Source organism: Acomys minous (genome assembly GCF_964271855.1).
Source record: "Acomys minous genome assembly, chromosome: 2".
NCBI lineage: Eukaryota > Metazoa > Chordata > Mammalia > Rodentia > Muridae > Acomys > Acomys minous.
The window spans coordinates 63,149,802-63,438,159 of NC_140484.1; the positions used below are offsets into that span (position 1 = coordinate 63,149,802).

General features: G+C 47.2%; 3 protein-coding genes and 2 long non-coding RNA genes across 10 annotated transcripts; 4 read left to right on the top strand and 1 right to left on the bottom strand.

The window, feature by feature from the left end:
- The first annotated feature begins 59,147 nt into the window (after positions 1-59,147).
- LOC311580006 lies at positions 59,148-69,743 on the top strand. Its single transcript, XR_014773332.1, has 3 exons — positions 59,148-59,287; positions 59,920-60,049; positions 69,265-69,743. It is a non-coding gene; the product is annotated as an uncharacterized lncRNA (long non-coding RNA).
- Positions 69,744-73,282: 3,539 nt separating this feature from the next.
- MKI67 (marker of proliferation Ki-67) lies at positions 73,283-98,234 on the top strand. Of its 2 annotated transcripts, none has more exons than XM_084773549.1 (14): positions 73,283-73,673; positions 75,555-75,633; positions 75,723-75,838; positions 77,979-78,045; positions 80,402-80,447; positions 80,857-81,855; positions 83,439-83,618; positions 84,469-84,726; positions 84,814-84,932; positions 85,030-85,201; positions 86,147-86,302; positions 87,149-93,963; positions 94,603-95,016; positions 97,912-98,234. In XM_084773549.1, exons 1-14 carry the CDS (start codon positions 73,582-73,584, stop codon positions 97,963-97,965), a joined length of 9,567 nt encoding a protein of 3,188 aa, XP_084629675.1. In that variant the 5' UTR covers positions 73,283-73,581; the 3' UTR covers positions 97,966-98,234. The 2 variants fall into 2 exon arrangements, with proteins under 2 accessions (XP_084629675.1, XP_084629674.1); XM_084773548.1 differs by having other exon boundaries at positions 83,439-83,614; positions 84,465-84,726.
- Positions 98,235-104,506: 6,272 nt separating this feature from the next.
- On the bottom strand, positions 104,507-191,530 carry PTPRE (protein tyrosine phosphatase receptor type E). 5 transcript variants are annotated; one of them, XM_084751090.1, is made up of 21 exons: positions 173,765-173,853; positions 147,137-147,255; positions 140,183-140,276; positions 139,869-139,942; positions 137,816-137,952; positions 132,142-132,232; positions 127,478-127,554; positions 126,871-126,907; positions 125,501-125,598; positions 122,863-122,982; positions 121,389-121,552; positions 120,192-120,327; positions 119,376-119,525; positions 118,985-119,078; positions 118,060-118,136; positions 116,896-117,030; positions 113,191-113,316; positions 112,279-112,445; positions 109,609-109,744; positions 107,473-107,580; positions 104,507-105,872 (listed from the first exon to the last, which is right to left on the bottom strand). In XM_084751090.1, the coding sequence occupies exons 2-20, from the start codon at positions 147,246-147,248 to the stop codon at positions 107,506-107,508; spliced, it is 2,100 nt and encodes a 699-aa protein (XP_084607216.1). In that variant the 5' UTR covers positions 147,249-147,255; positions 173,765-173,853; the 3' UTR covers positions 104,507-105,872; positions 107,473-107,505. The 5 variants fall into 5 exon arrangements, with proteins under 5 accessions (XP_084607216.1, XP_084607215.1, XP_084607214.1 ...); XM_084751089.1 differs by lacking the exon at positions 173,765-173,853 and adding an exon at positions 191,514-191,530 and having other exon boundaries at positions 104,507-107,580; XM_084751088.1 differs by having other exon boundaries at positions 104,507-107,580.
- LOC311580012 lies at positions 139,886-142,347 on the top strand. Its single transcript, XR_014773335.1, has 3 exons — positions 139,886-140,019; positions 140,143-140,239; positions 141,108-142,347. It is a non-coding gene; the product is annotated as an uncharacterized lncRNA (long non-coding RNA).
- A 74,189-nt stretch (positions 191,531-265,719) lies between the features above and the next one.
- On the top strand, positions 265,720-284,292 carry CLRN3 (clarin 3). The gene is made up of 3 exons (XM_084755797.1): positions 265,720-266,117; positions 277,264-277,443; positions 281,845-284,292. Exons 1-3 carry the CDS (start codon positions 265,889-265,891, stop codon positions 282,114-282,116), a joined length of 681 nt encoding a protein of 226 aa, XP_084611923.1. The 5' UTR covers positions 265,720-265,888; the 3' UTR covers positions 282,117-284,292.
- The last annotated feature ends 4,066 nt before the right edge of the window (positions 284,293-288,358 follow it).

Here is a 288,358-nt window from a genome sequence, read left to right on the forward strand (position 1 = left end):
GTAAACAATCAGCCTGGCTTAATTTGTGGTAAACAAAATGAGGGTACACTAGGGGTCTCCGAAGGAGAAAAAAAGGTGAAAATAAATTAAAGCACAGCATACAGATAGGATCTTTTTGTTTGAGGCCATCTTTCAAAACGGTAAGCTAAATGAGGAAAGCTCAGCCTTTTTAATATTTACTGGAAGCCGTGCACTGTAAAATGACCGACAAGCCCGTAATTATGCTGTGGTTCTGGGTGGAAGGTGGAGGCAGCAGATGGCCATTGTCCTCTGACACCCTGACTTCTGTGGCTGCTCCCTCCTGCTGGGAAGTGACACAATGCCACCTCCCTCTTGCTGAGGTTTGAGGTGCCCCTGACTCCCTTCCTTTGCCTTCCAAGTGAACGTCGGGCCCTGCCCTAACTTACAGAGGCCGCTTCAGATCGCAAAGTAGCAGCAAGGTCTTCCCTACAGGTTCCCTGGAGAGAAGCGAATGCTTGCGAACGGGCTAAATACCCCCAGAGAACAGAGAACGTGGCCAGACAAGAGGGCAAGTCATGTCCATTCCCACCCCATTCACATAGCCTCTCCCACTGCCAGGCCAGATTCAGCCACGGCCCTGGTAGAGTTACCCTGCCCACACACCCTCTACTGAGTCTTTAGTAGCTCTGGCATGCCCAAGCTCCAAGAAGACAAAACTCCAAGATGTCTCTGAATGATGACTTGAGTAGGCCTGAGAGTCTGGATTGAGAGGGTAGGAAAGGGCACATCTGCTCTCCAGACAAGGACAAGCATTCAATATCCTTTGCTTCTACAGCAGAATTCAAGGCCCCAACTCCAGAACAGTCTGGAGATACCATTGGCCAAACCATACTATAGCAGCCATCTGTGTATGTGTGTGTTCCCAAGGCTCTCCTAACACCCTGGACTCATTCTCAAATTTGGGGCTGAATTTTTAAAAATGTATTTTATTAATTTATTCATATTACATCTCAATTGTTACCCCATCTCTTGTATCCTCCCATTCCTCCCTCCCTCCCACTTTCCCCCTTACTCCCCTCCCCTATGACTGTGACTGAGGGGTCTTACCTCCCCCTGTATATGCTCATAGGGTATCAAGTCTCTTCTTGGTAGCCTGCTATCCTTCCTCTGAGTGCCACCAGGTCTCCCCATCCAGGGGACGTGGTCAAATATAGGCACCAGAGTTCATGTGAAAGTTAGTCCCCACTCTCCACTCAGCTGTGAAGAATATCCTGTCCATTAAGTAGATCTGGGTAGGGGTTTGAAGTTTACTGCATGTATTGACCTTGGCTGGTGCCATAGTTTGCACAGGACCTCGGGGCTGAATTTTAAAAGGCAAAATAAATCTTGTTCTCTCGTGGATCATCTATGGCCCTGCTTAGAGGAAATGACTGAAGATACAGGAATAGAGAGAGGACACTGTCGCTCAGGAACGACACCCTCCAACCCAGCCCCTGGGAAAATGGTTTCTTGCATGTCCCTCCACCCAGCCGCTCAGCAGGGTCCGCCCCAATTCAGCACTGCCAAGGCAGGAGTTCACAGTTCCTATATTAACAACCGCACAGGAACCAGGATAAGCAAGGCGGTGGTGGCACACACCTTTAATCCTAGCCCTCAGGAGGCAGAGGCAAGCAGATATCTGAGTTCTAGGCCTGCCTGGTCTACAGAGTGAGTTCCAGGGTAGCCAGGACTACACAGAGAAACCCTGTCTCGAGAAAAAAAGAAAGAAAGAAAGAAAAAGAAAAGAAAAGAAAAAAAAAACAGACCAAAATTTACCTGCTTCTGGGAAACCTCACTCCAGGCAACCACACAGTCACCTCTTGCTCAGTGGCATGAGTTCCTTACATCTCTCTTTCTCATACCTATGTGATACCCTGGGCCTACGATGACAAAATCTACATGCTTGAGACAGAAGTAAATACCCTTCCAGTTCAGAGATAAAACCTGGCACTGATGTGTCTGTAAGGTTGCTCTCCCCAAATCCTCCAGGAGAGCCATCTTCCTTTGATCTTCCGGTTTCTGATGGCCCTTGGCTTGAAGCTCAGTCATTTCAATCTCTGCCTCCATTATCACGTGGAATTTTTCTTTGTGGAACTCTCACATGCCACCAGCACGTGAGGAGACCCGTTCTACCCAGACCTCGCCACAAAGATGCTCCAATGAGGTCACATGCCGTGGGGCTAGGGTCAGGACTTGGACTCATCTCAGAGTCTCAAGGCTTTATGTAAACACCCTTTTACCTTCCTTCCTTGACTTACGTCATCTCCCACCTCCTCTATCTCGGAATGCAACCCACCTCCCTCGGCAAAGAGATGCGCTCCAGAGGTCCAGGCAGAACTCCACCAGGGTGGATGATATCACCAGACAGAGGGAAAGTCATTCCTTCTAGATGCTCGCCCTCCTCCGAGGAGCCTCACTGTCCAGTTATCCAAAGCAGGCCAGTCACCTACCAGAGGAAACCCATCTTCAACCTCAGAGTAGGCTTTCAGGGCTATACGTAGCCTGAGAGTACACCACCTAGCGGCCTTGATGGAAACTGCACACCTGACCGCTATGGAAGCTGCCTTTACACACCAGCCGTTGCTGAGATGAATAATGAGACCTGCAAACTGACTATTCAAGCCAGCCACTCTGTTTCTCTTGAACAATATTACAGAGCGATCAATTCATGCAGAGCAAATCACTGTTTCTAATAACACAGAGAGAGGGGGTACCAGCTCACAAATAAGATTGTGGACAGCAAGACCACTGGGCGGTGCTGGTTTTATTGTTAGGGACTCTCATACACACACAGTCACATCACTGCAGCTGGCTCATAAATCTTAATAAATCTTACTTTCTAAAGAACCCTCTGAAGTTAAATTGCCCAGTAGTATGCCTTCTCCAATCCAGACACCTGGGGGGTTTTAACATTTTGACCACACATAATCTGTTACCTGTTTGATCACCTGCATACAACACCGATCTATCAACACAGAACATCAATATTAATGGATGGTTAGTGTTAGGCGCTGAAACAGAAAACTCCTACAGAGATCTAATCTTGCTGGCATGGGTCCTTGGGAAGAAATGTTTGTTATGGCCAATCCTGTCTTTGTTACCTCTCTTTTCCCCCAGGCTGTGAGTTGCCTGCTTCCTGGGCTGTGGGTGGCAGGAAGCCAGGTGCAGAATGCTGAGAGTAGAAAGCAGAGCCAAACAAGGTGTCAGTGGACTTGCCTATGCCCCTGCCACCACAGAGCCAGGATCTCAGCTCTGGCCTCCACCCATGGTACCATCTGGGCCATGTGGACCCAGTGACCACTGAGGCTGGGCAGACCTGGCGAGGCATAGTAGCACGGTTATGGTACTTTTCCTGAGATGGCTGACCCCAGGTGACATTCTGTTGTGCTTCTAGCCAACTGCTCTGGGCCAAGCACATACACACACACACACACACACACACACACACACACATACACACACACACACACACACACACACACACACACACACACACACGGAACTCTCAGTCAGTAGGATCACTCTGTAGCCTCACTGTGAGTATATCATAGTGCCTCTCCATTAAAATGCCTGTGGGAAACTGAGGCTGGAGTATCAAGTGTCTGTCCCTAACCCTCCCCAATGAGGAGAGGAATCAAAGGCAGGGAGGTGAGGAAGATGGGAGGGGTCAAGGGTCACCTCAAGGGATCACACAGAACAGCCAATAAGAACTAAAGGACCAGGCCAGGAAGGGCCCCTTCCTGGAAAACACACCGTTCTCAGGTAGGTCCTTCTGTCAACAGAATCGTGGCTGCTTTTTGGAAGAGAAGAAACTGAAGCCACCAAGACTGGCTCTTCAGGGAAAGAACAAAACGGAAGCTCCCTGGAGCCCCTGTTCTACTCTTGGGAGCTCCTCCCAAAGCTGTATCTCTCTAGAATTCTTTAGAGGTAAACAGACGCTCCTCCGACATAATAGCTCAATCCCAAGACAAGAAAGGTTCTGGGCCAAGAACACACTAGGGCCTGCTAGGGAGGGTTTATTAAGTAGTAACAGGCCACATTTGCCCTACATGCCTCTTCCGGTGGGCCTGACCACAGGGCTAACAAGGGCAGAGCACTAACAGCCTCTAGGAGGTGCCCACAGCCTTGACAAAGCCCAGTCAAGCCCAGGATGGCTCAGTCTCCAAGAATCGGGTGTGGTGGGCATTGTTGATGTGTGCTTCGAAAGGGCACCACACGAGAGAAACGACTTGTCCTAAAACAGGAAAGACAGAGGAGACCAGCTCTGGCTTACTCACGGCCCCAATATGTTCTGAAGCCATCCTTCCAAGTCCCAGTAGCCTGAGAGCTTGACAAAGGATGCTGCTCGCCCTCTGGTGGCCAGTCCCAGAATGAACACCATCCACATTGCCTGGACCAGGCTGCTCCACATCCATCCATCAAACAGAACAAGGTCAAACAAAATGTACTTTTAAATGGCTCTTCTTGGTTACTATGGCAACTAGAGAAACTGTTAAACCCAAAGCCATAATTAAGCTCCTCATTGTTCTATATTAATTTGAGGAAGAAAACAGCTTCATTTCACTGTTTCACATCCCTGCTTCCTGGGGAGCTCAGGGGCTTTCTGTGGGCTATGCAGAACCCAGACAGGTCTGGATATGATAAACTGGCTATGCAGAGAGCCCAGCCCCTCACTGCTTACTTCCACAAGCAGATCTTGAGGGGTTATCTTCAGGGGAAGACCCTAGAGTCACCTACATGTTCAGTCCTGGCTTAGCGGCCTGCTCTCTTGGGGACCTGGGCCAACCTCTTGAACCATCACCATTCATGACTTCAGAGGAAGAGGTTCAAAACACAGAAAATCTCAGGACATTTAAATGAGATGTGGAAGTAAGTTGTAAAGATTTTTTAAATTATTTTTAAGTGGGTGGGGGGCATGAGAGTGTGTGAGTAGGCATGAGAGTGTGGGTAGCCACAGGGGCCAAATTCATCAGATTTCCTTGGAGCCTGAGTTCAAGGCGGTTGTTAGTAACCCAACATGGATGTGAAGAACTGAACGTAGGTCCTCTGCAAAGCAATACATCGTCTTACCTCCTGAGCCATCGCTCCAGCCCCTGCATTTTACTTATTTCCTGCTCCAGCCCTGGAACCATATACTCCTCCAAGAAGCCCTGGCTTCTTTTCTCAGAGAACGCTGTCCACAGCCCAGGCCTAGACACAGGGCACACTCTCAGCTACCATGGCCATTGCTTTAAGAGGCACTTTAAAGGGATCTAGTGCACACTAACTGCCTAATAATCACTGGCCATTAATATTATTTCATAGTAAGCTATGAGCTAGGGTCAGGGACAAAGCAGCATATGGTGTCAGTCCTCAGTGAACTCACAGCTGGGCCCAGGATGCATTTATGAAAAATGACACTATGCTTGGAGAAGGGCTTTGATGAATACCTAAGTTGGTAAGGGTACATTAAAGTGCTTTTAAAATGGCACCACCGAGGACGGCGATGTAAATGATCTTCTGCGGCGCTGCTCAGTAAGAAGCAAGCTAAACAACAGCAAGCACTACACATGCCACCTTTGCCAGAGTTGTGCACCTGCGTTTCTGTGAGAACATTCCGTCATCATGTCATGTGCCGTACTTTGTGGAATTAGCCAAATATTAATTTGAATGCTATGTAACATATTGTAATGGTCACTGTCCTCATCTCTGGGAGGCGCCATGACAGGTAATTTATGAGAGGAGCGGGTGTGGCATGGTGTGTTTGCCTAATTTGTCTATAAATTCATTATTATATTTGACATTTTCTAAATGCTTGAAAGCTGAGGAGCTAATTTGCCTTGGATTTCCTAAAGATTTTATCCATGCATCTCAAACACCGTGGAGCCAGAAGAAGGCTGATCCTCTGTGTTGGAGTCCAAGCGGCCTCAACTCCTCACCCACCTGGTGGCCCATGCTCTGTGGGGAAAGATTTTTTTATCTACAGGCACAGGGAAAGGAGGGTGTCTCAACAACTTTCTTTTGTTTAACTTGTCCAGTGCCCCACTAAAATATTACACTTAAAATGTCATAATCAGAAATGGAGGTCTTGCTGTATGCCTAGAGCCCAGCTTCTTAGGTTGTGGATGGTGACCCTGAATGGGGCCATGAAAACTTTGGCAACAGGAAACGTTTTCCAAACATCCGTAAACGAAAAATTTCATCCAAAACCCGACATGTAAGGAATCTGGTGCTTTTCTGGTAGCATGTAACCCATGCTGCACTGGGTGGCTTTGCTGAGGCATCAGTCCTGGACATGCTTTGCACAGAAGCCCAGGACATAAAACAGACCCACTGACCCAGCCAGAGACACAGCACCTGCTTTCCGTTTTTACCAGACCCTTGATCTCTGGGCCACTGCCCCCTGTGCCCTTCCCCCACACACACACCCCCACCTCCTCAAGACACACATGCACACATGCAGGCACCAGGCCAGCACCTTTTCCTGGAGCCCACATGTGGACTCTTCTGTTCTCTTTGAGTCACTCTTCTGTTGCTAAACAGAGAAGCAGGTTTGTAAAATGGTTTGCTCTCTTGGTTTTTTGTTACTGTTTCACTGTGCTGCACTCCAGGTGTGAAGGTTTAGAAATTTTGTAGCTAAATCCATTTGATTTTTTTTTTTTTTTTTACTTAACGATTTATTTTAATTGCAAAGTAAAGCAACTGCCCAGGCTAGGTGTGGTGGTGCCTGCATGGAATCTCAGCACTCAAGGGGCTGAGGCAGGAGGATGCCACCTCCAAGGCCAGACTGGGTGATATAGTGAATCCCTATCTGAGGAAAACAAGTGAAGTTTCCTTTGTGTGTGTGGGAGGGGAGGCAGGGGAAAATAAAATCCTTTCCACTCCCTAGACATACACTATATACACTATGGGACTTGATATCTACTTTTTCAAAATAATAAATGTATATAAAAGAGATAAAAGGAAACATTTACATTGTTTAAAATGGAAAAAGTTGGGGCTGGAGAGATGGCTCAGCAGTTAAGAGCACTAGCTGCTCTTCCAGAGGTCCTGAGTTCAAGTCCCAGCAACCAAATTGTGGCTCATAACCAACTATACCCTCTAATGCCCTCTTTTGGCATGCAAGTGTACAGGCAGAGAGAGCACTCATATATATATAATTTTTAAAAATCTTTTTAAGATGGAAAAAGTTCTCTCAAAGTTATATTAGTAATAACAAGTAAATAATATCAAAATAATAAACAAAAATTCAGATTGAAAATGATAGCTCTGGGCTGGAGAGATGGCTCGGAGGTTAAGACCACCGACTGCTCTTCCAAAGGTCCTAATTCAATTCCCAGAAACCATCTATAATGAGATCTGATGCCCTCTTCTGGCCTACTGGCTCACATGCAGGCAAAATACTGTATAAATAATAAATAAATAAATCTTTTTAAAAAAAAAAAAAAGAAAGAAAAGAAGAATGATAACTTTGATCACACAAACCTCAGTGGTTCTCAGGCTTCTTAACGCTGAAACCCTTCAATACAGTTCCTCGTGTTGTGGTGAACCTCCCCCAGCCATAAAACTATTTTCATTGCTACTTCATAACTTAATTTGATACCTTTATGAGTTATAATGTAAATATTTGTGGGGTTTGGTGGTCTTAGGTGACCTCTGTGAAAGAGCTGTTCGACCCCCTCCCCAAAAGGAGTTGCAGCCCACAGGTTGAGAACTGCTGCTCTAAATGGTGGAAGATGCCAACAACAAGCGAAGAGCATTCTTCCCAGAGCAGCATGAGGGTTTGACTGGGAAGTGTCCCTTCAAGGCCCCTGTACTAAAACACCTGCACCGGTGGGTGGTGCTGTCCTTGGGGGTTGTGGAGCTTTGGGGATGGGAGGCATGGCTGTGGATCACTGCAGGCCTTTGGGGACTAGATTCCTGGCCACTGTCTGTCTAGTCTCCTGCCCGCCACTGTGATGTAAGAGGCTGCCTCAAGCTCCCACCGCCACAGCCAGGAGCCACTCCAGCTGCCAGGCCTTCTCTTCCATGATAAACTGAGACCATGAGCCAAAAACACACTTTTCTTCTCCTAAATTATTTTTCTCAGGTATTCTGTCATAGCATTGTTACCATCAGTTAAAAAAAAAAAGAGAGAGGGAGAGAGACACACAGCGAGAGTGTAGCCAGATCATTCACAGGCCACATTCAATCAGGCAAGCGTGTACACTCATAAATGTGAATCAGGTGAATACAACACAAAACAAAAATTCATTGGCATTTCCTCATATATTACTGCCAAAATCTGAGAAAACATTGTGTAAGTGAGCACACAATAAACAGGTCCTCATGGAGGATTGTTCCGTATGGTTCCGAGAACAATATGGACAGCCATGCTTTCAGTTTTGAATGAATGTGTTTATTAAGTGGATAATGAGCAAATGTAAACAGAACGAGTGGCAAGCAGCAGAGAGATGGTGAAGCATCATCAAGTCGGGAATTTACAACAGCCAACGGAGATGACCGCAGTAGTCCAAAAAAAGGAGAGCAAACGAAAAGGTGACGTTATTAAATTGAGGACTTAGAAGATGCAGCGGAAATTAAGAAGAGAAGCCCGGGTATTCAGCTGGACTTCTCTCCAGAGATGAGCTCCCCATGGCTGATCCTCTGGCTTCTCCTTCCACTGGAGGCGCCTCTGTACCGTGGGATAAACAATAGTAACATATATCGCAAGCGGTTTGCTTTCCAGTTGCTCTCAAGGACATCCTTAGCAGTGTACTTTTTTTTTTCACTCTCCCCATTATGGAGCCAAGGGGCTAACCTGCCCCAAGAGGTTGGGAGCAGGAAGGTGCTTGAAACATCTGAAGTGAAGTGGGGAAGAAACTCCGCTCCCAGTGACCCCAAACAGAGCACCATCACCAGGCCCAGAAGCAACCTGGGAAGGAAAGTGTTTATTTCAGTGTAAATATCCCCATCCCAATCCACCATGAAGAGGAAATCACGGTGGAGACAGGGACTGTAACTGAAGCAGAGGCCGTGGATGAATGCCCTCTTACTGGCTTGCCCTCCACAGACTGCATAGCCTGCCTTCTTCTAAGACTGCCTGCCGGGGATGACACTTTACGTCAAGCATGAGCCAAGGTACCATCTCACAGACTTCCCTAGTCTAGTCTTAAAAGGGTAAGCATCCTTGTTGCTCCTGCTAAGGACCCACATTCAATCCCAGCACCCTCATGGTGGTTCAAAATCATTCATAACTCCATTCCCAAGGGATCTGATGCCACTTTTTGACCTCTGCAGGCACCACGCACACACATGGTGTACAGACACATGTGCAGGCAAAACACTCACACACATAAAATAAAAAGATTCCTTCTTCCTGGGTGTGTCTAGGTGTACATCATGTTGACAAAACCAACCACCACACCAATATTAATGTGCATTATCAAAGTCAATTAGAATTAAGTCAATGTCATCTTTTAAAGATATTTCTAATAAGCATTTTCAATGCATATTGCCTTTGACCCAGCAATTACAGAGTTACATGTAGATGCTACTGAAATATTGGTACATTTCACAAAGTATCTAAGCAGGATGCCTACTGTAGTGCTACCTAGAGTTGAAAAGAAAAAATAAATAGGGCTTGGGATGTAGCTCAATTGGTACAGTGCCTGACTATTATGCATAAAGCCAGGAATTGGATTCCCAGCAATGTATGAACCGGTGGCACACAATCGCAATCCCAGAACTCAGGAAGCAGAGGATAAAGTACCAGAAGTTAAAGGTTATCTTTAGCTACTGCCAATTTCAAGGCCAGCTTTAGCTACGTTAGATTCTTTTTCAAAAAAGAAGGAGGAGGAGGAGGAGGAGGAGGAGAAGAAGAAAAAGAAGAAGAAGAAGAAGAAGAAGAAGAAGAAGAAGAAGAAGAAGAAGAAGAAGAAGAAGAAGAAGAGAACCTAGATGTATTTGGGAGAGTAGTTTAAATAATGTAGAATATTCTATTTTGCAGAGTATTCCACTGTTGTTAACAATATTAGGGATCCCCATGTGTCCACAAAAGGAAATTAAAGAATTTACTGTACAGTTGCCAGGTGTGGTGGCGCACGCCTTTAATCCCAGTACTCGGGAGGCAGAGGCAGGTGGATCGCTGTGAGTTCTAGACCAGCCTGGTCTACAAAGCAAGACCAGGAGAGCCAAGGCTACACAGAGAGACCTTGTCTTGAAAAACAAACAAACAAACAAACAATTTACTGTAGAGTTATATTTGTGAATCTGTTAAGACTTTTTTCCTCTGGATACCTCATTTTCCTCTTCTTACCAGTGAATAAGTAATTTAAAGCTTTGAATTTGCCTCTACCTTTTGCTTTGGCAGAAACCAACTTTTTTATTCTCTTTTTTTCCTATTCTATGAGTTACCTTGTAACTCTACTCATGTTTTTGCCTTTTTTACTTTTTAAGTGGTGGGTTGTTTTTTGAAGTTTTTTGTTTGTTTGTTTGTTTTTGCTTTTGCTTTTGTTTGTTTGTTTGTTGTTGTTTGAGACAGAGACAGGAATTCTCTGTGTAGCCTTCACTGTCCTGGACTCACTTTGTAGACCAGGCTGGCCTGAAACTCACAGTGATTTGCCTGTCTCTGTTGGGATTAAAGCAATGTGCCACCACACCTGACTTCAAGTGTTTTTTTATTAGAATATGTCAATTGCACAAACTTGGGCTTCACTGTGACAGTACCTGTGGGCATCACATGCCTTGCCTGACATCTTTGACACATCAGTTTTATTTTAATTATTTTATATGTTTTCTGTTTCATGTTTCATTTTCTCTACATATCATCTGTTTGCATCTCTTTAAATGTTCTAATTTAATGAGTTAGAACATTTTTCAAACATAGATCTTGAGTTCTAGTTTTTCTCAAAGCTAATCAAAGATCAGCACCTGGCCAACTCTCTTCTGGGAACATTCCATATTCTTTTTGCTGAGTGGTTCACAGGGTTTGGGAGCATCTCCTGGGTCCTAAAGGACAGGATGCCTTCTTACCTATATGTCCTCACCTGGGTGCCATCTCACACGCCCCCCTGCAGCTTCACCCATTTCTTCCTCACTTGTTCTGTCATTGAACACAGACCACAAGCAAGGCGGCATCCAATGCCCCCATGAGCACTGTGTTCTGTGTTTCTCACATTCTCCTTTGCCCATTAGAATATATCACACCCTCTCCTGCTGTTGGATTTTTTTTATAACTTTTCCAAGATGGCAGCGTTGGATATCTGGCCATCCGTTGGATATCTGGCCTCCTGAGGGAGGTGCCCAGGTGCCAATGGCATCTCCCAGTAGTCCTGAGACCGATGCAGTTGTTTTTGCTCAGACCGCACAGAACCTGGGAGAACAACCAACCCTTCTGGATGCTTTCAGTCCCTGCTCTTCCTCACTGCTACAAAGGGTTTTGTTGGAGAATTGAACCCAACAAAAGCTATAGGTTTTTCTCTCCAGTTCCCCTCCACCTGTCAGAGTAGGCGTGGGCTGTGTGAGGGAAGAGGTAGCATCGTCTAGGTATGGAGAACCTGAGAACAATGCCTCAAAGCTGTGTGTAGAAAGTCTAGGCTGGGATGGCATGGTACTTACAGAGGATACGGTGGCACGTGGCCTTCGTGTGTGGAATGTCCTAGCCATGTCAGAGGACATTTCTACCAATCCGAGCACGAGAACTGCAGTACAACAAACCATTCCACGGGTGACACTGTAGGAAGACTCTCTCTCACACACATGCCTGGCAAGAGTAAAAGCAGAGAAGGAACAAAATGAAGTCAACAAAACCTGTAAGAGCTATCCAGCTTCTGGAATCTTCCCTAATGACATGCCTCCATCAATATGGAAATAGAAACATATAAGGCCATTTATTGCAATATTAAGTTACAAGATGTTAGGAACTGCCTTGGGGCCACATGAAAGGGAGTTGCTGAATGAACCCCATCATAGCCACTCAATGGAATGCTAAATAGCTGTTCTAAGAGGAGGAAGTTGCCTGTGTATTAGTGATTTTCAATGTGTGTGGGACAGACGAGCCATGTGACTGGGGGAGCTGACCTGGAGCAACAGTGAGATCAAGATGTGTCCAAATCCTAAGAATCTCATCCTGAGACCTACAGGCGTAAAGACCACTCTTTCATCTCTGCCATCCTTGAGGTAGTCACGTAGCCTGGTGGCCAGATTTCAGGTAAAAACTTACTCTTTCTTTATAAGCACGTGTCCAGCTAGCACCTGGGATTCCCAGCCAATGTTGCACACTCAGCCGGAAAACCCTACCCATCTCTACAAGGTTTATATAGCCCTATGCCCAACCTCCATAAAAGAGAGTTGTTTCACTGAAAACCATCTCAGAGGAGGCTTTTTCTCCTATACTTACCACTGGACAGAGATACTGCTAACCCACCTGCCCATTTAAATGCCACTCCTTCTATTCCAGCCCAAGTACACCAAGGGCAGAAGCAGACCCAGACCAGCAAAGGTACATTGTCATATCAAAGAATACAATGCAAAGAAGGATAAATATTTTGTGCAAAAAAAGAGAATAAGGTAATAAAATATACTTGTATCATTTTGGCAAAAAAAAAAAAAAAAAAAAAAAAAGCAACAGGAAGGAAAAACCAGAAGCCAGGGAGACTAGCATCCATCGATGGGGAAGGACGGAAGGAGGATGGGAGAATGATCAGGTGTCAGTGGGAGGAGCAACCCCCCAAGGATAATGTCTGTGTAGATCTGGCATAAATCACAGTTGTAACTCACAGAGTCAGAATAAGTAACAAAGAAACAAAAACATGAAGTAGACGTAAGCAGAAACAGATACGCCTAAATCATTTCAAATCAATAGCAAAACTATCTGAAGAAATTAAAGAGCTAGCCACGTGACTTTTATCTGTCTGTGTTTTCGGGTAACAGGGATTGGGCTCAGGGCCTTGGAAAAGCTCAGCGCTTTTACCACTGAGCTGCACCCATAACCTTAAACAAGCAACGTAAACACATGCTGCACCTGTGCTTTGAGGCTACACCTAAAACAAGCAAACACAATCATCTCATGCCTAAAAGGTTTCTAAAAGAAAATCGCCTCATTGGACACTCAGGGCCAGACCCTGGTATGTTGTTATCATCCTCCAATAGGTTGGAGGGCTCCTTAGAAAGATGACTCATTTCCAGACATCTAAGGAAAACGAGAAGATATTTTGCCAGAAATAACGTGTCCAGAGAATGGTGGGCAGGGAGTAGGGTGCTATAGGGACGGAGGTGCTAGCCGCAAGGGAGTGCCTGTGGCCAGGTCTAGAATAAACTGAACACAAAAGAGATGATAATGGCAGTAGCTAACAGCCCATAAAATCAACCAAGAGTCCTGAGTAGATACAGATAAGTTTAAAAACACAATTTTAAAAAGAGAAGAGATGGCTCTTGCTGACAGCAGAAGTCTAACAAGATGAGGAGGGGAGTGGAAGTCACGCATCAGGCAGCCAGCAGACTAGCCATTTCAGCCAAGAAGAATAAATGGACGTTAAGGCCAAAAGGTAAAACGTTCATGAGAAAATGATTATAGAATTTCAACCCCCCCCCACCTCCAAAGATGCTTAATTAGAAGCAAGTGAATCAAAACGATTGGGCAGCAGAGAAGTTGGGCAGGCAACACCCTGACCAGGTGGAAACTCACCTGATGAGCACTAGGACAGACAGACCGGCTCATGGAAAGAGAGAGAACTGTCTTCTGAAAAGGATGTCAGCAGTGGGCCCGGGCAAGATCGGAAGTGGGATGTTAAGAGATTTTAATACTATCTCAGAGATAATCCCATTACTGTGGTCATTGTGCCTGGCTGTGCACTACTGAAGTATTTAGACAAACTGACGCTGTGTCTGCAATTCATCCACAAATGTATTTCCACAGAGAGGGAGAAGATAATAAGCAAATGTACTAAAATATTAACATTTGGGGATTCTGGGTAAAGGCTTCTTGTACTCTCTTCGCAACTTTTTGATGAGATTAAGAATTCTCTAAAAATAAACTTTTCTTTAAAAAAAATTTCAAGTATCTCTGTATAGAGAAAATACATTCCTTGGAACTAGGACTAGCTGGGCTGCGGGCTGTCCCCTCAAGTTAGGTGGGTGCTTCTTACAGAGAAGGTTGTCCTGGGATAGAGGAGGCAAATGAGATTTTTTTGCTGCTTCAAGAGATTCTTTGGCAACATCTTACAACAGAATCTTCTAGAGCGGCGATTCTGAACCTTCCTGATGCTGCGACTTTTTAGTTCCTCACATTGTGGTGACCCCCAACCATGAAACTATTTTCACAAGCTGGGTGGTGGTGGTGGCACACATCTTTAATCCCAACACTGAAGGGGACAGAAGCAGGTAGACCTCTATGAGTTCAAGGCCACCCTGGTCTACAGGGCGAGTTTCAGGACAGCCAAGGCGATACAGAGAAAGCCTGTCTCTAAAAAGGAAAAGAAATGTATTTTTTCATTGCTACATCCTGACTGTAACTTTGCTACTGTTGTGAATATAAGGCAAATATTTTTGAAGACAGACATTTGCCAAGAGGTGGCGACTCACAGGGTGGGACCGCCTTTCTAGAGCTTCCGGAGACTGCCTGGTTTTCCTGTTAGGTAAGCCTAGGCAAGTCCTTTAACAACTGACTAGTTGTAAGGCTCATACTTGTGATGACCTTCCCATAACAGAATAGAGAGAAGGCAAGGCAAGGACAAGACAAGCTTCTAGCACATTCTACATGGGCTGTACCACCCTCCCACTCTGCAGCTCAGGAGTTTGTCTTCCTCTTTGTAGTGCATCTCTCAGGATGGTCACTGTTGCCATCTTGGCTCATGGTTCTTGCTCATATGGCCCGCTCTATGTGTGGTAGAATGTTTAGCACCATCTATACCAGGTGCCAGGGAGGGCACATCTGTCCTGGGGAAACAACCACCACCAACCTCTACCAAGGATCCATCAACTCGGCAGCTTGACATGCAAAAATCCAAGTTTGTTTCCCTTTGGAAATGTTTCTACATATGCAAACCCAACTGGCTGTTCCTTCTTGAGCTAGGGAAATGCTAGGCCAGTGTCTGCCAGCACAGGGAGATGAAGATTGCCTAAGTTTGGGGGTCTGGCTTTTCTAGCAGTTTCCCCACACCTCAGTGTTTGGCTTTCCTCATATTGAATGAAGGGGTAAATAAAATTGTGTTTCATCAACACCCATTAGTAAAGCCATTCCCCAGGAGCCACTAATATTTCAGATGCTAGGTCACCTCCCCACAGAATGAACACCTACTCCTCATATGTGTTGGACTTTCCCAGAGCTGTTATTGAGCGTCTTATTACCCTAGGAAATCCCTTCATCTCAGGAAAGCCAGGGATGCTTGCCTTCTTGTGTACCTGTGCCGTGTCACCAGCAGATCACACAGTCTCTGCAGCTGTCTACAGAGCAGCAGATTGATGGCCAGGGACATGCTCATGAGTGTTAAGCAAACAATACTGTCCCTGGGATCATATTCAAAGAGCAGAGTTATCTAAGACAGAGATCTGACCTCGTAGAAACCAGCCAGTTTTGTAGTCTGTTCTCTCCTCGCAAGAGCAGATGGCATGCTTGCCAGTTAGAGAAACCAGACAAGGGCACAGCCTCAGACAGATACCAGCTGCCAAGGATTTTGTGTAGGGTTTCATGACTAGGCCCAGTTTCACTCCTCTTCAGTCATGGCTTTACAGCAGCAGCCCTTGGCTGGCGCCTCCATGTGGGCATCGATTGTGCACTTCCCGTGGCTGCTTCCTTCAATCCCTGCTCTCTGTCCATTGGTGACACATCCAGCACACAGATGAACGAGCATTATGAGCCTGTGTCTGGAGTTTCCCAAGTCCACAGGCAACACTGTGGCTCCTGTGATGTCAGCTGAGCTGGCATTGCAGGCAAAGGGGCCCCTGTCACTTTTAGTTCCTCCCACTGCTGTTTTGCAAGCTTGTTCCAGCTCCAAAGGTTCCACTCCTGTTATCAGCCTTTCCAATAAATAAGCAAAGTTACAGTCAACTGTTTCTCCTATCAGTTCCTACCTACACCCAAACAGACTCCATGAGATGGCTAATATGAAAGCCATGGTGCCACTGATGGGCAGCCCAATGCTGAGCCTGTCTGTGCAACACAGCAAAGACAGATGCTTACCTTCTACTTTGGAATTTGATGCAGGGCTGCTCTGTAGTGAGAACTTTAGTTTCTTTTAAAAACCCAGTCATGCTAGGTGAATGTTCTTGTTTTAATCCCAGGTTTGGGATATGGGGCTGCCTCAGATTTTCCCACAGCAGCTGAGTATAATGTATTTCACACTCTAGGAGGGGTATGATTTTTGCCAGCTGCAGATAGTTTATGTTTGGAATTAAGGAGACTCTGGAGAGGGTATGAATGGGAGAGCCCCTGAGAGGGCCTGTGGTGCTGCTCCCCCTGGTACTGTCCCCTCTGCTGCTAGACCCTGCTGCTGCTGGCTCCTGCTTCTGCATTTGCTATTGCTGGATTGCTGGGTTGCTGGATTGCTGGGTTGCTGGGTTGCTGGGTTGCTGGATTGCTGGGTTGCTGGACTGCTGGACTGCTGGATTGCTGGGTTGCTGGGTTGCTGGACTGCTGGATTGCTGGATTGCTGGATTGCTGGATTGCTGGGTTGCTGGACTGCTGGACTGCTGGATTGCTGGGTTGCTGGGTTGCTGGACTGCTGGATTGCTGGATTGCTGGATTGCTGGATTGCTGGGTTGCTGGGTTGCTGGACTGCTGGATTGCTGGATTGCTGGGTTGCTGGGTTGCTGGACTGCTGGATTGCTGGATTGCTGGGTTGCTGGGTTGCTGGATTGCTGGATTGCTGGGTTGCTGGGTTGTTAGATTGCTGGGTTGCTAGATTGCTGGGCTGCTGGGTTGCTGAATTGCTGGATTGCTGGGTTGCTGGACTACTGGATTGCTGGGTTGCTGGGTTGCTAGATTGCTGGGCTGCTGGGTTGCTGGATTGCTGGATTGCTGGGTTGCTGGATTGCTGGATTGCTGCTTGGAGATATTCTAACAATGAAGATTGGACTCGCCCCAGGGAACTCAATGGTCCTAGTCAGCAGGAAGTAATCTAAAGAGGTCTACACCACTTTCTCCCTCTAATCTTTTTTCTCTCCTACCTAATGTTGGGGGAGGAGGTTGAAAGGAATTAGGGTAGAATAAGGGCTGTAAGGGTGGTAGATATAAGAACCCAATAAAGTAGCCCCAAAAGTACGCCAACACCGCCCATGTGCTTCTCCTGTCTTTTGTGGCCTCAAACCATCATTTAACCATTTTAGAAGACAGACAAAATGAAAGACCCAGCTAGCTATTGTCATTTGCAAAGACAAAACACACCTGCCAGGAAGTATTCATAGTATGAAGTGGAAGTCAGTAATGAAATTCAGTTTTGCTAGCTGGAGGAATCCAACCTCAAAAGTCAGTTCAGCCATTATAATATAAAATTTTCCAAAGACAGAGTGTAGATGAACAAGTAGCATGTGTCTAAAAATATTATTCATTTGACATTTTTCCTCATAAGTAAAAAAAAAAAAATATTAGCTCATAGGCAGCACGCTAAACCTGGGACACAGTTTGGCAAACCCTGTTGTAAAAAAAAAAAAGTTGCTAGTTCATATTATGAATGAGGAAGTAGAGAATAGGACCCAGAAAGGGGCAAGTCTATCTATTCCTATTAGACAAAGGCTTGCAAATAAAACGCATCCTACATGCAACCTGAGAGCAGGGTTAATAGGCCTTACTTCTGCTCACCCTGGAGCTGGCGAGGTGGCTCAACAGTTAAGAACACTTACTGCTCATCCTCATCCAGAAGACCTGAGTTCAGTTCCCGTCACCCACGTCAGGTGGCTCACAAGCACCTGTAGTTCCAGCTCTGGGGATCTGACGTTGTCGCCTGATCTCCATGAGTACCTATACTCACATGCACATAAACAGACTCCTGATGCCTATCTTACTTGTCAGAGGCTGGGTCAGACCTGGAAAAGTATTGGTGCTGAGTACACTTCGTATTCTTTACATATGAAAACGGTAATTGCTGTGTATGAATCTCAGTGAACCAGGAAATTACATTGGCTGCAGCCATCTGTATGACAACTCTGTGCCCATTCATAGGGTTGCATCAATTCAACCTCATTTCTTAGTATTTTATAAATAAAAAGTTAGTCACTGATCTTCAAGGAGGTTCCAACTAAAAGAGGAGTTGATAGGTTGACATTCCTAACAGTGTCTTGCTTACTTTTCTCATGACAAGCAACTTTTAAAGGAAGAAGAGTTTTTGCTTTTTCATTTTTTGTTTTTGTGTTTTGTTTTGTTTTAGTTTTAGGCCTTTTGTTTTGTTTTTTTTCACCCAGGCAAAAGGGATAGAATCCATCATGGTAGGAAGTCATGATCACGGGAGAGTGAGGCAGCTGGTCCCAATACATCTGCAGCCAAGAAGCAGAGAGATATGAGTGCTATACACTCTTTTTCTTTTTCATTTACTCTGGGATTCCAGTTCATAAGATGGTGCCACCTACATTCAAGGTAAGTCCTCTTCTCTCAGTTAAATCTTTCTGGAGACTTCCTCATGGGCATCCCTGAGCTGTGTTTCCATGGTAATTCTAAATCTCATCAAGTTAACATAGAAACTGATCATCACACTCATCACCACCATGGGGGCAGTGATGTCTACAATAGTTTAGATTTAAAGAAGAAATTAACCCAACCCAAAATGTCAAGGAAAGCAACATAGAAGAGGAGTCCAGGAGCAAAGATGGAAGAACCACTAACAGTCAACATGCACCATTATTTTTCTAGAAGGAGAATATAAAATGGACATTCTAGAAGAAAGGCCACCTGAGAAAGCACAGATGTTTGAAGTATCATGGCTACTTCTGAAATTGCAGGGTGTGGCTGGAAAATGGGCACCAGAGATAAGCATGCAGTGGGAGATGGAGCCACACAAAAAAGGCTCTGTCTAAATATAGCAAGACTTAGTCAAAGGTTGTGAGGAGCCAAGCCACTGGAAGATCTCAGACAAGACAGGGAACTGGTTGGTCATACACTGTTGCTTTATGGGCAGGGGCAGCAAGGGAATGTGACTAAAATGATGGCAACCACGGACACCATGATTCACACGGGAGGGAATGGGGACTGTTTCACCAGGGTCAAGAGAGCAGAAACAAGCACATCTAGGCTACAGACAGCTATCACATTGTGTGGCCAGGGCCCTTCATAGTCCAACCCAAGGGCCTGTCTACAGAGATCCAGAGACATTTGGAAATATCAGAGCTGATCAGTTACCTTGGAGACATGGTGGGCTGCTCCCACACTGGCCACTAGTAAGGCAGAGAAAACCATGGGAGAGGGGGGGCAATAACAGAGTGACAGTAGGTGACCAAGTGGCTGTCAGGAGTGGGGAGAAGAGTGGCAAGCTGCAGGGTTCAGGGAGGCCAGCTGTCACTCATCTACTGGTACCCCACCCCTTCCTTTTCCCTTGTGCTGGGCTGTGTGTGGCTGTGCCTCCCAGAAGTCTCAGTTAGAACAAGGCCTTTTTAAACACACACACACACACACACACACACACACACACACACACACACACACACAATTCCAACAGAAAAATGGACAAAAAACATGACCGTGCAATTCTGGAAAGAATACACACATGAAAAATGGCTCATCTTCGGTTGTAATCCAGGAAATGAAACTTTGGCAAAGATTTGGAAACTCATAGTAACAGGGGACATGTCAGCGCTGACCAGTCTGCAGCGAGTAACAAAGCCCTAGAATCACCACACCTTTGCTGCACCAAACTCACTCCTGAGTGTTTTTCCCAAGGGATAAGGAGTTCTCAGCCTAGAGCATCTGTGAGGCAAACCTGGACTACGAAAATACTAAGGCTTAAACGTTTGAAAAGAATGCTCACTGCAGAGGTTGCTGTGGAAGACAACACTCAGAAGTAGATGGTGGTACAGGAGATGGCAATGCACACCTTTAATCCCAGCAATTGGGAGGCAGAGGCAGGTGGATCTCTGTGAGTTCAAGGCCAGCCTAGTCTACAGAGCTAGTTCACAGACAGCCAGGCATACACAAAAAGAAACCTGCCTTGAAAAAAACCAAATCTCTAAATTTAAAAATTAAAAAAAAATGGTTGTATTAATTGTGAGCTTGATGAACCTGAAATAATGCTATTAAGTCAATGTTTAAGGAAAACATTAAATGACTTGGTCATTTGCATTGTGTTTTAGGCAGAATAGATAAATATATAGATACATAAGGGATAGACAGATATGTGATTGACAGGTGATAGATGATATACAGGAGATGAATAAATGATAGATGATTGACAAATTGACAGATGGATAATATATAGATTTATGATTGATAGGTGATAGATGATAGGTATATGATGATAAGTAATAGGCATATGGTTATAGATAGATAAATGATAGATAGTAGATAGATAGATAGATAATAGATAAATAATAGAAAATAGATGATGGATAAATAAACTATAACCCATACTTTAGAAACAATCTAAGAATATCTGCATGAAAACTTCATACATATGTATTACCAACCATTCATCTCTGGACTTACTGTGCCTCCCCTGCTTTTGAAGGATCTTCACTCCCTACCATTCTCTGAGGACCTCCACTATGTCCCCACTCGTCTTTCCCTGAGGACCTCCACTATGTCCCCGCTCGTCTTCAGAGTACAGGCTGGCTGCAGGAACAAAGCTCTCCATTTTGGTTTGACCATGAACACACCCAGCACTGGTACACACTAAGTATACAGCAAATATTTATTAGAATGGGGTGGGGGGGCAGAATATTGCTCGATTAATGACAGTGTGGGACTCCTAGGAGTTAACTGGGAATGCAACTTGTGGTCCCAATGTTGCCCATTTGGAAAACTCTCAGATGCTTTAAGAAACAGCCCTCCCTTCCCCTTAATAGCAGATTCAAAAGAGAACAAATATCTTTCTTTTTCATTAGCTGCTGCTGCAGCTGCCCCCTCCAACCCCACATGCACTTGATTTGACGGACCTATACAAAGCCCTTGGGATGACCCAGGGATGCTATCCAGACAGCACCCTTGGCCCCTGTCATTCCTCTAACAAAAGGGAAGGAATGAGAAAGGCGAGATCCATTCCGATCCCTGTCCCCAAGCAGGGTGCAAATCTGAAGCATGCCTCCTATCACCTCCCACAGCACCCCACTACTGCTCAAGATGGAAAGCAGTGCTCCCATGATTTCCCCCCACCCCCACCCCCACAGTGGACCACAAAAACTGTTCTTTATCAAACTATAGCAGTGCAGCCATGTGCTTTTTATAACGCTGATTGGAGGCCAGATGAAAGAAGCTGGTGAGGTCAAACTGCATTTCAAACTCCCTCGATGTTGTAGGTGGGGAAAATGCTTTGTATTACATTCATTAAGGGGTCACCACCCCTTGATAAGAATCTTGAGAAAGGGCATACATGTTGCTAAATTAGCTCTAAAAGGGGCAACCTAAAGCAAAATAAATCAGAGTTAAACATGAGCTCAGGTTACCTACCCCCAGAATCGCAGGAAGGCGTGGGCTGCTAAAGACTGTTTGAAAGAAGTTCTGGCCAGCCATAGTTATAACCAGGGCAGGAATGGGCCCAAACCTCTGCCCTGATTACAACCAAAAGAACACATTTTCTTACAAGACATTTCACAAGCTGGGGAGGCCTTCCACAGAGTTTTGTAAATTGTAAGCCTCCTCAGAGACTTTCAAACCCCAACTAGTCATTTTCTATCATTTCTAAATCAGTAGCTCACATGCTCAGTCAACACAAACCAAAGAAAGATGGGCCTGCACTTCACTCCAAGCATAAGAAAGACGTGGTACCCATTTCACATACCTTGTGAAAGACACAAGACACACACTGTCTTTTGAAACTTTTCATTTCTATACCCTCAAGACACTCACTATTAGCAAACACTTTGGTGCTGACTTTCCACATCCTCCCACACATTAATACAGTGGACAAATGATGCCACAAAAATTAAAAACTGAGCATCTTAAGGCAAAGCTATTTATTTATTTGGAATAATATTTATTTGGTTTCACTAATTATTCACTCATAAGAGTGCTTTTTGTAGGGGCTGAGGAGATCCCACAGTAAGTATAACGCTTGCCACTTTATCATAAAGACTAGAGTATAGATTCCAGCTGTGGTGTGGCAATATGGGTCTGAAATCCCCACAATGTGGAGGTAGATACAGGGAAGACCCCTATAGTTAACTGGCCATCCAATCTCACCAATTAGCAACCTCCATGTTTAGTGAGAGACTCTGTCTTAAAAGAAATAAATAAATAAGGTGGCCATCAGTCAAAGTAGACACATATATTGACATCTGACCTCCACACATTTTTAAGTCTTTATATTGCTGGGTATGGAACCTGAGCCTCATTCATGCTAGCAAGGGCTCGATCATAAACCATGCCCTCTCAGTGGCAAGAGCATTTTAATGGCTAGCTGCACATCTAGAATTATCTTCCAATGTTTTCCTTTCATTAGTCAGCAATTAGAAAGAATTGCTTCTTTTCAACCATGCATGGTGGTACCAACCTGTTGCTCTCCCTGTTGCTCAAAAGACCATGGAAGAAGGATTAAAAATTCAAGTTCTACCTGAGCTACAGAGTGAGTTCAAGACCAGGCTGGGCAACTTAGTTAAAAGTGAAAGGAGGCAGGAAGGGGGCATGTTGTTTACTGGTAGAGCACTTGAGAGGCACCAGATCAATTCCCAGCACTGAAAAAAAGAAAAAGAAACCCATCATTTTTAATTGTTGTTTATACAAACTATATTGTAAGTCACATTTTTTTATTTTCAATGTTTTTTACATATACATTTATATTATTACACATATATACAATAAACTACCTATAGCAAAAAGAACCATAACACAATCAGGAATTATATAAATGTTACATTCTTACTGTTTTGGAGTTTTGGGTGACTATTCAGGCAGAAAACTGTCTCTGTCATCTTCTCATTTGGAAAGCTACTAACCTGCACTCCTGGCATACTCAGGTAATCAAGTTTACTCCTTCTCAAGTCTCTGACAGAGTTGAAGACCAGGTAGCTTAGTTTTACAATGAAGCTTAGTTGTTTAGGGGTTAAGATGTTTTTAGGGCTAGATAGATGTTTTAAGTTGATAATGACAAAATGTGATGGAGACTGATTTACATTCAGAATTTTAGGTGCACTAAGATAGGAAAGATGTTTTCTTCAAGGCCAACATTTCTTTTTAAGCCACTACACTAGAGGAAGCTTTTGTGAAGCTCTATAGAACACACAGAGAAGTGAGGCCCTCACCAACTTACAGAAAAGGCAGAAAAACAACCATTTCAGCTTAAAGCAAGAACAGAAAGACAGCTTCCCGTGTGCAACTAGGGTAAGCCTGGGGCAGTAGGCAACATCTTCAACACCCACTGTGTTTAAACTGATGAGGATGGAAATTCAACACAGAAACACAGTGGGAATTTCCAAAAGGTCGGATCTATTTCAGCTCTCAGCTTCCTCGTCTTCCAAGCAACCAGACAATTCTAAACCTGCCAGCCTTTGCACTTGCTAATGTCGCCCCTTGAGTGGCACCCTATCTATAACTGTCAAAATCCTCCATTTTCCCACCAGATGAGATACCAGTCACCATCTTGCTGGGAACCTAGTAGTGACTCAAAATAGCACATAGCTTCCACTCTGAAAAGCCAGTCAAACCCAGACAGAAAGAATCACATAAGAAGATGATAGTGTGCTAGAAAGAACGTACGAAAGGAGCTATAAAGGAGATTAACCAGTCCTGAGAGAGAGAGAGAGAGAGAGAGAGAGAGAGAGAGAGAGAGAGAGAGAGACTGGGATAGGGGAGAGTGGGCAGTGGATGCTTCTAGCCACAGGCCTGCCCTGTGTGCCTTTCTCAAAATTCCAAGTGCTAAGCAAACTCCCATTGTAGAAAAGTCTCCTACCAACAGAGTTGTTTTCAGAAGACATCTTGCCAAAGGCAGGGGTGGGGGAGGGGGAGGCTCAATCAGTAAAGTCCTTACCATGCAGACATGAGACCTAAGCATAATCTCCAGAACCTGCATTAAAAAGCCAGGCATGATGGCCTGTGCACATATTCTCAGCCCTGGGGAGGTGGATCTCAGGGATTGCTTATCAGTTTAGTTGAATTGAAAAGTTCCAGGTAAAAATAAAAAACCCTATGAAGAAGAAGAAGAGAGGAGGAAGAGGAGGGGGAGAAGCAGGAAGGGCAGGGGGAGAGGGAGGGGGAGGAGGAGGAAAAGGAGGGGGTAAGGGAAGGAAGGAAGGAGGAAAGGGAGAAAGAAAAAGAAGAGTGTCCTAAGGAATGATACCAGAGATTGATCTCTGGCCTCCACGTGTATGTGCCCCACACACATGTGCACACATACACACACACACAGAATCTCAACCAACACAACTAAAATGAAGGGCCCACTCACAGTAGTAAAGTAACTTTAAGGAAAGATAGTAAAGAGGCATATGAGAGCATTCTCCATTGGGAGCCAATATGGCCCAACAAGCCCTACTGAGGGTCACAGCCCTATAACATGCACACACAGCAGCAGGTGTAAAACTGAGGTCAGAGCATCAACAGTCATAGACAACATCCTCTAAGAGCCAAAAGGCTACACAAATGCTCTTTTCCGCATGCTTGTGTGCTGAGAAGAAACTCAGAATCACATGTTACCAACTGAGTTAAACTGAAGACAGCCCAACCACCACCAGTGAGAATGGAAAAAGAAATGTGGTATTTAAACATAGTGAAATACTCTTCGGTCATGAAAAAGGTGATTCTGACACAAGATACAACATGGAAGAGGTTTGAAAATATGGCTCTAGTGAAACAAGCTGACAAAAAAGGACAAACATTCCTCTCCATTATATATATAATTTTTTTTCAGTACCTGTAATGCTTCACTCATAGAAACAAAGGTAAAATGGTGGCCTCTGTGACCAATGGTGGGGCACATAGATACTGAATGCATGTGTTTTGGTTCCTTTACTATTGCTGTAATAAAATGTCTGGAAAAAGCAGCTTAAAGGAGAAAGGGCTGTTCTGGGCTCTCAGTTGGAGGGAGGAAATGCATGACCCACCTACTAGAACAGAAACCAGTAGTGCTGACAAGAAAATAGAACAGCCAGAACTCTCATACATTGCAGATGGAGGGAAGGAAAGGGGGAAGAGAGAGAAAAAGAAAGAAGAAGGCACAAAGAGAAGAGGGAGGAGAGAGAGAAAGGAAGGAAGGAGGGAGGGAGGGAAGGAAAGAAGGAAGGAGATGTTGTATTCTCCCTGGAAGGGAGTCTGTAAGTTTCTTATGAGCTCACATACATGAAATATATATATCTGTGACCAGACAACTATACTCCTCAGTATTCACTCTAGAAGAAAAGAAAGCTGTACATTCATACAAAAATCTGTATGCCTGCATGAACTATGGACAACTCCAGATGGGTTATAGGCTGGGCTACCTCCACAAGGGGCAGCCAACAGACACAAAAGTTGGAGAAATTGTGGTGGACACAAAACCTAGTATAGATTACAAAGGCACCATGCTGAGTGAAAGAAGCCCTCTTCAGACTTTTGTCATGCACATCACTTAGTCCATAAACCACTAGTCCTCCAAAAAAACAACTTTTTAGTGACATGAGTGACTACAGGGGCTCAGAGGTGAGGAGGGGATGACTGCCAAGGAATGGCTGGGTATCAGGAACCAGGGTTGGGGGTGAAAGTGTTCTGAATCCCAAGGGGTGGGCTTACTCCATGAACCTACATGGGACCATGGAGATGGTTTAGATGGTAAAGCACCTGCCACTGAGCCTGGTGACTTGAGTCCAATCTCGGGACCCATGTGGTAGAAGGAAAGAACCAACCTCCACACCTTGTCCTCTCTGACATCCACGTGCCACGGGGGGGGGGGGGGGGCAGGTGTTCATGCACGCACACACAAATAAGAAGTAAACATAATTGAAATAGTTTTTTTGAGACAAGGTTTCTCTGTGTAGCCCTGGATGTCCTAGAACATGCTCTGTGGACCAGGCTGGCCTCGAACTCATAGAGACCAACCTGTCTCTGCCTCCCGAGTGCTGGGATTAAAGACGTGTGCCACCACTGCCTGGCTTTCATTTAAAATGTTTTAAAGAGCTTATTATACAATGTGTTAAACCTCATACAACTAGATACCCACAAAAAGACAAAACAGAATTTTTCTGTGCATTAACTTGAAAAACAACTTTGAGAGGAACAAGCACGTCTGTCTGTGAAATGGATGATCCACTTGGCCATGACTATATGCCACCCAGCCGCCTCCTGCCTCAGGAGCCATTTTCTGTGGCTTTGACATCCACCCAGGCTTCAAAATACTCTTATGGCTGCATTCACAACAATCTGAGACACATTATTCTGGCTTCTGAAGGGCTTCTATAGCCAACAGCCGTGTCATCAAAGCCATGTTGTATGTGCTGGCAGTGGATTCCAAGTGTCATTCTCAGAACCTTATAGAAGGCTGTGAGCCAACTATAGTCTGAAATCCTTGTCATCCAACATATGTTTGAAATACTGGGGTGGGGTACTGAAGATGTAGCTCAGTTGGTAGAAAGTGCTTATCTAGTGTGCTCGGGGCCCAGAGTTTGATTCTCAGTGCTGCATTAAACCTAGCAGAGTGCTCCATGCCTGCCATCCACTTGAGAGGTAGAGGCAGAAAGCCCAAAGGTTCAGGACAGTCTCAGCTACTTAGAAAGTCCATGGCTATCCTGAGCTATGTGAGACTCAGTTTCCAAGGGAAAATAAAAGAAGAGAGGGAGGCATCTGGTGAGATGGTGTCAGGGTTTCCTTCCTGTTGCTGTAATAAAATACCAGACAAACGGCAACTTAAGGAAAGAAGGACTTATTTTAGTTCATAGTTCCAGAGAGATGGAGTTCACTGTGACGGGAAAGATGTGGCATGGCAGCGAGGGCAGAAGCCTGGCTGATCACATTTTCATGTACACACAGGAAGCAGAGAGAGAGAGATGGAAGTGAGGTGGAGATAAATATTCTCTCTCTCTCTCTCTCTCTCTCTCTCTCTCTCTCTCTCTCTCTCTCTCTCTCTCTCTCTCTCTCTCGTTCTTCAAGAAAGAATCTCTCTGTGTAAACTTGGCTGTCCTGGACTCACTTTGTTGACAGCCTCCAGAGTGCTAGGATTAAAGGCGTGCACCACCATGTCCAGCGAGGATATAAATTCTTAAAGCTTCCCACCCATGACGTACTTCCTCCAGCGAGGCTCCACCTCCTAAAGATCCCATGACCACCCCAAGGACCACCATCCCTGGGAACCAAGTATTCAGGTACTCATGGGAACATTCTCATTCAAGCCACCACAGCCAGCAAAGCACTTGGCCTTCAAGCACTCTGGCACCAGCATTTGGATCCACCAACTCATGCAAACAAAAACAAGACAAAACAAAACATGCCAAGAATAACAAACAGCCCACACCTGTGATCCCAATGCTAGAGGGAGGCAAGAAGAGGAGAAACTCCTGTCTAGCTAGCTGATGAGCTCCAGATTGAGAGACCCTCAATCTCACAAGAGTAAGGTCCTTTATTAATTGCACTGAGCCTGCATGGGACAGGTCCTCTAAACCGTCAGTCATGGGGGAGGGAGGAGCTCGTGGGATTCCACTCCTTACTGCTGAATTACAGGCCACTGACGGACTGTTGGAGAGGAGAAGCCTCTGTCTTTAGTTGTGAAAATACTAGTGACCACACAGATGGTCGTGGGCAAACCCAGAGGGGCACAGATAAAACCAAAAGGCACGATGTGGGTGAGAGATTGGCAAGGGAGGAGAGGTCCAGGTGGGAAGGGAGGGGTGTGAGAGAGGGTGTAGGGGGAGCAGTAGAACGCTGGTATGAAATCGTCAAATAGCAAATTTACTAATGAGTAAATAATAAGGTGGAAAACAACTGAAGAAGGCATCCAGTGTTGACCACTGGCCCCCACACAGACTTGCACACGTGTACGCTTTTGAAAAAGAAAAGAAAACAAAGCTCTCCCTTATATCTATAATCGAAAGAGTCAGAGAAGTAACAGATGCTTGGCTGCTTCTCAGAACCCCACCCCCCCCCCACCCCCGCTTACCCAGATGCTAGCTGTAAACCGGCCTTTTCACCGCGGAGGGAATCCTCCTAGGTGCCTAAATTAGAGTGACAGATAACAGATAGTTGTTCAACTCCTGCTAAAACTTCCACTCACAGCCCCAATTTCTTTTCTTCCTTCTTTAAAACTTCAGTGCAGACGCAGCCCAGGAGGCCGGTCTTTCTCATTTCACTGTCTGTTGGCAGTCCTTTGCTGAGCGCTCTGCACAAGCGCACGTTGTATATTCAAGGGCAATTAAGTTGCTAATAGCTCTCTCCAAAGTCGCCTGCTGCAGATGATGATATATTGTAGAGCATCTGATGCCAGAGACGTAACTGGGGAAAGGCAGCAGCGGTTTTTTTGCTTAACTTGTTAATAAAAGAACCCTGCGTGGCTGAAGTGAAGAGCCAAAGTTTCGTACTAAGTGCTTCGTGTTGAACTTGACGTACAATTAAGCGTTGCCATGCCAACTGGCTTACAGCGCACCTGGGGAAAGAGCCGAGACCAACATATTTTCCTCCACTTAGTCCTTCCAAATATTCTGCTTCTCTCCCTGCAAATTCAGTGTGAAACACTTACGCGAGATAAGACGCCCTCCTTACACCAGATAGAAATGTTTTAGCTCATTAAATCTCTTCTTCCGGAATACTAATTCTGTGCTTGACTGGTGCTTTATTACAGATAAGAGAATAATTCAAAATTAAAAGACGTGAAATGGAGCCTCTTAAGTTATCACTCAAGCCATTTGAGGGGGAAAAATCCTCTTATCTAAAGGTATTTTTAAAAATAATAATAATAATAAAATGGACACAAACATTTGTTCTAAGTTCCGAGAGCCCTATTTTACCCCATTTTCTGAACAACACTTAATGTGTAATGTAAATAGCTTTTCAGGTCCTTGAAGCTGCCAATTCTAAGACAAGAAAGTTTCCCAGCTGCCTTTCTCAGTGCCTGGCTCAAATCCAGTTGCCTGGCTGACTCTCCTCAAGACTCGGGGGCTCCCCCTACTGGCCTGAAATCATAGTGCCACCTTGGTGGGCTCACCTTAGACAGGACAGGATGGAGGAGGAGCCCTGGTCAACTGCATCTTTGGGCTCAATCCATATCTGTACTGTTCAAGCGGGACTTTCCAGCCCTCTTCGTCTTGGTGATTAGTCATTAGGTAAAATGTAAAGTAAATTTTTGTTCCTAAAACTTGTCAAGGTACTCTGGTGAGGCTAGCCTGATAGGCCAACATCAGAAGCAAGTGTTACCCAAGGCTGGCAAAATGTCCCCAAAGCATTTTCTTCTCAGTACTGCCTTCTCTACCCGCCCAGTGCCTTCTCCCATCAAGCTCGCCTCTGAAGCCACCGACATCAAAATCCATTGGTGCCACAGCCTTTATTTGTGCCAGTAAAACTGACCATTTTCACCCAACAGTCAAAATGGAGAACAAAAGGTTTTCTTTGTCTTGCCATATTTCCAGAATCCACACCCCATACACATAGATACACACACACACACACACACACACACACACACACACACACACACACACACACACAGCCTCTGACTGTTCTGATAGGAGTGGGCGGCTGTGTCCCCCAAGGCCAGCCTGGGTTATGGGGCAGATCGCAGGGGGCCAGTTCTTGGCCTGCAGCGGAAGCTCGCACTGTGGGAGCACATTGCCTTTGTCCTCCAACATTATGCAAATAAGCAAATCAAATTAAGTACCTGAGATTTTTTTTTTAATTAAGGGTTTTGATTAGACGCGGATCTGTTGTAGGCAGAGGAAGAAATTTTATTCCAAAACCCCAGACACTCTGGCTTTCCTGCAGGTCTTCAATCAGGGCACATCCCCCAGAATTGTGGGGGTGTTCATCACTTGATTCTCAAGTGGGGAGGCACCTGGGACATAGGGGCAAGAACTGATCCAGGAAAAAAGCAGGAGGGAGGAGAGAGAGAAAGGTCTAGAACTTTATAAAAATCGACCAACCACATCAACTCAGTTCTCTCACTTTTTGAATTCAATGTTTTAAAAAGAGAGAAAGGCAAGAAAGGGAAATCTATAGTCACTATTTACCTAAAAGAGGTTTGCTCAGTGTTTAAAGCAGAACTTGAAAATGACAAGCCTCTAGCTAGAAGGGGGTGGGACACTGCTTTGTCAGGAAGCAATTTTACCCTTCTACCAGTTCTCAGACGTTAGTTCCCACAGGGGGAGGCAGGCGGAAGCCATGGGCCATGAGGGAGATTTTTTTTGAGGGGGGGCCTACAGTCTTCTACACAGAAGCCAATTTTTTCTCTTTGTGTTTTCATTTGTTTTTTGGGAGAAAAATTTTTATTGAGTGTACTGTCAGGGGACATTGGGTTGAGCGGTGACAGGAACACTGCCTGCAGCCCAGACTTGTTCAGGTAACAAATGTCAGCTTTCATCTCCCACGTACTGGGCTCTAGGGCAGGTGCCTCACACACCGTCATATTTGCTTTTCCTAAAACTCTGTGAGAGAGGTCCTCTTCCGTTCACTCCTACTCTACAGATAAACTGTAAAAGATGTAAGATGCAGGTAGTGAGCAGCTTAGATTCAAACCCAGCACTAGACGGTGCCTGGTACATGGCAGGTGTGTAATACGCATTTGATGAGGCTGGAGGGAGGGAGAGAAGGGCAGAGAGAGTGAGGGTGACGTCATCTTAGTGATAATAATTACACAACGCAACGTGATAGACCCAAGTTGAGACATAAAAATGATGAAAGCTTAGATCCTCACCAGGTGCTGGCTGAACAAGTCATGTGACCTGAGGCAGCCAGTGTTCCTCGACTGACTCTTTGTGTTTACTTAGGACCACAAATGTTGCTAAAACAGTGAGTCCTGGGTGGGGCCAAGCAAGTCTCCTGGAGTCTCCAAGAGTCTAGGTGGGATTAGAACTCCATCTCCAGGAGGTAGGACGTGGAGACAAGATGACTGTCAGAGACAAGTCAGTGTCGGGAGAAGCTACTGCCCATGCGCAGTACCCAGCTGAACTCCTATGTAGTTGGAGGCTGGCATCACTCTTCCACCTGATGAGCTACTGTAGGATGGGTATGATAAATTGCAGTGTTTTCTCGTCCCATTTAGAAGAGACAGTAATCAATACTGTCACATTTTTTACCTCACCAGAAAACATTTATCTCAATGTAAACGAAATACGAGTGAGTTACGAATACACCAAAAGAAGCTCAGCCTTCCTGACAATGGTAAATTAAAATAATGTTATACCATTTTGCCTACCCAACTGTCAAAGATCCCAGGGCCTTAGAGTGGTACCACCCTAAGAAGGGTACAGGGAAGGATACTGTGTCTACGTTGTTGACAGACATACAAGATGGCACAGTTACTTAAGATGGAAACTTGACGAGTGTGCGACATAGGCTATTTAAATGCTAAGACCTTTGAACATTTAAATCATTTGAAACACATAGCAATGGAGTAATGGAATGAGGGCATCCTTTTGCAGTGTTGTTTACAAAGGGAAAAACAAGAAGCAAAGTAAATACTCAATAACAGGGGCACAGGTGAGTGAACATGGTGGAATGTAGTAAGCTCTGGTCAGAGAACACGGTATGCAGTTTTGTTTATTTTTGCATGGAGAGACATCACGGGCACATACTGAGCAAATGAAACCAACAACCACACAGCATGAGTCACCTACTTAGACACCCAGAAAGCCTGGAGGTAAACCGTGAGCTCATACCCAAAGGCTCCTCTGCTCATAAGACTTTTCACACCTTTGCATTTTCAAATACTGATATCTTAGTGATCAAGCATTAATTTCATAATCACCAAATAGTCTACGAAACTCCTTTGGTTAGGCCTTTTAGAAAACACCCTGTGTGAGAGTAACAACACGCTGCCTGGGAGACAAGTGTGGTGCAGCCTGTGAATTACCAGAGGAAAGTCCTTAACCAAAGGAAACTGCGTCAGTTATCGCAAAAGTAAAAGCAGAAAAATTAAAAATGAGTTCAAATACACGCTAAGACAACGCAACCATAAAAACACAATGCACTCAGTCGACAGAGTGCTCACCTTGAATGAGCAAAACCCTTTGTTTCATCCCTAACAGTGCATAAATTGGGTGTGGTGTTGCATGCCCGTGATCCTAGCATGAAAGAGTTTGTAAAAGCAGGAGGATCAGTAGTTCAAGGTCATTCTATACTATTTATATATCAACTTTGGAGCTAGCCTGGGCTACATGAGACCCTGTCTAAAAAAAAGAACAATACACGGGGATATAATGTTAGACCATACATAAACTGAAAATATGGGCTAAAGTGATGAGGATCACTAAGAACAGCCTATCAGATCAGAGCATCCTAATTCAACATCACAGCATGTTGTTATGTGGCAGGAAGTGAAGCCATGAATAATGAATGGTTCAGGGGAAAACAGGACAGAAAAATAACTGGAGGTCCCAGATGTTGGCCCAAGAACATATAGGAACTTAGAAAAGAAAAAAATAATAATTCAGATCCATGGTTGTCGCTCTGTGGCCAAGAGTTGAAGATGTTAACAATTAATTACCAAGTTGTTTTTGTTTTGTTTTGTTTTGTTTTTAATGCAGGCAGTAAGCAGCATTTTTGAACATTTGCAAATCTTGGAGCAGAGACTACCTTTTTCACCAGTATCCCATGATGAGCGAAATGGCACAGGACGGGATGAATAGATTTGTAAATGTTTTGTTTTGTGTTGTTTTAGATAGGGTCTCATTATTTAGCGCTGGCCAACCTAGAACTCATTAGGTAAACCAAGCTGGTCTTGAACTCACAGAGATATGCCTGTCTCTGTCTCCTAGTGCTATGATTAAAGGTGTGCACAACCATGCCTGGACAAATACTAAGAACCTTAAACAGAACAGCAGGCTTTAAACAAAACAAAAAGACAAAAATAGAAAAATATATTAATTATGACATCCTAGAAATGAGCTTATTCCCAAATCACAAAGGACTCATAGAAGTCACTAACAATAGATTTGAGTAAAAACAGGGGAAAAAAAAGTTCAAGAAGTCGATGAACATATGAAAATACAAAACAAAATTGAATATGTAAATAAGCAGAAGATCCTTTAGGGCTCTGCTACTAGACTCCAGACCAGTGCCACTTAGGTCTCAAGCCAGCTTCCTCTATTGTGAGGTGTCACTGTCTTAACTCAGCCATTACTTGGGTACATTCAAGGCCTCTATTTCCTCTAGAAAGCAGAAACAAGACAGAATTTGTACCAGGATCATGGGCCAAGTTATTGGCTCCTACCACAGCTGTGACACATCACCACTGACTTAGTATCTATAATAGAGGTTTACTAATTTGTAGTTTTAGATGTCAGAAGCTCAAAATCATTCTTACTGGGTTCAAATCAAGCTATTAGCATAGCAATGTGCTCTCTCTCTCTCTCTCTCTCTCTCTCTCTCTCTCTCTCTCTTTCTCTCTCTCTCTCTCAGCTCCAGAGAGAACTTGTCTCATCTTCTATGGCTTCTAGAGATGGCTGCATCTCTCTGCCTTCCCTAGTCCCATCTCTCTGCTTCCCTATCCCGTCCTTCATGGACCTTTACCATTGCATTTGTCCAGTCAGATGATCCAAGATAGCTCTACTTTCTCACAATCCTTGAATTTACTTCAGCAAACTGTAACAGGTCACAGTCTGGGGACATTGGGATGTGGCCATCTGTGGGAGAGTGTTGTTCCCTCTCCATGAGCTAAATGACCCAATACAGAAACAGCGCTGGACAGAGCTGGGAAAATAACAGGCATTCCAAAAGTTAGCAGTTATTAGTCATCAAAGAAATGTTCCATGGCTGGGGCTGATAATGGGAGGGGGAGTGGGGGGGGGCAGGGATAGATGGAGTCTTAAGGCTGATGGCTGAGAAGAAACTACAGGAATAGTGAAGAGCAACACAGCCTTTAATCAGACCCAGTGCCTATCAACAGTGCCTATGGGAGGCAGATGTGCAGGCCCCAAGCCATGTGCATGTCCGTTCCCTGCAGCCTTGTTTATACCAGCAACAACTATGCATACACATGTCACAGAAGGCAGGGCACTTATCCCTTTAATCAGTTAGAGACTGACATAGGAGTTGTTATACTGTGTGCCAGTGAAAGACACCAAAGAAAGAAGCAGCAGCTTGCATCTATAAGCCAAAAACAGGAAGGCAAAGGCAGGCAGCTCTTGGGCTCACTAGCCAGCCAGTCTAGATAGCCAGTGAGCTTCAAGTTCAGTGAGCCCCTGTCTCAAAAATAAGATGGGGAAGCTGGGCATGGTGGTGAATACCTGTAATCCCAGCACTTAAGGAGGCAGAGGCAGGGGGATTGCTGTGATTTCGAGGCCAGCCTGGTCTACAAAGCGAGTTCAGGACAGCCAAGACTACACAGAGAAACCTTGACTCAAACAGACAGAAAGAAATGATGGGGAAGGGGAAATAAATTGAGGAAGGCATCTGACATCAACATCTGGCCTACACACACACACATACATGCATATGTGCAGAAAGAGAGAGGGAGGGGGAGAGAGAGAGAGAGAGAGAGAGAGAGAGAGAGAGAGAGAGAGAGAGAGAGCAAAAAGTGACAATTCATCAGATTCCATCTGTCTGTGACAACTACATCTATGTGCTACCATGTGTGTTGGAGGGGTTTCAATACAGGAAATACATGGAAGGCTATACACAAAGTGTCACCCATGTCTTCTCCTTGTTCTTCTGGGTGAGAAGATGTCAGGTGATCCTGACTCTTCTGTTCTTGTTTGTATCCCAAACCTATTGTACAGAAGGCAGGCTTCCTTGGGCTGAGGAAGGACAGATTTCCCTCCTTTTAGGTGCTACATTGCCTTAGTTACCTTTCTGTTGCTGAGATAAGACACCATGACCAAGGCAATTTATAGAAGAAAGCTTTGGGGCTTCCAGTTGCAAACGATGAGTCCATGACCACCATGGCAGGAAGCACGGCAGCTGGCAGGCAGGCTTGGTGCAGGAGCAGGAGCTGGGAACTGTCACCTTAAGACACAAGCAGGAGACAGAGGGTGCTAAGTGGGAATGCCATGGACTCTTGAATCCTCCAAGCCCGTCCCCAGTGACACACCTCCTCCAACAAGGCCACGCCTTCTAATCCCTCCCAAACAGTTCTACCAACTAGGGGACCAAGTATTCAAATATATGAGACCGTGGGCAGCTATACTTTTCAAACCAACCCACCCAAATTCTACCTTCCCAGCTGGAGAGACACCAGGAGTCTAAGTACTTTCAGTGACTGTAACTTATTCTGCATATGCCAAGTGCTTCCCCCTCTCAAACCTTGAGAGTTAGATGCCAGGGCAAGATAAGGAAGTTGAGAGAGAATGTGAAAATGTAAAAGAAAGGCACCTTCGAGAATGTAGTCCATCAGGAATCTGACCACAGCTAACTTCCAGCTTCCCATGAGCAAAGACTAGGTTCTTCCCAGTCATGACATCAGCATACAGTAGGTGAATCAAACACCCTAGCCCTTCCCACCTCGTGCCTCGTTGGGGCACCTACCTGGGACTCAACGCACTCAAACATGTGCATACTCCACACCCTCTGTCTAGACTCCACTCCTCAGCTCTCAGGTTAAATGCTATTCTTCTTACCCAGTCTCCTAAAGAAGCTGCCATAGAGGCCTGCATCTCTATCTCTGTCTCCAAGGCAGCACCCAAGGCTGCTGATGAGAGGTTAACCCCATGGGCAAACTCAGAGAAACTGTGGAACAGACACCTTAATATTCTCCCAATGATGGGGCAGGAGAACTGTGCGATTACACATCACCCCCTAAAGCCTATGCTCAAGATGGGCTAAGTAATAAACTTTGGGTGTGCTGTGCCTCTTACAGCTAAGAGGGCTTCCACTAGCTGTGGAGACACTGGGGATAGGAAAAGCCCTAAGGTACACAAAGGCAAGTGCTAGATCTGGAAGTAAGGTACTCCAAAGTGTCGAAGGGAGGTAGCAACTAGCAAAGTTCACAATGATGTAGAGGTGTGTGTGTGTGTGTGTGTGTGTGTGTGTGTGTGTGTGTGTGTGTTCACATGCACCCATGCATGCATGCATCCATGCATGCATGGTACCAGCCCTGTTAGACTGAGAACTACACAAAAGCAGGAGCCTTGCCTATGCACCTCTGGGCTGCACCTCCAGTTCTCGGCACAGGCTTGGCACCCAGGTAGACAATCAGCTGGGATTTGCACCATGAAAAAACATGAGTCTGAGAAGAATGAACACTCCAGGTCAGCACCCATCTAAGCAACGCATGAAGCCAAGCACACGCTTCTGAAGCATTTCATGAAATATTGTTTCCAGTTTTAGACATTTTTTTCCAGTTTTTCCGAGCCAGGGTTTCTCATTGTAGCCCTGGCTGTCCTAGACTTGCTTTGTAGACCAGGCTGGCCTTGAACTCACAGAGATCCATCTGCCTCTGCCTCCCAAATGCTGGGATTAAAGGCGTGTGCCACCACACCTGGCTCAGTTTTAGAAACCGTTATGCAATTTCTTTGCAACTTTATTATCTTGTATTATTTGAGTTAAATTATATCGCCTGTAACCCACCTGAAAACCGCTCATTAATGAGACCTTGTAACTCGTGGTGCAGTTTGGTCCAAATAACACAGCAAGCTCAAGTTATGGAATTTGAAAATACTTGAAACTGGCAAGGAAGGTATTTGCTACTGAAGATTCTAAGGTACAGACAGCAGGGGCAAAACAAAATGGTATGCAGATCATACCAAACCCTGAAGCTAAGGACAGAGGCTGCCTTTTTTTTTTTTAAAGTGTGTATGAGTATTTTGCCTACATGTATATCTGTGCACCTTGTGTATGAATGCCTAGTGCCCACAGAGGTCAGAAGATAGAATCGGATCCTCTGGAACTAAAGTTACAGGCTGTTGCGAGATCTCATGTTGGCTCTGGGGACCAAACCTGAATCCCCTAAGCTATTGCTTCAGCCCCAAGTTTACATTTATAAAGGGCTGGAGAAAATAAGATAGCTTTTCATGCCACTATTTATAAATAAATAAACAAACAAACAAACATATACATATATATACACACACATATACATATATATTAACTTCAAAGATCAGTGTCCATAACTAAAGTCTGATTGGAACCTAGCCATTGTGACATGCACACAATTTGGGCGCAATACTCTCTGAGACTTAAACCACAGATCTAAGCAGTTGAAACAGGAGGCTTGATCTGCGTTAAGTCTCCTCGGCAGACACTTAACCAGGCAGCCCAGAACCCAACAGAACAGACAACACACCTGCCAGGTGCACCATCACACAGCTGGGGACTCCAGCTGACTGACTCCAGCCCAGTACCTCATCAGCATCTCACCACCACCATTACCAACACCACTCTTCCATTTGCCTGCATGGAGCCTGCATCTCCGAGCATGTTCGCTGACCAGGAAGACATGCCCTTGTCACTGCCCACCCATTTCATCACATGCCTCTGGGTCTAGGTTCAGTGCCTTCTCTTCTCACAAAACACAATACAGAAAACAATACCAGACCCGCCTGGCCACACACAGAGTTCTTATGAGATCCATGTCCCATGAATATTGCTTGATCTAATCATTTTTCCTGTTTTAATACCATCAATTTCCCTCCTGATCAGCGCCACTCATCAGGAAGTAACTTCAGGTAATTAACATTTTTACATTTTTAATTATGAAATCTTTCCTGAGCTGGCGGGGTATCAGAGATTAAAAGCATGAAGCATCACTGGCACTGCCATCTTCGGTCTCCTCCAGTCCTGCAACCTCGGCCTGAGTGTGAATTCAGGTCACCGGCTGTGCCATCCTCATCCATGGCACAAGTGGGATCTGGCGCTCGGTATTGCACCCAGCAGAAGTTGTGTTTGGCGGCCAACTTTGCTCTACAGCTTTGAACCCAAAGTTTTGGGACCTTTGTATTGAGCTTCTAAGGAGACGGGGGGGGGGAGGGGCGGGGAGGCGGGACCAGTGCAGATGCCCGACAGCTGGTCACTTAACTTCACCATCCAAATACGCAACTCATTCTGATCACAAGTTTCTCTCCATCAGCCCTACACTGCCCTTCCTCATAGCCCTCTCTCTCTCCCCATTCTACCCTGCACATGTGGAAAAAAGAACCATGGCCTCCAAAGAAGGTTTCAATTGCAGGCCAGATAACGATGACCAGAACAGCAAGAAAAGTGGGAAGGCCGTGCACATTTGCGGCGTGCTGCACACGCTCTCCATAGCTCACAGCACAGTCTGCACTTAGCCTCATCTCAAGCCTGCCTGGCCCGGGACTATGGAGACCACCTCACCCTTTCTCGGAGCATCCTTGCCTGGCCCCCACCGTGCCATCATGGTGCTTTTTGAGTTCAGAGAGGCCCCAAGTCTTATCCAAGATCGTGTGCTGGAGCAACGTCCAGGTCACTCCTACAATGACTTTCTCTTTCGTCAGTTGGTCTTAACAAAAAGACAGAGAATCGATGCCGTGCTCTCTTAAGTGGCAAGCCCCGCACCCCACAGGTGGGAGGGCTTCCAGCGTCACCATTTACTTCCTCCTGTCCATTTCCTTGCTATCTTTGCTCAGGACACTCTCATCCTTCTCCACTTCTCTTAGTGTCTTGTTGTCCGCCCACCCCCCCACCCCGGAAGTGTGACCACATCTACTTCTCTGACCCCATTTTCTAGGAGTAGCCCACGTCACCAGAACAACCAGTGCAGCAGAGTTCCTGCCCAAGTGGAACAGACAATGAAACGAGAAGTCTGTTGAAAGGACAAGAGTAGTGTCTTGAAGTCTGTGTAAAATGGGGGTGGGGTGGGGTGGGGTGGGGGTCTCTTCCTGCTCAATAGCAAAAGGTTTCAGACTGAGCCAGGGAGAGAGCTAGGCTACAGCGGGCCGGTAGGTCAACACACTGACTTGATTATCTGGTGAGGGGAAAAAAAAAGATATATATATTAAACTCTGGTTGAAATAGACTCTTCTGCTCAAGAGTGGAACTATCCTATCCCACATGGTCATGGAACTGCTGGGTAAGAACTGAGTCACAGGGCTGTGGAACAGAATACAAGGGGACCTGTTTCTAAGCAGACTCCTGGGCTCCCTCCCTGTCACTTTCCACATAGAGTCTAGGGCATAAACCCACTGAACAGAAGGGAACTTGAGAAGGGACAGCCTCATGAACATGCTTCACAAGGTCCTCTTTAAAAAAAAAAAAGGTTGAATTTCTTGGTCTGGGGATCAAAACACTTAAGAATCATAAACAAGCTGGGTGGTGGTGACGTATGCCTTTAATCCTAGCACTTGGGAGGCAGAGGCAGGTGGATCACTGTGAGTTCGAGGCCAGCCTGGTCTACAAAGCGAGTTCAGGACAGCCAGGGCTACACAGAGAAACCCTGTCTCGAAAAACAAAACAAAAAACAGAAAAGTCATAATCAAAGGGCTGAGTTGTGTGGAGTGCTTGCTGGCTTTCGTGAAGGCCCGGGTTCAATCTCCACACGAACCTGGTGGCACATGCTTGTGATCCCAGCAATAGGCAGGTAGAGGCCGAAGGAACTTGAGGTCATTCTTGGCTATACAAGAGAGCTCCAGAGAGGTCAGGCTGCCAGGTCCCTTGGTGGGCAAGGCTGTTTGGCAGGCACTTTTGCAATTATGTACGTGCTCCCTTCTTTTTCTTTTCTTTTTTGTTTTTTTGTTTGTTTGTTTGGTTGGTTGGTTGGTTGGTTGGTTTTGGTTTTTTTGTTTTTTGTTTTTTGGTTTTTTTTTTTGGTTTTTTGAGACAAGGTTTCCCTGTGTAGCGTTGGCTGTCCTAGACTTACTTTGTAGACCAAGCTGGCCTCAAACTCACAGTGATCCGCCTGCCTCTGCTTCCCAAGTGCTCGGATTAAAGATGAGCGCCACCACGCCCGGCATGCTCCCTTTTTTTTAAAGGCCAAGAAGCACCCATAACTTGTTCATTTCACGTGACTCCCCACCCCTCCCCTCCCAGCGTGCTTCTGAACCCCTCTTGCTGGAAGAGAGAAGAAAACAACTGTCCGTTATATAAACACACCTCTGCCACTGATCCATACGCTAGCTCGGCAAGTTTCCCAGGCCGACCTGGAACTCACACTATAGTCCAAACTGACCTTGAAGTCCTGGTCCTCCCAGAGTACAGGGATTCACAGGTCTGGCCGTCCTGCCCAGTTTGCAAGTATGTTTCTTAACTCAGATTAACATGACTCACTAATAGATGAGTCTGATTAGAAGCTCCTAATCATGGAGGCTTCCCTGCTTTGTCTCTTCTGTTGTCAGAGATACAGAAACACACACACACACACACACACACACACACACACACACACACACACACACACACACACACACACCTCACCCTGCATACATTAAGGACGGGATGAAACTACTGCCTAGCTCTTCTCTGGTTAGGAATAAACCAGTGGCTTCTCTCCTCTTTACTCCTTGGAGAAATCACCTTTTCTATGGAGAGGAACCACAGAAAGGTCTTGAAGAGGCCAGAAAGCATGCAGGTGGTGGCTCTGCCTTCATTAGTAGGTCACCTGGCTACTTTACATACTGCCTACCCGAGGGTTCAAAAAAAAGCATGAAATAAGTCCAGCTGCCGAGACTTAATTCCATTGATTATAAAGGTGGTTTTTTCCCCCCCTGCACAATTGCTAAATTTCAAGCTGAGGAAAACACACACAGTTAAGGTAAACAAAGCAATTTGAACAATACCTTTCTTCCTAAAAAGTAACATTTAATCCGCTCTTTTAAAAGATGAGACTTGCATATATGTCTAAGCCTCGTATTCAATTCCGTTCAACTACTGGTGTGAAATTTTAATCAAAAAACTAGAGAGCTCATTCAAAAAAGAAATTAGTGAAAAAACTTTGGTCGTCTCTCATCAGTGAAAACTGATTTAGTTATGCAAATTACTGCTATGAATATTAAACCACTGATGAAAGGTTTTTAATGAAGGGATCTTTTGTTTTGGAAATGCGAGGGTATATGCTTTAATTTCTTGCTAATTTACTGTTCTTTGATAATGTTCACATTTTCCCTAAAGTGGCTTTGCTGATGGGTTTAATACTGTGAATAGAACTACAGACCAACAATACTGGTTTTGACAAGCCTTCCCCTGTGTAACTACACATCGTGATTTGCGGCCCCTTATGCACAATTCTATTAGGGTGGATTTTGTCTACAGGGCTTTCCCTGAAATGAATTCTCATTTTAATGTTAGCCTCCTGCAGTTTTTAATTTTTAATCTGTAATATGAAATTGCAAATTTTACAAACATCATTTGAAAAAGCCACTAGGACAGAACCGAATGCCAAAGTTTACATATTGCCTAATTAGACTGTTATGAGAGGCAGCTTATCAATGTCACGCCAAAGATCATCAAAAAATCCAATTACTAATTTGAAAAACACATATATTTATAGGTTCATTTGGTTTCATTTGCATCCGGTTGGCTCAATAATTGTTTTAAAATTGTATTAAGGCTAATAATTTGGGTTTAGCTGGGAGTGCACCTACACCGACAAGGTGGCACCCTGCCCTGCTGCCCACAGTGAGTGACATGGGCCCCTGGGGCACAAAGAAAGATATCTCCTGTGGAAAGTTCTGGTCTCCAGGTAGTCTCTAGAGAAGTCTTTTTGAAAAGGAAAAGCTCACAGAGCCTTTACAAGGGAGCCAGTTCCCCATGGGTCAAGCCAGACACTCTACAGATAATTAAGGATAAGTGCAGAGGGAAAGCCAGTACCCAAGAAAGGGTACAGAGGGACCCCAGGGGCACCCCAGGCAACCTATAGTCAGGGCAGGTGGGCTGAGTCATAGCCGAAGAACAAAGCGATTTCCTTCAAATGCCATAGCTGCTGTGTGCAAACTATGCCTGCGTTTAGAATAGCAAAGTGGGCAGTGTCAGGAACCCCTGAGGCTCCTGACCTAGCTTCAGTGTAAAATCCACCTGGGCCTGCCTTCCCACCTGGGAGACCCCCCATTGGAGGTCATCCTGAAGCCCTCTGTCCCAACTGTACATATTCAGGATTTATCTTGAAAACACTCTACAGGCTTCTTATCACATCTAGTAGATATTTAGGATTTATCTTGAAAAAAAAAATCTTGAGGCTCTTTAGCCTACCTAGATGTTAAGAAGATAGACTGGGCTCCTCTCTGTTGCCTTGATAAGACTCTGAACCAAAACTACTGAGGGGAAAGAAAGGGTTTATGTAGCTCACAGGTCTGTCCATCATTGAGGGAAGTCAGAACAGGAAGTCAAGTAGTAACTTTAAGTAGAAACCATGGAGGAATGCCGCTTGCTGCTTCATTTGCAGGATCACGCTTAGTTATCTTTCTCATCTAACTCAGGACCGCTTGCCTAAGGAATGGTGTTGCCCACAGTGGAGCTGAGTCTCCCACAGCACCTGTCCCTGTAGACATACCCACAGGCCAGTCAGATCTGGGAGATCCCTTCCTTAATTGAGATTTCCTTCTCAGGTGGCTTTAGGCTATTTCGAGTTGGCAATTAAAGCTGACAGGACACAAGAGTCCTTTAAATGTCATTTAGTAGCCAATATGAATTTGATTCTGCAATGTTTATTCAGGGTCCTAAATGGCTTCTTTATCATTGGAGTCAAAAGACAAGACTGGTCTGTGTTTTGTTGGCTGATATATTGAAGTCTCTTGTTCACATTCTCTCTCTCTCTCTCTCTCTCTCTCTCTCTCTCTCTCTCTCTCTCTCTCTCTCCCTCCCTCCCTCTCCCTCTCCCTCCCTCCCTCCCTCCCTCTCCCTCTCCCTCCTTCCTCAGTCTCTGTCTCTCCATAGCTTGATCTCTATTGACATTTTTAGTTTGTTTATTGTGTTGGTTAGCTCTTTAGCAACTTGACACAAACTAGGGTCGTCTGGGAAAAGGAAACCTCGATTGATAATACGTCTCCACCCAGGTTGGGCTTTAGACAAGAATATAGGGCATTTTCTTGATGAAAGCTGATGTGAGAAGGTCCAGCCCAGCCCACTGTGCACAGTGTCACCCCTGGGCAGATGGTCTTGGACTGTAGAGGAAATCAGGCTGGACAAGCCATGAGAGCAAGCCAGGAAGCAGCGTTCCTCCATGGCCTCTGCCTCAGTCCCTACCTCCAGGCTCCTGCCTTGAGCTCCTTCCTGGCTTCCTCCCATAACGGACTGTAAAGTGAAAGACAAAATAAACCCTTTCTTCCCTGGGTTGCTTTTGGCCATGGCATTTATCTCAGCAATAGAAAGAGAACTAGGACAGGTATCTCCCTAAGCAGCAGATCATTTATACTGTACCATTATCTTCAGTCTGGGTTCGGCTATGTGCCATAAGGTTCTTAACTCACTCCCCTAAACCCTGTACTTCCTGAGAGTTGCTGGTTGGAGCTGGAACATCTATCAGAATCCGGTTGTTCAGTTTTTGTTGATTTTAGTAAGACTGTTTTATAAAAAGAGTGTGCATTCCCAGCAGGAGCAACACAAGGTAGGACTGCATTCGCTTGTTTATCTATCACCCCTCATGACCCACTAGGACAAAGTTCGCTTCCTGAGTTCCTGTGATCTTAAGTTCTGCTGGCTAGAAGTTTCGTTTGCAGAGGAGGGATTGTTCCTCTAGGAGCCACAGCAAACATTCCATCAAACTAGAAGCTCAGACTTCCCTCTGGCCTCTTTGGGTTTCTGGTGCCTTTCAGCCAACAGGCTAGGAAAGGAATGCCAGTGTTAAGAGGGGGTGATTGCATCACTTCTCTACAATAGAGACAAGCACAATTATGCCTGGGTGCAGGAAATCCTTTAGGGTGTCTTGCGGTGCTACCATGCCCTGTCAATAAGTCAATGTGCGACTACAATATAATCCAGGCAGGGTGACAAAGGGCATAGATCCTTCAGGAATGGCCGTATGAGCCACTCCTTCAGAAAAAAGACCCAAGACCTGCTGAGGTTCTTGCTGAGAGTAGAGGAAATACAGAATGGGGAATAAAGAAAGGCTACAAATACTAGCTAAGGCCACATGACCAGTTGCAGAAATGAGGATTATAGTTGATATGAGTGTTTCTGTCAAAGTTTGTTAAGAATGTGTTTGTGAAGGTATTTGTGTTCTTTCCCCTAGGTTTATTTTTCATGTAATCTTACATCCTTTTTTTTTTTTAACTTTTTTAAAGGTTTTTTATTTATTATTATGCATACAATGCTCTGCCTGCACATACACCTGAAGGCCAGAAGAGGGCGTTAGATCACATTGTAGATGGTTGTGAGCCATCATGTGGTTGCTGGGAATTGAACTCAGGACCTCCGGAAGAGCAGGCGGTGCTCTTAACCACTGAGCCATCTCTCCAGCCCTCTTACATCCTTTGAGATAATATCAGTGGTTATATTACTTTGAGGTTGCTAAAAATGTCTGTCAAGAGACACTGCCACCTATTCTAAAATGTCTAATGCATTTGCAGTTATACGGGGATAGTTATGTCATGTTAGGCATAATTAAGACTTGGTTATTGTTTTCATTTCGAAATTAAGCATGACATAAGGCGACATGATTGTGTGTCGAGCTGACAAGGAGTGGACTTGTGACGGCTATTCTCAGTTGTCAACCTGATTCTATCTGTCCCTAACTAAATACCCAAGCTGCTGGGCACATACACCTGTGAGAAAATTTTAGCTAATTGGATAATTTGAAGTAGGAAGACCCACTTTAGATCCAGATCATTTGAGGTTGGGAGACCCACCCTAAATCTGGACCGTAACTTCTTGTGGCAGCCCATATAAAGGACGTGGAAGAAGGAAGCTGTCTCTCTGCCTGCTTGTTCTCCCACTGGCAAGGCCAGTCCTTCACTGGCATTAGAACCTGCTTCCTCAGGATTCCGACTCATACTGAAGACAAGCTGAGACACCCAGACTCATAGACTGACCAACTACTAGCATTTTGGACTTTCCATTGGGAGACATCTATTGTTAGACTAGCTGGACCAGAGCCTGTAAGCCACTCTAATAAATCAATTTTATACATTTACATCATATACATATACCACATATACATGTACATTCATTCTGTCAGTCCTGTTCCTCCAGAGAAGCCTGACTAAGACACCATCTTAGGTGTCAATGAGAGAGACTGGCTCCAACTCCTGAGAGAACTTTGTTCTCTACAGCTTCCCAACTCCGGGTGCACTTTTTAAGAAAGGCTGGGTGTCCTCAGACAGCCTGCCTCAGGCCTCACACCTCTGAATGTCCTGACTTACCTCACCCAGCTTGCAAAGTTTAGTCACTTGCCACAGGCATTGGGGTGCTGTGTGGCACCCGTAGTGCTGGTTGTCCCACCTGATGCCCACCCTGTCACCTCTAGGGTGCCTATAAACATTAAACACTGGCTGAAGTGGCTGTCCCTGTAAGGGGTGATGGTTCCTCTGATGTGAGTGAGCCACTGTTTTTGCTATCTGCACTATTTTGCCTGAGGGTCAAGTCAGTAAATCTGTGCACATCTATAGCCATATTCGGGCTTATAAAGGAAAGACCAAGAAGTGCTGAGACATGTAGTTTAAGAAATTTTTTTATTAACTGTAATCAAAGTCTTACATTATTCTAGGCTTTGTTTGTTTGTGTGTTTGTTTGTTTTCCCAATGGGACTTTGAGATACATTTTGGTTTGGGAATGAACTACCTCCCAAAGGGCCTCACTCAATGTATCCAGTCACGAGTAGCCATGAAATCATGAGGGATCTATCCCAATCTAGGGGTGCATGTATTGTTAAAGTCATAGTTGGAGGCATTGTGGGAGGAGGAGGAAACTGGGTGTGGAATCTAGTTGGAGGAAGCCAGTCCTTTAGGAGCTGGTCTCCAGGGCTAGGTCTTGTTCCTGACCCTCCCTCCGTCTCTCCCTCCAGCTGCCATCATCCTCCACATCTTCCTCCCGTGAGGCCCTGGCATTCCATGGACCCATAATAACAGAGCCACCTAAGCACAGGCTGACACCCTGAAATCCTGAGCCCAAATAAACCCTTCCTCTTCAGTTGTTTCTGAAGTATTTGTCACAGTGATGAACAGCTGACAGACACTGGGGCGCTGCCATTGATGGGGGCGGGAATGTGGGCTAGAGCCTGTATCCTCAGCAGGGATGGTAGGCCCTGGGACAAGAAGCAGTGGGAAGGGAGCAGCTATCATCTGCCCCTTGCCCTTCTAGTGTTTTCCCTGGGATCTTCCTTTCTGAGCCTGTTTTCTGGCTGACACTCATTCTTTTTCTCCCCACTTTTGGGGCCATAGCCAGCAAGCCAGCCTGGCTTCCCTTAAGGACTAACAGAGCACGCCCAAGTAAGTGCAGCACCTGGTGCTCAGAGCTTTACCTCATGTGTGCTACGTGAGAAGCCCTTGGAACTCATGAGGAGCAAACACACAAAAGTCATTTCCAAAGGCTGAAACTGGTGGCTGGGTCAGAACCCATAAAGTGGAAGGCAGACAGAGGGCTGTGAAGGAGAAGAAAAACCAACAAGGATTTGTGAGGAAGCCTCTGGACTTGCGAGTCGAGACTTGCAACTATCTGAGTGAAAACTTGTAAGAGAGACGGGATGTGAGAGATGGGCATGTACAGAAGGCTGGGAGGGATGACGACATAGCCAGGCTCGTCAGCCAGTCTAGGGCTGCTTTAGTCTTCTCTGCATACACAGAAGGGTAGCACCACAGAGGTTCATGTGCCAGCAACCAGCCTGAGCTTAAAGCTAATAGACTCAGCTGTGGACATAAACCCAGGGAGCTTGACCAATAGGAAACTGCACAGGCTCCAAGAGTCACCTACACAGCCACCTCTGCCCGCACTTCTAGGAGCTCAGCAGTGGAGGTGTACAAGGAAGACCCACTGGGTCAGCTCTGTGTACCCTATCCCAACTCATTTCAATGAAGGACTTAAGGAAGAGCAAGAGCACGGTTAAAGATAGGAAGCCAGGCACGGTGGCATGGGCTTGTTACTCCAGCGCTGGGGAAACTGAGACAGGTAGATCCTGTCGGCTCACTGGCCAGCCAACCGCACCTAACTCCCAGCTCCTAGAGTTAGGCCAGTGAGAAAACATGGTGGACAGTTCTGAGGAATAATACCTCAGGTTGGCCTCCGGAGAATTACCCAGCACAAACATGTGCATCTGCACATACATGAACATGTGTACACATATGTGTGTGTGTGTGCACACGCATATGGGGGAGAGGGAAAGAATGGGGGGAGAGAGAGAGAGAGAGAGAGAGAGAGAGAGAGAGAGAGAGTGTAAAGATGGAAGACACAAATTCAAAGACAATGTTACCAGTACCCTGAATTCCTCACTGCTTGTTTGGAATGATTCTAGAACATTCCATGTGGTAATCAACTGGAAACGCAGGGGCCAGCATCCTTGCTCACTTCTTTAGAAAGCCTGGTCCATGGAGCCATCACAGTTCAGAACATATAGGACCACAGACTTCCCCACAAAGCTGAGAAAGGGGCGAAGGATGACTGTCAGCAGCTATAACTGGGAAAGAGGGCTGTACCAGAGGATTCGGAGAAGTGAAGCCTTTGAGAGGCTTGCCCCACGTGGGTATAGCCTGGCTTTGTTGTCCTATGACCTCTCTCTACTTATGGCTCTGTAGTGTCCCTAAGCATCATGACTCACTCAGGACCCTTACCCTAGGCAGCCCTAGCAGGATATTGCTTCTCCCATGTCTCCCCGTGCCTCCCACAGGCTGGCCAGGCCAATCAAGTCTCTCTCCTAGAGATCTTTCTTTATGAGGCCAGCAGAATATTCACCTTGATTTACTGTTTGGCGCTGAAACTAATAACTTTTGTTTTTAATAATGATAGTTTGCTGAGCTTGGAAAAGCCCAAGCTGTGATTTAGCTGCTGTTGAAGAAAAAAAAATGCACAAGTAAACAGCCCTCCATCAGTTGCCTAAGAACAATTTATAAAAAGCCCTTTCTGTATTTACAGAGAAAAATGCCTTGGTATATGTGTCATGGTGATGGAGAGAGAATGCCAATGTGGCCACTTAACTTCTGATGCCTCCTGCCTAGAGGTTCCAATCTGAAATGAATGGGGCCTTCAGGTTACAGAAGATTTCTGGGGCAACATAAAGGGCCTTCTACTTTTGGGGAGCAGATTCCGGTTTCCCTATCCCTCAGTCACCCTTGGCTCATAGTCAGTCTGCCACTCACCTAGCAGCCTCTTCCAACACGTAACATCATGCTTTGATCAGCATCAGCCCTGTTCTGACAGTGGGTAGGCAGAAGGAGAATGTGACACTCAAGGAAAGCTGCGGCTGGGTCAGATCAGAGTGACCCTGACCAGTGGCATGCCCCTTTCGGGTGAGACATCCCTGAAGCTGCAGTTAAGTTGTTCCCTCAGTGTACACACACACACACACACACACACACACACACACACACACACACACACCCCAGAAGCAAGCAGAAGCAATTTAGGGAGAAAGGGGTTTGTTTCACCCTACAAGTTACAGGCCATCATTGAGGGAGAGAGGGCAAGAATCCCAGGCAGGGGCTGATGCAGAGGCTGTGGAGCAGCACTGCTGACATGTGTGCTTCCTCTGCCTTGCTCAGACCCACCTGGGCTTCTTCAGCAGCCCAGGCCCACCTGCCTAGAGATGACACCACCTCCAGTGGGCTGGGCCCTCCTATATCAAGCAGCAATCAAGAAAATGACTGACATGCCCACAGGCCAATCCAATCCAGTAGAAGCAATGCGTCAATTGACAGCCCTTCTTTCAAGAGTGTCAAGTTAGCAACAGAACTAATCAGGGAAGACAGCTCACCCAAGATTTGCATGGGAAGGGGGGAAAAAACCACAGTAAAATGCTGTTTATAAGGGTCAGGTAGCACAAGTCTGAAATCCTAGCTACTCCTGAGATATAAAGGCAGGAGGGCTGGAAGCTCAAGGCCAGCCTAAGAAACTTAGTGAGAACATATCTCAAAATAAAAGATAACAAAAAGATGGCTGGGGCATGTAACTCCAGCCTCTTAGGGGAAGGGTGGCCTGAGACTTGCTGGCCAGTCCAGCTAATCCATAAACTCCAGGTTCACTAGTGAATCAATCCCGTTTCAAAACTCAAAGTGGAGCGCCAGTGATGAAGATACCCAACATCAACCTTTGGCCTCCACACACCACTAGTGTACACATGAACACATATATGCACATATGCTACACACACACACACACAAACACACACACACACACACACACACACACACACACACACACACACACACACCTAATCTCATAGCCTCTATATTTTTATTTTGTTTTTTGAGACTGGATTTTGTCTCTCAGGCCGCCCTCAAATGCCCTATGTAGCTAAGGATGACTCTGACCTCATCTCCTATGTACTCAAATTAGAGGCTACATCACCATGCCCAGAAAAACACTCTCTATATAATTGCCAAAATGTTGAATCAGCCGAGATGTTCTTCTGTAGGTAAGTGGTAAAACAGAGATGTCAGCAGAAAGAAGACAAGGGCAATGATGTTCTAAAAAGACAGAAAGTTAAGCCAGGTGTTAATTGCTAAGTGACAGAAACCAAGCCGAAAGAGTTGCATCCTTTCTAGTTCCATCTAAATGGCATTCTGGAAATAACAAGACTCTAGACATAGTAAAAAAAAAAAAAGGCAGGGGTTGGCAGGGGTTGGGGGTGCAGTGGAGATGGGAGGGTGGAATAGGCAGAGCATGGGGACTTGGGTGTGGTGCTCATATGGTAGGTCCACACTGCCTCACAATTTTCAGAACCATAGAATGTACGGCACCAACAGTGTGCCCAAAGGGTAGCCACTGATAGCAAAGAATTAGAGGGAACATTCCATATCCACCACCGAGCATGAGCAATGTCAGGAACTGCTGGGAAGAGCCACAAATAATTAATCAAGAGGGGAGAAGGTGTAAAACTTCTCTTTGGCAGCACCTGCTGTGTCTGCTTCATTCCAGCTCAGACAAGCCCTGCCGGTCAGATTACAGTTGTAGTAAATAGAAATAAAATCTCCAACTGCCAGAGAGAGCCTGGGCAGAAGCTGAGGTCTCATTCCTAGCACAGGAGCCCACCGCACAGAAAAGTTATTCTAATTACCACCAGCTTCCCTCACCCACCTCTTCCCCAAGTTCACCTGCGTCAAACCAAGAGCTCGCTGTAGAGATGCGTAATTGCTGAGAGCCCAGGGCTCCACCAAATAGCTGGTTTGATTACTCCAGAGTTAAGCCTGCAAACTGATGGCCTGGAAAAGCCACAGGAAGTCAGGACCGCATCCATGATGGGGATATGCGAGGGAGGCGCTCCTCTGATGGTCTGGCAGGTGTACTTGGGAGGTGTCCTTAACACCTGGGGACCTTTATAAGGACAGATATTCTGCCAGTGTCCCCCTGGAAACTTGGACTGGAATACAGCAAGTCTCCAAGCCCAGTCACATGACAACTGTCTGCCTTTCTCATGAGTGTGTGCTCTCATGGGTCTGTGTGGTAGGGTTGTGTGATGCTGCCGTACCCCCTAGGGAGGCTGCACCGCACTACTGGAGCATCTCTCTGATCACAGTTGTTGGCATCATCTGAACTCGTGAAGTCAGTTGTGCTTTCCTTACTCCCATAGACATAGTGTACTGTTTGGATTCAGGCAAACTGTCACCAATACCTGCCAGTGCTGAACCCTGTATAAACTGCAGAGCCCAAAGAAGAGATGAGTTCAGTGCCTCAGAAACCTGGGGTTCTTCATGGGATTCAGACTGGCCGAACATGTGTGGTACCTCAAATTCACTCCAGCTAGTGTAGTAGTATTTTTTAAACAAAATTCTTAGAAGGAAAAAGAAAAGAAAATTAGAAAACACACAGCTGTAAAAGATATTAAAGAACAGACCAGTGGACTAACATCCTAGAGGCTGGAGACAGATATAGACGTAATAGATGATGAGACAATTGAGCTTTATCTGGTGTGGTCCCCACTGAGCATCCAAGAAGCTGGAAGATCAATAGAGATCCTGTGATGTAGAAGTTGTGGGTAGAATTGAGGTGCCCTTGGATGCTTTCACACTCCTCTTGTCAGAAGATGTCCTGCTAGACTCCAAGGCAAAAGCAGAAATTGGCAGAGAGCTTGGCTCTCAAAGACCATTCTCCACAGGCAGGGGACCGGAGCGTCTTCCTTGGGGAATCCAGCTACCTAGTGTAAGGAAAGACCCACAGATACAGCTATGTAGCCCGTGCTCAGCCATCACAAGGGCCACCCACCTCTGTGCCAAGTCCCTGTTCCACAACCCCAGGTTCTAAGACATGACAGCATTGCCTCCATGCTTAAAGACGAATCACTGGACAGTTTAAAAACGCAAATGACAAGACAGTGAAGAAGACATGTTTTCAGGAACAGCCTTGGGGAAACTGAGATCATGAAGGAGAGAATAAACAATGAAATTGTCATTAATACCCTTAGGAGATGGGAGGAGAAAGAAAAGGAGTTATTGGAAATTGAAGTTATAATGAAGGTGGAAAAATTAACAGATTGGCCAAAAAAAAAAAAAAAAAAAAAAAGAGTGCTCACAAAGCAAATAAAAAGTAAATAATAGGAAAAGAAAATGGGTAAGAAGATTAAAGAATGGCCCCAACTAGCTAAGATATCTCAATGATAAAAGAAAAACAAAACAAAACAAACAAACAAAAAAAACAAGAAACAAAGAAACAAACAAAACACTTTCCAAAAGAATCATGATCATGAAAACCAAGAGGAAGAAAACAGCTGCCAAAAAAATCATTCTAGAAAACATGCAGAATATGCAATTTCAGACCAAAGAGCCCAGAGTAGCCTAAACACAAATGAGTAGGGCAGGCATGAGGGAACAGGACAGGAGCCTATCATAGAGGTCCTCTGAAAGACTCCACCCAGCAGGAGATCAAAGTAGATGCTAAGACTCACAGCCAAACTTGGGGCAGAGTGCAGGGAGACTTAGGGAAGAGTTGGGGAATAGAAGGACCTGAAGGGGACAGGAGCTCCACAAGGAGACCAACAGAGCCAACAAATCTGGGCACAGGAGACCTGCAGAGACTGATGCACCAACCGAGGACCATGTACAGAGAGGACCTAGACGCCCTGCTCAGATGTAGTCAATAGGCAGCACAGTCTCCGTGTGAGTCCCATAATATGGGGAGTAGGGGCTGCCTCTGACATGGACCCTGTTGCTCATTCATTGATCACTTCCCCCTCGCAGGGTGGCCATGCCAGCCCACAGAGGACGAGGATGCAGGCAGTCCTGATGAGACGTGATAGGCTGGCGTCAGATGGTAGGGGAGGAGAGCTCCCCCTTCCCGATGACTAGGGGAAGGGGCAGGGAGGGAGGAAGAGGGAGGTAGAGGGAGAGAGGGTGGAACTGGGAGGAGACAAGAGAGGGGGCAGCAATCGGGATGTAAGGTGAATAAATTAAAAATAAACACATTTATTTTTTAAAAAGGAACGAGAGAAAGATCCTTTCACAGGCTTTGCCTAAGACCATCAGAAAACCCAGATATTCGCAGTACAATTCAAAACGGTAGTATATTACAGTTATGAAGTAGCAGTGAAAATAAGTTTATGGTTGGGGTCACCACATGAGGAACTGAATTAAAGGATGGCAGCATTAGGAAGGTTGGGAACCACTGATCTATGAAGACCTCCTCACAGAGTTTTCACACAGACAGAATGACACCTAATGTGTGGTTTGTCCTGGGTGCCAGACCTTTGTCTTATGGCTGTACATATATATATATATAATTTCCAGGTTAGAGCCTGGGCTAGGGAGATGCTTGACTCAGCTCTGAAGGCCTCACAAAGATTGCTGGGTAAAACTGACAGTGCTCAGGCTCATGGGGATCCCCTGCCTCAGCTTGACTCAGACAGAGCCCTTCACTACAAATTCTCCAGTATTTTACCATAAACAGCCTCAGGGTTGCTTCCTCCATGGATACAGCTACCTTGGGAAATGCACATTGATATGGTTACTAGTTGCTTTTAAGATAAAGAAAGGGGTGCCAGGAGATGCCTCAGAAGGTAAAGGTGCTCGCCTCAAAAGCCTAATGACTTGAGTTCAACCCCTAGAATCAGCAAAGGTGAAAGGAGAAAGCAAACTCCACTTGTGCACCCGCACCCCCACATCTGAAGGAAACAAACCACCTGGGAGGGAAGAAGAGACCCAGCCCCGTGCTCTGTTGTAGGTGCTTCTTGTTAGGGATGGTGAGGCTGCCAAATCTGAATTTTTTAAAGATTTATTTATCTATTTATTTATTTATGATGTACACAGTGTTCTTCTGCCTGCATGTACACCTGCAGACCAGAAGAGGGCATCAGATCACATTATAGATGGTTGTGAGCCACCATGTACGTGGTTGCTGGGAATTGAACTCAGGACCTCTGGAAGAGCAAACCGTGCTGTTAACCTCTGAGCCTTCTCTTCGGCCCCCCTGAATATTTTATTTAAAAAGAAAAAAGTGTAACCTCCTCCAAGAAATAAAATTAAGCTAAGCTTCCTTCACTTGCTTCCTGTGCCGGCCTGGAAAGTTTAAGTGGATGGCAATACACGCGTGGGATTGGGCTGGAGTCCCAGGAAACTCAGTTTTGTGGATTTCCACAGCCAGAACACACTCTGGCCCCAGACCCTGGGATCTAGACAACTCTCTTCCCAGAAACCTTCGAGTGAGGCCAACACATCCCCCAGAAGGGTCACCGCAGGTTTCTGTGCATCCGCCTGCTTTTTCTCCATGCTACATTTGTGAGAGCTGGCCACAAGTAACTCACTCTGCATAGCACCTCTCTGTAGCCTGTTGATAGACAGGCACAGAGTTTCTTGCTGGGGGCTGCAAATACACTTTCTGCCATGGTTCAGAACTTGACTGGGTCCTAAAGGCCCATGTGTTTAGTGACTTGGTCTTCGCCCTTCCGTGCTATGGAAAAGTGAGAGAACCTTTAAGAGGTGGAGTCTAATGGGGAGTTTTAGGCCTAGAAAGACATTGAGTGGACTGGCGAGATGACGCAGAGGGTAAGATGCTTGCTGCCGAGTCTCACAACTTGAGCTCCAACCCCTGGAAGTTGTCCTCTGACACACACACACACACACACACACACACACACACACACACACACACACACACACACACACACACACACACACACACACCACTCCCTGTCTTTCCAAGCCATAAGCTGACCGTCTCTGCTCTCCGCGCCTCCCACCGCGATGTTCTACCACAGCCCCGAAGCAATGGGTGAAAGGACTCCAGCCAGCTTGAGCAAGGCAAAGGCGGCTCTGGCAAGCCTTGCCCTTCTCCGCTATTTCTTCTGCCTTGCTAAAAACTGTTAGATTATATTCCTAAAGCTAGCCCTCAAGGTCCATGCCCTTATTTGGCCATTTCCTCCTCCTGAGGCTGACCACCAAGGCTCCTGGTGGTCAGTCAACCAAAAGCCCCTTTGGCTCACCTAATTAGCATGCCCAATTAGGATTAGGCACCTCTTCCTTACACTGGGTTTCACCCTTTACCTTTATAACCCATTTGTCCATAGGCTGTGTGTGTCTCCCCTCTGTCCAGAGCAGTCCTTTGTCCCACCCCCCTCTCTCTTGTTCCCTTCCTCTCCTCCCTCATCCTCTAGCTCCTGTCTTTCGCATTTATTTCTTGCCCTTTGTCCCTCTGGGGCAAATAAATCTCCTTTCTGCTGAGAACTTGGTCTTGGGGTGTCCTGAGTCGATACCGATCCCTTCAATGGAGTCGCTTGGTTACGGAATGAAGTAAAACAAAACAAAACAAAACAAAACTGTGAGTTAGTATAAACCTGTCTTTACTCTTGGTACGTTGATTGTCTCGGGCCTGGTGGCACTCAGAGGAAGGACAGCAGGTTACCAAGAAGAGACTTGATACCCTATGATCATATACAGGGGGAGGTAATCCCCCTTAGGAACTGTCATAGGGGAGGGGAATAAGGGGAAAATGGGAGGGAGGGAAGAATGGGAGGATACAAGGGATGGGATAACCATTGAGATGTAACAAGAATAAATTAATAAAGGAGGAAAAAAAAAAGAAAAAAAGAAAAGTTAACACCCTGACTTCACTACCTTTCATTTTAAACTTCGACTGGAGAGGATGTTGAGGTGGGGAAATGAGGGCATGGGTTAGAATGATTGAGTGTGTTAACTGTGCACGCACGTCAGAACTAGCCAGCATCTATCCAAATACCTCCCCTTCAAGACAGAGTGGGGGAGGGGGAAAGACTGAGCACAGCCCACCAGGAGGCAAGGTTTTAAAACGTCTTTCAAAAGATTTCAGAGTAGAGACCTGGAGAAACCGCTCAGTGGGGAAAGGCCATTGCCACCAAGCTTGATGAAGAAAGTTAGATGGCAGGACCTACAGAGTAGAAGAGAACCAACTCTGGACAGTTGGCCTCCGACCTCCACAGCACTGGCCCCGTGGCATGCAAGCTCACACACATACGCAGTAACAAATGTTGTTGTTATTGTTGGTAATTAGTTTGTTTGTTTTGTTTGTTTGTTTCAAGACAAGGTTTCTCTGTGTCACCCTGGCTGTCCTAGAACTTGCTCTGTAGACCAGGCTGGCCTCGAACTCACAGAGATCCACCTGTATGCACTACCACCCAGCATGTTTTTTTTAAAGCCCTCACACTATCTAGTACACACTGTGTATTCTTTATACATACATATATATATATATATATATATATATATATATATATATATATGTATGTATATATTGTGGCTAGGAGGTGGTAGTGGTACACACCTTTAATCCCAGCTCTCAGGAGGGAGAAGTGGGTAGCCTGCTCTAGGGAGAAAGTTCCAGGACAGCCAGGGCTACACAGAGCAACCCTGTCTCAAAAAAAAAAAAAAAAAAAAAAAAGATGAGAGAGAGAGAGATGATAGATAGATAGATAGATAGATAGATAGATAGATTCCTGATTAAAATAAATCATCCAGCTGGGCAGTGGTGGCACACACACCTTTAATCCCAGTGCTCAGGAGGCAGAAGTAGGTGAATCTCTGAGATCAAGGCCAGCCTGGTTACTGAGCAAGTTCCAAGACTGCCAGGGCTATACACAGAGATGCCCTGTTTTGACAAACAAGTAAACAAACAAACAAACAAACAAGAAGATCCAAAGCCCTGTGCAAGTCAAAGGCATCCCCTTGAAGCTTTGCAGAGCCATTCTCTTCCCAACAGGTCCATCCCTATGAGGCTAGTGTGGTCTGACAAGTGCGCAGAACACACAACGACCCACTGTGGGTAAGTGAACTCGGAAATCTCAGCTCGAATAGCTTCCTTCCTGGTTGCATGCCTTCCTGGAGACTGCATACTTGTAGGTACCATGTGGCAACTCTTTGGGCTGGAGCTACACTACACAGTGTTTCCCAAGGCCGTTGGGCTAGGGTGGAGCATCCCTGGGGCTGCTGTGATGCCAGGTGCACTTTGAGGAAAGGCCTGTGTGCTTCCCATGCACTCCCAACACATTCACACCAACATAAACATAAACTTAAGGTCATTCACAAAATTGGGCCTTCTGAATAGAACGGCAAGAGGAAAAAGACAAATCAGTGCTTATTGGGGTCCTATTAGATACTAGGACTTTGAGAGGCACTGTATTGTTTTACTGGAGTTGCTACAGGGAGATCCTGAGGCTGGGTGACTTGACCATAGAACTCTATGCCCTCCGTTTAGTGGTTTAGTGTAAGTTGAAGCTTAAGAGCCGGGTAAGGTGCTGTGGCTTTTCCTGAGGCCCCTCTACCTGGCCTGCAGCATCTTTCTCTGAGTGTCATCACATAGTCTTCTCTCTGATCCTGTCTGTATTCTACTGTATCTATCTCCCTCCCCCTTCCCGTGTGTGTGTGTGTGTGTGTGTGTGTGTGTGTGTGTGTGTGTGTGTGTGTATCTGCATGCACACGCATGCATAGGTATGAGTGCATATGCACTTGCTTGCACAAGCATGTAGAGACCAGAGTGCCTTCTTTAATTACTCTCTACCTTTTTTTCTTTTTCTTTTTCTTTCTTTTTTTTTTAGACAGAGTATCTCACTGAACTCTGAACCTCACTAGTTCAACCCAGCTGGCTCTCTAACAAGCTCCAGGGATTCCCCTGCCTCCACCGGGATTACAAGTGTGTATCGCCACACCCAGCTTTTTTTATGTGGGTGCCAGGGATCCAAACTCAGTGTCCCTCATGTTTCCCTGACGGGCACCTTACTGACTGACCCATCTCTAGTCCCAAGAAGAGAAACCTAATCTATTTAGAAATAACTGAGCCAACTGTAACAGCTTTATTTCTTCAAAGATCCTAACACCAAACCCCGTCACATTCCAAAGTCCTGGGGGCCAGGATTTCAACATCCCAGGGACACAACCCCATCCACAAAAAGCATTGTATTTCACCCAATCCCCCAAAACCTCAAAGTTAGGATGTTTTTCTTTTGTTACCCAGGAAACCTTTGATCCTGGCCCTCAGTGGCACCCACATCTTCAGATGCTTCAGTCTAAGAGTGGGGCTTGTGTAGAACCCGCCAATATCCTCCTGTGTATTCTGAATCTCCCTGTATTTCTTACAATGCCTGCTAATATGCAGATTCTACACAAATCACTACTGTGCTATTTATTTATCGAATAACCACAATAAAAATCTGTACCCGTTCCTTCAAGATTTATTTTCAAATGCACCACAGGGGCAGAGTCCATTGGTGCTGTCTCTGCTCTAGCTCTGAGCAGAGGGGCACACACTCCTGGGAGAGGTAGAAGAACATGAACCTGGTTCGAGCCCCTCCAGGCCCTGCCCTTCAGCCTCCAAAGCTGGAGAGTGGTAGTGTGTTTCTTTGCACTGTGGTGATTTATGGATACTATCAAATGGGGCCACACAGCCAACTTGGCCCGTGGAGGTTCCAAAGAGTATCTCTGGGGTCAGAGAAATCTCAGAAAGACCTGAAGGTCACCTGCTTTGCTGAAAAAAAAAAACAAAAACAAAAACAAAATGGCTATACGAAGTGGACCAAACCTCCTCACTCTGTGAGGCTCAGATTTTATCTGTGAACTGGGCATGGTGCCTGGGCTCCTGAGAATGGTGGCGAGCTACGACCCTGCAGGGCAGGGCAAGGCACTATGTATATGAGGCTGTGCACCTGCAGGAGGTTTGGGATGGCTGGATGCTCATGCTCAGTCCTCAGGTGGCACCTGGATGCCAGCTGCCTAGTTCTGGTCTCTCAGGGAATCTCCGCTTGGGTCACTGAGGCATCTCATGCACTCCTGTCTCCACCACTGTGTGATGAAATAATCTACCAACAGTTAGGAGTCAAGACATGTGTAGGTGGCAGGCAGGCAGGAAGGAAGGAGGGAGGGAGCAAAGGAGAGAGGGAAGGAGGGAGGGAGGGAGGGAGGGAGGGAGGATGGAAAAAAGGAAGGAAAGAAGAAAGTGCTTCAATTACACACTAAACACCTTAAGGGGAGAAGGAAAGCCTCCAGGACATCATAGCGTCAGTCTCCATCTGCAGATATATAGTAGGTCCATATCCTAGCGTTCAAACAACTGTATGATTACAGAAGTAATGTCAGGACGTCTAGGTTTTTATGCCCTCCTTTGTATAATAAGACCACAAAGAGGCAAGCGACGCACTTAGACAACTGAGCTCCAATTAAAAAGGCCCTGTTCTCATAATAACCCCTGAGGGCGATCTCTCTCTACATTTGTACCATTGGGCCTCTGCCCCCTAGTCCTCTCTCGGCCATAATGGGAGTATTCAGAGTATCGAGGTACAGAGGAGGTGGTAAGGTTGGGAGAGACCTGTAACACTGAGCAAGGTGCCGGGCCCCAGCCGACCCTCCTTGTCAACTGTAGCCCTTCTATAGTTCGTCAAAGCTAAAGTTGACAGCTTCTAAGTTAAACAAACGGCTCCTGCAGCGATTGTCCTCTAGATGGCAGCAACACTCAGAACCTGCTAAAGCTGTCCTCTGGCTGCAGGCTTGGTAAATCCTGAGTGTTCCGGAAGGCCGCGGCTGGCGGGTGCACGCCGGGAGTTCTTACTCATCTTCAGCGCGCTGTAGACACCGAACATCTCGGACACTGAGTGGTTCTTTGCGCAGATAGGCCGTAGTTCCAAACTGATCTTATTTTGCCGGCTGACGTTGTCTAATGCTATTACCATTAAAGGTGGGTAAGTTAATTAAAGCCAGTCACTCGTCCTGATATTCAACTGTGGAGTTTTGAAGGCGTTTGCCTTGTAATGTGTTAGACAGAACCGGACTCCACTTCCTTCAGAGCTTTCAATCTACAGTAGTTTATGTTCTCAAAATCCTGTTTCAACAGCCCTGAGTTTGGGTTTGGGTTTGTTGCATGGTCCCAAGGGGAGCAGGAGAGAGGATAAAACCCCAGGGCCTGCACTACCCTCCTGGGTACAGGTCTCCCAGCGCATCCCTGAATAGTGCAGTGTTCAAGCACTAACGCTAGGTGGAACCTGCACCTGCCTGCATCCCGCCTTCGCTTAAGCAGCTCCAAGCTCAAAGACTCGTCTTTGGCGGGAGTCCCCGCGCAGGGTGGGCGGAGCTAGACTCGGAACCTGCGCAGATCTCCAAGCTCCTGGGGGCAAGATCCCGCTTTGCACCCCATGGTGTAGTGTCCCCAAGTGGCCGCCAGGTGACACTGTGGTCCCAGCCATCGTGCTTCCAGGCGTCAGGGGCCAAGAGAGTCCCGAAAGTTGGGTTTTTTGTTTGTTTGTTTGTTTGTTTGTTTGTTATGCTAGCAATCCACGACTTTTGAGCTTAATACAAATTTCTTTTTTACAGGTTATATGACGCTGAAGTTGGTGTGGCTGAAGGAACTGACACCAGGCCTTGTCCTTAATTTCAGCCTTATGGAATTCAGGAGTCCAGCAAACAGGAAATACCTGCTCCTATCTGATAGGGAAGGAGGGAGGTGAGACACCAAGCCCTCAGGGGCGCTATGCAGGCCTCTCCCTGCCCACCCACTGCTTGGGGCTTTTTCGTTGGGGGCGTTTTGTTTCGTATAAAAGGTGTGGCTACAGAGCTTAGGCAGGCCTTCAATTTAGGGGTTTGTCTTGTATTATAATACATGCACATCATCAAACCCAGTGTGTTATGCTAAGAGATGGAGCGCTTAATTTTAAAGCTTTATTTTCTCCTGAGAAAGCCAGAGGTACACTGAAGTCTTCAGGAACAAAGTGAGCCCCATCCGGTGACTGTACCCCCACAAGATGCATTAACAGGCATCATTCATGCCCACTCTTGTTATGTTGAAGTAAGCCCCAGATAACATCTCTCTGCTTCCACAAATATTACGCAATGCCTGGCATGATGGAGCAAGCCCAGCACTCAGGAGGGTGATGCAAGAGAGCTGGAGTTTGAGGCCAGGGTGGGCCTCTGTCTCAAAATAAGCAAACAGAAAAACTGAGGTGGGCCTCCCCAGCAGACGAAGATCCCTCTTAAATGCTAAAACCATTGTTGAGGTAACCAGGCTGCCTCTCACTGACACGATTTCTTGGATACCATCAGATGATACTCCATCGGTACCCATATTTTTTTCAAACTGCTTCAGGAACACAAAGGTGCCTTTAGGAATTGATGGGGTTTTTTTTTTTTTTCTTTCTTTTTTTTTCTCCAATTGTACCCAAAATAAGAACCATAACTCGAATTTGGTGGATTCAAATAATGTTTGAATTAAGGTTAGTTGTTTGAATTAAGCACAGTGGTAAAGACAAATATGATTTGTGTAGTTCTATTAGTTTTGGTAAGCAGAGACTTTTTTTTAAAGGTTTATTATTATGTATACAATGTTGTGTTCTCATGTACACCTGTGCACCAGAAGATGGCACCAGGCCTCATTATAGATGGTTGTGAGCCACCATGTGGTTGCTGGGAATTGAACTCAGGACCTTGGGAAGAACAGCCAATGCTCTTAACCTCTGAGCCATCTCTCCAGCCCCGAGACCTTCTTGTATGATAAGCACATCAACCAGAAATATAAAACAGTATCCGTCCCTGTTGAAGATTCCCTCCTATCTTAATCAAGAGGCCATCAAACCCAATAGAGGGAACCACTGACCTGATGCCAGCTGCCACCCGGCACTTTCATCCCGGAAATGCATGCAAGTGGAACTAAATGGGCCGAGGTGTGCCCGCCTCTGTTACTGAGAGCCAGCCAATAGTTATCAATATTTCAGTCTTTTCCATTTTCCTTTCCTGTTTGACCGTCTGAATACAACACAGTTGGCCTCGATGTGTCCTGTTAGGAAATAACCTTTGTTGGTGGATATCTGGATTGTTCCGCAAGCTTTGGAAATAAACCATAAGAAGCCGCACACAGCAGCAGTCTTGTCGTGGCAAGAAGCTTTCATTTCTCACTGGCGAACGTCCAGTAGTCAAGCTGCTACCTTAAACATGATGTGTGTTTGACTTCATGAGGAGCCACCTAGAAGCTGCGCCACGTGGCTGTGCTCCCTGCATTCCCACTAGCAAGGCCTGGGACTTCCTCTGGCTGCCCACCCTCCCCAGAACCTGCTGTTTCTCCTTTTTGTTTCACTTTTATTTTGATAACATACGTGCCTTGTATGTAGAAATCCCAGTGGACAAGATTTTCTTTTGGTGGTTCCTCCCTGTGGTCTCCTTGGAAAGTCTTTCTGTCAGCCTGGGACTTCCAGTCTTGGCTAAGAATCCATGGCTACCCTAATAGGGGGCTCTGTCTGGCTTCATCCTCAACACCAGTTCCCTCCTTTATTGTACCAGGCTCTCCTAGCACAGGGAACTCACTACTGAGTCTCCCTTCCTTGTATACAAGTGGAAAGGGTCAGGGTGCAGTCAGGACACATGATGCTGACAACTCTCAAAGATGTTGGCCTGACTGTACAAATGCTTAAAAAGGTCTGCCTTGGGTACCAGTCCAGTTTCAGATGTCCTTGTCAGTAGGGGAGTAAGTTCCTGGCCCACTTTTCTTTCTTCCTCCCTCCCTCCTCCCTTCCTTCCTTTCTTTTTTAAAATTTCAAAAGTATCCTTAATTTTACCCACATACATGTACAGATGTAGTTTTTCACAAATGCCAGGGTATGTTCATATATATCACCTATTCCTCTACCAGTTTTTACTTACTTTCCTAAAGTCTAGCACATTTCTCTCTGAATTCTCTAATAATTCATATAGTGCTATGAAAATATATAGGGATCATTTCCAGTTACTGCTTGCTCTATTTAAAAAAAAAAAAGGATATGAAGCTGGGCAGTGGTGGCACATGCCTTTAATCCTAGCACTCAGGAGGCAGAGGCAGGCGGATCTGAATTCAGGGCCAGAGGCTAGCCTGGTCTACAGCGAACAGAGTATGACACCACAAAGCTCCTCCTTCCAAGTTATTGCTCTAATACATTTTATGATTGGTAGATACTATATTTTTGGGGTGGCTTTAAGGCTTGCTGCAAGTAAGCAGGAGGTTCCTATATATCCCCTCATGCTGGTCTCCCCAGTCTTCTCTATAAACATCCTATATTGAGGATGATACATGTGTGACAACCCAGGAGCCAACACGGACCCATTATTGTGAGTGTTACAGCCCTGAGGAGAAGCGTTTCTCCAGTGGAGGCGTTAGAGTTCTAAGGAGGGGAAAGGCTTCCTGGATAGAGGTTGTGTAGCTCTGAGGGGAAAGGTATCCTGGCAGTCAGAAGGCAAGGACCACTACAGAGTCACACTGCAAAACAATCCTCATGCGAGATCTACTGGGAGAGATGCAGGAGGGTGGCTGCCTTCGCTCAGGGAATCGAGCAGAAGGTCTTATATAGTAGGGCTCTGTAGGGGTGGGTATTCTCCAGGATGGGGAGTGGGGTGATTTCAAAGCAGACCCAGGGACTGGTACTCAGGGAAGATTAGTGGCTTTTGATAAGTTTACAAGCCCAGAAGTGGGATTGGACCTCTTACCCTACAATTATTATTTACTGTTCTACAGTTTTACATTGGGGTCCTTTGTGAACGGTGACAGTGCACAGCATCTATCCAGCACTGAGGAGTCCTGGAGATGAGAGCTCTCAATGTGGGGAGTCCCCGTGTTCTGTCTGCTCTTCCCTCTCTCACTAAGCACCACTGTCTCCATAGTTCGGCCTTTTCCAGGAAGTCACATGGTTAATTCCTCATGTAACCTTTCCAATAGCTTGATGGCTGTTTCTTTTCTATCACTGCATGGGATTCTATTGTGGTCTCTATCCTGATCCACTTTTCAAATGCGCAGGTTCCATCACCCGCCTTTGGCTTCCTTTACAGGATGTTGAAGGAATCTCACACTCCTATAGAAGCATCTGCATCCCAGATCTCTCTCTCTCTCTCTCTCTCTCTCTCTCTCTCTCTCTCTCTCTCTCTCTCTCTCTCTCTCTCTCTCACACACACACACACACACACACACACACACACACACACACACCAGGAGAGTCAGGAGACTCCCAGGCAGGCCAGGTCCACTTCACGTTTGCTTTGTGAGATAAGGTCTCCCTGTTGGGCTCAGGCTGGCTCCTATCTTGGGATCTTTCTGCCTAAGCTCCTGAGGGCTAACCAGTCCCGTCTCCAGCTGTTCTTTATTTAGGCCTTTTCCCTACACCACTCAGAGAGGTAGAAGTAGCTGTTTTCTTGAGGTGGCTGCAGGGCCCAGGTGAAGATTCTGTGAGAGATGAGCAGAGTTTGGTTGCCAGTCACAGGCTAGTTGGACTTTGCATTTCTACGTGGGCTGCACTAGTTTGCACTCCCACCAGCTGTGTCCGTGTGTTCCTCTTTCCCCACGTCCTTGCCTGCAGCTTTTGTCTCTTGTGTTCTTGAGGATAGTCATTCCTACTGGTGTGGGATGGAATCTAATTCTTTGTACTTTTAATTTGCATTTTCCAGATAGCTAAGGATAAACATCCCCCCCTCATATGCTGGGGAATTTGTATGCCTTCTTTAAAGAAGTATTTATTCAGACATTGTGCTCATTTATCAGTTGGATGAGTTATTTTATGTAAGTCAGCTTTCTAGGCCTTTAGTGTTTTACATCAGGTCTTTCTACCCCATGGATTCTTAGGCTTTGCCTCTTGATCATATTCGAAGGTTCTTGAGGGCATGCCTCTGCTGTTCCTTTCTTGGTGTCTGTGTACCCTGTCCTCCCCCCTGTCCCCCCCACGTCCTCCCTACCACCCCTCACCCCCCCCCAACCCCTAAGCCCCCCATCCCCCCTCCACCCTCCCTTTCTTATTGGGAGTTTGCTCACTTACTCAGTGGGTCAGGGATGAGCCTTCCCTGCTCTCCTTTGTTTATCTGTCCTTACCACGTTAATTTCCCCCACAGCTCTTGTGTTTGTAGATGTCTCTCTCTTTCTCCAGTGAACGCACAATCCCTCCTGTGTTGATACATTAACCACGTGTCCAGCATGCATCTCTCCTTTCCTTTCCTATGTCTTTTTTCTCGGTCCCCAACTTTTCCCTCTCCCCCAGTCTTTACTCACTGGTTTTCTCCTCTACAGGATCTAGTTTCTCAGTAATACAAAACACTATGTATTTTGTAGTATTAACTGATATTTTTCAATTACAAAGTTTCTTTCTTGTTTAAGATCTCATTTTTCCTGGCGCACTCTCTCTTCCTTGTTACTGACTCTTTTTTTTTTTTTTTTTTTTTTTTTGAGACAGGGTTTCTCTGTTATCCCTGGCTGTCTTGGCCTCGCTTTGTAGACCAGGCTGGCCTCAAACTCACAGCAATCCGCCTGCCTCTGCCTCCTGAGTGCTGGGATTAATGGTATGCGCCACCACCGCCCAGCCTTGTTACTGACTCTTATATGTTGCTGACTTTCTTGTTTATACTGAATGGATTCCCTTGCTTCGTTCATGGTCATGTGTTTGTTGGTCTCCTCTGTGAATTCACTAGTCATTTCTAGAATTCACAGGCTGTTTCTAACCTGTGCAGTGTTTGGAAACTCAAGAGTTGAGTTATGGTCTCCTGTAACAGTGGTTCTCAACCTGTGGGTCGCCACCCCTTCAGCAAACCTCTCTCTCCAGTAATATTTACATTATGATTCATAAAAGTAGCAAAATTACAGTTAAAAAGTAGCCACAAAAATAATCTTATGGCTGGGGGGGTGGATCACCACAGAATGAGGAACTGTATGAAAGGGCCACAGCATTAGGATGGTTGAGAAGCACTGCTATAGACATCATTTTCCTTTCCTTTTCTTTTTCTTTCTTTCTGTCTTTTCAATTTTTTTTTAACATTTCTGTGCTGTGATTTGTGCAGCTCTGAGTTTGTCTACTCTTCTTTTTTCATTTGGGGGACCTTATTAGTAGGTAGCTGCTGTGTAATAGGCTTCTCCTGGGGAGATGCAACACACACAACACACACACACACACACACACACACTTCAGAAAAGGAGGCTGTGACAGACTATACAGATGCCCCCAAAGTCCACCTTGGTGAACCAATGATTTTATTGGGGTTGGGTACAGGAATATGGGGGGGTAGGGGTTACTTACAGGAGCAGAAATAAGTCAAAGACAGTGGCATCACCCAAGCCCACCTCAGTGTGGGTGACAGCTCACAGAAGCTAGAAACCTGGAGCATGTGGCACGGCCTGCTGGCAGCTCAACAGATGGAGGATGTCCTTTCAGGTAGCTCAGTGTGCCAAGCTCCTTCCAGGTAACGGCTGGTCTGGTTCTTCCTGGCGAGTCTGAGAGTTTTTTTCTACTGCTTGGCTCCCCTGAGAGTGACTCTCAGCTGTCTCTAGGGTTTACTCTGGAGGAGGGAGGAGCCTAGCGAACCTGCTGAGCCTGAAACTCCTGTGAGCACTTTCTGTCTGAGGCAGAGGAAACCGCATGGGCGGGCCTTCTGCTTCCTCCTTCTCAGTCGGCCTAGGGAGTGTTGTCGGAGCCTGGAGCCATGCTACCAGCTCGTGTCTCCTTGCTGTTTTCTCTGTCCTTTTCAGCTGTCCTGTCACCTCTCTGTGATTTCTAGTGCCCTTTAGACTCTTCTCGTGCTCACGTCACGTGGGAGCAGCCTATACTCTGCGATCTTACACAAGAACTCCGACACATAGCCAGGGAAAGCCACACAGGGGCGGAACTGCTCCGTGCACCATGTCAGTTGGTTTCCTTGCCAGATTCGAAATGGACCAATGAGCTTCTTAACTGTATTTTCTTATCTCTCTCCCGCCTCTTTCTGGCTCCCTCCCCCTCTCTCTCCCCTCCCCCCTCTCTCAGCTGGAAGGACAGCTGAGCTGTGCCGGTAAAACTGCACAGTCTTCCAAATCTGAAGCTTCTGGTTTTGATTCTTCTTTTGTTCCCCTTACTTTGAGCTGAATTTGCTAGAGATGTGCAGACCCTCATTGTGACTCCATTCACAAAAACAACCTGATATTTTCTCCTTGTTCTTAGGCGGGTAATGTTCCTATTCATGAGGAACGACTGTTGGAGAACTTTCTCTCTCTGTCTGTCTCTGTCTCTCTCTCCCTTTCTCTGTCTCTCTCTCCTTCTCTCCCTCTGTCTCTTTCTCTCTCTCCCTCCCTCCCCCTCTCGCTCTGTGTCTCTCTGTCTGTCTCTGTCTGTCTCTCCCTTTCTCTCTCTCTCTCTCCCTCTCCCTCTCTCTCTCTCTCTCTCTCTCTCTCTCTGTATCTCTGTCTGTCTGTCTCTCTCTGTGTGTGTGTGTCTCTGTCTGTCTGTCTCTCTCTCTCTCCCCTTCCCTCCTCTCTTCTATGTGACATCGTTTTGAACATGAGGAACTTAAGTCAATTTGATTGCTTCAAATACATTAATTTTAATTTTTACCAAAGATGAAATTACATTTTCCCACAGGAAGACAGAACAAGTGGCTTTAGTTTGGCTTCCAGACCCTGAGGCATGAGCCTGGCAGGGTTTAAGAACACTCTTCCTTTTTTTTGTGTAACCAAGTGGTCTAGAGTTACCCTGCGCACCTGTTGCCCCAGATCTAGAACTGCCATTTCTAGGGATCTGGGTTCTCTTAGTGAAAAATTGTGTGTCAAGCTGTAACTTAAAGGACAAAGGCAGTTTCAACTATTTGGAAAATTCAAAATCTCCTCAGATAATCTATTATATCCATTGGCTTTCCTTCACTTATTCTTACTGTTATATTGTTGTTGTCAGTTTGTTTTTTTTCTTTTTAAAGTTTCATCTTATGTGTATGAATATAAAAAGAGATGGGGAAAAAGTGTTGCTCACAACTTTGGAGGCTCAAAGGCATTGTGCCAGCCTCTGCCCTGGTCTGGTGGCACCTCACGTCTGATAACCATGGAGTCCTTGTTAGAACACACACACAAGATTAAGTTGGAACCAAGAACAGGAGGATTCCAGCTTACAGCATGTAAAGCAAGCCTACGTCAAGGGCCTGCTCTTGGGACTACATTCTAGACCCCATCTCTTAGAGATGCTACCACCTACCTACATCCTGAGTCCAGGAAATAAGTTCCTAACAGGAGAACTTTGGGTGTCAGAGAACACCACATTGAAAGAGGGTATACACCACGTGTTCATACTGACATCTCCAGTTACAAACTTGCTTCGGATAATAGCCAGGCTCTGTTCTTGTCTGCTCGGTGGCTGATGGCTTTGTAGAGCCCCTTCTAGCCTTCTGGCTCACATCTGGATAACTGAATAGAAGGTTTGATGCTCAGTCCTTCGGAGCCAGCAGGAGGTTCGAGTCACACACTACACGAGTGGCTCTGGTACAGTCTTTCACCCAGCTCCTCCCCCCCAGTCCCACCCCCCACCCACCCCTACCCCCTTTCTAGGCTATGCATATCTGCAGGGGGGGGTGCTTTTCCCTCTCTCAGAAGGTCTTCACTGCATAATTCAGACATTTTATCCCCCTCTCTTCTTCTGTGTCTCCTCTCTCTTTCTGCATTTTCTCTTTCTCTCTCTGCTTCCCCTCTCTCTCTTTCTCTCTGTGCCTGCACTTTCAATCTCTGACCCCCCTCTTCATGGTGACTTCCCTGGCCCCCTTCCTTGGGGCCAGTGAACCTTCCAAGAGCTGCTCCCAATAAACCTGCTTTTATTTATCCTAACTTGGCCTGAATGACCTCACTTCATTGGGCAGAAGAATACCTATCACATCCTGTCCAGAGTTGTTGTCAAAGTAAAAGAGACCAGAATCTAGAAAGGTGTCTGGGCCTCAATCACGACTGATAGAGAGCAGCTTTCAGGAATGCAAATATCCAAACACACCCTCAAAAAGTTTCCTCTTTATTTTGCTAGAATCCAGTTCTTTAAAACGGTCTGATGTCTCCTTTCTTGAGAAGTTGTTGTGATTCACCCTCTTAGGCCCCCTCTGGAGAAGCAGTACACAGGGTGCTCCTTATACACACTTCCGTGGAGGGGCAGTGCACAGGGTGCTCCTCACACACCCTCATGGAGGAGCAGTGCACAGGGTGTCCCTCACACACACACCCATCCCCCCACTCCCGTGGAGGGACAGTGTACACGGTGCTCCTCACACCCCCCCATGGAGGAGCAGTGCACAGGGTGTTCCTCACACCCCCCACCCCCCACCCGTGGAAGGGCAGTGCACAGGGTGCTCCTCACACACATCCCTGTGGAGGGGCAGTGCCCAGGGTGCTCCTCACACACACCCCTGTGGAGGGGCAGTTCACAGGGTGCTCCTCACACACACCCCTGTGGACGGGCAGTGCCCAGGGTGCTCCTCACACACACCCCTGTGGAGGGGCAGTGCACAGGGTGCTCCTCACACCCCCTCCCCGTGGAGGGGCAGTGCCCAGGGTGCTCCTCACACACTCCCGTGGAGGGGCAGTGCACAGGGTGCTTCTCATACACACACACCAACCCCACAACCCCATGAAGGGGCAGTGCAGGACCTGCTCCTTAAGCCCCCTGTGGAGGGGCCATGCAGAAGCTGCTTTCTACTGCTGATTCTCCTTGTTGCTGGGCACCAATACCAGACAAGATGCAACTTAAGGGGCACAAGGGGTTCTCTTGGCTCACTATTTAGAATATTCTTAAAGAACCAGCATCGTCCCAATCCTCACACACATCTTCCCAAGGCAGCCAACAAAGTGACTTTCCCTCATCTCCAGTCTTCTAACTGACCTGTACATTTCTAGGAACTCTAGAAATGTTTTGTTTTGTTTTGTTGTAAACAAAAATATGTGTTTCTTAGGCAAACCAGCAAGGAGAGCTCAGAGACAGCAACAGATTACCAGACAATGACACAGAAGTCTGAAAGACGAAACATTTAAACATGTAGGAGGAAGCTTTCAAACAATGTTAATTTGAACAATTCAAATCAAAATCAGACTCCTTTTTGGCCAAATTAATTAGCAGTACATTTTAAATGCTAATGAAGAAAGGATCTGGTGTAAAGCAGATATCCTCAAGCATTGAACCTGGTGGACAAACTGTGACAGCCCTTCTGGGAAGACAGCAGTTTGGTGATTGAAGTGCATACTGCTTGCTACACAAAATACTAGATTTTGGAAGCTCTAAGATCTGCTGTTCAAAACAAAGTTGTGTTTCAACATGTTCATCAAAGCATTTATTAGAATAATAAAGTAATAGCAAAAAAACCTATCAGTGTTCAAATAGAGGGAAACAGAATTATCATTGTAACATTTACCTATAAGTAAAATGTTTATAATACTAAATGAAAGAATAAACAGTTTTGTTTATATAGATTTGTTTTTATTTTGTATATGAAGAATGGGTATGCATGTACCAAGGCACACTTATGTGTGCAAGTGCACACACACAAGAATATGCATGTGAGTATGGAGGCCAGAGGAGGACTTTGAACCCTAACCTGATCTCCTCCCCAGTTCTGGAGATATCTCTGACTGCTTGGTCCAGACGTGGGCCACCCAGTGTGAGAACTCAGCTGCTTTTCTCACTAGAGGGAGTCAACTCGGAGCTGCAGAGAGCCTGGCACCTGCCTGCAGAGAGAAGCTAGGGGCTGAGCACAGGGGATGGACTGAGGGGTCCAGAGGACAAGGAAACAGGAGGCCCAGCAGTGAGTGCAGCCTCACAGCCTGGCAAGACTCTGAGTCTTTCCTGAGAGCACTCAGAAGCTCTAAAGGCGGGAGGCCCAGCTCTTAGAGGGTCAGGTGACCTGGCTCAGTCCGGAGTCATGACCCTACAGAGAAATCCAAGCTGAGCTCCAGAGATCATCAGGGATTACTTGTCATCCTCTTCAGTGCCCAGACAAAATAAATGGAGAAAAGCAAAGGGGTGTGGTGGCATCTGTGCTTTGGGAAGGTTACTCTATTGGGGTAGGGGTCTGCTTCCTGCAGGTTCAGGGACCAGAGCAGGGACAGAGATACGGGATTAGGGAGAGGGGCACCAAAGACCCAGTAAGGACCTGTGGAGTACTGTAAAAAGAGAACTGGGAGGACTGGTCTGTGCTAGAGAGCCTCATCTTGGGGCAGCAAGGACTTTAGGCCAGGAAGGGTTGGGTGAGCAGCACTAAAGGCAGTCAGCAGCTCTGCAGGCCCTGGGCTCACTGACACGGAGCCAGGTACTCCTGTGGCCCAACAGGCTGATACCCTGATTCCCTCCCTCCGTCTCGCTTTCACAATAAAATCATTGCCTGTACTGGGAAGGGAAAGCTGAGTGACAGTGCTGGGGAGATGGGGGTGAGGTAGGGCTTCACATGCCAGCTCTGTAGATATCAGCAGTGTTGGGAAGACAGAGGCCAGCAGTGCTGTCAGCAGCCCCCAGTAGTTCTCTTTGTCCTCAGGGCCCTCTTTCCTTGCTTATGTTGCTGAAAAGAATTTCAGGATGAGCCAGAGCAAAGAAAGCTAAGGAGTTAGAGATTAGGAAGAATGCATGCTTTCAAGTGAGGAATGAAAAGGAGATGAAAAGAAATGAAAGGTGATTTTTATAATGCTTAAGTGTCTTTATAATGGCTTTGTTTGTTTGTTTTTGTTTTTGTTTTTCAAGACAGGGTCTCTCTGTGTTAGCCTTGGCTGTCCTGGACTTGCTTTGTAGACCAGGCTGGCCTCGAACTCACAGTGATCTGCCTGCCTCTGCATCCTGAGTGCCGGGATTAAACACATGTGCCACCATGCCCGGCTTTATAATGGCTTTTTATATGATCCCATGGGTGGGTGTTTGAATGATATAGCGTCCATAGGTGTTTATATATTTGAACTTTTGGTCCTCAGTTGGCAGAATTGTTTGGGAAGGATTAGGGGGGTATGGCCCTGTTGGACAAAGTATGTCACTGGGTTTAAATTGTCCACACCTGAGTGCCTTATCTCTGTCTCTCTGTCTCTGTCTGTCTCTCTGTCCCTTGCGCTTGTGGATCAAATGTAAGCTCTCAGCTTTTTCTTCTGGACCTTCCCTACCTGCCTTCTGTGCTCCCTACCATGAGTGGTCATGGACTCTAACCCTCTGAAACTGTGAGCCCCAAGTTAAATGTTTTGTTTGTTTTGTTTTGTTTTCTAAGTTGCCTTGGTGATGGTGTTTTTGTCATGGCAATAAAAAAATAACAAAGACACTATGGCCCGTAAACTTACTTTCCTTGAGGCTATAATTTGAAACAAAGCATAAAGCTTAAAATTTAAGTACAGTTTAAAAAGCAAAAACAAAAAAAAAACAAAAAACCAACAACAACAACAATAAAAAACCCATATGAGCTGAGGGCTGGAGCACAGTGGTGAAGAGGTCTCACTGCTCTTGCGGAAACCTTGAGTTCAGGTTCCAGTGGCTACTTCAGGTGGATGACAATTTGCCTGTAACTCCAGTCCCAGGGGATACAGTGCCCTCTTCCGACCTCCACGGGCCCCTGAATTCATATCCACATGGACAGACAGACACATACACATACACACACACATTTATACACGTATTCACAATAAAGTAACAATTGTGTGTGTGTGTGTGTACAGATTAATATGAGTTGATTTGCTGCTTTTAAATTTTATCTTGATGAATTGCCTTCCATAAAATGAAATTGTGAGATGCCCCGTATTAGGTGCACTGCTTACATTTGGGGATGATAAAGTGATGCCTAAGTGATTAGAGTGGAGCTTGGACCCTGACAGCCCTAACAAGGAAGGCTCAACCACCCATTCTTAATAGGTTAACCACAGAGGCAGGTAACAGCGAAAAGCAGAAAAGGGAGATTCAGCCAGTGTGGTCCTTTGTGAATAGGAACAAAGAGGCCCATCACCCTAAATATATCTTTGAAGTCCTGGCCAGAGGTTTATGTTTAGAGGCTAAGAGGTAATCAGTCTGGGTCAGGGTAGTCTAAAACCCACTGGTCCCCCAGGGTGACCCTTGTTCAGCCTTGTGGGACCTTATGAGGAGAGGGTAGACACTGTTTATATCTCTCCAGATGTGGAATTTTTTACAGCACCGTCCTGGAAAAACACTGACGCACATCCAGAAATAGAAGGGAGCATGAGAAAAAAAAAGGGGTGGGGGTGGGGGGTGGGGACACCAAAGACATGGGTACTCTATATTCACCTTACTGGCACCTGGCCTCATAATAAAACCCAACAGGTGCCCTAGGATCCTTATTTTAGGATTTGCTGGCTGGCATAGTCTTGCACAGGTTATTTTAATTGGCTTTCTCCGCCGCCCGCCCCCACCCCCACCCCCCAGGAAAGCATTGGAAACAAATGTAACTGTGCTGCAGCAGTAACTTTTAGGTTATGGTTTCCTGAAAACAGTGCCACCGCCACAGCGGGCACTAAGCAGGGAGACTTAAAGAATATAAGACACAGGGCCGGGCGGTTGTGGTGTACTCCTTTAATCCCTGCAGAGGCAGAGGCAGAGGCAGGCGGATCGCTGTGAGTTCGGGGCCAGCCTGGTCTACAAAGTGACTCCAGGACAGCCAAGGCTGCACAGAGAAACCCTGTCTCGAAAAACGAAAACAAAACAAAACAAAAAACCTAAGACGCGACGTTGTTGGTGTTTGATTTCTGGAGAGAGCGAGCCTATAGTACTGAAAAGCTGGGCTGCACTTCCCGGCTCACCGGAGCGGATGGGACCCGCCCTCTGGCCCCACCCTATCCACCCACGTGTCACTTATAAAGCGGTGTCCCGCTTTGCGGGCTTGCCCCATGGCCAGGCCCCGCCTACCTGTCAGTTCTATATAGCCCTTCCCATTGGTCTCTCTCTGGCCGCCTTGTCCAATCGCAGCCCTTAGCGGCAGAATTTGAACCGCCGTTTTCGTTTGAATCGGGCGGGCTCTGTGGGCCGTCTTGGCGCGGAACTGACTAGGCGGCACTCGGGAAGCGGGCGGCGGGCGGCGGGCAGCGGGTGTGCGGGTCAGGGCGGAGCAAAGGACGCGGGTGGCCGTGGTCCTGCCGCCGCGGCTGTGGAGCCGACGGGCTCTGACGCGGGCTGGGCCCTGTGAGCTGCGACCAGAGCTGGACCCGCAGAGGAGAGGCCCAGGCGGGACGGCGAGCCTCACGGAGAGGCTACTCCACCCTCGGCCTCAGTCACTCGCTTCGGACTGACAGCCGGCTGGACCATGGCGTCCTCCGCTCGCCTGGTCACCATCAAGCGGAGCGGCGACGACGGCGCACACTTCCCGCTGAGTCTCAGCTCCTGCCTGTTCGGAAGGTGAGCGCGCGGGATGGGGGCGAAGTGACCCCAGGCCCCGGACCCCGCGGCCCTTTTCGCCCTTTGCGCTTGGTAGGCCTGTCCCTTGTAGCATGTCGGAAGCCGTGCTCATGCACTGGGAGCTTCCCAAACAGAATCGGGGTTTTAAACTTGGTAGACGCGAAGCTGACTTCGGTGCCCTGCCAGTCCTGCCCAGTCCTGCACTGTCGCTCTGAGGCAGCCGGCTGTGGCTCCAGATGTTTCTGAAATCCTGCAGATGGGGGAGCCCTGTTCGGGTGCTCTGGGAGATTCCCCTCTTTCCCTACCCGGTGGGTCTGATGGCAGTCCTCCTTCCTGAGGCTTTCCAGCCAGTTGCTTGCCTTGCCACTTGGGCCAAGTTTGACCGTTTATAGCTCCTTCTGCCGCTTTTAAAATGCTACCTGAGAAGGAGTTTTGAAGAAAGCACGTCTTTCCTAACACCTTGCCTGTTTGTAATTAGTTTCTAGGTTTTTGGCTCCCAACAGACTTCAGCTCCGAGGCAAGGTCTGCCTTGTTAATGATTACAGACCGCCCCCCCCCCCGTCCCAATATGGTGTCTGACATTTAAGATCAATCAGTATGTGACACAGGTTGAGTGTCCAGTAGGAAGATGGAGATTTGGATTTGGGAGTCCGGAAACAAACATTTGGCAAAGTCTGGTGACAGTTTTTTCATGTCACCCAGGGAGAGGTGTCTGTCACTAGTAGCACAAAGTAAGGACAGAGAGACACGATGTGTTTGACGGTGAACAGGGTGTTGAGGGATACTCTGGTCTCGAATGGCTGTGGCATGGAGGTTAAGAAATATGAACTGTAGTGATCTTTCTGTTCTGTAAAACTGGGTTCTAAGATATGGACTCTGCCTGGGGTTTTGATAACCCAAGCCTACCTTTTCTTGAGAGGGAAGAAGCTGTCACTTTCTATAGCTTTTTTTGTTGTTGTTCAGAAGAAAAATAAGTAACCATCCTTGTCACCTGTGTCATTCGTTGGGTTTATTACTTAGATGTGCTTTGGGTACGTTTTAAACTTTTGAAAACAATTTGCGTTTGGTTGTTTTCAATTTGTTTGGTTATAAATTGGTTGTAAACAATTTATAGGAAGAGATACATGTAGACTCCAGAGGTTCATAGGAAAACAGACAGCACATCGCATGTATTCAGGCCTTTCCAGTTCAGGCTGGAGCTATCTGTGAAACTCTTCCTGGTACGTGGATGGTTAGGAATTGTCCCTTCTGTGCTGTGCCACCGTAGTGCTGGCTTTCTAGAAAGACATTCTAATCTAGATACTGTTTGTGGACTAGTGTTTGTATTGTGAGGACATTTGAATCTGCCAACATGGTGCGGGTGTTAAAACAGGTAAAAAAAAAAAAACTCGTATAGATTAATTGCGTGACACAAGTGACACACGTAACTGTCACTGAATAGCAACAGTGGTTCTGGTATGGACCTTCTGTTTATGAAGGAGCTGAGGCATTGAATACCTACAGCACATTTTATGTCATTCAATGTTCAAATTGTTATAAGCACATTACAAAGTTTTCCTAAACACTGATATAAAGTACTCCTTTATTTACATCTTGTAAGTATAACTACTTATACGATAATGTGTTTAATATAATTATTCTGAAGTACTAAAGTTTTAATGGTTTTTTTATGGCTTCTTAGGCTGTACTCATGAGAATTGTTTGCACTGCCTATTTTGTCTTGTCAGTCCTGGTGTCATTACACTTACAGTCTCAGCATATTAGTAAAATTCTGTTAATATTTTTGAAAACTTGAGTGTTTCTTTTTTTTTTTTTTAGTTGCATACCTTTGTAAAAACCCTTATTTATTTATTTATTTTTATTATTATTATTACTATTAAGGAGTATTGAATGTGACATTCGTATCCAGCTGCCTGTGGTGTCAAAAAAACATTGCAAAATTGAAGTCAAAGGGCAAGAGGTAAGGGGGTTTTGGAAATCAACTCTTAAAAGCTATTGAATATGATTTTAAGCAAGTCCTTAGTATTTGCCTCTCCTCTCTACTTGTAGGCAGTATTATATAATTTCAGTTCCACAAATCCAACACAAATAAATGGGACTACAATAGATGAGCCTGTGCATCTGAAGCATGGAGATATAATAACAATAATTGACCGATCATTTAGGTAGGTGAAAATTAATTGGGTCAATTCTAAATATGTGCTTTAGCTATAAACCAGTACCACAGTTGATCTTTCTTTGGTGTAGATGGATACTGGAAATATTGCAGTGTGTGTGTGTGTGTGTGTGTGTGTGTGTGTGTGTGTGTGTGTGTGTGTCTGGAGAACAGAGGACAACCTCAGGTGTGGTCCTCAGGATATGGGCCACTTTTTCCTCCCAGCTTTCTGAGAATAGGTCTCTAAGTACCCTGGGATTAAGACAACCAAACCCAAGTGTCCTCCTGTTTCTGTGTTCCCAGTGTTGATGGCACATCTTAAAATTCCTAGCTCCTAGTCCCTTAGAGTGTTTATTTGGCTCTTAAGGAACTATTATGTCAAACTGAGGTAACTGGGCTGGGTCCTAACCCATGACTGATGTCCCTGTAATAAGAAAAGGTTAGCATACAGGGGAGCAAGTGCACAGACAGGAATCACTGTGAAGAGGCAGGAAGAGGGCTGCCAGTCCAGGAGGCCCAAAGGAAGCCGTGCCCACAGATGCTTTGGACTTGGATTTCCAACCAGAACAGTGAGCGGCACATTTCTGTTATTTAAAGCACTCTGTCTGTGTTTAATTGTGGTAGTCCTAATTGACTAATACAGCACCACCAAGTTACAAAGAAAACCTCTACAAGGTGGATGTTGGTGTGTGTGTGTGTGTGTGTGTGTGTGTGTGTGTGTGTGTGTGCTTTCTAATCACAAATTCTTTTCTCTTACTAAGCCACCATGGTGGCTATAACAGAGAAGTGTTTTTGGAATCTTGCTACCTGTTTGTGAACCTCTAAACATGATACTAGGCATGAAACTTTATGTGTTTGTGTCTGACTAATGTTCTTGTTTGTGGGATTTATGTAGCATGCTGGGTGTCTTTGCCTTGTTTCCTCTCACAGTATAGGTATTTCATTACCATAGCACAGTATACACAGTAACACGTAAGAGTATTCACAATTTATTCATTCTTGATGAGAATTTGAGTGACTCCTAGTAGAAATCTCTTAAGGCTTTCTTTGTGATCAAATGCCCTCCCCCCATTTTCTGTATTTGAAAGTGGTATTCTACAACTATTGAATGTAGTTTTCTATTTGTAGACCTGTTAAATTCTCTGTTCTTAGTAATTATCTTATTATTTCCCCGCTTAATAGTTTAAGAGAGATATTGAAATCACCCACTGAGGATTTGTTTACTTTTCTTAATTAATTTTCCCTTTCACTTTTTGCTTTATATTTTTTGATGCTATACCCTGGCATATGGTTGTGGACTCCTGGACATAATTCTAAGTGATTCACAGAATTCTTTGTCATTTAGAACATCTCTTTTCATCACATTTTTAGCCTTAGTGAGTCTTTTGACTGATAAATATAAATAAAATAACTCCTTGTGCTTGCATAGTGCAATGTTTTTGCCCCCGTAATTTCAACTCTTTATAATTCTTAAGGCTTCTGTTGCCTCTAGGAGCCTGCTGTTGAGTAGCTTGTCTTTAAGTAGACTACTGTTAAGTCCTTTGTCTCTATGAATGATTTGAAGGGACATTTTTATTGACTAGACTCCTCAAAAGAGACTTGGTTCAGCACTATAATAGCTTGGAGAAGGCTTTCAGATGCTAGCTGGCTTCAGATCTCATGCAGACAGCATCTACATTTAAAAGGCTACTTTGCTGAGTTTTTGTTGTACACAATAAAGAATTTCAGATGTGAACTCTTCGCCGAGTCTGTCATAATGCTCGTGTCATCTTCCTAAGATGTGCTTTTTCATTGCCAGACCTGGTGGTACACACATTAATCCCAGCGCTTGGGAGGCCAGCTTGGTCCACAAAGTGCATTCCAGGACAGCAAAGGGTACACAGAGAAGCCCTGTCTTGAAAAACAAAACAAAACAAAAAAGATGCACTTTTCTTCCAGAGAGATCGAAAAAGTAGTGATCCTAATTCTAGGACATAGCTTTGTAGTTTTCCATTTTTATGAGTTTTTAGTATGAAAAATCTTCTTAACTAAGTCAATTTCTTTGTGTAAGGTAATATTCTGAGCAAAGCCTGAAGTTTGTTCCAGGTTTTGTATCTTTAACACTTGAGCCTGGCGGTTTAAATCTTCACCTGATTCTCTGTGCATTGTAGATATGAAAACGCAAGTCATGAAGATGGAAGCAAGTCAACAGAATTTCCAGGGAAATCACCTGGACAGGTGAGGGGAAGTACTCAGGTTTGACTTTGGTTCTTTTGTCACGATGAGAACTCATGTTTTTAAGAAGTAATTTTTCACTTAAATTTGTGACCAAGATGTCTTTTTGATCATAGCAGGGAAATGTAAATAACAAAAGCAAGGAAGTAAGTTGCCCATGAACATAATAAACTAACCTAAAATGTTTCTTTTTGCTGTTCAAAAGAAGAGTGCTAACTTGGTCTCACACTCTACTAGACTGTATTGTGATCGTTCAACCCCATGTTAGGATGGTCTGAATATATAGAAATTGAATGGGGGGAAAATAAAAGGAAGAACATGACTGCTCCTAGGTACAGTGGAGTTTTTTTTTTTTAATATATATATAGATATGAGGGAGAGAACATAAGCAGAGACAGGTATCTGTGGGAGTCCAGAGTGAACGTGACCCTGAGCTAGGCCATGTGAGGGAGGGGCAGGTGGGGGAGAAGAGAGAGAAGCCAATGACCAAGAGGGGCAGAGTGGACCGAGAGACTAGCACAGCCAAAACGCTTGTGGTATATACGGGCCAGAGGAGCTGGGGAGAGGGCAGCCCAGCCCCTGGGCTGGAGAAGTTTAAGATAAAGGGTGCGGTACGTCAGACAGGAAGAGGGCCCTGTAACAGATAGAGGGATGGTGGACCAGCGTCCACTTTGCTATGTTAATGACACCTAAGTCATTTGTCCCAGGTTTGAGACCTAACAGAAATAAAAGAAAGAGACACATCTGCTGAGTCAGTTTGTCTCCTAGTCCTTGTACCTGTCTGTTTCTGTGTATCTAAAATAATTACACTGTGAAAACAGAGTGCTGACGTTTCCTAGTTTAGAGGGCAGTGGGTCCGGTGCTTGTCATGTGAAGGAACCCTGGCACTTGAGAGTGGCAGCAAGATTCCTACCACTGGTACAGTTCACTACAGCTCAATCTAAGATTAGAAGCTTGTGAGATTCAGTAGCTTTAGGGTAAGGCTTAAGAATCTTTGTCTCTCCTTTTAGAATGCTTGTCAAACTAGTACCATGACAGCTGCAGTCCCTTGGATTAGGAGCTTTACAGTTCGCCTAGGTCTCTGCCATGTTAAATAGTGCTTCTCCCTTGGAGGGGCGCAGTGCTCATTGACCTCTAGTGGAAGCTATTTTTTGAGGTGTCCCACACACCAGCCACCATTCAACTTGTCAGAAGGTGCTGGAGAGTAAAATTATTGGTGGTTGTTCATCTATGGGATAGACAAGTTGATGAACTATTTATCTGGTTACTAGTCTGTTAAAATTCAATACACACATTGTGATAATAATTAATAGGATTTTTCTGCCTGTTTAATATAATCATGCAAAAATTACAGGACTGGGAAAATATCTTAGTGTAAAATGCTTTTTCTGTAAGCATGTGCACCTGAGTTTGATCCCCTAGAACCTGTGTAAATAAATCTGGGTGTGGTGGCATGTCCCTGTAGCCCTCATCACTGAGGAGGCAGAGACAGGAGGAGTCCTGGTATTTAGTGACCAGCTAGTCTATGCAAATTGGTGAGGGCCAGGTTTAATTTGTACCCTGTCCCTTGAAATAAGGTGGTGAGCATCTGAGAAAGATACCAGCATCAACTTTGTTCACAGCACACACGAACATGTATCCTTCACTTCCAGGATCGTTCCCTATTGCAGAATATGTAGGCCCCGTCTAATAGTATACAGGCTCTGAAGTTATAGTGCCCATGGATGTGCTGCCTTTACTGTGTCTTAACTTCCTGGCTCTCGGATACACAGCAGATACCTGCAAAGGATGAGAGCACAGGTGCTAATGGAACTGCAGATCAGCACATCCTGAGTCCATTTCTAGTGAAACTTGGTAGCTATGCTTTGCGCCTGTGGTGAGTTAACAGGTGAAGGAACTTAATTTTAACTTTGCTTCTTTGTTCATATGATGCTGGAATATAAAGAAGTTCTAGAAAACTTACTGGGAGTCAGGGCCCTGGAGAGATGGCTTAGTGTTTAAGAGTGCTTGCTGTTCTTCCAGAGGACCCAAGTTCTGTTCCTGGCACCCACACTGGGCAGCTCACAACCACCTGTAACTCCAGATACCCACACAAATGTGCCTAGACACATATACACATGCATAAATACAAAAATAAACCTTAAAATTAAAAGAAAAAAAAAGAAAGATTTTAAGTTAGTTAAGAAGTGCTGATGTTATGACTACTAGCTTTCAAGTCCCTTGGGTCTATTTCTCAAATCTCTAGATATCATAAAGGAAGCAGCTTGGCAAATGATAGTAATGAAAGTGTTTTCATGTCTCAAAAGGACTACACAGATAAAGGTGCTTACATTCCCGTTCTTATCTTTCCAACTTGTAGGACCCGGCACGGCGAGCCTCAAGAGCTAGCTTCTCTGCTGACCCTGGTTGGTACTGGTCGGGGTCTGTTCTGGGACCTCAGACCACTATGACAATAGCAAGGGTGGGGTCATGGGTACATAGGTATGAAATTTCTGCTCTCCCAAACCCATAAAACGCCGGTTCCATTTAACATGCCAAACCAAATCAGGTAGCTGGGTAACTTGTTCCCTAGAGTTTTATTTAGTTGCCCATTTAATCTAAAGCTGTCTGGTAAGGTATGTTACGTGACTGGTTATTCAAAGCTAATGTGCTTTATCAAGATGGAAAAAGTATAATAAGACAAGTATAAGAAATTAAATAATTTGTGGACTAAATGAAAAGCTAGTTAGGTTATAAGGCAATTTAAAATTCCAGCAATGCTAGTCACTAAGAAACTGTTGAACTTCTGTTTCTTATTTCATATTTATTGCCAAGATGGGAGAGGTCACGATGTCAAAGCTTCAAAAATCACTGCTTCAAGAAGATCTTCGGTACATGCCAAAGGGCTCACTGGAGACAATCCTGCCTCAGATGGTTCAAAGGACACTGTTACCCAAGATCCACCAGGGCATGTAGAACAGCACGGTGGCAGAAACATAGGAGAGCCCATTTCTGGGGATCTCTTTAGGAATTTCAGGGCTACAGGAAGCACTTACAGGGAACTGACGTCTTCTCCTGCACCAAGCCTTAGTAATAGCAAGAAAAGTGACTATCCCTTTGAGGAACTTTATCAGTCAATGAAGGAACAGTTGGTTATAAAATCACAGAAACTGAGGCGTAGAAAGTCAGAACCACAACCCGATTGTGCGGCAGGAAAAGAAACATTGGAGACGCAGCTACTTGTGTCATGCAAGGCCAGACCAAAGTCCAGTGGAGGCACCCCTCTTACAGTAACCTCTTCACCCAAAGTTGAAAAGATCTGTACTGAGAGACAGAACAGCAATGTGGAGCCTGTTCAGACTTCCACGGAGGCTTTGAGGTCCAGCTTCTCTCTCTTTGAGACAGCTAAAATGAAGACCCCTGTGCGGAAGTCACAACAACTTAAGGATGAAGATGTCCATGTTACTGGTGGAAAAGAGTCTGTGAATCCAGATGAAAGAGAAGATGCCAAGGCAGTTCATAAAATAGTCACTCCTAGGAAGCTGGTAACTAGAAACCAAGCTTCAGTGAAAGTTGAAGATGCTGTCACCCCTGCTGATACATCAGAAAATCCGTCTTCCAGAAAGAGAAAGAGTACTCCTGCAAAGGTAGAGGTGCAGTCTGCACAGACACAAAAGCGTCTCTCTTCAACTCCATGCCTTGCTCCAGGTGAACAGAAAACTCCCAAGGATTCCTTTAGCAAGCCTGAGAAATTGGCCACCACAGCCGAACAGATTTGCTTTGAGCTACCTGGCCTTAGTTCCGTTGATATCAGCAACTTTGGTGAATCCATTAGTAAGTTATTTAACTGTTATGTCTACTTTCCCTAGTAGGTTACCGTCTACCTTACATATTAGGAGTTCATGAGGTGTTCATTTAGTATGATTAGCTGTGTGCTAAAGAATCCACTGAGTACTCTGGTACACTAAGAGGCATGCTTTATCTGATGTATGGGTATAAAGACTGCCTTTTATAAGGAGGAGTAATACAGGAGGTGCACCTAGTTCAGGAGGGAACCGCATCACAGGAATTACTTCAGGAAAAATAAGGGTATAATCACAATAGCTTTTCACTTCTGGTCCAATATATTGTGGGATTGGTCCTTGGGAATAAACTGTTGTCAGGCCTTTGAGCATCATTGGATATAGTGGCTCTTGTGTTCACACTCTATTCTCAGTCTCTTGTCTCTCTATCTCTCTCCTTTTCTTTCTTTTATTTATTTATTTTTGAGACAGGGTTTCTTTATGTAGCTCTGGCTCTCCTGGAACTTGCTTTGTACACCAGGCTAATCTCACAGAGATCCGCCTGCCTCTGTCACCCAAGTGCTGGGATTACTTACAGGTGTACACCACCATCACCCGGCTTGTTCTCAGTCTCTTAGAAGCACTTTGTTGCAGACACTGGGCTGGACTCAGGTTTCTACACAGTGGAGTTCTATATGCTTCCAAGGTATTAACATTTTGTTTTTAATTTCTTTTTACATATAAGAAATTATATGTAATTTAGTATATGGGGGAAAGGGAGTGTAAGCATGTGCCATGGTTCTCATGCAAGACAGCTTGTAGGTAGGGGTCAGTCCTCTCCTCCCAGGGATTGACCTAAGGTCCATAGCTTAGCAGCAAAGAACCCTTACCTGCTGAGCCATCTCACCACCTAGAGAAAGCTCTCTCTCTATCTCTGTTACAATGCAAACTGACAACCCAAGACTATATAGTGAGTAGCTCTGTGGCATCTTTCTACACAACTGTTTCGTGCTGGCTTACAGAAAGGAAAGCTCTCTGGGCTCCAATGCACTTATCTTTGTATGAGGCACGGTTTCTGCTGGTGAGCTATTGGTGTGGCTATCTGTCAGTGACACTTGTACTCATGAGCCAGTGTTCCATTGAGCCTCATAGTGGAGTGCCTGTCCTGGACAAGGGGTTTATGTAGACTGTTTAGGAAGTTGTATAGGTTTGGGGTTGTGAACTGCCCACAAGCACTGCATAGAGATTTTTCCTGCTCATATAGTTTACTCAACAAGATAGCTCTGGGTCTAGCCCAAGTATGTGTGTCTTTTATCAAGTTTCCTCAGGACATTGCTCACTTTCTGACTCCTGCTAGACAGTAACACCTGTTACTATAGACTGATAACTTTTTAAAGCTCTGTCACGTGCAGTTTTCAGTTTAAGGAGAACCTCTGTTCTGTCCAATTGAAGTGCAGTGCATCCGGTTTCTCTTGAGATCTTTTAGGAAGTCCTGAGGCTGCTCTTGCTTTATCATTTTTATGAATAAAGGTGCCATGTTTCAGTGCCTTTGCAGTGCATTACTTAATGCTGTTTTGAAATAAATCCTAAGTGACATTTACACTGCTCTTTTCATGTTTGCATTTCTTATTTTAGACAAGAGTGAGGGAATGTCTTTGAAGAAAAGACGTGTATCCTTTGGTGGTTGTCTAAGACCTGAATTATTTGATGAAAACTTGCCACCTAATACACCACTCAAAAGAGGAGAGACACCAAATAAGAGGAAGTCACTTGCCACTCACAGTCCAGCTGTCCTGAAGAAAATCATCAAGGTAAGTTGAACAGTCAGCATTGGATTTGTACCTCATGGTTCACAGATGGTCCACATTCCATCCAAAACCCAGGCAGAGGTAGAAAGGCAATTGAGATCTTAATTTTCTACCACTTACCTCATGCCCAGAAACAACCATATGTGCTCTCAGGTCGTTCTGGGAGGTGAGGCGGGGTACTGGGTACTTTCCCTTTGAAGAAAACTCTGGGGCACACTGACACCATTTTAAAGAATCTGAGGGGCTAGAGAGATGGCTCAGTGGTTAAGAGCACTGACTGCTCTTCCAGAAGACCATTGTTCAAATCTCAGCACCCACGTTACAGCTTACAATTATCTGTAACTTCAAGATCTGACATCATCACACAGGCAAAACACCAATGCACATAAAAACAAACAAAAAGAATCTGAAGACAGCAGCATACGTGATCACAAGGATTGCTTTTTGCTTTGTTTTTTGATAGTATAAAGGCATTGAGGTTATGGGAATGAAAATCTTTGATAAAACATCTTTCTTCTGCAACTGTAGCTCCTTAGGCCTTTAGCCCTCTGTCACTGTTTTGTCTCTTTTCTTTAGTGTGACTGCATAGCTCAGTTTCCTAAAAGGACTTGTAGCCACACTCAACACCTTCCTCCCTGTCCCACCTCCCAGAAGTGAGTGTCCCTCTCCATATAGACCCAGGACTGGTGTTGGCTGAGCTGAAATTGAGCCTTGTTTCATTGAGCGGTGTCGCCTTCCTCACTGGTACTTCAGGATTTGAAAGCTACATGGTTTGTTGTAAAGGTTTTTAATAGGCATTACAGAGATGTTACCTCCTTGATTGGGTTTCTCATAAACAACTCTGCCTTGTCAGGTCCCACCTCAGTCCCCAGGGAAACAAGAGTCTACTGGAATAACTCCACCAAGGGCAAATGATCAAAGACGCAGGTCAGGAAGGACCTCGCCTGCTTCCAGTGGAAGCAAATCCTTATATCAGGCAGATACACCCAAGAAAGCAGGCAGAAAGAGCAGCAACGTGCCAGCCAAGAGAACATCCATCAGCCGAAGTCAGCATGGCATCCTACAGATGATTTCCTCCAAAAGAAGGAGTGGTGCTTCTGAAGCCAACCTGATTGGTTAGTGTTGTCCTGGGCAAAAATAGTTCAAACTCAATTTTCTTATGCTGGGTTTTGAAAAGTTTCACCATTTTTTTCCTTTGACAGTTGCAAAATCATGGGCAGATGTCGTAAAGCTCGGCTCGAAACAAGCACAAATTAAAGTTGTAAAACATGTCCCTCAAAAACAGACGAGCAAAAGACAAAGAAGATCTAATACTCCAAAGGTATAGGGCTTCAGCCATGCACTGCTTTTATTTTCAATTGCCGTAGGCATATATTATTCATGCTGTGATATTTTGTCTGCCTTGCTTTTGTCTGCAGAAACCTACAAGCACCCTTCACAATCAGTTCAGCACAGGCCATGCAAACTCTCCCTGTACCATTGTAATAGGGAGAGCGCAGATTGAAAAAGTAAGCATGCCTGCTCGACCCTACAAAATGCTGAACAACTTGATGCTAAACCAAAAAATGGACTTCAGTGAAGATCTGTCGGGTAAGTGCATCCTGAAGACCTGTGGCCTCAGCCCTTGTGATCCTGTTTGTGACTTCTGTGATGCTCGTTAGCTCCATCCACCATCTCTTACAGTCATACAACCTTAGAACCCCAGCTGGGAGCCCACAGAGAAAACAACTACTACTCAAAGATGAAGTTGGTTGGGAGTAGAGGACAGGTCTCAGTCAATTTTGGGCGAATCTGTCCTACTGGACATAGGGATGCAAATTTCCAATGCATACCCACTGCTGAGCAGCATGTGTACAGAAAATAATGGAAAGGTACACTGTGGTGTGAGGGCAGTGTGCTCTGTTACAGTCTTTTCAGAGAAGTTGCACTGACAGCTAATCCCAGGGAATACGTTGTTTTAGAGCAGTGTTGATTCTTCAGGATTCACTTTCTAGAGAGCTTAACTGCTTCCGAGAGGAAGCCATGTAAGAAAGATTCTTTTTTTTAAGCTATCAATAATTGAACTATTTCCGCTCTGATTGAGTATCAGTGAAAGTGTGACTGGCTGGCTTAGATTTACACTCAAGAAAGCAGATTTTGTCTCATGCTCCTTGATATGTGATAGTTCCTATTTGTACAATTCGGAAGAGAACTAAGATTTGAACTGAGTAGTAGAATCTTCTTTTTATTTATTGCAGAATGACTAAACACCTAAATATATATTTGTGAAATAGCCCATTAAAGAACTGCATTTTGATCAATTTATTAATCTTCTTAAAAATAACAAAAGATAAAACAAAAAAAGTGAATTAAGTATATGTGTGGTTTTAAATTAAATATGTGATGAATATATATTATATTTAAAAAAACACTTAAAGATAAGTAAGATTTTAATGAGGCGATGCATAGCTGGAGTCTGAAGGCTTTTGTCGTAGAGATTGTCTTGAGTGAGAGTGGGACACTGCGAGCCATGTTGCCCATGCTTTCCTTTCTCAGGACTGAGTGAATTGTTCAAGACCCCAGGGAAGGAGAAGCAGCAGCGGATGAGTGACACGGGCTCCGTTCTTTCCAGTTCAGGGAATTTGCCTGAAAAACAGGTTCAAGAAACTAATTCAGGAGACACACCTCTGGCCATCACCTCAGAGATCTTGGGTTGGTTTATTTGTCTATTTCCACTATTATACTTTCAAATAGGGACTTGAAGCTGGCCTTTTTCTTTAGGGACTGTACTGTATTCTCTACAATTGCGTTCTCTGGTGAAATGCCATTTCTACCTTCTCTGTTCTGTTTTCAAGCAGTCTTCACAATTTTTGTAATGGTAGTCATTGACTTAGCTTGGTAGGAAGAATTATTGACTAGGTTAATAAGTTTACATGATGTCTGTATGCTTTTAGCTACTTTGTTATAAGAGGATAGAAACAGTACACTTGACCTGCCATATTTGTATGTAAATTACACATATTAAAAATTGTTTAAAGGATAGAGATCTAACTCAGTCTGGTAGAGAGTTTGCTTGGCATGCAGGAAACTCCGGATTAAGTCCTTAGCGTGGCAAACATTTGGTGTGATGTTATATGGCAGTGATCCCCGCACTTGGGAGGCGGAAGCAGGAGGAACCCAAGGTCATCATTGCTTACATAAAGAGTTTGATATGGACCCTGAACATAAACAATAGAAACTGTGTTACTTCGCTAGTGAATCAAGATAATAGATAACTCTTTCTGGGATTTTAAAACAAAATTGCCTATATTCTGGTCCATGTCACATGTCTGGCAGGCTTTAGAAGACCCTTCTTGACACTTAACATGACCCTGCTCTATCACCAAATAACGTTACATTTAATGGATCATAAATAGGGCAGACTTGAGATTATCTAGTAGCATGGTAGATGAGAATCTAAATTATTGGTTCTTATATACTTACTAAATACCAAGTATTAAATTGATGTTAGATGGTGAGAATAATAATTTATTGTATATGTATTTTTGCTTCTTACAGGAGAAAATGTGCTCTTTGGTACTCAGAATGCAGCAAAGGAGCCATCTGACAAATATTCTGCAAGTCCTAGCTTAAGACGGCAGAGCATCAAGAATGGAAACATAGTGCAAACCCCCAAGAATGTCCATAACATTACTCACCTTGAGCAGAAGACTCCAGGCTCTGGCACAGAACCTTCGCAGAGAGCATCCAGTGTGAGTGGGTTAAGACAATCTAGACAGCTCAGACATCATACCCTTGTACAAAGTTCGAATGAAAAAACGGAAGTGGACCTTGCTGACAGCATCACAGGAAGACACTTAAGGAAGACATCACTGCGAGGACAAGAAGTGGATCTACAGGTGCAGGACTATGAAAACGCTTCACAAAAATGCAAGGAAAACATTGAATTAAAAGAAGGTTCAGAAAAGACGTCAGCTATTAGATCAAGTGCCAGAGACCAGAAGCCAACAGAAGACTTAATAGGAAGAGTGGACCATGCTGAGGAACTACTTAATCAGGAACAAGGAACCAAACAAAACCCAGAGGAATCCATGCACATGCAAAACACACCAGCAAGTGATGATCAAGGAGCTACAAAACAGAAAGTGGGCTCAGTTGTTTATGCAACCAAGGTGAAGCGCTGGCCAAAAACACCTGACAAAAAGACCCAACTTCTAGAAGGCCCAGCTGGTCTCAAGGAACCCTTTGAAACACCAAACTTGTGTGATGATAAAACCAAAGTCCCTTGCAAATCCCCACAACCCACAACAGAGAACACCAAAACAAGCAAAAAGGCACGGGCCAGCGCATCTGGGAAGAAAGTAAACACAAAGGAAGAGGAGCTCCCTGCACAGACAAAGCTTGTACACGTATCAGGGGGAACCAAGCACACTCCCAAAGTTCCAGGACTTGAGCAAGGCAACATCAAAGCTTTGAAGGAATCTGAATATAAAATGCTGTCCCCGACAGTAATTCGAAGCAAAAGGTCTTTAGGAAAAGCTAAGGAAAAAGCTCAGCCCCTGGAAGATATGGCTGGATTCCAGGAACTCTTTCTATCACCAGCCCACAGTGCCGAAATCAGAAAAATGCCAAGCAAATCTCATCTAGAACCGGTCAGGACTCCAGCAAGCACAAAGAGACTGTCCAACATGAGTCTCAGGGTAGATGTGAGAGAACTTTCTGTAACTGAGAAACGAACAAAGTCACCAGGCAGAGCCACACAAACACCAGCACCTGAACAGGAAGAGAATGATGCCACAGCCTTTATGGAAACTCCAAAGCAGAAACTGGATTTCACAGGCAATTCAGTGGGCAGTAAGAGAAGGTCATGGACGCCTAAGATCAGGGCTCAACCCCTAGAAGACCTGGATGATGTCCAAGAACTCTTCCAAACACCAGCTGGTGACAGTGACCCAGTGACTGTTGAGGAAACGGCGAAAATGTCTTTGGAATCTCCACAACCAGAACCAGTCAGGACCTCAGCAAGCACAAAGAGACTGTCCAAGATGGGTCTCGGTCAGGTGGATGTGAGAGAAAAGCTTTCAACAACTGGGAAGCGAACAAAGTCACCAGGCAGAGCTGCACGCACACCAGCACCCATGCAGGAAGAGAATGATGCCACAGACTTTATGGAAACTCCAAAGCAGAAACTGGATTTCACAGGCAATTCAGTGGGCAGTAAGAGAAGGTCACGGACACCTAAGATCAGGGCTCAACCCCTAGAAGACCTGGATGATGTCCAAGAACTCTTCCAAACACCAGCTGGTGACAGTGACCCAATGACTATTGAGGAAACTGCAAAGATGTCTTTGGAATCTCCACAACCAGAACCAGTCAGGACCCTAGCAAGCAGAAAGAGACTGTCAAATATGGGTCTTAGGAAAGTGGATGTGAGAGAACTTTCCATACCTGAGAAGCAAACACAGTCACCAGGCAGAGCCACATACACAGGAGCACCAGTGCAGGAAGAGAATGATGCCACAGCTTTGATGGAAACTCCAAAGCAGAAACTGGATTTCACAGGCAATTCAGTGGGCAGTAAGAGAAGGTCACGGACGCCTAAGATCAGGACTCAACCCCCAGAAGACCTGGATGGTGTCCAGGAACTCTTCCAAACACCAGCTGGTGCCAGTGACCCACCGACTGTTGGGGAAACTACTAAGATGTCTTTGGAATCTCCACAACCAGAACCAATCAGGACCCCAGCAAGCACAAAGAGACTGTCAAAGATGGGTCTTGGTCAGGTGGATGTGAAAGACACTCTTTCAACAACTGGGAAACGAACAAAGTCACCAGGCAGAGCCGCACAAACACCAGCACCTGTGCAGCAGGAAAAGGAGATTAAAACAACTATGGAAACTTCAAATCAGAAACTGGAGTCTGCAGGAAATTTAACAACGCCTGAGAGAAAGCAGAGACCACCTAAGGAACAGGCCCCATCTCTAGAAGACCTGACTGGTATGGAGGAACTATTCCAAACACCAGAACATGGCAGTGGCCCATTAATTGTTGGCAAAACCAAAGCAGTGTCCTTTAATTCTCCACAACCAGAACCTGTCATAACCATAAAAAGCATAAAGAGACAGTTCAGGGCAAGTATGGGTAAAATGGATATGAAAGAAGAAATTTTAGAGTCAGAGGAACACCCCCAATCAGGAGAAGCCACAGATACACTCCAAGTACCCACTGACAACAGAGTCATTAGGGCATCGAAGCGACCTGCCAAGAGGAAACTGGATCCAACAGCTAGTATGCCTGACAGCAAGAGGTTTCGACGTGCAACCAAGGATAAGACACCATGCCTAGAAGACCTGAGTAGCGTCCAACAGCTCTTCCAAACACCAGGCTATGCTAAAGACTCATTGACCCTTGGTGAAACCAAAAAAATGCTCACAAAATCTCCTCAATCGGGACCAGTTAGAACCCAAACAAGCAGAAAGAGTCTTACCAAGATCAGCCACAGGAAAATGGATGTGACAGAACTTTCAGAATTCTGGGAGCAGTCACCAGGCAGAACCCCAGCAGCACCAGTACAAGATAATGGGTTAAAAGCAATTATGGAGACCCCCAAGGAGAAACTGGAGGCTGCAACAGATGTAACTGAGCCTACCAGACAGCCAAGAGCAACTAAGAAAAATGTCCAACCCCTGGAAAATCTTGATGGCTTCCAAGAACTCTTCAAAACACCACGCTATAGCACTGATCCATTAACTGGTTACAAAAAAACAAGAATGTCCTTGAAATCTCCACAACCAGGACTTGCTAGAACCCCACAAACCTCAAAGAGACTGACCAAGACAAGTCTCTCTCCACTGAATATGCTCAGGCAGGCTACAGGAGAGGTTGTACATACACCCAGAGGGCCAGAAGATGATAGCAGAGGGGTCAAAGATGTGAAGGAATTCACAGCTAAGACACTGGGCCCATCAGCAAGTGTAACTGGCAGCAAGAGGCAGCAAGGGGCATGTAAAGAAAGGTCTCAGTCTTTAGAAGACTTATTTGGTACCCAGGAGCTCTTTCAGACACCAGCCAGTAGCAAAGACCCAGTGACTGTTGGGGAATCTACAAAAATGTCTTTGGAATCTCCACAAACAGGACATATCAGGACCCTACCAAGCACAAAGAGACTGTCAAATATGGGTCTTAGGAAAGTGGATGTGAGAGAACTTTCCATACCTGAGCAGCAAACACAGTCACCAGGCAGAGCCACATACAAACCAGCACCAGTGCAGGAAGAGAATGATGCCATAGCTTTGATGGAAACTCCAAAGCAGAAACTGGATTTCACAGGCAATTCAGTAGGCAGTAAGAGAAGGTCATGGACGCCTAAGATCAGGGCTCAACCCCTGGAAGACCTGGATGGTGTCCAAGAACTCTTCCAAACACCAGCTGGTGACAGTGACCCAGTGACTGTTGAGGAAACGGCGAAAATGTCTTTGGAATCTCCACAACCAGAACCAGTCAGGACCTCAGCAAGCACAAAGAGACTGTCCAAGATGGGTCTCGGTCAGGTGGATGTGAGAGAAAAGCTTTCAACAACTGGGAAGCGAACAAAGTCACCAGGCAGAGCTGCACGCACACCAGCACCCATGCAGGAAGAGAATGATGCCACAGACTTTATGGAAACTCCAAAGCAGAAACTGGATTTCACAGGCAATTCAGTGGGCAGTAAGAGAAGGTCACGGACGCCTAAGATCAGGGTTCAACCCCTAGAAGACCTGGATGGTGTCCAGGAACTCTTCCAAACACCAGCTGGTGACAGTGACCCAATGACTATTGAGGAAACTGCAAAGATGTCTTTGGAATCTCCACAACCAGAACCAGTCAGGACCCTAGCAAGCAGAAAGAGACTGTCAAATATGGGTCTTAGGAAAGTGGATGTGAGAGAACTTTCCATACCTGAGAAGCAAACACAGTCACCAGGCAGAGCCACATACACAGGAGCACCAGTGCAGGAAGAGAATGATGCCACAGCTTTGATGGAAACTCCAAAGCAGAAACTGGATTTCACAGGCAATTCAGTGGGCAGTAAGAGAAGGTCACGGACACCTAAGATCAGGGTTCAACCCCTAGAAGACCTGGATGGTGTCCAGGAACTCTTCCAAACACCAGCTGGTGACAGTGACCCAGTGACTACTGGGGAAACTGCTAAGATGTCTTTGGAATCTCCACAACCAGAACCAGTCAGGACCCCAGCAAGCACAAAGAGACTGTCAAAGACAGGTCTCGGTCAGGTGGATATGAGGGAAGAGCTCTCTCCACTGAATAAGCCAAGGTGTGCATCACACAAAGTCATGCATGCATCCAGACTTCCAGAAGATGATGGCAGAAGGGCCAAAGATGTGAAGAAATCTCTAGCTCAAACATTGGACTCCACAGTACATGTAACTCACAGCAAGAGGCAGCAAGGGGCATGTAAGAAAAGATCCCAGTCCCTAGAAGATTTATTTGGTCTCCAGGAGCTCCCTGAAGTACCAAGCCATGACAAAGATTCAGTGGGAGGGAAGAAGCTCACAAAAGTGCCCTGCAGGTCACCACCACAACCAAAAGGCACTTCAGTAACTTCACAGAGACAGCCCAGAACTAATCTGAGGAAAATTCATGTGAAAAATGAACTGTCAGGAGACAGAATGCTTCCAGAAATATCAGGGGAAATCGTGGACTCATCTAGAGTACCAGAAGGTGAAGACAAAGTCATTAGAACAAGGAAGCAACCTATAAAGCGGAAATTGGACACAGCAGTTAGTATGCCTGGCAGCAAGAGACAGCGAGTCACAAGAGCAGAAAAGGCACAGACCCTAGAGGATCTGCCTGCCTTCCAAGAGCTCTACCAAGCTCCAAACTTGGCAATAGATTCGGTGACTGTTGACAAAACCAGAAAGATGCCCAGCAAATCTCCAGAATCTGTGGACACAACTTCAGGGACACAACCAGGAAGAAGACTGAGGAAACGGCGCGTGGCTGAAGAGCCTGTAGCACAAAGAAAGACTACAGGAGTGTTACGAGAAACAAGAAACAACACACACAAAGAGCCCATGGGTGAAAGCAAAGGTGTCAAAGAGTTTAAGGAATCTTCAACGCAGAAGCAAGACTCAGCTGTTAGTTTAACTGGCAGGAGGAACCAACCAAGGATACTTAAGAAGACCCAACCCTTAGAGGAGCTGACCAGTTCCCAAGAGGAAACATCTACAGGAATGTCTTGCACATCTCCACAAGTAGAAGAAAAGGAAACCACAGCAGCCTCAAAGAGACACCTCAGAATACAAGTGTGCAGAGTGGATGTGAAAGAAGAGCCCACAGCACATAGAAAGCCACCAGGCAGAGCAATCAGGAACACACTCAAAGAGCCCTTGGGTGATAGTATGAATGTTGAAGAGGAGCTTAAGAAGTCTACAAAGCAGAAAATTGACCCAGCAGCAAGTGTGCCTGTCAGCAAGAGGCCACGGAGGGTACCCAGGGAAAAGGCACAGCCTCTTGAAGTACCTGGTCTCAAAGGACCAATCCAAACCCCAGGTCACACTGAGGAATCAGTAAGTGATAAAAGACCCACACAGATGCCCTGTAATTCTCTACAAGCAGAACAAGTGGACAGCCTCCAAGCCTCACCAAGACGTCCCAGGACAAGGCGTGGGAAAGTAGAGGTGGATGAAGAGCCTTTAGTAGTGAAGAAGACAATGCCAGCATCAAGGCAAACTATGCGGACCTTCAAGATCCCTGAAATTGATGGCAAAGGCACCCAAGCTTCAAAGGAGCCTGTAAAGCAGAAAGTAGACACAGCAGCTAATGTAACCAGCAGCAGGAGGAGGCTAAGGGCACATAAGGATGAGGTCCAACCTCTTGAAGTTCTGGGTGACTCCAAAGAAATAACCCAAATATCAGACCATTCTGAGAAACTACATGACACAAGTGACCTTAAGAGCACTCTACAGCAAATGCCAGACTCAGCAAAGCCTTTGAGAACATGCAGAAGAGTGCAAAAGGCCTCTCAAGAGGACCCCATGGAGATGTCAGTGGATACCAGAGACCCTGCAACATCAGAAAGCAAAAGCAATGCTTCCCTGCCTCCCAAGAGCAAGTCTTCAAGAGATGGAAGCATTTCAAGAACCAGGGGGTTGCGCTCTATGACACAAAAGCAGGAAGCAACAGAAGAGAAGCCTGTACCTAAAACAGGGAGGGCTGCTCGCAGCAAGAGGCGTGTATCACCTGAGCCTGTGAAGATGAAACACCTTAGAATCATGTCAAAAAAAATTGATCCCGTGGAAGAGCAGATAAGCAACATCAAGGAAATGCAAGAAAAGGAAGACAACAGAGAAAACTCAGTCACTTCAGATCAGGTAATAGGGATGGACTTAGTGGGTGCTTGTCAGGGAGGGTGAGGCTGATTTTGCTACAGTTATTTGTGTACAGTTGGGGTTTGTCCTCATAAATACTCATTTCCTTGAAGCTTCCATTTATCACCATTAATAGCTGTGGCCAGTGGTCCTTTGGGGATTTGCACAAGGAATAGACTAACTCCTTAAAGTTTTCCTCTCTGGAAAAGAGCTAATCAAAAGTGGATGTTGTAGTTCTCAGGGAGTGAATGAATTGCTTTGAAGACTTCATCAGAGAATGGGTGGGCAGTGTAGTTCTGTTAAGGACACAGGTACTAAGGCTCACGTGTATTTGAGAAGGAATGGAACAGGAAGGTCACCATGGCACTCCTCAGAGATGGCCGGACCTTGCTCCTTGATTATCTTTAAAGGACCAGGGATTCCTTTGCTGCCTGTATGACTGGCATTCTTCAATGTATGAGCTGGAGTTTCCATAAGAACAAAACAGCCAAGACATCACTTTGAATATCTTAGATGACTCTTAGTAAATTAATCAGTATGAAATTTGTGATCCTTTGTCTATATTGCTTTTATTTTTCTAATGAATCTTGAGATTTAACTAATTTTGTGATTGTCTTCTCATTCCCTTAGAAAACACCCCAGAGCTCTAGATACCGAAAGAAAACCAACGGAAAACAGCTAAGACCCAAGGCTGATGCATCTGCAGAAAAGGTTGAGATAAAGAAAAATGAGAAGACTGTAAAGTTCTCCCAGGAGACAGAGCTGCACAACCCAGATGATGGAGCCAAGAAATCTACATCAAGGGGCAAAGTCAGTGGGAGAAGAACATGCTTGAGGTCTGCAGGACAGAGTGAGACTCCCCAGCCCCCTGCTGCAGAGGAGAAGACAAGCAAGCCAGCGGCAGGAATCTTGGTAAAGACTCAGAAAGAGAAAAGAGTCTCTGCAGATTCAGATGTTAGGTGTTTGAGATCCAAAAAAATTGGAGCCACTTTGGACAGTGAACCTAAGCCAAGAGTAACTCAAGGTGCCAAGAAAGGTGCTAAAATTCCAAAGAAGGTAAGGGCCCTTGCTGTTTTACATCCTACCAGACCCAAAATGCTCTAATATTTATGTTCAGGTTACAAAGGCAAATAAGAATGTGCCAGCAGCTCCCAGCTATGCTAATGGGAGAAGCTGTCATCCAAGTCACCTACTTTCTTGTGTCTGTTTTTGGTAATTCCACGTTCAATTATGAATTCACCTATTGAAAATTTCATTCCACGTGGTGGCACATGCCTGTAATCCCAGCACTCAGGAGGCAGAGGCAGGCGGATCGCTGTGAGTTGGAGGCCAGCCTGGTATACAAAATGAGTCCAGGACAGCCAAGGCTAACACAGAGAGATCTTGTCTCAAAAATCAAAAAGAAAAGAAAAGAAAATTTCATTCCAGAAGACCTATACACTTATCTAATGTCACTTTGTGATGGTTGTAATGTGGAGTATGGTGGTTGTAGATGACATCTTCTGCCTCTCTAGGTTGGCAACACTTAACTAAAATAAAGATGGCCATGTATGGACCTCAAAAGATTTCCTTTAAAATGGCTGAATAGGGGCTGGGAATTGACTCAGTGGTTGAGAGCAGTAACTGATCTTTCAGAGGAACCAGGTGTGATTGATTCCTAGGACTCACGTTGCTCACAACCATCTCTAGCTCCATTTCCAGGGGATCTGATGTTCTCTTCTGACCTCCTTAAGTACCAAGCAAACAAAACACTCATCCCCCAAAAAAGAAAAGTCTCATTTTAGGAAAATAACAATAAATAAAAGGGCAGAATAAGCCCAGGATTGGCTGTCTCCTAAGCAAATAAATGGAAGTAGGTAAGTTCTACTCAGTGTGTTGTTTTGCCACCCTCACCTCACAGTATCTTAGCTAATGGGCTGAAAATGGGCATTGTCTGTCTTACATTAAGCAGTATTCTAGGAAAAGTTAGAGACAGGGTGGGCAGTTACCTTTGTGGGAGTGATATGTAAGTGTTCTCTACACTCAGTTTGAACTTGAACATACTGTATTCTGAGACAACTGATGAGATGAAAGGTAGCAACAGCTACTTGAGCTAGAGTTGTGGCTGAGCTGGCAGTCCTAACCACTTCTAGAATAAACCAAGAAGCACTACTGACAGCACAGGGAGTCCCACGACACATCCCACAGAGCTGGAGGGAGTGAGACGGCGTGAAAATCTAGTGAGAAGGTACAGATAGAATGCCTAGAGCCGTGGTTCTTAGCCTTCCTAATGCTATGATTCTTTAATGCAGTTCCTCATGTTGTGGTGACCCTCCAACCGTAGGGTTATTTTCATTGCTGTTTGGTAAATAATTTTGCTAGTTATGGCGCATAATGTAAACATCTGATATCTGAAAGGGTTGACACCCTCACAGAGAGGTTGCAACCCACAGGTTGAGAACCACTGCTCTAGAGGATGGAAGGGAGGCTCAGGAAAGGAGACCCAGGAAATGGAGACGGGCTCTCTGGAAGCAGAAGCTGTTTCATGGTAGCAAGCCTTCATTATGATAGCAAAGAGACACCAGGAACTCAGCCTCCTATGGTTAGCAAGTATATCTCATGTTCTCACTTTAAATCAGAACTCTAAGCACATAATACTGAAAGTAGTACTTTATCAGAATGAAATGGAAGGAATGAAACCCGGTTGTTTTACTCGAATAATCCTGAATACAACAGTGAAGCCGAGGGTCAGGTCATTGTGTCATAGGCACGCAGGCCTCTTCTCGCCCATCGGTACCCAGGAGGCTCCATACACCGACAAATGTCTCTAGGACTTCCACGCTGCTGTCTGTCAGCCATGTGGTTCTGCTCTGTGTCCATACACCCAGATACTGTATATATGGGATGTATATATTTTCCAGGGGTCCCTCCTGCAGATGTGCTGGAGGGTCAAGCCTCTCATCTGTTGTGTGTGACTTTTGTCAGCATGTGTACAGTAGATCCATGTGAGCAGCCACCTGTTACTTCTAGAATTCAACAGCACTCACATACCAAGCTCCTTGTCCATACTGAGCCTCAGTATGTTTTCTGCTTTCTGTCTCCTTTTCTTAGTATTTGTGAACATTCACAAAGCTGCTTCTAAAGTATGTCCAGCATCTCCCTTGGCTTTTCCTAATTTGCATTGGGTGGGCCTTGTGTTTATCAGGTACCAGGACTTTTGCTTTGGTATGTGGTCATTTGCTCTGAGAGGCTATTGTCATCTTCTGCTTTCTGTAAATTTGATCCCCATTTCCAGGTAGATGGGCCTCCATCTCTCCCCTGCCTTAGAGGACCCATTATACTCTTACAGACACACAGGAAGCCTCAGGACACAATGACTGTTCTCAGTCTGCGGGAAACTGGCTTTAGGACACTTAAGTTTTCATCTAGGCCACATTCAGTTTTTCTGAATGATGTCTTCTGATTAGTGAGCCATGTGCAGTGATGGAGAACTTGTGTAATATATGTCAGAAACTTGTGGAAGAACATAGAGTCTACGTTTAAAAAGCTAAGAAAACATTTAGGGAGAAACAACCTTAAAGCAAGCATTGTAAAAATTTCCAACTTTGAAGTATTTAAAAAATAAGGTTTTCTTTTTCTTTTTTCTTTTTTTTAATGTGTAGTGAGTGTTTTGCCTGCATATTTGTATGTGTACCAAATGTCTCCTGGCAGAGGTCAGTCAGAAGAAGGCATCTGATGATCCCATGGGTGGTTGTGAGCCACCCACCATGTGGGTGCTGGGAGTTAAACTCAGCTACTCTGCAAGAGCAGAAAGTGCCCTTAGCCACTGAGCCATCTCCTTAGCCCCTCAAAGTTCATTTATATTTAGAAGACCCGAATAACACTTAGGTCAGGACCAGGAGTTTGTAGAGTTGAGCTCGTCACAAAAATTGTTACTTGGCATTTAGGAATTATGATTTTCTTCCCAAACAGGATGAAGACATTGTATACACCAGGAAATTAAGAACAAGACGTCAACCAGAATAGTATACCATGTAGCAGAGACATTTAAGAAAGAAAAATAAATTCAACTTCATGATGAATTGCAGTGTGAGTCTCACCTCCAGCATGAAGGTGAACTGTAAATAATGCTGCCTGTCTTTAAAGAAAGAAGCTTCAAGCTTTCCTGGTTATACTTTCTTCAAACTCCAATGGAGATCATGAAGGGGATCACCAGGAATCTCAGCAATAACAGTTTAAAAGTTTGGGAGTGGTGGCTTTCTGTCCTGCACAATAAAGCTTTGAAGTTCACTGCCTCCTGTGGCCTCTCTGAGTATCTGTATCTGCATGTGTCCACCATCACAGCAGGGAAAGCAGGAGGCACTATTGCATTCTCAGGTCCCATCAGTGGAGCGTACACAGTATAACTACATTGGAACATTTGGTTTGTAAACTTCGATCATTAGACATACTGTAACAGTACGGAGTCGGCCTGATTTTTTTGGTGTTTGGCCTTTAGTAGAAATGGCTATGACCAGGCTGGCTGGTGGTCCCCTTCATGGGCACAGGCTACTTTGTTAAAGAGGGCTGGCTTCCTGCACTTCTCTTTCGGCATCTGTACCGAACAACTTGGCTGCCTCGCCTATGGAACTTCCTGTTGGATAGTGTGCCACTCCTGTCTTCCATCCTAGCTTCTGCGTTTTCTGACCTCATGCCCAGCAGCAAGAGCCAACACCCTTAGCCACCCTGGTGTTTGGTATGAGATGAGTATCTCCAAGTCTCACTTTAACCCTAGACTTTCAGTTTCAGACTCTACATATCTCCACTACGCACTTGTATATTCAATTTTGTGCTTTTCACTCGGTCCACTAGTCCCCTCTCTGTGTTTTCTAACCATAGCCCATCATCATTCCAGATTCCTCTGCCCTGTGCCATCCGTTGGGCCTCCCTTGCTAACTGGGGTGATGATGGCAGGCTGCTTGGAGAGGCTATCTTCTAGAATATGCCCTGGTCAGCCATTGCCCTAACCGCTTCATGTCTATCCCTCGGAGACACAACCGGTGTACAGGTGTAAGAGACAGCGAAGGCAGGCATTAGAGTCTGGGAGTTCTGCCATTTCACCCACCATGGGAACTCTAACCATAAGGAATGGCAACAGGTTATTCCCAAGGGGACAGTTGAAGCTTCATAGGGCTGGTGACAGAGCCGGCAAAGGAGAAGGCACAGGAAGAGAGCCCCCTTTTGCCTGCTGGATGGTGTGAGGCATGAAAGTGCCTTTAGCTGACTTGACTCCTAAAGTCAAAAGTCTTTGAAGTAACAGAAATATTGGTTCTGATGTGTAATTAGAAATGTCACACGTATGTGGCCAGCTGCAGTCTGCTGCGTGCTGGTTGACTGGAGATGAGTGAAAAGCCTGCTTAGCTATAGGAAAGCCTGCCTGAGCTGTGTGGGCGCATTTCCTCACTGAGGTGACTAGTACTGTAAGAATTTACGGCTGCAGGTGCTGGATTAGAAAAGCTCATGCGGGACCTGGGACATGGCTCAGTGAAGCGCCTGCAGTGCAGGCAGGAAAGTAAAAGCAGATGAGCAGAACTCATGTAAGAGCTGGGCGTGGTCACACAGGCCTGTAACCCCAGCACTGGGATAGGGGGCTAGGTGAGTCCCTGAGGCTGGCTAGCCAGCCATCCTAGCCAAAATGGATCTAGCAAGAGACCATATTTTTTGAAACAAAGATGTCCCAAACCAACCTCAGGCCTCCACATCTGTTTCCATGTGCTTGCATGTGTGGATGACTGCACCTGGTATGTGCAGTCACCACATTAACTAAAAAAAGCTCATTTGAGGGTGACACCAGTGCTCAAGACACAATCATAGAACACATCCTCCATTTACTTTTGTGCAGACATCTGAGAAGGACCCATTTTCTTGGCTGATTGTGTACTGGAGAACAAATTCCCACCCATTCCTCGAGTGTTCATCTATGGTCTCTTTCAGTGTCGGTTTCCCAGTAGAAACCATGATGGGAGATTTCCAAGACAGGGGTGCTGTCCTTTTTTTTTTTTTTTTTTTTGCCTCTTAGAGCCTGTTTGATTCTTCCTGTTTTGTTGTCATTTGCTCCTGCCCTTCTCACAACCACCTGCTGTTTTCCCTGTTGGGATTTGGCCCACTTCTGCACTTCATCAGTATTCCTAGGAATGTTGACCTTAGCTCCAAAGCAGTTTCCAGGCCTCTGCACTCCAGCCACTGTCCAGACTGGGACAGGCCCTTCGTTGGCAGCAGCAGAATGTAGGCACCTAGTGAGAATCATCATCCCAAATGCAATTTTCAGCCCCTTGACTAAAACTGACGTAGTTTATTTAATAGGGTGTAATCCCAGCTTGCCTGTTCGTTGCAATGTACTTAGGCATTTTTCTGGTCTATAGGATGATGTTCTCAGTAACTTCAGAGGACCCATACCTCCAAGCTGTGACATGGGGGATTTCTCCATGGAGAAGGGAGAAGGAAAGACTTGGAACACTGAAGTCTCAGCACTAGGTCCTATACAGTGTTCCAAACAAGGAAACTCTAGGCCGGGAGCAATGTAAAGATTCCACCTCCGTGATTCTGGTCTCAATCACAGCTAGTTTCTCAGCCCCAGTCAGTCACCATCAATTGTCCCAGGAAAGTAAAGGTTTCATTTCACTGGTGCTGAACTATTGTTAGTCATAGTTTACTTTTTGGTCCCAGCTGACCAGAAACCTCATAGTCTTAACTCAAGATATACAAACAGGGAGCCGGAGACATGGCTCCGTGATTAAGAGCACTCACTGCTCTTCCGAAGGTCCTGAGTTCAATTCCCAGCACCCACATGGCAGCTCACCATTGTCCTATGTCTGATCTTCTGGAGTGCAGATGTACATGCAAAGCATCCATATACATTAAATCATTAAATAAATAAATCTTAAAAAAAAAAAAAAGATATGCAAACAGCCCGGGTAGTCTTTGCTTCCCTTTAAGATTTGACAAGCCTGGCCTCCATCTTCCATACCTCTCAGCATTACCTCACAAGTTCCCAAGCAACCTGAGCGATCTAGCCCCAAATTCCACAACATCCCTACCCCAACAACATGGTTAGGTCTGCCACAGCAATAGCATGGTTTCCAGGGGCCAATTTCCGTATGTTACTTTTCTGTTTACTAAAACAACAACAGCAACTTACAGAAGTGCTTATTTGACTCGCAGTCCCAGAGGGATACAAGTCCCAGACGGCAGGGAAGGATGACGGCAAACAGCAGGCATGACTGCGGAAGCAGGAAGCTGAGAGAGCTCAGTTCTTCAAACAAACTAAGCAGAGAGTGCACTGGATGAGGTGTGTGTGTGGGGGGGGGGGATTTTAATCTTGAAGCCCACCCCCTGGTGATGTACTTCCTCCAGCTAGGCTGTGCCTCCTAAACCTCCTCCTACAGTGTCACCAACAGGGGACCAAGTGTTCAAATGCCTAAGACTGGGGAGCTTTCTCATTCAAACCACCACACCGGGTGTTGGAGGGCATCGGGCACGTCACAGGTGTGTTTAGAGATTTCCTTCACCCTCACTCCCTGCCCCCCCTCCCGTTATATGGATTCCCCCTTATGTTCCCCACCCCAGTCTTTTTTCTTTCATGTTCCATGTGTTTGTTTCCCTCACCTCACCACCTATTATTTGTCATCACCTATTTTTATCTTCTCTTGGTCCCCTCGGGGTTTTTTTTTTGGTTTTGTTTTTGTTTATTTTAATCCACATCTACTCCCCCACCCAACCCACACACTTTACTGGCTACATCTGCAAGAACATGTGGTTTTTGTCTTTCTAAATTTGAGCCACTTAATATGTTTTCCATGTACATTGATTTTTTTTCTTAAAATTTTCATTTCTTTTACAACAGAATAAAATTGCAATGTATGTGTGTGTTACATTTTCAGCATCCATCTGCTGATGAACATCTAGGATAGTTGTATTTTCTATTTTCTTGCCTTTTCTTTTTTTTTTTTTCAAGAGAGCAGCTGAAGGGACTGTAGGCAGCCTGAGCATGGCAAACAATGGCTCTGGCAGGCCCTGCCCTTCTCCCTCATGCCCTCTGCCTTGCTAAAAAACCATTAGATTACATACATTTCTAAAGGTAGCCACCAAGGTCTAATCCCTTATTTGGCCACATCCTCCCATGAGGCTGACTGCCAAGCTCCAGCTATCAAAGTATTGAAGTCCAGCAATCAAAAGCCCCCTTTGGGCTCACCTAATTAACTTGCCCAATCAAAATTAAACACCTTGGCTGGGCGTGGTGGTGCATGTCTGGGATCCCAGCACTTGGGAGGCAGAGGCAGGTGGAGTTTGAGGCCAACTCTGTCTACAAAGTGAGTCCAGGAAAGCTAAGGCTACACAGGGAAACCCTGTGCAAAACAAAACAAGACAAAAACGAAAAAGTTAAACACCTCCCTCATCCTAACACAGGTTTCCCCCTTTACCTTTATAAGCCACCATTTGCCTATAGACTGTCTATCCAGAGGCTGTCTTTTGTCCCCCTCTGGGACAAACAACCCTTCCCCTTGTCCCTTGTCCCTTTCCTCCTTTTTCTCTTCCTCTATCTCCTTTGTCTCACAGTCCCTGCCTTTTGTCCCTCTGGGGCAAACTAATCTTTATGTTGAGAATTTGGTCTTAGGAGTCTTTAGCCAGTTCCGGTCCCTTCAGTAGCAATGAACATGAATAAGCAAGTGACTGTATGTAGTAGATTATTGCTTGCCTAGTATTTTTCAGGAGGTAGGCTATAAACTGATTAGTTTGATATGGTACTTTGAGACAGCATCTCACTGTATAACCCTGGCTGGCCTTGAACTCTCAGAGAGGTCCACAAAACTCTACCTCTTGAGTGCTGGGATTAAAGGCATGTGACACCACTGTATAATAATAATAATAATAATAATAATAATAATAATAATAATAATAATAATATCATCATCATCATCATCATCATCATCATCATCATCATCATCATCATCAGGACAGAGTGAGATCCTGCACAGCTAGAAAGAAACATTAGCATCCACAAACATAAGAGGTAGTGGCTAAAACACTAGCCCCAACAACCACCACAACTGATAAGGTTTCTTTAGAAAGAAATTAAAGATTTTTCAAATCATCAAATATAGCAAGGCCACCTGATTTATTAAATCAACACAGCAGGAGAATCTTTTAAGTTCCATATTGGACCTAGGAGGCTAGGAATACATGCTAGCTGCTTTTTTCATTGTTGGGACAAAATATCGGACGGGAAGTAACTTAAGGAGGAAAGTTTGGCTTACGGTTTGTGGGGATACAGTCCATCGTAATGAGGAAGACATGGCTGGCTGGTCACTGCATCCATAGTCAGGAAGTGGGGCTGGGCTATAAAACTTTAAGGTCAGCCTCCAGTGATCTTTCCCCTTACAGGTCTCACAACTTTCTCCAATAGTATTACTAGATAGGGACCAATGGTACAAGCCTATGAGCCATTTCACACTCAGACTACAGTAGAGGGGAAGTGGAAGGGGAGTTAAGAGGCAGAGGTGGGGCGTAAAGAACACAGGGGGACTGGCAAAGGGAGGTGAAATAGAGCTTTGGATTTGGAGAAAATCCACTAGAAGAACTTCCTCATCCCATCTGGTTATGAGCATCAAAGATTGCTGCCATCTTCCCTGGAAATCCTAGGGCTCTGCTTTCCTGGCTTACAATCCTCCCTGGACCCTGACAGAACACAACTCCTTGGACAGGGAGTCAACATCTATGCCTCCTGCATGACACCGGCCTTCCATAGACCATTGAGATCTACTGCTCTCTGGCTCCAGTGCTCACTCCCCCTTAGAAGCTGTTTCTGGCCTATGTCAGACCTACATTTTAAAAGCCTAAACTAGGATTGGCTAGTTCAGTTGGTAAAGTATTTGGCTTGTGAGCATGAGGACCAAGTTCAGTCCCCAAAACCCATATGGAGAAGATGTGTGATGTCATACATGTGTGATCTCAGCACGGGGGCAGTTTAGATCAGAAAGTCCCTGGTGCTTACTGGCTGGCCAGCCTTGCCTAAGTGGTCAGCTCTAGGCCAGTGAAAGGTCCCTCTCCGCTTCAGTGAGAGCCCACAGCCACAGTATGCCTGTTTAGAGCCAGCCAGGCTGCCAGTTCCAGCAGTACTGCCTAAATGTCCTCTCTTAAAGAAGGTGAGCAGCATGGCTAATGGGCAGCATTCCTAATGATGACACCCAAGGTTGTCCCCTAGCCTCCACTTGTACCTGTGAACTCATGCACCTGTGCACACACTCATGCACCTGTGTGCATACTCATGCACCTTCATGCGCTCGTGCAAGTGCACACACACATATACACACACACATTTACTTAAAAATAAGACTAAGTTGTTTTTGTAAACCCAGTCAATGTCTTTGGTGCCGGGGTTGTAACCACCTGGGGCCTCACACATGCTAAGTAAGTACTGGAGTGTGGAGCTATGCTCCCAGCCCTCAATGCACGCTGTGTGTAAAGGGACTTGGGCTTCAGGCCTACGGATGAAGTTTGGAAATGTGAGGAAAGACGCACAGGTACAGGGCCGGTGGTCAAAAGTTTATTCTCGCATCAGGATGTTTCCGATCTTGCAGTTCACATGTCCCGAGAGTTCAGCGACGTTCACTGGCATTATAATCAGCAAGATCAAATGGTAAATATAATCAAAGAGTATATGAGAGTTGGAACCATGACACATACACATATTATAAAGTGCACATAAATTAAACATGGCTTGGTTACAAATGAGAATATATCAGTAAGTACACATGAAAGGAAAACAAACAAACAAAACCAAACAAAACCCAACAACGTGGCCATGTCTCCAAATGCTGAAAACCCAGGTATCAGGTTCATTTTAAAAAGTTTTTAAAAACACATAAAAAATACCTTGGAAAGCACAAGTGTGCATTCTTCGTTCTTCGAGCATACGGAGAAAGTAAAAACAGGTCACACAGTGACCAAGGGACGCACCTGATCAGAACCCCCGGCTCTGATTACTATTTGGCATCTGAACACAAATGCATGCATTCAACAGAGAGATGAGAAGGCCATTGTTGGTGCCAGGCTGTCCGCTGGCACATACTGGACCTTCTTTGACTGAAAGAAGAGAAGGACATGCCAGACACACAGAGAAGATGCTGAGGCCCTGCTAGGATGCCCCTTGCTGAATTTGGCTGTGGCATTAAGAGACTAGAGGGACTGGTCACTCCATAGAAGGACAAGTACTGCTCCAACTGTGCCCACAGGAGGGTGGCTTCTGTTTCTCTCTGGAATGGGACAAGCTATTTAGAAACAGGCAGGGCTCCAGCAGCGGAAGCTGGGGGCATCCCCAAGGTGAGGAGGAAAAAACACTAACAGTTTTCTAGACACCCTGAAAAGATCGACCCCAAAGGCATTTCTTGATACAAGAAGTACCAGGCATTCTGAGGACCAGTCACCAAACTGGGGTGCCAAGGCGCATAGCCGAACTTTGTTTGACTTAGGACCAGTGTGAGGTCACCTTTGTTCTGGTGGGCTTTGGGGTACAGAGTGGAAGCTTACTGCCCTCTGTCCTGCTTCAGTCAAAGCAAGGCTTGGGCTTGAGGTCAAACATGGAGCCAGATGAGACTACTGGCCAGGGAAAGTTCCATGCTCTCCCATCATCGTCGTCATCATCATCATCATCATCGTCATCTTGTGCCTACGCTCCACCGCTGCACAGAGAAGGGGAGGCCGAGTTCAGTGCACACAGCTAGCCCTGGGTGCAGCTGCTGGCGGTCACGGTGGCCATTGTCTGACTGCACCCTTGCATGCTGGGTGCCGGCTTGTGCCTCTGGACGGAACTCAGAGCTGTGGGGGCTGAGAGAAGCTCGGTGACCTGTTTACCTTTATGAGGAGGCGACCGACCCTGGGGTTGGCCCCCGTACACACTATAAGTGAACAAGGACAAACAGGCATGATCAGTCCTCCATGGAGACAGCAAACTAAATGTTTATGTTTTCATCTCTCTTTTTAAAAAGTAAAAAATAAAGTAAAAAAAAAAAAAGTACCCAAACTGCATATGTTCAAAGCCTTCAGTGAGTTAGAACAGATGTCTCTCTCTCTTTTTTTTTTTAAACATTGTGCTCATTTGCTAGGTATCTAAATGCCATAGGAAGATCATTTTCGTTGAAGTCAATGTTTCTACATTCACCCTTCCCACCCTCCCTCCTTCCCTAACCTAATCCTCTCACGCAGTGTGACGTCACTGCCGCCTGCACTCGGAGGCCTCAGCAGCACTTCCATTCAAAGGTAAGTTAGACTTCAAGTTAGTATTTTTTTTCTCTCTCTCTCTCTCATTTCTTTTAAATTAAAGACCGAGGAGTGGGACATTAAAAAAAAAAACTGTACAAATCTAGATTTTAAGACTTCTTTTCTTACAAACCATCTGAACTTTTTACAAAGAAAATCTGATATACCAAACTGCCTGTCAGGAAGTTTACAGTGCAATTATTTATGGTCATTCTAACCTGTTCTATCAGTGTGTGTGTGTGTGTGTGTGTGTGTGTGTGTGTGTGTGTGTGTGTAAGACACTTTATCTCAGTGTGGAAGGGAGGAAAGTACCTTTGCATTGGGCCTGTAGGCCCAGTTAAGGCCAGCACAGGCAGGAGGGCCAGTGAGAGGGACACTGGAAATGAGTTTGGCTGGGTTCTGAGCCAGGCAGACAGGCAGCAGGTGGTTCCAGGAACACAGCTCTGATAGTTGGCCTGGGAGATACTTCTTATCAAGTCTGCAGTGGCAGAGACACGGCTCTCATAACTAAATGCCCTTTAAAACTCATGGGAAAGTCACCACCTATCTTTTGTGGGTCTGAGACCTGGATTTAGGTTTCAAAATATTTTCTGTTTTGTTTTGGTTTGTTTTGAACATGAATTTTTTTGAGACAGAGTCTCATTGTAGCCCAAGCTGGCCTGATCTGAAAGCAATCCTCATGCCTCTGCCCCTCAAAGTGCTAGAAACACACTGCCATGCTTGGTCCCTTCTTTGATCTTTTGGATGTACGGATGAACGGCATGGCTGCGACCCAGGACTTTACCCAAGCCTCCATGGACACTGTTTGCCATACCCTGATGCCCTGGGTCTGACAGTTGGTGGAGAGAGTAAATATGGCCTGACTCTGACTCCTCAACCGTTTTCTCCACAAAGGCCTTTGTGTTTAGTGCCTTTCACAAACATATTTGACATATTAAGAGTTACATTTACAGATGCATGATGTGTGACATCACATGATGTGAATCTAGTAGAATTAAGATATTGACTGATATTAACAGAAATATATATCTTCCCAGGTAGTATTTGACCTTAACACATTATTCCAATTTTTAAAAGGGCATTTAAGATTTAATAACCTCATAGCAGGTAGCCTTTAGAATGTAACAAAAATATATACAAAGGAATTAGGAAGGATATTAATGTCCACTAGGAAATAAATTAACATGATTTTCTTTCTTTTCTTTTTCTTTTTTTTTCTTTTTTACAAAATATACTGACCATTAAATTAAAAATATTTTAAGGCAGGAATCTTCATTTGAAATTTGCATAATCAGAAAATATATCGATAAAATCTTGTACCACTTTGTAGCAGAATTCATATTGCTCCTGAAAAGAAAATGAGAGTGTATTAGTAAGCTGTTCCACACAATGCTTGATGCGTTTAATCAGAGGCTGCGGGAGAAGCCCAGATGTTGGTCAGTCTGTTGATGCGTTAAAGTCTGCGGCTCCTTCCCACACACTGGCTTCTATTATGTAACATGGCTTTGAGGCACGAGACATGCTCCAAACCAAGCTGCTTCTCCATGTGAAAAACGTCAAATTTCAGCTTCACACTCGTGTATTTCCAGAATGGTCTTAGGAAAGCAACTCTGCCTTTCATATTGACATTGGAAAATATTTTGTGTGTGTGTGCACCGACCTATGCGAACATTTGCATGTGTGCAGGTACACATGTGTTTGCTTGCATGTGGAGAGCAGAGGTTAACCTCAGGTGGCCTTTCTTAAGTGCTGTCTGACTGGTTTTTGAGACAGGGTCTCTCACTGGCCTAGAAACTGCCAAGTAGAATAGGCTGGCTGCCTGTGAGCCCCAGGAAACCTGTCTTTACTGCTCAGGTGTGGGATTACAAGTACATGTGTGTACACATGCTATTATGTGTGTGTGTGTGTGTGTGTGTGTGTGTGTGTGTGTGTGTCTCCTAGGGGAATGAAACTCAGGTTCTTATGCATTCAAGGCAAGCTTTATCAATACAGCTATCTCCCAAGGTCAGGGTGTGTGTGTGTGTGTGTGTGTGTGTGTGTGTGTGTGTGTGTGTGTGTGAAAGAGCAGCGAGAGAAAGGGGGAGGAGAGGGAGAGAGAGGGAAAAGGGGGGAGGGAGGGAGAGGTTTGTTGTTTTGTGGCAGAGTTTCATTTCGCTCATCCTAGCCTCATGATCTTCCTGCCTCAATCTCCCAAGTGCTGGAATTATATCTGAAGTAGAAAAAAGAACCACAGTTCTGACATCAAAGAGTAAAGTTCACACTGCCTAATTTATAACTGTAATTAAGTAAGTGAAAATCTCCCCGCTTCCCCCCACCCCCCAAGACAGAGTTTCTCTGAGTAGCCTTGGCTGTCCTGCACTTGCTTTGTAGATCGGGCTGGCTTTGAATTCACAGAGATTTGCTTGCCTTTGCCTCCCTGGGTGCTGGGATTACAGGCATGTGCCACCACCCCAGGCTCATGATTTTATTTTATTTTATTATTTAGTATACGGTGGTCTGCCTGCATGTATGCATGCGAGGGCACCAGATCTCATTATAGATGGTTATTAGCTACCATGTGGTTGCTGGGAATTGAACTCAGGACCTCTGGAAGAGCAGCCAGTGCTCTTAACCTCTGAGCCATCTCTCCAGCCCTCAAGTGGTTTTTATATTGATATAAATGTCATTAGAATTTGCAAGGCTAAATGTCTCAGGTTCGTGGGGAGCCCTTCTGTTATCACCTCCACAGCCCAACTATTGCACTCGGGTCGGGCTGCCTGTTAGGATGTCTGCAGAGTGAACAGGTGGGAGAGATGTCCTAATTAGGAGGCCCCAGGGAAACACTGACTGAGAACAGCCATTAACTCTGCACTTGCTCCTTGGACATGAAACATTTTAGAACTCAGTGCGGAATCTCTCCCTATATCCACAAAGTGTGCCCTGGGTAATGAAAGAGAATATGTAGAGCAATTGGATGTGAGGAGACCCCCCCCCCACTCCAGCCAGATCCTTGGTGGGGCCTTGAGGTTGAGTAAGACCTTCCAAAGACAGACAGACCAAACGCCAACAGTGGACCGCAGAAACTAAGAAACTCCAGGCCTTTGAACTTCAGGGCTGCTTTTGAACTCCCCGTAACAGTGTTTTTAAATGGAAATAAAATTTGTGATGAGCTCCTCCTCCTGGGTCTTGCTGGGAAGACTCCCCCTAAGACTGGGGGCAAAGCTTTCCTGTGAAAGGCTGCTGCAGCTGGGTCAGGCTCTCTGGGACACGTATCCTCCCATCCACCCCCACCCCCACCCCCCCCACCCCCAATCCCCTACACCGCGTGTTCCTTTAATGAAACCCACATCAAATACATGAAACAATTCTGGAACACCAGACCGTTCAGAGTCTTACCAGGGTTTGCACCATGTGTGGCCTCTGAAGTCTTAAGCTCTTCACAGCTTGAAACACATCTAGGAGACCCTCGGCTTTCACTCGCTCCAAAATGTTGCTGAGTGCTATGAATGTACCCGTCCGACCGGCTCCCGCGCTGTGGAGGAAACACACTTAGTGAAGGCAAGGCACACAAGAGTGCTCACGGGAAGAGACCCAGACACTTATCCCCGACCTCCCCACCCACCCCCCGAACCCCAGGGCAGAATTGCAGTGTCAGTCACCGAAAGGCACCCCCCACGTCTGACAGTGTGTGAGTGTGCATCCAGGTAGAGGCCAGAGGCCCGTGTTTGTTGCCTTTCTCTATTGTTTTCCACCTTCTTTTTCGGACAGGCTCTTTGATTGAACCTAGAATTCACTGTGGCTGGGCTGTCTGCTTACCAGTCCCCTAGGGGCCTGTGCCGGTACTAGGGTGAAAGGTGTGCACTACCTCACCTGGCTTTTTATGTGGGTAAAGATGCGTGTAGTGTACAGCAAAACACGCTATTGACTGAGCCATCTCTCAAGCCCCTTGACTGAAGCTTAGAGGAACACACACACACACACACACACACACACACACACACACACGCAAGCAGGTATGCATGCACACACAAAACAGCAAGATCCAGCAAGCAGAACCCCACTTCCTTCCCTAAGCATAGCAGTCAGGCACTGCCTGAAATGGATGGGGACAACTTAGATGCTTTTCAGTAGTGGTTCCTCAGCCGACTGTCAGCTCAGCATTACCTAGGATGCATTAGAAACACAACCCTTTTCTCTTAAGTATCAGGAGAAGAGACCCTGATGAGTACCAAGGCCTGGTTTCTAGGGCATTTGACACCTAAAGGCAGCATTTCAGGGATGGCATAATAGCACGCTCTCTGCTAGGAATAAGGAGCTCCCCTGAAGATGGTGGTTGGCCTGATGAGCCAGGCCTCTCAGAAGAGGTCTAGGAGAGGCTACAGGAGGCATGGGGCCAGCCTTTTCTAGCACCCTCTGGAGGGTAATGGTTGTCTTTGAACCTCTTGGAATTTCTACAAATGTGGAGATTCAGGCTCTACTGTTGTGGTTTATCCCCATGGCTGCCACCTGGTGTCTGGGCTTGCAGAACTCACCTCCAGCTTTGCAGAGCAAAGAGACACTCAGCATTTCTAGTTCATTTTCAGGGATCTCTGGAGAGACTCCTGAGGCTGAAAACCGAGGTGCGAGCGCCACCTGCTGGCCAGGCATGGACTGTACTAGGTGGGCTATCCACACAGGGAGAGTGTCCATCCCTTTTACTAAACAGGGGCTCTTTGGACAGTAAGGACAGGGTAGTGGGTGGAAATAAAGAGTGTCCCTAAGTTGGAGTGAAATGTTCAGGAAATGAAACAACCACAGCTCCAGCAGCTAGTGAGAATCACCCAGGAATATAACCATTATAAACTGCTGCTTGCCAGGACTTAGCAAGTGTGTCCAAGATGACTGCAGGAGGTAGCATAGTGCAGGGCAGGCAGGACCTGCTCAGCCAGGGATGCAGAGGAGCTGCAAGTCTGTCATAGATTCACTGTTTCTCTATATGCTTCTTGCCATGGACCTGGCTAGTTGGCTGTCTTGAGCCTGGATGTTGGAACAGGTTTACTTTAGAGATCCCAGACTGGGGTCTGGGGAGCTAGCTCAGTTGGTAAAGGACTTGCCATGTAAGCACAAGGACCTGAGTTCAATCCCCAGATAATACATTTAAAAAAAAAAGCTGGGCACAGAGGTGAAGGCAGGAGGATCCCTGGGGCTCCCTTGGCTACCCAAAGTAGCTTAACCAGCAAATGTGAAACCAAGGGAAGGTGGTTTATGTCTGAGCTTGACCTCTGACCTTCATGGATTATACTTATGTAATCTCATGATTTCATACACACACACACACACACACACACACACACACACTGGGGGGGATGTGGGGGGGAAGAGAGGGAGGGAGGGAGGGAGAGAGAGAGAGAGAGAGAGAGAGAGAGAGACCCAGCTAGACCTGTTCACTGGGGGGATGTGGGGGGGAAGAGAGGGAGGGAGGGAGGGAGGGAGAGAGAGAGAGAGAGAGAGAGAGAGAGAGAGAGAGAGAGAGAGAGAGAGAGACCCAGCTAGACCTGTTCATAGGGGTCCGCATACTTCGTCCTGTGCTTTCATTCAGCTGCATTGAATGTTTCCCAAGCCAGGAGAGAGAGAGAGAGAAAGTGGGTAGTGAGGAGGGAGGTAGAGGGTGGGTAGTGGGGAGGGAGGTAGAGGGTGGGTAGTGGGGAGGGAGGTGGTAGCCAAAGCCCCAGCTGCCTGTCAGAGTGAACACAGGTAAGCTGAAACCCAGGAGGTCATCTGAAGGTTTTGCCTGGGAGGTTTAAGTGACTTCAACAGGATCTAGTACCCTGTGTCCATCTTGACCACACACCCCCCACCCCCCCACCCCCCCGCATGTGCATTCTGCATACGTAATGAAGTGGCTTCTATGCCCACCTGTGAAGTTATGTGTACATGTAGGAAAGGGAAGGTGACACACAGTCTAGGGAAACAATCCCCCCAGAGCAGCTATCTGGTTCTCCCTGGCTAGAGTAGGTCTCTGGGAACATATGTCCTGCTTTGGCTGTCCAGCTAGGACAGGGAACCCGTGGGGGAGGGGCGGCTCACCTGCAGTGCACGGTGATGGGGTGGTTGCCTGTCTGCTGCTGCTGTTTCTGCACTGCTGCGATGAGGTCGATCATGCCTTTGCCTTCAGCAGGGATTCCGACCTCAGGCCAGCCGTGGAAATGGAATTGTCTCACCATGCGGACCTGCTCTTCCTGCCGGGCCAGGGGCTACAGATGGGAAAGAAGTCTCAGTGGAGGCTGTCCTACATCCGGGCAGGGGCCTGTCTGCCTGCCCATGGGTCCTTCTGGGTCTTGAAGCCCCTCGAAGGCAGTCCGGGGGCCTGGCTAGCAGTGACTAGGCTTCCTTCTGGATCCCCATTAGTCTCTGCCCAGTCCTTTCAGGTCCCTTGGTGGGCTTCACTCAAAGATAAGATTCACAATTCTTGGGAAGTTAGGCTCTGAGCTCCCACTAGGGGCTGGAGGTAACCCCAGGGCTCAGGTATCCACAGTTGACAAGTAGAGCTTTCCCAAACTGACTGTGATCCAGCCAGCGAGTTCTTCTACCTCTCACCCAGACAAACGGCCTAGGCTTTGTGTAGTCAGAGCTAAAGGTCCAGTATGGACAGGGACAGTGAGCAGTTTTAGAATGGGCCCAGGAGGCTTCCCCACGATCCTTCAGGTCCGCTGTTCCTCTATCCCCAGCTAAGGTCACTCTCCCCAGGAGCGGTGGTTGGTACCAAGACCCAGTAAATTAACCTCTTTGTCATCAAACTCATTCTCCAGCAGGAGGAAGGTGGCCATAGAAGCCAGAATTTCATGGGATGTCTAACCACCGGATGCTCCACTAGCCTGGGACTTAAGAACAGGTAGGTGGTGACAAGTTCAGGGCCCACCCTGGTACAGCAGGAAGCACACCCCAAGTGATGATGCTTTCTGAGGCCCATTGGAGTTTGGGGGATCACAGCAGTAATACCTGTTTGAAAGTAACCAGGAAGTCTCGTACGCTGATGGCTTCAGACAGGGTGTCACTCTTTATTTCTATAGTTATATCTCCATGAGTCACTGAGCCCTCTGTTGGCCAATACTGGTAGCATTTATCCTAGCAGGACAAAATAAGATGTTTTTTGCTCTTGCAACTTATGGTGCAGAATTGATGTCAGGCTGTCTCATGTGACCAGAAAATAATTTTTAAAAAAGATTTATTTATTATTATATAAACAGTGCTCTGCCTACATGTATACTTGCAGGCTAGAAGAGGGCATCAGATCACATTATAGGTGGTTGTGAGCCACCATGTGGTTGTTGGGAACTGAACTCAAGACCTCTGGAAGAGCAGTCAGGGCTCTTAATCTCTGAGCCATCTCTCCAGCTCCGACCAGAAAAATCTTATGTGAGCTTGGATATGAATCCTGTTACTATCTGCTGACCATGAGCAGAGAACAGGTCTGGAAAGACTCTGATATTTGGAACTTTGGTGCATAAGAGAAAGGAGGATTTATTCATTGGATGGAACTGGAAGATGGAAATTGAATTACAGACTCACGGTGCAAAAGAAACATGCTTTTGTGAGGTGCCTTGTCATAGCAGTGAGGAAATTAATAACACAGGTGAGAATCACAGGAAAGCATCTTATACAACATTCATAGATATGTAAGGTAATGTCCCACCTTGTGGGCATGAGAGAAATGCCAATCAAAGCCACAAAAGTCTACATTAACATCTACCTACCAAGGATCAGGGTGCCTGAGAACTCAAGGCACTCCAAGAACACTAGGGATGCCAAGGAATACGTCTCATTCATTGCTGATATTCATTTTAAACACCACTTTGGACAGCAACCAGGAATTCTCACTCTTGTACAAACTGCAGTCTGACATTTCATCTACTTGGCACCTGCTAACCCCTGGCAGCAAGAAAACATATGACCACTGTTTATCATGCAACAGTATGGCACTGGCCCCGCTGTCAAGGATGGAAGGAGGGCTGAATAAGTGGATACAGGATGTGTGTTTCTGTGCTAGCAGAATACAATGAAAAAGGCTGATTCACAGTCACAGACAGAAGCATTAAAAAAAAAAAAACCAGCAAAGCCATTATTCTATCTAGAAAAATCAAGCCCCAGAGGATTGCACACAATGAAAATCTTTATATAAATTTGTAATACAAGCAAAATAAATTAACTATTTTTTAGGCATGAATGTACATTTTAAAAGGTTTATTTATTATGTATGTATGGGTATTTTGCCTGCATGCATATATATGTGTGTATATATATATATATGTATGTGTGTGTGTGTGTGTGTGTGTATCATGTGCATGCCTGGTGCCATGGATCCCCTGGAACTGGAGTCACAGACAGTTGTGAGCTGCCATGTGGGTGCTGGGAATTGAATCCAGGTCCTCTAGAGAAGCATGCAGTGCTCCTAACAGCCACAAATATATATATGATTTAAAGGTGCTCCCTCTGTTGGCTTTACAACCTGGCCTTGAACTTACCTCATAGCAGAGGATGAGAGAAATTCTCTAACCCTGCTGCTGCCACTTCCCAAATTTCTGGGATTATAGGTATGTTCACTGTGTCCAGCTGATTTAACGCGCGTGTGCGCGTGCGCGCACACACACACACACACACACACACACACACACACACCATCAAATAACATATCCACTAGGACAGCTTTAATCAGAGGACAAAACAGCAATGTTGCCAAGAATGTGGAGAAGTCAGAGCCCTTGAACCCTGGGATTGGGAGTGTAAATGGGCTTGAGGAAGCAGAGGCGAAGAGCAGAGGACCAAATTTTGGTTCTCAGCATCTGTATCAGGCAACTCACAGTTGCCCACAACTTCAGCTCTAGGAGATCTGACCCTTTCTTTTGGTCACTTATATGCAGCCCTCCAAGCACATAATTTTTAAAATCTGGAAAATGTTGAGTCATCAAAGTGTATGGTATAATGACATTATAAGAAAGCGATTTCACTCAAAGGCATGAAGGTGAGAAACACATATTATTCCTGTGCAAAAACACGAACACAAATGTTCCCAGCAGCAGTATTCCAAGAGCCCCAAAGTGGAATTAGCACAAGTGTCCATCAACTGTTGCACTGGCAAGTACAAACTGCACAACCATACACACGATGGAATATTGTCCGAAACTAAAGAATGAGGTCAGTAGTAAGTGCTCAGCCCTAAATGGGACAGCTAATCAACTCTGCCCTGGCCTGGCCTCACCAAGGAAAAGGAACAGCACAGAAGCTGGGGCAGAAACAAGAGAAGAGCCAGAAGACGGGGAGCAGAGCTGTGACATGCCACCTTCTGGACACGGCATGACCATTCTTTAATGAACTCACTGCAACGTTAGTTACTGGCTCTAGACCCACTCAAGAGCAAGCTAAGAACCAGTCAGCATCCTGACAGGCAGCATTAGTTGGAACTCAGCGGGTGACAAGAAAAAGGGAAGCTGAGGAGAGAAGAGGGAGCACGCTGGGAGCACCTGAGGGAAGAGGAATGGGAGGATATGATCGCGATGCATTGTTGACATATGTTAAATTGTTTACAGAAAAGAACGAAATCCTTGTTCATGCTACAAAAGATTGAGCCTTGATGACATGATGGAAAATAAGGACTCATTCCTCAAACAGTACATACTGTGCAACCGCATTTATACCCCGGTCCCAAAAGCAAGTCAATAGAGTCAGGAAGCTGGCCAATGGTTGTCTGGGGCTTGGAGGGGCAGGGGTGGCCTGACTATTAATGGAACAGGGTTTCTTTTTGAGGTAGTGACCATAGTTTGGAGTTAGACAGAAGTCATGCTTGCCCAACACTGTGAACACATTAATCCTTAAAAAACTTGTTCCCTCAAAAGGATGGACTGAGGGGTTGGAGAGACAGTTAAGAGCACTGGCCGCTCTTCCAGAGGTCAGAAGTTCGATTCCCAGCACCCACATGGTGGCATATGACCATCTATAAAGGGATCTGCTGCCCTCTTCTGGCATACAGCTGTACATGCAGCAGAGCACTCTTACACTAAAGAAACAAAACAAAACAAAACAAACAAACAACAACAACAAAACCCCCAAACAAAAAAACCAAACCAAACCAAAAACAGATGACTTGCTTCCTGACTGAAGCATAAATCAGTAAAGTTTTGTTTTTTAATGCTAAGAAGCCAAAACATAAATTCAAAGTTGTAGCCATGTTTTGGGGTCACACTTAGAAATATGCTCAGTATTGGTAAAGCCTGTTTTGTTTTCCTTTTTTCTGATTTTGTGACATTACTAGGTCACAGGTGGATCTCCTGGAAAATGGAAATGCTGAAGTCATCTAACTTTATTAGGACAACAACCAGGGACATAGACCAATGTCTGCCTTTATGTCTTACAAACAGTAAGCAAATGCCTTTTGCATTCACAGGTTGTGACTCTGACATTTAAAAGATGGTGGAACATCAAGGCGAGTGCAAAGAGACATAAGGCTGAGACTACAGCTAACCACCCTTCCATCCACCCAAAGCAAAAAAGAAGTAAGATCTCAATCATTCTGGCCTCCCTCTCTCCCTCCCTCTTTTCTCAGCCCTCCTGGCTTGGTCTCACCCATGTGCTCACATGAGGCATCATACTATTAGCTACGCCCCTCACAGATGCCCAGTGCACAGGTGGCCACTGTCCCGGCCTGCTCACCTGTTCCCGCTCCTGCACTTCTGTCAGCATGACGATAGTGTGTGACTTCCACTCCCACACCATCCTCCAGAAGTCCTCAACTGTGTGAGCCAGAGGTCCCTGAGTGGCCATGAAGTAGTCCTTCTGCCTGTAGCCCTTGAAGGAAGCAGAGGTTAGGGCCATCAGTAGCCAAGCTCATCTCTAAGGGTTGTCAGAGGCTCAAGGTTACCAGGAAAGCACCCAGTGGCTGATTCTAATGGGCTCTGTGTGTCACAGGTAGATTCCCATCACAGTGGATCAGAGGGCCTGACTTCGGGGTTAGAGCAGGGGGTTTCCTGTCTCAGCACCTCCATCAGTTCCCTCAAGTGCTGACAGAGTGCTAATGGACATTTGGCTACAGTTCTTGTCGTTTTCTCTGCCAACTCCACAGTGCATGGAGACTGGCTCCAGTTGTGTGCCCACACAAGCAATCACCCAGTCTATGTGGGATTGAGTCACTGATATCCCTCATGAGCCAACACGTGCTCTGCACATGTAACTGTGATGTCACGCATATGCACACGCTGAGATGCTATCCAATAAATGTTACGTGGAACCAGCTGGTTATTCAGCAGTAAGACGAGGCTCCATTTACAGAGGTCATTATTTATTGATTTTTTTTTTAATTTTAACGATTCACTGCCTTTTAATTTTATGTGTATAAGTGTTAGCCTGCATGTATGCATGCACACCATGTGCATACCTGGTGACTGTGGAGACTAAGAGAGCTTCAGCTCCCTTGAAACTAGAGTTACAGTGGCTGGGAGCCATTATGTAGTGCTGCAAACCAAACACAGGACCTCTGCAAGAGCAGCAAGTGCTCTTAGCTGATGGCATCATTCCCTTAATCTGCAGCTTTGAAGCAGCCTCTCATGTAGTCCAGGCTGGCCTCAAAGTCCCTATGTAGCTGAGGGTAGCTTTATATTCCTAATACTTCTGTCTTGACTTTCCAATTGTTGGGATTACAGGTGTGTACCAGCACACTCGGCTTACTATTCACTATTTTAAAAGCAAATAGTTCTGCCAAGACAATAGGGAGTCAGTGCATCTTATTGTGTGTAAAGCAATGTTCACACTCAAGAGCATGTGTTCATACAGGGAGGAGTCGCATGTTGCACCAAACACATATAGGGTTGCTATACATACATCTATGAAGGATGCGTTGATGTAGTCTGTGTATTCTTGGCCTCTTTTCATGGACAGGATTACCCGATTGAAGTCATCTGCAAGGCAGGAGGAGTTCCTTTGTTAGTGTAGATATGACCCTGCCTTATAGGCTGTGGTGGGCAAGATGGTCAACTTCCTAAGATCTAGACTCACAGGGAGATGGGCCTCTGGGCAAACTGGCAGGGGATTATCGTGGTTACTGTAATTGATATGGAGACCTGTTTTAATGGTGGGCAGGGCCAATCTCTGGCCAGGGAGTCCCAGACTGTGTAGAATGGAGAGAGCGAGTGAGCGCGCACCAGCATGCACTCATTGCTGTCGGCTTTCTGACTGTAGATGGGATGTAGGAAACTACTTTCAGCTCCCTCTACCTTGACCTCCCCACCACAATGGACTGTGCCCTCCAACCAAACCATGGACCACAATAAACTCTGCCTTAGGTTGTTTTTGTCAGGACATTTCACCACAGCAACAGGAAAAGAAACTAAGGCACAGACTAAGACTATTATTAAGGCCAAATTTTAGGGAAGTCTCCATTATCAAACAGGTCCAGAAAGTGGATCAGGGAAGCTCAGAATATCATTTTCATTTCTCATGAATTGGTATAATGTGTCCCCAACCATCAGCATTAAAAAAATACTTCCTTTAGGAACAAGGGGAGTGTGCCCAGATAGGACCTGCAGCTGACTAGATAGAGGAGACAGAAGCCTCAGCAAACCAAGGGATAGCGGACGGGGATGGATTGCCTATCCTCCTGGAACTCCCTGCTTCTGGGTCCTTTCTTCCTAGCACTGGACACAGCTCCCAAGAGCCCACAACTGGGTCCAGAGGCACTTGCCCCCTAGCATGATGTACAAAGGTACGGATGGTCCAGGCCCTGAGGTGCGCATGCCCATTGCCTTACATGGGATGATCTGAATAACACGGGCCTTCTTCATGTTGGCAGGCAGGTTGCCCGTCCTCATGTTCTCCTTCATGATTCGCACGTTGGTCAGTTTCTGCAGCCAAGGAATGTAGTTAGGACAAAGTGTGACAGACCTGTGGCAGGAGACCTGCGCAGACGTGGCCTTGACACTGGGGCGTTAAGTGATCCTGCACGTAGCTTGCACTGTCATTCTTCTCCAGGGGCTCACAACCTGACCCCCATCTCCTAACTTTCTGAGCTCAAGAGGCTTCCTGTAAGTAGATGGCCACTTTTCCTGGCTCCTCCGCCATCCGCCCCAGGCCATGGAAGCTGCCTCGCAGCACTCACCCTGAGCTCTTCTAGGGTGCAGAAGACCCTTCCGAGCACTCACCCTAAACTCCTCCTCCAGCCCAATCTTCTCAAAATGAGTGGCTGTGCCATGTAGCGTCTGCAGATGCCTCTCCAGGGAGGACACATCCAGCTCTGTGTCCCCGTAGAGGTAGTACTCCAGTAAGGCCTGGTAGATGAACGTATACTGCACCTACAGGGAGACAGGAGTGCTGCTCAAGTCGGCCCTTGAGCCCAAAGGAGCACACGCTTCTCTTTCTGCTGGTAAGAGGAGGCTGAGGGGCAGGGGCCCATCAGTGACCACTTAGACTGGTCACCCAAGGTGAGATAAGATGACAGTAATGGCCACTGCTTCCCAACGGCCCCAGGGGCTATGCCAGTTGCTTAGAACCACCCCGAGGCATATGAACAAGCTCAGGATCAGGGTCACCAGTCTTTGAGACTCCCATGGGAGGTGATGACAGAGTTAGAGTCACACCAGGCCTGACACTGGGCATGCTCATAGGGTATCAAAACCAGACCTACACGCCGGGCTTGGTGGTGCAGATTTAAAACTCCAGTTATTTGAGAGGCTGAGACATGAAGTTCAAGGGCTGCCCGAGCTACAGAGCCAGGTCAGGGCTAGCCTGGGCTGCTCAGTAAGACTAAGTCTCAGGAAAGGAAAGGGTGGATGAGAGAACAGCTCAGTGGTAGAGTGAATTTACAGGACAGACAGCGGTGCAATGCCTGGTACTGTAAAAACAGAACAACAACAAAAACACAGAAAAAAATAAAAATTTCAAAAGGGCCTGTGGAGTGGCGCAAAGGCACCTGAGTGTTCTGTGATGCTTGGGCCAGGGCAGGGAGAGGTGCCACTCACATCCGTCTGGACCATCTGAGGGCGCTGATTCCGGATTCTAGACACAAACTCAAAGACGTCAACCTTCTGTTCTGAGTGTATCATGTCCATCATGGCGTCAATCACAATGAAGGTGCCTGTCCTGCCCACGCCCGCGCTTAAGGGAGGAGAAAGATGCCACCTCGTGAGTCACATTCCCCTGAAGCAAATGACAAGCCTGGGAAGGTGTCTGAACCTGGGGGGTGGGAGTGGGGGGGTGGACACACAAAGGACACAGCCTAGGGCAAAATTAAGTAGGGTGCAACTTGGAAGAATAAGGTGCCAATCTATGAAAAGCCACCAGAGGGCACTGCTGCCCAAGTAATTTATCTCGGGACTAGCGACATTGAAGATGTATGTCTGTGTGTGTGTTTGTGTGTGTATGTGTGTGTGTGTGTGTGTGTGTGTGTGTGTGTGTGTGTGTGTGTGTGTGTGTGGTGTTCCATTATTCCTACTCCCCAAACAGTGTTGTCTTCTTCTTATCACTAATGTGGTTATGTTCGGGTATAGGAATTGAATGCTTCTTGGGGTACCAGGTAGAACAGAAGAGGGCAAGGTCAGTAGACCTCCCCAGAGCTCCCATGCCAGCCTTCAACCTGGGCCTATCAGCCTTGAAGAGTTTTACATACTGGGGTTCTATTCAAACACCACTGGGGCAGGTGCGTTAGTGACCAACTGAGCCAACTTTTTGGGGGGTGGGGTGGAGTTTCGAGACAGGGTTCTCTGTATAGCCTCTGTCCTGGACTTGCTTTGTAGACCAGGCTGGCCTCGAACTCACAGAGATCTGCCTACTGGAGTGCTGGGATTACAGGTGTTCATCACCACATCCAGATAAGTGTGTAGTCCAGGCTGTCCTTGAATTTGTGATCCTCCTGCCTCCGCCTCCTTCAGCAAATCCTACTAGTACGCACCACCACAACCAGCTAAAAACTTTTACTGCTAGCTCTTTTTTCTTTTTTCCTTTCCTTTCCTTTTCTGGGTTTGTTTCTTTCTGTGTGTGTGTGTGTGTGTGTGTGTGTGTGTGTGTGTGTGTGCGCTAAATTCCTGCTTCTACACACAGCTTTTTGAGCTTTTTATGTAGCTGCTCTGAAACTTCATGTCCACCTACCCTAGTTTTGGCCACCCCACCACTGCCTTACTGGCCATTCTTCCCATGGTGGCTGCCCCTCCCTGACATACCTACAGTGGACCACAATGGGCCCAGCATGTAAAGGGTTGAGTGTCTTCACTTTCTTCAGGAACTTCAGCATTCCGATGGGGGTGAAAGGCACCCCAAAGTCAGGCCAGCTGGTGAAGTGTAGCTGTGAGACCAGTCGTGGGGCTTTGCAGCTGTCTGGGAGTTGCTGCAAGTGATAAGCAGAAAGTGAGAGGTGGGAGGTGGGACCACCTTACCTTAACCACTCAGCGTCCCCTTCTGAAGGACAGCTAGGGCTCATGCCAGGTGGGTGTCTGCAAACACAGAGAACCCTGGGGCGCAGGGGTGCTGTACCAGATATGATGATGCACAGCTCTGGGGCTGACAAGGGGCTCAGGCAGCTGTTTATGCCCAGGCCACCATCCCGGTAGCCATCATACCAAAAGCTGGTCCTAATGCTCAGATACTCCAGCTGTGAGGTGGGTCTGCCTGCTTTGTCTATACAGTCCCACCTCGCTCCTGAGGACTTGGGCCACTATACTCTTTCTCAGTGTGAGAAGGAAAGATAAAAGATCAGCCTACACGCTGGCGACCTCCAACTCCCTCTCTCATAGTCTCCAAGCCTTTGCTGCATAGTTCTCCTGCCCTTGATGGTGGAAAAAGACAATACCAGTGTCTTTAGAAGTATGTGTGTGTGTGTGTGTGTGTGTGTGTGTGTGTGTGTATTCAGTGTATCTAGGAGAGAGGCCAGCAAGAGCTAATAATTTTGGGCTGCCTCAGGCACATGCTCTACCACTGAGCCACACCCCCAGCCCATCCTTTCAAAACTTTCTGCAGAAGCTTCTAGAAACTTCTTTCAGATCTTGCAACCTAATCACACCAATTGCTCTACATTTGATTCCTAATAAACAGTCTGTCTCTGAAGTCTTCATTTCCTCTGCCTTGTTCACAAGCATTTTTATTGAAGGCTGCCGTGAAATGAGCATGGAAAACACTGGGGAGATTCTGAACACAATTTTGTCATAAGACAATTCTGTCACTCGACATGCTGGATCATGTCTTTAATCACAACACTTGGGATGCAGAGGCAGGTGGATCTCTGTAAGTCTGAAGCCAGTAGGCTCCACATACAAAGTTCCAGGCCAGCATGGACCAGATAGTGAGACCCTGTCTCAAATAATTGTTTCACAATGCTAGGGTGTAAAAGGCATCATACTGGGCCCTGGGTATAGCTTGGTGGCATAGTGTTTGCTTGGTGCAGTGGGAAAGGGTCCCCCATTAAATCCCCAACCTCTACAGCTGGCTCAACCACTTCCTGGGGGGCAGTACAGCAGTTGGGAGTCAAAGCGCTCAGCACTCTGAAGACTCAGCTCCTTGCTCCGTTAGCCCTGTCCCAGCCTGTCACATGCTCCAGATCTGCAGCTGCAGCCTCTGTGAGAATTCCTGCCATGCTAGGAGTGCACTGTAGAGCATCCCCACCTAGCTCCCGAGAAGCCAACAAGAGACATTCCCATGTACCGGATGGATGCAGAACTTGCGGATGGTGTAGTCCACCAGAACCACGCAATCCTCCACACACACCCGGATGTTCCCATAGGTCCAGCAGCCCTGGTCTGGCCAGTACTGGTAGCACTTCTCCTGTAAGGAGCAATTGAAGGAAAAGAGTCAAGACACTGCCCAAGACATGGCTTCCTGCCACCCACATAAGGTCAAGGGACCCGTGTCAGCGGTCAGCACATTGTGAGCAGAAAGGATCAACCCTGCATGAGTGTGTCTTTTGTGAAGGGGAAAGAGAAGCCTCACAGTGGGCAAACGTGGCTGTGGAGCAGCCAGGCTGGCTTTTGGGTTGGACACAGTAATATCTCATTTGCTCGGTCTCTCATTTCTCATGTCCTATTACACAAGCCATGGCTGTCTATGAACTTGCTCCCTTTAGAGTTGGGGAGCCTGACCCCAACAACTCTCAGGCTGGAGTGAGCCTCACCCCAACACCCCCAGGATAACCTCCCTAGACATCTCTCTGGGGCCCCGCACTCCGTTTCCTTCTGGTCAGGCCATTCGGGCTTGCCACCCTGCACGTCATTCATGAGGTCACACTAACATAAAAACCCATGAGGTGTTCCTGGCCACAGAGGCAGATATTTTTCTAGAGACAAGCTCTAGGCACTCTTTGTTTCCTGAAGCCCCAGCACCTAACAGGCAGTAAGCTGTTCATCAGCATGGTGTGTGCATGACTAGGGACCAACCTGAGAGGGGAAAGAGCTGCACTATCATCCTTGGAGAAACCTCTAAATCTTAGCAAGCCTTCCAGGCACTTCACAGCTTGTTCCAGAAATGGCCAGTGAAAGGCACAGCAAACTGGCCAGTTCTCCAGGATCAACATGCTCCTAAAGTAAAAAGGCACCTGGCACCATGGAAAACCGTATTCTTGTCACAAACAGCACCCCTCCACATATCCTGACCTAAGCTGGCCTACAGTCACAAGGTAGTTGTCAACACTCAAATGGTCTGTTCTGAGTGAGTCTTGGTCCCCCTGGAGTTCTGGGGACTCTCATGCAATTTCTTTCCTGCAAGGCTCTTAAAAAGATAGGGATGGGGTGTCAGGCTTCAGGGGGCTCTTGGATGTCCTCCCCTCAGGTCATAAGATGCCAGTTGGGTTTTGCAATGTTCTGCCCAGGATGTGGACATCATGAAGACCACAATGCGAGCCACGGAGGAAAAGGAACTCTATTGAGAAATGACTCCATCTGAGGTAGTGGAAACCAAGAAAACCACTGGGCAGCCCCGATCACCAGGGCAGAAGAATACAGCAGGAGGCTCTAGTGGACATTGATGTGGATGACACCACCAGGACACGGGGGGGATAGAAGTCCTCAGTGGTCCTCCACCTCTGCTTAGGCCTGCGGGGCTGGACTTTTGGAGAAGCAACCATTGGGAGACTTGGACTCTGTAGGTAGTTGGCCACAAAGACCCAAGGGCTCTGGTGAGGGTCAGCCTCCCTGTCTACAGAAGCAGAGGTCGGAGTTGGGGGGCCACTCCTCACAGGGCAGGAAATCTGTGGCAAGAGCTCTGTCAGTTTTGCTCCCGTCACTCTTTCCATTGGTGACAAAGGATAACAAGGGTAGGAGTCAGGCAGAAAGAAGTAGCAGTTCCTACTCTGTCCCCACTGTTGTCTTAACAACAAAACAAAGCTCCGTCCTCTCTCTGATAGATCAGAAAACTAGACGTGGCCACCGCAGGCTTTTTCCTATGCTGCTCGGCATGGGGCCCGCCAGTTACATGACCTGGAGACAAGAGTGATCTGCTGCCTGTTAGGTGAGTCTCGTACTTGTTCTCCTGTGCACCCCAAGGCTGGATGTTCCATCCAAAGCCTGTAGGCCTGGCCCACGTCCTCAGCACATGAGGGATTGTTAAGACCAGGCAAGTGTCAACCACGGGGAGAACATTAGTTGGGGTCCCAGCAAGGCCCATCTGCTAAGCTGGACTTCATGTTGGAACATGCTAGAAGCACAGTCTCCCTGCTGGGTCTCCCTACCAGAGGACGCTTCCCTCAGGCTTCCAAGTCCCTTCTCTTCTCACTTGGGAAAGGATTTCTGTGCAAATAACAGGTCTGCCAGGGCATCAAGTCTCCCAGGGCTCTGCTGCTCTCACTTCCAGGCAGCATCTGAGCCAGTTCCGGGCACTGTGAATGGACACAGGTCCAGCAGATGCTACTAGGCTCTGCTTTGCTAAGAGACCAGATAACTGTACCTCTCATTCCTAGCTGATGCTTCCAAAGTCAGTTGTGCCTTCCACGAGCCTCTTGCTGGAAACCATCTCTCTAGTCTAACAAAGATCTGTTAAGTGGCGTTCATTGGCAGCCAGGCCCACCACATGTCAAACACACCAGTGGCTTTCACTCTAAAATCTGCCCCTCTCCAGTGGGGTTTGAGCCACAGGTGGTCACGATGATCCTCGGACAAAGAAAGGAACCTCTGATTCCTTAGGTAGAAGCAGGATGGTAAGATGGCCTGACTTCAAGATAAGGAGAGGGCTGTTTGCTTTCCCACTGATAGAAGAGAGGTGCCCAGGCAGAGGAAGTGGTGAAGGCCTCCCTGGTGAGTGTGGGGCCACAGGGAGGGAAGGGTTGCAGGACCAGTGGTGCCAGGGAGCTTACCTCCTTCCTTTCCTTCAGGTTTGTCAGCATGACGATGGTGGCTGACTTTTGCTCCCAGACCATCTTCCAGAAATCATTCACTGTCTCCTGCTTAGGGCCTGTGTGGAAGGTGGGGGGGGGGGGAAGAGGTGAGGGTCAGGATGAAGGTGTCTGAACTCAGCCTTGGAAGGATCACACCTTTCCCAGGCACATTGACCAGCCTCGCAGCCTGCTGGCCTGCTGGGAGCTTTCTATGGAGCCAGAGAGAGTCTGGGTGGCTATGCTGATTCACAGGCAGAAAAAAAAAAGTAGGGGGACCACAGGAGGACATTTGAGGGCAGTCTCTGCTCTGCATTCATAGTGGCTAGAGGCCACCACATGCTTGAGTCCTTCAGAGTTGCAGGCCCACCAGAACTGCTGAATAGGAATGCGAATGTGTGTGTGTGTGCGTGCGCGCACGTGCGCGCGTGTGTGCATGCTCACGCAAGCTTGAGGGGGAGGAGAAAGAGAGGGAAGAAAAGGAGGAAGGGGAGGGGGAGGAGGGAGGGATATCAGGAAGAAGAAACTCCTCTGCCCTTTGCTCACTTCCTGTGTGAAGAATATGACCCAGTGCCTAAGGGTACAAAAACTATTTCGCAATTCTGAGGCTAGAGTCCCCTGCTAAGAAGAAGGGAACAGGGAGCTAAAGACATCTTCCTGGGATGAGCTGGTGCTTAAGAGAGAAATGGAAGCCTACGTGAAGTTCCCACCAGTGTCTGAGGGGCTTTCTCTCATCTACAGAGGGCATGGTCCCCTACGTAAAAGTGCTTCTCCTTCTAGGAATTCTGGCCTAGGAGGAAGGGAAGGGGAAGTCTAGTTTTCAGCTTCACTGATCCGTCAGGAATTGCTGCATCTCCTGGAAAGACAGCCTCTGGCTGACTAGAAGGTGCTATGTGTGTGTGTTTTCTCAAAGCACATGGAAGGAGCGTTCCAATACTTCTGTTCCTCTCTCTCTCTCTCTCTCTCTCTCTCTCTCTCTCTCTCTCTCTCACACACACACACACACACACACACACACACACACACACGGATGGCAAGGACACAATTGCTGGCTATGACCTTGATCCACCAGCCCCTGTTCTGTCTTCCCCTTAAGTAGAAGCCCTTCGGAGCTCAGACAGCTGAGAGGAGCCCAAGTTATCTATTGAATGTGAGTCTCAGGGTGGCAGAAAGGTAACCACAGGTCCCCTGTATGTGCTGTGGAAATCCCAGAGGAGTACACAGCACTGGGTGTCCAACACAGTGACACAGTGGTGCGCACACACGAAAAACCAATATGAATTGTTGGCAGTTAGATATTCAAGTCACTTGATAAAAATGCTATGCAGGCATTAACTAGATCGAAAGCTTACCTTGAGCTGCTATGAATTTGTTCTTTTCTTTGTAACCCTAGAAAAGTAAAGCCAGACTTGTAATTAGCCGGGGCTATCTTTTACCTGGGGGCCCTTCAGAGAAGGGGAGGGAAGATTTACCTCAGAGAATGTAGGAAACAGAAAAAAAAAAAAGGTGAAAATAAACCCTACTAGTAACCTCAGACAACAAACAGCATTTTCCTACAGCCTTCACTACTATACTTCCGTTTTCCTACACACGCACAAGCAAACATATCAATGTTTATATTTTTAATCAGGCTCATGTGTACAAATCCTGTTATTTCTTTATATGTTAAGTAAGAAATTTAAAACTTTAAATGGTATTTCAAAGATAACTAAATTAATTCCACTGCCCATTGTGGTTTGTTTGGTCAGACGCATCTGGTTGGTTCTAGCTTGTCAACAGTATAAGGAACTGGATTCAGTGCTATGTTTGTGTCTTCTGGTGCAGATGCAAGCTGGGAAAACATGCTGGTCTCATGCTCTGAGAAGAAGGCACCCACACATCATGGTTCAGACTCAGCCCCTCTGAATGCTCAGTGCCAGCTTCATGCCAGTCCAGGGGAAAGGAAGAAAGTCAACTCACATCTATGTAGGAGGCGTTAATGTAGTCAGAGCAGGGAACTCCATCCACTTGGCTCAAAATCACTCTGGAATGGTCATCTGGGAAAGGCAAAGAAAACTATGGTGTTAGGACAAGGAGCTGGGGAGGCGGCATAGTCAGAGCGGGGCGCCACTGCCTTGCTGAGCCCTGCATGGTCTACCTGTGCCTCAGCTAGGGAGGAGGAGAGGTAGTCCCATGACCACACAGGTAGAACAGCAGGGAGTGCATTGACTGTGCTTTCACAATGGTCCCAAACATGGGCCTGAGGATGAATAATTAGGTCTTTTCATACAGGCTTTCCAGAGGACATGTGGGTAAAGGGTTTGGGACTCTGGCCTCTAACACGCATTCTTCACCTGCCTCAGTGCTAGAAGGGAGCTGAGACTGCATATGTTGGACCATTGACTATGGAGAGTCTAGCTGGCTCTGTAGGGTGTTTTCCAGAGTGGGAGGGCAGCCAGAGATTGTGTCTGTGTGTGAGTGTGTGTGCGTGCGCGCTTGTGCGTATATTTATGCATATTTGTGAAGAGAGATAAACATGTTTTTGTGTTGATCCCAAGTGTGGGATTGGGAACAGACTAATGAGAGAGCAGGATGTTTATCCCCTTAAAAGTCGAAGAACCACTTCATGGGGGAGCTTGGATGTTGCAAGCTGAAAACATCCCAGTAGAGACTCTGAGAGATGTATATATGAGCCCAAGAGGCTAGAGAGAGAGGACTTGGGATTGTTTTGGCTGTTCATCAACACTCCGAGAGAGGCTCCTAGAGAGAACTGCTCCAGGGAAGGCTTTAAGGCTCTGGGCCTCAGTGGCTGTTCCGGGTTCCAGCAGCAACCTTGGTTGAATTGCGGGTTTGCTGAGGTCCTGCCAGGAGAATCGTTCCTTGGAACGGATATCCTTGAGGTTTCATTATTGTGTTCTTTAATATCCTTTCCCTCTTACATAGGCTAGTTGGGTTGTAAAAGAGGTAGGCTCATTTAATAAGTTCATAATAAAATATAATTGTTAAGAAAATTGAGCCTACAGTGTTGTGTGTCACATACATGTGTTAACGGTGTATTGGTATGGTATATATGTGTGTAGTGGGGTGTGTGTTGTGTTTTGAGTTACATACACTGCATGTGTATGGTGTGTGCATTTTGTGGTATTGTGTGTTATACACATGTGCCATATACACATGCTTGAGTGTGCTAAGTATGTGTTATGTGGTTATATGTGCTATATTTGTGGTGGTGGGTATTTTTGTAGTATTGAATATTGGACATGTGTGACATGTACATATATTTGACTGTGCTAAGTATGTACTGTGTGGTAGGATATACTGATTTTGAGTTTATTAAGTTTTGTTTTGGTTTGGTTTGATTGTTTGAGACAGGTTTCTGTGTGTAGCCTTGGCTGTCCTGGATTCACTTTGTAGACCAGGCTGGCCTTGAACACACACAGAGATCTGTCTGCCTCTGCCTCCTGAGTGCTAGGATTACAGGCATGCACCACCACGCCTGGCCTGATTGTAAGTTTATTATGTGTGGTGTATGATACAGTGTGTTTATGTGTTATGTGTATGTCAGGTGTGTGGTGTATGTGGTGTGGGGTGTTTCGGGGATGTACTGTGCACCAGCAAGCTGTAGTTAGGGCTGCATTGCATCTGTGGCCCCTGTTCCTCCACAGGCCTTTCTTCCACAGAAATTGCTGCTTTGTCACCACGCTAGCATGTCAAGAAAAAGATGGCTTAAGTGAAAAAGTCTGTAGTCCTAGCACTCAGGAAGCCAAGGCAGGAGGATTGAGAGTTTCAGCCTAGCTTGAGCTTTACATAGAAGGCTGTCACCTGGCCTGTGTGTCTTACCTCAGACTCCCCGACTGAGTTTCATTGCTGAGCAGTGTTTGTCCTACTCTGGCTAAAGGAGGGGATGGCACAACTCTGGGGACAGTCACTAGCCCATGAATAGTGGGCAGGAAGTCAAACCCCAAATCCACTGCCACACATCTGCATCCCTGCTCAGGCGCTCCAGGGTGGAAACAGCGGTGGCACAGCATATGCCACACTGTCTGAAGAGAATTCAGAATGACTTACAACGTGGGACAGTTATGGAAACACAGGACAAGAAATAGCAACTACATAGACTTGGGCATTCACAGCTTCTAAGAGCTTCCTGCTTCGACATTCTGAAGAGTCACACTTTGCTGTCAAAACATCACTTTCTAAAATTACCAGCAGTAGCATCCTTCCAGCAGAGGGCCATCAGGCTGCTGGCCACAGAGAGTCCCTGTAGGCACATATCCAATATTTAGGACACAGAGTACTTGAGTCCATCTTCAAGATTCCCAGGCCAAAGCTTACAGTGCACTTCACAGCCTAGAGGCATCTTTGAACCTACTGCAAGTCTGCCCTGGCTTGCTGCAGACCAGGAGAGGCAGGGGGCTCCTGGAGCTGTGGGCATTGGATCCTCCCATCCTGCCTTGCTGATCCTAATCTGACTGCATGCGATTCTGCCCACTGTCTTGCCTGAGCAGGACCAACCACTCTATACAGCCAAACAAGTCTCTCCTTAACTGGATGCCACCATTGGTCTTTGACAGGCATGGTGTTTCCATGCTGTAGAAAACTCAAACAATAAACAATCAGCAAGTCTGTGAATCACACTATGTACACACAGTCCTGGATAGCTGTCAACATCCCAAGTCAGGTGTTACTCCTAGGTAGGGTGGGCTGAGTCTGGCCCTCATCCTGGGACAGGAGCTAGGGAGCTTATGGGGTCATTGAACAGGACTGTTTACAGTGCTATCACACTTTCGTGTGGGGGAAAAAGGCAGGCTGAATTTCTTCTGTAATGCAACCTAGAAGGTACCAAACCTGTGCTAGGGTGATTCCTTGGTGGGCTGAGCAACTCACCTGTGCCTATTGCAGGAACTTAGCCATGAATTCTGTTTCCTTGACCTCTCATCAAGAACTAGTACTCTCTTGTCAGTCTGTCTGTCTCTGTCTGTCTCTTGTTCTCTCTTTTCCCTTCTCTTCTTTTCCCCTTTCTGTCCTCAGTTCTTCTCCCTTACCGCTCCCCCTCACAGCCCCCTGCCCAATGTGGCCCAGGCTAGATTCTATGTGGAGAGCCTTCTACCTCAGCCTGGAGGCTACTGGTACTATAGGTGTACATTGCCACCTCTGGCTCAGAAATATTCTTGTTTTAGACTATGTGTGCTAGCCTTAGGGGATAATGGGTTTAATGGTAAAGAGAGATAGTTAGTTAAGATGCCTTGAATGTCTTTGGCTCTAAGGTGGCCTTAAACACCTGCGGGCCAAGCCAAGGCATAAGTTAAACTCATCAAAGAAGGTGAAGTATTAAGTTAAAAGTCAAAACAGACCTTTGAGTATCTCAATTATCAGTTGACACAACTGCTCTGACAAGCCCAGACATCCTCCTCATGCAGCCTTTCTTTCCTTTGAGCTACTGAGCCACAGTAGATGAAGACCCCCTCTTCCTGGCATCTCCACAGCCCACTCAGCAGTAAAGCTACTGTGTCCAGAGTTTAAACTCGAGACAAGCCATCCCCACATCCTAGCTGTAAAACTACCCTATCCTCCCTTGGCCCCGAGAAACAAAAACCCATTAGTTAATTCCTCTAGCTTTAGTTGGATCCTAGGATCATGGTGGGCTTTACAAAAATCACTTATTAACCCTCGGCATGGACATCGGGGAAGAGATCCTTCCAGAAAGTGCCACAAGTTGAGGATAACATATCAGACAGGTCACAGCTCCACGTACACACAGCACACTGAAGCTGGCTGAGGCCAGTTCCCTGATTCCACCAGGCATTCCTCAAGAGCAAAGGTCTCTGGGACCAGTAGGAGGCTTCTGTTCAGGATTCAAGCCCAAGCTCAGTGGAGCTGTTTGAGGCTGCTCTTCTGTGGGCTTGCAGGGTGAAGCTGTGGTTGAGAGGAGGGGAAGGCTGTAGGCTTGGCAGTGTGCCGCAGCCCTCCTGGGCCAGCTTTTGAAAAGGCAGCTAGGAACACGCAGAATTTGTTCTGGCAGTGAGACAGGCACCTCAGGCCCAGGCTCAGCCAGCTTCAGCAGGTCATGAGATGCCCAGACTACAGTAGCCTTCACCCTAGCTCTGACACTTCCTTGGCACTGCATTCCCCACCTCACGGTGACTGTTTGCTGCTGAGGTTAGAACTGGGTTTGCTGAGCCTTTCCTCAAGGGTGCCAAACCCAAGTGGGCTTTTCATTCTACCATTTTTGTCTTTGGTTCTGGACCATAGAACACACTGGGGATTTGTTCCTGGTACCCTCAAACACTAAATATGAAGGAAGGCACTGCGCAAGGCTACCAACGGGCCTAGACTGGGACTCAAGACCGAATCTGGCAGGAGAGGCCTTGTCCATTGGTGCCCAAGTCTGTGGGGGGAGCTTTCCTTCCCAGCTTGCTTCCTGTATGCTTAGCAACGAGAGTGATCAGCAGCAGTGAATATGCCCACACCTCATGCAGGGAAAGAGGGCACTCAGAAAGTATGGCCTTGGATTTCTTGGGGCAAGCATTGAACAGTTACAACAGTCACCAGCAACTGCAAAGCAGTGTCAAGTATAACCCACAAGTCACAGACCATGCAAAAACCAAACAATAAGCAACAACAACAACAACAAAAAGTCTTACTGGGCAAAATGTTGGGGTATCTGTTTTTTTCTCTGTTTTCTTCTTTATTTGCTAGTTCAAATGTTCCTTGTATGTGTCCAGATGGCAATGACTGGAAAGAAATGGAGAGCAGAGTGAACACTAATGACTCTAAACCCAGGTTCCCATCGGCCTCACTACCAAGCAGAGGAATGAAAGCTATCATGTCTACCATCCACGTGTCTGTAAAGGCCCCACACTAGACACTGGGCCGGCAATGAATGACACAGCTATGGGCTTTCTTCAGGGTCTTTTGTCTACATCCTAACCTTTGTGAGATCAGCCCAGCATGCTCCAGTCCACACAGGTCTTGGCACAGGCAGGGTCTCCTTCGGTACAGATGCCAAAAGGAGCTCTGATGCCATGAGACAGAGGAACCCAGACTACCAAAGGAGAGAGCGCTCAGACCTCTGGACTGGGCTGCGGGAGAGGAGCAGGATCCATAGTCAACACTCAGCTGTCTCTGTGGATTGGGTGCAGGTCAACAGGGCCAGGCCTAGAAGCTCCCTAGAAAAGCTGATTCTCCCATCCCCCACCCCACTCCATAGAATCAGCAGCTGCATCCCTAGAAACTCTAGAAGCTTGGGGGTCTTTGTGGTTCCAGATGTACCCCTCTAATGACTGCTGTACCTCAGCCTAGGAGGGTCAATATGCAAGAGGAGTTTCACTTTGCCACATTGCTAAAAACAGAAAGCATCGCACCAGGGAGTAAAGTGGACATGTGGGCTTCTACTTCCTTCTACCATGGAAGCCACCTGCCTCGGAATTTTGTTTGCCTCCCGCTGTTCGATGTTTGCTCACTACTGGGCTCCTCTTTGGCCTCAGATGAGCCAGGGCTAAGCGTACTCTGAACTTCAAATCATGCCCTTCAACACTCAATCTGACTCTTGTTGGACCAAGGACCACTGGGTTCCAAGGAAAGAGCGTTACTGTTTACTGAAAGTGATGTATCAGGCACAGAGAAAATACATGGCTCATCTGCCTTCCCTCACAACTAGCCTATGATCAGATGGCGTGGGACGAGACCCAGGGAAAAGTGGTTGGAAATGTGCTTGGTGTCACTTGGCTGAAGAGCTAGATCCTGGTCGTGTGGCCTGAAGGGACTCCCTTACATAAGGATGGGAAAACATGACAGTTTTCCTGTTCTCTGTGTTCCTCTCCAAGTCCCAGGGAGTTAGAGTCTGGTTTCATGGACCAGCTTCAGACGACAGCCATGATGTCCCGAGCTTGCTCTCATTTGTGTCAGGGCCCTGACCTTACTCTAACAGGCAGGAGCTCCTTCAGTGGCTGACTCAGTTCCTCACAAGGTCTTACAGCAGAATACTGTGGAGTGAGTGCCTGTCTCTGGGGCCTGGGGCCACACCATCTCATAGCCCCAGGCAGGGGCTCTGCTAGGGCCAGAGTGGAGGGACCAAGCAGAGGTCACCATGCCAGTGAGGAGCTCTCAACTTTGACTGCAGTTGTGAACACCTGTGGTCCTTGAGCTCTGATTTACCACCAGAGGTGGCTTGACACCATATCCTTAGTGACTTAGGGTCACTAAGTGGACACTGAATTTGTGGTGACATCCTAGGACCTCCTCAAAAAGCTTCAGCCCTGAACACAAAAACCAGGCATGTTAATGTCATATTGGCACGTTAGCACTGTGGGCTGGCAAAACCCACAGAACGAGCAGATCCTACCAGCTCAGTGACAACTGAGCAACAGTTATAACTGCCAACAGCAATTATTAGTCGTAACAAGTGAACCACTCCCCCACAGAGGGCTCGCCACAGAGGAACCTACTCCGTGGGAGAGACGGGCTACAAAGGAACTCTCCGGGGGGTGTGTGATCTTTCTGCATACTTGAAGCTGCTCTGAAAGTAAAGCTTATTAAAAAACAACAAACTGGAGAAGACAAAGACAAGGTAGCTGCAATGTGATCGCCAAAGGAGCCTGAACGATAAGAGGGACTCAGGCTCCGACCACCCGTTCCACAGCTATGTGGTTCTGAGAGGTGAGATACAGAGATGAGGTGGTACCCCCTGCCTCCTCAGCATCCTGAAGCATAGGACGAGGGTAGTGTTCTCTGTGTCCTCCATACCTGACCCCAGACCCAAGCAAGGCCAACACAGATTGGGTCCGGTATGTCTTCTTGCCATGAGGCTACCCAGGACCTTAGGTTTCTCAGCTGCTTGGGAGCCCCAGGGAAGTAAGAGTGCCTGGGATGGTTAGCCCCACTGACTCTCTGTGCACTCTCCAGGAGGCCTGGTTTATTCCATCAAGACCCACAGGATGGCTCTGGTTTGTGTGTTGTGGTGGGACTTCTGTATACAAACAACTCCCTTTGTAGGTGTTTCTACTGTATTTGCCATAGGGTGGTCCCAGGCCCGTGGCTCGACAGAGCTTGCTGGGACAGAGCTGGGGAAGATGTTCACCAGAGAGGAGCTGTAGCCACACAGGGGCCTCCTTTTGGGGGATTGGATTCAGGAGCTGGCAACAGGATAGAGATCTGCCCTTTCCAGGAGGAGCTAGCAGATAGCATCTTATCCATATGCTACGTGTTGCTTATTTGTTTACGTGTCATCCAAGTCCTATAGGGCAGGGGAAATCCCTACTTCACAGATGAGGAAACTGAGGCAGAGGTTAAGGAAAGAGGCCAAGTCTTCTGGGCCAAGACAAGTACTCAGGGCTCCAGCATCCATCCCCCTGTGTTCATGATCCCAATGCCAAACCCATTCTTTTTCTGAAGTTCATGCTCACCTGAAGCCAGGCCTGGCAGAACAGCAATGTCCAAACACCCACCGAGACTTCTCCAGATCCCTCCCATGGCCTTTGGCAGAGGTCATCAGACCAGAGAAAGGGAGGGGGCAGGAAAACAGAATGTACATGTGTTCTCTGAGAACTGGAATGGTTGATCTGGCCAGGAGAGGGATGCCACCGGAGCATGACATTGGACAGGGCTAGGTCCTCAGTGGAGTGAAGAGCTAGGCTGCATGCACTCTGCATGCACACTGTATGCCTGGCTAATGGTTGTCAGGCAGTAGGGGCTCTGCACAACTGAGGGCTACACAGAGGCAGGCTGGGAGGGACAGGAGAGGCAAGCATTTGTTCCGTGTATAGAAATTACAGGGGCCCCAGAAAAAGCCAAGAATCATCAGAAACAAGCCTCTGAGGCAACATTTTTTTCATCATATGTTTTCTTCTTAAAATTTTTAGATAGCATTTATTTGTGCATGTGTGCATGCCTGTGTGCACACACACGTGTCACGGCATGACTGTGGCAGTCAGAGGTCAATTTTCATTAATCAGTTCTCTACTTCCATTATGTGGGGTCTCAGGGATTGAACTCAGGTTGTCAGGCTTAGGTGACAAGTGCCTTTACCTGCTGAGCCATCTCAGCAGCAGCAACATCTTTTCTAAAAAGCTATTTTTTTTTCTTTTCTGTTTGCTTTTCGAGACAAGGTTTCTCTGTGTAGCCTTGGCTGTCCTGGACTCACTTTGTAGACCAGGCTGGCCTCGAACTCACAGTGATCTGCCTGCCTCTGCCTCCCGAGTGCTAGGATTAAAGGTGTCTGCCACCACGCCCGGCTTAAAAAGCTAATTTTTAATGTTCAAAATTTGTAATAGTGAAGACACCAAACTTTTAAATAATGGTAGAATCCATAACTGCAGGTTACAACCCCTAGTGGAGCCCCGGACAGCAGGGAAATACACTGACACGGCTCTCTCTAAATGGTGACAAGGCTGTTTCATTTACCATTGCTTCATATTCTAAATAAGCTACTAAGCCAGGGCCTGTCTTGACAACTGTGCCTTTTGTGTCCTCCTGAATTCTGCACTTGAGCCAAGTCCTGGCCTGCCTCACCCTGCTGCTCCTGGCCTACTCCGAGACCCTCTGTTAACAGTATGGTCACGGGCACCCCACACGTGACAGCAGAAATGGAAGGGAAACGGGATAAGCAGGGAGGGGCAGGCTTCTACCAGCAACGTGAGCGGCAGCTATTTTAAAAATGGACAGTCAACTTCTGTTGTTAATTGTAAATCTTCAAAACAACAGTGCTCGGTGCTGTCTTTCGGTATGACCTAATTAAAAAAAAAAAAAAAAAAGAGGAAAACACACTTGGCAGCCATAAAAAGGGAAGTAAGCTAAAGGGGAAGGCGTGATGCCGAAAAGTAAGTGAAGTGTGGTTGAACGCACCACCCCCTTGTCCTGTCATCGTGGACATCTCTGTGTGAAAAGCCAGCTCAGTACTGTCCACGCCATCTCTAGAAACGACCACACTGCACTGTTCAAAAAAGCTCCTCACCTGGGGCTCACATTTATGCTGTCATAGTTTCCTTTCCCAGGCACCATTTGGTGGTGTTGGAAGCGGCATGAAATAGAATGGCTGCTATGAGAGAAGCCAGGCCAAGGCAGCTATCCGTGGACACCCACTCTTGCTCAGGTGAAGATCTGAACAACCCCTCTCCGTCTCACACACACACACACACACACACACACACACACACACACACACACCCCAAAACCAACCGATTAACCAAACAAAAAACCCAAACAACAACAACAACAACAGTATGGGGCTCTGTATCCAAAACAACGCTTCATGCCTACCCATCTGACATACATTAAGAAATCAACAATTGCCAGGCGTAGTGGCCCATGCCTTATCCCAGCACTAGGAAGGCAGAGGCAGGAGGATCTCTGTGAGTTCGAGGCCAGCCTTGTCTACAGAGTCCAGGACAGCCAGTGTGACATAGACAAACCCTGTCTCTGGGGCAGGAGGGGAGAAGGAAAAGAAAAGAAAAGAAAAAGAAAGAAAAGAAGAAAAAAGAACTCAACAGCTTGAGGGCTGGAAAGATGGCTGAGAGGTTAAGAGCACTGTCTGCTCTCATAGAGGACCTCAGTTCAGTTCTCAGAGTCTACTTGGAGGCTCACAAGCCCCTGTAACTCCTGTTTGAGGGGACCTGATGGGTCTCTTCTGGCACTGTACCCACTTGGTGCACATACATATATGAAGTGCTCACACATATATAAAAATAAAAATGAAAATGAAAAAAAAAAGGGAAATGAAAAACTTTAAGGGTGGGGTGACCAGTCCGCACTGTGTCTTGAGTTCAGAGTTCTGGGGATGACTCTGGAGACTGTCAGTGGGCAGGGGTGTGTCTCAGTGAGCCACTGCTCCTCAGGAGTTGTGGGAGTGATTCATCCTCAACAACAGAGACACACACCCACTGGATACAAGCCAGTGTGCTCAGTGGACAGTCGCCATAAATACCAAACTGGGCCATGATGGCCGCCCAGAGGGACAACTGCCTACCTGATTAGAAGCTGGACCTCTTGGGGACCGTGACAAGATGTTTGGTGGGAGGATCTCTACAGCCTTCAGCATGTAACTGCCACCTGCACTAGGCACCACGTGGTAGAATAATGTGTTGATCATAACTGGTGTCACACTATGGTACCCAATAACAGGGCTGGCAACAACCCTCAGGAGCATCAGCCTCAACCAAAAGAAACAATGAGCACCAGTGGGGAGCACTGCACTAGGGACCTAGCTCTCCGGATCCCACTTCTAAGCAGCATCACTGCTGGCACAAGGTCCCCGAGTCCCTGGAACTGCTGGCTCTGACTGTCCTGCTGTTCCTCATGGTGGCTGAGCCCTGGTACACTCACATTGAACTCTTCACGGAAGCGCTTGCAGTCATCTGCCGACCTCACACGGATCTCCTCCTCCAAGTGCTCCACCGGGATGGGGAAGTACTTCTTGGGACCCGATGGAGATCGGCTCAGCAGCATCACTCTCTGCTGCTCTGGAGGGTCAGGAGAAATAGAGAGGACACTTAGTTCTATTGCCCATGGGTGACTCACTCCTCAGACGGTCTGACAGCATTCCTGATGGATCTGTACAGCGGGAGGGGACCTGTCCTTTCAAATCACACACCCTGGGGCTAACCGAGCCCTGAGAAACTAAATCAAACATCTGCTTTCCAGCACACCTTATTTTCAGCAAGTGATGTCAACATTCCTGCCCATCACAGACACCCTATTCTTGATCTTGCTCGCTAGCTCACCCACCACCCACCTTTGCCTCTGGCTTATGCTCCTATACAAGGCCCACTGAAGCTTCATGTTGCAGCCAGGTCCAGGTTTGGGACCAGAGAAGAGTAATCACGGGGCCCAGAGTATAAGCTCAGCACAGATGGGGATCTGCCAGGCTGTCTGTCTTGCACCCTTCTCTTTTTGGCAACACACAGGCCTGCTTCCTCAAATCTCATACATTACAGTGCCGAGAAACCGACCATCTTTGAGGCCGGTTGGGGGGGGGGTTGCGGCGGGGAAGGACACTGCAAAGGAGAGGGTGGGCTGTGGGGTGAGGGGCTCAGGCAAGTCAGCCCTGCAAGCTCAGAATGTGTGGTGCAAGCAGTGTCAGGGATGGGTGTCTCTCTTCACGGGGAGAGTAAGTCAGTCGAATAAGTCAGCTGTCATCACTCATGCCAAAGGCCCCTGTCCCATCTGTAGGGCTCACTGATCTATGCCACAGACTTTGCTGCAAGACACCCTTTCGCTTCAGCCAGGTGAGCTGGTAGAAGCCGTCAGGCCTCTGTGCTTCTCCAAGCCACACTCTTGCCTCTGCCTTGGCTTCTGGGATGTGTAAGCGGGGTGAGAGGAGCTGGGTAGAGAACGGAGGTGCACTGGAACCATGTGACGGTCTATGCAGGAGTGGGGGGGGGGCCAAGCCCTGCAATGCTATGGCTCAGCTGAATTCTCTATTGCTCATATTCTCCCCATCACACGGGGGGGGGGGCGTTGGGGGCAAGGGTGAGGGGTTGCATTAGTCCCTTTACTATCCTGGTTGAGTTCTAAAGCATCACTTGAACTCTTGACGGCATGTGCATTATCTCAAGCCAGGCACAGCTATGTAGGAAGTTATGACAGAAAGCTGAAACCACTGGTGTCAACCACTGTTTTGGGTTTTTAGTTGTCACACTGGGCATTGAAGCAGGGACTTTGGATATGCTGGGCAAAGTGCTGTGCCACTGAGCTACATCTCCAGGTCCCTTGCTCATTTGAAGCAGGAGCTCGTTATGGAGCTCATGCTGGCCTTGAATCTGTAACACTTCTTCCTCAGCAAGCACCTCCCAATACTGAGATGACAAGCCTGTACCACACCACTCGGCCAGACCCTGAAGGTTTAAAAGCCTTTGCTCTGTCTACCATTGAAACACAGAGAAAGAAAAACAGGTATTTAAAAGCAGCATTGACAAGTTATAACACAGCTGGAATCTAAGCTAGGCATGTCGCTTAACCGATGCTCCTTCAAAAGAGTGAACAGCTTTGGCAGAGCGGTGTCCTTTTCCAGTTTGATCCTGAGGTAGCACAGTGTCAACGGAACACTTCTCGGTCGTGAGTGAGAACTTTATCACAGGATGACTTCAAAAGCCTCAATGAGAAATGTTACTTGGCAAAGCCCAGCTAAACTGACAGGATATGAGTGGTCTCTTTAAAAAAAAAAAAAAAAAAAACTACCCACAAACTGAAATGTCTCAGACATCCGCTCCTCTCAGCATGGAAAATGACCTCTGAGGCTAAGTTCCGAAACAGAGAAACTATGTTACCAGCAAGCGGCAGCCAGAGCCCAGGAGGAACTGGTGAGAGAAGAAAGCTTGAGTGACAGCCCACCACCAACCCCTTTTCTGTGTCAGTACCAAGACCCAGTGTGCAGTACCTTGCTCTTCTAGGATCCCGTTGGGCATCTTCTTGTCGTTGCTGCTGACCACAGCTTTCCTCTGCTTCCTGAACCTTGAAGGTACAAGACACCCGTTAAGGTCTCAGCACAGTAGGGATCGCCAATCCCCCAGAGCGTTGGTACCCACCAGGTAAGCCGGGAGAAGCTCTTTCTGCTGCTCATGGCTGAGCTGTGTGCAGCTCGGGCTGGCCAGCTAGTGTTTGAGCTGTTTGGGCCCACACCCCCAGCCTCCAGCACACTCATTTCCTCATAGGAGCTGGTTAGAGCACGTCAGTGCCTGGGGACACTCCTACCTGAAGAAGTAGGCTGCAAGGAGGAGGAAGAGGAGGAGCAGAGGCAGCAGCAGCCAGGTGAGAAGCGGCTGGGAGGCACCAGGGTCCGGAGGGCCTGTAGGTTGGGTGGGTGGTAGAGGGCAGAGGCCCCATCAGGACCCTGGGTAGGGGGTAAGGAAGGATTCTCACAGCACACCACATGGTACAATTTGCAAAATATCTCCCACTGTTTCTTTCCTTGGGCCAGGAGTGTGATGGTATGATTTCTCCAAGGTCCCTGATTAAGGGTGACCTCCCCCTTACCCCTACTGTGCACTGCTACTCCGATATTTCTCTGAGCACCTCTGGCCAGCCCCTCTTGGCAGTGAGGAGGGGGAGGAAGGAGGATCTCCTTCCGGGAGCAGCTGTTGTGTCCCTGCCCAGGTGGGGCAGGAGCAGCCAACATAAGGGAACATCGTGGCTCCAAGGTGGAGTTTACAGTTATTGAGGAACAGGCATACTGTGGCCTGTTTTTTTGTTTTTTTGTTTTTTTGTTTGTTTTTTTTTGAGGAAGGTGAACTCTCTGCCACAATGTCAAGAGTGCAGAGACTTTTGGCCTCTAAGAACCAATCTTGTTCATCCATCCAGGACACCTACCAGGTCCACCTTCCTCAGAGAGAGGTGTATCCCTCCCTGCCCTTGTATGTTAGGCTTGGTGACCTTGTGGTCATCAACTCAACCATTCTCTCAGCCTTTTAGGGTGAGTGTGCCCTCTTATCTCCACGACGTTCTCACCCAAAGGGCTCCATTCAAAGCCTGTTACTCCAGTTAGTTAGCTTGGCTCCTCTCTCAAACTGGTCTAGATGGGGCCATATGCTCTGGAGTTGATGAGCACATGCCGCTGGGAGGGAGCAGGTCCCCCATGGACGGCCCTGGAGGTCAGTCACTCAGTTTCCATTCTCTTCAGATCCAGAAGTGCCCAGCATTGTTTCCAAGCAGAGTGTGTGTTGAAATGCCCGCGGCCCTCCTTCCCTGCACCATCCGGATCCCTCGAAGCTCAGGGCTCCAGGAAGGAGTTTGGAATATGGGCATTGTCTTCCCCCCGCTGTGCATCCAAACTAGAGCCTGTGATCTACAGCCTGCCACCCGTGGCCCTTGCCCAGAAGAGCTGGTTCCTGTCATGTGCAAGGGCAGGCTTATAATAGGCTTAATGGCTGGGAATGTCTGTTGCTCCCTCCAGCCCAAACCTTCACACTGCCCAGCTGGGACTCTTTAGGAGCAGCCTGGCCCTAAGGTGTCCGTGTCTGTGGCTCCCAGGGAGTGCTTTATCGTGGACTAGGACCTGGAACAAAATTTAGCCTGGGCCTCTGAGAGCCGCCTGGCGCTGAAGGGCAGAGCTAAGTCAATCCCAGGGAGTCCCACTGCTCAGGGTACCGTGATTCAACTCCATCCATGTTTGGTCAAAGGCCATTAGAAAGCAGGGGGCAGTCTCCTCCTCCTTTTCCGGGAAGGCTCACTGTCTTTTCTCGGTGTGTCACCATGGTGAAACTACCCACTTCTGCATTGCCCAAGGTCAGCCTGTGCTCTGCAGAAGCAGCCACTTAAACTGGCCAGCTATGAGGTCCACTCTGTCACAGACATAGGGGCCCCTGGGCCCTGCCAGTCCTCCCCTGGGCCCTGTTGAAGACTTGCGGGACCAGACTCTTATGTCCATGTTCTCAGAGTATAGGCTATGGTGACAGACATGGGGATCCCACAAGGCATAGGTTGGACGACTCAAACCCTAGATGGCTTGTCGCACAGGCAGAAGGATGGCTTAGAGGGGTTCATTATCCCACAAGTTGGTTTCTGTAACTTCTAATGAGTGTTGTCCAGGAAGGCAGAGGTCAGGGCCAGAACCCCTCAGGCTTCCCACGGGCAGTAGAAACATCCAAAGCCAGGCTGGTTGGGGTGGAATACAGGGAGCCATGTGGGACATGTCCTGGCTACAGAGTCAGAGTCTATGGGAAGATGGGTCCAGGGTATTTACCTTAAGCATTGCTGTAGTGGATATAAACATGTTTTTGTTTTGATCCCAAGTGTGGGATATGTAATGGATGTAAACAAATGGATGTAAACATGTTTTTGTTTTGATCCCAAGTGTGGGATGGAGAACAGACTTGTGAGAGAACAGATAATATTTATCCTTAGAAGTCCAACCACTTCATGGCGGGGGGTAGGGGGTGGGGGGGTGAGGGGGGACACTTGGTTTTTGCCAGCTGAAAAACATCCTAGTACAGACTCTGAGAGGATATATATGCCCTAAACAGGAGGCTGGGGCTTTTTGGGTCTTGGTATTGTTTGGCTGTTCATCATTCCACTTCGAGATGCTTCAAGAGAGAACCGCTCCAGCAAAGGCTGCCAGGCTTTGGGCTCCAACTGAGGCTCCGGGTTCTGACTGCTCCAGGTTCTAGAAGCAACTTTGGTGGAATTGCTGGTCGGCTGAAACCCTGCTGACTATGCCAGGGGAATTGTTCCCAGGAACTGAATCCAATAAGATTTACTTCCCCTGTTCCCATAAACCTCCTCTCTAGGGTAGGTGGGTTGGAAGGGAGGTGTAAACATTTAAAGAACCCTAAATAAATTAGGTCTGGAAAAGGTGAAGCCTACACATTGCAAAAGAAGAAACCACAGTTCATGTAAATGTTTTTGAAATTGTGTGGTCAGTAACTAGATTGAAATTCAACTTTGATAAATCGTGTGGGCCAGAAAAGAAACCCCTATGCATACTGGGCCATGTCTCCTCAGCCCCAGTGGTGTTCCACCCAGGGAGGCATGAGGTCTCCCAGAGTCACACTCTGTTTCCAGTTCATACTGCCTCTGGGGGATGGCCAAAGGGCCAGAGTGGGACAGTGTAGACAGGTCTCTCTAGATGGCTCAACCGTTTTCCTAAAGTGTTGTTGGGTTTCCCAACTGTATGTGAGTTAGTACATGCGTGTTCGTGGAGATTTTTGGCATAGCCATACCCACATGTGTGTATGCATACATTTGCTTACACGGTATCTGGTCCTGACACTGGAAAGACAATGGCTGTGTGTGAGGTGGGGCATGGAACTTTTTACTCTGGATCCAGATTCCCCCAGTGACTCATCCGCTGCATCAGAAGGACCTATGCAGAGGGGCATGGGCCAGCTGAGGGAAGCTCTTTCCAGACCCTAGGGAGCGCTGCACCGGTCTGCAACAGATGGTGCCCTTCCAGTGAGGGGCACTCTCCATCTCTGGGGGGTCCCCAGTGAGCAGGCAGAGGTGGAGTGAGGGAAGGAAAGACAGGGAGCCCATTTAGTAGCTCAGAAGAGAGCACCACCCCTGGAGAACAGTGCTGGAGGGATTTCTGGGTTCTAGCCCATAACGCTGCTTGGGCCAGATGCATCTTCGCCAGCATTTTCTCCTATGAAGCTAAACTCATAAACGTGCAGATTTTTGGTAACTAAATTAGACGCACTACTCCCTCCTGTCATCCAAAATGGCATGGAATGAAGGAAGTACTGTTATTTCACAAGTTGTTAGGGAAGGAACATCTCCAGGCTAATAATTATAGAGAACCATCCACTTGTTGATGCATCCCAACACTAACGAGATGTATGGAGTAAGCGGATGAAGCTCATTCTGTGCAGGTCCCCACTTCAGCTCTCTCACTGATCCTGGAGAGTTGCCATGTGAGATGAGCCTTTTTATTCTGTGTCCTGGCTGCCTGCAGCTCCACACTTTGATTGGTCCAGATTGCATGAACATACCCCCACTTTGCCGTCCCCTGCACCCCTTCTGTGTCTACACTGAAAAACAAAGATATATTCCTGCTTCTGTGTTTGCAGGCATGTGTGTGCCTTTCTGCATTTGTGCCACGCCTATTCAGGTGCTCGTGTAGGCCAGAAGAAGGTGTCTGAGCTCCTGGATCTGAAGTTTTAGTCAGCTATGAAGGGACATGTGGGTTCTGGGAACTGAACTTGGGCCCTCTGAAAGAGCAACAAGCGCTCTTAAGCTCCGAGCCCCCTCCCCAGCACCTAATTTGTGCACTTTGTCTCACCAGAGTTTCTGTATGTCATCTCCTAAAAATGGACCCCTGTGTCGACTACACACATTACCAAACAGCAATAGAAATTTCCATATGGCCTCCCAAAGCATCCGACATCTATGCTTGCCTGGGGTTTACAAGAGAGCCACTTTCTCCTGGCCGCTAATGATCCTCCCACATTTAGTCAGGCAAAAGCACAATAACATTTAAATGTGATTTTTTTTCCTCTAATTTCTAGAGAGTTTGGGACCTTTGCATGATGATTAAAATGGAATTAATTAGATACTTTGATTTGGCCTGCTTGCTTTTGTGGCATCTCTTAATAGCTTCAGCTGTCAACTTGACACAGCCCGGAATTGTCTGAGGACTGCCTTGCTCAGAAGAGCCTATGGTCATGTCAGTGGTCCATTTGATTACCAATTGATGTAGGAGACCTCGGACCTAAGTAGGGGGTCTAGGGCTGTATAAGAAAGCTAATTGAGCCTGAGTCAGTGAGCTAGTCAGTAAGCAGCGTTCCTCCATGGTTTCTGCTTTAGCTCCTGTTTGCGCTTCCTCACGATGGACCACGGCTGAGGTATGTAAGCCAAGTAAACCCTTGCCTCTCCAGGGTGCTTTTGGTCATGGTATTTATCAGGGCAGTAGCAAAGCAGCCCAGAACAGCCTCTGTTTCCCTACTGTGCTCTTTCACATATTAATTTAAAGGATTTTTTCCTATATGTATTATGGATAACACCATTTCCTCACAATTTTTACACATTTATAATGAATGTCTAAGAAAAATGCGTCATGATGAATATTGAATTCATTTTGGCCAGAGATGAAAGGAAACCATTTCCTGTTGTTCTGGCACATTCTGGCAAAGCGCTAACCCTCAAGGGATACTTTTGTGTTTTTTCGGGGGCCATATCTTTCAAAGAGCATTTGGAGTGCCCTCCTGAGTCCCAGGGCAGAGAAGCAGTCATGTAACTTGAGGCCTCCTGTAGCTCCTGAGAGTGAGACCAAAGCTGTTGCCAGTGTGTTGAGGACCGGAAGAGACCTAACCAGAATAAGTTTCACATTTGCTTCTGTTCTGGGTGCTGAGGTCATGTGACAGCCCTTTCTTCCTGAAACACTTCCTGCCCATGACAATGTTATGAATCAATAAATCTTGCTTTCAAATGAACGTAGAAAGCCCTAAACGTGGACGGTGATGCCATCCTGAGGGAGACTCAGGTACCACCTGACTCTGACAACTCCTGCCTCTACTGTGAGGTGATGGATGCTCTGTCCCCAGGGCTTCAGGATGTTCACAGGGACATGCTAACATCTTTCCGTGTATCCCTAAACAGCCAATTGCATAGTGCTTGTGGAGAGAAGTCCTTTGTCCCCATAGGACTCCTCCTGTCTTCATCCTCAGCCCAGGCAAATGCTCACTAACCCTCTTGCCCATGCTTTTCAGCTCCTGGGTATTTCCTGCCAATGGAATCCTACCTTAGTCTACATCATGGGCTTTCTGTGTCTACCGTGTATCACGAGGAATGTCTCTGACATCATGTGGGAGCCACTCTGCCTTTTCCTCTTCTTTAATATTTAAACTACAAGATGATGGGCAGACTAAACAACCTCCATGCCCGCCCTGAGGAGTATCTGTCCTAACTTTCTCATGAGGATAGGACAATTGAAATTCTACCTCCAGGGAGACAGGACATGCCCAAGGATGCTCCACATTCATCCCTAAAAATAACAGTTGCTATTTAAAATGAGGAACCTTGAGCCAGGCATGGTGGCACATGCCTTTAATCCCAGCTCTTGGGAGGCAGAGTCAAGTGAATCTCTGGGAGTTCAAGGCCAGCCTAGTCTACAAAGGCAGCCAAGGCTACACAAAGAAACCATGTCTCAGAAAACCCAAAAACAAAACCAACCAAACAACAACAACAACAAAAAGGAACCTCACTACATACCAATATTACATCATCATCATCATCATCATCATCATCATCATCATCATCATCATCATCATTTCTTAGTCTCTGTTATTAGCCCTGTTGTGTGGCCACTCCCTCTGTATTCAAGCATATTCTCCTGAAGAGAAGGCAGGGAGCTCTCAAAGTATAAGAAAGCTACAAGACTTGTGAGGTCCCTTCCTGAGGTTTTACAAGCGGTAGACCAATTTGCCCTGGGTGTGGTTGGGTGGACAGACTCTTCAATGGAGCTGCCTACAAGTTGCACAGGCGACTGCAATGATACAGTATTTGTGAGTTGTCACCCAGGCTGGAGTGGGCTTTCCAGCGAAGCAGCTGCCTCTGAGTCATCCATGCTTCTCTAAGTAAGCCCAAGAAACTCACTGCTTCACCGAACTAGACATGGCCACAGTCGTTTCTTGGGTCAGTGGTGGGTGTCCTCCCTTGCGTAATTAGATATTTGCTTATATCTCCTCAGGAGAAGTTACACAACAAACCACCAAGCCAATCTTCACATTTGTCCAACCAGGGCTTTATACAGTCAGACCTTTCATAATTTATTGTTCGTATGTTTAATTAATTAATTAGCTAATTAATTGTATGTGTATATGAGTGGGCACACATATGCCACAGAGCACTTGTAGAAGTCAGAGGACAACCTGCAGAAGTCACTTCTCTCCTTTCCATTGTGTTGGTCCCAGGGATTGGACTCAGGTGGCCAGGCCTGACAGCAAGCACTTTGTCCCATTTTTAAGTCACTTTGATGGCTCCTTTCAGACTTCCTCCTTCTCTCTTTCTTTCAGCAAGGCTGAGGCCCTCCCCTTAGCAGGTGGAAGGAAGACCCTTCTTGAACACACTTAGATGGCTCTGGTTATGGGTACACACCTGCTTTCCTAATTGGCATACAGGAAGATTCAATGAACCTCTTCCCCAGGGGACCTAGGTGCTGGGGGGGGGGGGGGAAGGTGGCAATGTGAGAGGCAGCTGGGGAAGCTTGGTCCTCACCTGCAGTTGTGCTAGTCCAGTTGCTCTCTGTTGGGGTGGTCTCATTGCCCTTGCCAGCTCTGGCAAGCGACAAGCTAAAACCTGCCAGTAGGAGTGGACAGAAGGACTCCATGGCACACCTGCAAAGAGATAAGGTAAGGACTCACTCAGGAGAAGATGCTCAACAAACCATCAAGGCAATGTTCACATTTGCCCATCCCACTGGTCAGTGTTTGGTCCCACAGGGGTCTACACAGTCAGACCTTTCAGAATTTATTGTTTAATTAATTGACTAACTGTATGTGTATATGAGTTGGCGCACTTGTGCCACAGTGCACTTGCAGAAATAAGTCAGAGGATGACTTGTAGGAGTCTCCTTCCCTGGGATCCAAGAATGCTCGTGGACAGCCAGCTCTGGACATGGCTGCCACTCGACAGGGAGGAAGAAGACACAGAAGAGAAGCTCACTGTAGGTTTCCAGGAAGCCAGCATCTCTGCTGACTTCACAGTCTCTTTTTGTCTTCCCCACACTACGGTGGTACAGTCACTGTCATCTGCAGGTCCAGCCAGATGACCCAAGGCTCACGGCTCCCACATCGCTGAGGGCAAACCAGCGTGGAGTGGAACCAGACCCTCACTTTGTCCATACTGCAGGCTGAGGGGCATCTGCCTGAATCACCCGCAACTTCAGATACCACATCCTCCGATACCCACTGCTCACCCACCTCCCTTCCACTGCCATTCCCTAGCCAAGTTGTTTCCATGGTGGCTGTGCTATCTTGGGTAAATAGATGCCAGAGCCTTCCTGTGCGCTTTTTTGGGCCCCTCCACTAGGCCCATCAAATCCAGCCCCTCCTAAACTTGGCTCAGTAGCTCCTGGCCAAGCAGCCTTGAGGCCAGCTTCAGGGTTCTTCTCTATCCTCTTCCGTCCTGTGGCGATATGCTCTCCCAGCCCACTTCAACAGCCCTCTCTCCTGGCCTTGCCCCTGATGACACTAACTTCTACAGAGCCACCTTCAGCCTCAGGAGGGAGCTCCATGTTTACTGGGTTGAATGGGTGCAGAGGACAGACCAGGGGTTCAACACAGAGAAAGCTCTGTCATACTAGGGCCCTGCAGGTGGTGTCCTCAGATTGACACATGGCTCCCCATTTTTCCCAATCATCTTCAACCATGACTAGAGCCGACTGTGATGGTGACCACTTTGTGGTGTAGAAAACCTTTCTTGAGGACTCCTGAGCACTGGAGGCAGGTAGTGGCACCTGCCCAGTGTAGACATATAGTGTCTGACCATGGGACCTCATCCACAGCCAGCCAAGGGGCTCTGTCCCATCCCTATTGAGAGACATTTTACTACTCAAAGCCTCCAAAAAGAACTTCATCTAGGAATTCTGTGTCTCTGGAGTTTAAGACCTCAGAACCGAGGCCAGTAGACACTCGGTACGCTGGCTGTTTCAGCGGGGAGCACTGATGTCTGTAATTAACGAAGACATGGAAGGAGCAAGCCCAGTGCTTCTCAGTAGGCAGCACCATCAAGATGCATTACAACATTGACCTCACAGAAATTAGAGGCTACCAGCATGCGTGGCATATCCTCTTCCTAGTTTCCAAATGCACAGTGTAGATCTGTAAAATGAGCCACAGACACAAATAGCTCTGTGCTTGAGTGTGCACCTGCTCTAGGCTGCCACATCCATGGGTGTCGTGTATACAGGAACCCCCTCAAGGCTTGAGAAGCCGTGGCTCCTGGTGCGTGAGAGACTGAGCGAAGTCAGACTTCAGGCAGCTCCACACACATTGCCACACACTGCCTTTTCTCTTTGCAATCTGTTACTGAACACTGCCGTGGTACTTTCCATACACCAGAGGAATCCGCAGGGTAATTGACTGGGAATCATTAATTGGCTTCATCCAGCTCCAAAGATGTAGAATTCCTGGGTGAAACATTGTGCTTCATCCCAAGCATTAATAACCTTCCTCACCAAGTACTCAGTGATCTAAGAGGAGGCTAGATCAGCACCCCTGAGGAGAAAGGTAGCTCAATTTCCCTCTCCCGCCCCCTGCTGTGAGGGGATGGCTGTCTGCAAGTTCCCAGAGCTGAACTTCTTGATGGGACCAGTAGAGGGAGAGAAACTGTGCAGACATCAAAACCTGTCCAGCCATCTGGCGTCTCTTTACTGTCCCACTTGTATTCTAAGGCTAGTGACAACCTGTCGGAGGCTCCCTGGCTATCTGCTCTCAAAAACTTGCGCAGGCTACTTAGTAAGCACAGACACGGATCTGTGCAGGGATAATGTGCGAACGAGGAATGAAATCTACGCCGAACTCTAAGGATTGTAGCTGAGTAGTGTTTGCTGTGTGCCTGCCAAGTGCAGAGCACAGGAGGCCCGGGTAGCGTGTGCAGCTTGCAGAGCTGGGGCGAACAAAGCAGTCTATTCCCAGAAAAGCACACTTTATTTTAACTCTACTTAAAACCCACCTGTCTATCAATTTGATTATAAGTCTATCCTTACTCCATTCAATACTTTTCCAGTACTTCCCATGACAAGGTTCAAGGAGCCTGCTAGGACCTGGGCTTGCAAAGCTGAGCCAAGGCCTGTCTGTGGGCAGGGAAGGTCCTGTGGGCTGGAAAGGCAGCTCAAGCGCAGTCCTAGCAGCCCCATTAGAAGCTGTAGCGGGCCAGCTAAAGAGTGAAGGCAGTGACCACATACCGAGGCTGTCAGTCACAGTTCCCCAGTAATGAAGCATACAACCAGACCTGTCAGCAGGTGGGATGGCACAGAAGCCTGAAGGAAGCTGGGCATGAAATACAGTCAGGGAAATCATTGTTTTAGGCCACAGGAGCTCGGCTTCCTAGGAAGACCCAAAGAGCAAGGGTGGGAAGTCCGGGGCTGAACTGAGAGAGCTGTGGAACATCGCGCTAGCCGGTGATGGACGTGCTTCCTCAGACTTCCTGTCTACCAACAGCCCACGGCCCAACAGTGGAAGTTGGAAATCTACATACCAGGAGAGTGATAGGTTTATACATGACAAAGTTATAGATCACTATTTTCTTCTCAGGTTCCTGGCTCGGAGGGGAGGAGGGAACCATCTCCACACCAAGGGAACATGAATGCAGATACGGAATGTTCTAGGAACTTTTTCCCAGGACCACTGTCCTATTCCCCGGTCCTTCGCTTTGGCACACATCTTACCCTTGGGTCTTGCTTAGGCAGGACAGAGAGCGCTCTGGGGACAGGCTAAACTTGATCTATGTCACACACACCTCCCCTACACACACACACACACACACACACACACACACACACACACACAGCAGAAGTGGGTTTTTTCAGGAGGACTAAAAACACTTGAGAGACAATGGACAGGTGTTTCACTCTCAGCTGCAGCACAGATGACATACACCCATGGGCATTAGTCAGCTAAGGCTGGGCACGCTACATCCATGGGCTGCAGATCAATGTAGGAAGTCCAGATCTGGGACGGAAGGTACTAGCACTATGAAATAATGGCTGGTAACACAAGTAGAGGCCCCGGGCTTGGCCCTCCTTGCCTTAACCACACCTTATCCAGACACCAACGGAAGCTCCCAGGGCTTGGCTGTCTGTGTAAGGCATGACGACAGTGACCTGGGAAGCCATAAGAGGGTGTCAGATCCCTTGGAACTGGAGGTGCAACCTACTGTGATCCCTTCCCTTCAACCCCATGTGGGTGCTGGGAACCAAACATACGTCCTCTGCAAAAGAAACGTGTGTTCTTAACCGCGGGGACTTCTCTTCAGCCCCAAGTATTTGTTTCTAATAGCCCTTTTCTATAAAAATCAAGACAGGGTGACTTCACTTGGCAAGAGAATTATTTTTTTAATGCTCCAGGAAAAAGCAAAAACTCAGATAAAACAGTATTTTTCCATGGCAAAAGAAACGAAACTCAGACCTTTCCTAACTTTAGTGTGAATATACTTAAAGGGATGAAAGATTTAAACAAATATATATATATATATTCATTAAAATTTGCAGACACAGCATGTTTCAGGTGTATTCAATGACCTTGCTTCTTTGAAGATGGCTTTGCTTATTAAAAAAAAAAAAGAAAGCAAAGATGCTCACGGGGAGTCCTCTGCTCAGTGGGTGAAGGGTGGAACGTAACTGCTTTCCAGCAAAGTTAATTGAATGTGTAAATGCAAACATGGAAACACCTTTAAAAGGAGGTGGCAAAGGGTCCTCACGTTAAGAAAAAAAGCAAAAGCAAAAAGAGCAGGCGGGGGGTGGGGGGCGGGGGAGAGGAGAGATGTGGTGATGGGTGTCCCAGCCCTGGCTGTAAAGTCACCAGAGAGAGATCCTCCAGGGTCAGGGTAGGGAACTGGCTATCTAGACAGGTAAGAGCTGACCTGCTGGAGGCAGGTGTCATCCTGGGCATGTGAAGATGTACACGGAGGGGTAACAATCAGGTATCAGCCACTTGGAAGGAGGAAAGAAGATGAGGAAGAAAAGATGGAAAGAGGGAGGGAAGGAGGGAAGGAAGGAGGGAGACAGAACTAGAGAGAAAGAGGAGGAGAGAGAAGGAGGGAGGAAGAAAAAACGATGCTTGACACAGCTTACAGGGAAGGAACCCTGAGTCTGTGAGCCGTCAGCAGGCCTGTTAGGGAATGATTTCAATTCCCCATGTGGTGCATGCTAATTTGCATAATTTCAATTATTCACCCAGCCCTCTTGAAGATGAGTAAGAAGTGAAGAGCCTCTTCTGTAGGAATTCAGTATCTTTCATCCAGGCAACAAGACCAGATCACGGAAATCACAGGAACCCCCTCCCCTGTTCCCCCCCCCCCCCCAGTTCTGTAAGCACGTTCTCACAGACCAGAAAACCATACTTGGATTCATTTAATCAACAAGCAGCAAGTGTCTGGTCAAGTTTGAGAAGGCACTGGGTTAGAGAACAGGAAGCTAGCAGCATTTCCATCAATGGGGACAAATGAGGTACGTGCAGCCAGCCTCTTAGGGATAAGTTTTACTCTCCCAGCTAGAAAAAAAAAACCCCTCAATGTTCCAACCGGAGAAACGAGGAAGACCCTGAAAACCTACAGCAGGCAACTGCAAGAAGAGTGCATAAGACTAATGCATGGGCCACATAGAAGAGTGAATGAGGAATCACACAAGACAGTGAATGAGGGTCACAGTCAATTCTTCATTCATTAAAAGTTACATGTAAGCTGGGGGGTGGTGCCTCACACCTTTAATCCCTGCCCTCGGGAGGCAGAGGCAGAGGCAGGTGGATCTCTGTGAGTTTGAGACCAAGCCTGATCTACAGAGTTCCAGGGCAGCCAAGGCTACACAAAGAAACCCTGTCTAGACAAAACAAACAAATAAAAGTTACGAGTGAATAGAACTAAGTAATTTGTTGGAATCATATTTTATCTTGCTTAACCCAAATTTTTACTAGTGAGTGAATATTGATGATTAAGAAAAAACATAGAAAAATAAGTTTAATATTCACAGATTTAGAAATGAGTGAAAGTGAGTAAGACCCTTCTTCCCTAAGCACTTTCCCAGTCTCTGTTCCTTTCTTGTTCAGAAAAATTCATGGCTCTGATGGGAGGCATTGTCGATTCATATAAAGGAAATCTGAATGATGGTGTTTACTCACTGGGAAAGGAGCCCTAATTACTCTCTGTTAGTCAGCTTTCCGGGGCTGTGACAAAACACCCGAGGAAAACAACTTATAGAGCGTGTCACCTTAAACACCATCAGATTTTGAACCCATCAGCGGATTGATTAATCAACCAATGAGGTCAGAGCCCTTGTGACCAAACCATTTCCCATAGCCCATGGGCTAGTCCCAGAATGTCATGAATGTTTGGGGCTGTGTGTGTCATGTTTAAAGTACAACTATTTTTACTCTCACCACTATTGTGTACTCATATTAATAACAATGTCCAATGTTATCGCTTGTGATGTTACTCCAACATGACACGTGGCTTTATATTGATGGGGGTCTTGGCTACAACCTACTCTTGTTTCCCCAGTCCCTTGTTCACTCAGCTCTCCTGAACAGCTACCTCACTGTCACCTCATCAGCATCCCACTTGCCTTCTGGGCCCCTCCCCAGCCACTATGGATGCGCTGATCTCCATCCACATCAGCCCTCTACTCTATGCAGATTACCCTCACTTGATCAGTGGTGACAGCTGTCCATCTGCCTCCCACTCCCTGGGCTCCCTGTCAGCGCCTTTCTGTACTTGAATGTGCATTTCTGTGAATCAGAGCCACCTCGTGGTTTTGTAAAAGGAGAGGAGAGAGAAAGAAGGGAGGAGAAAGAAAAGCTGACTCCCAACGGTACCCAGGAAAATTGTAGGGGTTCTATCAGGAGATGGAAAAGTAGGTACCTATAGCCTAGGAGCCGGGGTGTTTGGGGGGGCAAGACGGATATGGGCTGTTCCTTCAGGGCCCCTGGCGTTTGCATGTCAGACATCTCCTTCTGTGAACCTGCATTATATCAGAGCCCCAAGAACATAGCTCCCAAGTGGGGCTACAAGATTCTGCTTTTAGGGACAAGAAAGTGTGGGAGGCAGCTCCCCCATTTTCATTAGCCCTGTCCCAGCTCCATTTCTCCTATGATTTCACCCTGCATCCTGTTCATGGAGTACCCATCAGGGATACAGATGCCAGCTGTACCTGAGGTCTTGGAAAGAGACAACTGTGCAATGCAGGCAGTGTTTTGGGAGCCATCCAGGGATTTGCACAGACACTTTCAATGGGAGATTCAGGGAAAGATCACTTCCTCTCCATCATGACTTTTATTTGACTTTATCTGGACTATAAATCAGCTAGTGATGGCCTTCGATCAAGACCCATAAATAAACCAACACTTCCATTACTGCTTCCAGGGGAGACTTGCAAGCATTCTGATAGACTCATGTTCTCTATGCCAAAATCAGCTTCTGCAGTCTCGGGATAATTGCCTCAGCAAATGTGCCAATCACCTCGGCGCCTGACTCTACCAAAGCTCAGTGGCTAAATATGTGTGAGGAGGCCAGAAGAGGGTACCTGGTTCCCCTGGAGCTGGGCTAAAAGGAGGCTGTGAGCCGCCCAGCATGAGTGCTAGGAAACAAGCTCAGGTCCTCTGCAAGAGCAAGAGTAAGATCCCGAAATCACTGAGCATCTTTCCTGCCCCTTCCTTTCTTCCTTTCTTTCCTTTACCATTTCTCCTTTCTCTCTCAATCACTCCCTTTCCTATCACTATGGGGGCAGCTCTAGGCCTTCCTAGAAGACAGCAAGGACCTCTCATTATGATGGCATATCTCACCACCTCTACCTCCTGCCTAGGTCATCTCTCAGACCCACTGTCCCAGGGAACAGTTGTCATCAGCACAGGTCCCGACTAACCCTGTTCAGTTTCCAGAAGTAGCTGCATGAACGGAGCCTCAAGACGAGAGATTCAAGAGGCAGAGATGACAAGGATTTGACTTACAGCTAGAAGCTGCAGCACAGACACCATTGATCTTCCTTGCCTGCCGCAAGGTTCTAGGGGAAGAAAGCACACAGAGGTAGCCCAATGCCACCAGGAGGCAGCATGGTGATTCCCACCCAACTGAGGCCAAGAAGAAACAGGCTGGAGAATTTAGGTCTGTGCCAACATCTAGGACTCAATGGGTTAGCTTATGCCCTCCACAGCCATGGGCAGTAGAAAGCTCTAGAAAGCATATGAAGGGGTTATATTCCAGAGGGGAAGGGATGAACATCATTCCCTAGATCAGTGACATTAGCAACCCATCAAAGTTCCAAGAGGAACAGTCAGTGTCACTTCTTGGGGGTTCGGGTGACAGGGGAGACATGCCTTTGTCAAAATCCATCAAACCGTAGGTTTGAGGTCTGTGCATTTTTTAAACCCTCACTGTGTAATTTCACCTTTAAAAGGGGTGGGGGATGCTTTCAGAATACAGTGAATGCCGGCAGCATTCTCGAGACCCTGGTTGCAAAGTCCAGCATGAGACATAAAACCAGTGAGGCCGTGTGCACACCTGTGGCACTCCAGAGGTGGAGGCAGGAGGATCAGAATCTCAAAGGCATCCTTGGTTACATAGCACATTCAGAGCTCCAAGCCGGTCTGAGTTACAAGAAACCCTGTCACAAACACAAAGAAACCAAAGAAGCCATTGTCTGGGTCCCTCCCCGTCAGCAGCTTCCAACGTGTAGCTTCTACACTATGATGCATTTTCACCCATAGCGCAGCACTGTGGAACCCTAGTTCTGAGGTAGGGAGACAGCTCTCTCAGTGTGCCTTGAGGGAGGCAAGGGGACAGGCCGAAAGGATGCTATCCCAATGTTATTGGTATGAATTTATTACCGTGATTCTATTTTGCCTCGATGGTTTGTTGCACTAAACCTTTAGTGGAGAGTACCACGTGTTGCCTAGCCCTTTTTTGTTAAGAAAGGGCTCAGCGGGTGGAAACAGATGCTGAGACCAACAGTCAAACATTAGGCGGAGCTTGGGGAGTCTTGTGGAAGAGTCGGGGGAAGGATAGAAGGTCTTGCAGAGGACAGGAGCTCCTCAAGGACACCAACAGGGTCAGCTAACCTAGGCTCATAGGGGCTGACAGAGACTGGAGCACCAACCAAAGAGCACGCATGGACTGGACCTAGGCCTCAGACACATATGTAACTGATAGGTAGCTTGGTCTTCATGTGGGCCTCCTAGCAAATGGAGCAGAATTGTCTCTGATGTGGACTCTGTTGCCTGATTTGGACCACTTTTCCCTAACTGGGCTGTCTTGCCTAGCCTCAGTGGAAGAGGATGCACTTAGCACCGACACGACTTGAAGTGCCAGGGTCAGTTTGTAAGGGGCTGGGGGTGGGAGTTGTGTGTTCCCCTTTTTCTGAGGAGGGAAAGGGGGAAGAGTGTGGAGCAGTGGGACTCAGTGGGGAGGGGGGAGGGGGGGCTTCTCTCAGGGTATAGAATGAATAAATACATTTAATTTAAAAAAAAGAAAATAAGAAAAAGGGCTCAGTACATAGGCAGTGATGCTCATCCAAGTAAATGTAAGGTAAACTCATGCCTGAAGATGCATTAACCACCAACCATATCCTACTCAGGCTATGCGATCATCTCAGCAGTAGAAAAAGACCTGGTTTCTTCTTCCCTGAAATAGGGCAGGTGTGGCAAGGTGAGATTGCAGCCCTCAGTACCCTATACCCTTCCCCAGGAGCACCGAGGCTGTGCTAAAAAGAGGTTGCACAGATTAGCTAGCTGCTCCAGAGCCCGGGCAGGTTCATTCCTCATGACATCTCAGGCACCACGTTCAGTGCTGGAATGGCTAGATGTGCCAGAGAGGGTCCAAAACACTCCTCTGAGTTATAATGCGGGGACATTGGGTTTCTTAGCTGCAATTTGGAATCAGATTTTGTCACCAAATAACCAGCGGAGCAGTTATAAATAATTCATGCATGTTGTTTGCCTCAATTAACGTTGCTCACGTGGCAGGGGCAGCTCTTTGAAGTCAGTTCTTTCTTGAGGGACACTGACACACCCCCGTTGGACCAGGCCATGCATCTGCCCTAATTAGATATATACACAGGAGACCCAAGTGAGGAGGCTGGATTTATTTTTAATAAAAGAAGATTAAAACGTGTGTGTCCGCAGCAAATTATGGAAGAACAAAGCTGAATTAAAATTCTCCCACAACTTGGCATGGCGAGGGCCTGAAAAATGAGGCATCTCACTTGAAATTATAAAAGGATTGCTGCTCGGTGTCAGGAAATAAAAATTAGGCCTTCCTTCTCCCTAATTCCCTCTCCCCGTATCCTGTGGGAGTTCCAGCGAAGGTGCCGGGGAGCACCCTGTGCCTTCTGCCTTTGGAGATCATGTCTACCTGTGGAGCAGCACCATAGGCTGTAAGTGAAGAGGCAGATGGGGGTGAGAGGGCAAGAAATAGGGGTGAAGCTATATCACTGGGTGTGCCCAGTGAAGCAGGCCACACCAGAGCTCCTCAAAGAAGGCTAGGTCGCTAGACTTTATGTGGATGGACATGCTTTTAAATATTCCAAATTAATGTAAAATCTTCGAAACCTGAGTAAGAACCTCTTACAGTGCCTCCACCTCGATGTCACCATCAAGTGCAGAAATACACTCGTCTACAGAAAGCTGGAACCCAGGCATTTGTGGTTCATTGAAAGAAAGAAAGGAAGGAAGGAAGAAAGAAAGAAAGAAAGAAAGAAAGAAGAAACAGCACATCTGAGAACCAGGAAGGAATGGGTTAAACCTACTCTAAAAATCAAGTGTGTAGCCATCTCCTCATGCCCAGTGGTTGAGCTCAGAGAGGATCCTGGGAGAGGCCAGTGTGGGCGTGGGTGGTTCCCCCCATTTTGCCTTTCCAGCATCTTCACTGGGGCCCCTGCCTCAGGAGCCTCCTGCCTTCTGCATTCTAGCTTTGGGTCTGTGTGTGGGACATTCCCTTGCACGTGCTCTGCCATCAAAATTCCTCCTGACTCTTCCCTTCCTGTCTGGCCCATGCCTTCCTGCAGCCTCCACACGCAGCCAGGGCACTCTCTTTCTAGTACCAAACCACTACCAGTTTACCACTTGCTTGCCTGGTACACAATGCTTAGAGGGACAGCGTGCTCCTCCTCACAGTCTTCTTACTGCCATGGCCACTACCCAGAGAGACCAGAACCTGTTTGGCTCAAGACACATATGGAAGCAGCAGGGTCACATTGTCGTTCAATCCAAGTCAGTTTGTGGTAGCTTCATTCACACGCATCCATGCGTTCATGCACTCACTCACTCACTCACTCACTTACTCACTCACACACTCACTCACTCACTCACAGACTCACACACTCACTCACACACTCACACACTCACTCCCTCACACACTCACACACTCACTCACTCACACACTCACTCACTCACTCATTCACACACTCACTCACTCACTCACACACTCACTCACTCACTCACACACTCACTCACTCACTCCCTCACACACTCACACACTCACTCACTCACTCACACACTCACTCACTCACTCATTCACACACTCACTCACTCACACACTCACTCACTCACTCACACACTCACACACTCACTCCCTCACACACTCACTCACTCACTCACACACTCACTCACTCACTCATTCACACACTCACTCACACACTCACACACTCACTCACTCACTCACACACTCACACACTCACTCCCTCACACACTCACTCACTCACTCACACACTCACTCACTCACTCATTCACACACTCACTCACTCACTCACACACTCACTCACTCACTCATTCACACACTCACTCACTCACTCACACACTCACACACTCACTCCCTCACACACTCACACACTCACTCACTCACACACTCACTCACTCACTCACACACTCACACACTCACTCACTCACACACTCACTCACTCACTCACACACTCACTCACTCACTCATTCACACACTCACTCACACACTCACACACTCACTCACTCACTCACACACTCACACACTCACTCCCTCACACACTCACACACTCACTCACTCACTCACACACTCACTCACTCACTCATTCACACACTCACTCACTCACTCACACACTCACTCACTCACACACTCACTCACTCACTCACACACTCACTCACTCACACACTCACTCACTCACTCACTCACACACTCACACACTCACTCACACAGTCACTCACTCACTCACTCATACACTCACTCACTCACTCACACACTCACTCACTCACACACTCACTCACTCACACACTCACTCACACAGTCACTCACTCACTCACTCACACACTCACTCACTCACACACTCACTCACTCACTCACTTACACTCACTCACTCACACACTCACTCACTCACACACTCACTCACTCACTCACTTACACTCACTCACTCACACACTCACTCACTCACTCACTCAAATGCAGTCATTCAACTAAATGGACTGTGTCCAAAGTTGAACAAGATAAAGCCAGACCCCCACCCCCTTTGCAGTTCAGGTTCCTAGAGCAAAACTCCTTAGATTGGATGGCAGAGAAAAAGTAGAAACTCCTCAGAGCTTTACCCCAGATGGAGCTTTACCGCTAGCAGATTTAGTGTCTAGAGGGATCTGCTTCCTGCCTCTTAGATGGCTCTGTCTCCTAATTCTGACTTCTATTAAACTCTTCTGCCCCTGGCTCCTAGTGCTGTTCAGAGGATTCATGGGTGGGGTGTGTCGCCCAGGGTAATATGGCCAATATGTGCAAGACCAAAAGTTTAATCTCCATCACTATAAAAAAAGCAAATAACAACAAAAACAAACAAACAACTCCCCACAAAACAAAACAAAGATTCTCCCTGTTTCTAGATCATCACAGCGGGACTCCTGACGGAAACCCTCCTTCTTATTTGCACAAAGTGAGTTCTGTAGGATAGCTCTGTGCTCCTTCTGTGATCAGGATTTCGGGGAGGAACTTCCTTTTGTCTCCCTGGGCCCCTGATCATTGTAAGGCTGCACATTCTGAGCAAGAGCATTCTTGAGAAAGAGAGCGGTGATGCGAGTGTGTTAGTTCCAGGGTTACGTTTCATTTTATTGACGCTCTGTTGGCAAACTACAATCAGCACCATATAATTATAGAAAATTATAACAGCAGCACAGCAGAGAACCCAAAAGCTACCCTTTGGGAATATTAATAAGTAGATACTCTCCTCTTTAATAGAAAACGCAACACCAATTTCATAAAATGGCTTGCTTTCACACCGGGAAACATCATGGAGCTCATACATTTTTAAAGAAAAGCTGATTTTAGTGTGACCAGCAGATAGTAATAAGGATTATTTTTTATTTGTCCAGATTTGTTTGTTCATTGGCTCAGGAGGTATTTTCCATATCGTGGATGGAGTCTAGTTTAACTAGCAAGGCTAGACAAACACACTCCCTTTAAGCATTTCAACTCTAACTGGGATGGAGTGGGGCACCTTCTCCACTCAAAGACTTCAGTGAATTCAAGGTATTCCTGCCCTGCCCCCACACAGCCACCTAAATAGACTGGGTACTAGAGAAGCCACGGTGACTGTTTGCATCCTCGACATCACTGCACTCCTGGGAGCACGGAAAACTGCTCTTCCGGGCCTGGCATGTTGGAAGCATGCCTACATGGCCCCTGAGCTGAGCAGAGCATCAGTCAGGTGGCTAACAGATGGCTGCCTGGTGAAAGTCTTCCTAAGGCCAGGGGCCCTCACCAGTCCTGCCTTGGGAAACAGAACGATGTTCTTGATTTTTTTTTTTAATTTGCTGCTTAGCCAGAGTCAAAGCAATGCTGGATACTGTTACTATTCAACCCAGGGCAAGGCTGATCTAGATCTCACAAGCCAAGGACAGGCAGAAGTTATGTTATTGCTTGTGGAGGTACTGAGCTCCAGAGAGGTTTGATACAAGAGCCGCTTTGAGCATTTTAGTGTCTTGAAATCAGCCTGGCAGTGCACTGAGAACAAGGAGACAGATGGGTGAGGCGCTTACTACCTGGGCTCGATACCTGTCACTCTGCAAGCCTCTCAGGGACTCTCATAATCTGAGGCTCTGTGATCTGAGACCCTGTGTGAACTTTAGGATATGATCGAGAACCCAGATGGGCCCTGTTTACAGTCAACAAGAGGATGGTGACCACAGCATACTACACACGTACTTCCTGGAGCCACCTCTGTTCCACCTCATCTGGGACACACACAGCTGAGCACCTCCTGAACATGGGGTCCAACATGATGACACATGCCCAAGTGCTCACTCACTGCCCAAGGGGGGCGGACACACATAGCAAAGTGCTGAGTGCTGGAGAGGTGCCGATGGGTGTCTAAGAGGGGATTTCACACGAATAAAGCATTATTGGCTAACATTTTCCGGGCTCTGCTCAGCCTAGTTAGTACCAGAACTTGAAAGCAGTTCTGGAGCTGTTTTTTGCATTTGTGTACTTGAAACTAGAGGTCAAATGCCAAAGATGACCAGCAGAGGGAGCCACGAGGAAGCCATGGAATCATCTACCCACACCAGCCTGCTGCTGCCTGGATAAGAGAGCTCAAGCCTTCCTAACTAATGCAGTGTGTCCCCAAAGGTCACCCTCTGACCAGCATTTCTAAAGATTCACTTTATAAGTCTGATGTCTGGTCCCATTGCTACCCAAATAACGATCGCAGCCATGCTGGGACAGAATTCTGACATCCCCTCCTTCCATTCACACACTGTGGAAGCGATTAATTAGGGACTAGCCTTTTAGGGTGCACATCTTAATTCCCCGTAGCAGGCACCCTCACCGCCCCATCTCTTCATTTTCAGTTCAATTCTACAATAAGTGGATCCCTCATTCCTCCCCCAAGTCAAGAAATTGAACAGTCCAGTGGAAGTCTCTTGGCTGAAAAGAGCTGGGAGGAAATTATCCATCAAATAGCGTGGCGCATTCAGGACATTGGCTTTCGTCCCACAGCATCGATTCTTCCATACACATTAAAATCAATTATTCTGGAAACGTTAACTCATGGTGCATACATATACATATTTAGGAGGCACTAAAGGGGGCGTAGCAAGGCCTCTGGGGACACCTGCTTTCACCTGTCATCTACTTAATGGGTCTGCTATTGGCTATTTAATACAGCAACAAGGACAGCCACTGGGAGAAAAGTTGTCAACAGCATAGCCTCTTGTGTAGATGGTGCTCGTTCTGCACAGAGTGGGCAGCTTTATTAGTTCTCAGCCAAGGAAAAGGGTTGGTTCGCAGCCAAGCCTTCTCTGCAGAGCCAGGCACGTGGCAGGAGCCCTGTTTCCAAGCCCCTTGGCTTTATCATTTTCCAAGTACAAGAGAAGCTTGGGCAAATCATGCTGATTGTGGTCTCTGTATAGGGGAACACTGAGGATGGAATGAGTAAGGCCAGTTGTGCAGAGCAAATGTCAGGGGCTGAAGGGGCTGGGAAAGCCAAGCCATGTTCATAGCCTGCAGGGGACTGCACACCGGGAGACTGCCCAAGAAGGACTTGCTGAATGAGGGAATGAGTGAATAAATAAATGAATCCCCCTCAGTACTGTGGTATGGTCTATGAACAGAGTGATCATTTCTGTTTGCCTTGGACTGTTAGTTTATGGCTGTGGCCAGTTATGGCCCATCCCTCTCTCACCAAGGCTTTGGAGAGGCAATCAACCACTTGTTCCCTGACTATGTGGCACACAGGATGGGTAATCATCACAGAAATGGGAGAGAAATTCTATTGCCTTTATATGTACCCTCTAATAGATAACCCTTACTATTTCAATAATAATGTTTAGGAAATTAAGGAATTGGGAAATCAAGTTTAAAGTGTCCAACTGTTGATCATTTTTTCCAGCCTCTTTCTAACTATGGCTGCTGTCTCTGCAGCTTGCTCATTGGAAATGCCGGGATCTCAAAAAGTTAAGACACTGGCTCCCATCTGAGTGGCCTCAGACCCCCTTTGCCTCTCACTGGGCATATAAAATGGGCAAAGTATAAACTCTCATGTCTCTGGGGAAGCTGGAAAGGTGGGGGAAGCCCTTGCCACTGCCTGGCCCATGGGAGCCTTCTGCAACAATGTTCTGAGGCCTGACAGGGTGCTCACCCAATCAAGGCCATCTATACCCAGCAGTCACAACTCTAGAACTTGTTCACTAACTCTCAGGAATAAAGTGACATGCAGCTCCCCTGTTGTTGATGATGGAGCTTTCCGGGATGTAAATAAATGCTTTGAAATGCATTTCAGGTGACCAAGGTAAAGACAGTGTAATGCATTTTTACCTCTCTTTCTTTTTGTGTATGCTGGTGCTGGCTGAACAAGGCATCTGAGGTGAGAGGAGGGCACAAACTATGCTTTTAAAGTTCCAAGGACACAAACTCCAAAGTACACAGGACATAGAGCCTCCCACACCAGGAGAACAGGCACTTCTGTCTGAGCTTGGAGACAGGACCCTGAAAGCACTACATTGTAGCTGATCTTATGACTCTTAGACACTAAGAAGTCCCAGTACAGGAAAACCAGCAGAGAGCATCTAGTCCCAACCCAAACAAGACTAGGGTCCAATCTTCTTGGCCTCTCTGGGACAATACAAGGCTTCCACAGTGGGCGCCTTTTTAACAGGATACTACAGAGCTGTCGGGCAACAAGTCTACTGACACTCAATTAGTAAAGTGACAAAGCCCAAGTTCAAACTTGGGCAATCTGCCAAGTGCCCAGACTACAGACACCCACATGTCCACGGCTGAAGTTCATTGGTCAGGCTTGGGCACGCTCTTGCTCCTGAACTTGGTAGGATTTTATTAGGACGAGTGTGGGACACATCTAAGCAAATGTCTCATTTTAGGACAAATGGAATAAACATTTTGTAAATTCAAAAAAATTCACTGAAAAATATTTACCAACTCCCCCAATAGTCAAGAAAAAAAATATCCTTTGCTTCTTTTGGCAGACGCCAGTGTTAGCATCTTGTGGGTCTGGGACTCTAAACATCCGCATGCAAAGCTTCATTTATCCTGTTCTACCTGGGAAAGGCCTCCTCATCCTTAAAATAGGTACTTAATAAATATTTGTCCAGTGAGTGAATGAAACAGCTTTTACTCCCCACCCCAAGGGCCAACTTCAGTTTTCCTTCCCCTACAACCAACGTTTCTATAAACATAGAGCCCCATTGCCTCAAATATTTATCAACAGAGAGTCAAGAATATTATGTCCTTTCAGAGAGAGCTCCTTGCTCTGTTAAAAGGGGAAGAGACCTCGGTAGAAGGAAATGTCACAACCCACTAGGAAGAAGAGTAATAAGAGAAGCAGAACCAGGCTGCGGTGTTCCTCAGAATTTATTCCACTCTGCCTAGCACTGTTCTCAGCAGATCAGGGTGCAACCTATGAGAGCAGGGAGGGTGGGCGGAGCTGTGACTCAAGCCTTTTTTGAACACAGCATCATACCTTGCAGGTGGAGAGGCCAGGAGGAACAGAGAGGGGGCAGAACAGGAATACTCTTGTCTGGTGAGCACCAGACATCCACGGTCCTGGGGCTTGGGAAGGGCCCCTCATTGGTCCCTGTGTAAACTGTCTTCATGCTGTCAGCTGTGCAGATCTGCTTACCCCAAACCTCTCTCCTAAACCCAAGTCCCTTCTAAGTGAGATAGATGAGAAAAAGGACTCAAGCCCCACCCTTTGACATTGCCCAACTGTGTGCCCTCAAGGTCTCCACAAAAATAGAGCTATGGAGCTGGGGAGATGGTTCATTTCATAGAAGTGCTTACAGTCAAGGCTGTCATTGAGTTTGTAATTGAGTTTGTTCTCCAAGACCTTCTTGGGGTGAAAGGAGACAATTGACCCCTGAAAGTTGTCCTCTGACCTCCACATGCATGTCGTGGTATGACTGTGCCTGAGTATTCACACACACACACACACACACATACACACACAGAGAGACAGAGAGAGAGAGAGAGAGAGAGAGAGAGAGAGAGAGAGAGAGAGAGAGAGAGAGAGAGAATAATTAATAAAATTTGAAATATAGTCTTGCATTAACATGGCCCAAATATTGTTTATTCTTTTATTTCCATTGGAAACTATAGCGGTCAATTGAAGAATCTTTAAAGGCCATCCATCTCCTGGATCATACTTAGATCAGACTAGAGGAAATAGTCTTCGATTAAACAGTGATTTTCTAAGCTAGTTAAGTACCTAAGAGAGACCAGAAGTTGATTAAGCATAAAATTCTTAATGCTCAGACTTAGCCTTGCCTCTGACTCCGTTCCCCCCTGCCCAACCCTTCCTCTGTCTGGGACTGTAGAGTAGAGGCAGAAGCTGGTCTTAGAATCCCCCACAGGATGGGGATGCTTAAGATCTTCAACAATGAGGACAGGCAAAGTACAGAGTGGATTCTCCCAGGTTCATGTCATCCTGGAACCTCACACTATGGCCTTATTTGGACGTAGGGTATCTGTAGTAATAAGCAGTTAAAATAAAGCCATGAAGAGCCGGGAAAGGCCACTGACTTGTCTTTGTAAGAGGAGCAGACATAAAGTAGAGGCTGAGGCAGCAAATGGAGCAATGCATCCATAGTCCAGGAAAGCCAAAGACAGCTGGGAGGCCTCATCCCAGCAGCATCAGGTAGGGTGGCTCCTCCCTTCATACTTCAAAAAAAATGATCTTATTGTTGATTGTGCATCTGTTTGTGAATATATACACGAGAGTGCAGGTTCCTTGGAGGCCAGAAGAAGTTATCAGCTGTCTTAGAGTTGGAGTTAAAGGTGGTTGTGAACCTCCAGATGTGGAAATATTGAATCATCCAATGTGGGTGCAAGAGCACCATGAGCTGAAGAGATTGCTTAGTGGGTTTGCAAATTTTAAATATATATATATATGTATATGTATATATATCCTTAAATATGTAAGTGCTCCCAAAGAATTAAAAAAAGGTGTTCAAATAAAATGTGTCCACAAATCCATAAATACTCATAGCTGTATGTCTTATGATATTCATTAAAACAGAAACAAGCTGAATGCCCAGTGGCTAACAGAACAAGACACTGGTATAGCCCCCAGTCAGGACAGAATGGTTTGATACACACTGTCACCAAGCCACATAGTGTATGAGTTCACTGACATAAAGTAACCAGAATGTGTAAATTGATAGGTGTACAGGGCAGATTGGTGGTTCCCAAGGCCTGGGAGGAAGGCTGCTTCTTGGAGATGGGATTTCCTTTGGTACTGATGCAGATATGTTGGAACTGGGCACCGGGGATGGATGCACAAGCACCCTGGATGAACAAATGCAAATGGCAGAGACACTTCAGCATGGCTAGTTTTACCACAAGAAAGACAAGCCACCTCCAGGATTGTATCAGTTACTGTCTGTTGCTGTGATAGAACATTGTGGCCAAGGCAATTGACAGAAGAGTTTATTTGGGCTTATGGTTCCAGAGGGATTAGAGTCTCTCGTGGTGGGGAGGCATGGAAGCGAGCAGCAGCAATGTCATCCGGAAAAGGAAGCTGAGAGCTCACATCCTCAACCACAAGCACGGAGCAGAGAGAGCAAACTCTGTGTAGTGGGAGGATTATAATCTCAAAGCTCACCCCTAGATACGTATTTCCTCCAGTGGCACCATCTAAAGCTCTCCAGACAGTGCCAACAACTGAGAACCAATGCTGGGGCCTATGGGGTGCATTCTCATCCAAGCCAGTGCAGGCGTCAATGTTGCCATGGTGTGTACGTGGTTTGTGTCCAGAACTCATGCAGGACTTTAAACCCCAAAAGCCATAAGCTAATGGTATCAGAAGTGTGGACACGTTAACTGTGGAGTTTAGAGGTGGGTTTGGCTAGTGATCAGAACGGAGAATGAGGAAATGCTTACAACCCAATCCTAACTGCTGCACAGATACAGGGGTGTTGTGGGTAGGATGCAAAAAGTCCCCTCAGGCTTGCATGCTTAACACTTGGTCCCCAGCTGTTGGTCCTGTTCGGGGAGGTTGTGGAGCCTTATGCAGGTGGAACCTAGCTGGAGAAAGTTGGTTGCCAGGGCATGAAATTTCCTTTTGGACTGATGCAGATATGTTCGAACTGGGCAGAGGAGCTGGGCACACAAGCGCTTCTATGAACACATGCAAACAGCGTATATATTTTAACATGGCTAATTTTACCTCAAGAGAGACAAGTTAGGAGTGTATCAGCTACTTTCTGTGGCTATGACAGAACATCGTGATCAAAGCAAGTTGTAGAAGAAGGAGTTGGTTGCTAGGGAGACCAGGTTTACAGCTGGCCCCCCACCCTGCCATACCTCTCTGCCTTCCCTGCCATGATGGAGTGTACACTCAAACCAAGATCTAAAACAAATCCTGCTCTCGTCAGGTATTTGGTCACAGCAGAAGGAACACAGGGAAGGGCAACCCACAGAAAGCAGTAGGTAAGCACTCCCCCATGACACGATGCAGTCTGGGGCCTGGGGTGGTGAAGACATTGCCAAATCATACCACAATGTTCAGACATTTTATTTCCAGAACTATAGGCCAAAATAAACCTCTTTACTTCATAAAGCCTTGGACTTTTGTCCTCACAGCAACGAAAAGCTGCCTAATATAATCACATGCTTTGTTTTGTCATGAAGGACACCTTCTTTAGCTCAGGGTGCAAAAATATCACAGGTACTAACATTTATGATAACAAGCCACGTCTATTGAGTGCTGTGTGCTACTTTCTAAGTTCCTGACACCACCAATTTACTCAACTCCCACAACAGTAAGATATTAGAGCCTTATTTTCCTTATTATTATACATTATTTATGAATATATATACATATAATCACATACACTTTATGTAATTATCATATATTATTATGATCTTTATTAGATCACTTTCATATTTCAGATAGGAAACTTGAGGTATATAAACAATGAGACACTTTCCAGGTAAATGAGTGACACTGCTTCCTTTCCAGGGACCAGACAAACACTGTGGGATATGATTGGGTTGTTGGGAACAGTGGTACCTTTAGGATCTCACTCTGAGCACCCACAGAAACTGACCTCCCATCCCTACAAAGGCTTAGGACCTAGATGTTGTTCTTGTCTATATTAATCCTGAATCTTGATTAAATATGAATCCTACGTTCTGAGGGCCCCATTGTGCTAAAATTACATGGTGAGCATGTATCGCAAATTGCACACATTATTAGAAGTTACCCGGCAACATCTATACTAATTAAGTTGGGATCATTTCTTTAGCTATAATTTTAAAATGCTGGCAGGGCTCCAGAGCCCTCTGTCTGCCTGTGAAGAGGCACAAATGGGTGGAAGACGGTGTGTTTTCATTTTCAAGCACTTCAAAATCTAACCTTTAAAACTTCTTGTTGAGATAGCTGGAGCAGTGGCTCAGTGGTTAAGAGTATATACTGCTCTTGTAGAGGATCTGGGTGCGGTTCCCAGGACCCACACTGGGTAGTTCATAACCACCTACAACCCCTGCTCCAGGGGATCTAATGCCTTTTCCGGCCTCCTCAGGCAACTGCACTCATGTGTGCACACCCCCACATACACACGTAAATGATATTTTTAAAACCTGCCTGCTAATATGGTGAGTCGCTTTCTCTTCCCTTAGAAAAAAACATTTGAGTGAGTGAGAGAGAGAGAGAGAGAGAGAGAGTGTGTGTGTGTGTGTGTGTGTGTGTGTGTGTGTGTGTGTGTGTGCGCGTGCGCACATGCACATGCACATGCACAATGGCCACAGAAGCCAGAAGAGGGCATCAGGTCCCCTGGAACTGGAGTTAGAGATGTTTATGAGTCACCACATAGGTGCTGAGAATAGAACCCTGGTCCTCTGCAACCCTGGTCCTCTGCAAGAACAGCCTGAGCCCTTAGCCTTTCCTTTCCTTTTATTTAGCGCACGCTACTCCAGGATAGATGGAGCAGAGTATAGTTTTTTTTTAAAAAAATGGACTCAGAGTACTTGCAGAACTTTCAGTGTTCATATTGCATGTGTGTGTGACGGAGTGGGTGTGTGGTGGGTGTTATGACGTGTTCATGTAAGCATGCATATGTTCAGGTTCATGGGCATGCGCATTTGTGTGCTCATGTGTGTGGGGTCCAGAGATCATCGAATGTCTTCCTCAATTGTTTCCCATCTTACTCTTGGATACAGGCCATCTTACAGAACATGGAGTCACTGACTCGGCTAGACTGGCTGTCCACTGAGCCACCTGGGACCAAACCTGTCTCCTCCTCCCTAACCCCCATGTGCTTTCACAGCAAGCACTTTTCCCCTTCTCCCCAGCTTAAAGTTCTTTTCTTTTTCTTTCTTTCTTTCTTCCTTTTTTTTTTTTTTTTTTTTTTTGGCTTGTTTTTCGAGACAAGGCTTCTCTGTGTAGCCTTGACTTTCCTGGATGCGCTTTGTCGACCAGGCTGGCCTCAAACTCACAGCAATCTGCCTCCCGAGTGCTGGGATTAAAGACAAGCACCACCATGCCCAGCTAAAAGTTATTTTCTTTAAATGAAAAGTGACTAGTACCCAGTATCGTTAGGAGACTACAGACAGATACCACCTACCACTGTCTTAGCCAGGCACTGTGGGCCTGTTCACAGGCAGCGTCCTGCTGAGTGCCCTGCAAGGGGCATCAGGGAGATATGGGGCACCTTACAGAGGTCAAGTTACCTCTACCTCTCAGCAAGAAAGCGACAAGCTGGGACAGGAACCTGGCTTCTGACCCGAAGGTCACTCTTCTTCTCCATACCTGAGTGTGTTGGAAGTGCATCAACACATGTAAAGAGATGGACCATACTATGTGAGACCCAGGGTGCCCTGGGACTGCAGAGAGAGCTGCTGTAGCTCCATTTATCTGCCCATCTTCATCCTACGACTCACCTGCTTGAGCATGTCCCTCGTGCTGCACAGAGTGTCCAAAGAGGGGCAAGTGCTGAGCAGGTGTGGGCACCGGCCCTCTCTGCACGCACAGTTCTTTTCTTGGCAGTGCCCTAATCCCACCTGCTCATAGTTGCCGAGGCCTCTGGGACTAGAAAGTAGTGCTCACTACCAGCTTTCCCCAGCAGAACCCTGCCTTACCTAAGGGAGCCTTTGAGTAAAGTGTCCACCTTTATGACACAGACTTCCTGGAAGCTTCCTCCTCCATTTCCTCCTGGATGGGGATGGCTGTTCCCAGCTCTCCCGTGGCCCTGAGGTTTATGAACTGAGCACTTGGGAACATCGCAAGCTTAGCTACAAATTACACAGTGGCAGCTTGGCCCTTTCAACCCAGGGCACATCCACTGTGGATTCTGTGAGCATCTGGCTGCCAAAGAACTGGAGTTCCTCCCTCAGCACAGCTGGGGGGTTTACAGCAGCCAGGCCCTGCTGGGTACCAACAGCTGGGGCAGGGCTGCCCTCCAGCCTACAGAGAGGATGAGAGGGAACACCACCATTGCCCCTTCTGCAAAAAGGACAGCATGCGCTTAAGGACAGGAAGGAAAAGCCAGGACTCTCAGGACCCTGGCAATGTTTACACAAGCTCACTACAGACCACTGCGGAACTTCCCTAATCTGAGAACTCCCCCATGGTTATTGTCCCCCCCCACACCCCAGAATATTTCAGTGCCCCCAGGAGGTTCAGAGCATTGGGGTGTAGAACACATGGTCTATATAGTGAGGGCACTTCCCCAAGGGCCAGCCCTGAGCAGGTGTTCCAGCCCCCAGTCTGAGAAGCCTGTCTGCAGAGCAAGGGTGAGGAGGCATCCCAGGTTCAGGCAGCAATGCTGAAACGCCTCTGCAGAAGTGATTCTGGGGGCAGAAGGATTTCAGTGGCTATCTGAAAGAGGAGAAACATCCCAGACACACCCACCTATACCCTGGGACAGAATATCTTGCAGAGAAAGTTGTAGCATTCTCCCAGTGCTCAGGTTTTCCTATCTGTGAGCTTTTGTTCAACACACTAAGTGATCAAGCCACTGAGGCTTCTTCTTAATACAGAGCAGTTACCACAGATCCCAAGCTGACAGGAAGGTAACAGAAGTTCTGTCTTATCATGTTGTCCTCCCCAGCCTTCGCAAACATACACTGCAGGAAGGCACACACTAAAGGGGACTACAGATCCCACTACAGATGTGCCATGTGGAGGCTCCCATGTTCGGGGACCCTCCACTTATCCTCTGCTCCTCGGGAAGTTGCAGAATCCCAGACAGCAGCTTCCTACCCTTGGACACTGTCACCTATGGAGACAAGAAGCCTCAGAGCACTGCTCTGTACTCTGGATAACGACCTCCATGAATTCTAGCCGAATTCTTAGAGCGCACCACGGGAGCAGCTAAGCCTTTGAGTGGAGAGCCAAGAGCTTGTAGTGCTTTCTCTGCTTTGCAGGCTAAAGACTGGGGCTCGCCAATAAGCTGATTTAAAGGAACCACCATGTAAAATGAAACCTGATATTTATTCTCAGCAGGAAGGCTGATCTCATCAACAACAGGGACACTTCTTAGGTAAGCCAGTGCCCGTGCTTACCCACACAGCAGTACCATTAGCAATTTTAAAACAATCTGAACATGTTACAAATACAGTTTCCATGAGAACGTATGCTACTCAGTCAAAAAGATACAGTCTTAAGTCATAAGCAGTATACTTTATAAAGGAGAAGGAGCAGGACGAGTGGGAGGAGGAGGGGGGAGGAGGAGAAGGAGAAGAGGAGGAAGAGGAGGAGGAGAAAGAAAAGAGGAGGAGGAGGAGGAGAAGGAGGAGGAGGAGGAGAAGGAGGAGGAGGAAGAGGAGAAGGGGGAGGAGGAAATACCACCTAAAAAAATACAGGGCCCGCCTAGTGGACAGCACCAATGGTGGTTAGAAAAATTCTGTCTACCAAGCTTAGAGAGGAGTGGACCTCCAGAGGCCCTCACTCCTAGAACAAGATAGTTTCACAGTCCACAGGGACTAAGAAAGGACAAGGGGCCTCTGACATGGGCTCCTCTTGGGGGTTTGACTCAGCTCGCAAATGAAAGTCAGTGCTCACAGTTCCCGTTCAAAGGATGCTTGCCGTGCCGAGCTCACCGAACTGCCATGCCAAGTGAAGAAGACACGAGGCCAGGAGTCTCCTAGGCACATGGGTTAGTGGTTCTCCTTGAATATGATCCAGAGATTTTTAAAATTTTATTGTAATGCGTGCACATTTAAATCAGGATAACCCTTTAAACAGATGATTGAGTGGATAATAGACAGTGTCTTGGGCTCGAGGCACCTTGCCAAAACTGAAGCTCTCCATCCATCCGTTGACTAACGGCTCCCACTCCCCTTAGCTTAGAAAACACTTCTGTTTCAAGGCGTGACATGACCTTGGAGGGATAACTTCTCATATAAAAAAATTTATCTCTTCCACAGCACATCCTAAAGTAAAAGGAAAACAAGCTCTCGGGTTTTGCTTCCCATCCTGTTATCTGGAAGCCTGACGCTCCCTCAGTCACCTCTTCTGAGGGAGCCTTCCTTCCCCTGCGGTGGAGTGGAGCATTCTTCAGATAGGGTCCTTACTTCCGATTCTACCATTTCATCAGATCCCTAGGGACGTGCAACCTCATAAAGAAGCCGTGCATCTGCATCTCAGGGCAGTAGTGCAGGAGCACCCCAGATGTGCACAGAGTTCTAACAAACCATCAGGGCTCACAGGGGGAAAACAGGGGCACCCCTGCAGCCTGCAGTGCATCCTTCCAGGAGAGCTTCTCGCTGCAGTAGCCTGCATTTTATACTTTGAAAGGCACTTGCTTTCATTTTAAACCAAGAATCTGAAGCACTGAGCGCTGGGTGTTTTCCACATGTCGGGGTGCATTGTGTACTCACGTGCTCTGTTTCCGTTAGCTCACTAGTATTTCTGCCTCCAATAAGAAGGCGTGCAAGGTCTCTGATGGCCACATAGGCCAAGGGGGGTTGTTCAGAGTCACTCTGTGTGGCAAGGACAGGGACCAGGCTTCTAACAGCCAGGAGACAGCCTTGTGGAGGGGATGCCCTGGGCCCTTACTCATTAGCTGCTAGAGCTGCTGTCCTGCTTCCCTCCGTGGCTGATACCACCACATAAGCTGTCTGCAAATCCATTTAGTTTCTGAAAATTCTCTCGCCCATTCATTTGCTTTCTGTCCATAAGGAAAGTCTGAAACAATCACTGAAAACCACCTCTACTGCAAACCACCGACACCGCTGATTGCGAGGGGGATCCGAGATCCCCTTTATTCCCGAAGGGGGCCATTATTTCTGCTGGTTGCCATGGTGACTGCTGCAGTATTGCTGCTGTGTGTTCAGTTCGCAATCGCAGTCACACCACACACTTAAATCAAGCCATTTGCTTCACATGGTACAGGCTCTGCCGAAAACAAACACCTCGTCATGTACAACATCATGAAATGGACTCTTAGCTCCATCCCATAGTGCTGAAGGGCAGCTCAGAGGACCACGTGTGTGCATGCTGGCATAAATATTATGGATGCAGTGGGGCTTAGAGAAGGAAGTAACATCTTAAAATGCATCAACTTAGTCCCTGCCTTAAATGGTTAGGGAGAACATTCATACTACCTTTGATAATACGAGAAATAGTTTTTTAAACAGGAGAAGCAATGAAGAAGGAGGGGGAGCTACATGTTTTCTTGTTGGAAGATCTGCCATAAACACTCAGATCTAGTTTTCTTCCTGCTGTTGTAATAAAGCATCCTGACCAAACACATCTTGGAGGAGGAAAAGGCTTACTAGGCTTACACTTCCAGGTCACTGTCCCATCACTGAGGGCAGGTGAAGGCAGAAACTCAAGCCCCTAGGCCCATCACATCCACAGAGAAGATCCGAGGAGAACAAACAGCCATGCTGCCTCCTTGTTTCTTTTGCTCAAATAGCTTTTCCTCCTCTTACACAGTTTAAGACCCAGCCTAGAGGATGGTGCTACCCACAATGGGATGGGTCTTCCTATGACAGTTAAGAATCAAGACAATCCTCATAGACATGCCCACCGGCCAATTTAATCTAGGCAATCCCTCAATGGAGGCTCTCTTCTCGAGTGATTTTAAGCTGGGGAAAGTTGTTATTCAAAACTAACCATCACACATACACACACACACACACACACACACACACACACACACAGAGAGAGAGAGAGAGAGAGAGAGAGAGAGAGAGAGAGAGAGAGAGAGAGAGAGAACTTAGTCTGTCAGAGAACTACACCTTAAGAAATACGAAGGTTATTGCACTTCTCAGCCTTCAGTGTCCTGGCTTCCTGAGAGATGAACCACTCAAAGGCCAAACCAGACTTGAACTCGAGGATGCTGATGCTCTGAGGGTCTAGCCTAAGGATACAGCTGTGGAGTAGAGTTCTGATGTCTTAGCCTAGCAGCAGCTACAGAGGACAGGGGAAGCTGTCTTGAGAGTGGCCCCTGAGAGCTTCCCTTTACTCTTCCTGCCAATCAGGACGGACAAGGCAGTAGCCAGCTTCCACTCCAACGGGGGTGGGGTGGTGGTGGGGTGGTGGGGTGGTGGTGGTGGTGGTGGTGGTGGTGGTGGTATTAAAAAGGGAGGAATACCCTGGGGTTTGGATATTAGGGGCTGCTATTTGGGAAAAGCAAGTAATTATGAAGCTGAGCTCCAACAAGGAAAACATTAAATCTAAGTTTGATGGAAAGTGAGATAATCCAGTTTGAATCATTTTAGTTGTGTGATTTTTCTTTCTTTCATTCTCCTTTCTTTCTTTAATTTTTGCTTTGTGTCCCTCACATCCCCTCCCTGAGTCCCCTCCCCATGGCATGAATGCAGGCTGAGAAGTTTTGTTGTTTTAGCGACACAAAGAAAACATGCTCCACACAGGAAAGAATGCTGTGGGGACCTCAGACACAGGTTGCCATCATAAATGGACCCACTCCTTACGACACCCACCTCAAAAAGAAATGAGGGTTGCGACACTTACGGTAACTCACAGCAGTCTAGACATGCCAGCCCTGCATCTGGCCGCACAGCCTGCCTCCTTCCCCCTCATTAGAAGTGTTTTCACGAGCTCAGCTTCTGACAGGGAACAAGGCTGAGAACAGAAGTGGGCACTTAGGTGATGGACTGCACAGCCACGCGTTTATTGAACCATCCTCTATTACAGTGGTGCAGAGAGAGAGAGAGAGAGCAGAAGGAAGCTGTCGGGAGATATACTCAGAAGCAGACCTTAGACTTGGAAGTGGCGGATCTAACAAGCCTGGCGAGATGGCTCAGTGAGTAAATTACTTGCTGTGCAAGCAGGAGATCCTGAGTTTGAATCCCAGTACCCACGTAGAGAGACCAGGTGTAGTGCTGGCCTGTAACTCTAGTGCTGACTGGGAGGGTGGAGACACGTGGATCCTGGGCCTCCCTGATCAGCCAGTCTAGCTGAAATGCTGAGCTCAAACAAAACAAAACAAAACAAAACAAAAAACAAAAAACAAAACCCAAACCACAAACCACAAACAAACAAAAACAAAACAACAACCAACAACAACAGGAAAGCAGAGAACAACAAAGGAAGACACCCACGGTCCACAGCTGCTTTCCACACAAGTCTTTGCACAGGCATCTGTACACAGTATAAACACACACACACACACACACACACACACACACACACACACACAAACACACACACAAACACATACATACACACACAAACACACATACAGAGAGAGAGAGACAGAGAGACAGAGAATTTTTAATAGACTTTAACCCAACAATTAGAAAGATGCAAGCAAAATTGGGGTTAGCCTGGCTCTTTGACGCCTGTGACTGGCGTGTGCCCTGCACCCAGCCCCCACCCACATCCATTCTTTAGCATTTACTTTCTACAGTGGAAGCAGTGGCAGCTCTGACTAGGCAGCTTCCAGGTTCTCCTCTTAATGCACAGCTGTCTCAGTGTGTGCGTCTCTAGTCCTTTAAAATGCTTTTGGTGACACACCGGTAAAGTTACATGTTGCCAGGCAACAGAAGCTCCCCAACACAGCACATCCTTCAAGAAACCTACTCCTCTCTAAATAATCAGACATCATTCACCACTCCATGTCCACCCTGGGAATAACTCGAGCCTTGGCATCACTCTGAAATGAAAAGTCAATCACACTGATCCCTGGCAACAAGATGTCCACGACATGAATTTTCCAAGAGAAATGAGACTCACCCCAACGCTGACATCTAACACAGAAACAAGCCAGAGGCAGATGGCTTGCTGAACCCTGAAAGAAAGTTCCCTCATTCACACTAAGGCACATTTTATAAATAGAGGTCAAAGCCATTTGGTTCAAGGTGAGCTAAGAGAACTTTTAGTGTGTGCATGCGTGGCTAAGATAAACATGGACAGAATGTTAAATGAGGCAAGGATTAGGTTTGGAAATGATTAGGTTTATAATTGGACTATATTCCTTTGGCGCCCAGTAAGTGTAGGTGGGGCTTACTGTAGCTACCTGTGATCCCTTTAAAAAATAAGACGTGAATATTGCAGCATACTTGGCAACTAGGTTTCCACACAGGTGTTTAAAATAACCTACTGCAGATGCTGCTAATTAAATCACAGGAAGCCATGGGTACTGTCCAATTCTACAATGCACGTTCAGTGATTAGACCCTTAGCCAAGCCATCAGGGGCAACTTTGTGTTGCTTTTTGGGATCTATGGCTGTGAGAACCTGACTGAAACCCCATTTTGAACATTTATTACTTGTTATTATTTTTAGAAGATTTTTATCTTACTTTTAATCATGGTCTCTCTCTCTCTCTCTCTCTCTCTCTCTCTCTCTCTCTCTCTCTCTCTCTCTCTGTGCGTGTGTGTGTTTACATGAGTGCAATTAACCTTGGAGGCCAAAAGGGGGCACTGCATCCTCTGGATCTAGAGTTCCAGGTGGTTTTGAGCCACCTATCTTGGGTACTATGTTTGGAAATTGAGCCTCCGTACCACCCAGCTCCTCCCTCTAACAGGAAAGTGGGGTAACCTCCAGTTACTCCCCACAAAATTGCCCAGTGGTATAGTTCTCTACCCTTCTGCCCTGTGCTGGCCGTATCTGCACAGGCTGCTCCAGTGACAGTAGCTGAAGTCTTCCAGCTTGCTCTGCCTTAGGGACAAGTTTAGCAGGAAGCCATACACATCCTGGTCTTCAAGGAAATGGATGGAGGGAAACTAGGCATCAGGGCTCAGGAAGCCTGAGTGGCCTTTCCTACCATGGACTGTTGAGTGGTCTGTGCCATCCAGTCATACCTTTCACCTCATTCTTGTATCCAGAAGGTGGGAGACGTGCTTTGGGTCCTCATCTCTGAGAGAGATGTGAGAGACTGCTGGCTGCCTCTTAGAGCCAGACTGCACTGGAGGCCTCTCCTGCCAGCAGCTACACCCTGCCGGCATGGAAAGAGGCATTGCAGCACTGGTGCCAAGAGGAGGCCCATTCCTCTGGATTCCAGAGCCTCATTTTTGGACACAGGTTTAAGCGACTAAACACATCAAGACACAGGAGTTCAATGCTAGTAAGTGGCTTTGATCAGCGGTCACGGGGTTGGCAAGACAAGTGGCTTCAAAGCTCCATGTTGAATTGAAAAGTGTAGTCCTGGCTGGCATGGGTGCTGGCACAGAACCAGAGTGGGGCGCTTCCCTGTGATCCGAGCAGAGAGACCTGCAAGTACCAACACACTTATCTATTCCTGCCTGCACAGTCCCAAAACAGCACAATAAACTTGGCCATATCCTCCAAAGAGGTCCCAGGAGCCAGTGGTGTTGACAAGGAGGGCCACTGAAGACTGCCTGAGGCACACTGGGTGTCAGTCAATTTCTTCCTTCTTCCTTCCTTCCTCCCTCCTTCCCTCCCTCCCTTCCTTTTTGTCTTTCTTGACACCCGAGTTTCCTGGGTACCAGTATGTGTGTGCGTGCGTGCGTGCGTGCGTGCATGTGGTGTGTGTGTGTGTGTGTGTGTGTGTGTGTGTGTGTGTGAGAGAGAGAGAGAGAGAGAGAGAGAGAGAGAGAGAGAGAGAGAGAGAGAAGAGAAGAGATCCACGTCCTGAAAGCCTGTGATCTCATGAGGAAAGGATGGACAAACACAGCAGGTCTAAGCAGTAGGGTGCGTTTCTGTGATAGCAATGAAGCTAGGTAGGACACAGAGACAGGCAGCGCATGCGCACTGGGTATTGGGCATTTGTGACTGGACAGGGAAGGCCTTTCCAGTAACAGATAAGGGAACAGGGGTTACTAGAATCTAACTGCAAAGGACACATGTTCTTGTTTCTACCACACCCATGGCTGACCCCCACTCTGCACTCCCAGTGCTGGCTCCGGGGGTGGGGGGTATGTGTTCAGGGAAATCCCTCAGGCCCTGCTGAGGAGAAGCCTGTCTAAGGCCAAAGGCTCTGAACTCTTGCTTTGAAATCCATTCTAAATTTGTTATCTTTTGAGTTTGTGTTTCGCAGGTAAAATGGGCAGTGGGGCACATTCCAGGAACTTGGCGTCCTGAGCCACACCTGGTCCACATTCTGCCATACTCCCCGGGGTGCATCTTCTCCTGTCTGCCCCTCCCTGCAGAAGACAGGGTTCAATGACAGGAAAGCGGAGGTTGTGTGGCCTCCATCCTCCTGCCAAGTCCAAGGCCTGAGAGTACCCCGAAGCCTGGGGGAGTATGATATTAAAGAGAAGCAAACCAAACAAAACCAAACCGATTAGGCCGGGTCCAGAGGGGAAAACAGAAGAAAAGAAAGAAGCTTTTCTTCACCGCTCTTTGATCAAGTGACCCGGCATTTGATGCGTCTGCCTTGTTCATGGTGAGTGCTGCCCTGGGCTGTGGAAAGAATGCCCTCTCCCCATGCCAGTCTGCTTGTTTGTTCACATATTCACAGATAGGCTTTCAAGTTTTCTCAGATCTGCTAGGTGCTGGGCGAGTCCTGGGGACTCGAGGACAATGAGTTTATTGACCAGTGATGGCCCTCACCCTCATGTCACAGTCGGATGGCATAAAATAGATGTTCTTCTGCCCTGGGCAGTGATCTGACTAAGCATGATTTAAGTTATGAGTCACATAGAAAATGTGGATTGAGTAGGAAACAGGAAATAGGAAAATAAGGATTTCCTTTAGCTGGACCTCGTGCTGGCTCTGTGTCAGTGGGCCAGGGTCTGGGACTGCGCACTGGCTGTGTCAGTGGGCCAGGGTCCTGGACTGCGTGGTGGCTGTGTGTCAGTGGGCCAGGGTCCTGGACTGTGTGGTGGCTGTGTGTCAGTGGGCCAGGGTCCTGAACTGTGTGGTGGCTGTGTGTCAGTGGGCCAGGGTCCTGGACTGCATGGTGGCTGTGTGTCAGTGGGCCAGGGTCCTGGACTGCGTGGTGGCTGTGTGTCAGTGGGCCAGGGTCCTGGACTGCGTGGTGGCTGTGTGTCAGTGGGCCAGGGTCCTGGACTGCGTGGTGGCTGTGTGTCAGTGGGCCAGGGTCCTGGACTGTGTGGTGGCTGTGTGTCAGTGGGCCAGGGTCCTGGACTGCGTGGTGGCTGTGTGTCAGTGGGCCAGGGTCCTGGACTGCGTGGTGGCTGTGTGTCAGTGGGCCAGGGTCCTGGACTGTGTGGTGGCTGTGTGTCAGTGGGCCAGGGTCCTGGACTGCGTGGTGGCTGTGTGTCAGTGGGCCAGGGTCCTGGACTGCGTGGTGGCTGTGTGTCAGTGGGCCGGGGTCCTGGACTGCGTGGTGGCTGTGTGTCAGTGGGCCGGGGTCCTGGACTGCGTGGTGGCTGTGTGTCAGTGGGCCAGGGTCCTGGACTGCGTGGTGGCTGTGTGTCAGTGGGCCAGGGTCCTGGACTGCGTGGTGGCTGTGTGTCAGTGGGCCAGGGTCCTGGACTGCGTGGTGGCTGTGTGTCAGTGGGCCAGGGTCCTGGACTGCATGGTGGCTGTGTGTCAGTGGGCCAGGGTCCTGAACTGTGTGGTGGCTGTGTGTCAGTGGGCCAGGGTCCTGGACTGCGTGGTGGCTGTGTGTCAGTGGGCCGGGGTCCTGGACTGCATGCTGGCTCTGTGTCAGTGGGCCGGGGTCCTGGACTGCGTGGTGGCTGTGTGTCAGTGGGCCGGGGTCCTGGACTGCATGGTGGCTGTGTGTCAGTGGGCCGGGGTCCTGGACTGCATGGTGGCTGTGTGTCAGTGGGCCAGGGTCCTGAACTGTGTGGTGGCTGTGTGTCAGTGGGCCAGGGTCCTGGACTGCGTGGTGGCTGTGTGTCAGTGGGCCAGGGTCCTGGACTGCGTGGTGGCTGTGTGTCAGTGGGCCAGGGTCCTGGACTGCATGGTGGCTGTGTGTCAGTGGGCCAGGGTCCTGGACTGCATGGTGGCTGTGTGTCAGTGGGCCAGGGTCCTGGACTGCGTGGTGGCTGTGTGTCAGTGGGCCAGGGTCCTGGACTGCATGGTGGCTGTGTGTCAGTGGGCCAGGGTCCTGGACTGCGTGGTGGCTGTGTGTCAGTGGGCCAGGGTCCTGGACTGCATGGTGGCTGTGTGTCAGTGGGCCAGGGTCCTGGACTGCATGGTGGCTGTGTGTCAGTGGGCCAGGGTCCTGGACTGCGTGGTGGCTGTGTGTCAGTGGGCCAGGGTCCTGGACTGCATGGTGGCTGTGTGTCAGTGGGCCGGGGTCCTGGACTGCGTGGTGGCTGTGTGTCAGTGGGCCAGGGTCCTGGACTGTGTGGTGGCTGTGTGTCAGTGGGCCAGGGTCCTGGCTTTGCTTCTTCCTTCCTTGTGGCCTTCCGTTCTCTCTCAGTGATGACCTTAATGGAGACCTTTGACTGCTGGCGTCTCAGGCTGGGTGGTGGCGGTGCACATCTTTAATCCCAGCACTCGGGAGGCAGAGGCAGGTGGATCACTGTGAGTTTGAGGCCAGCCTGATTTCAGACAATTAGCCCCAGTATCCTAGGCCCCTGACAGGACTCTGTCTTTTGCTAAGTCTAGGTTGAAGGCAGCAGGCTGCCCATTCCTTTAGTTCTCGTGGCTACTGGCATTCCAATTAAAATACAAAACCACATCACAAGGAACAGCGTAACAGACATGTCCAGAAAGCGCACTTGAGCCCGGGTGAAATAAAACAAGTCTCATTTTCTAATCCCCAAGAAGCTCAGGAGGCCAACACACCCGGATGAAAGATGGAGGCTGCTGTCCACGTGACTGCTACAGATGTCTGGAACGGAAGGAAGCCTGGCTCTCTGACCAGGGCTTAGGGTTGTGGAAGAGGACCACCTGTCCGTTCTGGTTGCTTTCCTAAGCATCTCTTGGGCTTGAGGTACAGATCTAGAGTAAGTACTGGTTCTCTGGATCCTGGGCTTTTGAGGAGGACCTAGGGTTTCCAGTTCGGAGTTTGGTTCGCTGATGAGGCATTTGGATTTCTGATGTGGTGATTGGTTTTAGATCAGCACGGGGACGAGGTTTGCTGCTCCAGCTCGCTGTTTCTCTGCTACAGTGTACATGTGTCTCCTGAGCTCCAGTGGGCCCAGGAGAGGCAGGCACACCTGTCTCCTCAGCTCTGCCCCCCCCCATCCCCCCCCCCGCCCCCCGCCCAGCCTGAGCTCAGGCTCAGGGTTAAGAACAGATTAGTGTGTCAGGGGAGGGCGGTGAGGGGAGGGGTTCAGAGATAAAACTCTTGTCTAGCGCATGCTAGGCCCTGGTTTCAATCTCCAGCACCAAATAAAAACAAAGGCAGATCGTTTTTTAAGCAGGGCACCCTTGCCTGCTCCCTTTGCACTTTAAGAAATCTTCACCTGCAGCAAGACTGCTTTCTGCTCCTTTGTTCTTCTGTCCACTGAAGTACAGCTAGAGCGAGCATCTTCTCAATTGTCTTATTAATAGCATTTACTCTGGTCTTCTTACATGTAGTATGTGTGCATGTCTATGTGCATGCCTCCGTGCATGCGTGCATGTGTGTGTGTGTGTGTGGTGCGTAGGTAGTGTGTGCATGTAGTGTATGTGTAGTGTGTGTGTTGTGTATATGTAGTATATGTGTAGTGTGTGTTGTGTATATGTAGTATATGTGTAGTGTGTGTGTGTGTAGTGTGTGCCTTATGTGTGCATGTAGTGTATGGTGTATGTAGTGTATGTGTATGTAGTTTATGTTTTATGTGTGTAGTATGTATGAATGTGTGTGTGAGTATATGTAGTATATGTGTAGTGTGTGTATGTAATGTGTGTGTATATACTGCACGTGTAGTGCGTGCATGTGTGTACATGTATGTCTGGTATTTGTGTATGTAGTATATGTGCACTGTGTGTGTGTGTGTGTGTGTGTGTGTGTGTGGTGTATGTGTAGTGTTGGTTCCCTCCTTGATCACATGGGGCCAAACTTCCTTTATCAGGCTTTGAGGCAAGTGCCTTTACCTGCTGAGTCATCTCACCGGCTCTCATTCCTGCAACTGCCACTGTTTCTTCATAACCTACCCTGTCCAGCAGGCTACTTGCCCTGCTCCTCTTCTGCTGCCTCTGGGAGCTTTTTGTTGGCTGTGTTTGTCACCCTTCTGGTTTCCCAAGTCCATGGGCATCACTGTAAAATACAATGCTGTGGTATCACTGAGCTGGTTGAAGGGGGAAAGCTGTGACCGCTTACCCAGAAGTCTCACTGTCCAGTGCTCAGGCCAGGAAAGGGAGTCTCCTCAGAAGGCCCGGGGTGGTCTACACTTCGGTACCTCCTATAGGAGGGCCATTGGGTGAGAGTTTGTCATTAGAGGGGACCAAAGAGAAGAGGAGCTGATCTGGGGGCAGGGTCAGTGTACTTCTTGTGTCATGGCCTAGCTAAGCAGATAGCGCAGGCACAGACATGGAGGAAGACCTACAAACATGGAGGAACTGATTTTCCAGCCAGGCTTCCCGTTAGGAAAGCCTACCACAAGGCCTTCCAAGGGTCTCTAGATTAACAGTGAAAACCCGGAATCTGCTCTTAAAATTACACAGCTTTGGAACACACTGTGGTAAAAGAAACAGTTTGGCTGTTTAAGAGGTAGTCTCCTTAGGAGACTATCACGGTCTCACAACTATCATTTCCCAGGGCAGGTTAAATGCCATCCCTTCAGGGACATGACTGCGGCCCTTTGTCTCCACAGCTGAGCACCACATTGCTCAGTTGATATAAAAAAAAAATAATGTTTTAAAGGAAACATGACTTAATACTCAGCTCAACGGGAGGAAAACACACGGCCACGGACAGTGAATCACTCATTAAAAATTAAATCAATCCGCCCACAACAGGAAACAGCATAAGAGAATGTCAGCTCTGGCTTCATATTGGAAGGAAGCCAAAACAGGTTTGTGAACTAGAAATTCCTGGGACTGATGGTGTGTGTGAGGAGCCTCTAACATCGCAATAACAAACATTTTTTAACCTGACCTGCTACAGCCCGGACCTACTTTGTAAAGCTGGAGTCCACAGGGCGCCAGTGTTTGTCTTGTCCTCTTAATGTTAGTGGCAGCAGGGGAAGAAAACTGACTGCTTTTCAAATAAAAGTTTTCCATTAACAAAACCTTCCTTATGTGTCACTATTTTTTCTTTCTTTCTTTCTTTTTATTTTTTTCCAGATTGAGAGCTAATAGAAGTGAGCAGAGAAGAGGGCTACAGGATAGCTGCTGCTGTCAATACAGAGATTATTATCACAAAGATAATAATTTATAAGCCAGCCCAGTAGGGAAGGGGCCTACCACCATAGCCCACAGTCATGATCTTCTAGGCATCCCTGTCATTAGCTCAAATCCAGCTGTCACAGAATTTTGTCTTAAAGAGACCTTTGTAAAAGTCCTTTACCCAGTCCTTCATATTTTAGACAAGGAAGTTGTGACTCGGGGCTGAAGGAACAAGTCTAAGTCATTTGGCTTTCTTAAACAACACCATCAAATTATCAGAGAACTGGTCTCCACTGGCTTATCACCTGCCTCTATCCAGGTCTTCTCTAAACTCCTACACAAAATCCACATTTGCTCTTGCTAGACCTCAGACATGACTGACCTTGCAAATTCAATCAAACCTAGCACCTAACACTTGTTTTTGTTGTAATTTGTGGTGTGTGTGTGCACGTATACATGCATGTGCGTGAGGGTATGGGTGGAAGCCAGAAGCTGATGATGTTAAGTGTCTCCCTCAATCACTCTTCAAAGTCTCTCACTGAACCTGGGACTCTCTGATTTGTCTAGACTGGCTGGCCAGAGAGGCTCAGAAACCCTCTTGTCTCTGCCTCCCTGGTGCTCGGATTATAGGTGTGTGCTGCCATGTCCAGCTTTTTATAAAGTGCTAAGGATACAAACCCAGGTCTTCATGTGTACACAGCGGGCACTTCTCCAACTAAGTCCTCTCCCCAGTCCCAACAGCACCTGTTTTTGTTTTTGTTTTGTTTTTTAAATGTATACAACTATGAGCCTGCAGGAGGTACTGATAAACATTCGGTAAGGGAGTGGACAGGCTGTCCCGGAAGGAAACCAGGCGAGGGTGTGAAAAGAGATTAGAAAACTGAATTTGGTTGGCAGAGAACATGCAGAAATCTTTGGGAACTCTGGCCAAGATCAACCTGATGGTCAGGAAGTTGTTCCAAAATACAGCGATCCACCCACTAGCCACGCGCACAGCCCAGAGAATGTTTTGATTTGTCAGTGTGCTCTGTGGGCTTGCACAGCTGTAAAATATTATGTTTCATAATGAAATCCTTTCTTTCAGCATATATGGCCTCGCCTTGGGCGATGAGCAGGGAAGCTGACAGTGATTAAGGGAGAAAGGTACTCTGTCAGTTAAAGGGACACTGGGAAGGATTTGTTGATTTTCTTTAATGGATTTTAAACAACTCTGCCAAGATCGATCAACTGGTCTGCTATAGGAAATGGCACATAGTTCATGATCGAGGTAGCATATATAGGGACTGGAGAAAGGGCTCCGTGGCTAAGGGCATATGCTGCTCTTGCAGAGGACCTGAACAGTTCCCAGAACCCAAGTCAGATGCCTCACAACTGCCTACAGACCCAGCTACAGGGGATGCCTCTGCCCTGCTTGGGTACCTGCATTCATATGTGAACACACACACACACACATACACACACACACACACACACACACACACACACAAGGGGGGGTGTGCAGGCAAACTATAACGTTACGAGGTTGCTAGCATGACCTGTTGACTTGCTTCTTTAACCTGCCTGGATCTACGCACTCTCTCTCTCTCTCTCTCTCTCTCTCTCTCTCTCTCTCTCTCTCCCTCCCCCTCTCCCTTTCTCTCTTTCCCTCCTTCCCTCTCTCTTTCCCTCCCCCCATGTGTGTTCTGTGTGCATTAATACAGGAGCAGAGGCCAGAAGAGGCTCTGCTCTATCACTCTCTGCCTTATTCCCCGAGGCAGTCCGTTTTTGAATGTGGAGCCTCGCGTGCTGTGGTGATCCTGCTGTCTCTGCACTGGGGTTACAGATATGTGACAACACCTGGTTTTGTACATTGTAAATGGGAATTGGAACTCAGGTGTTCAAACTTGTGCAGCACAGGCTCTTATTCATTAATTGTCTCTCCAGCCCCAGGTTCTGATTTTTAACCTTCAAGGTGGAGTTGGCAAGGCATACCCAGGCTCTTTCCAAGCATGTATGAGGAGATAATAAACTTGAGCATGCTTTATAAGCTGTCAAGTGTCCTATATTGCATGCACCTTATAATAAATGAGATTCATGCTTTAAGCATAAGGCATTTAAATTATTTAGCAAAGAGGGAACAGACCAAGCCATGTTCTCCAAATAATCATTTCCACCAACACCAGCATGCTATTTTTTTTCAGCAGCCACCTGGTGATATGGCAGCTCTAACAGGCACACATCTCACTATGTAGCCTAGATTGGCCTTGAACTCACAGCAATCCTCCTGCCTCAGCCTCCCACATCCTGGGCTCATAGGCATGGGCTTCCATGCCTCATTTGTCTGCATCATTTCTCATCATATGTAGATCAGTCTGTGGAGTTGCCTGGCATCAGTTTAACATTCCAGTATCATCAACATGTTCTTGAAAGTTCACTGAGATCCAATTAGCCCTCAACACAGAACAGCACAAACCCACTCTTTCCTCTTGCATTCGCTTAGTTCTGTTAAACTATGCAGAGAACCCATGACATGATGCCTCTTTGTTCAGCAATTCCATAGGGACCTTTCCCCTACCACTTTAAATACCTTGTATTAAACTTCACATCAGACTGGGCTCTGGAAACTCAGTTTAGATTGGCAGGTTTTTAAAAGATGCTGTATAATCTGTTGCTTGATGTCCCAACTGCCATGGGGACACGCTTTGTTGTAGAGATGCCATTAGAGTAAGTTCCCAACTATGTGTCTGTCCTTGCATTTGGCACCTCATCGTGTGCCTAAATCAGAGGTCAGTAGGTCTGAGAAATCTCCCTGTAACTCACACCCACAATGGGATCATGTATTTCTTATCTTCCCCCAACACACAATGCACTGTGAACGATGCCATCCCCCACCCCAGGCAGCTAGTGCTGCTCTGTTGTTGCTCACACCATCTGTTCCTACCATTTGAGCTCCACAGACAGGAAAACCTGTCTGTGGGCATGGGGGGCTGGCCTCCTGCACCAAAGACAGATGTCATGAAGACCTGGCCCATGCCTTGCTTCTGCTACTTCCTCTTTCTTTCTCAGTGTGCCATTTTTAATGAAACTGTCACTCCCCCAAGGGACAATATCAAGAGGGCACTCCTGATGATAAAACAGGTAGAAATGGCTCAGGTCACCAGAAAGAATAACTTCACCCTTTGATTGCTGGTGATCTGATGAGCCTCCAGACCCCTCCTGGCCCAAACAGACACAGCTCCCTCCTAGGCACAGTGCATGGCTGGCAAACTGGGGCTATTGCAAACTGGCTCTGGAACAAATCCAGATTTCCTGCACAGGGATGGACAAAGTTAACAGTGGTGCTTGCCAACTTTCATTTAGTGAAAGCCTTGATAATATTCTTTAATGTAAATTTTGGATACTTTAGAAATGATACGATAAGCAAGCGTGACAGAAATCTGAAATGTCAAGAGAGGCTCCCCTCGGGTTCCCTCTTTACCTCTTGTCCAACTGGGACGATGCATGGCTGCCACACTGGCCCTGGGGAATCCATGTTTCTCTGTCAGATGAAATGGATTTTGAGATGAATGTCAGGGCCTGCTGCAGGCGCGGTGAGAGGGACAGGAGTTTATATGGAGAGCCAAGTTCTCTTTTTTTTCCCCTCCAGGTGGAAAGGGTGACTGATGGGGATTGCCCGCCTCTGTGTGTGACAATAGACTTCCTACCAGACTCCTCTGGTTCACACTTCTAGAAAAAAGGTGGAAGCTCCCTTAGAGAATGGGACTGCAGGCCCATGAGTCACCTTCAGTTCCCAGAGTGCCCTCCAGACCTTCCCCAGTGTCCAGGGTCAGCCATCGAAGGAACTGCTCACTTGCTCCAGAAACTCTGCCAATCTGAGAGGAAGCTCAGAGAGCCAGGAACTGACAGAAAGCCCAAGTGAGTGCAAAGGGCTCACTGAGAGTCACGGCCACACACCTTAGAGAGCTGTGCCTCTTCCTGTGCTGTGCACACTCACGCTTGCTTCTTCCTGTGCTGTGCACACTCACGCTTGCTCCTTCCTGTGATTCCAAAGATCAGATCAGGGTATGCAGCTCCTGCTCTGCCTGCTCAAGTCACCCCAGACTTCCACCTAAGGACACTCCACCTTAAAGACCAGAGGCGGAAACTATTCTTCAAAAAAATCTCAGATTATTGTCTTGCTGTCATGGCCATCCACACCAACACAACCAAAAAGCATTGACTCAGAGGAAAAAAACTAAGCATGCATTGAAAGTATGAGGGGAGGAACTGTAGATCAGTAAGGGTGAGCTGGTGAATGCCCAGCTGCTATTTGATGTTAGCACGTTCGTTCAGTTGTATCCCTTTGGTATTTCCATGAGCCAAAGTGAGACCACGGCCTTCCAGCATTATTTGTTTTCACTGGGCTGTGGCCATCCTTAGGGTTTAAAATAGAGACGCTCCTTGAGTCTAGAGTATCTATTTAAGCCTTGATTATTTGTCTTCCATAAGTTCTTAACTCTCACATTCCACTGCATTAGATTCTAGGCCACAGCAACCCACTCAGCTGCAACACTCTCCGGATGACAGACCTTTGGTCGCAGATAAGCATGACAGAATTACTTCCCCAAGCCTACTGTTTGGTATTTTTCCTTTTGTGTGCAAGTTTGTGGGTGAACCGTGTGTGTGTGTGTGTGTGTGTGTGTGTGTGTGTGTGTGTGTGTGTGTGGTGTGTGTGTGTGTATGTGTGTGTACGTGTGTGTACCTGTTCATGTGTGCATGTGAAGAGGCCCAAGGTCTACTGTAGGTGCCTTCCTCTGTTTGTGTGGTGTGTGTGGTGTGTGTGTGTGTGTGTGTACCTGTTCATGTGTGCATGTGAAGAGGCCAGAGGTCGACAGTAGGCACCTTCCTCTACTGCTCTCTGCCTTATGTCTGAGACGGGTTCTCTCACCTTAAGCCAGGGGCTCACTGCTTTGCTTAGGGCAGCTGACCAGTGAGTCTCAGGATTTGCCTTGTCTCTGCCTCCCCAGTGTTGGAATTCCAAGGGTATACCTCCACGCCCAGCTTTTTATATGCTTGCTGGGAAACTGAACTCAGCTCTTCACCCTTGAAGAGCAAGAACTTTATTAAGCTTATTGTTAAATGAAAAATGAGAAGAGGTGGCCCTTGCTTAAAAGACTCTTCTCAAACAAAAGAGAAAAAAAATCAGACTCCTTTTTGAAAGCCAGTATCAGTATAGTTTTTTTTAACGGAAATTCAAGGATGATGCTAGTAAAATGAAGGCCTTTTGACATACAGTATGGTACCTACACATACCAAGGCCCAATCTATATGACTCTTTTAAAGGTTAGAAACAGCCATATTGACATTATTAACATGGGAGCAGCAGTGGTCATGGTAGCTGGTGTTTATGAACTTTGTGGGGCATAATCTCACACTTTCTCTATCCTCCTGGGAAAAGCTCTCAGAAGAAAGGAGGTTTTCTGGAGCTAGTGTGTCCATTCTGCTAGGGCTGCAGGCCTGGCTTCTCTGCAGCCATCTCACAAAGCACGGATGAGGGCTTGAGCCAGTCTCCAACTTCAGGGAGCTTACCTGCACTGTGCAAGCAGACTGTCCAAAGTTCTAAGTCCCCCAGAAACCAGTTTCAGAAGTAAGAAGTTGGAATAATTCTCTGACTATTCACTGAGATCCTGTAGCTTGTGCCTAGTCTCAAGTGTTTGCCAATGAAACCAAAACAGGCCGGAGAATCTCGCCTGCAGCTTAGGAGGCAGATTCCTAAGGGAGGCAGAATATGTTACCTTGTCCATGCCTCAAATATTTCTCATGCCAAAGAGAACGCTTCCTGAGGTCAAAAGCAGATGTGTGTGTGTGTGTGTGTGTGTGTGTGTGTGTGTGTGTGTATGTGTATGTGTGTGTGCCTTTGTTGGCAAGTGCGGATGTTAAAGGCTGACATTAGGATGTCTTCCTCAATCACTTACTTTCTGAATCAAGGCCTCTCACTGAACCTGGAGCCTGATGCTGATTTGCTACACTGGCTGCCCAATTAGCCCTCAGGATTCTCCCAGCTCTGCAGTTGCAGGCATTCACCTCCGTGCTTGGCTTTTCCTGTGGATGCTGGGGCTTGGAACTCAGGCCCCCAAGCATGTGCAGAAAGGGCTTTACTGCGGAGCCATATCCCAGCCCTAGATTTGTGAAGCCAGGAACTGAATGGCTGACTAAAGCGGAACTGACACAGAGGAAAAGGTCAGTGCCAAGGGGATTGGAGCTGCTGCCTGGGTATCGTGCCTCTGCATCGGAAACACATACGCACGGAAGTCAGTTTAGCATTGCTGGGCAGGACACTGGCTTCCAAACCTCCTGCTGGATTTAAAACATGGTTTTGGGGGAGGGGAAGCTGAGGCCAGGCAGGCAGCTGTCCTTTGGCCAGCTGCTGGGCCACTGCTGGGCTTCAGGGCAATGGGCAAGAGGCTAGGAAATCCTAGAACGGGAGGAAGGAAGGCTGGCTCTGAACAAGCTAGTCCGGAGTCAAGTGCCAAGGAGCACAGAGGCCACATGCTTATAACCAACCAGAATCTGTGTCCTGTGTTTCAGAAGATAAATCCATGGGGGCCTGACCTATGAATCCTTCACTTCAGCATGGCAGGCACATTAAAAACAAAACAAAACAAAAAAAACAAAAAAAAAACCCGCTCAAACCCACAGTGTCGGGTTTAATGTGCATTCATGCCAACACGCACAAGCCAGCACTGCTGGCTTAGGTTCTAAGACAATGGGGATTGCTGACTTGCAATTAAACCTTTATCCCACCAAAAAAATCATTCTGGTAACGAAGCCTCCTCTCTGTTCCCACTGTTGCTATTTACCCAGGCCCAGTCAGATGGCATTCATATTGATGATGGCATCTAACAATGATGTAACAAATAGCATGACCATAAAACTCAGAAAGTACAAACATGGGTTTCCTTCTTCGCTTGATAAAATATAAACAGCAATGCAACTAACCTGCCTTTGATAAAATCAGGCGCAACCATTACCCCTTTACATTCAGATGGAGAAATACCATGAAAGGCCCCTGGCCTAACGGAGGAGGCTGGATCGATGAAAGAACCAATCTACCCACTTTAAAGTCTGGAACACAGTAAAAGTTTTTTGTGGTTGTTTCTGTTTTGTCATTTGAGACAGGGTCTCATGTAGACCGGGCTAGCCTTGGACACCAGAACTTCTTGCCTCCACCTCTGAAGCTCTGGGGTTACTGGCAATGTGGTAGCACGCCCCACTTGAAAAGACACTTCTGTGCATCCGGTGACCACACTCTGCGGCCATTTCAAAACTCAGAGTCTATGGGGATTGGTGGAATGTGTCCTAAACCTCAGTACTGGGGAGGCAGAGGCAGGAGGATCATATGAATTTGAGGCTAGCCTAGTCTACATAGTGAGTTCTAGGCCAGCCAGACCTAAAGACAGAGACTTTTCTCAGCAAGCAAGCAGACAAACAAACAAAACAACAAACCTCTTAGACTCTCCTCTCTCTCTCTCTTTTCAATTTTGGTTTTTTTGAGACAGGGTTTCTCTGTGTAGCCTTGGCTGTCCTGGACTCACTTTGTAGACCAGGATGGCCTTGAACTTGCAATGATCTGCCTGCCTCTGCCTCCCAAGTGCTGGGATTAAAGGTGTGCAATGCTCCCCTCCCCCCCACCCTGGTTCTCCCTTTCTTTTGAAAAGTGAACAGCATGTTTTTGAAAAGGGCTTTCAAGGGGGCAATGGCAGGATAGTCCTGCAATCTCATCACTAAGGATGCCAAAACAGAAGAATGGTGAGCTTGAAGCTAGTTCTGACACACCGAAAGCCTGTCTGAAACAAGACATAATAAAACAAGGTGTGGGTTTATGGCATTTAAAACTTGACTTTTCTTACAGGCATCAAAGATGTAGAATTTGGCTGCTACCTGGACTCCAAGTGGGTAAAACACAAGACCCCATGACATCGATACGTTTTTTACCAACACTGCCATTCAGAAAACCACCTTCTTAGCAGTTTTCCCACATGGCAGCAGACCCACTTATGAGAAAGAGTTCCCAGCAGGCCATCGTGCAATCTAACGGGTGTTGAATGTGTGCCGCTGAGATAAGGCAAGGCCCTTGTAAAAGAAACAGGACAGAGAAAGGAAGACACGTGGGAGCTGCTCTCAACAATACGTTTCAGGACTTGGGGAGGCAGAGCTGTATTTCAAATGCCAGGAGGAAAAAAAAAAATAATAATGAGAAGTGTGATGTGCGCCATTGAGCAAGTTATGGCACTAACTTTGCATGTCGCCCTCTGGCCATATGGCCCGTTTCTCAACAAGATAAATCTTATACAACAATTAAATCCCGGGCATTTTTTAGCAAACTAATCACACATTAGAAACAATTTTTAGAGAACCATGTACTCACCGAGGGAAAGTGAGGGCTATAGTCTGAAAGAGAAAGAAGAAAAAAAATAGCGTTAGTTTTCTGGTGGCAGTGTTGGTTGCTCATTTGAATCAATGGTTTCCAACTGTGCTAGTGGCCGACACTCATTTTTTACTTCACCTTCCAGGGTCTTCTGGAGACTGCTTGAGCGTGGTGGCCATTCCTTTTTGCTACGTGCCTAGGCTTTCAACACCTATGCCCTACACCAAACTTTCTGCGCTCTCTGGCAGTCAGTTGAAGGTAGGATGTGGCTGGCCAGGGTCTGAAGTGTTTGACTGCCAACCCTCAAGGACCCGAGCAGGTTGCTTCCCCTAGTGAGGGGTGTAAAGGTCCCACCCATAGCAGTCCCCTCATCTTCCCTGAAGATGGCCTTTCAAGCTCAAGGCAGCCTTTTCACTCCACACCTGTTGTGTCATCTCTAGCTAGCTTGACCACTAATTAGCTCACGTGTTCTTTTCCTTAAAAAAGCATTATTAAGTTATCATTCAAGCCAGGTGTGGTGGCACATACCTTTAATCCCAGCACTTGGGAGGCAGAGGCAGGTGGATCTCTATGAGTTCAAGGCCTGGCCTGGACTCATTACACCAGGCTGGCCTTTACTCGCAGAGATCCACTTGCCTCTGCCTCCCTGAATGCTGGGATTACAGGTGTGTGCCACTGTACCCAGTTTATACTCAGGAATTAAAAAAAAAAACTTATTAAAACTCAATGTAAGAGGCTGGAGAGATGAACTTGCTGATCTTGCAGAGGACTAGGGTTTGCGCCCCAGCGTGGACATGGTCCACAACCATCTGTAACTCTAGTTTCAGGGGTTATGTCAGCCTCTTCTGGTCTCCTCAGGCTCTTGCATACATATGGTACACAAACATACATGCAGGCAAAACACCCATACACATTGAAGTAAAAATCAATTAAAAAAAAAAGACTTACAAATCTAATATTAGATCATTTTCAAACTCCAAAAAGAAAGCACACACTCCTGAGTTCACTGTCCACCACTCCATCCTCTCTCTGGCCTCCTGACAGCCACTTGCCTACTTTCTGTGGAGTTCTCTATCCTGGGCATTTTGTAGAAATAGACTCATACCATATGGCCTTTTGCGACGAGCTTCTTTCATTGAAAACAATGTTTCCAAGTCCCGTCCATCCCATAGAATGCTCTAGTACTTTTTATTAACAGATATTTCACTCCTGCACGTGTTTACCCATCAGCCGGCTGATGGGCACAGCTTTGTGTTTCTGTTGGTGAAGCAGGCACCCTCGCATGAGGTTTACAGACTCTCCTCAGCCTGTGGATGGAGACCAGGCTGGGCTGTGAGTGCTCACTTGAACAGTTAAAGGGGCAGGATCAAGTTTTAGTTGTCACTATTTTAAAATAGCCAGCTCATGCCATGCTGCTTCCTACTAGACTGCTTGCAATGAGAGTCCTGGCAAGGCCATCGAGTATAATACTGTGTCTGCGGGACAGATTATAACAAGTCCTTATAAACTATCATGTCCTAAAGCCACAGAACCGGAGAACTAATTCAGGTAACTGAGAAATTTTAAATCTGCTTGGGAAAAATCTGTGCTCAATAGACTTTTAATGAAACAAAGGCTATCTGCCTCAGCCACCGCTATGTAACATTGCACTGGGCCTCTTAGCCAATGGAATAAGGCAAGGAAAAAAACAAAAATCAAAACAAACAAACAAACAAAAAATGAGACATAGGAACTAAAAAGGAAAAGTACAAAGCTTATTTCTGAGGAGGCATGGTGGTCCATGTAGAGAATCCTAAAGAATAAAAATGTCCCTATAGCTAATACATGTACTTAGCTCACAGGGAAAAGACAGCACAGAAATATCAACAGCAAGTATACATGTTCACAAAAACACTGTTGAGGGAACAGTGGGTGGCCTTGTTTGTTTTCTAATTCCGTACTAAGGGAAACTGATAGCAACTGATAGCTTTGGCCCCATGCATTCACTGGTTAACAACAAGCCAATAGGAACATGATCTGTTTGTGTGCCATGCCATCAGTCACTAGGGAAGGGATCAGAACTAATGAAAAGACAGCATGCTGAGTCACATAGTCACAGAGGGTCCCCAGCATGCCACAAGGCCCCTTGTAACACAGCGCCCAAGCACATGGCAGAGGCTCTGAGTGTTGGGCAGAAAGTGGTTATTGCGGATAGAGAAGTCGCCTTTTGTAGCGCCCCTCATTATAAAACCTCACCCTAAAGCACCCAGAGACAATGCTGGAAAGCGTTTGCTTCAAGTCAAGCAAATGGGAAACACCAAAATGGACACAGCCTCCACATTCCCGGCATAATTGACTCAACACTACCTTCTGTGCTGTGCTGACTCATTTCAACATGGAACAAAGACCAGCAATGCACAGAGGATGCCGGAACAGGGCTGCAGCTGCAGGTAGAAGGCTGGGTCAGGCCAGACTAAAATCACAAGGGAGAACGCTAGTTTGCTGTGGAAGCAGAGGCTCCTTTGTCAATAGCTGGACAAACAACCAAAAACTAAACTGATAACTCCAAACTGAACTTTGAAGCAATGTGGCATTAAGAAGCTAAAACCGGGGCTGGAGAGGTAGCTCAGAGGCTAAGGGTGCCGTTTGCTATTCCAGAGATCCTGAGTTCAATTCCCAGCAACCACATGGTGGCTCACAACCATCTAAGATGTTATCTGATGTTCTCTTCTGCAGATAAAGCAGTCACATACAGTAAATAAAACAAATAAATCTTAAAAAAAAAAAAACCCAAAGTTTGGATTCTCAGAACTGCAGTTGGTACAGTGGAGTGAGTACTCTTGCTTGCTTTTCACGCACATGGTCTAATGCCTTTCAGTTTCACTAAGAGCAGAACTAGAGGGGAAAAAAAACCCCGCAAAACAGGCTCTAAAACAAACCTTTACCCACTATACACTTCCTTTAGCCTGAGGCCTGTAGGCAGTCACCATAACACTGAGCAAAACCTCTAAGGATGCACAAGGAACATCTAAAACCTGGGGGTTGGGGTGGCAGTTGATGTGGGCAGTTTGTTCAACATCCTTCTACAAACTGGAGGCTTCCGGCTCTTATCTTGAAAGCCAGCATCCTCCAAAAAGGGGAAGGTCGGAGATTCGTGAGCTTGTTCAACATGGGAGGGAAGCGGGGCTGAGGGGACAGCTTCCTCCCTCCATGCCTCGGCTCTCCTAAGAGGCAAGGGGTGTTCCCTAAAGATGAGGACCCTGCAACCTGCATATGAGAAAGTGGGGGCCGTGGATGCCCTCCCACCCTCCTCTTCCCTGTACCCCTGGGCTTGCTTGCTCACAGTTTGGGGGTGGTAGCTCTGCCCTCTCAGTGAAACTGTACTTCCTTCAGGGCAGCGCTGTCTTTCCTCTCTAAGGTCCCAGTGTCCCCGGTGCTGCTTGCCACAGCCTGGGAATGACATTTTGCTATGGGCAAGAATGGCCCTGGCAGATTCATCGCTTGAAATCCCTTCCAGTTCCGGGGAGAGCTCCGCTGTCTGTTTTTAGACCAGAAATACCTGGGAAGAGCCAGCCGGGCCTCGTCCCTCCTCTGGAGGGTGGGGGAGAAGTCTCTGAGAGTGGTCTGACCTGACCCGCTACACAGAGAGGACAGGGGTTAGTAGTGCCTGAGCACACAGCCACATCCATATTCAGCTTCCATGGAACAGAGAGGGAGGAAGCTCAGCCTATCCTGGGAAAGAGGCTGGTGACATCAGAAAAGGGGAAATCCACCCCGAGGAAAGCCTGAGGGCAGGCAAGGTCAGGCCTGGGGAAGAGAGCTCCCAAAGGAAGTGACCGGTAGCTAGGCTTTGGCCCTGATGGTTCCCAAGATAGAAGGACGCAGCCGACGGAGTTACTGTGCACTGTGCAGCCAAGCTTCCTAAGAAAGACGCTCAGAGTGCCAGAGTGCGACGGTGTTAGAAGAAGGCCATGGAACTGCTCTGGCTGAGGATAAAGTCACCGTTGCTGCTGCTGTGGACAGAGCTGGCCAAGGTTTCTGAACTCAGACAAAAGCAAAATGCCTTCCCACACACCCTTGGCCCAGGCTCATCTCGGGAATTCCTGTGGGCGGCGTTTTGCTGCCTGTAGCTTATCTATCTACTTTTCTTTTGAATGGCAATAAGATTTTAAGAATTGTGGAAGCGTTTGCATTTTTATTTTAAAGTGCCAGTGCACTTTAAAATGTGCATCATGTATCTTAAATGTGAACCATGTTTATGCTGGTTGAAGATTCCATAGAGCAAAAAGTACACAAAACCTTATGGGGCAAAATACCAGGGCCATTGGCCCTAAACAGATCTTACTGTGAATTATCAGACTTGGCCAAGTTCCTCCATTCCGGCTGCATTCTCTTGAGAATCCAGTTTTCCCAGAAGGCACTGGTAAATGAGTCAAGACCACTGAGGGAGCAAGAGTTGCTGTCCACTGTCAGCCATATGGCCCCCAAACCCAATTGCTATAGTCATGAATGTACAGACTGGCCAAACAGCAGAGCACTAGTATAAATAGGATAGAAACCAAGGCCCTATCAAGAGAACCACAGGCCATGGGGATTGCTGTGCCCCAGCCATGACTCAGGCTTGCCTACACTCCATCAGACAGCCACACTGTGCTGCCAGGGGGGTGTGGGGTGACAAGAATGTGTCATGTTTCTTAATCACCGAGGCTGCAGATTGCATTGGCCTCACACACTGCCGAGTCCCACAGCTTCCTCCTTTACCTTGCAGATGCCAGCAAAGCTGCTACTCCTCCATCTCCTGATGCCCTGAAGAAAGGGCTGGAAATCATGGCTGAAAGAGGAGCGCCCCTCCCATCCCAAAAGAGCGTGGTAAGATGCTCCTCTGCCTACCTCATAGGTACAACCTACCCTGACAAGGAGGGGGAGCCTTCCAAACAATGTCACCAAGGTGACATTTTTCTCACTATCCATTTTGTCAAGTGCACTTTCCAAATATTCTACAATTTCTAGCAATTATTCCCAGGCAAGCCACCTGCCCGCTCTCCACTCAGTACACGTGACACCTCTCTAACTAACTGTTCACTGTGGGGTGCCCTCTTTGCATTGGGAACTGTGCATATTAGTAAGCTAGGGGAACCCTTGTTTGCAAGCACAGGCCTGGTGTTTCCCATATTGCTACATCTGTCTGCAGTGCTGCGATTGCCCTGGAATTTAGGAACACAGCAGTTTGGCTCTACTCTCTTCAGAGGCACAGGTGCTCTCAGCTCTAGGGGAATGCTAATGACTTGTTTGTCTCTTGGTGCAGGGCACACACACACACACACACACGCACACACACACACACTTCTCTGGTATGGATACAGGGGCAGTCACTTCTATGGTTTGGATCTGACCCACCCACACACACTTTAGATCTTTCTCCCTAGGATCTGGGCTCCCGTCCCTGAAGGTAGAACAGTGTGAGCAGGCTGGCTACGCCCCTTGGAGAAGCTTCACAACCAGGCCCACTTCAGCCTCTCAGTACTTCCGGGAGGAGTCTGTTAGTAGACAGGGAAACTGAGGCACTTGCTACACTTGCCCACTGCTGGGCAGAGCTGGTTTGCAGGCTTTGCTGCCTCCTTGAGTTCTTCCTGGGCAGAACTGGCTGCATGAGGTCCTTAGAAGCAGAAGCATCCTCTTCCTGGGCTGTTGGTGCTGGCTCATGCCCCAAGCCCTGCTAGACCAAGGCTGCTCCCCTGAGTATGTACCTTCTGACCACAGCACCCACATTAAGGCCTGGCTCTATGGACCAACCCATCACACATCCACAATCTTTACTTTTATAGAGTTCAGCCCTGGGTCTTGCAGGGAGATTCCGAGCATCGTGACATAGGCGCTACTTCGGAAGACAGGACCCTTGAAGCTCACTTGTTCTCTCTTAGAAGGCACATCCCCCCACCAACTCCTCCAGCCCACTTCCTAAGGACTCAAAGTGTAAGGAACGAAAACCGCCTCTAGGTGGAGACACGCCCTTGTCTCCTCCTTTAAGGGTTAATTCAGTAGGGCAGGACAGGGATGGTGGTTTCACCTTCCCATAATTCCCACCCTCTAGGGCAGCCTCTATGAGTAGCCCTGGGGTTTGGCTAGGTCTGCAGGCTTTTCCAGGTCTGACTCTGAAAGATATAACTGTTTCTATTTCTCCTTTTGCTTTCGGATGCTCTCAGAGGCCCAGTATGCCTCCCAGCTCCCTAAGGCTTTGGATTTCCTTGACTTTCTTCTGAAGCTCCGGCTCTGCTGTGTGGCTGCTTGCTGCCCCGGTAGCTGATACCCCCATTACCCCCAGCCCCCCACCCCCTTGGTCCCCCCACCTCCTGTCTCCCCCCCACCCCCCACCACCACTTTATCCCGAGCTATGTAGTCTCTGCTCCTTCTCTACATTCCCCCTCCTCTCTTCCAGGCAGCTGCAAGATTTACAGCTTGTTCGCCCAGGGCTTTTCCTTTTAAAGGCCAATAAATTGTCCCTGAGCTCTTCCATTTGAATCTGTTCTTTGTCCTCTAGCTTCTATTTGTGTCGGTTCTTAACTTCTTTTTATTAATAACACCAAGAACCCCCAGAGGGGACCTTGATTTCCTAGGTACTGTGTGATGGCTGCTGGGACTCCCCAAGATTCCCAAAAATACTTACTTCCTCCTTTTTAATGCTTGAATTGGTAGAGGAAACAAACCTGTCCCCGCACCTCCTCAACAGCATCCAAAGAACTAAAGAATGTTTCAGAATTTAAAAAAATATATATATCCATAACACCAACTTAACAAACGATGACCCCATTTTCTCTATAGCAGTAGCCAAGCAAACACTTTTCATACAGAACCCTCCCTCCCACCTCCCCATGGGTCCTTGGGCTGACCCATGCAGCCCCATTGGCTATCCACCATTCACTTACACACTGGAGTCATTTGTCAGCGTGTCCCTTCTCCTCCTCCCCCACCCCCCCACTCCCAGGTTTGAGTGGCACACCTGTGACCAAGCCTGCTTTCCTGGCCACACCTTATTAAAGGGGGCTTCAGCCCTCTAGACTCCCAGTAGCCACCCCTAGACTGCTTGCTCCTGGATGGTGGTTCTCGTCTCTTTCCCCTCACCTACCATACCATTTAAGTGTGGAGAACCGAGCAGAGCTCGGCCTCTCCCATGGTTGTGCTAGCCAATACCCTTCCCACACCGGTCTCTCCATTGCCAGCTTGCAGCCTCTGGCTTTCTGCCAGACAGTCCCCAACATCTTTACCCCAAGGAAAGCAACAGATACACTCTGATCTTTTCTCTACTATTTTCTGCTTCTGCACTGACACTGCTGTGTGGGATAAAATGACCCAAGACAGCTCAACATCCATGGACACACTAGGAGTTCAGCCAACTGAAGTGTGCTCTTCAGCTTGTTGCCTTGGACACCGGTACACGGAGAGGTACTTCATAACGTACTTGTAGAGCCAGACTTCTTGTAGGGAAACTGGTGAGCTGATGCTTGGCCCAGGTGGACTGTCCATGCCCCTGCTCCCCTAGTAACCTTGAAGACTGGTCTTACACTTAGGAGTTTCTCTACTACTATGCTGGAGACTGTGTGGAATGGCTCTACAGCAGAGCACAAATAGGTCCCAGTGGCCACCCTGAGCAAAACTGAGTGTCTCCCCTAAGTGATGGATTGGGGCAGATAAGACAAGGAAAATGTGTGGGTCTTTATCGGAAGATGCTACAGTGATGGCCTCTAGAGAGTCCCACTCACAGGGAAACCACAGCTCTGTCACCCAAACCTGCCAGATTCCTCTCTCCTGCCCCCTCTCTTGATCTCATCTGTCCGTGTCCTCACTTCCCAGACCCCCTACTCCTGGCACCCTTACCTCTTTAACTCCCTCGTGTCTCTGTCTGTGGTTTCCTTTCCCAGCAGTACCTCCCTAGCTGTGTCTCATCGTAAGAAAGCCATCTTTGCCACGATAGCAGTCTCTCTGTCTCTGTCTCTGTCTCTGTCTCTCTCTGTGTCTCTGTCTCTGTCTCTCTCTGTCTCTCTCTCTGTCTCTCTCTCTCTCTCTCTCTCTCTCTCTCTCTCTCTCTCTCTCTCTCTCACACACACACACACACACACACACACACTTTATATTTAGGTGACAAAAATGAGAGGCAGACATTTGCTGACACAGAAGACTCAGTTGGTTCGGGGATCTCTAAGCAGAAACTATAACTGGTATAATTTAGTGTCATAATGTTTCTGAGTGTGTACTAGTAGCTCAGAGCATCCTGAAAGAGGAATGGATACAATGCTTAGGCCAGCATTTAACACACACCGAATGGCTGCTTTGTGTTAGTGACAGGGCAACTTCTAAGGATTGAGAAGTTAAAAAGCAAGCAAGCAAGCAAACAAACAAACCCACCACCCACAGACCCTCACGGTCTTAAGTCTAAAAGAGATGCTTAAAAGCATCACCACAGTGCAGCAGTAAGCACTGGATGGTGGCAAGCCCAGGGTGGGCGGTGACACCGAAGCAGGGCACCTACACTGGCCATGTACCCAGCAGCCTCCTGCCACAGAGCCACTGGAAACTAACTATTATGGGCTGCACGGTGTCCTTCCTGGAAGTGCCAGGACATTACTAAGATAAGACGTTGTAAGAAAAGGGGACACCACCCTGAACTTAACCAGAGCAAAGCAGTTTGGAAGACATTTATGAGAAAGACTTGACAGTTACAAAGCCACCCAAGAGGAAGATCTGCCAACCAATAAGTCATTTTGCTAGCGCACCCTCCAATATTTTGGTGGGGTGATCTTCTCACGCTTACTGTACTCATGGAACTAGTCCATTCTAAAATTCTCAGAACCGAGTCTGGCTGTAAGACAGAGAGACAGAGCAGACGGAGTCGTGAGCCTCAGCTGCATCGTTTGGAGGAAAAGCTGTGTTTCTCCACTTACACAGTTCCTAATGAAACGTGGCTTCTGGAGAGTTTACAAAGCAAATACATCTCCAGCCTTGATCAGCATTGCTCAGGACATGTACCTACACTCCCACCCCCACCCCTACCCAGAAAGTTCTGTGAACTCAGCAGGAATCTCTCCTCCCTCCTCCACAGAAAAGAACACTGTTGTATTCATCGGGGAAACAAAAACTGCATTATGACAAAAGTATGCAGCGCTCCATGTTGGAACAATACGCTGCGACGCAAGTGCGGAGTTTGACTGAATTCCGCCTCAATCACCTAGAAAAAGCAGCTGCCCGCTTCCTTGGTCAGGCAGTGCAGCCCCCATTCCAAAGAAAAATCATTTCCTTTAAACAAACAAACAAACAAGATCATCTCAAGACACATGTGCGTGAGCTGCTGGGTTGCACAGTTGGTGGTTGTGGGCTTTGGCAGAAAGCAAAGATGTCAGAGGTCAGGCAGAGGGGCGCTGCTGTGTGCTGGCCTTCCTTTGCCACCCACGAGTCTGGTAGTCCCTCTATAGTCTGGAGGGAGCAAAGATGGAGCCGCAAGAACCAGTGTTGCCCATAGGCACAGGGAAGGCTGGGGCCCGGAGCAGAGGGCCTGGATGGGGCCACATACCCCACCTAAGCACATTTACTAGGACAATCTAGAACTTGATCAGGTGTGCCCAACATGTAGCTTTCATGGGATGTATGATGCTGAGGAGAATTGTGACTGCAGCACAGCACAGCTTACTTTATTTTGTGTTTTTTGTTTTTTGTTTTTTCGAGACAGGGTTTCTCTATGTAGCCTTGGCTGTCCTGGGCTCGCTTTGTAGACCAGGCTGGTCTTGAACTCACAGTGATCCTCCTGCCTCTGCCTCCGGAGTGCTGAGATTAAAGGCGTGTGTCACCACACCTAGCCTTCATCAGCTTACTTTAAACAGTGCAAATTTATTTGTGGAACTCATCTGTGCAGTTCTCAAGCTTGGACTTTGTACATGGTACTTCCTGCTGCAATGTCAAAATGCTGGGCACACCACTTCTATCCAGTGTCCTACCTGATCCTCTTGACAAGTCTGAGGTGACTTGCTTGAGTAAAAGGAGGACCCAGAATCCACACCCAGCTGTGTCAGACTCCAAAGCCCAGGAGAAGTGGAAAGCCCCCAGTCTTATTTGTTGTTGTTATTGTTTTGGTTTGTTTGTTTGTTTGTTTTTTGAGATAGGGTTTCTTTGTGTAGCCTTGGCTGTCCTGGAACTCACTCTGTAGACCAGGCTGGCTTCGAACTAAGAGATCCCACCTGCCTCTGCCTCCCAAGTGCTGGGAGATGTGCTCCACCACTGCCCAGCAAAAGGCCCCAGTCTTAGGGAGACCCTTTCAGACCTTTGGGGCCAGGGCCAGGAACCACTTCCTGAGAGACAGACTGTGGAGGGAGGAGTCTTTTCCAGGCAGAGCCGGGGGAAGTGGTCAGGACACAGCAGACTAGAGGAAGGGCTCTGGCCGTGACCCTTCCCTCCCCATAATGCTCTGTGGTCAATCACCACCACATCCTTACAAAGCTGTCTGCCAGTGGGTACCCCAGATGAGAACAAATAAGCGTCACCTTTCCATACAAAGCAAAGTCATCGGAGTAGATTCAAGACCAAATTCAAGAAAAGTCCTCTGCAACATCTACTGGAGCCTAGAGCCCAGGCTGGGTCTCTAAACTGGTAAAATTCTGACAGTTGAATTTGAGAAAATGCATTAAGTTTAGTGCTGTGGCTGAGGACTGTTGGGTGGCATCAGAAGTGACAATGGGTCTGCAGAAACTTACTGGGTATGAGTGAGCATCCCATTGCCCGGCTGGGGTCTTGAGACACTACAAAGCTGGGAGTACCAATTTAGAACTGGCCTCTTTTTACTACATATTTCTCATACCCGAGAGTCTCCCCATGAGCTACACAGTGTCCCTGTATGAGTAGTTTTTGCTGTCTTAGGTAACAGTCAACTGAGGTTCAAAAATAGCACATAGAAACTTTGAGAAATAAAGACTCCATACATTTTAAATCTCTCACCTTTCTGAGAGTTAGGACATCTCTTGCTGTCCTGCCTGGGGCTTGAATCACATCTTTGCCCAAATTATCTAAGCTATATGTAGTAGCCACCCACTGGCTACTTAGTAGCTGCTTCAGACCCCACAGCAATATCAGCATTTTTATCATAGTATGTTGATGGAATTGTTTTATTTTATTATTAGCTATGGTTGTAAACCTCTTATTATGCCCAACTTAAAAGTGAGCTTCAGCTGGGTGCACTGGCACACACCTGTAATCGCAGTACTTGGGGTGGCAAAGTCAAATGGATCTCTGTGAGTTTGAGGGCAGCCTGGTCTACAAACTCAGTCTAGGATAGCCAAGGCTACAGAGAACCCTGTCTCAAAACAAACAAACAAATAAACAAACAAACATACAAAAAGTGAGCTTCATCATAGATATAGATGTGAAGAAACAAAACCCATGGTACCTGTAGGGCTCGCCAATGGAAATGTCCCTGACCAGCCTCACCTAAGGACTCATTCTGCCTCCGCACTGACGTCTGAGGCCCAGAAACCATGGCAACTGCGTGGGCTTGACACCATGGACCAGGCTCTTCTTGTTCCTCAAGTCTGCCCCATGTGCCAAGCACCAGGCAGGAATTGTTTCGCTTGCTACTTGTTATGGGATGGAGAGCTGAGAAGGACCTTCTCCAACTTAGAAAGGAGACCGAGGCCCCTGTTACGGGGATAGCATCCCCAGAGGGTATGTCATACTCTGTCCCAACCGTGCCCTCATGGGTATTTGTGCCCACCAACTGGGATGTGCATGGCAGAAGTAGACCAATGTTTTCAGTCTGTGAGTATCACATTAGTATGGCAAATCTTCATAACCAATGAAGTCCACACGCCTGTCAAGATCCTGTTTAACACTTCTATTCAGTACATTACAAGCAGGACCTCTGTGTGAGACACAGGACAAGGATACTTAAGCTGCTGTGTGAAGATGTGGACATCTCCAAGATTCTGGTACAAATATGGGACAGGGTGAGGACCACAGAAAATTCTGCAACATCAGGTCACTGTAACCACACAGAAGTTCATTCAGTCTCAACTTTAGGTAAATTCTACAGGGAGGCAGGGTCATTTCCAAAGATGGCTCCTCATTCAAAGATTCATAATACAAAAGAAATGACCCTGGCTTGGTGTGATGGGTCAGTGGGTAAAGCGCTTGCCGTGCAAGCATGAGGACCTGAGTTCACATCCTCAGAATTCATGTTTAAAAACCAGGCATGCTGGTGTGTGTTTGTGACTCCGTTGCTGGGGAGGAGGGGCAAGGAGGGTCCCTGAAACTCACTGGTCAAGCAGTTTATCTGAGTCAATGAGTTCCAGGTTCAATGAGAGACCCTGAATCAAAATATAAGGTAGAGAGGGAGTGATGAAGACACCCAGTTTCATCTTTAGCCTCCACATGCACACCTTTACACACATATACACAATCCATGTGAACACATCTGTATGCCACACATCCAACACACACAAGTGTATAGACCATACAGCCAACACACACACACACACACACACACACACACACACAAGTGCATAGACCATACAGCCAACACACACACAGAGACACTCACACAGACACACAAATGCATAGACCATACACATGCACACAAATGCATATAACCACCCATCTAACACACACACACACACACACACACACACACACACACACACACACGCATAGACCATACATCCAATACACACACACAAATGCATAGACCATACAGCCAACACACACACAACACACACACACACAAATGCATAGACCATACAGCCAACACACACACAAACACACAAATGCATAGACCACACACGAATGCATATAACCATACAGCTAACACACACACATACACACACACACACATATACACACACGCAGAGACAGAGAGACAAAGAGAGACAGAGACAGAGAGAGAAGTTCTCCAGCAGATGTTATTCATGAATAGGAAGATTACCCACCTAAGAACAAGGAGAAAATATCAGGTTGTTTTTGTGAATGGAGTCACAATGAGGGTCTGCACATCTCGAGCAAATTCAGCTCAAAGTAAGGGGAACAAAAGAAGAATCAAAACCAGAAGCTTCAGATTTGGAAGTTTTACAGGCAGGGCTCAGCCATCTTTCCAGCTGACATATGGTACCAGCATTGATGGACCAGCAGCCTTGCATCACATGTCTGCACCGCTGGTGGCATTTGAGAAGCTGCTTCTAGCTAAGCAAAAATGTACGGGGCATGCACTGCTGATGGTGGTGATAGGGAAGTCCCTTGGGAGAAGTGATGTGGGAGGAGAGATGAGATGGCCTCAAAGGGCAGGCACCCAGTCCTGGTGGCTCAGAGAGTGTGAATGGGGCACTTGGCTTGCAGCTCTGCTTCTGACTAATTCTGAAAACACCAAACCACCCTCCATAGTGCTGTGGCTGCTGCAAGAATTCTCCCACTGGCTAGCTTCTGGGACTGAGTGTGCTCCTGGGGATACCCAGAAGCCCAGTTCCAGAAAGCCCCAGTGTGGAGAGGTGGCACTCTGTGGTTCCCTCACCTTTGCTTCTCTCTTTGGAGGCCTGTATGTGCTTGTGCTAGTGTGTGTGTGTGCACATGCACACATTGTGTTTGTGTATGTGTGAGAGTGTGCATGTTGTATGTGCATATAACGTGTGCAGGTAGTGTGTATGGATGTGTGGTATTTGGGTATGTGTATGTGCATGTGATGTGCATGTTGTGTGTGCATATAGTATGTGTGTATGTGGTGCATATGCATGTGTGTGCATGTGTGTGTGCATGCATGTGTATTTGTGTGTGTGTTTGTGTGTGTGCACTCACCCACTTGTGTTTTAAGTTCCTCTATTAAAAAAAAAATAAGAATCCAGTTGGCCTGTTGCACATTTGGTTTGAAGTTGCAAATAAAGCCAAATTTGGGGATTTCTAGGCAAGGAGAGAGAAAGGCATCTTCACCTCCCAATGCCAGCATCCCTGGAAGGCTCCTGGCTCTGCCTCCCCTGGCCAGCAGCCCTGGGAACAAAGCCATGATGCTCTGGAGCCCACAGGCTCCTTCACAAAGTGCTGAGGCATGTGGCAGCAGCTCTCTCAGGCCTCAGCTCAGTGGCGCTGTGACTTTCCAGCAGAAAAGGCCTCAGTGTGACCTTCTCCTTCATAGATGCCAATGGAAACAGCGCAGGCCACCCCGGGCCTCCAGTCTCACCTAGACCTTTGAAGGCTCTAGGAGCATCAGTTCTCAGCCTGTGGGTTACAACCCTTTGAAGAGGGGAGGGCACGTGTTGCATATCAGAGTCCTGAATATCCAACATTTATATTATGATTGACAACAGTAGCAAAATTACAGTCATGAAGTAGCAACAAAATTATTTTATGGTTTGGGGAGGTGGTCACCACAACTTGAAAAACTGTATTAAAGGGTTGCAGCTTTTGGAAAGTGGAGAATGCACTGCCCTAGAGCATTTCCAGGTGCCCCCAGCTCACTAAGCCCCATAGCAAATGGAGCTATGGAGCAGCCAGCAGCGTGGGCAGTGCCCCTCCCGCTCAGCAATAAAAGGGTGAAAGGATGGACTTGCCCCGAGCAACCTTGACTCCATTAGCCTTCCAATTTGCGCTTTACAGTACCAAATCTCAGGTTAGTAGCTTTTATCGAAGGAGATAGGCTATCTTTGGGGGAGGGGGTGGGGCAGGGTGGAAGTGGGAGGGTAAGAATCATGCTGGCAGCTCCTAACTGCCTACAGAATGAAAGCTGCCTTGGACTGTAGTTTGCAGTACCGGGAAAATGTTTGCATTTCCTGAAAGACTAGAAACCTTCTTTCAACCAGACTAGAACAATACAAGCCATTGTTTCACTTTTGCGCTGTCAGCCAGGAAGCTCAGGTCTGAGTTTAAGCACAATTGCCATCTTTTCTTATCTCCAGGGAAAGGAACCACCCTGGCACTCACAGAGAGTCTGAGCCTGCGTGGTGCGTCCATGAAAGTGTTTCAGTTTAATGCTCTCAGCCACCCAGGTGTTGTTATGATAACCTCATGGTTTACACTGCAGTGGAATGAAGCCAGGAGCAAGTCAGGGAGGCAGCGTCTAATTCCAGATCCACTTAGACCATTAACAGTACAACTGGGCTCTCTTTCTCTAAGTGCCTAATGGTGACGAACACAAATTGCCTAAATAAAAGCCAGCGGGATGCAAGCTGCATGTAGGTAGGCAGGGGTGGGGGTGGGGGTGGGGTCCCTTCCTAGCTCTGCCCATTGGCTCCGGGCACCGGAGGTGGGGCTCACAGAAAGAGTAGAGGAAAGAGGTTTAGCTGTGTAGACACAGGGCTGGAAGGTACTTTTCTGCTTTGATGGCTGTGCTTTCGCTGGACATCATGTCTCTTATGGTGGCTGCCACACACAATGACTTGTTTGTGTATGTCCACATGTGTGTATGTGTGTATGTGGATGAGGGTACATGTGTTGGTTCCTGTGCACATGCATGCATATGGAGATCAGAAGCCAATCTTGGGTGTCATTCCTCAGGTCCCATCCACCTTGTTTTCTTCTGAGATAGGGTCTCTCACTGAGTAGGACCTTGCCACGTGGACTAGGCTGGCTAGTGAGCCCTGGAGATCCATGTGACTCAGTGTCCTGGCACTAGCACATTCCATGGCATCTGGCTCTGCACATGGGTTCTGGAGGCTGAGCTTAGCAACTGAGCCATTTCCCCAGCCCTGGATGATGGCTTCCTGAGGTATCCTATGCCCCTCCCCATACCTCAGGGTGACTGTTGCCCACCATTGTCCTGTTTATTTAATCTCAGATCACAGATGAGGTGAGCTCTAGAAACTTCCTGACAACTTAGAAACCCAACTACTCAGGTGAACTAGTAGACACGCTAATTTCCAAATGACTCAGTCTGAAGTGTGATGCCTTCCTGAGCACACAGTGTGTGACCTGGCCGCCATGTGGAGGAGGCACTGTTGAGACAAGCTTTCATAGCACTCACATGTGTATGTACACACAGAGGCATACACACAGGTTCATACACAGACACACACAGGCTCAAACAGACACACACACATTCAGACACATACATAACTTGTGCACACACATATATACACAGAGACTCAGACATACGTATGCACACAGTAAAAACCCACATATTTTACATACATGAATCCACGAATCCACACATAACTCTCTCCACCCATGCCTGTGTTCTTGGGGTGACTGTGCTTTTTGCCCCCCATGATACAAAGTGACTGGTGGCCTGGCACTTTCTGTGGTGTCACACATAGCTGTGTCCACACTAACTGTGGCCACACCCATAGCCTACTGGGTTACAGCCAGGAAAAGTAATTTAAATTCAGTGAAAAGCCATGTATGCCTTGCACATAGTAGTTGTTCAATAAACATAAAAAGTACATGATATATGTATATAATTTCCAATGCAGGCAACCATTGACAGAGAAGGGGAAAGGATGCTAATGTAGGTTTCGGGTGAGGCCTGGGCACCCTAACTCCTGTGGTCTGAGTATTAGTTCCACAGTGGCTTCCTGTCAAATTTCCTTGAATTTATGTGCTCACATTTTTTTGTAAACACATTCTATTTCAATAAAGTTTACAAAAATTAGAGTTGACACTTTGGTGTATTAGAACTGGTATTTGCTTTTGTAGTCTGCACATACAAGGACACAAATTACCAAATTTGCTTGTCTTAAAACTCAATTTCAGAATAACGGCCAACTGAGAGTCACTAGTGTTTTCATCCACGCAAGGGAGCCCCCCTGCTGGATGGCAGATGACCATTAGCGTCAAGAGACGTCACCCTAGAGTGTGTGCTGATTTGTCATCAAAGCCTTATTTCTGATACACTAAGATTTTTAGCTGGAAGTACAAATCGTGTGCCTGGAGATAACATTTTCTGATTTAAATCATATTCACTATTTAGAGGAACTCTGAATCATAAATTTTCACATCAGTGGATGACTTGAGATGAGGTGTCTACTGGATGGAGGGCTCCTCTCAAATCCATGATGTATCTGGGTGTGCCAAAACCACTAGGCTTCTATTCCTTCTCCTACCAGCAGAAGAAGCCAAGGAGGCAGTGGACCCTGCAAGTAGAAAACTGCCAACCCAGGGTTGCCATCTGAAACCCTTGGGCTTCTGTAGCCCCGGGACTAAAATGAGGGTGTCCTTCAGGATGGCTGAGACATTTTTCATTGCACATCCATGCTTAAGGGTTAAACATAGGGGCAGGAGAGATGGCTTGGCAGTTAAATACACTTGCTGCTCTTGCAGAGGACCCAAGGTTGGTTCCCAGCGTGCACACAGCAATCTGTAACTTCAGTTCCAGAGGCTCCAACACCATCTTCTGGCCTTTGCTAGGCGCAGGCATGAACGTGGCAATAGATATACAGGCAGGCAAACATTCACACACAAAGTTAAAATAAGTCTTTTTAAAAAAATCAGCCAAAGGGGGAATTAAAAATGAAACCATTTATGAACTTGTGTTATAACATAAGCTACTCAAGAACAGAAAAGGGAAACCATTATTTCTTTCAACAACAACAACAACAACAACAACAACAACAATCACTTCCCATTAGGAGCTGGCTGTTACCTTCTGCAGACATCAGGGATGTGGTGAAGGAGCAAGATCCAAGAAGGCCCTTCAGCTCCTGGTGAAGTGGGCATGTGTATTCCGTACTCCCCCACCCTATTTTCACAGGGTTGTCAATCAATTTAAGGACTGAAAATAGCCACAGACAGGGAAGGAAGAGATTGAGCTGGCTTGGTTACCATGGGAGTTACTAATGAGGCTCTTCTGTCTTTTAAAGATCTTTGCCATCCTCGTGACATTTGGAACGATAAAATTAAGGGAGGCAGCATCTATTTCCTGCCATTTGATAATCATAAAAATACCATCAAGGAGCTTTGAGTTAAAGATGCTTCAAAAGGACTAGATGGCATTTACCGTAGCAGTGACATCTCAGTAAGGAATCTGACCTTGGGCAGACCTTCAGGGGTCAAAGGCACACTCTCCAAGGATTCTGAGAAACCGTGGAAAGGGACTCCTAGGTCTAGATCCTCTTGTAGTATTTCAACTGGAGGATGGATGCATGCGTGGATGGATAGATGGATGGATGGATGGATGGATGGATGGATGGATGGATGGATGAATGGATGGATGGATGGCCCTTGTTACTCACAGAGACAGCAGTATTGTGACCTTCCTGCAGAAGGCCAGTGTCTTGGAGGATCGGCTGTCTGTGCTCTGCAAAGTTCCCAGGTTAACACAAGCTCTTGCCAAGAATGAAGTGCTATGGCATTAGGATAAAGAGCTTTTATTTCTTAAAGATTTATTTATTTATTATTACTCTACAGTGCTCTGCCTGCATGTACACCTTCGAGAAGCATTCCAGGGTCCAGAGAGATGGCCCATCGGTTAAGAGTGCTTGCTGCTCTGCCACAGGACCTGGGCTTGATCCCTAGCACACACGTGGCAGCTCACAACCACCTGTGACTCCAGTTCCAGGAAATCTGATACCCTCCTCTGGTCTCCATAGGCACCAGACACACATGTGGTGCACAGACGACATACATGCAGGCAAAACACTCATAGTCATAAAATAAAAATAAACACATCTTTTGAAAAGTTCTTAGAGTTTGTATTCCCAAAGTCATAGCCTCAAATGGCATCAGCCTCATTTCAGTGACAGGGATTTGTTACGTTACGTAGGATGTAAATTGTCCCTAAAGGTTGGGTACCAGCTGGTGGCGCTGTCTCAGGCGTTGTAGAAACTATAGAAGATCGTTTCCTTAGCTAGAGGAAGTACGTCACCAGGGGTGTGTCTCTGAATGGGACAGCCCAAAATCCTACTGCCTGTCCTCCACAAGGTGTGTGGCCCCTGGCACTTGTCCCGCTGTCACCCACCCTCTACCCCCACCTCCACCCCCAACCCCAGTGCATTCAACCTGCCACACATCCAGACTCACAGAGCTGTGTCCCTGTAGACTAAACCCTCCCAACCTGTGCGCAAAATAAACTTCCCCTCTTCTGAAATTATTCTCTCAAGTATTTCATTCACGGTGACACAAAAGTAGCTCACAAGTGCCTGCTGCCTAACACAGCGCCTTTGGCTGTGATGTGGATTGCCCAGGCAACAGTGCTTATTAATAAAGATGAAAATCTTTCCCCTAGAAATTTTAAACTGTCCATGGGTATAGACAAGGGATTAAAACAAATGATGTGAAGATTTCCCTTCATTCCTAGAGACAGCTAGAAACCCCATCTCTGGAAATACATTCCTAGAAGTTTGAAACTAATAATTCCTTGCTGGCTGAGGCGACTCGTGGGCTGCGATTCTCTGGGTTCAACTGCAAACTGCAAACGCTTTGCAGAGTGGGCTGCAGAGCAAGGAGGCAGGAAGATTCCAGAAGGAAGAATACGAAAGGCTTTAAGTGACCCTGGCATTTGCCTTCAAAGTAACCAAGTACCTTTGCAAAGGATATGAGGGAGGAGACCTTTGAGGAATGGCACTGGGATTCCCTCCCACAAGGGAGGGCATAGCTAGGGTTTAGGTGCAGGTGATTCCGGTACCCCTTCCCTTCCCTGACAAGGACACCTATTTTTTTTTCCTGTTTAGAACTGCCCAGGCTCTTGGTTTTCCAAGACCCAGAAGAATGCTCTGCATTGGTATCAGTATTATGATAAAGTAAAGATGCTATGAAGGTCCACCCCAGCTTGGTGTTTCCACACTTGCAAGCGTATATATCCTCACACACTCACATATGTTCACTGTCACCACCTACACATGTATAGCCGTGTACAGTTACACATACTCATTCATGCATTCACACTCACACCCCCCACACAGTCACACCTACACCCACACCCACCTACATGTTCACACTGCCACCTGCCACACACTCACCCACACATTCAAACTCTCACATACCCTCATAGTCTCTCTCATCCCCTGGCCCACACATACACACCTCTCCCTCACAAAATGCCACCCTGGGTGAGGTCAGATCCGTTCCCCTGTGACTAAGCTCCCCGGGCTTGGAGGCATCTATCTACCTCTGCGAATGTGCCAGCTCTATTCTGTCATCCAAACAGGATGCAGACAATGATCACTACCATTTTAAACTATATATTTTATTCCTGTGCGTGTATGTGTGCATGTTCACAGGAATGTACAGATACTGTGCAGATAGAGGCCAGAGGCCAATGACAACTGTCTCCTTCTATGACCGCCCCCCCCCCCACACCTATTGGGTGATCTAGCTATGTAGCTGCCTTCAGAAATCCTTTCTCTCCACCACCCATGGGCTGCGGTTACAGGTGGATTTGCATCAGTGCCGCCATCCAAACAAAACTCTGGTCCAGTCTTCAGCAAGAGCATTTCCCACTGCAGGACACCGTACACTCATTTAAAACGCATTTCTGAGCATCTACTCTGTGCTGGGCAAATCCTGAAACTGGCTGATCATGTTGTCACAGTACTTAAACACCTTTCTTAGGAAAGATGCCCCCTGGCTTGGGCCAGCAACCAGGGACGGCTTCCTGTAGGAAGTGAGTATACCCAGACGTTTCTATTTCTTCTCTTCTATGACATCTACAGTAAATAGACCACATCCACCATAGCCTTGGGTGGTGTCAACTCATCCTGCCACCCATCCACAGCCCCACCCCCACACTGCGGGAGAAGAGCCCCAGAATATGCAGATTATCTGCTTGGTCCCATATTTCTGGCCTCAGATGCCATCAGTGGCTTCTTCTACAACTGATGTACATTGCTTTGGTGTTTTGCAACCTGGGGACCCAAGTCTATCTTCTCAGTGAGGCTACCCAAACTTGTTGTGAAGTTCCCAACACACCCTGCTGTCCCCTTGTCTTTGGACCGTGCTGAAAGCCAGCTTTCCTACACATCTGGACCTTACCAAGGCCCGGGATAGTTACAGTGTTTTCAACAAGATAATCCTTTGTGTCCTCACCCCTGGCCTGCAGAACCCCTGACCATCAGGATGCACATCATCTATCCCATCATGTCCCCAGACTTGCCGTGCAGGTCCCTAGCCACTAAGGCACACTCCAATCTGCCCCACCCAATCCACAAGGGTATTGGCCTCTTCCTCACTAGGGGCTGCTGTTTTGAGTGTCCTGATCCAGTAACAGAAACACTCAAAACACATGACTTGCTTCCCTGGGATGAGCGACCCCCTCTCTCACCTTGCAGAGTGAGTGGTATGGCAATTTTTAAAAGGGTCTGGCCTCCCAAACCCTGGGGACATTCCGTCAAAGTGGGCTGTCTACAGGAGAAGAGTGGCTGGGTACCCAGGCCTCTGCACTTCCCACCCTGCCCCCCCTTAAAATAATCACCCAGCCTGATGGGGTTGCTCTCTCCTCAACCCCCAGGCTTCAGTGAAGGAAAGAATCATCCCAGCGATACACAGAGGGACACAGTCTCCCCCATCAGCACGTCTGAGAACCTGTTTTATGCCAAGAATCCAGCAGGTTCCCTCCCCCTACCACACCCACTCACCCACTTATCCATCCATGTCTGCCAAGCACCCACCACATGCCTGGCCCTGCCAGAGTATGAGTGAGACAGCTCAGCTTCTCCCTAATGCTGCCGATAGACTTGTAGGAGATGAGAATAAATACATTGAGGTAAAATAAAAAAACAGCTTCGGCATCTCTTATCCAAAACGCTCAGGGCCAGAGATGTTCCAGCTTTCATTCTTCCCTCAGGGTTTCTGAAATGTTTGAGTTTATATAATGAGTTAGCTGGGGGAGAGAGCCCGAGGCTAAGCATGAAATTCATTTATGTCTCACATATACTGAATACACAGGTATTTAGGTGCTTGTATGCAACTGTGTGTGTGTGTGTTGTGTGTGTGAGTGTATGTGTGTTGTGTGTGTGAGTGTATGTGTTATATGTGTGTGTTGTGTATGTGTGGTGTGTGTGTTATGTGTGGTGTGTGTGTGGTGTGTGTGTGAGTGTATGTGTGTTGTGTGTGTGAGTGTATGTGTTATATGTGTGTGTTGTGTATGTGTGGTGTGTGTGTTATGTGTGGTGTGTGTGAGTGTGTGTGTTAGGTGTGTTGTGTGTGTGTGGAGTGGAGTGTGTGTGTGTGTGTGTGTGTGTGTGTGTGAGTGTATGTGTGTTGTGTGTGTGAGTGTATGTGTTATATGTGTGTGTTGTGTATGTGTGGTGTGTGTGTTATGTGTGGTGTGTGTGTGGTGTGTGTGTGAGTGTATGTGTGTTGTGTGTGTGAGTGTATGTGTTATATGTGTGTGTTGTGTATGTGTGGTGTGTGTGTTATGTGTGGTGTGTGTGAGTGTGTGTGTTAGGTGTGTTGTGTGTGTGTGGAGTGGAGTGTGTGTGTGTGTGTGTGTGTGTGTGTGTGTGTGTGTGTGAGTCTCAGGTGTTAATTTCTCAGGAGCTTCAAGGGTTTTTTTGTTTTTGTTTTTGTGTGTGTTTTTTAGGCCTGGTCTCTGATTAGTCTGGAACTTATGCAGTAAGCTAGCGAGCCCTAGAGGCCTGCCCGTCTCTGTCGCCCTGGTGTGTCATTACAAGCATGAACTATGGCACCCTGCTTTTTATGTGGATCTGGAGATCATCTCGGGTTCTCAGGCTAACACAGCAAGTGCTTTATACTTTACTGGGCTTACTCCCAGGCCCAGAAAGTTGCATTTTCATCTGTTTCTTTAGCCTACCTGCATTTTGACCAGGATGCTGTGCCATGGGAGTGTGTGTTTTCCACATAGAGCACGTTGTCTGAATTCAGACTGTTTGGAATTTTAAAGTAGTTGGGGTTTTCAGACAAGGGATGCTGAAGCTGTACAGACTAGGAAGTACAGAGAAAACAGCTAGGAAGGGGCCCAGGTGACAGCAGGGACAGAGAGGTACACCTATCACTGCAAAGGACAACCATGTCCATGACTACACCATCCCCAGTCATGCCGGGTACCTAAAGCCTGTTCAGGTATGGACCGTTCACCTGCCGTATGATCTCATTCAAAGTGGTCAGGAAGGTCCATCTCACCCCTATGGCCAGCCACTGGGATGCTACCGCTTGCCCATTCAACAATAGTCAAGCATTCACCTTGATGAGTAAAGCAACACTCTTATGCTTAGCACCGTGAATCATTTCCAAGTTCAAGGCTTTGCTGGAGGCCCTCAGAAGACCCTCACTCCTTCACAGCCCATTTTTGTTGCCCAGTGGCAAAAAAGAAGCCATCTTTTGCAGGGGGTGGCGGCGGGCGGGGGGAGATCACCAGCTGACAGTCCTTACCAGCCCCCACCCCACCATACACTGCTCCACCCCCAGCGAAGCCTGTAAAGATGCATTTTCAATTCTCCACGCTGGGAGCATTCCAAACAGCTTCCCAACAAGCCAACACTGTTCTCATCTTACCTCTGCCAGCCCCCATCAAAAAAAAGAGGACACTGTCCTCCGTAACGATGCTAAATAGTCAGATTGCAGCTGGGACATCTTGCTGAATATCTAATGGTTTTCATTTGTGGGGGCTGAAATAAGCACATCTGTGCCTCCAGAGAAGGCTACATGCACGCGGGACACGTGAGGAAACGGGCAAGGCTCTTGGAACCCCATAGCTCTGCCCTGAGATGTCCGCCCTGAATGTCCCCTGACAACCAGAAGAAGCTGCTATGGACAACTTGTTCCTGGGTTAAGAAGAAGCCCCACAGTTTGGACAAGTGGGGATGAGCTCTCAGAATAAAAGCAAGATATGCACAATGTCAAGTTTAGTATTGAGCTTGCAAGAACAAAGATGTCTCTGGTCCATTCCTAGGGATGCAGAAAGAGGGGTGCGGGGTAGGTATCCAGAAGCTCCAGGTTTCCGGGAGCCAGGTCAAGTACAGAGACAGATAGAAACCGAGGAAGCAAACTGTCTGGAAAACTGAGTGCCAACGACCAGGTCAGATCCATGTGCCCAAGGCACAGCAGTTGCCAAAGGAATTATGGCTGGAGGAGCTGTCCCAAGCATCTGGAAAGGGACAGCAAAGGCATCCTAGGTGTGAACCAGGAGCCAGGAGATGCCATCTTCCTGTTACTGCACCTTTCTGCACTCACTTACTGATGTCTGCAAGATAGGGGTACAGGGTAGAGACCAGACAGCAGTCAATGCCCTAGCCCTACAGTGTGGGCCACATTAGCTGCCACTGCCACATTTGATGTCACTGATGAGACCCTGAGTCCCCAGGCACCCACACGCCTGCACAAGGAAGGCATGTCCTTTCTGACCTCCTTCTGTCATCCAGGAGCTTTCCTTCCTCTCATTATAGCCCATCTTGTCTGCATCAGTCACAGCTGCTCACGAGATTACATTCTCCGCAAGGACAGGCACTGCTTTTACACCCTTTCGTCCCCTGTAGCACTGACGGCAGTTCCAACATATCAACCTTTTAATGACTTAATAAATACAAGTGACACCTTCGGTGGCCTGCCAAGAATTGTGCTGGACACTTTGTAGCATTACCCACCTACCCTCAAACCTCACAAGCAGCCGGGAAGGGTTGGGTTACTATTCACATTAGGAGGAAGGCATGGGACAGGTGCACACCACCTTCCTGGGGCTGGGGTTATTCACAGCAAACGGTCTGAGAACGCAGCTACTGGAGAGCGAATGGGTGAACAAGAAGATGATTAGTTACCCAACCGAGGACATTTTGCTCAGCGGCTGCTTTTGCCACATATGAAGCCATCTCCATAAGGAGGTTCATTGATGCTCGTCATCTGCTTTGAGGTAGTCTGGTTGCTGCCAGGAGAAAACCTGTCTTATTGTCAAAGAATATTTGCAATAATAAAACATTTTTAAATGCCATATTCTGTAGGTCTATGAGGTTTTTGAAGACCTTATCTAACTATTTTTACCTTATCTATCTACAGAATCATATCTGTCTGTTAATCCTAGGATGTATATTCTTGTGATAAAAATAGACTAGTAATTGACATGACCATGATTTGATCAACTAATAGGGGTTAAGATGTTTTTAGGTCTAGGTAGATGTTTTAAGTTGATAAAGATGAAATATGATAGATATTGATTTACATTTAGAATTTTAGATGCACCAAGATAGGAAAGATGTTTTCTTCAAAGTTGCCAAATATAAATAGCCAAAACACCATGAATGTAACATTGATATAATTCCTGATTGTTTCGTGGTTCTTCTTTCTGTAGGTAGTTTATTGTATATATGTGTAATAATATAAATGTATATGTAAAAAAGAAAAAAAGATGAATAGTGAATGTATAAATCAGCAGCCTTCAAGAAAACACTCACAGTCCCTCAACCCTCCTCAAGTCTTAACCTGGAATTCTGATCTTCAAAATAGAGGATATGACCTTTCGAACAGAAATATATTTACAGAAGAAAACAAACCAACAATTAATCTTGTACAATGGAAAGCAGCAGGTACAGATTACCAACCCTTTAAGAAAAAAAATTGCAGGCCAGGCGTGGTGGCACACACCTTTAATCCCAGCACTTAGGAGTCAGAGGCGGGCGGATCGCTGTGAGTTCGAGGCCAGCCTAGTCTACAAAGTGAGTCCAGGACAGCCAAGGCTACACAGAGAAACCCTGTCTTGAGAACCAAAAACAAAAACAAAACAAACAAACAAAAAATTTACAGTTCTCCATACTCTTCCCCCCAGATGATGGGAGAAGAGGGTTAGTGATTCATGAGGCCAGTGTCAAACTAACAGATCAAGACACTTCAAGGAAACTATAAGCCGGTATCTCCCAAGATCCTAAATGTGAAATTCAAAGCAAAACAGCATCAAGTTGAATCCAGCAACAAGGAGAAAGAAGTCAGCAGATCGGAGCAGGACTCAGGCCAGGTACAAAAGCCTGGCTCGGCATTTTAAAACCAATGAGTACAATTCATCATGTCAACAGGCCAAGGAAGAAAAGCAGAGTCCTCCAAGTGACATCGCAGAACATTTGACAGAATCTCAACTGACCTTCGAGGAAAACCTTCAGCAAACTGGGACAGAGGCACATCCTCAAACTGAAAGGGCTCATGCCCAAACTGCCCAAACCCAGCATCTTGCTTGATGGCTATGAGAAAATAAATGTTGCGTATTAAAACAGGAACACTATCATAATGTTCTGTCTTAATATGCTGTTTCAACATCATACCAAAAACTCTAGCTACTGCATTGAGGGGGGGAGGGGGAGGGAGAGAGAGATTTGAAGCAATTAACCAGAAAGTCTTCTAAAATGTACATGATTGTTGTAATGTCTTTAGGGAAGGAGGTACATATAAAATTCCCATTATTCCTAAAAATATTTATTATAATTTATTCAGATTACATCCTGAATGATATCCCTTCGCTTGCTTCTACCTTCCTGTTTTCCACCCTCCCTCTCTCCCTCTTCCCCCTTCCAATAGACCTCTGACGGAAGGGGACCTCGTCCCCCACTATATGGACACAGCATATCAGGTCTCATCCAGATAGCCTGCTTCCTCTTCCTCTGTGTGCCGCCGGGCCTCCCCACTATAGTCAAGAGCTCAATAAGCAGAGCTATCCTGAATAGGGAAATGTAAAAGTGTCAGATCTTTGAGTCAGTGCAATCTCAACCAAAATTGCCAGCGAATTATCCTGAGGTAACACTCATATAACACAAAACTCGCCATTTTCACCAATTTTGTCCTAGACTGGTGAGGGGCATTTAGAATCTTCACAATTCGCAACCAACACCACCTTCCTGGTGCAGCAGATGGCGAGCTAAGTGCGGACTCAGCTCTCTTCCTCCCGCCCTCTGACACTCACTCACCACTCTACGACCTCCACCCTCTGACACTCACCCTTCTCAGGCCTCCACCCTCTGACACTCACCCTTCTCCGGGCTATCTTCACGTTTGACCACTCCAGGAACTTCACATAGTAAGTGCAGTCACAGTGTCTGTGGCTTATTTATTTACCTTCGTACTCAGAGTCTTACCAAATGAAGATGGCTCAAAAAGTTTGGAAAAGGCTTCCCAACACACAGCAGCAGCAACAACAACAACCAACAGATTTTAATTCAAAAGCAAAACGTCCTAAATCTGAGGTGTTTTGGGCAGCATTTGCCTGGGTTCCTTGACGCAGCTGTATCACAGAGCCCTGGTTGTGAACGCACAACACCTGTGCACTTTGTCCTAAAAGCTATTACTCCACAAAATTCTAATGAATGCTTCCTGAAAAATCCTGGCCCGGATTAAAGACTAGTATATATTATAAACTGCCGTATTTTTGCTAAACACGGAAAGTTTCTGCTACTAGAGAAATATAATGACAGAAAACAAAAACTTTGACTATTTCCTACCATCACTGCTCAACGTGTAAGTAATATCCATTGGATTGTGTTGCGTTAGAATGTTTGAATTTAAAAATTTGGAATTCCTGATTCAAGTTTCACTTTCAAAAATCATTAAAAAAATTTTTTTTTCAAACTTAGGATCAGAACAGAATACCTCTGAAATGGTGTTAAACACATTTCTAGAGCCGGGCGTGGTGGTGCATGCCTTTAATCCCAGCACTTGGGAGGCAGAGGCAGGCAGATCTCTGTGTGTTCAAGGCTAACCTGGTCTACAAAGTGAGTCCAGGACAGCCAAGGCTACACAGAGAAACTATGTCTCAAAAGAAGAAAACAAAACAAAACAAAAACCAACACATTTCTATATTTATGCACAGTGCTAAACTGGCTAGGTTTATGTCAACTCCATACAGGTTAAAGCCATCTGGAAGGAAGGAAGCTCAATTGAGAAAATGCCTCCATAGAGCCAGCTGCAGGCAAGCTTGTGGCCATTTTCTTAATAGATGGAGGGCCCAGCCCATTGTTCACAGTGCCACCCCTGGGTTGGCGGTCCTGGGTTTTAGAAGAAAGCAGGCTAGGCAAGCTACAGGGAGCAAGCCAGTAAGCAGCACCCCTCTATGGCCTCTGCATCAGCTCCTGCCTCCAGGTCCCTGCCCTTGGTGCTTTGGATGACAAACTGTTATATATGGAGCTCTGAGTGAAATAAACCCTTTCCTCCCCAAGTTGTTTTTGGTCATGGTGTTTCATCCCAGCAATCGTGCCCCTAACTAAAACGGTGGCATTCTCGGCATTAACAATTATGAAAGAAAAATGTCTGCAAAGCACTGCAGAGGCTCCGTGTCCTGCACCAAATATTCAGGCAGGATTAAATTCCTTGTGTGAAAATAAACAAGCACATTGTCTCATTAGCATGAAAATCGGCTTTCATCTTCAAAAAAAAAAAAGTGTAAAACTAATGTATGCCAAGAGTTCTTTTAAAATAAAGTTCACTATGATTTATTACCAGTAAATGTTTGATGTGGGTCTTAGTTAGGGTTTCTGTTGTTGCTGTGATAAAACCCCATGATCAATCCAACTTCCTGAGAGTTTCTTTGGGGCTTATGGGGGTGGGGGGGCGCTAGCATCATAATGGTGAGGGTAGCAGGAGGTAGACATAGACATTAGAGCAGGGAGCTGAGAGCTGAAGGCTCACATCAACTGCGAGCAGGAAGCAGAGAGAGTGAACTTGAAATGGTGTGAGGGTTTAAACTCTCAAAGCCTGTCAGCAGTGAGTACTTCCTCTAGCAAGGCTGCACCTCCTAAGCCTCCCCAAACAGCACCACCTGGGGACCAAATATTCAAATACTGTGGGGGACATTTGTCATTCACATCATCAGAATCTGTAAACACACACACACACACACACACACACACACGCGCGCGCGCGCGCGCGCGATGTCAACCTGACTGAATGTAGAAATATCAGGTAGAGGGCTCCCTAGGCCTGTTTGTAGGGATTGTTGGTTGTTTTTCTTTTTTAATATTAATTTTGTTTTATTTTATACATGCTTGAGTGAATGTACGTATATCGTATTCAGGTCCTTAAAGGCTAGAAGGGATCACAGATTCCCTGGGAGCTAGAGGTACAGGTGTTTGTGCGCTGCCCCATGTGAGTGCTGTAAATCAAATCCTTGCCTTCTGGAAAAATCCAAGCAGAAAATGGAGCGGGACAACCACATGCACTTAAGGCTGTGTCTTAACTGTGAGCCCTCTGTCAACAGCCGTCTCAGGCCCTTGCTGTGCTCTGCCTTTTTGACCATACTCCTTGAGCCATACTTTGGGACTGTGAATCCAAACAAACCCTTTCTCTCTGAATTGTTTCTGTCATGGCATTTTATCACAGCAACAGGAAAAGAAACTGAGATACTATACATCCAGGGTGAATAAAAATTTCTAAGGTGAAAGGCAACACAAGCTGGCAGTTTAAGATGCCGGCCTCAGTATAACATCTTCAAGGCTCATCCTGGAGGGCTTCCGTTTATGACTGACTAGTACTCCATGCCATGTCCGTGCTACGCCACATTTGCCTCTTCATCCGCAGAGAGAAACTCTGCCTGTTTTTAACTCTAAAGACCAGGGATCAAGCTGCGTGTTCCCAAAGGCACAGGCTTATGTTTTGTTTTTGTTTTAATGAAGAATCCTATGTAATGCAACGGAACATTTTTCCCCCTTACAAATCCGCATTAGGATGCCTGGGGCACAGGACCCACAGCCTCCTGATTTCCCCTGCTTTCTTCCATCCTGATGATCTTAACTAGCTCTGATCGCTGGCAGATGGGGCACCATCCCTTGGTCTTCCTCGCTGAACATCCCTTCCTGGGCTTTCCATCCCCTCTCTCCATCCCTCCTCATATGCATTACTCTGACACGTGATTCCGAGCTTCCAGGCGTGGGGAGAGGGCACTCTAAGTGCTCCTGATTGGTTCGCTGGAGACTTGGCCTGCATCTCCTCTGATGCTGACCCACTTTCTCGGGGTGAGATGATATAAAAAGCAACTCAGCTTTTCAGAGACACGTCTGCGTTTTGCCTGTTTTCTTCTCCTTTCCCCCACAGGCTATAGTCTGTGCTAATGAGATCAATGTGAGCCTCCATTCTGGCTCTTGCCTCTGATCTTGGCCTACAACAGTGAGGCAAGTGGGGGGCGGATTGAGGAGGGAGGGGCTGGGAGGCCTAGCCCTTACCTGCCCTCCAGTCTGTCAATCACCTGGCACTAGGTCCTAGGTAATGGATCTAGGGCATGTGTTCACTTGCTAGGATGACGGAACCTTCCAGATGGAGACCTGTCTTATGGTTAAAGCAAGATGAAAGAGGGGGAAGCTGTTTACAGAAGGGGCAGGGACGAATATCTGGAGTAAACACACACACACACACACACACACACGCACACGCACACGCACACGCACACGCACACGCACATGCACGAGTGGACGGACACATAGCTGGGGGTTGGAGACCTGCCTGTTTGCCAGGAAATCTGTGCTGCTAGCTTACCTGACACAAATCTCACATGAAAATTCTAGATCCCTGGGTTTTTTTTTTGCAAAACAAATGTTTGTATCATTGTGGTCCATGAGAGGTGGCCCAAGCAGGAAGCAGGCTCCACCCTTCTTGGCTAAGACCTTTGTGGCTCTCCTGTCTATTGATGGCCCCACTGTGGCAACTATGTCTGTGACCTCTCCTGAGGCTCCAGTGTCATGGTCTGGGACACAGTGGACATTCCTTTAAAACATGCTGTCCTTATGAGTGCCAACTGGCAGTTGTCCAAGACCCAAGGGGGGGGAGGGAGGAGCAGGCAGGGTAAGGTAGGAAATCTCCATTAGAAACAGTTCCTGTTTATTGTTGGGGGGACTGGCTTTCTGTAACAGTGACAGACTTTGACCTCAGATCTCCTAGAACCTTCCTTCTCCTTCCCACACATGGACAGACCAACTCACTTTCCCCTTCCCATGGTCCTGCCCTGTCCACACACAGGTGGGATGTGCCTCTGGCCTGACTCCTCAATCTCTGCTCTGGGCATGCTCCCTGGTACCCTGTTTCTATTGTCCAACCACTAAGCCCTTGCTGTGCTTCTGAATGCCTGGGGATGGCTGCCAGATAGCAGGGGCCCAGGAGAGGTAGCACAGTCAGGTAGAACTCAGTTCCTGCAGGGGGCAGGGGGAGGTACAGACAAGTAAACTGTGGATCACAGTACCAGGCAGTTAACAATGCAGTAGTTCATTTATCTCCCAACAGGAGGATGTTCACCTAAGGCTCATTAGCATCCCTGTGCCAGCAAAGCATGGCAGGAAGATCTGGGGGTGGGGGGGAGCTCATGGCTGGGGAAACAGATGGAACTTTACTCTGGGAGAGAGGGAAGAATTACCTCCTCACAGCCCTGAGGCGTCTCAGAAGAAGGGACCAGGCCGTACCAGAGAAGGGGCTTTAAGTGTGGGTGCATGCAAGGGGGAGCATCCTAGGTTTCCACCAGAGCACAGCGAGTAGGTAAGGCCCTTGGGAGCATGTGGTGTTTGAATGAGAATGCCTCCCATAAACTCATATATTTGCACGCTTAGTCTCCAGTGCTGTTTGGAAGGATTGGGAGGTGTGGCCTCCCTGGAATAGGTGAGGCCTTGTTGGAAGAGGTATGCCTAGCTGTGAGTGGGCTTTGGGGATTTCAAAAGCCTGCTGCCTGTGTATCAGGGTATAAAGCTCTCAGCCACTGCTCCAGTGCCATGCCTGTCTGCTTCCCACCATGACGATAATGAACTAACCCCCTGAATCTATAAAGCAAACTCCCAATCAAATGCTTTCTTTTTGAGAGTTGCTTTGGTCATGGTGTCTCTTCACAGCAATAGAACAATAACTAAAACAGAGCACAGCTTTGCCACAAGCTGGCGATGCAGACTGAGTCTGTGCATAGGACTGGCCAGGAGCTCCCAGACCACGTCATCAAAGAATGCCAAGGACAGACTGGGTCAGACCTGGGCTGGACTAGAGGGAGTGAGGGTTAGCTGGGCTGGGTGAACGCAGTGCAGGATCTCAGTCAGTGCAAGAAGAGAGACAGACTTCTCAGGAGATAGTTCCCGTGAGACAGCTCATTTAATTTGAGGGGTAGGGAGGTGGGGGACAGGACCAAAAAAAAAAAAAACCCAATTTTTGTTTTGTTTTGTTCTTTGTTTTTTCGAGACAGGGTTTCTCTGTGTAGTTTTGGCTGTCCTAGACTCACTTTGTCGACAGGGCTGGCCTCAAACTCCCAGTGATCCTCCTGCCTCTGCCTCCCGAGTGCTAGGACTAAAGGTGTGCACCACCACTGCCCGGCTTAAAAAAAAAAAACCCAAAATTTAAAAACCAAAAATTTAGACCTTTGAACTGCAGGTAGAGGCTTTGGGTTGAGTGTACATCATTGGCCAGGGCCAAGGTGCTGGGACTGCCTTATTTGCATGAAGAGGAATTCCAGGAGCTTGCTGGACATGACCTTGTAAGAAGAGAGGAAATCTAACCTGTAACCTGGCTGCCAGGCTATGTAACCACCTCAAAGATGGCAGAGGTTGGGAACGTAAGACTACGTGCGCTGAGACATCCAGGCCCAAGGCAAGGAGAGAGCAGTCCTACCCCTGCCAGTCTCAAGACAAGATTTTTGGGGTTTGGACATGCCTCCACCTCACTCTTGCTCTCTGCTTGCTTCCCTGCCTCCCCCCGCCCCCCAGTTTCCCAGCTCCCAGTCACTGTCTTGTGTACCATCTGCTTAAGTAGCCTGGTAAACTGTACTCAGTTGAGCAGTATGCTGTAATTGCTCGTGACAATGAGGGACCCCGTGTTTACATCTCAGCATGGCTTTTTCTCCCCCCTGCAATAACAGAGCCTCAAATGTGAGAGTCCTAGTTAAAGAACCACAGGCCACATCCCCATCTTCCAAAGTAGAAGGCTAACATATGTTAGATGTTCACTACAGAAAGCTAGGAATTCTTTAAATAAAGAATAATGAAAAACTAAATAGCCCCATAGTAAATTAATTCTTCAATTGATGGATGCATTCCCTTTTCTTTACTAAGAGTGGAAAGTTCTGAATCCACATTTTTTTTTTTTTACAGAAAGAGCTATCACATGCCATAAGCAAATGGCTCATCCTACGATGTATCTAGAATGACACATCCATAGAAGGATTTTGCTCGTACTTTGTGCTGTTTAAATACGATAACCAGTGTGGACTGGTCCACAGCCTTTGTTCAGAAAGGCATTTGGGGAAACTTTGCTCAAAGGGAGGGAAAACCTTCTTGAGGCAGCCAGTCTTTGCACACTGAGGTCCTAGCAGTCTCCAGGGATGATGTGATAATGAACTAGTACTTGAACCCAGTGTGGAGCACCCTGGCATTTTTCAGGGTGCAGCCAGGGTTAGAGATGGGAGACTTGGGGACTCATGATCAGATCTGCTCTAAGATTAGAAGGTGACTGTCATAGCTTCTCTTAGCAACCCCAAACAGTTGTAACAGCATGGATGCTAACTTATCCTTGTGAAATCCCCACACGTTGCAAAACAGAATATTCAGGAGAAACATTAAGGTCTGGAGAGATGGTTCAGTCCATAAAGTGCTTGTCCTGCAACCATGGAGACCTGAGTTTGGATCTTCAGCACCCACATAAAATGCTGGATGTAGCAGTGTGGACCTGACACCTCAGCATGGTCAGTGCACCAGAGGCAGGGAAGGCAGAGGTAGGGGGATCCCTAGGTCAGCCAGCAGGGGCAAAGCCGTGAGCTTCAGGTTAAGAGAGAGGCCCTGACTCATATGGTGGAGGCTGACTGAGGAAGGCACCAAATATTGAACTCTGGGTTCTACACACATAGCACACAGTGCACACACACACACACACACACACACACACACACACACACACACACACACTCACTCACAGAAAGAGAGAGAGAGAGAGAGAGAGAGAGAGAGAGAGAGAGAGAGAGAGGCACATATACATGGAGGGGTAAATCAACATGCTCTACCTTCAAGGTATAAAAACACAGTATCAATTGTTTTTGTCAAAAGCTCATTATTTTTCTTTTCTTTTCCTTTCTTTTCTTTTCTTTTTGTGTCTACTTAATGAGCAATTAGAGCCATGACTGAGCCGAGCTTCAGGACTGGAAATCGTCTATTTAGGTTGTTCAGCACATTTCCCCACTTAAGGGCATGCTTGGCAATCCTTCACAATCTTCATCCCATCCAGGGAGCCTCACTCAATCAGTTCTTTTTACAGTAATGCCCCCCAAATGACAGCTTTCCCCCCAGCCAGCTGTGGCAGGGCTCAAGCCCCCAGTGGTCCTGACCTTTAAAGAGGTAAGATATAAAATGAAAGCCTTTCCCTCCCCCACCTCAGAATATGTAAGAAGGTATTGCCCGCTTCAGCTTTCAATGTCTTTATTAATACATGCAGGTCAGAAACTATGAAACACCACATACACACATACACATACACACACACACACACACACACACACACACACACACACACAGCTCACTTTTAAAGCATAAACTAGGCCATGTCTCCTTTTCTTTCTCCTACAGAAACATTGATTCCACCTGGCTCAGACTCCACCCCGGGGGGGGGGGGCTCTGTTTCCTCATCTGCGAAGTGCCCCCTGCCAGCGGGAGTAATTGCTGGTACTTCTCTGCATGGAAAAGTCCGGATTCTTATACACTCCACTCACGGCTTAATTTGGATGAATGGTGTGAATCACCCGATTGCCCCATCTTCCCAGGGGAAGGCAGCTGTTCAGGGTGACGGATGGGAGCTGAAAGCCATTGACTCGCCACAGGCAGCTAGCTCTCCTTTTCCTCGGGTGCTGCAGATTTTCAAGAGGCACCATCATGTGACCAGAATTGCACTGACTTCCACGCTTAGTTACTGGTACCCATCAGGAAAAGATACAGCTGGGACTCCAACTCCACCTTCACTTCTGTGCTCTGCTCACCAGCCAGTGTCTTCGAGATAAAAGCATCAGTTAGGTCCGTGGAAGGTGGGGGTCACCCACAGAGTGAGGAGAGAGGCAGGTCTCGTGTGTGAGACCTCAGAACCCACAGTTAAGCTACCTCACTGTGCCAAGAACCTGTAATGATATCATTTAGAGAAAGACGGCAGCAGGCACTGGGTCACAGCTATGCTGAATGGAAGATAGGATTCCATGGACTATCTGCCCAGGAGAGGGTTCATCGGCATGAGTCAGGGGGATTGGAGGTGGGGCACGTGTGATGTTCCTGGAGCCCAGGTTTCAGAATCAACTCTTCGCTCAGCCAGACCACTAAAGTGAGAGAACCCTGGGCATCACTCAGCCCCTTGGTCCCTCCTGGGATTACTGCGAGAGTGAAATCAGAAGAATATTAACAGATGTGCAGATTCAAGAGTGATTCTCAATAGAGAGCACCTCTGAGGCCACCTCCAATCCCACCCAGGACCCCTGAGCAGTTAAGTATGTAGGCTCACTACAGGTGGATGAGGGGCCCTGGGGACTCCATGTCAGAATGGAAAATAAGGAGTCCTGATCAAAGCTGGGCAATCCTATAAACTTTCCTTGGTTAATTCAACACCATTAGCATTTAACAAAAGCTCAAGTTGTGTCAAGCAAGCTCCAAGGATGCTTTTGTTTTAAAGGCAATGCCCAAACCCATGGTACAGAACAGCATTGGTTCATGTCACTTGCTGTGGTGAAGGGAGCCATGGTTTTTGAGCTTGTGGGTGTTTAAAACATAAGGAAACAGACAGTCCCATCGCCATCCACACGATGACATTAACCCCTGGCATAGTTTGCAAGCAGAGGATTCGAGGTTGAGGCTGGCAGCACGAGTCTGCAATCCCAGCACCCAGGAGGCTGAAGTAGGTGGACTGAAAGTTCAAGGTCAGCACGGACTATAGAATAAGTTCAAGGCCAACCTGGGTAACTGAGAAAGATGTTGTCTCAAAATAAAAGTACGATGAGAACTAAGAGTGTAGGTCATTGGAAGAGTGCTTGCCCAGTATATGCCAGTCCCTGGGTAGGTTATACACACACACACACACACACACACACACACACACACACACACACTTAGGTTCAGTGAAAAGTGAAAGGCTAGGCTGTAGCTTTGAGGATTGCCTCCTGGATACCGAATGATAGGTCTTAAAAGTGAGTGCATCAGCCCCTCAGAGATGGTAAACCTAAGCTTTTCAGGCCACTGCCACCAGTCCATCAAGAGAAGAGGCACCTGGGGCAGGCTGAGAATCTGCACCTAGTCCCCTTAAAGTATTAGCCCTTCCTGAAGCTTCTGCCTTAGCATTGGCCCTGGACAGAATCTTGGAGTGTTTCACTGCACTGCTGGCCCTAGGTGGAGTCTGGAGGAGAAATACACCCCCAGGAGGATGAGCAGGACCCGAAGGGGGATAAGAGCAGGGCAGAGCAGCTACCCCTGTGGAGACAGACAGAGTCCTGCCAGGAGAATGAGTCTTTCCTGGTGTGGCCCTGCGAGCAAAGGACAGGACTGGAGGCATCAGATGCCAGCACAGGCCGGAAGGACAGAGTGGCTGGAGACACAGGGAACACACTTAAGTCAACTGACAAGAGGACCAGGAAGCCCCCTGCCTTAGGAAGCAGAATTCAAGCTCGGGCAGTATTCACACAGGTCAGTACTGAGCTATCTTTGGGGCTCAATTTTGTCTCCAAAGTTCTACGTCCCTCAAGGCCCAAGTGCTTTCTACCTGGGAGCCAGGGTCACTTCTGGATCACAGGATTAGGGAGAACCAAGGCAGCCTAGGCAGTATGTAGAGAGGGCTGACTAAGAGCAGGCTATCCCAAGTCCCAGGCACTCAGAGGGGACGGCTGAGGGAGAGCACGCCATTAGTCATGTGTCCCAGTGCCAGCCTCTCCATGGAAACTGAGGGAGAGAAGGGTAGACACAGATGGGCTGGCTAGATAGTTTTCAAATGCCTCAGAGGTAGATGGGGGGTGGGGGTATGGACAGTGGTGGAGAGAGGCAGGGGTGAGTGAGAAATTCTCTTTGAGTATGGGATGTTTACTGGGGGCTCCAGACACCGGCAGCCCCCCTCCCCACGGGGCTAAAACGGAAAACCACTTACAGGCACTGCACTAGACACCAGAGAGCCAGAGGACCCCAACTCCTGGGGCCAATAGCACAAGGCTAGAAAGATTAGTCCTCTCAGAAGTATCTCCAGTCATATGGCTGAGCCCATTCATGAACACCATAAGGAAGGTGGCCTTGCTCTCAATAGAGCAGTGGCCCAGAGCAACTGACTTGTGTTTTTTTTCCTTCCCCTGCGGGAGCCTGTGATGAACAAGAGGCCTGGTTGCCTATAGGGGTCCAGTGATTCCGACTTCCTGTCTCTTGTCAGATCCCAAGTTTCCTAAGCTAGGTTTGAGCCAGGCTGTCGTCTTAGGCCTAGAATGTAGACACATAATTTTAAGGATGGAGAGACCTATGGAGAAGACAGCCTTTCAGTTATTGAAGGGCATCTCCCAAAAGCCAGAGGTGTGACTCTCGCGCTAAAGTAAATAAATGTCCTGACACATTGAAGGATTTGAGAAAAGCCAACTGTGGTGGCTCGCAGCTGTTAATCTCAGCACTCAGGATGTGAAAACAGGAAGATCAAGAGTTCAAGGTTACCATCGGCTACACAGTGAGCTTGATGCTGGCCTGTGCGCTGTGAGACCTTGTCAAAAGGAAAGCAAGCCGAAAACCAAAACCAATCTTAAAGGACAAGAGCGTCCCCTTCACATGACAGCATTTACACTTGGGATCTTGGCTGTGAAGCATTAAGCACATGTTTGTGACCTAGGAGATCATCTTCAAGCAAGGCCAGAGAACTTGCTCACAAGCTGAGGGGAAAAATGGCCTTCTAGTTTTATGTTGAGGTCTTTAATCCACTTGGACTTTAGTTTTGTGCAGGGTGGTAAATATAGATCTATTTGCATTTTTCTACATGTAGACATGCAGTTAGACTAGAACCATTTGTTGAAGATTATATATATATATATATATATATATATATATTTCATTGAATGGTTTTGGATTTTGTATCAAAAATAAAGTGTCCATAGATGCATAGATGTGTGGGTTTATTTCTGGGTCTCCTATTTGATTCCATTGATCAACCCTCCTATTTCTATGCCAGTACCATGCTGTTTTTATTATTGTTTCTCTATAGTGCAGCTTGAGATCAGGGATGGAGATTCCTCTGGAAGATCTTTTATTGTACAGGATTGTTTTAGCTATTCTAGGTTTTTTGCTTTTCCATATGACGTTGAGAATTGATTTTGGTGATGCATGTCTTTAATCCCAGCATTCAGGAGGCAGAGGCAGGCAGGTCTCTGTGAGTTTGAGGCCAGCCTGATCTATAAAGCATGTCCAGAATAGCCAGAACTACAAGAGAAAACCCTGTCTCAAAAAACAAAAAACAAACAACAACAAAAACCAACCAACCAAACAAGCAAAAAATGTGTAGGTATTTTGATAGGGATTAGAGACTGCATTGAATCTGTAAGATGGCTTTTGGTAAGATGGACATTTTTTGCTATCATCCCAAGAAGGTAACCCAGACCCAGAAAGACATATGGTGTATACTTACTTACAAGTGGATATTAACTCAACATAGATGTCCTTTGAGAGACTCCACCCAGCAGGGGATTGGAACAGAGACTGGGGCTCTGGGCAAAGTGCTGCAGGTTTTATGGAAGAGTTGGAAGATAGAAGGACCTGGAGGGGGCAGGAGCTCCACAAAGGGACCATCAAGGCGAGCGGATCTGGACCCAGGGGTGGGGGGGTGCGGACACAAACTGATGCACCAACCACGGGTGTTAGAAGCAGGTAATCCAGACCCCCCCTTTTTCAGAGGTAGCAGATGGACAGCTCATTCTCCAAGTTGTCAGGGGGAAAAGAGTGGGGAACTGCTTCTGACACAAACTCTGGTGCCCATGATTTGATCACTACCCCTTGGTGAGGCAGCCTTGTGGGCACACAGAAGTGGAGGCAGGCTATCCAGATGAGACCTGATAGGCTGAGGTCAGATAGTGGGGGAGGAGGGCATCCCTGTCAGAGGTGTAGGGGAGGGCAATAGGGCAGAAGAGGGGGGGAGGGTAGGAACAGGAAATATGAGCTAGGGACTAAGCATCAGGATGTAATGTGAATAAATTAACACAAATAAAAACATATTATAAAGTGGTCCTCCAGCCTCTCCTCTTTTGTTTCCAAGATGCCTTCAGCACACAACCTTCATTTCAGAAGGTTCATCTACTTAGAAACTTCTGTGAGTTTCTCAAACAAAGCTAAGTTACCTGCTAGAAGGGAGGGCTGAGGAGTGAGAGGTGTGTGTGTGTGTGTGTGTGTGTGTGTGTGTGTGTGTAAAACTACCAAATGTCTAGGGCTACGTAAGCTACAAAGCATATTTATAGACACCCTTCATTAACTATTAAAGTCCAGATTATTTTTTTTGGTGGGCTGAGGATGTAGCTCAGCTGGTAGAGTGCTTCTGAGCATGGACAAAGCCCCGGGCTTCATACTCAGTACCATATAAACCAGGCATGGCGGTGGATGCCTGTAATCCCAGCACTCGGAAGATTAAGGTGGGAGGATCAGGGGTTCAAGGTCATCCTTGTTAAGGTATCAAGTTTGAAGCTATTCTGGACAACACGAGATCCTGTATAAAAAGATATAACTCTGCTTATCATACTTTAGTAAGAAATCCCAATGGCCCTGCTTGGAGAATTTGGGGGGGGGTTGGCTGGAGAGAGGAGATGGAGTCAAGGCCCTCTAATCCCCAACCTCAAGCTCTCCTCTGCACATGAGAAGGACATTGGTCTATCCCAGGATGAGATTACCCCCAGGATAGCCTGGGGAGAATAATGAAGTGTACTTGGAATTACTTTTCCCTAACTGCCAGGGCACCCACCTCAGATGCATTTTTGATAGTAGAATTAAATAGCTGTTTAGTGTTAAATTGTGACTATGTTTACAAAGAAAGCCGTAGGAATCTTAAAACACCCAGTGAGTTGCATCACACCCCCCCACCTCCCTGCACCCCCCACACGTCAGACTTCTTCCAGAGTTGAATGGAGCTCATGGTGTGAGCGGTTCCCAGGTTCTACACAGAATTCACGGGGTGCTGCAATGTTTTCAGGCAAGGGGGAAAAAAACAGTCAGCCTAATTTATGTAAAGAGTATTCCTGAAGATATGCATAATGCATTCCACGAGGTTTAGGCGCCAAGCGTGTAAACACCACAGAACGATCGCAGCACATATTGACTCAGAAAGGAGACAAATCCCTCTGCTGCAGTCAGGCAGGCAGGAGAACCTTGGATTTTGTCATTTTTGCTGTTTATGTGGGTAAGACGTGGTGGTGGTGGGGTAGTCAGAATTCTAAAAATGTCCCCCAGATGTCCACCCTTCCATTTATTTTTTTTTTCATCAAGTACTGATTTAGGGATTGTTGTGAAGGGATGCTGCAGATGGCATGGCGTTTGCTAATAAGATGGCTATAAAACAGAGATTGTTCTTGGCTATCCGAGTGGAGTAAAGGCCAGGAGACAAGTCCTTGAAAGCAGATAAAGGGGCTGGTGGGGTCAGTCTACAGACAGAGGGACACGCTGCCAAGACTGATGCCCTGAGTTAGATCCCCAGGACCCTCGTAGTGGGAAGGAGCGATTCGGCCACAGCATCCACGCATGCACCCCAACACGTGTGTTGTTCTTTCCCCACATCCACACAGCAAATAAGTAAATGTGATAAACTATTTTTTTAAAAAAGCAGAGGAGGAACAAATGAGCCAGAGACAGGCGGCAGAAGGGGATCAGAGAGCCAGGGGACCAGGAGAGACATCCCCCAACCCATGGCTGGATTTGAAACGCCCAGGGAACAGGAACATGAGGAGAGCCCCTGACTACAGCGGTCTGGGAAGTGGGAGTCTCTATCTTTCAGCCACAAGGAACTGAATTCTGTCAACTGAGTCCAAGGAGAGTCCTCCCAGAAAGGACAACAGCCCAGGAACATAGCAACTTCATCCTTTCGAGACCACAGGCAGAGAAACAGCCAGGACCAGAAGCCATACTCTGGCTTCTGACCACCAGATCCTAAGGGATAAAGAAACTGAATTGTCTGAACTCACTGAGTGTGTGCTCATTTGTCACAGCCTACCACAAAACTCTGGTGAGGGGAGGGGAAGAAGGCACTTGTGTCAAACACAAGTGTGAGTTCCAGAAAGTGCCTTGCTCCATCCACCTGCAGGGACTCACATTTGACCTGGTACTTCTTAATGCTCCTCATCCTGTGCCCATGGGAATGCAGCCAGATGTGCACAGCTGCAGGATAGGAGTCAATCTTTTATTCTTGCACTGAAAACCACAAGCTCCTGACATATATATGTTTGGCCACAATATGCTAAATATAAAATGAAGGATGTCTACTGCTCACGTAATCTCACTGTAAAGTGACAAATCATAGCACATTAATGCTCAATACATACATTGCATTTGCTTCTTTCTCAATTTTCTAAAAAAAATCTATTTACTTTATTTTTATGTGTATGAGTGCTTAAGTGACATGTGTAGTGCATGCAGTGCCCGTGAGGGCCAGGAGAGGGCGTAGTTATGGGCAGTTGTATGACCTTATGGGTACTGGGAACTGAAGCCAGGTCCTCTGTAAGAGCAGGCAGTGTTCTTCACAGCTGAGCCACTGTTCCAATCTCTCAGTGTGTTTATTTTTGATAGAAAGGAAGAAGATAATAAGTACTTTTTTTGTTGAGCTGAAATTAAAATATTACATCACAGGGCATCTATGTCTCCCATTCCTTAACAGAAGAACTACAAAGCAGCATGATGTTACTTAATATAATTGCACTTTACGATTCCTAAAACCTTAGGTGTTGAAGATGCTGCTACAATCGGACTCGCTGGTTCAGTTGTGAGTTAAAGCGTATCTGCTCGCTTAAGAGTCCATGACAGGTTTTTAAAATGACACTGCAACTGGCTCATGATCATTTTGCTACAAGATGAATTCTCACAGGAAAGCTGTGCTGAGAGAAAAAAATAAAATAAAGGCAGAAAAATACACCAAGCCCACGGTGCTGTGGAGGTTTCAATAATAATGACAAGCCACAAGCTTGCATGTTCATCATCACATTAAGAAAAGTCTCCCAGCCAGGTGGTGGTGGCGCACACCTTTAATTGCAGCACTCGGGAGGAAGAGGCAGGTGGATCTCTGTGAGTTGAAGGCCACCCTGGTCTACAAAGTGAGTCTAAGACACCCACGGACCCTGTCTCCAAAAACAAAAACAAAAACAAAAAAAGAAAAGAAAAGTCTCCCAGCCAGGCACACTGGCAATTGATTGTAATCCCAGCACTCAGAGAAGCAGAAACAGGTGGATCTCTGTGAGTTCAAGGCCAGGCTGGTCTACAAAGTGAATCAAATTTAGCCAAGGCTACACAGAGAAACCCTGTCTCGAAACCCCCTTCCTTCCCAAAACGAAATAGGTCCGAATTCAAGCTACCAGTGTCAGTTTCCTGGACAGTGTTAGTTCACTCTTTTTTAACCCCACAGGGAAATCAGAAGGATCTCACCAACTGAGTTTAAACAAACAAGCAAGCAAAGTTGGCTAAAGAAGGTCCTGAGTGGGACAGGACCACCAGGAGGTTCCAGCCCTGAGGGCAAAGGCTTGAATTCACTGTTTACATCCACAGAGCAGAAATGAACACGGGAGATTGTTCCCATCACTGTCAACCGTCTGCAGCTACAGCAATATAAAGCCACACGAGCAAGACAGGAGCGCAAAAGGGGAAGTGGAAATGAAGACATTTTAAATCTAGTGTCTTTCAAGAGCTCTTAATCTTTTTAAAGATGTATTTTATGTATGTGTGAGAGAGAGAGAGAAAGAAAGAGACATGGGTGTATGTACACACACTGTGTGCATGCCTGGTGCCAGCAGAGGCCAGAAGACGGTGTCAGAAGCCGGAACTGGAGTTACGATGGTTGTAAGGCAGCATGTGGTTGCTGGGAACAGAGCACGAGTCCTCTGGAAGAACAGCCAGTGCTGTTAGTCCCTGAGCCATTTTGCTCAGCCCCATGGATTTCTTAATCTTTTTTGGGGGGTGACGTGTATTCCTTTTGCTGTTTTGTGAAGCTCATTGTCAGAACAATGATTTGACTGATGAGAAATAAAATCTGTATCGTCAGAGAAACCAGTATAAAAACTGGCAAACGGTCGGGACAAGCACTGCTAAAGGATTGGCATAGAAACATTAACTGCCAGGGAAACGCAAATGCAAACTGCCCTGCAACCCATCCACCCACCCCAGAAAGATGGCATAAACTCACAAAGGGAAAGGCTTGTCAGTTGTTGGCAGGCATGCTGTTCCAGCTTCCTTTCTGTTGCGGTAATAAAACACTCAAGACTGAAGGCAACTTAAGGGAGGAAGGGGTTTAATTTCACTTACACTTCCAGGTCACAGTCCATCACTGAAGGATGCCAAGGCAGGAACTCAAACAGGAACTTGAAGCTAGAAATGGTGGGCGAACGAACACTGCTTGCTGCCTCACTCTCGAGCTCATCCTTTGCTAGCCTTCGTATACCTCCCAGGACCACATGCACAGGGAACGGAGATGCTCACAGTGGGCTGGGCTCTTCTAAGTTAATTACGGATGAACGTCACCCCACCATAGACACGCCCACAGGCCAAGTTGATCTTGGTAGTCCCACAGTTGGAGCGCCTCCTCTCAGATGACTCTGGACTGCATCCAACTGACACATTCAAGGCCAACTAAGACAGATGAGAGCCACTGAACCTTCAGGGTGGGAAGCTCTCCTCTATGGGAAAACAGTTCAGAGGTTTCTTTCCTTCACCCCCACCCCAAGACATGGTTTCTCCGTGTAGCCCTGGCTGGCCTGGAACTCACTCTATAGACCAGGCTGACCTTGAACTTGAAGTTCTGCCTGCCTCTGCCTCCTTAGGGCTGGGATTAAAGGTATATGCCACCATAATATGGTCCAATATATTAAATGTGGCATCTGGAAAGTTCATTCATGCCTCAGAAATGAAAATTCATGTTTACGCAAATCTATATGTGTGCATTAGAGCCATCCTACTCACTACATGTTCCCAAATGGAAACATTTAGAAGTCTCCAACTGGGAAATGCACAACCAAAGGTGGCCCATCCGCACTGTGGAATGTCACTCAGCCATGAAGTGGAATGGGCCAGTGGTACCGACAGAGTAGCGAGTCAGAAGGCCTTGCAGTAGGTGAGAGGAGCCAGAGCGGATGCAAGGCTGCATACAAAGTGAGTCCCTTACTCTGATGCTTTAAGGAAGGCAGGGTCACAGGGCTGGAGATTTCCCAGTGCCTGCCAGGGCAAGGGGCAGGGCTGGAGGGGCTGATTAGAGGAGAGAGGTTTCAGGTGATAAAGTATGCCAAGAGTGGGTGGGCCCTACACAACTCCACATACTCTTTTCCAAACCCCTGAAGCTGTACATCAAAAAGAGAGGCTTGTACTATGGGAAAACTCAGAAATGAGATCCAAGAAAGAACGGAAAGTATATGAACTTTTTTTTTTCATCTTTAGCGAGGAAACAAAGGCTCAGATATGGACCCCAACCTGAGTTCCGTAGTCTGTGAATTCTGTCTTTACTCTTCAGGATGCCTTTCTGCCTTGAGCCTAACACACTCACAGTGTGAGGAGGGAAGTCCCTCTGTTCTATAAAGCTCTGGAAATGGGTGTCCTTGTGACTTCTCAGGACCACCTGCTGAGGCTGTGGCCTCAACACATCTACCCATGCCCAGCTGAGACTGGGGACAAGTCTTTCAAGGAATTCTCTAGAACTAACATGTCTGAATAGCAGATCCTCGAGAGCAATGGCCCACAAGGTTACTCCATAGTAACTTTTTTTTTTTAAAAAAGACCTCTATCTTCTCTGATCTCTAAAGTAAAAATTTTATTTACTTCTCATTGAACTCACACTTCCCAGTAACACTGCGCTGCATTAATATTAAAGATTTGTGTAATGATCTAGATGTATAAGGAGATTTATAAGTTTATTATTTGCACGGCACACATCATGGAAGAAATTAATCTGAAAAATTGCAGTTGACAGAAGCAAATTGCATATGTAGGCATGAATGCAAATCACCTTCTAATTTCATCTTAGAATGCGTATTAAGCTCCTTTTCCCCAAATACAGTTCTTCAATGGGGTGTACTGCTCTAATGCAAGGCTTAATTTCCCTTTTAACATCAAGTAGCACACGTGTAATTGGAAAGCGTGAGCAGCAAGTAGTGTAGCTGAGCTTACAGTTGCTGAGGCACTAACCCGTGCAAATGAACTGAGAACATATGTCTGTGCATAGCCACTTCTGTATGTAACAGGAATGTCCCTCTACAGCCACACAGCTAATTTCTGTACTGAAGCTGATTTACCAATAGCTTAACCCCTAACATATTTGTTGGCTGTTTTGCTCAGCTATAGGAGCTGGTTGACTGCTGATGCGAAGGCTCACCACCATAAGATATATTGGCGAGGCAGAACAGGGAACGGCCTAACCTAAACTTTGGGACTACAGAGATGGCTTAGCAGTTAAGAATGCTCTTGTAAAGGACTCAGGTTCAGTTCCCAGCACCGACATGGTGGCTTGCAACCATCTGTAACTCCAGTTCCAGGAATATGGAGTTCTAGACCGCTTAGGCACCAGGCACACGTGTGCTATACATACAAACATGTGGACAAGACACTCATACGCATAATTAAAAATCAACAATTGTTGTCAAAAATATTAACTATTTTTTAAATATAATAAAAGGAGAGAGTTTGCCTGAGAAGGACCAGAGAGATGGCTCAGCAGATAAGGGCACTTGCCACCAGGCCTGATGATGATCCACCAGAGTTTGATTCTTCTGGAAACCCACATGGGAAAAGAGAAAGCCAACTCTTATGAGTTGTTCTCTGACCTACACACACACACACACACACACACACACACACACACACACACTCATACACACCAACAACAACACATACACACCTACACACACCAACCCACCACCATCACCACCACTATGATGACCACCACACACACACCCATAACACACACACATACACAGGACCACCACCACCACACCCACCCACTTACACACACACACACACATAAACACATACATGCACACACACAGGAGCACCACACACACATATACATACACACATGCACATACATATATACACGAACACACCACCACACACACATACATACATACACACACATATACACTGGACCACCACTAACACACCCACTCACTTACACACACACACTACCACCACCACCACACACACCCACCTACACACACACACACAAAACCATCACCACCACCACCATCACTATGACGAAAACCACCACCATCTCTCAACCCCCCCCCCCGTCCTCCCCCCTACCACATACACACATGCACATGTGCGTGCGCACACACAAACACACACAACCCACCAACACCACCACCACCACCAAAACCACTTCAACAACAACTGTATAAAAGAGAATACTATGTTTTGATGCGACAACATCAATACAGCCCCAGTCTACCAAACACTGTGGTTTCTAAATGCTATTTTGAAGGGAGGTGTACGTTTTAAGTGAACTCTTCCAAGTTCCTGCCCACAACAAGACACTTGCTCTTTGATCAGTCTGCACAGCAGCTGGGTTCAGGGTGCCAGGCAGGTGTCCGCTTAACCCAGAACAGAACAGTAAGTTTGTCACACTGCCAGTGGACAGAGAAAAACCACTGACAATGTGAAAAAGAGGAAATGGGTTTTGGCACTGGAAATCTTCTCCACAGGAGGAGGGCTGGATCGATACATTCTGGTGCCCATGTATGCATTTTAAAACAGGCAAAGAACTGCTGAATACACACCGAGCTACCTTCCCCTCTTTCCCACTCAGAAACGCTAAGTGTTGAGGAAACAGATGTAGGCCTGTCGCTGCGAAAGGGTACAGACCTGGAACCAGGGCCTGAAGACTGTGACATAAACAAATCATAGACTCGCCAGTTAAAGGAGTGGTGAAGTTTGCTCGGACGCCTGTGAAATAGGCTGGAGGAAGCAAACAGTGGAGTTTGAAGGACTGTGAATCACTCACACTAATCATTGCTGAAGTGTGCCTGAACCGGACATCTGAAGGCCACCACAGATACAGGATATGAAGATGAGCAAGAACGCCAATCAGATGGATGCCACGCCAAGTCAATTCTCTAGCAGATTTGAAAGGAGCATCCATTATCTTAGCCAAACAATGGTGATACTCCCTGTGTTTTATATCCAAACACAATATAAACCATGGCGAAAGCCATGTAAAAGGGGGAGGTGTTAGATCACCATAGGCAACCATGACAGACAATAAAGAGCCCTCTGCAGGGCACCCGGGAGAGAGAGATTGTTTCTCTCTTGAAAGTTCAATCAATTCAGCAAGCGCCTCCTCACTCTACGCTTGCCCTGCAGTCAGTCATCTGCACTCTGGTACAAATGGCTGAGGCAACCTACCTCCAAGCATGATGGTCTGGGTTTTCCTCAAGCATGTGTTTAATTGCAAGATGTAAATATCTCTGAAACAGAGTCACGATGACAGAAAATGGAACAAGAGCTGCAAGGGACCCTAGGCTGCCCCTGGGATGCCTCGCCAGCTCAGTGCTAACGTCAAGGCTCCCAAGAGGCCCTGGTTTGGGAGCCGCTGAATTTGACGTGGATTCCCAGGTGTACCTCCACCCTTGGGTTGGAACTGACTACACTTCTGTCAGTTCTGCTATGCATCAAACGGGCTGGTATCTCATGCACATTTAATTAAATGTAAGAAATCGCAACTAAGGTACTTGGAATCCACTGGAGTCCCCGGTGGGTGGGGGTCACCTTGCTACAAGGAGAAAGTTCTAGCATTTGTGAAGAGCCCAGCTCCAGAAAACACAAGGCAGTATTTCATCTAAGGCTGGCACGTGACAATTGTGTGTGCAGGTGCCAAAGAACAAAACACGAAATGAGACTCATCAAGAGATACGTTAAGTGGCCCAAGCTGCCACGTCCTTAAAGAGGCCTGAGACCATGGGGCTGGCTCTACAGTATGGTTTGTCACAGTTACTTTTGGCTTCTGAGCGCTCTCCCCTTCTCCCTCTTTTCCCTCTTTTTCTCTTCCCCCCCTCCCCCTCCCCTTCCTCCCTCCTTCCCACATCCTTGGATAAAGGCAGCTTCCAGCTCCTGTTCCTTTTGTGGTGGCATCGGGCCTATTCTAGGCCCACAGAGCCTGTGGCTAGTTCCCCAAGGTAGAGAGCTCAGCATCTCACACTCTCAGCTTCCTCCTCTCCTGGGAAAGGTAAAAGCAATTCCAGGACAGAAAAAGATTTCTATCTCTGCCACATATGGTTGAAGGGCTCTGAACAGAAGAAGACCATTATGCTGAAAGAAAATGCGCAGGTACGTCTTGCCATGTATAAGAAAGACACCTGTCTCATCCTCATTCATGGGCACCTATGTTTAGCTCTTACTCCTATTTAAATAGTCTTGTAGGCGACTGAATAAAATCGACCCAAACCGTTTAAAAATGTTTGTTAACAACCTCTACTTTCTTCCCAAAGGCACTTGCTCACCAGGGAAAGGAAAAGAAAAGCAATCTTTTTTTTTTTTTTAATCTCTCAGCATGGAACATGGTAAGCCAATACGAGGTGTTTGAGTTCTTTACTGTGAGCGAAAAGAAACATTCCTCATTCTGCCTTGAGAAAAAAATGCTTCACGGAGTTCTAATATTGAAAAAAAAACTGGTTGAAGGATATTTGTTCTCTGAAAGAACTGGCTCCTTTACAGCAGGGTTTATCTACCATGTCTAAAGGGCATGCCATGCCAGTGCACACAAGGCATCATGAGATTTATTAATATCATAGCACAGGCTACAGTGCAGCTGAAAGAGCACTGGAGCTCAGTGCAGCATGGACACTCTTCTGTAGGCAGTGCTCAGCAACCTGAACTCTCCTCCGGATTCAGGAAGAGATCACCTGTACCATAGGAGATCCAAGATGCCCCTTCCCAGAGTAGGGGTCTCCCGACCCTCTTGGGTCCTCCATGAGCCTGACAGAAGAGGAGGTGACACAAGACTCCACCATGCTCCACCCTAGCATTGGAATCTGCAGGATGTCATGTGGGTACTGGGATGTTCTAAGACCATTTCAAGAGGTGACATGTAAAGGTCTGCTGGCCTTAGGGCCTGAGGGCTACGGGCCACATCCTTACTAGAAGCTTCCTGTGGCCTGACCTTGACTGAAGCACAGGCTGCTGGCTTCTCAGAGTCCTGATCATTCTCCGAGCTCTGTCTGCCGGCTTCAGTGTTGGTTCTGAGAACTGTCCAGGAGCCTCTGTCAAGTTTTTGTTCTCACTGAGTTAACCTGGGTCACACTGCCAAGAGCCAGGACTCATGCACCCAGGCTTTAACATAAGAAGTCCTTGTCAATATCTACTCTGTGGAAAGGGATGGCTGCTCTTCCATACGTGAATGATTCTAAGTTGAGTCACCATGAGTATGTCACAGAAATGGCAGGATGTGACTTCAGAGGCTAGCTACTAAACACATGGGGGCTTCTCCTTGCTTTCTCATGGATCTTGGTCTCTGGGAGGAAGGTGGCTGTTGGTCATTATCTTGATTAGGTTTCCTTGGCTGCAGTAAAACCCGATGATCAAAGTTAACTTGTGAAGGAAGTCCACTATGAAAGGAAGTCAGGCCAGGAACTCAAAACAGGATCCCGAAGGAACTGAAGAAAAGACTGTGAGAGAATGCTGCTTATTGGCTTACTCCTCATGGCTTGCTCAGCCTGCTTTATAATACTACCCAGGCCCATCTGCGGAGGGGTAGTACCTCACTCACTGAGCTGGGCCCTCTCACATTGGTCATTAATCCAGAAAACGTGCTACATTCTTGCCACAGGCAATCTGATAGAGGCATTTTCTCAAAGGAGGTTCCTCTCCCAGATGACTCTAGCTTGTGTCAAGTTGAAAAAAACTAACTAGGAGAGACATCAAGACCTTAGAGTAGTTTGGTAGCTGTGTCTACACACAAGAGTCAAGTAAATAAGGCCACCCATGCATACCCAACATCGGCTTGCCAGCTATGGAAGGAGACCTTACAGCCCCAACCAAGCCTTCAGCTGAGATGGGACGGCTTTGCCAGGCACCTCCTAGAATACAGAAAACCAAGAGAAGCCCTGAAGATGATGCAGCTGTATCTAGTACCCTGGTATATGTGTTTCCATGTTTCCTAAACACTATCCACTATTGCAATGCCTCTGCTTAAGGCAGAAACGGTTTGCTTGTGCCAGGTTCTCTTGCTTTGCCATTTGTGAGAATGAGCGCCTTCTACCCAGCTTAGCTACCAGTGATCAAGGCTCATATCTTCTAGGTTTTAAAAATTGTACATTAGCAAGCACTGTCAGGAAGGATGTGTCAAGCTCCATGGGCCCATGTCCACTTCTTTCTGTATGTCCTATGATGAAGGGGATATTATTGAACATTTGCCTGGATAGCCCTGTAGGTGTTTGTATGGCTTATATGTATGCCCAAGATGCTGCCTGAGGGCCACGTGCATCTCAAGACAAGAAAGGATGTAGCCCAACACATCTGTAGATCTCAACATTCCATTGCAATAAGCAAAGGTTGGAACCCTGGTAGAGCATCAAATACTACATAAACATTGCTAAGAAAAGGGATCAGGAAGAAACAAACTGTGCTTCTTGGGTAAAAAACACATCTGATTTTCTTGCATTTGCTTGATCTCATGTTGTATTTGTATATTGTGTACGTGTGTGTTCACATGTGTAGGTAAGTGTGTGCACCTATGCCTGCACCCATGGAAACCAGAGATCAATGCCAGAGTCTTCCTCCAGCGCTCTTCACTTACTTTTAAATTACATTTATTTATGTATTATTTATATAATAAATTGCATTACTTACTTCTGCATATCTATGTATATCTGTGTGGGTTGAAGGCTGGTGGACAGCTTGAGAGAGTCAGTTCTCTTCTCTCACTGCTTGGAGCCCAGTTGAACTAAGATCACCAGGTTTGGCACCAAGCCCCTTGTGGTTTGAATGAGAATGCCCCTCCTGGGCTCATATGTTTGAATGCTTGGTCTCTAGTTTGGCGGACTTTTTATGAAGGATTAGAAGGAGAGGCTTTGCTGGAGGAAATGTGCCACTGGGGGTGGGCTTTGAGGTTTCAAATGCCCATATCAGGCAGTCTTTCTTTCTACCTCATGCATGTGGATCAGTTGTAAGCTCTCAGCTACTGCTCCAGAACCACTCCTGCCTGCTGATGCCATGTTTCCCACCATGGCGTTCACAAACTAAGCTTCTCAAACAGTAAGTAAGCTCCCAAATAATGCGTTCATTTGGAAAGTTGCCTTGGTCATGGTGTCTCTTCACAGCAGTTGAATAGAAACTGAGATGCACCTTTACCTAATGAGCTATCCTACTGGATAGTTTTGGAGACAGAGTCTGTCACTAAAATTGGATCTTTTCTGTTAGCCTAGACAGAGTGGATAGTAAGACGCAATGACCATCCTGTATCTCTCTCCCAGCAGTGGGTTACAGACACATGCCCCCATGTTTGACTTCTTATATAGATGATAGGGGATTTGAACTCAGATCTTTATACAAGCACTTTATCCACTGAGCTTCTCCCCAGCTCTTATCTCATGTCTTACTGTCATCTTCACCCGCTTCCCTATCCTTCCTATCGGAACCAGCCATGCCCATAGCCCTCTGTCTCCACAGACTGCATAAACAAAGTTAAAAGTCTGTCCTCGCATGCTCTTTTAATTTGTACAGACGCTCAGTTTTCCCGAGACATCCTCTGCCTGACACCGTGGCTAACTTTATTTTCACGCATCTTGGCACAGTGTTTAAACTCCACCCAAATGTGCCTTGTACTTGTTATGGGTATTTTTCCAGCGTAAGCCTTTGACAGGGATGCCGCCTCCTGGAGCCAGACCCCACACTACACCAACACTAACATGACTGCTGGGTATACTTTCATCCTGTGAGGGATTCATCAGAAATCAAGGCAGTAGGAATCAAAGGCAAGGGACTGGGACCCCTTCTGAATGTTAACCTCTCAAGTTCCAGATTCGTCTGAGATCCTGCCGAGAAACTGAAATGTAAGTTGTATGTGATGTGGAAAGGAAGGTGGCAGGGCTGGGAAATGGCTCAGGAAAGGTTTTGCCACACAAGCATGGTGATCTGAGCTTGAGCTGCAGAACATTGGTAAAAACCAAAGGGTGGTGGACAATGCTTGTAAATCCAGTGCTGGGGAGGAGGCAGGAGGATTCCTCTGGCTAGTCAGCCAGACCAAAGCAGGGAATTCTGGGCCAAGTGAGACACCCTGTCTCAAACAAGACAAACAAAGAAGCAAAAAAACAACAACAACAAAACAAAAATCATCCTTGAGGTTGTCCTTTGACCTCTTTATGCATGCACACACACACACACACACACACACACACACACACACACACACACACATATTCACACGAGAGAGAGACAGAGACAGAGAGAGAGAGAGACTGAGAGGAGAGAGTATCCAACAGAAGGTTACTTTGATAAACATTTTTCTTAAAGCAAAACCCTCTACAGATCCCTAATGAATTTAAAGTGCCAACCAGGAGCTGATTGGCAAAGTGTTTCATAATTGGGATGCTCCTTGTCACCTAGCAGGGAGTTAAGGACAGCATTGCTCCCTGAGGCCCAAGTCAGGGTGTTTCCACCATGCCCCTGCACTGTGCCCCTAGGTGGTTCCCAGTTCCTAGGAGGGCCACCCTCTGTGCCCTCCTCACAGAGTAAGGCCTTCTCTGACACTGGACAACAACAGGGAGAAAACAGTAGGCATTTGGGGGATTTGCTATTACTCACGCCAAAGGAATGACATGCCATTCCACGCCAGCTCAAGGACCCACTCTCCAGGCCTCTGCCTCAGGGCAGGAGTGTTGGAAGGGAGAGTCACCAAAGGCTCCAGGCGGCCACAGCTGCCCATGGAGCTCTTGGCTCTGGGTCAGTACATTCACTTGGCCAACTCTGGTGTCCTCAGCCAGAGGCTAAGAAGGCCTAGCTGTGAAGTTCTGAGTGGAAAAACAGAGCAGGCATAGGGCAGGGCATGCGGAGGGGAGCCAGGGCCAGTGGCTGTAGGGGAAACCACTCCCTGAGAAGAAGTACTGTCTGTGACCTTGCCACTCGCCTGGGCCTGGTGCCATGTGACAGGGAGAAACAGTAAGCAGGAATACAGATCTCCCACAGCAAACTGGAGCTCATTAAAAGCAAACCCAAGAGCCGGGCATGGTGGCGCACGCCTTTAATCCCAGCAATCGGGAGGCAGAGGCAGGCAGATCGCTGTGAGTTCGAGGCCAGCCTGGTCTACAAAGCGAATCCGGGACAGCCAAGGCTACACAGAGAGACCTTGTCTTGAAAAAAACAAAAAACAAAACAACCCCCCCCCCCAAGCAAACCCAGGGTGTTTTATCGTGTGAGGCAGAGGTAGTCTAGGAACAGAGTTGGGATAACTACCCAGCCCAAAGGCCAAAGTTAGAAGATGGCCTCTAACAAACACTGTAGCACCTGCAACACCCGGAAAAAGAAATCCAGGGCTCCCAGAAAGAGAGATCTTCGCAGATGGCCAAGGGCTTTGGCATAGCCAAGCCCTTTTCCACAGGAGGTTGTAAAGCAGGGCTGAGTTCCACGTGGGTTAGCCATTTCGGGGGCAGACCTTCATGGCATCCCAGAGGGCAAGCAGATATGAGAGCAAGATTCTACATGGAGGGTCCTCAGGTGAGGACAGCAGGAGTACTGGTGTTTGTCCACCCGGGAGAGCAGCACAGTGAAGTCCCGTTTCTTGGGTTAAGGAGAACAAAGGTGGGTAAGGCAATTGCGTATGAGAGTGCTCCAGCACCCAGCTGCCTGGCACACCACGATCAGCTGTCTCAGTCCTGCAAAATCTCTTTTCTTTCAAAGAGTAACCTTGAAACTGGACATGGCCACACCCCAGACAATGTGTCCTGGCTCGCTCTACCCAGCTTCTTCCTTCTAGAGTTTTCTTGACTGGGGAAAGGAGCACAAACAGATGGCACTTTGGGCTTGCCTGGGTTGAGCATCTCTTTGGGCTCTGCAGCTGTGTCCGCCTATCCTCCTGGCCACCCTCCCATGCTCCTTTGTAGTGAGAGAGCTTTACCTTATAAGGGACCCTAGCAGAGACTCCACCCAGAGGCAAACAAAGCACTCAAGCCCAGGATCCCTCTTTTCAGTGTGGCCTGGGCCTCTTCTCAGGGAGCCTCTAGCTCCCTACATGGCATCCTACACTAGTTACTAGAAACCAGTTACTCCCTTGTCAATATACTCCTAATCCCATTAGAGTTGAACCGTCAAGTAAATTTACCCAACATCATTCTAGAAATGGGCTCAGAGCAGCTGCCCTGGCCTGGCTGCCCTTGCGTCACCTTCCAGGTTAAAAGCCAACTTGGTTAACTGAGCCTTGCCTGCTCCAGCTTCCAAGCTTCCAAACCGTCAAGGAAAGGACACCACCCTTCAGGAGCTATCAATCCCTGCTACCCCAAAAATGGAAAAGAAGCCGAGGCTAAGCAAAGTAGCCAGGATCCTCGTCACTGATCTCTGCCCAGCATTACCCTATCCATTCAGGATGTGCATTTAAATAAAACAAACTGACAAATCACTTGCCGAACAAAGCACACTGTGCTGGAGACACATACCCAGGCTGCTGTTGAGACTCCTTCTGGAAGCAATGTGCTGGGTGGAAAACAACCTCAGAGGATAGGCGGAGCATCATTTAGCCCGAGAAGAACAGATACAGGGCAGACAGAGAGCACAGAGGCCCCAGCATCTCACCCTCAGGTCCTGCTCAAGGATGGACCTTGCCTTTCCTCAGCTGGACACATGTGGGGATTCATTTTCTGAGGTTCAGCAGCATGAACATTGGTTTAGGCTCAGGAAGTAGGGGGTGAGGGAGATGAGGGATCAGTCTATCTAGCTTAGAATGGGAAAGGGACATTGAACCCCTGATCTCTGACATGTGCAATGGGGCCTCAGGCCAGACTTATTTTCGTTAACTTCCACTGGTGACAGGCCCCATCTCTAAATAGGGAGGCGAAGCACATTGCATCCTAAGCGGAGGAAGGCAGGAGGTGACTTAAGCTGTTGGCAAACAGAAAGACTCATACAGAAAAAAAAATCTATTTTTGGTGATGTTAGAACATACGAGGAAAGTTGCTGAGAAAATAACTAGAAAGAAGCAGCTCCTTTCTCTCTCTCTCTCTCTCTCTCTCTCTCTCTCTCTCTCTCTCTCTCTCTCTCTCTTTTTACTTGGTAACAATGCTTTTTCAGGACTGCTTCATCAACATGTAATGAATTCAAACTCATCTGCACAGATGCTGGACCATGTCTATGTTTCATGTCTAGAAACGGTGTGGATGGGCAGGTACCCGGGTCAGGATGGACGGGCAGAGCAAGGATTAAAGATGAACCTAGCTGGCATTGCTGCTGACCACTATGACTCTGGAGGAGGCCTCCGGAGAACTTCCTTTCCCCTGACAGACAGTAGGCCCTGCCTGTTCAGTTCTTTGATCTTGGGAAATGTACACTCATGAGGCCAAAACCTCTTGCCGTGGACTCTCTCCTTGCTCCTGCTGCAAGCTGTCCTGCAAGGTGAGACCAGCCAGAGGGTTGTGGGTGCTGTGACATCCTCATGGCCTTGGCTTCGCAAGCACATCCTTCTTCAAGCCTTCCCCCGAGGTCTCACTCCTACTTCTTCCAGAACTTTCACTGATTCTACACAGATTTCCTCCAATTTCAAAGGAAACTTAAAATGTGGGCTCCTGCAGAGGCTGAAGTCCTGGGATGAAAGATGCTAGGACAAATGAAAATTTCAGATTTGTCCCCCAGAGAGGTCAAAGTTCACCACTAGCAACTTTCATAGCGGCTTTGCTGTGGGAGCAGGCAGACAGCCTGACTCTCAAGAGCCTATGTCTCTGATGTGACAGGTTTTGCTGGATTTTAATAAGATGAACGGGTTAGCTCAGATTTCTGTTAAAGGCTCTTTGCTTCTGTTGCACAGATCCAAACCCTACTCAGGAGCGTCAAGTGCTTCCACTGTGCACCCGGCATCCCACAACTTGGCCTCATCCTTGGCCTTTGAGCCAGTATCTGCTTTAGAGACACCTGGTCATCTCTGGGGAGTGCCTCTGACTGGTGTGATGACAGAGCCTAGGAACTCACCCTGAGCCTTCAGTTTCCCCCAAACTAACCTCTGCTCAGGGTCACAGCTATGGCCATAAGCTCTTTCCCTGATCTCTAGCCACACTACAGGTATGTTCCATCCCACTCAGCTTGTAAAACCACACACGGCACATGCTTTAATTACCAGGTCACCATCCCAGACTAAAATCCACAGGTTTCATGGTAGGGGACGGAGGTCACCCTAGACTCTCAACCCAGCAAAAAGTGAGTGGTCTACAAGCAGAAGGAGCTGGCAACATGCTTCAGAATCTCCAAGGGAGGCACTGGTGTCCCCGTGAGTGCCGAGCACCCAAAGCACTATCTTCCCTATTGTTTCCTCAATGACCCTGCTCCAGCTGCATCTCCAACACCTGCTGTTCCCTGGATAGGAGAGGCCACTTCCCGCTGCTGGGCAAGCATACAGAAGCCTGTCTGTCTGAAAGATTCCACTCCTGTCGGCTGCCAAGAAAACATCCACACCCTAGCCTGCCCTCCTCCACGAAGCCCTTCCGTTCCCACTCCACCTGTCCTGCCCCACCTCTCCATTTGATCCCTCCCTTGGCGTGGTAGCTTCTGTGTCCCTGTGGACCTGGGGCAGCCATAGGACAGGCACTGTCATAACTGCAGTGCTAAGCATGGAGTGTGTGGAGTCTGAGCATTTGATAAAGATTTAAGCGTTCCCTTTGTCTCTCTCTTCTTACAGACTCTCAAACACTGCTAGCATTTGGGGAAAACTCAGAAAGAGCCTTTGAAATATTTCTTGCTTGCAAAGAGCAGCCCTAACTCAGCTCAGCACAATACAAAATTATCGAATTTCTGACTCTTGCACTTTTATATTACATTTGAGTCCAAGTTGGAGCTCTGCTTAAAAAAAAAATTTAAATGAGTAGGCTGATAGCATCACCAACAGAGGCCTGCTATGTTAAAGGCTGCTATGTGGGCAAAATGAAATGTACTGAATTACTGATGCACTGGATCGAGAGCCACTAGGATCTCGGGCAAAGAACAGTAAGTCAATAGCAGCTGGAACTCAAGGACAGGGTGACTGGCTGTGTCAGAGCGACCCCCACCCAGCATTTAAGCATCTGCTCTTCATGAAGGCTGCTTTCAGGCCCAGCAGAACTACTTGCCAGGGAAAGGGTTCGGGGGACAAGGGTTCCTTCCACTTTTAACAGTGCAGGGTAATGTAGCTAGAAACTAAGCAGGGGGTTGATTTTTGTTTTATCAGTGAACTTCACAGTACAGCCAGGGCTGTGGAGCAGTTTTGTCTATGAAAGTAAATATTTTTATGCTCTATGAGAGCACATTTGCAGGCCTTGTGTTCATTAAGGGAAGTACCCTAAAGCAATGACTTGCTGGCCTAGACTGAGCCTCTGTGCATCCTTAAGTGCATCAGAAAGGACGTATACATTCTGACTGTTTATTAAGTCACACTGACTGCCTCCCCTGTAACCGGGAGAGAGCTTCTCCTTTACAGGACCACGGTGTTTGGGCCTGAATTCTACGCCCGATGCAACCACGTGCCACCATGTTTTCTAAACCTGTCTCAGGCCAGGCCCTGCTTCTTATCTTCTGCTCAGACGTGGCCAAGATATAAGACTCCATATTCCCACTGAGAGGGCACGTACAGGTCGCAGGCCTCCCGGCCAGCAGGAGTGGGCTAGCAGAAGCTTGGCTCCTGAGGGTCTAGCTCACTCCTTCACGGCCTCGCTCGATTGCTTCCTCTTCAGTCCCTTCCTTCTCCTCCTTCCCTCTCCTCCCTGTTTGTAGAGGATCAGGGTGAAGGGAGACCATAGCAAAGGGAGGAAGATTGGTGAGAAACTTGGACAAGAAGTACTCTCGGCTGGACTTGTCCCCGCCCCCACTCTGCCCCAAGAGGTCACCATAGGTCCACAGGGAGCCTGGAAGGCAGTCTAGGGCATTCTGTAGAAGGAGGCATTTGGTCCATGACGGAAGCAAGAGGCTTTCCCACTTCTAATGACCCATCCCTTCTCCCCTCAAAACAACTAGCCTGTGACCTATAGTATGCTCTAGAGCACGTGACTGGTCTGTAACTGTTACAGCGGTTTTCAACATGTAGGTTGCATCCTCTTTGGTGAGAGGCAAATGACCCTTTCATAGGGGTCATCTAAGACTACTGAAAATCACAGACACTGACATTAAGATTGATAACAGTAACAAAATTACCCCTATGAAGTAGCAATGAAAATAATTTTATGGATTAGGGGTCACCAGAACATGATGAACTGGATTAAAGGGCTGCAGCATTAGGAAGGGTGGGTGAGAACCACTAGGCTAGAGCAAGGCCAGTTGTGGGTAATTGTGCCATGAGAAAAATGGACGGCTGGTGTCCTCAGAGCCTGATCAGAGAGCCCTTGTTCTTGTCTGCCTTCATGTGCCCTCCACCACCCACAGGGAAGTGGGCTGCCTCCCACTGGAAGATCAGCATCCAGGGAGGAGACACGGGCCTCTCTATGGGTGGAAATCCACCTGCATAGAAAGTCTCAATTACAGAACTAAATAAAAGCTGGTCCCCACGATAGGAATTTCACACAGACACAGTGGGGGAGGGAGGGAAGCCTCCGGGTAGGGACATCAAGTCTTGCAGGTGGGTGTCCAGCTTTGAGGCTGGCCTCTTTGAGCTGGAGAAGAAAGGAAGGTCAAAGCTGGCAGAGCTTCACAAGGTACCCATGGTGGAGAGGGCTCCCCTCTCTCAGGCCCCCCACTGAGGGGGCAGCTTGCTCTCAGCACAGCACTTAGGCTGCCTGGCCTTGAGTCAAGGTCAAAGCCTTGTGCTCAGAGAGCACAGAGCCCTCAGAGCAAACTGATTAGAGGCTGGCAGGAGAGACACAGGCTGGAAACTCTGGGTCCTTGGAGTGGGAGACAAAATAAAATGACACAGTATAAAGGCCACTTACCATAATATACTGCAATCAAATGTCTATCCAAACAGGCATCCGAAAATCCAGACGAGAATAAAAAAAAAAAAGGAACTAATTTTCTTCTCAGTACAAATGGTGACTACTGTCCAGCTGGAAGTATCCAAATAGATCCAAGTCCTAACAGAAATTGTGTCTGTTTCTCAGCACCTGCTCCAAGGACTGTGTGACACAGACACTGATGCTCTCAAGTTCTTCATTCAAGGGCAGAGGCCCTGACCATTCTGTAAGTACAAGGCAAGCCTTGGCTCTTTGTGCCCTCCACTGCACCAGAACCTTCGTACCCATGTCCATCTCCTTTTCTAAAGACTGGAATTACAGGGATGTGGAGATGGCTCAGTAGTCATTTGCTGTGTAAGCCTAACTACCTGAGTTCAGACCCCCAGCAGCCATGTCAAAAGCTAAGTGTGGGAGCTGTACCACACTCGAGTGCCTGTGATGCGAGCACTGGAAGAAAGAGAGACAAGGGCATCCTTGGGGCTCACTAGCCTGTCAATCTAGACAGAACAGAGGCAGGTGGGAGGCTCTGGCTCAATAGATAAGATGGAGAGGGCTAGAGAGATGGCTCAGTGGTTAAGAGCACTTGCTAGTCTTGTAGAAACCTGGGTTCCATTCTCAGCACTCACTTGGCAGCTTACAACCACCTTTAACTCCAGTTCCAGGGGATCAGACCCCAATGGGCATCAGGCACGAATGGGGTACACATACAACAATCACGTGAGCCAAGTCCTCATATACATAATATCAACTTTTAAAAGAAGATGGAGAGAGGACAGCAGACACCCACCAACCTCAGACCTCTACAAGTGCATATGTGGGTAAGTACACCTGTGAGTGTGCACATGCAAGTGTACAAACACACACACACACAGGGGGGGGGGTGGAAGAAGAAAAGAGAGAAAGAGGGGGTAGAAGAATCCCACCTGCTCAGAATCACACCCGAGGATCACATCCTTCTTACCCCCACCATTCCACCTCAAAGTGCTTGCCCAGCACCCCAGTTTGTGCCATCTCCCCTGGGAAACAAAGACCTGTCTGTTCTCTTTGTGGCTATGTTCCAGGCAGGGTGACATGGCTGGAGAGCCCTCTGCACTTGGCCTCCCACACTGTCCCCTTTGCCCATGCATTCCTTCACTTCATCCCACAACCATGCTGAGTCCCGAGCAGATGCAGACTCACACGCCTGCTACAGGACCTCATGGCCGTGCTGTTAGCCCTACACTGGGCACCGCTAGGGAGCAGTCTCTGTGCTGCCCACACCCAGACCTGAGGCCCAAACTTCGCAACCAACACAGCACTCTTCACCCCAGACTACTGACACCCAAACACCTGACTACAGCACAGTAGGGTTCCAGGCCAGTTAAGGGCTGTTTTTTAATTGTTTCTTTCTTCTTGATGGAGTTTTTATCTGTTTGGGGGGCGGGGAGGAAAAAAAAAAGACTTCCTTTGTTATTAATACTCGATACCAATTCCATGACAAACTAGATTAAATGCATTTTTTGGTTTTATTTGAAAGGGATTTTTAAAAAATAGATGCCTATTCTTTTAAAATACCTTATCTAGTCTGGCCTTCATTGGGAATCAATACAAAAGGATATGTTCATTTGTTTTTCTGAATTATATTGCTAAGAGTTTTTATTTCATAAGCTTCACCAAACCCTTTGAAGTATTTATTTACGTAGCTGAAAGAAAGGGACCCATATTTCTGGCAGTGAGCCAGATGCAATGAGCACAGAGGCTGTGCACCACATCAAAAGTCCCTGTGTGGCACACCTGAGTGGGGCGGACCCCAACCAGTGAGATTTGGGGAACAGCAGCAGGAACTGAGAAAAGAAAAAGAGGCTGGGTGGGTAATTCCCAAAGGAGGACCCTGCCAGCAGCAGCTCCCACCACCTGCCTCTCCGGGAGAATTCCTATCACCTTAGGTGTGGTTTCTAAATCCCAAGCAGCTGGTGGGCAGGTGGAAATGATCAGAAAGCCCCTAGAACAGTGGTTCTCAGCCTTCCTACCACTGCGACTCTTTAATACAGTTCTTCATGCTGTGGTGACCTCAACCCTAAGATTATCTCATTGCTACTTTATAATTGTAATTTTTTGACTGTTACGAATCATAGTGTAAGTGTCTGTTATGCAGGATATATAATGTGTGACCCCCAAAGGGGGCACAACCCACAGGTTGAGAAACACTGCCCTAGAGGTTCAGAAATGTCCCAGAGCTGCCCTGTTCTTTGGGGGGGAAGAAGAGGTAAGCTTGGGGGGTTTGGCAGTCATCCACAGCCTCATAGTTTTATCCTACGGTTGCAACGCTGACCTTATGATGCCTTGATTGTGTATGCTTCGTTCTGGGTGACACGTCTTCTGGTGCTGGGATGGCCTCATTTCTACCTGGCTTCATATCCAGCCTGCTTTAACTCAGGCCAGAAGCCCAGGTTACTGTCCACAGCATTTTTGCCATGCAGATCACTAACACCAGAGTCTGTGGCGCAGGACGGAGAATGGATTCACTCCCGGCGCACAGGCAAAGCACTGTGGGATTAGATTCTTGAACCATGCAAATTTTACGTGATCGTTTAGCTCATCGTGCAAAAATTAAAGTTGCCTGGTCTGTCACATTGTATGGATCCGAACTATTCTTTCAGGTAGCACACAAAGAAAGTCTTTATCTACTAACCTGGATTTTGGTCACTCATTGTGCCTAGGTGTGTATGGGGGAGGTGCACACATATGTGTGAAGGCCAGGTGACAACCTTGACTGTCATTTGTCAGATTATCATCTACCTCTTTTGAAATGTTGTTTTGCACTGTCCTGAAACTCACCCAATACCCTAGGCTATCAGAGGAGCACACCCCAGAGATGCACCTGTCTCTGCCTTCCCAGAGCGGGGATTACAAATGTGCAGCACCACACCTGGCATGTTTTATGTAGGTTCTGGGGCTCGAACTCATGTCCTCTTTGTTATAAGGCAAACACTTTTCCTATTGAGCCATCCCCTTGGTCTCACAGTGGTTTTTGCTATATATGATGTATATAGCATTTGGTATTTTAAGAAAACATACCTAGTTTCCTAGGTTTTGGACACATGGTTTCTAATTGATATGCCTTCTCTGAGCCCATTCCTGTAGCCATGTAAAGTAGATGCGGTCAGTCTACTCCTGAGCAGTGAGCAGCAGGGTCTGAACTCGAATCATTTAAAGAAGGCCCCACCAGAGGCAGGATTTGAATCGAAGTCTAAGGTCTGAGAGACACACCCTTCATTGACAGCCTGGTGGAGGAGGAGCTGAAGTGCTAAAACAAATTAACTGGACACCTAAAATGGTCTTTAACAAGTACTTTAGAATAGAGCCCTCTGGCTGGGCATGGTGGCACATGCCTTTAGTCCCAGCACTGGGGAGGGAAAGGCAAGCAGATCACTGTGAGTTCGAGGCCAGCCTGGTCTACAAAGTGAGTCCAGGACAGCCAAGGCTAACACAGAGAGACTCTGTCTCAAAACAAACAAATAATCAAACAAAACAGAATAGAGTCCTCTGGCAGAGGGTCCAGAGAGGCTTTGGGGGAGACTAAGACACTTGAGCAAACTGAGCTAGATGCTTGAAACAGGCTCCATGTCTTGTTGCCTAGAAAGTCAAGGCCTTCAGGGGAGACCAGGCTACAGCTCTGTTTGCTAGGAAATAGCCAAAGATGGCCTCTATTGCACAGGGCTTTCTCAAGCGACACTCTGGTGATGAGGAGGCCCAATGCTCTCCTAACAGCCACAGTCACTTCTGTTTTGAGGCAGGGTCTCCCCAAGTGAGAGGCAAACGTCATAAATGAGAAGTCGCATCACTGAGGGAGGAGGATGCATGTGGTCCCCGCTTGCTAACTGCTCCTACACCTGCCTCCTTGAAAGGTCCTGTAGGGTCTCTTCAGATCGGGATCCCCTCAAGCGCTGGCCCTGCACCTCCTTCTTGGGCTCATCTCTCTCCGAGATCCAATGCACATCAACATACAGAGGAGCAGATGTCTATAGGAGCCCAGAAACTCATCCTCCCGAGCACACATGCTCCAGAGAGCCTTACTTCATTACCTGCCTCTCCACCCAGCAGCAGCCAGCAAGAGACTGCTCGCAGGCCCTGAACTCACGCCAGCTTATGTCCTAACGTAAGCCCCAGTTCAGTAGCTTCTTCAGAAGCAGAAAGGAGGCAAGAGGAGGAGGAGGAGGAGGAGGAGGAGGAGGAGGAGGAGGAGGAGGAGGAGGAGGAAAAAGAGGAGAAAGGTGCAGAAAGAAAGCAAAAACAACAAAAAAAAGCAAAACATTAGGGGAGGTTGGGTGGGGGGTGAGGAGGCGAGGGAGGCAGGCTTTTGGTTAGAGACATGTTAGGGGGTGAGATCGACACCCCCAGAAGAAAGTTTTATCAGGTGCGCTGCAGAATCAGCCCACAGATTTGCCTCCGACCCGCAGGGGCGTGGTTTCAATAAGCAGTCTCAGAGATATAGCCACGAGGACCGTGGAAAGAGTCAGGCACAGAAGCACAGTTTGACCTAGTGAGATGCGTTTGTGCCCCTTCCCATACCTCCCTGCATGCCTCAGGCTTAAAAGATCTGCATGCAGGAATGCCTGGGGCTGAGGAGATCACTCCTAGGACAAAGTTTCAAGCTTCCTCAGAGGTAGGTAGGGCTGGTGACCCAAGAACACTGCTGGCCCAAGTGTACACCCCCCACCCCCCAGCAGAGACAAATGCGTTTCCAGACTGAGAATCAACAGCCAGCCCTGTTCTCACCTTGTGACCCCACAGGGGCTCCAGGAATCATCTGAGGACAGCACCTCCCTCCCTGAAATTTCAGGGCTGATAGGGTTCTGGATTGTCAAATCTAGTTTATCCAGTGACCTGGCTTTCCAGCGGGGTATAGACAGCTGCTACCAACGTTCTAAGCAGGAAACTGTTATGTTGTGTTGAGAGGGTGTGATGGAGGTTCATAGACATAGGCATTAATCCCAAAGAAACAAGGACCTGGGGCCCAAGGTGGTGTCCAGAATGCCAGAGCGTTGCTGCAGGTCCTTCTCCCTGACAGTGTGGACCCTACCTTTTAGGCAAACCAACACACAGCCTTTCGTCTCCCTAGAGCTTTAAACTTGCACTGGGAGACCCCATCCTCTACCTATTGTCAAAAGGAGTTCTGTACACTTTGTCCGTATCCCGAAAGCTGAGGGACCTTGGTACCCACCAGCAACCCACTGTTTCGTGGCCTCCTTCACCTTAGTGCCTCCCTCACCTTTGGAAAAACACTCCCACCCTTACTCCCCAGCTCCACTTTAACTAAGCATAGGTTTTTACTTTGTAGGCAAATGAATGCATAAACATTGTTGCAAAGATGTTCTGGCACCTTGGGTCACGAGGCATTTAGGTGCAAGGACATTACTGACTGGGCATGAGACACAAAAATTTCTAGGACATGAGCATCCTTTGCTGGTCTTCCTTCAAACTCCCGACACAGTCAAGGCCACCCATTTTCTTTCCTTTAGTTTCTGAGGTTTCTAACACTTACAGAGAGTCATAGTAACTCAATATAAACCTGCCGGCATCATGGCATAACCTTTCTAGAAAGATACCTCATGTCTGGAAGGAATTTAGGTCAAGTCCAGTCCTTAGTCCTTGGGCTTGGCTCTACCTTATCACCCTGTGGGTCTCCCCGCCTTCCCCAGATGGTCCTGGGAAACACCAAGATGGGTACCGCTGGCCGTTGGCTCCAGAACCTCCTCAGGTCACCCGATGGACTGCAATTCCTAGCTTCAGACCTGGGCCACCTGCCAGGTTTCCCTGTCGCTACCCTGAATCCCCAACTGACCCCTGCCTAGGAAGGCACCCGGCCCCAGACCCACAGCCAGCATCCCCGCAGCGCCCCCCGCTATGCTGGGAGTTGGCGCAACTCGAATCACTTTCTGGAAATGTTCCAGTCTCTCGAGCCCTGCGTAAACAGCCCCCAACACACCGATTGGCACCCCCTTCCGTTTCCATTGCGTTCACACTCAAACTGGTCGCCGGGTTGCTGTACCTCCCCCATGGTTGCCACCCGCAGACACACGCCCTCCGCAAAGCTGTTCACCGAGAGAGAGCTACTGAGGTGGTAGCCAAGTTGGGACAGCGCCTCGGCAGGTGGCCGGGGTCGCTTGGTCTCCAACAATCGCCAGCACCGGGTGGGTGTCAAAGACCTGGCTCAGACGCAGCACCTGGACACGACCCCCCCCCCCGGGGGGGCAGTGGCCCTAGCTATCTCGGTCTGCTCAAGGTGCACAGGGTGCACCGCCATCTCGGGACTCACTGCCACCCGCCCACATCGCGCCACTCACCTTCCAGAGACCGGTGCTGTCGCGCCGATCGCGCCGCTGCGGCGACTCCGCATCTCCTGGGCGCCCGCCCGCCGCGCTCCTCTCCGGGGGCGCCTGCTGTCCCCGCCGGCGCAAGGGAGGGTCGTGGGGACGAGAATGGGTAGCTAGGTCCCGGAGCCGCCGGCGACTTCTCTGGTAGCCCGCAGCCCACAGCCTGCAGCCCACAGCCCACAGCCCTCAGCCGAGCAGCCCCGCAGCCCTCAGTTCTACAGGAGAGCAGGAAATCTGTCTAGCCGCCTCCAGCGCTGGGCTAGGTCTTGCTCGGGCTCCGGCTCCGGCTCCACAGCGGGGGCGGGGCCCTGATGCTGCAAGGGGCTACGGCGACGCCTGGTGCCTGGCTCTGGGAGCACACCGCGGGCGCCTGCCCTCCTGGGGCGGTCGCCTCCACACTGAGAGGATGCAAATCATGCCCTCTTCAGGGAGCCCCTCTCCAGGCCCTCTGCCTCGACACAAGATATCAGGGAGGGCCCCAAAGGGAGATGACACTCAGACAAGCCAGAAAGAAAACGAAAGGTCTCTCCTGTTTAGCCATGGCCCTGGACACCGGGAAAGTAGCCTGGCTGGGATGCACTTTAGGTCTCACAGCTGATAAAGCTCGGGCACCTGGTAACAGCCCTACTTCAGAGAAGTTGGCAGAGCCGCGAAATGTCCCAGACACTCCCTCCCAGAAAAGAGTGTGCGGGCGCCCCATGGTGGGTGCTGCATGGTATACAATTAGTAAGAAATGTCTGACAAAAATTAAACGCACACGGAGCAGAGCACGGGCCACAGCTCCTGCTCTGGGGACTATAAATAAAATCCAGTTTGACACAACCTAGAATTGAGTCTCAAGGGGAGATGATCTATTTCAGGTTGGGCTTCAGGCATGGCGCGCTCGCTCTCTCTCTCTCTCTCTCTCTCTCTCTCTCTCTCTCTCTCTCTCTCTCTCTCTCTCTCTGTGTGTGTGTGTGTGTGTGTGTGTTTGAATTGTTAATTGATGAAGAAAATCTCAGCCTATTGTGGGCAGCACCATTCCCTAGGGCAGAGGTTGGAGGTTCCTGGACAGAGTCAGAGAGAAGGCTAGATGACAGTAGGCAAGGAAGGATGTGTTTGTGTTCTTTGCTCCTGAAGCTCCTGCCTCGACTTCTCTGAAATAGTGGACTACAACCTAAGTCAGATAAATCTTTTCTCTCCAAATTTAATCAACGCTCCCCCCCACCCCCGCAGGGTATTTTATCCCAGTGACTGAAATGAAGCTATAACAAGGATACTCTGACTGGAAGGCAGAAAGCATAGCAAAGATGTGGTGTCTATCTTGGTTCTGGATCTATTTGGTAGTGCCCTAAGGGTTGGGCCAGGGCACAGCCTCATGCGGATACTGTTTCTGTGTTAGAGACCTTGCTTCTTGAGCTTATAAATGAATGAGTGGATAAACACTGCGTGGCAAGAAAGAGGCATGCATGGGGTGTTACCTCACACTGCATTTTATTGCTCCTAGAGTTGGAGAGCCAAGCTGACTGACTTACAAGGTGACATTTTCAAAAGAGCCAGCAGTCAATTCTTAACTCAGCTGGGGCCTGTTTTGGACAGAGCTGTAGACCGGAAGCCTGACAGAGATGTGGAACCCTCCAGAGAACTAAGAATGCTCTTCCTCTCCCAGGGTGGGCGGACCCAAGGTCAGCCTTCGTTCTCTGCCCCATACCTCAATCCCTGAAGACCTAAGTTGGGTCTGTCTTCCTTGCTTCCTTCCTTCCCTGCCTCACTCACCCCTGCTTCTGGGGGCTTCTCCAGAGCTGTAACAACATCGGGTGTGCACATCACTCAGAAGCATGCTGCTTTCCAGACACCTGCAAGCTCAGTTCCTTCAGAACCTTCTGCCAGGTTGGTCCCAGCTCTTGCTCTTGGTTTCTGGGCTTCCCCTCTGCCTCTAACCCATCTCCACACCTACCTCCTGCCTAGCATCTCTGTGCATCTTGAATTCAGCCCCTTCTCTCCCTCATGGTGCCTGCCTCTCCTATGAAAGTGCTGTCCTCTGATACCAGACCCCCTGCTTAAAATCCTCCACCTTGAGTGAAATCCCAACTGGAGTGAGGCTGTGTCTAACTTGCCCAGTGCTTCCTGAGGCCTCGCTTATCTAATGCAGCCATGGCTCCTCTCTCTCAGTGCTTGAGAAAAGCCACTTCCTGCCTGGGTCCCTCCTCTTTTCCTACATTCCTACCAATTGCCTGCCCAATGCCCTTAGCACCCTTCTTCCCTTCCATAGTCCCAACCACTAGCATCACAGGCTGAAACAGCTCAGGTGTTTTTTGTTTGTTTGTTTTGTTTTCTGAGACAGGGTCTCACTATGTAGTTCTGGCTGACCTGAAACTCACTATGTAGACGAGGTTGGTTTTGAACTCACAGAGATCTTCCCGCCTCTGCCTCTCAAGTACCTCTATTGTTTACTCTTTTGGTATCAGTCATTGCTCCCTTCCTTTGCCCAGGGTTGGAAGTGCCATCAGCCCAAGCTGCGCTTGTCCCGATTCTTGCAACATGAGGCACACTCAACAGCCAGAACATGCAATGAACATGTCGGCTGACAGAGCAAAGGAGGACAGGCCCCAGCAGGCAGCACCAGCCACCCTATTACCTGTCCAGCACCCAGAGGGGCAGATAGCTCCCTCCTGAGTGTGCCCTTGGGGAACAGCCCAGGTTGGGTATAGCCAAGTGACCCAATGACGTCACCCAGCTCTGCATTTTATTGCTGCCAGAGCTGCAGATCCAAGCTAACACTAAAGGCACTGACAGTTTCAAAGCCCTGATAAGCTTGTTAACACTGCAGGGGTGGGGAGACGGAGACTGTTATCCACCAAGAGGGGAGCTTGTTGCCTTGGTCAGATATCTGCTGTTGGAAAGTGACAGCCCTGAGACCATGATGAGGATGCAGATGGCTCTTCTCTCCCAGCAATATCTGCCCTGTTGGACCCCAAATGTTAGTCTAGGAATTAGGTGGTATTCCATAGCATCTTCTGAAGCAGACAGCCATGCTATAACTCAAACACATGTTAGACTGAATTATCTTCCTCATTTGGGCTCCTTATTCCTATCAGCGTCAGATAATTCCCTTCCTCTCATCCTAGACTACGAGGACCTCCAGCCTCATGCCATCCTAAACGCTCCATTGCTTCTGTCTTTTAGCACCTGAGACATGGTCCCTCTATAGCCATAATTTCCCCTGCCTGACTGAGCCTCTCTGAGGCCTGCCACGTACGCCTCTGCCTCCTGAGTTCTCCTTCATATCTGGCTGCACCTTTTCTCCTTTAAAACACAGTTCCATCCAGGCAGGATTCCCAGAATTGTCTCATCACCAGGTCGTGTGTTCTGTCTTCCATTGTACTCAGAGACTTGACCACTGGAATTCTCTTCGGTAACTTAAAAAAAAATATTCTTGTGACTTAAAGAAATTGTGTGTGCATGTGTGTCTATGTGTGAGTGATATGCACTTGAGTGTAAGTGCTTGTGGAGACCAGAAGAGGGCGCTGGATCTCCTGGAGCTAGAGTTATAGGTGGTTGTGAACTACCCCATGTAGGTGCTGAGAGGTGAACTCAGGTCCTCCACCAGAACAGCAAGCATTCTTAACCACTGAACCATCTCTCCAGCCCTGAAGTATCTTTTTTTTTTTTTTTTTTTTTTTTTTTTTTTGGACAAAGAGTCTCCTGTAACCTGAGCTGACTTCAAACTCAATTTGTAACCAAGGATGATCTGGAACTCTTGATCCCCCTAGAGACTGGGTATGTGCCACCATGTCTGTCTTTACACAGTGTCAGTGCTGGGGACCAAACCCAGGGCTTGGCTTTGTGCACGCTGCAAAAGCACTCTACCACTGACGACATCTCGCTCCTTTTCCATAGGATCTTGAGAGTGCTTATCCAGCGTAAAGGCTGCATTCAAGTGTTGAGGCCAGAGATATCCCTTGGAAGATAAACAAATAAGGGGACAATTGATGTTAAGAAAGAAAATAAAATTTGCTTTTGAACAATATGGAGAAACATTAACATAAAATTACCTGACTTAGCCAGGTGGTGGTGGCAGAGGCGCACTCCTTTTCTCCCAGCACTTGGAAGGCAGAGCTAGGCAAATCTCTGTGAGTTCAAGGCCAGCCTGGTCTACAAAGCAAGTTCCAGGACAGCCAGGGTTACACAGAGAAACACTGTCTTGAAAAAAATTTTTTACCCGACTTCAGGAGAAATACCAGGCTTTAGTGATTGGCCACAGGGCACATTGAGCAAGAAAAAGAGAAGAGAAAATCCATTGCTTTGTGGTTTCATGTAGTACCTGTCCATACAAAGAGAGATGGCTCTTAGGACTTCCAGGAGATACCAGAAGTTTTCCTTTTTATCATCACAACATTATTTCCTCTACCCTCTTTTTGAAAGTTAGTCCCAAATACTAACAGTTCTTGCCCACGGAAATCAAAAGGACTGACTCTTTGCAGGAAGCCTGTCTGCTCGCTCAGAAACAAACAAACAATAGCAACAAACCCTGAAAGTTACACCCTAGTCTGGGTCCTCACAATATTTCAATTATTTTTTTTCTTGTGTTTCTTTTTATTGATGAAATATATACATACACCATGCAGAGCCTACGGGCACAGTGCAGTGAGTAGAGACACGTGAATAAGTAATCTGCATGCCCCTAGCAAGATACTGACATTTTGGACACAGGGAGATAGTTCAGCTGGTAAAGTGCCTGTCCAACAAGCATGAGGAACAAGTTGACTCACCACCCATGTAAAAAGTGAAGGTTAGTGTGCAAGCTTATAATCCCAGTACTGACGGGTGGAAGCAAGTGGATCCCTAGAGTTCACTGGCTTGCTAGTTTAGCCAAATCAGTGAGGTTAGGCACTAATGAGAGACTTTGTCTCAATGAACAAGTTGAATGGCTTCTGGGAACCAAACCCCTTTTCACACACACACACACACACACACACCTGCACACAGACACACAGACACACCTGAACACAGACATAGCTGCACACACACACACACACTCGCACACACCTGCACATGCATGCACACACACAAACACACACCTACACACACAGGCACACATATACACCTTCACACACAAATGCACCTGCACACACAGATACACATATACACACACAGCTGCACATATAGACACACCAGCACACACACACACACACATACACACACTCAGAGTGACATTTTGGTCCCCTAAAACACTCCCTCCTGTCCCTTTTCAGAAAGTGGCGCATCCCACAAGGACAGCCATTACTCTGATGTCTGTTACCACAGATAGTGTCGCCTGCTCTTGCTCTTTATAGGACTGTGATTAGAGAGGATGTTATATATAGGCAGATGGCTCTTCTACACACTGTGTTATTCTTAGTTTCTTTCACACAGCAAAATCTTTTTGCGATTTCGCCCTTTATTATCTATTCATGGTTAAATAACATATTTTTCCGCTAGTTTTATTTTCTAATTTCTCTCTTTATCACTGGTTTTAGAAATGTGATTTAAGGACCAGTGATTCTGCTGCAGGAGATGAGATGCCTTCCGCCTGAGGCCCCGCCCCAATAGCCACTGGGCTGCCTCTTCCCACCACGCATGCCCCTGTTGCCTGCTGCACACATCGTGAAGCCACTGTCCACTGCCACGTGTGTGGCACACTGACTACGTACCTTTCCTAATGAACACCTTGAAGGAAGTTACCCAGCTGTTTCTCAGTCCCAGGGCTGGTGGTTGGTTTTGATTTGTGTTGACTGTTGATACATAATTACTGATAAATGTAATTTATCATTTGACTCAAGAAAAAAAGAAATGTGATTTATAATATCTTATTGTGACTTTCTGCTTTATTGGTTTAAAATAAAATAAAAGTATGGGTTTTTTTCCCCTTTAAATCAGAGTTGGGCTGGAGAGGTGACTCAGTGGTTAAGAGCATATTTTGCTTTTGCAGAGGACCTGTGCTCAGCTCTCAGCACCCACATAGCGGTTAACTATTATATAAAACTCTATTTCCAAAGGATCTGATTCCCTCTTTTGGCCTTCACAGGCACTAAGCATTCCTATGATACACAAATGTACATGCGGGCAAAACATGCATGTATGTAACATAAAAGTAATTAACCTTTGAAATTGTTAGTCGAAGTCACAAACTTTTAAGCCTTTACTTCTTCAAAACTTCCTCCTTCCTCCTGAGTCTCCTGACCTGTCTCCTGGGTTGCTAAGCCAATGAATTTGGATGGTTCTTATAGTGATGTGTGTCCTCTCACTGTCTTTCTCCCAAGGTGCTTTGTTTTCTGTTAAATTCATTCAGTGAACTTTTTGTTTCTGATATTATATTTTAGGTCATAGACTTTTCACTTGAATTCTTTAAAAAAATTAATTTTTGTCTCTCTGCAGAGGTTTTCCTACTGTTCTAGTTTGCTTTTCTGTTGCTGTGATAAACATTAAGTTCAAAAGTGGGGGAGGGGCCTTATTTCATCATTGTGGGAAGCGAAGCAGAAACCCAAGACAGGAACTGAGGGAAAAAATGCAGAAGAATTCTACTTACTTTCTGGCTTGCCTTCTCTGCCTTGCTCAGCCACCTTTCTCATGCACAGACCTACTTGTCTAGGGGATGGTGCCACCCCCAGTGGGCTCAGCTCTCCTGCACTGATCAGCAATTAGAAAAATGCCCCACAGACAAGCCCACTGGTCAGTCCAATGGAGGCAATTCCTAAATTGAGGTTCCTTCTCCCCAGGTGTGTCAAGTTGACAACTAAAGTTGACTGACACCTTTATTTGTGCATTATACCATGCTTTCCTTTAAATCCTTGAACATTCCTATAATAACGTTTCTAATTCTTGTCTCCTACTTTAAACACCATTTTTATTCTTGAATGTGCTTCTATCAATGAGGAGTGGGGCTAAGGATCCCTCATTCTTTTCATTTTACTATAATGCTTATGATTTCCTGTTGGCTGAAGACAACGCCCTTGAGTGATCTATATGGCTCTTGGGTTGCTAGGATGTGTCTACAGAAACCCTTTCCCCAAAGAAAAGGCACCCCAAGCTTAAGGCACAGTCATTCTGCTTCCTGACCTGAATGACTGAGGCATCCACCGAGAGTTTTACACCCTAGGTGTCTGGAGCTTTGAAGATTTTTACAACACCGTTCAACATCTGGAATCTTTATGATGCTCACAGCTCTCACTGGACGCTTCACAGCTGGCCTGAGAGAGTCCCACCCTGTTAGTGTGCAGCAGAGTCTTAGGGCTTGAAATTGCTTCTTGAGCCATGTTTGTGCATAACTGGAATGCTGTTCAATATGTTCCAAATGCCCCAGAAGCCACAAGCCTCATTTCAGTTCCTTAGCCAGATACAAAGGTCCCAAGCCAGAGAGAGAGAGAGAGAGAGAGAGAGAGAGAGAGAGAGAGAGACTACCTAATGTGGTGATTTGATATATCTGTTCTATCTATCTATCTATCTATCTATCTATCTATCTATCTATCTATCTGTCTACCTATCTGATGACAAAAGTGTGGCACCCCCATGTCCTGACTATAACTGGATGCCTACCTTGCCTTTCAATATCAATCTAATTAGTCTATGATCATCTGTATGCGTCTTCCCCACAGAAGTGAAGTGGCTGAGCCTAGTGATTTGTGTGTCCTCAGTCCCTTTTCTACCTTTATGAGAGGAGAACCCTCATCCTACAGGCAAGTAGGCTATCTAAGAGAAGCACAGAGTTCTGACATGCATGTTCAATATTGCCCTGTAATCAAAGACCACAATAAAAGGAGAAATGAAAGAACAGTTTGTGAACCTGTTTGTAATCTCATAAAATGAGTAAGCAAGTAGCACCAAGGACTGGAAATGACCACTGAGACTATTAAGTGCTGGGCCAGAAGGACCGGAGTTACAGACTGTGGTGGTGGTTTGAAGGAGAATGGCTCCCATAGGCTCCCTTATTTAAATGTTTGACTCCCAATTGGTGGACTGTTTAGGAAGGATTAGGAGGGGTGGTCTTCTTGGAGGAGCTGCGTCATTGCGGGGTGGGCTTTGAGGTTTCAAAGGCCCAGGAAAGGTCCGGTCTCCTTCTCCCCCTCTCTCTCTTTATGTGCCTTCTGCCTGCAGTTCAGGAAACATGCTCTCAGCTACTCATCCAAGGCCACACTCACTGCCATAATGATCACGGACTAACCCTCTGAAACTAAGCAAGCTTCCAGTTAAATGCTTTGCTTTATACGTTGCCTTAGTCATGGTGTTCCTGCACAGTAATAGAAAAGTTAACTATGACAGAGACCTAAGCAAAAACATTTAGGACCATGTTTAGTAGAGCACTGACAAAGACTGATAAAGATAAATCCTCTGAAGCTATCGTTTAAATAAGCATGCAAATAGGATGCCACTTGGAAGAGGGGATTTGGAAAGCATCCCTCCCTCATAAGGTCTGAAGATGAGGAGGTGTCACCTAGGTGAAGGGTGAACCTTTCTCTCTCCGCTTCACAGGACCCTGACAGAGGCTTGAGGTTTGCTTTGGGAATCGCAGTAAAGGGTAAATCCTTCATATGTGACTCCCCAATGCTCTGGACCTTGTTCTGTCCCTTTGGGGTACATCGCTCTATTCTCGTCATTTGAGAATTCAAATTATGCCCTGACGCTGTAGGTTGACCTGGCTTCCATGGCATGATAAGGATTATAAATAATCATGTGATTGAGGAAGTCCTGGAAGGATTGCCTGGCCCTTCTTCATGCTGGTTGGCTGTAGTCATAACAACCGTTTGTCCTAGACCAAAGGTCAGCTTCTGCACGTCTTAATGGCCTTGTTCACAGTTCAATGTTCAGTAGCATAAAACTTCCTGTGAAGACACACAGGTTTTAATACTCACAACGAAGTACTAGGCTTCCTTTCTAAACACTGGACTCCAAATGATAAGGCCCCCAAATATTCTAAGATTGTCACTGTTTCATCCCAGGGAGCTTTTTTTCCTGAGAAAATGCCAACCACACAGAAAACGTTGATGTTCCTATCTGGCTTTCTCACAAGCCTTGGCTCTGTTGTTGTCATCTGCTCAATACTGGGGACACAGGAGTGGATCGCCAGCAAGATTTTCTTCACAGACGCTATTTCCAATGGTACAATTATTATCACCTATGGTCTTTTCCGTGGAATAAGTACTCAAGATTTGAACGAAGGCCTTCAAGAGCTGGACAAAAACTTTGAAGGTAAAGATCACCTACTTTGTATCTTTCTGCTTCTGGGTTAACTCACTCATTGGGGCATGTCCCATGAAAGTCTTCACTAACCAGGAAACTGGGAAAGAGGGGAGGACATCCTATTGGGACGCTAGATGAGAGAAGCACGGGAAAATGGCAAAGTTGAAGGATCCAGAGGATCCTAGAAACCTACAAGAACATTATGATAGGCAGATTTGGGCCCAGGGGTCCCACTCAAACTATGGCACCAGCCAAGGACAATACAGGCTGAAAACTTCAAACCCCTACCCAGATCTAGCCAATGGACAGTACATTCTCCACAGTTGAGTGGAGAGTGGGGTCTGACTTTCACACGTACTCTGGTGCCTCATATTTGACCACGTCCCCTGAATGGAGAGGCCTGGTGACACTCAGAGGAAGGATAGCAGGCTACCAAGAAGAGACTTGATACCCTATGAGCATATACAGGGGGAGGAAGGCCCCCTCAGTCACAGTCATAGGGGAGGGGAGTAAGGGGAAAATGGGAGGGAGGGAGGAATGGGAGGATACATTGAGACGTAATATGAATAAATTAATACAATAAAATTTAAAAAAAAAGATCACCTACTTTGAATTGGGATAGCAAGACTGGTTAAAATTCCCATGACTCTATAATTGGGCCAAATAGCCATCAAAGCTAATCTCTTCGAAGCCCCAAGCATGGCTATCATTGGATTAATTCATAATTCGGAAAAGTTGTTTATAATGTTTTCAGGCACCTTGGCTCCAGTTATCTTGTTATCTTAAGAGTCTATACCATTCTAGCAGCGGCAGAGCCTGGATGGTACCTATCTAGTTTATTGACAAGTAAATAATTAAGTTAAAGTATGTGGGAGCTTTATGGTATTTAATAGCCATCAGGAGCAGCATTTTAAATGGCACTGGCCATAGGTTTTGACTTGGGGCATCCAGCTGCTTCCAGAAGTTCGTACATAGCGAAAATGTAAAGCGGAAAATGTCAGCATCCAGTTCGTATTTCTCAGCTTCCTGAATGTACACTTTTATATTCAAAGTATCTCATTGTTGGAAGTGATATTTAATTCCTATTAATCCGATTACTTACAGGATTACTTATTTGTCTCTCATTTCTGATATAATAATGTCTTTCAGTAAACACAAAATAAGAAGCTATTGAGGGTAAGTGGATGTAGCTACTTGAGTCTTGGGTTTCAGGATCTAGCATTACTGTTCTTGAAATATAATAACCACATGTATACATTACTTAGCATATAAGTGACTTTGTATTGTGCAGTGCGGGGTCTGTACAGCTGTTTTTGGGTATTTACACTTCAAATTATGTGCTATCTACTGCCTTATGCCAGTGTAATGTTTGGTGCCTGTACTCTAGGACGGAGTTCTAGTGGGTTTATGGTTTTGTTAATGAAATGGTTTCCATAATCCAGGGCAACATGTTTATAAGCTATCAACTTGTCTTTGGGTGGTAGGAAAACCACATCTTTTTTGCGGTTTCAGCTGCTTTCCCTCCTCTCCTGGTGCTGGCCACCGCCTCTCAGGAGGGTGAAAAGACCTGCTTTACAGCAACCAGGAGCTAAGATTTCAAAGCCCTTTTCAGCTTTCAGTAAGATTGTTTTTCGAAACCAAAAAGTATGCTGGTCTGTGAATCCTCTGGCACATTTCAAAGCTTTCGATCTGAGGCAGAGGTCTACAGCGTTGCTTTGGATCAGCTGATTCTATCTAGAGATTAATGGCCTCAATTCAAGCCCTGAGTCCAGCCAGGGGTGGGGCGAGAAAAGGACAGGAAAGGTCAGGCCCTCTGTGAACGGGAGTGAGCACTCTGGTGTTGGCAGAGCAGGGACAGGCACAATCAGGAGGAGCACAGCGTGGGTTTAGTGCCAGCTGAGCCTTTCCCCTCAGTATAGCAACAAAGGCTTGTGTCGCCTGTGCCTGGCTCTCTGTTTTTACCCTTTGCTACTGGAAAGCCACACTCTAACTGACCCCCAAACCTCATGGTCCAACCTCCCATAGTTACAGAGTCAACAACTCCCCAGTGGAGGAAGACAATTGCTGTTTGGTATCTAAAGGCCACTCAGAGACTAATGGGATTTTTCTATACTGTGGTAAGCACTGAACATATACCCAGGTCTCCCCGACAGGAAGTCCTCCCTAGAATTTGTAGATGATGTTAAGGATCTCCTGTTGCTTACCCTGTCAACAAGGCAGGAGATGACCTCCTGCCAGTAAGACAGAGTTGCAGTGCACAGTGTTAGCTGATCATTGGTAGCAAAATTAAATCGGCACAAAATCAAATAGTCACTGTCCTGTTCAGCACTTATAGATCGGTGCTTTCCCTTGAGAAGTCAAGTGTATGGGCTTTCATTCTAGGGCCAGGACACACTGAAATCCTCAGGCAGCAAGGCATATCACCAGGCCCTGCACGGAGTCTAATATATTGTGTATATTTGGACTACAGAGTTTGAAGTGGAAAAAGCAGAATGGGCAGTAGCGTTTGATTAAGTGTCAAAAACATCCAGCCAACAATAGGTCAATGAGCTGAGAGGATGCACGGACAGCCCCCGTCAGGAGACTTTCTGCTGTGGCACTGGGCTGACAATGAGCTCAGGCTGGCTAGGTGGATCCTGCTTTATCTAATATCCAGGTGAGTGGCCTTTAGCTCTGTCCAGCCATAGGTGGATGGTCTTTACCACGCCTAAGGTTCCAGTTATATAACTTCAGCTGGAAATCTCTGCCATGTGAGTGACGTGCTTAGACTTGGATACTGATAGGATCTGTGGCTCCTCTGGTGAAATGCTCCCTAACTAGGGCAAGGGGAAGCTCCACCTCCACTGATGTACAATGTCTCCACAGTGGCTGGAGGTGGGGGTGGAGAACACAGCTCTGCAGACTCCTAGGAGGGGCCGTGCTCACTCTCACCAGCGTTTGCCTCTTGGGTGCCTTCTATTAGCATCCTGAGTGAAGGTATCCCCTTGACTCTGAGAACGCTATCAGGGCCCAAGGGACACGCTGTGTACTATTCCCCCAGGCTAGCAGGAACGAGACAATGTGTCACTTGGTTGTGACATCCCTCTGAATATCATCTCCAGTATGACCCAGCCTACACCCTGACCTGACCAAGTGTCTTTACAGAATCATTTTGGCATCTAAGAGAATGTGGCCTCTCTTCCTATGGCACTAGGTCTCTTTGATCTTGGTCCCAAGAGCATCTTTGTTGGTAGATATGTGACACTTCAAACAGTCTCATGACAGCAGCGCTGACTCTGGCCTGGAGATGCAGTCTCCTGAGTGCTGCAAAGAATCCCTGCACTCCATCTCACCTGCCAATTAGAATAGTTTCAGATTGAGGACCTGTTCCTCTTGTTAAAGAAAAAAAAATCTTACTGGATGCATTATTTTCCACGTAGCTATGACAAAACACCCGAGACAAATAACTTAAAGGAGGGAAGGCTTATTTTTAGTTCATGGTTTCAGGGGAATTCCAGCACATCGTGGTGGGAAAGGCACGGCAGAGCCAGGAGCATGAGGTAGTTTCCTCACATAGTGTGGACCAGATAGCAGAAGGCACAAGTCAGAACCAAGGGGGCACATAACCTTCAAAGACCTGCCCCTCATCATCTGCTTCTAGCTGCCAGTCTGTCTCCAGAAACCCTTAAAACAGTGCCCCAGGCTGGAGTCTGAGCCTTGAAAGCTTGAGGACATTTTAGTCAGTCTATAACACCGGTTATGTTAACATCGGTATCAGCCTGACAGGAAGTAGAGTTACCAAGGAGACAAGCCTCTGTGCATGAGAGAGGGAGTTTCTATACTGGCTTAACTGACGTGGGAAGATCCACCCTAAATGTGGGTGGTGACGTCTCTGGGGCTAGGGTCTCAGAATGCAAAAAATGGAGAAGATGAGCTGATCACCAGCATTCTTCTCTCTCTCTCTCTCTCTCTCTCTCTCTCTCTCTCTCTCTCTCTCTCTCTCTCTCTCCCCCCCCTGCCTGGCCACAGATGCAGTGTGTCTGGTTGTCCTGAGCTCCTGCCACCATGTTTTCCTACTGTGATGAATTGCACTCTCAGACTGTGAGCTAAAAGAAAGCCTTCCTCCACTAGATTGCTGTCGTTAAGCACCTGATTGCAGCCATGAAAAGAAAAAAAAGTGATGAATGCACTAAGTGGTTTTGGGACAAAGGGATTATAGTTTTGACTCAGGGTTGATGGTCAGCGGTCTTGCCTTGGCTGGATACTAGGTTGACACAAACTTAGGACATTGCTTTCAAGCCCCTTGGTGGTAGGCTGCCCAAAGTTGATTTATTACAGACAGCTTAGGACACAGTCTTACAAATGAACCAAGGCTGGAGGCAAGTGTCAGGCTCCATGGTCTCTGAGTGCTGCACTTAGGCCAAGGCCCAACCATCACCAATTGGCTGTCATCTGATCTGGCTTCTCCTCAGCCCTCAAAGTGCCACTGGTTCCTAGTTCTTTTCTCAACACTGCACTATGAAATCAAGCTGAATTGAGAATGTAAATATAGCACAGAAACTAATTGCAAAGTAAAAATAACATGAGGTTGATTTTTGGAGAACATAAGAAGCCCCCCTCCCCCACTCCCACCCCCACCCCACTCTGACTCCATCTCATGTGTCAAGACATGTTTCCTGGAGAAGGACTGTTCATCCTTTTCCCTTCTTGGAGGTGTGGCCACACTGGGAGGAAGAGATGGTGGGAATGGAGGGGGCCACACAGGAGGACTTAGTCACTTTTCTTCAAAGGCAATCTTGGCAACTGTCCAAGAGGCTGTGACAATGGCTGTGACTTTCTAGGAGGGCCAGGCCCTGCTCTACGATCTGTCAGCACTGTGGTGCCCACTAATGTAAATGGTGTGCTTGATCAGGTCTCCAGTGTCCAAGGAGAGAGTGGACTCTGTTCCCACCTGCAGGGACAGTTTTAGCTACTTGTGTCGAAGGTAATTTAAGGAATGAAGTGTTTGTCCTGGATCTCAGTTTGAGTGTGCATCATGGTGGGAAAGCCACTGAGGTAGGAACATGAGGCTGCTGCAAAAATGCCATCTGCAGACATAACAGAGAGAGAGAGAGAGAGAGAGAGAGAGAGAGAGAGAGAGAGAGAGAGAGAGAGAAGGAGGGAGGGAGGGAGGGAGAGACAGACAGACAGCAGAGAAAGAGACAGAGAGACAGAGATAAGAGAGAGACAGAGATAAGAGACAGAGACAAAGAGGTGAATGCTGGCACTCAGCTTGCTTTCTCCTTTTTATTCAGTCCAGCGCTCATGGAGGGCACAGTGAATCCTCCTGCCTCAACCTAATCTAGAAGCTCCCTCAGAGTCACTCAAAGAGGTTTGTTACCCTGGTGATTCTAGAGCCTCTAAGTCCACAGCATCAAGCCTCACACTCACTCACACTCAGCGTCTGTGGACTTACAGAGAACAAGGCCTGGAGCTGGAGGGCAGGTGGCAGGCGGGACGCGAATGGGTGAATCTTATCCTATGGGGAGCTGGGTGTCTGGACGCCCAGCTGAGATGGCTGCTGGCTGGGTGCTCATCTCTGTGGCTGACTGTTCTTGGCCTCTTTCCTAGGCCATAAGAATCATGGCAATTAGCTCCAATTGTGAGGGGACTCTTGATTCAGAAGCTTGTCCCGAGGGGGAGAGAGAGAGAGAGAGAGAGAGAGAGAGAGAGAGAGAGAGAGAGAGAGAGAGAGAGAGAGAGAGAGAGAGAAAGAGAGAGAAAGAGAGAGAGAGAGAGAGAATGCCATTTATCTGCTAATTTCATGGGGAGGAAGCAGCTGTCAGGTGCCTGGAGGGTAATTGTTACTGAATTCTAGCGAACTCTCCCAAAACCTTCAGCTATCATTGTCTGAGTTCTAAGGCAGGAGCTGCTGGAAAGACATAGCTGTCACATCTAGGTGTCAGGGAATTCAGGAATACTTTTTATAATGCAGCAGTTAAAATTAAGATGAATTGTCCCCCAAGTACGTAGGGAAGTATGAGTCAACAGCTCCAAATTAACTCTCTTTGGAAAATGACGTCTGCTAAATCTTACTGAAAGTCAAGGCAGAGCTAAACTTGATTGTCGCTTTCTTTTTCTTTTGGGGTATGTGTGAGTGTCACATGTGTGTGCACACGTGCACGTGTATGTGCAAGTGCTCCTGCATGCATGTGCACACATACATGGAAGCCAGAGATCAACATTATATGTCTACCAGTTATGTCCCTTCTTGTTTTATTTTTTTTTTACTTTTATGTGTATGTGTGTGTGTGTGTGTGTGTGTGTGTGTGTGTGTGTGTGTGTGCGTGCGTTTGTGCTTGTACAAGTTTATGTGTGAATGTAGGAGCTCAAGAATGCCAGAAGCAGGTATTGGCTCCCCTGTCATGGGAGCCTCCTTGTGAATGCTGGAAGCAAGCCGATTCCTCTACAACAATAAGGATTCTTTTTTTGTTTGTTTTGCTTTGTTTTGTTTTTTGAGACAGGATTTCTCTGTGTAGCCTTGGCTGTCCTAGACTCACTTTGTAGACCAGGCTGGCCTCGAACTCACAACGATCCAACTGCCTCTATACCTTGGTTTTTGCCACATTGTTTCTAATGGAACCTGGAGCTCACTGATTCTGCTGGGCCGGCTGGTTAGGAGGCTCCAGGCATTCTCTCCTGTCTGTTCCTCCGGGGCTGGGATTTCAGACACTGTGCCTGGCTTCTTTATTTTTAAACATAAGTCCTGTGGGGAATTGAACTCAGGCCTGTATGCCTTCTGGGCAAGCACTTCACACACCTTTTGTGGTCACTGTTTAACCGAATATCCCATTTGCAAATGAACATTCACTTATAGCTGTGAGGCAGATAGATACTCAGAGAATTCCAGATGTTTGGGACACAGGGCATGTTCTTCACATTCAAGTTTCTGTTTTTGACTTAAATATTCCAGTTATGTCCTTGACTACAGAACTCTGCCAAGGAGAGAGGGGGAGAGGAGCTCTTTTGTCCCCAGCCAACTTCCCTTGAGATGGAAGGAAGTTTCCTTCTGACCTGGCTGCTGGGGATAAGGAAGTGGATCCACAGTGACCTGGACCACCTCCCTCAGGTTTCAAAATCAGCACATTTTGAGTTAGTACAAGCAAAAACATCTCAAACATGGTGTTTCTATAGAACACGGGGAAGCAGGCAAGCCTTTGTTAAGTCAGGGACAAGTGCAGCGCCAGCCCAGATGGCCTTTGAGAGCTTCATTTGGACTACAGGGCAGAGAACATAGGCTAGGAATCAATCCACCCAAGGAGTCACTGACAAGTCACTGAAAAGTCCAGTCACCATAACAACAAGGAGGCGTTGCCTAGGGCAGCTGAGCTTTGCCCGTGTGTGTCAGTGGAGTGGAATGCTCTACAGAGGTGGTGGGCGGGCACTGTCCACTTGGGGAAGAGCCGGTGTTCCTCTTCTCCTGTGGGCTCTGTTCTAGAGCTAGCAAGGCATGCATGTCAATGTTTATGACCAGTTGCAGCCATGCTCCTGTCTCCTGGCCCTCCTTCCTGCGCGTCCCTCTGCCCATCCAGCCAGCGCCCTTCCAGGAGGTGCCTGCTCTGGGGTCAGCCACACACTACTCAATATTTTGGCCACCCCTCTTTCCTGCCTACTTTGTCTAGTAGGAAGACATTGAAGATTTAGAAAAGTAAATATGAGGACTTAAAATTTAAGATGTTTTGTCCACAACATACTGTTTAGCGCCAATCCTCCCAACTTCTGGCTCTTCTAGTCTTTTTTCCTTCTTTTCCCCAGTGAGGAAGAACCTGGCTTTTAAAAAAATGTTTTTATTTATTTATTGTGTGTGTACATGCACAGGTGTGCCGTAGCACACAGAGGACAGAGAAAAACTCACAGAATTCAGTTTTTTTCTTCACTCATTTAGGTCCTAGTGATTGAAATCAGGTGATCCCCTTGGTGGCATAAACTTTACCACATCGCTGGCCCCAAACCTGGTTTTTAATAGTGCCGTTGGATTAATCGGCTTCTTGTGAGACCAACAAATGATTTTATTAATGAAATGATTGCTGGAAACATTTTAAGAGTAAAAACATTTTTTTGTTGTTTAAAAACGAATGAACAAACTTAGGTTGTTTTTACCCAGACTGGAGTTAGTACATACGTATTCTTACACAAGGTAGATGTGGATCGTGGAGTCCTGTGTCAGATCACTCAGAGCTACCATTCAAAGGTAGGGGATGGTGCTATTGTAACTTTTAGCCTCTATACAATCTAACTTAGGTCTAGAATGTTTTCAGCCTCTGAGACTTCCTGCTGAATAACCTCACCCTTTCTAGTTCTTTCTGAGCTCTTAGCTGACTGGCTCAACTCAGCTGTTCTGGCTCAAACTCCTCTCCTAGCTGCTGACTGATTGAATCTGGATTCTCTCAGTCCCTCACTGAATAGCTGTACTTGGCTTCAAACTAACTCCAGCAATCTGTTCTAACCTTCTGGATCCTTCTCGATCTCTGGCTCGTCCGTCTTCCCTGGTGTCCAGCTTGTTCTCTCTGCCACCTGTCTCTGTAAAACCGTCCTGGTAAAATTGCCCCCCCTCCCCCTCTCTCTCTCTCTGTTGCCTCCTTTTAAATAATCTCTCCTTCCTCTCTGTTCTCGAGAGACTTGGACATATACTACTATGTCAAATTTTTCTTCGATTCATCACTTTGTCTGCCTCTCAATTAGCCACTACTATCAAACATGGCTGCTTCCTTCTACCAACTAACTTTACCTTCATTGTTTGGGATTAAAGGTGTGTGTTAATGGCATGTTTGTATTCCAGACACATTAGCCATGTTGCTAGATTACTCTACCCTACTCTATAGGGTAGAATCACCTCAGTGAAGGCCTTTTAAAAAAATATTTTATTTTATTTTATTTTATGTTTTTCCTGCATCTATATGTATATACCACGTGCCCATAGAAGTCAAAAGAAGGCGTTGACTCCTCTGGAACTGGAGTTACAGACGGTTGGTGGTAGGAATCGAACTCATGGTCTCTGCAAGAGCAACCCACGCTCTTACTTCTGAGCCATCTCTCCATCCCCCACCCTACAGCCTAATTCCTTACACAAAGTCTCAATCACATAGGAGGCTCTCATTTTCCTTGAATGTTCAGAAAGGAGACAGGGTGCATGGTGTGCAGTTCCACAGTGAACATCTGAAGCAGGGGTAAAATTACGGGTCCTCAGAGCGGGGCTTGACGCACAGAGAAGGGACGGAGAGAGGTGCCTTGCTAGAGAGGGTGCTGGTGGCCCATGGTAGGACATGGTTCGCGGATGCTTTGTGGTTCCCGCTGCCCCATGGGGGTTTCCAACATACAAGCAGCCCCGGAAACTAAGAATCCACCTCTACCTTGCTAGTTCCTGTTCTTTAAAGCTGTGCCTAGCTAAGGATGTGAACATTTCCACATTCCTGGGGACCAGAGAAACTGGAAGAGGAAGACAGCCCTTGGCTAGTTCTAACTCACCCCCACCCCCCTTTGGCTACAATGGCGTGCAGTTCCCAGTGATTTTGCTAGTGCTGTTATAGTCAGCACCACAATCCCCGCCTCCTGGTCGCCCCACCCCCACCCCCGCAATCGTCTTTTCCTTGGGACTTCACCAACTATCTCTAAACTCTTCAGTGTGGGATCCTGACACACACTGACAACCACTGAAAATTCTCTGTATACCTAGGAAGAGCACATCTGTCACGTCTGGTCTTTTGTGTGGGAGTAGAACCGGAAGCGGAGGGGGTAGGTGCCCTGGAAAACAGCTGCTAAAGCTCAGAGGCTCCTGCGTCTGAGGACTCACAGCCCAGGGCACCTGCATTGCGTGTTCCACAGGTGTTGATCCACTATGGCGCTTCTTTGCATTTTAAGATATATGCCAATGTTGTTTTGTAAAGGGCTCTCAGTTTGGAAGGTAGTCTGAGGGCTAATCAGAGAGTGGTGTTCCCAGCTGACTCCAGTTTTGGAGCCAGGGAGGTGGGAGTCTGGACCCAGGGGAGGCACCCGGATTTGCCACAGCAAGAACCATTTTCCTGTTGCCACGGCTAGCTATTGGCTAGCATGTCTCTGATTATTTCTGCCAGGACTTAGTCTCCTGGTATTGGTTTGTTTATGTTTCTGTCAGCTCATCCTGGCTCAGAATGAGCCTGGCTTAAATTCTACTAAGCCGCAGGGTTTATAGGCTCCTCCTTGCACGTGGCTTTGCACCCTATGGGTTTCTGCCAGAAGCAATTAATTCTCAGAGCTGAAAGGAAGCTATGGTGACAGATTGCCATTATCCTACTAGCAAGGCTTTGAGTGCAGAGCTTGCTGAGGGAGGAAGCTGCAGGTATGAAGGACAGACACCCTCTGCTAGGACTTGAAAACTAAGATCAACATCTAGCCACTGTTTTGTTTTTGTTTGTTTTTTTTTAAACGAAATCCCAAATGTTCAATTTTACCAATAAAGACTCAGGAGCCAGATGCTGGGGAGAAAGCCCACTAGCTCAGAGAGGCAGAGAAAACAGCTAGCTGACCTTCCTACTCAGCTGATGCCCTCGAAGGAAAAAGCCCCTTCTCTTGTTCCCTGCTGTCTTTAAAAAAATCTCTCAAACTGAATATCCCTTCTTTCTACTTCCTGTGCATCTCTCTATCCGTCCACATGACTTCCTCAGTCACTGACTGGCTTGCCACAAGGCCAGTCTCATTCTGCGTGTTTGCGTATGTTCCTGTATACACGTGTGCACGCAATGTGACTATGCAGGGGCACATGCATGTATATATAAGTACATTTGGAGGCAAAAGGTCAGCTTCAGATGTCATTCTTCAGGTGATGCTCATCTTGGTTGTTGAGGCAGGGTCTCTGGTTAAAGTGGGCGGCCACCAGTTCAACTAGACAGGCTCTTCAGGGAGCCCCAGGATTCACCTGCCTCTGGCATCGTCTCCTTAATACTGAGATTGCAAACTCTCACCACCACGCCTGGCTTCTTCAGGTGGGTTCTGGGCATCTACATCAGATACAATTCTGACTGAGCCATTCCCTGAGCCTGTGCAGTCTTGGTTTTGCAGGATGAACAGCATACTGCTTCCTTCTCTGACACCATACCTTCTCTAGCTTGGCTGTATGTAGGATTTGTATTCTGCACTGTGCATTCACCAAACATTGCATTAGTTTTAGGGATATTGGACAATTCTTCGGAGAAGTCTCTGCATTTGGTGGCCATCCTATTCCTGGTCCTGAGTCTGGGAGCTTCCGTGTTGAGCTCGGTGTTCACTTTCTACAACAGTATCAGCAACCCTTACCAGACGTTCCTGGGTCCTATGGGCGTCTACACCTGGAACGGACTCAGTGGTGAGTTTCCTGAGAAGACGCATGTGCACATACATATATACATGCACACACTTGTACACATGCACTCATAGGTGTACACACAGGTACATTGATGCATGCTCATGAACACACAGGCACACACATTAGCTCCCCAGAGTTGCCATGCTTAGGTGGCCAATCCACCGAGCCAGGGGAGAATGCCATCTGGGTCCAACACTCTTCTTGTGGGCTAGGGTGCTGTGTGGTTGCTAGGTGATTTTTGTTATTTTGTGGGTGGATACTGGGGTGGAGGATGGAGTCCAGATGGAGAGTGGATCCTGCTGTGACTCAATCAAAAGATTCTTCATGGGTTTTGTCCATACACTTCAGCTCCGCATCTGCCCAGTGGGACTGAGACTCAGAGGTTAAGGGACTTGGATACAAATCCACATATTGATCTCCAGTGACAATGGCCTCCATTAGTGACCAGACCTCACTCACTGACAGGGTAAACAGTGAATTGATCTTAGTTTCACTCATGCAATTCAGAGCCAACAGACACAGTAGCCTCAGAAATGTCTGAATTTGAAGATTATGTTATAAGAAGTCTGTTTCCCTTCATCATTGTATATGTTGATTTTTCAGTGTGTGCTCTATAGGTTTACAGTTGGTTCGATCCTGTTAAAGATTGGATATTGGGGCTAGAGAGATAGCTCAGTGGTGAAGAGCACTGGATGCTCTTCCAAAGGACCCAGGTTTAAATCTCAGTGCCCACATGACAGTTCAAAACTGTCTGGAATTCCAGTTTCAGGGGCTCTGACACCCTCACACAGACATATATGGAAGCAGAACACCAAAATAATAATAATAATAATAATAATAATAATAATAATAATAATAATAATAATAATGGTCAGATGTACATAACCTGGACTCTGGCAGCTCTAGAGGAAAGGCCTGACATTTCCCAAGAGTTAGGAGAGTGTCCTGGGCCCAGGACTCCCCCACTGACATGACCTGATCATGGGTTGATAAACTGACCCATTAAGCTGACTTAAGGCCACTTGTTCATATTGGAGCTGGGTCCAGGTCATCTGTTTTACAGCTTTAGAGGCACATGGGGGAGGAGGAGCAGGCTCCCAGAGAAGGGGAGATGACAAGAGGCTAAGTTGGGCCTATACTGCCCTGTTTGCAGCACATGGGGCTTCTAGCTGGTCTCCTCAAGGCTGTAGCCTTATTGCTTTTCTTCTGCAGTGGGGGACAGACTGACACATGTCCATGGAGGAAAACAAAAAGAGGTGTCTGGACAGTCTCCCCTCAGCCCTGTCTACATCTAGCCACAAAAGGCTATGTGGTGGGGAGAGAATTCCCACACATTCCCTCTACCTCAGGGCTACATTCTAACACAGAGGGAGAGGCTATGGGGTGGGCAGGAAAACCACCTGTAATGGGCGTGTGAGGGGCAGCATTCTGACCTGGGTCTAGAGGAGGCTTTTTGGCCACCACAGGAGTTGGGAGTAGCCTTTTGTGTCCTGATGCTCAGTAAGCCAGATTCTGTGCTCACATGCCCTCAGAGAGCCTTGATTTTTCTCTCCTTATCTGGAGGGTCACATAGTTTAGCAAAATCTTGTTTGCAAGAGACTGAGCCTGTAAGAAGGCTTCTGCGCAGAACTGACTGGCCTGTGGGGCATAGTGAGAGGAGGGATGACATCAGACTGACTTGCAGGACCAAGGAGCCAATGAGCTGCTACAATCCCCTGTGGCGCTAGGCTCGCCCATGTTCTCTTGGGCTGACAGGGGGTGAGTAGGCCCCGTGGGAGGAGAGGAAGGGGATTCTGTCCTTTGCTTCTGGTGGAAAGAAACAGCAATAACACTGCCTGGGGCTTGCACCCCGACCTCAGCTCCCACTGGCTCAGTGTGACTGGAGTTGGCCACAGGGGATTTTAAGGTAAGTAGAAAGGAGGTTGGATTGAGAGAGACCTTCACAAACCATCTCCACCATACAAATTGTTCCTCAACTGGAGAACACAGAAAGTAGTGAGTGGATACTACGGGCCAGCAGAGACTGGCCCTGCCAGAATTCAAGTCCTCAACCCCTTGAGAACTGGCCCTCCATTCACCACAGCCTCCAGGAGCCCTTCTATCTACAACTCTGGAGAAACTGTACAGCTAACCAGGCCTAGAGATGCAAGCCTATCCTTCCAGTTTTATTGGAAGGCTGAGATGGGAAGATGCCTCTCAAGTTCAAGATCTGTCTGGCTACAGAGGGAGGCTAAGGCCCTGTGCAACATAAGCAGTGAGGAGGGTTGGTGCGGTTCAGGGGTAAAGCATTTGCTTACTGTTTCTGAGGTTCCGTATTTAATTTCCAGTGCTTCAGGAAGGAACGGGAAAGAAAGGGAAGGAGGGAAGAAGAAAGGGAGGGAGGGAGAAAGGAAGAATAGACATTCGGGTAACCAGAAACAACGTGAAGCGCATGGCTCCAAGGCATCTGTCTCTAAGGTGCCCAGGTAGGTGGGTGTCTGTGTGCCTGCCCTTTCCTGTGCAAATCAAAGCTCCAGACAACTCACTTTAGGATAAAGGCACTAGCCTTGTGTTCATTCCACCGCTTTACGATGAATTAATCTTTTTATAAGAAGAAACTTCACAAGAGGAAAATGAAGGATAATGAAGGCGTGAGAGGCGCCCAGTGAGCATCAGAGGCACAGGACTTTTGTTCATGCAGATAATTAAGAAATAAAGCCATTATTTTATGGGTGAGGTGTGTCGTAAAGGGCTGTTCAAACATTCTCTTCATGCAAGGCCCCTAATTAGGTTTTCTCAGAGGACCATTTGGGGAGCTTCTATGGCAATGGGTCAGGACACAGCTTGATGCCTGAGAGTTCACTGAGGTGTACGCCTTCTGTGTGCATCAGCAGATTGAGGATCCCGGATGGGCTTCATCTTGGGGATCCCCCTGATGTATCAGACCCTACCTGGGCATGAGCAACTATCTTTACTCTCATCTTCCCCCAAAGTTTTTTTTTTTTTTTAATTCTAGCGTTACTGGTATATGAATTGCTGCCACATACATAACCCACTTAAGATATGCTGTCCGTTGGGTTTTGTCATGTTCTTAGACACTGCAGAGGTCACTACGCAGAGATCAGCTCGAAGAGAGACCTCATGTCTCCTGGCTACTCCCTGCCTTTCACCTACCTAAGCAACTATAAATCTGCTTTGCTGAAGATACTTCCTGGTTCAAAGCTACACTCGGCTGAGTCATGCGGAGTGAAGTTTCTGTAGCAGCTGTGTAGAGCTTCCCAGAGTCTGTGTCCAACACTCTAGAGCCTCTGGTTCTCTTGGCAGGCCTCACTCCTCACAGTTGGAGATGTGCCTGACCCGCTGTCTTTTTCTGCTCTTGTGGAGGTGGCTTCTTTTACTCGTGATGCTAGTATTTTCCCAAGTCTTGTTTTTCCGTTCGCATCTCCCCATACACTGGCCATATCCACTCTCTATCGCCTGTCACTCACTCACACCTGCTACATATGTGACCTTAAGGCACAAGCTGTGAGGTAAGCCAGTTGCTCAATGATAGGTTTCTGACAGGATCTGAGCCTGCACGTCAGATACTGCTCTGAATAATATTTATTATTTCATGCCTAGAATCTAGTTTATATCTCACATCTTATTTTTACATTCCCCTTCATCCTAAAACACTATAGAACCCTATTCAATAAATGCATTTGGATTATGTGTCCCATAAAGAAAATAAGTGATATTAAAATGCTCCAGGATGTGGGGGAAATGCAGCTGGAGAGTTGACTCAACAGTTAAGAGTGACGACTGTCCAATCGTGAGGACCAGAGTTCAAATCCCACTCCCACCCTGTGGGTGGTTCATAGACACCTATAATACACGTTCTAAGGGATCTTATGTCTTATTCTGACCCCTGGGTATGGACACTTACACATATGTGTGCATATATTCACCCAGACACATTCTCATACACATATAAATAAAATAACCTTAAAATATGCATCACAAGGGTAGGTTGATGGCTCAGTGGTTAAAGTGATTGATTGTTGCAGAGGAATAAGGAGCTGAGTTCAGATCCCCAGCATCCAGGAAAGTGGTGCACATCTGTAACCACATCCCTGGACGGGCAGTGACAGGTGGAGACAGGGGCTCTGGGAGGCTTGCTGCTAAAACAAGGAATTCCAGGTTCAGTGGGTGACTCTGCCTCCACCCTCTGTCTAAAAAAAAAAAAAAAAAAAAAAAAAAAGATGGAGAGCAATAGAGAAAGATACCTGGTGGTCTTTGGCCTCCACATATGCGCACATGCATGTGTGCGTATTCCGACTCATACCACAGAAATGCACGCACGTGCCTGCCTGCATGCATAGACACCATCAACGTTAGGAGCGCCTCGCTGTGTCATTCACCAAGCTCAATCTTATTTTGCAGCATTCTTTGCGTTCCTGGCCATGGTTCTGTTCGTGGGGAATGTGGAGTCCAACCATCTCTCCGAAAAACTGTCCCAGAAGCTTTATCCAGGGACCACTAATGAGCGAACAACCCACACTTACGGATACTCATTTTGGCTCATTCTGCTTGTCATCTTTCTGTGTGTTGTCACTGTGGTCATCATCATTTTCTATCAGAAGGCCCGCTACCAGCAGAAGCAGGAGCAGAGGAAGCCGGTGGAGTATGCGCCCAGGGATGGCATTTTATTCTGAGTCCTGTCTCACATCACATTTGTACTGCCTCTGCTAGTAGTAACTGGAACGCTGCATGGGAGAGTAGCTGTCAGGGGCCATAGCTTCTGTAACCATGGCATCATGTCCTTCTTAGATGACCGCTTGCACATTTCTCCACAGGAATCCCTCTGGAAAGAGTTTTCTCACAAGGCCAAGAAAATGAGTGGGAAAGGCTGTGGTCTAGAGTGCTCCAAGAGGGAGTGATCTGGGGCCTGTGGGCCTTCCCACTCGGCCTTGCTCTCCATAGAAATAAATAAATGTCTGTGGGGAGTTTTTTCTCTTTCCTGTGACCAGCTTAACGGACTGTAGCCCCTGTGAGTGGTCTTCAGGAAGGATCCGGCACTCCACTATAAGAAAAAAAAGGTTCAGAGGCATTTTGATCTTGTTTTTTTCAGTCTTGAATTATATACAGAAGGATAAAGGATGAAATGACCTTGTGTTCTGGTCCCTTGGTGGCTGTCATGGCTTGCAGGCTTAGTTCTGTTGATCAGGGCTAGACACGTGTAGAGCTTAGGCCTCAGGAAGCCCTGTGTAAGCAGGTTAGAGGTACAATATAGCCGTCACGGCCCCTTTCTGCCCCAGTAGGTAGACTGGGAATGGCACAAAAAATTGATTCTACATTTTTCTCCAGTAAGATATTTCCTCTGAAAAAAATCTAACTGAGAACCCTTCGGCCTTGACTGTTGTACAAGTTGCCACAGTGAAAACGGGTAGGACTGGAGAGTGACCCCCACCTTGTCATGTGTTGATGGAGTCATAAAAAAGTAACTCTGTGATAAGCAGTGGATCCTCGAGGACAAATGGCCTTCAACACTCAGACTCAGAGACGTGAACCGGGTTCCCACAACGTGGGCAGGAGCATGCTGAGCCCTCATCCCGGTGGTGTTTCCTGTCAGGCAGATGAGACAGGCATTTAATAAGCATCGACTTAACTCCAGTCAGAACAGTTGCTTAGGGTTGGAGGTCATCCCTCCATTGTAGAACCCCAAAGGGCCTAGCAAGATGTGCAAGGCCCTGGCTGCCATCCCTAGCTCCATAGAAATAAAACAAACACATAGCTACAAAACTGTGCTTGTGGTTTGAAAGGATGGTTCTCTATCACGCCCTACCTTGAAGACCTGTTAATTCAAGATTACTCTTATCTATTAAGTTATTAAAAACTTGTTTTATTTCCTTTGTTGTGTGCACATGTGCACTTGCCATGATGTGTGTGTCTGTGTGTCTCTGTGTGTGGAGGTCGGATGGCAGGCTTCAGGAGTTGTTTCTCTCCTTCCACACTATGAGACCTGGGGATCAAACTCAGGTCGTCAGGCTTGGTGGCAAGCACATTTACCCACTGAGCTATCTTGGGGGCCTACTATTAAATTATTATAAAATTTGAGTTTGGGCAACAGTGGCTTAGTGTGTGAAAGTGCTTGCCACCGAGCCTGATGACTCTAGTCCCTCTCTCAAGACCCACATCACAGAAAGACAGAGCTGCCTCCTGTAAGTTGTTCTCTGCCCTCCATGTGTGTATTCCGGCATGGGCACGCCCATAACCACAATCTCAAGACAATACAGAAAATATATACCTGAATATAAAACAAAATAAAATTTAAAATGATTCATTCTTGTTCATCTACAAATTTTGGATATATTTTAAAAATATGATCTAAAAAATATAAATTCTGAGTCTAAAACATTTATATGATTCAAAGGCCTGAGTTTTCTCTCAGATTTTTAAAAAAAATGTGGCCGTGGAATGAAGAGGACACAGATGTGGGTGCTGGCCCATGCCTGTGACCCCCACCTATCACAAAGCAGAAGATTGCCATTACTTTAGTCAGTCCGATATGTTGGGAGTTCCAGGTTAAGGCTTCATAAAGAGACTGTCACAATTTGAATGAGAAATATGCCACATTTGCTCAGGTATTTGGATACTTGGTCCCCAGGCGGTGGCACTGTCCAATGTTATGGAACCTTTACAGGGTGCAGCCTTGCTGAAGGAAATATATCCCTGGGGTAGGCTTTGAGAGTTCATGGTCTCATCTCACTTCCTGCTTGCTCTCTCAGCTTCCTGTTCCTGGTGTCTTCCCTGCCAGTTGCTGCCACAGCTCACCACCATTGTGGACTCACCTTCTACAAGTATAAGCCCAAATAAAATCTTTCTTGGTAAGTTGCATCAGCCATGGTATTTTATCTCAGCAACAGAAAGTAATGAATACAGATGGCCTTGCCTCAAGCAGGCAAGCATGCAAACACACTACTTTGCCTTGGGATAAGGTGAGTTACAAGGTTCATCCGCATATTCCAAAGAAAGAATGTAAAACACTGTGCTCACCAGGTGTGTATTCTCAGGTAAAAGACTATTCTCAGCTCTTTGGGAAACTGGGGCAGAAAGATAGGGAATTCCAGGCAAGCCTGGGCTGCTTAGCAAGATAGTTGAGGATAAAAAGAAATGGAAAGAAAAATGTAAAATAAAATGAGATATTATGCTCACTGACAATAAGAAGATGGCACTTGGGGTGACACCTTTAGAGAAGTCACCATTATACCAAAAGAACTGGGCCCCCCTTATCAGCCAGGGTTTGCAAAGCACTGGGGGGGGGGGGGGGGTGGCGGATGCAAAAGCCGCCAGCATCAGAATTTGGTTTTATTACCCCAGCAGTGGTAGGAGTTAGGTAGAGCTTGAAGCTGTGTCCTCTTGGACATGACATTGGGTATGTGTGAGGGTGTAGGGTTTAGGGGGGCTTCTAAGTCACAGTCCTACATCCAGCCTGTGTGATTATTCAGTTTTTTGGCATGCTCTAAATGTCACAGTGAAATGACAGGTATACATCTCAGCTCCCTCTTGCATTCTGAAGCCTCTCAAAGGCTTGAGTGCTGGGAAGGGTGGGCTATGTCCCTCGGAGTTGCCTCCCATACCCACCCAGGGCTCCTCAGCACCCTCTTTCTCTCACGTTGGAGCCAGCCCATGGGCGTCTGTGTGGACTTGAAGTCACTTCACCGTTGTCTAATGTCATGTCTTCTACAGTCTAAATAAGCAACTGGCCCAGTGTAAAGAAAACAGGGCTGACACTCCACCTGGGAGAGAAGTGGGCCTCCTTGATCTCTTAGTACCTCTGTCCTCTCTCAGCCTGGCAACTCAGAACCTTAGGGACTTGTCAGGGTGGCGCTGTCTGGGGAGATATGCTCAAACAAGGTCACCAGCTGGTGTGTGGCAGCTGACCCCTCATGCAACTGGAGGAGGTGTCTCTGCTCTCTCTCTCAGTTACATGGCTGGCTAGCTGGAGGAACTTCTGTGAGTAGCTTTGCCACCTCACTGCCAGCTGTGGCAAGTGGCAGAGTCCGGGTCGTTGCTCCTCCCCTAGCTCCTTACTCATGAGTAAAGCATGACTGAGTAGCAGGAGGGACACCCGGGGATAATAGGCGTCAAACGGGGAGCCCTTGGAGCCAGGCTTCCGGGAATCACCAAAGAGATGGGAGGACGGCAGCGGTGTAACGCCCTGGCCTGGTGAGAAGGGCCTGAGAGCACATGCCAAGTACAGTGCTCCACTCCCGGAGCCATGGGCCTGCAGTTTGTGTGGAAGGAGAAGAAGACCCCAACACTGTCGCCCTTGGATTTTACAGGCTACATAGGTCACCCAGCTCTGCAGGGGACTAGGCAATGCACAGAAAACCTAAGCTCCCAGGCCCTCTGCCCCTACCGCCCCCCACATGGGACCTAGTGCTATGAACAGCCAGGGACAGAATGACCAAGCTCCTGGTCCCCAGTTTCTGTCCCAGAGGAAGCGTGAGAGTCCTTATAGAGTGGAGTGCCATGCCCCATCCTATCCAGTGGTGCCTGTCATTCATTGAACTTCTTCAGGTAAAGAGACTGGTTTGAGTGAGCCTTCAGGCAGATGTGGATGCTAATCTGAGCGGGAAAAGGGCCTCTGCCACAGAGCCTCCCACACACCCAGCAACGGAGGAGGGAGGTGCCCATGGCAGGCTTCACACTGCCCAAGGCTCATGCTCTGTAATGTCTAGTTCCTCCTTCTAGTTGTTATTTTTGATGACTTCCTGCTCTTTGATCTCTTCCTGCCAAGCAGAGCGCAGATTTCTGGCTTTGCCTTGGTCACTCGTGGACTGGCCACTCCTCTGCTTCTCTTGAGGCGTGGATGCTCTGACTAACATGGATCTCATGTAGAGCAGTGCGCTGTTCCCAGAGTCCTCCTCTCTCAGGAAAAGCAGAGATGGAGTGAAGTCGGAGTCTTCCCAGGTCCTGGCCCATAATGTTCCATCAGTAAAGACACACACACACACACACACACACACACACACACACACACACACACGCACGCACGCGCACGCGCGCGCGCACACACACACACAGCTCTCACTATTCTCCAGAGGCACACCCAAGCATGCACACCAGAGAGCCTATTGAGTCCTGGCAGCAAAAGCGCACACTGCTTTTATCTTCAGCCCTGGTTATAGCAGAGCTGCTGTGACTCAGGCTGGCTTAGCTGGCTATGGGTCATTTCACAGAGAGCACAGCAGGAGGCTGAGCAGAATTATTAGTCATGCTCTCAGTGAGTCTGACAGTGGCCCCATGGGTATAAACAGTGGCTGTAAAAGTCAGAACTACATGCCCAGGACTAGACTTTGGACTCCACTAGCCCCGCCAGGGATGTGTCATTTTAATTGCTGAGCATGCATTCTTACAATGTTGATATGGGTGGACAGTCGCCTTTTGATTAGAAATAAAACTGGTTTCGTTGGAACACAAATGGCATGTTTTCTTCCCTAGCTTCCCAAAGAGGTCCTGGGTCTAAAACAGACACCTCTTCACGATGCCATCAGAGTGGTGGCCATTCTGCTGGTGGCCGTTGGGTACAGTGGAGAGCGCACACACTGTGGTTCCTGTGCAAGCAAGTATTCACTGAGCAGTCACAGCACAAAGGATGCAGAGGCCAGAACTAAGTGAGGGAGGCATACGCTCAAGCCTGTGCATACAAAGCAGTGCGTGGGGAGTCTACATGACAGGTGGCAGGGGGAATGGAGCTACTGGAGCTGTGGGGACTCTCAAGGGCCACCTAAACAGATGGGAATAATGGCCCGGAGACAGGGGTGGCCTTAGCTCCCCTCCCAGTGCTCTGACCTCAAACAAGGGCTGACGCCAGCCTGAAAAATGATTGGCTGCATAGAGAGTGGCAGGGGAACCTTGGCTTGCTTGTCCCTGCTTCCTCATTTGCAAGATAAAGTTAGTGGAGGGACAGAAAATCTGGGGTGCTTAAAGGTGTTTTTATTCCTTTTAATTTCACTGAGCTTGTTAAAAAGACATCCATGTAAACATTAAACGCAACAGTGCGGAGTTTCCAGGTGTGTGGGTCATGAGGAACATTGCAGAGAACATTCTGAAAGACATTGGTTTTTTTGAGAATTGCTGTTATTCTACTCATATCAACTGTTATACACTGATTTTTGCATCACTGCAGAGTTTGGTGGAAATGTTCTTAGCATTCACCCAGCAAAATACACTGAGTGGATGATGAGGGTGATGATGATAATAGTGGTGGTGATGACAGGTATTATGGTCGTGGTGATGATTGGTAGTGGTGGTGATGATGGTGATGAATATTATTGTGGTGGTGATGATGGTGGCAGTGGTGATGGTGGTGGTGGCGGTAGCAGTGGTGGCATTGGTAGCGGTGGCCATGTGATGGCAGTGGCAGTGGTGGTGGTGATGGTGTTGGGGCAGTGGTGGTGGCTACGGCAGCAGCGGTGGCGGTGGTGGCAGTAGTGATGGTGGGGGGGGGGTGGCGGTAGCAGTTGTGGCTTTGGTAGTGGTGGCGATGTGATGGCGGCGGTGGTGGTGGTGACAAGCTAGATAGGCAGCCCCTCTGGAGAAGTTTCACAGTTGTAATCCAACCAAGTCACAAATACATTGCTGCCACCTCCAATGTTGTGACTGAAGAAGTTACAGGCAGAACTGTGTACTTTATGGTCACCATGAAATCCTGTGGTCAAAAACATACTCAAACAAATAAAAACTTAAAGAAAACTTTAACAGAAAGGTAGCGGGTACATTACTTCAAAATATTTTTTGACTTTTAGGTTCACAGGCGACTTCAGAGGCAGTTACAGGTACCCCTTGTCCCACACATGTGTTAGCAGCATCTGGCACTGGACAGTGTAGGCTCAATTTTCTTATCCAATATATTTTATTAACAACTTATTAACCGAGTATATGTCACTTA

Coding starts and splice junctions, on each gene's coding strand:
- CLRN3 (XM_084755797.1), top strand. CDS start 265,889: ATGCCAACCACACAGAAAACGTTGATGTTCCTATCTGGCTTTCTCACA. Junction 266,118..277,263: donor GCTGGACAAAAACTTTGAAG/GTAAAGATCACC, acceptor ACATTGCATTAG/TTTTAGGGATATTGGACAAT. Junction 277,444..281,844: donor CACCTGGAACGGACTCAGTG/GTGAGTTTCCTG, acceptor CTTATTTTGCAG/CATTCTTTGCGTTCCTGGCC.
- MKI67 (XM_084773549.1), top strand. CDS start 73,582: ATGGCGTCCTCCGCTCGCCTGGTCACCATCAAGCGGAGCGGCGACGAC. Junction 78,046..80,401: donor CAGGGAAATCACCTGGACAG/GTGAGGGGAAGT, acceptor TCCAACTTGTAG/GACCCGGCACGGCGAGCCTC. Junction 84,933..85,029: donor GAAGATCTAATACTCCAAAG/GTATAGGGCTTC, acceptor TTTTGTCTGCAG/AAACCTACAAGCACCCTTCA.
- PTPRE (XM_084751089.1), bottom strand. CDS start 147,248: ATGGAGTCCTTCTGTCCACTCCTACTGGCAGGTTTTAGCTTGTCGCTT. Junction 137,953..139,868: donor CGGGATCCTAGAAGAGCAAG/GTACTGCACACT, acceptor CTGACCCTCCAG/AGCAGCAGAGAGTGATGCTG. Junction 119,526..120,191: donor CTCAGATGGTCCAGACGGAT/GTGAGTGGCACC, acceptor GTCTCCCTGTAG/GTGCAGTATACGTTCATCTA.